This window comes from Mobula birostris, chromosome 8, assembly GCF_030028105.1.
Source record: "Mobula birostris isolate sMobBir1 chromosome 8, sMobBir1.hap1, whole genome shotgun sequence".
Classification (NCBI taxonomy): Eukaryota; Metazoa; Chordata; class Chondrichthyes; order Myliobatiformes; family Myliobatidae; genus Mobula; species Mobula birostris.
The window spans coordinates 82534971-82823328 of record NC_092377.1 but is presented as its reverse complement, the minus strand read 5'-3'; the positions used below and the strand labels follow the sequence as shown (position 1 = coordinate 82823328).

At 41.4% G+C, this 288358-nt stretch overlaps 3 protein-coding genes and 1 long non-coding RNA gene across 6 annotated transcripts; 2 read left to right on the top strand and 2 right to left on the bottom strand.

Annotated features, from left to right (window-relative positions):
* Nucleotides 1-97157: 97157 nt before the first annotated feature.
* Nucleotides 97158-171786, bottom strand: LOC140201442 (uncharacterized). The gene is made up of 3 exons (XR_011886860.1): nucleotides 171735-171786; nucleotides 161384-161454; nucleotides 97158-98498 (listed from the first exon to the last, which is right to left on the bottom strand). It is a non-coding gene; the product is annotated as an uncharacterized lncRNA (long non-coding RNA).
* Nucleotides 121912-156277, top strand: LOC140201441 (uncharacterized). 2 transcript variants are annotated; one of them, XM_072265554.1, is made up of 7 exons: nucleotides 121912-122208; nucleotides 133051-134398; nucleotides 142306-143283; nucleotides 143791-143885; nucleotides 145337-145504; nucleotides 146081-146238; nucleotides 146619-146889. In XM_072265554.1, the coding sequence occupies exons 2-7, from the start codon at nucleotides 133053-133055 to the stop codon at nucleotides 146658-146660; spliced, it is 2787 nt and encodes a 928-aa protein (XP_072121655.1). In that variant the 5' UTR covers nucleotides 121912-122208; nucleotides 133051-133052; the 3' UTR covers nucleotides 146661-146889. The 2 variants fall into 2 exon arrangements, with proteins under 2 accessions (XP_072121655.1, XP_072121654.1); XM_072265553.1 differs by lacking the exon at nucleotides 146619-146889 and adding an exon at nucleotides 153942-156277 and having other exon boundaries at nucleotides 121913-122208.
* Nucleotides 171787-172027: 241 nt separating the features above from the next.
* Nucleotides 172028-202898, top strand: gzf1 (GDNF-inducible zinc finger protein 1). 2 transcript variants are annotated; one of them, XM_072265551.1, is made up of 6 exons: nucleotides 172028-172127; nucleotides 195377-196828; nucleotides 198603-198697; nucleotides 199249-199416; nucleotides 200353-200510; nucleotides 201037-202898. In XM_072265551.1, the coding sequence occupies exons 2-6, from the start codon at nucleotides 195399-195401 to the stop codon at nucleotides 201694-201696; spliced, it is 2511 nt and encodes an 836-aa protein (XP_072121652.1). In that variant the 5' UTR covers nucleotides 172028-172127; nucleotides 195377-195398; the 3' UTR covers nucleotides 201697-202898. The 2 variants fall into 2 exon arrangements, with proteins under 2 accessions (XP_072121652.1, XP_072121653.1); XM_072265552.1 differs by having other exon boundaries at nucleotides 172036-172134.
* Nucleotides 202899-213789: 10891 nt separating this feature from the next.
* LOC140201439 (beta-soluble NSF attachment protein) lies at nucleotides 213790-255180 on the bottom strand. The gene is made up of 11 exons (XM_072265550.1): nucleotides 254984-255180; nucleotides 251740-251819; nucleotides 244839-244955; nucleotides 241923-241969; nucleotides 241701-241778; nucleotides 237639-237694; nucleotides 237465-237549; nucleotides 231647-231751; nucleotides 228425-228493; nucleotides 221988-222038; nucleotides 213790-217352 (listed from the first exon to the last, which is right to left on the bottom strand). The coding sequence occupies exons 1-11, from the start codon at nucleotides 255079-255081 to the stop codon at nucleotides 217254-217256; spliced, it is 885 nt and encodes a 294-aa protein (XP_072121651.1). The 5' UTR covers nucleotides 255082-255180; the 3' UTR covers nucleotides 213790-217253.
* Nucleotides 255181-288358: the final 33178 nt, after the last annotated feature.

The following is a 288358-nucleotide window of genomic DNA, read 5'->3' as shown; positions in this document are numbered from 1 at the left end:
ACCAGAATCCGGGGCTCGGACAGAGGAGGATGACTGACTCGGGTTTGCTGTATTGAGATGGTGATTGGAAGAGAGTGGCGTGCAGGTGGTCAGTGGTTGCCTTGCTGCTTTTGGATTGCGCTTTCCTGTAGACAGGCAACTTCCTTTCAGTGAGCATGCTTTGCTGGGTCAATCAGTGGTTCACTCATCCTGTCAGGAAAAGTAAGGGAGTCTTGACCCAAAAGCAGAACAGTGGAGGTTCATTTCCATTCAGCAACAAACGGTAACTTTAATAATAGACTGCAAAATTATAAGCCATGAGGGGCCACAAAACAAGAGAGAATAGATACTTAACCCCACTGACAACAAAGTAACCAAAAGCTAGGAGCATCTGGTGAACAAAGATTATGGTTGCGAGTTGGGTTTGAATAGGCTGCAGGTGATGAGTTGGAAACGAGTGGCAAGTGACTCCTGTTATCCGGGTGGAGACTGGGAGGTGCCTACATGTGCAGGCCTGACACACCAATGGTTGCATAAGATGTCAAGCATACTGTCTTTGAACATAGATGAGTACAGCACAGGAACAAGCCCTTTGGCCTAAAGAGTCTGTGCTGAAATTAAACTAATTCTCTTCTTCCTGTATATAATCCATATTCTTCCATAACCTGCATATTCGTGTCTATCTAACAGTCTTTTCAGCCCACTGTCATACCTGCTCCCAACACTTAAACCTCCCCCAACCTGTTTCCTACACTGACAGTACCTCTCTCTGCATTTAAAAAGAAACTTGCCCCACATATCACCTAACCCTAAACATTCCTCTGCTCTTAACTGCATGTCCTCTCATACTTGACATTCTATCCTGGCAAAAAGATTCTGATTGTCTATGCCTAGAGAATCACATGAAAGCTTTATGTGTCACGATTCAAGATTACAGGTTGTGCCAACAAAGCTAATTGCTTTGCAAAGTACTGATATCTCTCTAATACTCAATATTATATTATAATTGATTCACAATTGGTGATTTGTGTATCATTAAAACACCTCAGTGGAATTGTTTGTAAGGGCTTGGAACTTCATCTCAACAGTATATTTCTTTTTTTGCAGGATCCCTGCTTGGAAAGCAGGTAAGAGGTATCCTGGAGCTGGGCACACCTGTCGGTGAGAAGGTGCAAGAAACTGCAGATGCTGGAACCTGGAGGAACATACGAAAAGCTGGAAGACCTCAGGGGGTCAGGCAGCATCCGTGGAGGGAAATGGGCAGTTGATGTTTCAGGTCAAGACCCTTCAACTGGACTGAGAGATAAAGGGGAGAAAGCAGGTATGAGGCAAGGACACTCTTGTTGCTTAGTATGGGAGTGCGGAGGTCAGAGATAAGCGCTGTCCAAATCTATGAATTGTAGGGTGGTCACTGATGATGGGGGTTTAGTGGTAGAAAGGGCTCACTTGACAATGTCAAGGGTTGAACTTCAACAAATCTGGAGGATTAGTAAGCTGCAACTAAGCTCCTCAGGACCCAGAAGCAGTCCACTAAAGGTTCACGGGATTTCACTGAAGCAATCCTTTCTTACAGTACCTGTTAACCTAGTTGGAGTTAAACCTCTGAAAGTAGTTATATCTAAGACCCCAATTCACATTAGTGCCCTCAACTGACCAGCCAACCTCTGTGACCGGATTAGCATTCTACACACTCACTTCCTTGCATTGACTCCTCAAACCAGAGCATTAGAGACAGGCTGAGATTATGTTGGAAAAAAACGCTACAACTTGTACATCTCATTCAACCCCAACACATCTTCCAGGATTAAAATTCACCCCATTTAGCTCTGCATCAGAAGTAGAATTATCTAATATGTACAAGGAGTTCTGCATTAATTAAGAACTTGTTCAATCAAGCATAAATTTTGTTTCCATCCGCCCTTATTTCCAAACTGCATTTATTTTCTGACGCTAGTAATCACTGCTACCACCCAAAATATTGTAATTATATTGTAAAATATTTATTTCACTTTGAATTCACTGAAGGGAATATCAGACAATCATGGTTTTCTTTCCGCCAAAGTTAATTACTTTGACATTTCTGTTCCAACTATCCAAAAAAACTAATTATGACAACCAGGGAACAAAGCCTCAGGAGAAACTATGGCAATAAATTATGTATTATTGCTCTGCTAATCCAACAGGAAAGGTTATCAAAATGCAAATCAATTCATTACTATAGCTTGAATTATTTCCATCCTGCTGCTCAAGTGTTCCATTTGTTTACTTGCTGGCCAGGCTGGGACCCAAGCTTGGTTGAATCTGAGTCAGGAGACTTCAGATGAAAAGGTGTCATGAAATCCCATAACTATCTTTGGCACCTCAGGGCTAGAGTAAATCCAGTTCTTTTGCTGTCAGTTGTGATCCACGCATGTACATGAATATATAGCTGGCTGGTTATCTGCAAATGGTGAGGGGGTGATTTTCATCCAACTCACCAGTGGCAAAACTGCGGAATCAGGCAAAGCTCTAGCTTTGTGGAAATACTATTCCTTCATTTTCTTCAGTAGACCATAAAACTAGACAAGGGACAAATCAGTGTTGGCCCAGTACCAACAGCTTGCTTACAACTGGGTAGGATCAAAATTTTTGCCTCTTTCTCGGGATCCATCCATGAAAATGAACTGCTTGGTCATAGGACACAAATGGAATCTGTCGAACCTTATCAATTACTCATCACTGTCGGCAATAAGGCAAGATGAAACCTGTAAAATAACATAACTTTGAACTTGTACAGATCCTTATCAGAACTGGGAAAGAGAGATCAGATTTCTGTTTGTATTTTATGTAAACAAGGTGGCTGCATTCAACAGCCATTCACTGATCAACTGTGAAACCGGTATGATGACTTTATTTTCTGTGAGACTTTTAACTTTTTTAGTTAAGATTGTCTGTAGACAAAGAGGACTAAAACGAAGTTGACAATACCCTACACAATAATACTACAACTGTAGTTGACAGCACTTTATAATAGGATACAGCTTTATTCTCAGGCACAATGCAAATACTTACTGACTAGAAGTACGTCATTTGTTGAAATGGTTTGAACTCCATTGAAAATGCTGAATAAAATCAGAGTTGCACACCCCACTGGCACCGGCCCAGGGACAGATGCCAGATAAAAGTGAAGTCACTGACTAAAAGTGCCATCAGTTTTAAATGATCCAAAGGCTAATCATTACCGATTGATATTTGACTTTGAGTGATTTTCTAATCATGAAGACTGACTTCCAGCTACAAAGCAGTTTCTTTCGAGCAGACTAACTGCAGTTGTATTGCGTTATTAATGTTGTGTTTGTGGAATGGATGAACAGAGAGTATAGGCAGCCCTCAGCTCTACACTAGGATTTAAGACAATGATAACATGAGCATTTCAAACCTCGTTTTCCCCCAAAGCCAACATGGATACCCCCTGACCTTTATAGTGCGTAATCTTAGCTGTTAGTCTGACTACCCTCAGATAACCATGATGGTTATCACTGATCTAAGAACATTCATATTAGGAGCAGATTTAAGCCTCTTGAGTCTCTGTGGCTACTCAATAAAATCAAGGTGATATAATTGTAGTTCTCCTGATGAAGAGTCCCGGTCCAAAACATTGACCACTCTTTCCCCTCCATAGATGCTGCCCTGTTGAGTTCCTCTAACATTTTCTGTGTGTGTTGCTCCTGATTTCCAACATCTGCAGAATCTTTTGTGTCTATGATGTAGTCTTATCTACATTCTAATTCTGACCCCTTTCTAAAAAAAGTAGCCATCTACCTCTGCTGTTAAAATTAAATGATGATCCTGCATCCATTGCCCTTTGAAGAGAAGAGTGCCAAAGATGTAGCACCTTCCATGAGAAAGGAAAGATCAGCTCATCTATTAAAGACTGATCTTTTTTTTGTCAGTGACGCTTTCGTTTGGGATTTTTTTGACAAGAAAACACTCCACATCTATCCTGTTAAGAACCTCTTGCAAAGTAAACTGTTTGCTTCATATTGGACTGAATAATCTTTGGATTTAGGGAGCCCAGACAAAGGTTGAGTTTGCCCCCTCCCCCATGCCTGAGTGATTGGGAATTACTTTAGTGGCAGGCACTGGATTAACATCGTTTCCGCTGGAGTGTACCTGTTGACTCTCTTTGGCATGTGGCGGGGGAGAAGGGTTGTGAGACTTGATATCATTGCTTTCTCACCCAGAATAGACGTGCTAATGTCGGTTATTTGAAGATGGCTCACATGGTGTGAATCAAAAGCTGTCAGCAGAGACTTCCTCTGGAACAGTTTTCTATCTAAATTCTCACCATTCTTCCTCAGCTTTGTTTTCCAGAAGAGAATCACAGGACTCCCTCATAAAAATCTATTGCTGTACTTTAATTTGTGGGACAAGGCCAAATAGATCCATGGATCAAAGCATTCTCCAGCTTCATTCATTTAACTTTCTTATACACTAAACTGTTCATGGTCAGTCCTGATGGTCGATGGAAATCTGGATCAGCTTCTAAGCAGAAAATCTCGATGTTTATATTACATTATTCCTTTTGCCTAAAAATGTTAATGGGAAGCTTCCTGCATTGTGCAATTTGTACATTAACTATTTGAATTTGAAAAAAATGTATACAACTTCACCCATACTGTCAAGCAGTTTTCCAGTATTATATTCTTATGAGCCAAAGGTCTTTCGCAATATGGCTTAATTGACACCTCACGTGTCTTGGTTTCAGTCTTTTCAGTATTGATAATCAACAGCCAGAATTTGCAAACATCACTCTTTATTCATTGACACTTGCAGTGAGTCCACAGTGTATAACGATTCAAACCAATCAGTTCATGGCGGCATTTATTCTCAAATGAGCCATCTCCAGCCTGACTACTATTTCTTTGTGAAATTCCTAGACTTTTAAATAGCGTTTTCTTTCTAAAGTAATGCTTATTATAATTTCCCATCTTGCAGTAGGATGAACAGAAAGAGCTCAGAGCAACTTAAAAACCCTGCAAAGCAGTATAAGGAAATGAAGCACAATCATAAAGGAAATTGTGAGTTTTCTTGTTTCTGTTTCCGGTTTGTGTCTACACTATATGTGAGAAACATATTCTCTACAAGAGGTTCCAGCATTTCTTAAAACATATTATCAAGATCATTATCTTATTTAACTAGGACAAAATGAATTGTTACCTTTTTGTTAAATATTACTAACACCTCAACATTAAAGAATAATAATTGCATGGACAACTTACCAGTCAATTTAAGATGCAGCCATGTATTTAAATATCTGTGTTTGTTACAGTGCCAATTCTTGAGCCATGGTTGTAGGCAGTGTCCTGAAAAGAGGGCAAAGTGTGAGAATCACTCACCAAAGCAGGCAGAATCCACAGCAGTGCTCTCTCTCTCTTCTTTCTGATTTGACTGTAGATTTCTGGCTATGTCAAACAAAGAAGGTACTATCCTGGGGATCGAGACACTGAGTAAGGCAGGTGCTATCGTAGACTCAGGAAAAGGAGAAATAACATAGACAAGACAGGAACAGCGAAGATGTGTGGCCCACAGAGAAACAGCAGCCCCAAGCAGGGAAGTGAGACAGGGCAACATGTGGGAATCATGTCAGGCGTAGGGCTCAAGTACAATTAGGAGCTGTTGGGAGTAGAACAGTTGCCTGAGGAAGTAGCAGTAATTAAAGTAAAGGCTCACCAGAAAGGGGATAGTAAGGAGCCAAAAGGGAACGAGTGAGTAGACATCAGTGCGAGGAAGGCAGCGGAGGGACAAGGATCAACAGAAATTACAAGCATACAGGAAGAACCTACAACTGCCAAGGTGAAGGGATGGCTCGCGTCATCATAGTTCTTGACCCGAGGTTGCCTGAACTCAACCAGTGCCATCCTGATAGGTAGATACAGTATATCTGGGTATAACCTATCCCGCGGATATCCCCACACTAATTCCCACGTAGCACAAAATATAAATGATGGATAAAAAATTGCAGAGTATATACTCTGCAATCTGCCAATTATGTGTGTCTGAACTCATACTGCCCGTCGTATTCCTTGCATTTAAAACTGTAACACAAAGGTTATAGACTTATTTTAAAAACATACAAACACACTTGCAAATGCATCTGCTACTATACAGTTCCACTAACAAGAATGCATGCACCACACAGGTGTCCCCAATGGTCAGTAACCACCCTCCACAACTGGTGGCCCCGTCTCACCAAATTAACATAAAAATGTCTGGTCTCTTACTTAAACACATTTTTATACATAGACACCACACTACTTTTATATCCACCAGTTCCGCTGATCACTTTGCTCTTGATACCTCCTGATCCCCAAGCCACTGATCTGAACAGATCTAAGTGTGAGTATTAATCTTTAAAAAGAATACTCACTCACATAGACTGCTGAGATCACTGGCCACATGATGGGACATGAACATATCCCAGACAAACCCCCAAAATGCTGTAGTGTTATCAAGATCACGGGAGAGACACTGAAGCTCGGGGATTCAGAAGTGTTTTATTCAGCAAAATTGAGCAACTCATATTGAGGCACTCTTGGGAGAAGAGGCTTGCTTGACCCAATATTAAGTGACACTTTTATATACTAAAGATCAAAGGGCAATTCTATAATTACAATGTATCTGCAATGATTCCTTTGAATTTGAGCTGAGTAAGTATTTTGCATCAGTCTTCACTGTGGAAAACACTAGCAGTTTGGTAGAAGTTCCAGGTGTCAGGGGTCATGAAGTGTGTGAAGTTACCATTACTAGAAAGAAGGTACTTGGGAAACTGAAAGGTCTAAAGGCAGGTAAGTCACCTGTATCAGAAGGCGTACAGCCAGCATTCTGAAAGAGGTGGCTGAAGAGATTGTGGAGACATTAGTAATGATCTTTCAAGTATCTGTGGATTCTGGAATGGTTCTGGAAGACTAGAAAATTGCAAATGTCACCCCACAAAAGGAAATTATAGGCTGGTTAGTCTAACATCGGTGGTTGGGAAGATATTGGAGTTGATTGTTAAGGATGAGGTTTCAGGGTACTTGAAGGCACATGATAAAATAAGCCATAGTTACCATGGTTTCCTCAAGGGAAAATCTTGCCTGACAAACCTATTGGAATTCTTTGAAGAAATAACAAGCAGGATAGACAAAGGAGAATCAGTTGATGTTGTGTACTTGGATTTTCAGAAGGCCTTTGGCAAGGTGCTACACATGAAGCTGCTTAGCAAGCTACAAGCCCATGATATTACAGGAAAGATTCTAGCATGGATAAAGCAGTGGCTGATTGCCAGAAGGTAGAGAGTGGGAATAAAGGGAGCCTTTTCTGGTTGGCTGCCAGTGACCAGTGGTGTTCCACAGGGGTGTGTGTTGGGATCGATTATTTTTACGTTTATTGTCAATGATTTGGAATTGATGGCCTTGTTGCAAAGTCTGCAGACAATACGAAGACTGGTGGAGAGGCAGATCTTTTTGTGGAAGTAGAGAGGCTACAGAAGGACTTAGACACATCAGGAGAAAGGGCAAAGAAGTGGCAGATGGAACACAGTGTCAGGCAGTGCATGGTCATGCACTTTGGAGAAGAAATTAAAGGGTTAGCTATTTTCTAAATGGAGAGAAAACACAAAAAAACTGTGGTGCAAAGGAATTTAGGAGTCGTTCTTCAGGATTCCCTAAAGGTTAACTTGTAGGTCAAGTCAGTGGTGAGAAAGGCAAATGCAATGTTAGCATTCGTTGCAAGAGGACTAAAATATAAAAGCAAGGATGTAATGTTGAGACTTTATAAAGCACTGGTGAGGCCTCAATTAGAGCATTGTGAGCAGTTTTGGGCCCCTTATCTTAAAAAGGGAATTGCTGAAACTGGACAAAGTGCAAAAGAGGTTCATGAAAATGATTCCAGGATTGAATGGCTTGTCATATGACGAGTGTCTGATGGCTATGGGCCTGTATTCACTAGAATTCTAAAGAATGAGGGGTGACCTTATTGAAATCTATTAAATGGTGAAAGGCCTTGATTGAGTGAATGTGGACTGGATGCTTCCTGTGTTGGGAGAGTCTGAGACCAGAGGACACAGTCTCAGAATAGAGGGGTGTTCTGTTAGAATGGAGATGAGGAGGTATTTCTTTAGCCAAAGAGTGGTGAGTCTGTGGGATTCTTTGCCACAGGCAGCTGTGGAGGCTAAGTCTGTATGTATATTTAAGGCAGAAGTTGATAGATTCTTGATTGGTCAGGACATGAAGGGATATGAGGAAAAGGCAGAAGATTGGATCAACTGGATCAGACATGATGAAATGGCGGAGCAGATTCAACAGGCCAAATGGCCTAATTCTGCTCCTACAGTGGCATGCAAAAGTTTGGGCACCCCGCTCAAAATTTCTGTTACTGTGAATAGTTAAGTGAGTAGAAGATGAACTGATCTCCAAAAATCATAAAGTTAAAGATGAAACATTGTTTTCAACATTTTAAGCAAGATTAGTGTATTATTTTTGTTTTGTACAATTTTAGAGTGAAAAAAAGGAAGGGAGCACCATGCAAAACTTTGGGGACCTCAAGAGATTTAACTCTCAGATAACTTTTACCAAGGCCTCAGGCCTTAATTCGCTTGTTAGGGCTAAGGCTTGTTCACAGTCATTGTTAGGAAAGGCCAGGTGATGCAAATTTCAAAGCTTTATAAATACCCTCACTCCTCAAACCTTCTCCCAATAATCAGCAGCCATGTGCTCCTCTAAGCAGCTGCTCTGAAAATTAAAATAAATGATGTCCCACAAAGCAGGAGAAGGCTATAAGAAGATAACAAAGCAGTTTCAGGTAGCCATTTCCTCAGCTCGTAATGTAATTAAGAAATGGCAGTTAACAGGAACGGTGGAGGTCAAGTTGAGGTCTGGAAGGCCATGAAAACTTTCTGAGAGAACTGCTCATAGGATTGCTAGAAAGGCAAATCAAAACCCTCGTTTTATTGCAAAAGACCTTCAGGAAGATTTAGCAAACTCTGGACTGGTGGTACACTGTCTTACTGTGCAGCGACACCTGCATAAATATGACCTTCATGGAAGAGTCATCAGAAGAAAACTTTTCCTGCGTCCTCACCACAAAATTCAGCATCAGAAGTTTGCAAAGGAACATTTAAACAAGCCTGATGCATTTTGGAAACAAGTCCTGTGGACTGATGAAGTTAAAATAAAACTTTTTGGCCGCAATGAGCAGCCAAAAATTGGAGAAAAATGGGTGCAGAATTTCGTGAAAGGAACACCCCTCCAACTGTTAAGCATGGGGGTGGATCGTTCATGCTTTGGGCTTTTGTTGCAGCCAGTGGCACGGGGAACATTTCACTGGTCGGGGGAAGAATGAATTCAATTAAATACCAGCAAATTCTGGAAGCAAACATCACACCGTCTGTAAAAAAGCTGAAGATGAAAAGAGGATTGCTTCTACAACAGGATAATGATCCTAAACACACCTCAAAATCCACAATGGACTACCTCAAGAGGTGCAAGCTGAAGGCTTTGCCATGGCCCTCACAGTCCCCTGAACTAAACATCATCGAAAATCTGTGGATAGACCTCAAAAGAGCAGTGCATGCAAGATGGCCCAAGAATCTCACAGAACTTGAAGCCTTTTTCAAGGAAGAATGGACAAAAATCCCCCAAACAAGAATTGAAAGACTCTTAGCTGGCTACAGAAAGCGTTTGCAAGCTGTAATGCTTGCCAAAGCAGGTGTTACTAAGTACTGACCATGCAGGGTGCCCTTTTCCTTTTTTGTTATTTTGAAGCTGTAAAAGATGGAAATAAAAAAAGTAATCTTGCTTAAAATATTAAAGAAATGTGTCATCTTTAACTTTATGCCTTTTGGAAATCAGGTCATCTTTTACTCACTTAGCTATTCACAGTAACAGAAATTTTTACCGGGGTGCCCAGACTTTTGCATGCCATTGTATATCTTATGGTCTTATGGTCCTTCATTGTTCTGATTAACCCTCATAATATAACTAATATAACTGATCTTCACTTCTGGCACCAAGCTTCAGTATCTACTATCATTTGTGCTCAGTGTTACTGTAGGATTGATAGTCATTGAAACCAATAAATAAAGACACTTTATTAAAGAACTTGCTTTGTGAAAAGCAACATTTCTGACATTGGCCTCACCATAGAGATGGACTTCCCAGTCAACAAAGGATCTCTCTGCTTTTATTTCTGACTGTCCTTGTGGATCTGGTCCAACTAGTTGTGGTTGCCTTGGGCTTGCATCAGTGTTGGTATTGCATCTACTTCTATCTTGACAAGAAGGTCTTCTTACAGTGGTACCTGTTAAAGTGAGTTTTTTGGGGTAGATGATTTGTTTACACTTAAATGACTTTGGCCATAAGACTTCTATTTGACAAAGTACTGTGGATTGAGTCCACAACAAAGCGCTTCCTAAAAAGGTGTGAATACCAGATGCTTCTGGCGCTGTAGTTTGACCTGATGCTATAACTTCGAAGACAGTATTATCTATACATTATAAATATTAATTGTCTTCTATGTTAGCACGTAAAATGCCAAATAAATGTATTGTGGATTTAACTAAAGGCTGTGGATACCAACCCAGACATGTTGGCGTTGGAAGGAAAGGATGAAATCCGAAGGTGTGATGTTTTTCTGTGGCTTCAAAACAAAGCATTGTCCATAACTTCTTCGGTAGCGATTGCCTTTGTGCTTAGCATATAAATATCGAGCCCATATTGGACTAGCAGACCTTTCTACCGAAAGTGTCTCAGTCCGTATGATGCCTGCTTGTTGTGTCGAATAAAGAAGCTGCTTTGTATCTACCAGTGACTCTGCCTCTCCGGTGATTTCAACCACGCTACAACAGTACCAATTCATCCATCCTGAAGTGCTTTTCTCCATCATTGCTGTGCATGATCTGGGTTGTGCAGTGTATCAAGTCACCATTGTTTCCAGCATGTCTGTTGTAGATTTCAACCTCATCGTGCTTCCAACCCTTATCAGCAAGAAGAGCTGGCATTATTTTTTGGCTTCCTTCTTTCACCTGTCTCCATTTGCTTTAATCAAGTTGGGGAGGGGGTTGTTATGGAAGGATTCTCCCTGTTCTTGCTGCTGATAAATAAAATTGTAACAGTCACTTTGTTTTTCACTTCTGGTTGGCTGCTGTGTAATACACCTAATGGATTTTCCAGCATCTTATTTGAGGACCAGAATGTTTTGATGCAAAGCTCTAGCCTTGTGGACAAAAACCTTTATAGTATCTTCATAATATCTTTACTTTTGTCTGCTGTGATTTATCTGCTGTAACTGTCTCAATATAAGAGTCTTATCTCCAATCTTCTGATTTCCTGAGTAATGCTGTATCTGATGTTTCATGCAGCTTTGATTGTTCCATTGTTGTACATCTTAACCAGTTCAGTGTTCCTTTAGCATATTCATGCCTTATCTCAATCAAAAGCTTTTATTATTCTGATTTGAGTACAGCATCTAAATTTCATAACTTAATTAACCAGCATTTCTGGCACCATGTCTCAGCACCTTCTAAAACTTGCTCCTGACAACACTGAGGGATAGATGGTAATTTAAATCAACAAATGTACATTATCAATTAAAGAACTTATATTGAATAAGGCAGCATTTCTTAAAGTCAAAATCAAAGTAAATTTATTATCAAAGTTCGTGCATGTCACCACTACATTGAGATCTGTTTCCTTGCAAGCATATACAGAAAAATAAAGAAATGCAAAAGAACTAATGAGAAACTACATAAGCAAAGACTGACAAACAACCAATGTGCAAAAGAAGACAATTTGTGCAAAAAAAGTAACAAATAAACAAACAATACTGAGAACCTGATTGTAGAGTCCTTGAAAGTGAGTCTGTAGGTTATGGAGTTGGTTCAGAGGTGAGATGAGTAAAATTATCCATGCCCATTCAGGAGCCTGATGGTTGTAGGGTAATAACTGTTGCTGTACCTAGTGGTGTGGGACTCCTGTACCTTCTGCCTGATGCTAGTAGTGAGAATAGAGCATTGCCTGGATAATGAGGGTCCCTGCTGACAGCGCTCCTTGTAATTGTGCTCAATGGCGATGGACTGTGCTGTATCTATCACTTTCTGTAAAAAAACACTTTCACAATGAAGCTGTGTTCTATTTGTTTGAGATTCATTTCCTGCAGTCAAAATTCTGCAACTAGGTTCCTGTGAATGAAAATCTAATTAGTGGATCCTGCTGTGAAAGACTGTATTCCGGTGCAGATGAGGTAGAATGGTTAGTGAGCAATTTCATCACGCAAATCCATTTTGGTGAAATATTTCACTGAAAATGAAGGTTCTACAGTAGTGCAAAGAAATGTTTCTGAGAGAATAAGAGGACAATCTTGGTATTTTAAATTAATGTGTGCATAAAAATAAGGTAAATTTATTTTTAGAAAACTGTGTTGTAATAAGATGGAGAAATGCTTTTTAGATAAAGACTGTGGGTAAGGATTTGAATACTTCAGCCACAGAATTACTGACCGATTTAATGTAAATGGGAAGGTTCTGATAGGAAAATATGGAAATAAAGAAGAATTTGTCTTTAATGTCAGAGCTATTTAGGACCCAGGTCAGACCCCACTTGGAGTACTGTGCTCAGCTTTGGTCACCTCACTACAGGAAGGATGTGGAAACTATAGAAAGGGTGCAGAGGAGATTTACAAGGATGTTGCCTGGATTGGAGAGCATGCCTTATGAGAATAGGTTCTGTGAACTTGGCCTTTTCACTGTGGAGTGACGGAGGATGAGAGGTGACTTGATAGAGGTGTGTAAAATGATGAGAGGCATTGATTGTGTGGATAGTCAGAGGCTTATTCCCAGGGCTGAAATGGCTAACGCAAGAGGACACAGTTTTAAGATGCTTCAAAGTGGGTACAGAGGAGATGTCAGGGGTAAGTTTTTTTATGCAAAGAGTGGTGAGTGCATGGAATGGACTGCTGGCGATGGCAGTGGGGGCGGAAACAACAGGGTCTTTTAAGAGACACCTGGATGGCTACGTGGAGCTTAGAAAAATAGAGGGCTATGGGTAAAGCCTAGGTAGTTCTAAGGTAGGGACATGTTAGGCACAGCTTTGTAGGCCGAAGGGCCTGTATTGTGTTGTAGGTTTTCTGTGTTTCTATGTTTCTATGTTCCCTGTCCCGCTGAGTATTTTATTTTACAGAAAAGAAGTAACTGGAAGTTAAGAAGGAAATAAGCCAGGAAACTTAACTAACATCATCCAAAGTCAAACAGCCAGAAACGTTTGACCCATAATATATGGTCAGAGTCTGGAAGTGGCTAAGTAGACATTTAACAAGAACATGATTCTAAAAATGAGACTGGTTGGTCCAAAGTGTTAATGATTCACTTTGTAGTTTCAGCATTTACAATAAACCACGCCAGGAAGTTACACAAGGGCCAAGAAATAAATGTAAAGGGTGCTGTACCTTAAGTAAAAGGAGATATAGCAGGAGTACTGCCTTCTGCCTTGTTTGACTCCACTGGCCAATTCTGGGCTGAAAGAGGCAGAAGATGGAGCATATTGCAGTGCTTTCATCCGATAGACAACATATTTGTCTGCGTCCCTGACAATCAATATCAGTACTCTGTATAAAGCTATATGTATTAAGAATAGGGTATGTGTATAAAGCTTTTAGACTAAAAGTTGTAATCTATTATCCTAGCTTTAAAAGATTAACAGGTTACGAAAATGAATTAGTCCAAAACCCATTATTATAAGGAAAAGCAAAGAGCTGGAAGAATAGCTCATCCAGATAACATTACTAATGTTTCCTCATTCATAAGATGAATGCCAATGAACCAGAGTAAATGGCCATAATGCCCAATCATCCCACCAGTAAAAGCCACTAACACTTTCAGGACTATCCAGTCAAAGCTGCATTAGCAGCTAACAGAACCATTAACCCATGGCAGTGATTTGGTGACTTTTTTATCAAAGGTCACTGTAATTGAATGGAAATTATGCAATAATTCTACCTGCACAAGTGGTCGTGCTTCAAGGTCACATACTGCACTTAAGCAACTGAAAGTGCATCTGTCACGGTCCAGTCCGTTGGTTACTCACTTCCCCGTGTTCTCTGGGCTTCTTGATTAGGGAACCTGATCCTCATTCAAACCGGCAGCATAGAAACTCTGGCTTACATCTATTCGCTGCTGGTTCATCACTGTAGCCAGTGCAGCTATGCTCATCCTGGGGCGGCCGAGAATTGTGGACTCTAAATTGCTTCGGTGCCTATGGCTGCTTAGTGAATTCAGTCGTTTTCGTGTCCAGCTGAGCTGCCGGCCGTTTTGCTGCTACTCTGAGTTAAGATGCGAATTCTGTCGTTTTCATGTTCGGCTAAGATTTGCTGGCCGATTGTCGCCCTCTGAGCCGCCAAGAACAAGGGACTGTCTTCATGAGCTTCTCTGTGTCTAGATACAAATGGACTGCCATTGTTTGGTTTCTGTCGTGTCATTTCCAGCTGAGTAAGTCCAGCCATTTGCTGCTACTCCAAGTTGGGAATTCTGTCTCTTTGTTTTCAGCTGAGTGATTGCCGGCTGTTTGCTGCTTCATGAGCTACTCCATGTCAAGATTCGTATTGTCAGTCGTTGGTTGGTTTAGTTGTCTCATTCCTAGCAGAGTAGGTCCGGCCGCTTGCCACTACTCCGAATTGGGAATTCTGTCTCTTCGTGTCTAGCTGAGGATTGCTGGCCGTTTGCCACTCCTTCGAGCCAAGATATGAATCGTTTGCCTTTGCTTGATTTTGTCATCTCCGTGTTGCAGTTCCAGGCTCCGTGTTCAGTCCAGGTCCAGGCTCCAAGTTCAGTCCAGATCCTGGCTTCGAGTCCAAGTTCAGTCCAGGTCCAGGCTCCGAGTCCAAGGTCAGTCCAGGTCCAGGCTCTGAGTCCAAGTTCCGAGACCAAGTCAAGTTCCGAGCCCAAGTCAAGTTCTGAGCCCAAGTCAAGTTCCAAGCATAAGTCATGTCCAAATCCGTCTCCGTGTCAAGTCTCCATTCCTGTGTCCTGCACTTGGGTTCTCCTCAGTCGCTTCGTGCAACAGCATCAATCATCGTTTGAGGAAGAGGAGAATGTTCAGTATCTTATGAAGACACTGGAATGGTTTTCAATATCTCAAACTGATCAGCAGACTCTAAGAGTCAGAATGATTAGGCTCGTTATAACCTGATGACTTGGTAGCTGAGAAAAGTTAAATGCTTAGTGTGAAACTGATTGAGGAGCATACAAGGCCAAACCTACCTTTAGTTTAACCACCAATTTCTTTTTTATTAATTTCACAAATCTCTTGTTAATATTATATAGATTTGCAATAACTTTGAATTCAATGGCTCAATGTTTCAATGGTTCAGAGAATGTTTGTAATATGCAACCTGAAATTCTTACTCTTCACCGACATCCATGAAACCCCAAAGAATAAATGACAGAAAATTGTTAGAATCCCAAAGCCCCCTCTTCCCCCTCGCACGCACAAGCAGCAGCAAAGCATCAATCCTCCCACTCCCCCTTCCCCCACTTATTCTAGCAGGAAGTATCAATGCCCACCACCCACCAATAATAAGGCCCTGGAAAGCCTGGGATCTGCAGTCCAACAAAAAAACTACAGTCCATAACCCAGCATTTCGACATGCTACAGGCTCTCCCTCTCACTCATAAAGGACAGAGAAATATCACCCTTTCCACAGTGAGCAGGGGATCAACAAGTTGCTGTTCTGATGTTACAATCTGAGGCAATGCTTATTTGAGCTCACCCAACTCAAGAACCAGCAGGGTCTCCACACCCACCCCCATCAAGAGAGGGGGGAGGTTACTCACCACCCAGCCCATGCTCTTTTCTCATTGCTGCCATCAGGTAAAGGTACAGGTGCCTCAGAATTTGCGCTACCTGGTTCAAGAACAGTTCCTATCCCTCAACCATCAGGCTCTTGAACAAAAGGGGATAGCTACACTCATTTAAGGACTCTTTTATCTTGTTATTTGACACTCATTATTTATTGCTATTTACTTACATCTGCATTTGTACAGTTTGTTTACAGTTTACTGATCCTGTTTACAGTTACTGTTCAATAGATTTGCTAAGTATGCCCACAGAAAAAGAATCTCAGGGTTGTATATGGTGACATGCTTGTACTCTCATAATAAATTTTACTTTGAACTTAAAACTTTGAATTTTAATGCCCATTCAGATCAGCTTTGCTCTTATTTAATCTCCTTTCAGAATCACTTCAAATGAGTATATTAACATATCGCCCTAAATTATATTAAAATTCATGCTAAAATAACAAGAAGGTGCTTTCAGTTTTCAATCACATCCTAACTGAAAGCATAAGGGGTGAAAATCCTTGCAGGGCTTACATGTGGAGTACAGCATGCCCCATGAGTACAGCTCTGGGAAAGCAACAATCCTAGCAAATGCGTGTGCACGTACTGTAAAACCTGATACTTTCAATTCATGGATATGGAGTTGAAGCACTTACTCCTCGCACAGAGGACATGTGTGAATTTTTTTATCTTGTGCTAGGCTGCCGCATATGTTATGTGTCATGTCAGGGATGGCCCAGGATTGAAGTAGTTTGGTGTGATAGTGACCTTCACCTGCATAGATTGAAATAGGAATGTGGCTGGATCTCCGCTTACAGAAGGTGACCGATCTCTCTAAGCTAGAGAAGCCTCTAAATCCATTGCCCTTCAGAGAGTTGAACAGGATAAAAAGAGAATCTGGTTCTCAGTAGATGCATAGGAGGATATTTTTATGTATGGTCAGGTGGTATTTTAAACATTCACACAAAATTACAACACTAGCTGCAATGAAATTCAAACCGTAAGTTCCCTAATTTTATCACTCACCACAACTTTTATATTTCCATACCTCCTCACAACTAAGAAGTAGTCTACTTCAGCCAATCAAGTCTATGCTGACTCACAGGACAATCTCATTCCCCCACGAATATTCCCTATAATCTCTCTTCACCTTATGTTCCAATCCACTCTACTCTCTGTACACTCATAACTGCATGGCTGAATTTAGCTCTAACTCCATCCACAATCCTACAGAAGATACCACCATACTGAGTTGAATCTCAAATAACGATGCATTGGAGTACAGGAGGAGATAGAGAGCCTCAACATCAGCCAAAAAATAAGAGCTGATTATTGACTTTAAGGGGGAAGCGATGCACATACTCCTGTCTACATCAACGGTGTTGAGCTCGAGAGAGTTGAGAGCTTCAAGTTCCTAGGAGTGAACTTAACGTACTTAATTAATAATTTGCTTCAATATTCACTAGGGAAAAGGATCTTGGCGATTATAGAGATGACTTGCAGCAGACTGAAAAGTTTGAGCATGTTGATATTAAGGAAAAGGATGTGCTGGAGCTTCAAGTTGGATAAGTCACTGGGACCGGATGGGATGTACCCCAGCTAACTGTGGGAGACGAGGGAGGAGACTGCTGAGCATCTGGCGATTATCTTTGCATCATCAATGAGGACGGCAGAGATTCTGGAGGATTGGAGGGTTGCGGATGTTGTTCCCTTATTCAAGAAAGGGAGTAGAGGTAGCCCGGGAAAATATAAACCAGTGAATCTTACTTCAGTGGTTGTCAAGTTGATGGAGGAGATCCCGAGAGGCAGGATTTATGAACATTTTGAGAGGCATAATATGATTAAGAATAGTCAGCATAGCTTTGTCAAAGACAGGTCACGCCTTACGAGCCTGATTGAATTTTTTAAGGATGTGACTAAACACATTAATGAGGATAGAGCCGTAGATGTAGTGCACATGGATTTTAGCAAGGCATTTGATAAGGTACCCCATGCAAGGCTTATTGGGAAAGTAAGGAGGCATGGGATCCAAGGAGACATTGCTTGGATCCAGAACTGGCTTGCCCACACAAGGCAAAGAGTGGTTGTAGATGGGTCATATTCTGCATGGAGGCCAGTGATCAGTGGTGTGCCTCAGGAATCTGTTCTGGGACCCCTACTCTTTATGATTTTTATAAATGACCTGGATGAGGAAGTGGAGGGATGGGTTAGTAAATTTGCTGATGACACAAAGGTTGGAGGTGTTCTGGATAGTGTGGAGGGCTGTTGGAGGTTACAGTGGGACATTGATAGGATGAAAAACTGGGCTGAGAAGTGGCAGATGGAGTTCAACCCAGATAAGTGTGAGGTGGTTGATTTTGGTAGATCAAATATGATGGCAGAATATAGTAATAATGGTAAGACTCTTGGCAGTGTGGAGGATCAGAGGGATCTTGGAGTCCGAGTCCATAGGACGCCCAAAGCTGCTGCGCAGGTTGACTCTGTGGTTAAGAAGGCATACGGTGCATTGGCCTTCATCAATCGTGGGATTGAGTTTAGGAGCCGAGAGGTAATATTGCAGCTATATAGGACCCTGGTCAGACCCCACTTGGAGTACTGTGCTCAATTCTGGTCGCCTCCCTACAGGAAGGATGTGGGAACCATTGAAAGGGTGCAGAGGAGATTTACAACGATGTTGCCTGGATTGTGGAGCATGCCTTATGAGAATAGGTTGAATGAACTCGGCCTTTTCTCCTGATAGATGTGTATAAGATAATGAGAGGTATTGATCATGTGGATAGTCAGAGGCTTTTTCCCAGGGCTGGAATGGCTAGCATTAGAGGGCATAATTTTAAGGTGCTTGGAAGTAGGTACAGAGGAGGTGTCAGGGATAAGGTTTTTTACACAGAGAGTGGTGAGCGTGTGGACTGGGCTGCCAGCAGCGGTGGTGGAGGCGGAAGCAATAGGGTCTCATGGAGCTTAGAAAAATAGAGGGCTATGGGTAAGCCTAGGTTATTCTAAGGTAAGGACGTGTTCGACACAGCTTTGTGAGCCGAAGGGCCTGTATTGTGCTGTAGGTTTTCTATGTTTCTATGTTTCTAACATCGGCAGTGACTGTCCTAGTCTGTCCACATAAAACACATACAAGACGAACTTTTAATTGTGCCTCGGTACACGGTGACAATAACAAACTAACTGCAATTCCAATTTCCATTCCAAAACTCCTCCTAAATTCTTCCACTTATTTCCACAATAGGAGCAATTTTACAGCAGTCAATTAACATACCAGCCTGCCTATCTTTGAGATAGGGGAGGAAACCAGAGGATGCAGGATCAACTCCACAGGGAGAACCCCACACTGACAGTCTGCCTTGTTACTGAAATTCTGTACATGAGAAATCTATTGATGTCCATGTTCAAACACCATTAGAAACCCCTGAGTTATAGTGTTTTGATCATGGAAATTCACCTTCATGGAATTTACAAATTGCATGAGACATGGAATACCATTTACTCTCTCAAAGATTATATGAACAGAAAGTAAATAATTAAACATTTTTTTCTCTGTTTCTTGATGCATGCTCAGATAACATGGCTTCAAGTTACAAAAAATCATGATTCGGGTCTTTTTAGGAACACACCTCACCCATACACCTAAATACAGGAGTCATCTGCAATGAAATAGTTTCAAATTTTGCTTCAGGATCTTCTGCTTATAAGGATTGGAACAAACTGGGGAACAATATGAGCTGCAGCAGCCAACAGCATGCTATCCATGTCTGGCTACCAATTACACAAAGTTCACCAACCAAAGTGGGGCCAATGAGGTTACATGCCATTTATGCAGAAGTTAAAGTGTATGTGAGTTCTGCTTTAGCAGTATCTGGTGGAGGAGGGATCAGACCTGGAGTCCGGTGATGGGAACCCACTGCAGATCAATGTCTTTTATCTGAAGCAATTAACTGTAGTTGCTGATCTACCTCAAGCTTTCTTGGTCAGAGCAAAGAGCATCATCCCTTCCCACTTCAGAAGCTGATTACAACAATACTCCAATTTTTTTTTCCTCAAGGTCTTGGGCATTCTTTTGGCCAATGGTCAGCCCAGCCTCTTCAGCTGTGGCACTTTTCTTCTCCCACTCTGTAACCTGCAACCTACCTACTTTCCTCCATTCTTTCTGAAATGCATTAAGAAGCAGCTGCTAAGTTTTTTTGTGTATTACCTATCAATGGTCAGCTGCAGTAAACTGCTTGTATAAGATAGAATTTTGCCAGAATAAATTATTATACAAAACCTTCTTTGGGCCATCACACACTGCGTGTTTAACATGTCTTTCCGGTGATAAGGAATTTCTAGCCTAAAGTCTTTAGACGGGATAAGAAGATTGAGCAGGGCAAAGATGACTTTCAGTGAAGGAAAATCTAGTACTACATTAACACTGAAGTATGCAGTATGCAGATTCAAAAATCTTTTTACAGTATTTTCAAGGAAATTAATAACAACAAATTCAGAAGTTGGATGGAACAGTGAGAAATTATAAATGTCATCAATTCAAGAGGTAATTGTCACTTGAAAATTATGACTTTTCTGAAATAGCACATTGAAGCTGTAGTACTAATAAAACAATGTAATTGAATTTCTTATCTGCTGAGTTGAAGCATTCCTAGACCAATATCTAATTTATATGCAACTTTCTACAAAGTATAACAAATATTGTTCATGTCATTTGTAACCAAGTGGTCATTGTACAAAACATCAATTCAGTTGTTTGTAATTTCAAAATCGGGGCACTCTTCCCCAGCAGCCCAGGATTAGAAGCTTTGCACATGCCCTATGTTACTTGTCTGATATGAGCACAGTCTACCCACACAAGTAATATTAACAGAGTGCGAGATCTCAACTACAAGAATCATCACTGGATGCCTTAAGCTAATGAACATCAACGACTTACATAATCTCAGTAGAATCACATCACCAGATGCTTGAAGAGATGTGGCCATCCAAAGCGAAATTGAGGATGGCAAGGATATTCACGTGAGCATGAGGCGACAGATAAACTTCTGTAGGCAGGACCATTATTGTGACCAACCATGAGGAGCAATTGCAGGCAGCACTTGAAGTTACTGACATTGAGGTCAGCACAAATAATGACTCACTGAGGAGCTTTCTGTGAAGAGTGAGGTGAACTGGACTACAGGAGAGCCCTAAAACTGAGAACATGAATCAGTTGCTCAGAAATAAATATGATGAAACAGGGCAATACTGAAGACCTGTGACTGAAATATAAGGCAAATCCTGAAACACCATTTGGTCTGCCTATTACTTAAGGATGCACGGTCCAAAACCTTAATGACGCCAAGTCTCAAGCTTTGCAGCGATTTCATCACGGAATGATTCATGATTTTGGTGGATGGACACAAGAAGAGCCTCAATTCACAACGCTCGTCTGCTCAATGAAAGCCTTTTAGTTGGAGTTTAAGTGTTTGAAGACATATATTCCTCTCTCTGAATTGTCAAAATGAATAAGAAATCACAGAAATTCCATAAGTTCAAATCAAAAATACTTGTATTGCCTTTGTTTTTTTCTATCCAAAAATACTCTTCTGCAGAATTATATTTCCACATGAGCATTAATTTATGGAAAAGGGTTCAAGTTTTAAGTATGTCTGATTTTAAAACTGCATTATTCTATTTGCACATTTTCTTTCAGTTGAGAAATTATGTGCATTTTACTTTCCTTGAAGTTTGTGCAGATTCAGCAAGTCTTCTAAAACTTTGACAAACTTCTATAGGTGCACAGTGGAGAATATCTTGACAGATTGCATTAACCTGGTATGGAAATTTGGAAACATCAATGCCCAAGAATGAAAAGGCCTACAAAAGGTAGTGGATACAGCCCAGTACGTCACAGGAAAAGCCCTCCCCACCACTGAGAGCACCTACAGGGAGCACTGCGGCAAGAAAGCAGCATATAACATCAAGAATCTCCACCATCCAGGTCATGCTCTCTTCTCACTACTGACATTGGGAAGGAGTACAGGAGCTTTAGGTCCCACACCACCAGGTTCAGGAACAGTTATTACCCTTCAGCCATCAGTCTCCTGAACCAGAGTAGATAATTTCACTTACTTCAACATTGAACTGATTCTGCCACCTATGGACTCACTCTCAAGGACTTACTAACACATGTTCTTAGTAATATTTATTTAGTTATTTGCACATTTTTGCTTCTTTTGCACATTGGTTGCTTGTCAGTCTTTCTGTGCAGTTTTTCATTCATCCTATTGTATTTCTCTGTTCTACTATGAATAGCTGCAAGAAAATGAATCCCAGTGTAGTACACTGTATGGTGGCATATACGTATTTTGATAAGTTAACTTTGAATTTTGACTTTCTTCAAATGTACTTACTTATTTAGGGATACACCTTGGAACGGACCCTTCCAGCCCAACAAGCTGCACCACCCAGCAGCCTACCTATTTAACACTAGCCTAATCACAAAACAATTTACAATGACCAATTAACCTACAAACTGGTGTCCTTGGACTGTTGGAGAAACCAGAGCACCTGGACCAAACCCATGCAGTTTAAGGGAAGAATGTACAAACTCCTTACAGACCGCCCTAGAATTGAACTCCAAACTTACGCCCTGAGCTATAATAGAGTTGCTCTAATGAAATGCTACCTCTAATTTGATTTTCTAATACCAAATATGATGTGCAAAACAGCATGTTTATATTTGAAAGTTCAAAGTAAATATTTGGGTGGAAGAAAGGACTTTTATAGAGGGCTTACTCTGAGAAATAATTTATATGAATTAATACAGAAAAGAGATAAATTATTGGAATAATATTTAAATTCCCACTTATTTCCTTTGATAAAGAGAACAGAGTAATCTGCTCAAAGTATTTAAAATGTTTACTTCATTCAGAGGGCAGATTCAGAAGAAGTGAAGAATGAGGGAAATGATCAATCTCTCATCGAGTTATAACCTTTCAGGAATGGAACCAAGACACACTTCCACACAATCCATGTTAAACATCTTAGCTTTCTGCTAAGGCCTGTGGTTATTAGAACAACTGATAATGGTAGACCTTTTGATGGTCAAGGATAGGAAGGGATGTGGAGAAGAAGTGGATTCAATGTAAAATATAGTGCAGCCGTATCTTATTTAGTGGTGTGCTTTCAATTTATGGTCACAATTTTAGTTTTTGTTCTGCACTAGGCAGCCTGAGGCCTAGTCATTATTGGGAACTTGCTGCTGATTCAAAGGCGCAGAGCATCAGTGAAATCAGCTACCTGCAATCAGGAAGGTAAATGGGGGGTGGGGGGGGTGTGGATACTACAGGTAATTGACCAGCATTGTCCAGCTCCATCATTCCAATAATGATTGCCCCGCTGAGATTAGACTAACAGTCTGTAATTTCTTAGCATCTCTTGAACTCAGCTCTCTGAAGTAGCGACCTGGCTTCCTCAGCTTCCTCAGCTTCCTGACTGATAAGTTGGCCTTTGATGACGTGGGGTTAGTTCTGAAATGTACACAGCTAAAACTGAGTTTTGATACTACTGTAAGTCACAAAACTGCTTAAAAGATCTCTGACTCCCTTCCTAAAAGTAAGCTATAGATGAATCAAAATTTCCCTTACCTAAACAATGGGAAGCCCTCTCATTTATTTTAAGTATGCTGTAGGGGGCAGGGCATGGGGTTCCTGGATCATTGGGCATCTTCTGGGGGAGGTATGACCTGTACAAGAAGGACAGGTTACACCTGAACCCAAAGGGGTCCAATATCCTGGCAGGCTGGTTTAATAGAGCTGTTAGGGAAGGTTTAAACTAATTTGGCAAGGGGATGGGAAATGGAGTGATAGGGCTGAGGAAGGGGAAAACAGAAATAAATCAAAGATAGCATGCAACAGAGATGATAGAAAGGGCAGGCAGGACATGAGGCACAATCACAGCACGCAGCATAAGAAATATTAAAAGACGATCTTGAAATTCATCTACAGACACACAAGTATGATGTTGTGGCCAGCTCTGAAATTTGGCAAAAGGATGGCTGCCATTGGGAGTTGAATATCCAAGGATATACTGTGTATCGGAAAGATAGGTTAGTTGGCAGAGGGGCTGGTGTGGCCTTGTGTATTGGAAATAATATTAAATCATTAGAAAGGAATGACATAGGATCGGAAGGTGTAGAGTCTCTATGGGTTGAGTAAAATGGCAAGGGTTAAAGGACCCTAATGGCAGACGTATACAGGCCTCCAAACAGCAGTCAGAATGTGGATTACAAACTACAGCAGAGGATAGAAAAGGCATGTCAGAAGGGCAATGTCATGATAATCGTTGGGGATTTTAATATGAAAGTGGATTTGGAAAACCAGGCTAGTACTGGACCTCAAGAGAGAGAATTTGTAGAATGTTTAAGGGATGACTTTTTAGAACAGCTTGTTGTTGAGCCACTAGGGGATCAGCTGTGCTGAATTAGGAGTTGTGCAATGATCCAGAGGTGATAAGAGAGCTTAAGGCTAAGGAATCCTTGGGGAACAGTGATCACAATATGATCGAGTTCACTTTGAAGTTAGAGAAAGAGAAACTAAATTCCAATGTGTCAGTATTTCAGTGGAATAAAGGAAACTACAATGGTATGAGAGGGAACTGGCCAAGGTTGACTGGAAGGGGACACGAGCAGGAAGGACAGCAGAGCAGTAATAGGTGGAGTTTCTGCAAAAATTAGGGAAGTGCAAGACAGATATATTCCAAGTAAGAAGAAATTTTCGAATGGAAGAAGGACACTACCGTGACTGACAAGTGAAGTCAAAGCCAAAGTAAAAGCAAAAGAGAGGGCATACAAGGAAGCCAAAGCTGGTGAGAAGATAAAGGATTGGGAAGCTTTTAAAAACTTGCAGAAGGAATCTAAGAAGATCATTAGGAAAGAAAAGATGAATTATGAAAGGAAGCTGGTTACTAATATCAAAGAAGATACTAAAAGACTTCTTAAGTATATAAAGGGTAAAAGAGTGTTGAGGGTAGATATAGGACCAATAGAAAATGACACTGGAGATATTGTAATGAGAGATGCAGAGATGGCAGAGGAACTGGATGAGTATTTTGCATCAGTCTTCACAGTGGAAGACAGCTACAGTATACCCGGCATTCGGGAGAGTCAGGAAAGTGAAGTATGTGCAGTGAAAATTACAACTGAGAAGGTGCTGAGGAAGCTTAATGGTCTGAAGGTGGATAAATCTCCTAGACCTGATGGAATGCACCCTCGGGTTCGGAAAGAAGTAGCTGGAGAGACTGCAGAGGCATTAACAATGATCTTTCAAGAATGGATAGAATCTGGCATTGTACCAGATGACTGGAAAATTGCTAATGTTACTCAGCTATTTAAGAAGGGTTGGAGGCAGCAGAAAGGAAACTATAGACCTATTAGCCTGACATCAGTGGTTGGGAAGTTGTTGGAATTGATTGTTAGGGATGAAATTACGGAATACCTGGAGGAACATAACAAGACAGGTCAAAACCAGCATGGTTTCCTGAGAGGAAAAACATCCCTGACTAACCTACTGCAATTTCTGAGGAAATTACAAGCAGGGTGGACAAAGGAGATACAGTAGATATGGTGTACTTGGATTTTCAGAAGGCCTTTGACAAGGTGCCGCACATGAGGCTGCTTAGCAAGATAAGAGCCCATGGAATTACAGAGGAGTTACTAGCATGGGTGAAGCATGGGCTGATTGGCCGTAAACAGAGAGTGGGAATAAAGGGATCTTATTCTGGCTGGCTGCCAGTTACCAGTGGAGTTCCACAGGGGTCAGTGTTGGGACCGCTGCTTTTGACGATGTATGTCAATGATTTGGACTATAGGATTAATGGATTTGTGACTAAATTTGCCAATGATACAAAGATAGGTGGAGGAGCGGGTAGTGTTGAGGAAACAGAAAACCTGCAGAGGTACTTAGATAGTTTAGGGGAATGGGCAAAGAAGTGGCAAATGAAATACAATGTTGGAAAGTGTATGGTCATGCACTTTGATGGAAGAAATAACTGGGCAGACTATTATTTAGATGGGAAGAGAATTTCAAAATACAGAGATGCAAAGGGACTTGGGAGTCCTTGTGCATGATACCTTAAAGACTAACCTTCAAGTTCAGTCAGTGGTGAAGAAGGCAAATGTAATGTTTGCATTCATTTCTACAGGTATAGAATCTGAGAGCAAGGATGTGATGTTGAGGCTCTATAAGGCACTCGTGAGACCACATTTCGAGTATTGTGTACAGTCTTGGGCCCCTTATTTTAGAAAGGATATACTATATTGGAGAGGGTTCAGAGAAGATTCATGAGAATGATTCCAGGTATGAAAGGGTTACCTTATGAGGAACATTTGACAGCTCTTGGGCTGTATTCCCTGGAGTTCAGGAGAATGAAGGGGGAATCTCATAGAAACATTTCAAATGCTAAAAGGCCTGAGCAGATTAGATATAGCAAAGTTATTTCCCATGGTAGGGGAGTCTAGGACAAGAGGGCATGACTTCAGGATTGAAGGATGTCCATTTAGAATAGAGATGCGGAGAAATTGCTTTAGTCAGAGGGTGAATATGTTGCCACAAGTGGCTGTGGAGGCCAAGTCATGGGGTGCATTTAAGGCAGAGATAGATAGGTTCCTGATTACCCAGGGCATCAAAGGCTATGGTGAGGAGGCAGGGGAGCGGGGATGACTGGAAGAATCAGATCAGTCCATGATTGAATGGTGGAGAGGACTCAACGGGCCAAATGGCCTACTTCTGCTCCTATATCTTATAGTCTTATTGTCTTACAGACTCTGGTATTCTGTTCAAACCAAAGCTGAGCTTCAAGGATAACATCCAGTTTATTGCTACATAACTTACTTCCACCAATTCATTATTGTCTGCCTTCACTGTTCAGCTCCTGGAACGATTAGTTCTATGACAAAATCAACTTCTGGTGTAAATGGCAGAGGACATCACATAGTAATGCTATTACAACAGTAGGCTCTAAGGTTGGCGTACTATTCCCGCCATTATCTATAAGGAGTTTGTACGTTCTCCCCATCACAGTGTTGGTTTCCTCACACATTCCAGAGACATACTGTACGATAAGTGTTATTGAATCTTGGGCATGCAATGTTGCTGCTAGAAGCAGAGCGCCACTTGCAGGCTGCCCCTAGCACGAACTTCGCTGATTTGATTTGAAGCCGATGACTCAATTCATAGTATGTTTCGATGTAGATGTGACAAATAAAACTAATCTTTTAAAAAATGCCTTTTGTTTCCACCTTGTCAGTCATTGCTGTTCCATTCTTCAAGACTTCCAGTTATTTGAAATGCAATCACGAATTGCTGCGATTAAAGGGAAACATTCATCGGGGATGAATGGTCAGATGGTCAGGGCTCATCTGTGGAAAGTGAAACAGTTCGCACTTCAGGTTGCAGACCCTTTACCACAACTGAGAAGGAAGAAACACATTCAACAAGGAGAAGGCGGGGAGGACAATGGGTGAAACAAGGGAATTCTGTAATAGGGTAAAATAATGTAGCCATTAAAGCTCCTTCGTCTGTGTAATGGAGATACAAGACACTGCAGATGTTCATTCAAACATCATGAACTCAGTGGGTCACACAACATCTGTGAGGTAAGAAGATAGCCTATGTTTTAGACCAAGACCCAACTTCAAGACTGTAAATTGACGAGGACAAGAGTGGATAGCGAGTGGGAGTTCAGCACGTCTGACCAGTCTCCCTTTCGCTGCTACTGGAGGAACTTGGATCCCATGCTGCAAGATTCAATCACTTCGGCACAGCTGGAGTCTGTGGGAATCTTTCTCAGGGGTCCCTGTGGTTTGATGTTTCATGCCTTCAGTGCTGACGTGCTTCATGTCTGTGGACTTTCTCTTGTGGGACTTTACAGCTCATGTTCCATGTGTTTCTGTTTACTCATTTTTGCTTTATGCATGACTTGATCGAGGTGCTTCGGCATGGAACTGGCTCTGTGGCTGAGGCCTGTAGTCACTGACACAGCGCTAAACTGAACTGACTCAGTGGCTGTCACTCCTGAACCGTTTCAGGCTCTGCCGTTTAATACTTAATATTCTGTGCGTTACGTGCTTTCGCTTTTTGCTGTTTGCGCAATTTGTTCTTTTTTCTCACATTGGGTTTTTGAAGCCTTCTTTAAACAGGTTCCATGGTGTACCTTTGTTTCATGGCTCCCTGTGGGAAGATGAATCTCAGGGTTGTATGTATACTGTATACATTTCTTTGATAATGAATGTACTTTGAAACTTCAGATAGTCAGTTAAAGAGGTGAGGGGAAAGGGCTGAGGCATGCTGAGGAGGGAATGACAGGCAGATGGAACCAGGATGAGGAAGACAGGTGTGACGATGATGACATTGGCCAAGATGTCCACTAATATCCACAAAGGGCTGCACATTATGGAATATGATAAGAAAGAAACTTAATAAGTGGAACCAGCTAAGGGAGGAATGATGGGCAGATGGAAACAGTTGGGAGAAGGGGTTAGAGGACCCTCTGAGTTGAGAGTATGTGTGATGGGGAAATGGAACAGGTGAAGGAGGAGAAAGAAACTGAGGAACTGGGGTGGATTTGGAATGAGGAGGTGAATGAAGAAAGGGGAAGAGAAAATGGTAATAAAGAGTAATTTATCCAAATTGAAGAAATCACAATTGAGACTTCAAGCTGCAATGTACTTAGATGGAAAATGAAGTGTGCATCTTGTGCATCCTTGTCCTAACTTATGAGCCTACCCCACCAATAATGGTTGTAGTTCCCTTCTGAGTAATTTTACTCAGGCTCTCTTTGACATCCATTGTGGGTTTGCAATGTGACTCATCTTCTATTGTGTTCCTCATCGCAGCATCTTCTGATTTTTGAATGCCGTCCCCACATCCTCAATCTGCTTCAGCCTGCCAATGATGGTCGAATAATTAGCCTCCTCAGTCCCTCTCAATGAAACCCCATTACTATCATCTATTCCTCTTTTGCCTTTGAAAAAAATCATAAAGCCATCTTTTCGACAATAAATTTTATCTCTCATTCTTCCAAACAAAAGCCAATATCTATTCCTGTACATTTTTTCTTTCTGTGAAGTACTGTGTGAGATTTCTTTTGAAATATTAAGAGCATTATATTGAATCAAATTATTGTTTGTGATTTAAGCCATCTGATATTGTCAAGGAAGACATTTTCATATCTCATTTACACAGGTACTTCGAAAAATTTGTGCGACTCAGTGGTTCCATCAACATTTGATAGAATGCTCCAAGTTGATTCAGACAATTGTTGACCATAATCAAAGACCCCTCCCACACTGGATACACTCTCTTCTCCTCCCTCCATCTGGCAGAAGATAGAAAAGCAGGAAAGCAGGTACTACCACATTCTAGCCCACCATTATAAGACTTGGCTGGATGTTTCGTACATAAAGGATAGACCCTTGACCTCACAATCTATCTCGTCGTGGCCCCTGTACCTTATTGTCTATCTGCACTACACTTCCCATGTAACTGTAACACTATATTTTGCATTCTGTGATTTCTTTCACTTGTGTTGCATCAAACTACTTATGTTTTGAAATGATCTGTATGAATGGCTTACAAAACTAAGTTTATCTCTGTATCTTGATTCATGTGACAACAACGACACAATGCCATATAATGAGAGAAGGTCAAGTGAAAATTTACCAAAAGTTTGACCATGATTAAAGTAAACTTTTTAAGGATGCAGACAGGAAAAAAGTCTAACTGCTGTAAACCCACTTCTAATTAACACAAAAGGAGAGTTTTGAAAAGGATATCTAATTACCCATTCCTAACATGGAAGGCAGCTTTTGATCCTCCATCACAATGATGAATGTTAATTCTAATTATTAGCATATTTTAAATGTTTTCCATTCCACGAAGTATTTTAGACCCATATGTATTATTAAGGGTGGAACCAATCAAACCTCCCATAAAAGGATCAGCAGGGCAGAGCACATCGTTGCTTGGCTCAGCAGCGTGACAGTAAGAAGATAGTGTTTGTAAATTCCGACACATTTAGAGATTCAATTGATAAAGTGCTGCCTTCACACAGCTGTCATGATATGCAACTAAAATATCATTCCTGAAACAGAAACAGAGAAGTACTCTTGATAATTTTGTTATTTAATGAGACTGCTGTTCAATGAACATTTCTCAAAGGCATTGGAATAATCGAGGAAATTGCAGCAAAGAAGCACAGGAAATAAAATTATCTGTTTCAGTATATTATGCGCACGTCCAGAGAGATGAGAGTAAGGCTACAGAGCTCATGCTTCAAATGAATAATATATGAGTATATTAACAATGATATGATATAGATGATTTCCAGGTCTCTTGACCAGAGTAATAATTCTTCTTCCTTCTTGCAACTATCAAAACCAGAGATGGAGTTTAAATAGTAAGAATGCTGTTTAGGGATATCAAGTTTGTAGAACTCGTCGCACGTATTTGCGGAAAGAGGGAAATAATGCTTCTTTACAAGGAAACACAATGGACATTGATCCTGCAAATCCCCTTCTGCATATAAATCCACCATTGCAATGATGTCAATTTGAGTACGTAACTGTTCTATTATCCTCACATTTCCGTTATAAAAAATAAAAAAATCTAACCTTTGAAAGAACAAAGAAAGAAAATGCTACAATCAGAAAAGAAGACTGTGTGTAGTCAAGAACATGGATAGAACAATAAGATTTTCAGTGATCCACAATCTGCCAATTATTTTACTTATTGTAGCATTAAATAAGTACTGAATAGGATTACTAAGTATGTACATTCCAAACAAGCTTAGAATTTGCGAATAAGATGCGTTGAGGAATCAAATTGCTATTAATCAGATGAGATTCAACTTTCCATCTCAGTACAGATGGTCCCGGGACACATCCTACACAGTCAGGAAAGCTCACCAACACCTCTACATGCTGAGGAGGCTGAAGAGAGCTGGACTTTGTCATCCATACTCATGTCATTCTACAGATGCACAGTAAGGAGCATCCTAACAAGCTGCACCACTGCTTGGTATGGAAACTGCGCTGCAGTGGACAGGAAGGCTCATTAACAGGTAGTTAAAACTGCCCAACGCATCACTGGCAGCAGCCTACCCACCATCAAGAACATATATAGAGTATAGAGCTGGAACGGGTCCAGTAACATTGTGAAGGATCTCATGCACGCTGCTCATAGACTGTTTGTTCCACTCCCACTGGGGAGGAGGCTACCTAGCATCCACACCAGGACTGCCAGACTCAAATACAGTTACTTTCCCAAAGCAAGACTGGTCAACACGTTATTTCTTGTCAGTCACCTTATATATAGCCTAGTGTCATTTTATGGATATACAATCTTTCTATTTATATAAGCTTATTATGTTTATATATTTATTTTGTTATTTTTAATTATTATCGTGCTCTTTATCTTTGGTGTATTTTTTATGCTGCATCAGATCCGGAGTAATAATTATCTCGTTCTCCTTTACACTAGTATACTGGAAGTGACATTAAACAATCTTGAATCTGGAATGTTCTTCATTGTTTCAAATCTTGAAGAAGTTCAAGCATTGTGTTGTGTACACGGATTTTCAGAAGTCCTTGGAAAAGGTTCCGCACATAAGGGTGTTTAACAGGATAAGAGCCCATGGTTTTACAGAAAAGATACTAGCATGGATAGAGCATCAACTGATTGGCAGGAGGCAAAGAGGGGGCCTTTTCTGATTGGCTGATGATGTCCAGTGGTATCTAGGGGCCCGCTTTTTTTTATGTTGCAGATAAAACAATGGAACTGATGGTTTTGTGGCCAAGTTCACTGACAATACAAAGATAGGTGGAGGGGCAAGTAGTGTTCAGGAAGTAGTGAAGCTGCAGAAAGGTTTAGACAGATTATAAGAACAGGCAAAGAAATGGCAAATGGAATGCAGTGTCAAGAAGTGTATGACCATGCACTTTGGTTGAAGGAATAAAAGTATAGGCTATTTTCTAAAGAGGAAGAAAATTCAAGAAACCAAGGTTTAAAGGACTTGGGTATGCTCATGAAGGATTCCCTAAAGGTTAAATTGCAGATTGAGTCAGTGGTGAGGAAGGCAAATGCAATGTTAGCATTCATTTCGAGAGGACTAGAACATGAAAGCAAGGATGTAATGCTGAGGCTTTATAAAGCAGTGGTGAGACCTCACTTGGAGTATTGTGTGCAGTTGTGGGCCCCTTATTTAAGAAAGGATGTACTGACGTTGGAGAGGGTTCAGAAGAAGTTCATGAGAATGAATCCAGGAATGAAAGGCTTATTGTATGATGATCAGCTGATGACTCTGAGGTTTCACTCATTGGATTTTAGAAGAATGAGGGGGATCTCATTGAAACCTACTGAATGTTGAAAGGTTTAGATAGAGTGGATGTGGAAATTATGTTTCCCCTGGTGGGGGAGTCTAGGACCAGAGGGCACAGCCGTAGAATAGAGGAATGTCCATTTAGAATGGAGATGAGGAGGAATTTCTTAAGCTACAGTTGAAGTCAGAAGTTTACAAACAGAAGCCAAATACATTTAAACTCAGTTTTTCACAATTCCTGATATTTAATCCTAGAAAACATTCCCTGTCTTAGTTAGGATCATTACTTTATTTTAAGAATGTGAAATGTCAGAATAATAGTAGACAGAATGATTTATTTCAGCTTTTATTTGTTTCATCACTTTCCCAGTGGGTCAGAAGTTTACATACACTTTGTTAGTATTTGGCAGCATTGCCTCTAAATTGTTTAACTTGGGTCAAACGTTTTGGGTAGCCTTTGACAAGTTTCTCACAATAAGTTGCTGGAATTTTGTTCCATTCCTCCAGACAGAACTGGTGTAAATCAGTCGGGTTTGCAGGCCTCCTTGCTCGCACACGCTTTTTCAGTTCTGCCCACAAATTTTCTATCAGATTGAGGTCAGAAAATGATGTCAAGTCTGGTTCATCCTTGGGAGCAATTTCCAAATGCCTGAAGGTACCACGTTTATCTGTACGAACAATAGTACGCAAGTATAAACACCATGGGACCACACAGCTGTCATACTGCTCAGGAAGGAGACGCATTCTGTCTCCTAGAGATGAACATACTTGGCGCGAAAAGTGCAAATCAATCCCAGAATAACAGCAAAGGACCTAGTGAAGATGCTGGAGGAAACAGGTAGACAAGTAGCTATATCCACAGTAAAACGAGTCCTATATTGACATAACCTGAAAGGCTGCTCAGCAAGGAAGAAGCCACTGCCCCCAAATGCCATAAAAAATCCAGACTACAGTTTGCAAGTGCATGTGGGGACAAAGATCTTACTTTTTGGGAAAATGTCCTCTGGTCTGATGAAACAAAAATTGAACTGTTTGGCCATAATGACTACCGTTATGTTTGGTGGAAAAAGGATGAGGCTTGCAAGCCGAAGAACACCATCCCAACCATGAAGCATGGGAGTAGCAGCATCATGTTGTGGGGGTGCTTTGCTGCAGGAGGGACTGGTGCACTTCACAAAATAGATGGCATCTTGAGGAAGGAAAATTATGTGGATATATTGAAGCAACATCTCAAGACATCAGCCAGGAAGTTAAAGCTCGGTCGCAAATGGGTCTTCCAAATGGAAAATGACCCCAAGCATACCTCCAAAGTTGTGGCAAAATTGCTTACGGACAACAAAGTCAAGGTATTGGAGTGGCCATCACACAGCCCTGACCTCAATCCAATAGAAAATTTGTGGGCAGAACTGAAAAAGCGTGTGCGAGCAAGGAGGCCTACAAACCTGACTCAGTTACACCAGTTCTGTCTGGAGGAATGGAACAAACTTGCAGCAACTTACTGTGAGAAGCTTGTGGAAGGCAACCCAAAAAGTTTGACCCAAGTTAAACAATTTAAAGACAATGCTACCAAATACTAACAAGGTGTATGTAAACTTCTGACCCACTGGGAAAGTGATGAAAGAAATAAAAGCTGAAATAAATCATTCTCTCTGCTATTATTCTGACATTTCATATTCTTAAAATAAAGTAATGATCCTAACTGAGCTAAGACAGGGAATGTTTTCTAGGATTAAATGTCAGGAATTGTGAAAAACTGAGTTTAAATGTATTTGGCTAAGGTGTATGTAAACTTCTGACTTCAACTGTAGGTGGTGGTGAATCTGTGGAATTCATTGCCACAGATGGCTGTGGAAGCCACGTTATTTGGTGTAATTAAGGCAGAGGTTGGTAGGCTGTCGATTAATCAGAACATGAAAGGCTATGAAGCACATAGAACATAGAACATAGAATAGTACAGCACAGTACAGCCCTTCGGCCCACAATGTTGTGCCAACCCTCAAACCCTGCCTCCCATATAAGCCCCCACCTTAGATTCCTCCATACAGAAAATACAGGAGATTAGGGTTGAGAGGGACATTTGTCAGCCATGATGAAATGGTGGAGCAGACTTGATGGGCCAAATGGCCTAATTCTACTCCTACGTCTTATGGTCTTATTATATTTGTGCCTTCAGTGAAAAATCATTGAATCTATTGAAGCTGCAAGCAGTAAGTCAACTGGCACAGCGTATCTTAATTGTTAGTCTGCCTATATGGATTAGATTTGCAGTTTCAGAAACACAGACAGCACAGAGACAAGCATGGGAATGGAGCAGCAATGCAAAGTTAAAACAGTGTAAGGTCATGCCCCTGTATATTTCCTCTGCTTCAGACATTTAACTGATGTTCACATTGTAATAAACAACAGCATCTGTTTCAACACTGCTTGATAAATTACTCCATGTTCCAATAACTTGGTCTGAAAGATTTCCTCTAACATCTTTCTCACTTTCTCTGCTGAAAATGTAACTTCATTACCACTTATCCCAGTTGTACAACTGAACAAAGTGAATCTTTTTCCTACTCTTAAAGCTTAGGTATTTCTTTCAAGTGTCTCTGGTCCTGCGGTACACTCTCCCAGTTATAACTTGCAATATAGTCAAATCTACCTGGTTATGAAAATCAATTGACTACATAGGAGGCATATTAGGATTTCTGTTACCGTGGTGACCCTGATCAAATTCTAGGCCACTTCATTCAACTCTGTTAATCTATATAGTAGATTTGTAGTTGTTTCTCTAAGTCGGCTGTATTACAGAGGAAGATAACATACTAGTGCTCCAGTTTTTAATACAATTAATCCTTTGGATGCAATGGTTTTGCTTTGAAGTTTTAAAAAATAACTTTTTAAAATGACTAATTTTCCATCTTTAGATGTTTACATTTTCAAGAAGCAACGTAAAAATCATATGATTAAATAGGATAAACATTTCTAGCTATCTATTCATTTTCCTAGAAAATAAAATGTCACTGTAATTGAAAAATACTTTTTTTTCTTTTCCACTTATTTTCATAAGAATCTGGCCACAGACTAGAGGGGAGATTTTCATCAGTGTTTTTTTAATCTGTCCACTAATCATTGCAGTGTGTGCCTTCTTACGCTATTTGCTTTTTCCAGCTGTTTGGTCTGAGGTAAACATTGCCTTCATGGAATGTTGGCCTTGAATCTGCAATCCTTACTTCTAACCACTTTTTGTAGCTGAGCATTAGCTTTAACAGACTCAAATACACAAATCCCTTTGCTCCCTAACCACAGAATGTTCCTTAACCTCAAACTTCCAATTTCAGCTCCAGAGGAACACTTCTATTTACTCTTCCTTCATCACTGATTCCTCCCTTTAAAAGCTAAGCCCAGAGTTATTTTAATGGAACCTATTGAGAAATTGCCAAGTTTGGCCAATTTCCTGCTTGGCTTTTGTTAAGACAAGTCACTTATTTCTTGAGGAATTTGATAGTGATGCCCATGAAAGGTCATGGCAGCCATTTTCTTTACAATTACAGTACTGTGCAAAACTCTTAGGTACAGATATAAAACTAGGGTATCTTAGATTGTTGCACAGTGCTGTAGTAATTTTATGTATTGCACTTCACTGCTGCCTCAAACAAAAAAAACGCAAATTTCATGACAGATGTAAGTCATGATAAACCTGATTCTGATATGGGTCTCTCTTGTGCACTGAGAGTGGGAAGGGGCAGGGAGAGGGGAATCATGGTTGAAAAAAGGAGAAGGGATAGGGGAGGGAGCAGGAAGAATCAGAGAAACACCCTGTAATGATCAATAAACCAATTGTTTGGAATCAAATGACCTTGCCTGGTGTCTCAAGGCTGGGGGTGTCTGCACCTGCATTACAACGCCCCCCACCCCAGCACTCCCCTGCCACTTGTCCCAAACCCCTCCCGCGGTGCTCCACCCTCACCATTCCCAACATCCTTTGCTCCTGCCAGATTTACAAACTCACTCTCCACTCCATGCTGACAAATACAGTACTGTGCAAAAGTCTTAGGCACCCTTGCTATACACGTATATATGCTTAAGACTTCTGAACAGTAATGTCGTTTTCAGGGACATCTGTTTTAACAGGCGTGGCTTCCTACATATGAATTCCTGATATGTTGGGAGGTACTACTGCAGTTGTACAAGGCCTTGGTGAGACCGCACCTGGAGTATTGTGTGCAGTTTTGGCCCCCTAATCTGAGGAAAGACATCCTTGCCATAGAGGGAGTACAAAGAAGGTTCACCAGATTGATTCCTGGGATGGCAGGACTTTCATATGAAGAAAGACTGGATGAACTGGGCTTGTACTCATTGGAATTTAGAAGATTGAGGGGGGATCTGATTGAAACGTATAAAATCCTAAAGGGATTGGACAGGCTAGATGCAGGAAGATTGTTCCCGATGTTGGGGAAGTCCAGAACAAGGGGTCACAGTTTGAGGATAAAGGGGAAGCCTTTTAGGACCGAGATTAGGAAAAACTTCTTCACACAGAGAGTGGTGAATCTGTGGAATTCTCTGCCACAGGAAACAGTTGATGCCAGTTCATTGGCTATATTTAAGAGGGAGTTAGATATGGCCCTTGTGGCTACGGGGATCAGGGGGTATGGAGGGAAAGCTGGGGCGGGGTTCTGAGTTGGATGATCGGCCATGATCATAATAAATGGCGGTGCAGGCTCGAAGGGCCGAATGGCCTACTCCTGCACCTATTTTCTATGTTTCTATGTTTCTATAAGGATGCTTTTTTGCTTCACAAGTCCAATGTCAATTGCAGTGGATGGATGACATGGGAACTCCTTTATGCTCACAACATCTTTACACAAGACAATTGGATGCTCTAGAGTGCTGCAATGAAGCATAAATGAAGGGAAAGCAAGAAAATACTTAATGAGAAATTTCAATAGTTTTGCAAGAGGAACCTAGAGTATTTGATAACATAAACTGGATGAGAGTGGATGAGTCCTCTCATGATTAACAAGAGAAAATCTGCAGATGCTGGAAATCCGAGCAACACACACAAAATGCTGGAGGAACTCACCAGGCCAGGCAACATCTATGGAAAAGAGTACAGTCAACATTTCAGGCTGAGACTCTTCGGCAGGTCCGAAACATCAACTGTACTCTTTTCTATAGATGCTGCCTGGCCTGCTGAGTCCCTCCAGCATTTTGTGTGTCCACTCATGATAATCATTTTCATGGACTTCACCAGAAATGAAGGAGGAACAGTTGTGTAACAAAGGTTGCTACCATGTCATGGGATTGAGAGGGATAATAAATCAGCCATAATGGAATGAGAAGCAGAATCAAAGGGCCAAGTGGCCTAATCGTGCTCCTATGTCTTTATGGTCTTACGGTCAATCAATGTCAAATTTACATTCACCTCAAAAGGATGGAGGTTCAATGTTACAAAACAAGTCAGAAGTCTTTTTTATAACCACTTTTCACCGAAAAAAGTCATCCATTGAAATCACAACTGCAGCTGTACAGCTGAGATGCAATTTTGGCACATGTTCTTACACAAGAGAAACATTATTATCATGGACTTGGCATGCATAATACATCTTCCTCCTCCCACCAATCTATGGTCCAGATCAAATTATCTTTTTCTTGCAGATAGATGTCACATACTAGTCCTGGACATCAGCATATTACATGTCATTCAACAAAATTGGGAAAACAAACAGGGCTTGTTTCAAATATGTTCATGTTTTTGTAATCAATCTACATGAATGTTAGTAGAAACAAAGATTTTCCCAAACACTGAAAAAAAGATAAGTCCTTATTTTGCATGATTCCTCAATGAAGAAGTGTTTGCAGAAGGCTGAAGAAGTGTGTTTTTCCTGTGTTGTAACTGTGAGAGCAGCAGCCTCTGAGGAACATGCACCAGCTCTACAATTGGTAATGGACGCTGGATTTTGGAAATTATCAACATGAACATTCCCACAAGATACACAGCACTTTATAATTCAATCGGTGTTCTCCTTCCGCAATGTTCATGCTTTGAACTGAGTGTGTGTAGCTGTAAGTGTACCGTATCAGATCCAGCGTAGGAACGTGGCAAGTGCGCATGCAGCTGATTGACTTTGCAGTAAACCAATTTGGCCTCCTACATACAGGGGGCACTCTTTTTTCACGCTGGCTTCCAAGTGTGCATGTTTTCGTCTCGGTGGGCCTAGTTCGTACCTCCCACACTTGCCCAGTGTGTACTGTTACTAACAGAATCTCAGTAAACACAAGGAAGTTGGCAGATGCTGGAAATCCAAAGCAACACGCAAAAATGTTGGAAGAACTCAGCAGGTCAGGCAGCATCTACGGAATGAACAAATAGTCAACATTTCGGGCTGCAATCCTTCTTCAGGACTAGGAAGGGACGGAGAGATGCCAGAATAAAAAGGTGGAGGGAAGGGAAGGAGGACTAGCTGGAAAGTGATGGGTGAAGTCAGATGGACGGGACAGGCAAAGTGCTGGAGATGAAGGAATCTGACAAGAGAGGAGAGCAGACCATAGGGGAAAGGGAAGGAGAGGTGGCACTGGGGGAGGTGATAGGCAGGTGAGAAGAGGCAAGGGACCAGACTGAGGAACAGGAGAAGAGGGGAGGGAGAGGGAATTTTTTGTTTACTGGAAAGAGAAATCAATATTCATGCCATCAGGTTGGAAGCAGCTACCCAGATAGAATATAAGGTGCTGCTCCTCCACCCCGAGGGTGGCCATGGGCCAACACGTCGGAACAGGATTCAGGAAAAATGTTTAATCATACTACTCTGTTGCCTGCACATACGTAACTGTGAGGATCAAGCGTGGAGTGGGGAAATCTTTTATTTGGCACTGCAGCCATGACTATCACTTAGATGCTCTGCTGGAAGTAGAATTTCTCATGCCGGTTAATGCATGGTGAAGCACTGGGGCCCATGTTTAAACTGGCAACATGGTGCACACTTCCATCCATCATTCTGCTGGCATTCCTCATAGAAAGTCCACTGAAGTTATCAAATCCTTGTCCAATCCTATTTCTCTGACTGACCAGTGCACCGAATAAAATAATGTGTGGGTACTTCACCTCTACCATCATGCAGTGTAAGTATTTTTGTCTTGGCTACTGAGTACAGGTAGAGGGTGGATCATTGTTTCAACAGTGGTTTAGAAAAGAAGGGGCCAACAACATATTGCTCTTCAGCACACCATCTGCTTTTAATGAATCCCAGGATGGTGTTAGCTAAGTTAGCCAAAAATGAGAACAGTAGTAATGTTTGATTCTTCAAAAAGTTGAAGTGGAACCTCATACATTGTTCGATGGCTGCTGTGATGCAGCAGGAGATGAGAGAATAAAGATGTCACCTATGCCATTAGCAGCATCTTCCATTAGTTGCTATAGCAACAGGCCTACAAAGAATCACTTGATTCCATGGAGTCAAGTACAGAACTGGATCAACCAAGTTCCATAAGGGAATAATAAAAGAGTAAATGGAATAAATACTAATGACCTATAATTAGAAATGCTTTGATGAATGTAGAAAAAGATATAAAATGTAGTAGAATTTTCAGAAAGTCCTTAGCCACAGACACAAATTTAATTTCATGGGACTTCATCGGTAAAGATCCATATTCCCCTCCAATTCTTAATGCATGCATTACTAAATGACAATAAAAGAGGACTGCGTGTCTTCATAATCTAATAATTGACACCCCATAGCCCAAACACCAAAACAGCTCTTCGATTGGGACCCCATCCTCTTTCAGATGAAATGTGAAACTTTGTTTTCCAGAAACACAGAACATGTTTCACCTGCAGACTTTCTACACATTTTCAGCATTTTCTAATACACATTTAAGCTCTATTGAGATCCAGAAAACAGGATCTATTTATTATGACACATAACATCTTTACCATAGTTAGCGCAACTGCAAGTTGTCTCAACTAGATAAAACACGTCGTCGTGAAGTTGTTGCAGTCTCAAGTGACAGGAATTTGTTATCTAGTTTTAAGCTTTGCATTATTAACAATACATGCTCCTGTGACAGCTTTAGATTATTAAGTATCCTTGAAATGAGCTTCGGTTTATCTCTTCCAGCATGAAAACTAAAACACAGTTACATTTTTGATGTCCTGGCTACTAAGAAGTAAAAAGTAATGATGCTGGAATTCTCCCTGATCCACATGGGTCTTCCCAGCATTTCTGGTTTCTTCCTATGTTCTTAAAACATAGTCATAAGTTTAAAGTGAGAAGGGAAAGATTTAATTGGAATCTGAGTGGCAAATTTTTCATCCACAAAGTGGCTAGTATATAAAATGAGCTGCCAGAGGAAGTGTTTGAGGCAGGTACATTAATTACATTTAAAAGGTAATTGGGCAGGTACATGGATAGGAAAGGTTTAGACAGACAAATGCTGTTAGCTTAGATGGGAATCTTGGTCAGCACAGACCAAATGAGCAGAAGGGCCTGTTGCTGTGTTGTATTGACTCTGACTCTGTGACCATTTGCTTAGAAATGAAGCCATTTTATAACCCTCAAAAGATTTCATGATTTCATCACAGTACAACACAGTGCGGGCTCTTCTGCACACAACCGTGTTGACCTATATAAACCTACTCCATGCCAGTTTAAAGGCTGATTTATACTTGTGCGTCAAATCAATGCCGTAACCTATGCAAGTGGCTTATGTACGTTATGAGCATTTATACTTGTGCGTTGGTGTGCCTGCATCGCTCCGCAATTTCGGCACATTGCGCATGCGCACACACCTGCCCGCGCAAGGCTTCATGGTCCTGGTAGTCTTTCTCGGGGTAACAAGTTTAAAGTGAGCGCCTTTTTTCGTAAGAGCAAAATGTGTCCTCCATAATTTCGGAGGTCTGTAAAGCTTTATGGAAAGCATTGCAGCCAGAGTTCCTTCCCTGCCCTTCAGTCGCCCAATGGGAAGCTATTGCAGCATAGGAGGAAATGCGATACTACCAAGCGGACCAATCACAGTTGTTCGGTCTGCGTTGCTGCCACGTGTAGTTACATCTTGGGAGAGGTGTGCGTCAGGCTATGGCGTAGGGATCCGCATAGGCTCTGCATAGGGTTCGCGGCGACACTGTACCTACAGCGCCGAGTTGACGCAGAAGTATAAATCAGCCTTAAACCTTCACTCCTACACAGCCCACAATCTCCCATTTTTCTTACATCCATATGCCTATCCAAGGGTCTCCTAAATATCTCTATTGTATCAGCATCTACCACCACCCCTGGCAGTGATTACATGTGCCCACCATTCTCTGTGTAAAAAAGAAACCTGCCTCTGGGATCTCCTTTGGACTTTCCTGTACTCACCTTAAACTAATGTTCTCTGGTACTGGCCATTGCCACCCTGGGAAAAAGGTGTGGGCTTTCCACTCTATAGTGATTCCTGAATATTCTGCGGTTGTTATTGTTTGTCCTATCTGGGGTTCCCATCCAGTTATTGACAGGCTGTGAATTTTGGCTAAGCTGCCTGCTTATAGGCCCTTGCCTATAGTAACCAGCAGATCTGTTTGAGGAGAGAGAAAGAGTTGATGGGAATGGCCCCACTCAGATCCCAGAGGGAACCTTGATGGCTAAGTGACTCCAGACCTGGGGCACTCACAATTGGGAGGATGGGAGTTTCAAATGGGATTGTGAGGGATGAAGAGTTGGAGGAAGGGGGTCACTGAATCACAAGAAAGGCCCAATTACGAGAAGGAACTGAATGCAGGGGAGGCAGACTGTTGTTGATCAGGAGAAGGTACAGAAGAAGAGACCTACCACAGACTGTGGTGGCTGAGGAAGCAGGGCCGGGGGAAAGTGACGGTGCTTGGACAGAAGGGTTACATCAAAGTGAATGGTGTTTACTGGATTACTGATGGACCCAGATGAAAACACTACTTTCCCTGAAGATGCTTTAATGACACTTGCATTGTGGATTTAGCTTCCTAATGCTGTGCTCCAAGGCCTGGGAAATCTAACTGAAGTTAGTAAAATAAAAAGAGGTTACTATAAAAATTATCACATAAATTGGATATTTGCTCTTTTTTAAAAGTATGCAGCCAAAATTCACAGCCTGTCTGTGGTGAGGAAGGCAAATGCAATGTTAGCATTCATTTCAAGAGGACTAGAACATAAAAGCAATGATATAGCTGATTGGGCCTCCGGAATGAGAATATAAAAGCAAGGATGTAATGTTGAGACTTTATAAAGCACTGGTGAGGCTTCACTTGGAGCATTGTGAGCAGTTTTGGGCCTCTTATCTGAGAAAGGAATTGCTGAAACTGGAGAGGATTCAAAGGAGCTTCACGAAAATGATTCCAGGATTGAATGGCTTGCCATATGAAGAGCATCTGATGGGTATGGGCCTGTATTCACTGGAATTCAGAAGAATGAGGGGTGACCTTACTGAAACCTGCTGAATGGTGAGAGGCCTTGATGGAGTAGATGTGGAGAGGGTGTATCCAATAGTGGGAGAATCAAAGGCCAGAGGACATAGTCTCAGAATAGAGGGGTGTTCTGTTAGAATGCAGATGAAGAGGTATTTCTTTAGCCAAAGAGTGGTGAACCTGTGGAATTCCTTGCCACAGGCAGTTGTGGGGTCCAAATTTTATGTATATTTAATGCAGAGGTTGATAGATTCTTGATTGGTCAGAGCATGAAGGGATAAGGGGACAAAGGGACAAAGCAGGGAGGAAAGCTGAGAAGAAAATTGAATCAACCATGATGAAATAGCAGAGTAGAATTAATGGGCCAAATGGCCTAATTCTGCTCCTAAATCTTATGGCCTAATGCAAGGATGGATGGAGTTCCTGCTTAAGAATCTTCTGACTATAATCTGTAACACAACCACAGCCCACCTAGACTGGTGAACTAAGATTTATCCGACAGATTTTAGTCCATTCTGCATGTTAGTATTCTTGCTAGTTTAAACTTAAAAAAAGCCAGGCTGCAATATTGACCAAACTGATGTCCACGGAGAATAAAGACACTAAGTATAATAAAGTGAATTTCTCTCACGTGGAGAAAAATCCAATGAAAATGGATCCATTTAAGGGAGACTTCTTTGAACATAGCTATTCTTCAGTGTTTTGCATCATTTCAAAATACCTGCAACTCAAATGCCATTTCATTTAGTCGTGTCCTCCTGTTTCTTCTCTCATCAGCAAATTTGTGAGTAATCTGTTAACTGTGATCTTTCCAATGGCAGCAGCATTCATTCCTGGGAGGTTAATTCTCCATTAGCAGGCTACCAGGGGCTGAACCACTGCAAGCAGCAAGAGAATTGCAGTGAAAAGAAAACAATGTGCCATAATCAGCTCTCAAGGGATCATCAATAACAAAGCTAAGAAAATACTGTCTATAAGTTAGTTCTTACTGGGAATTACACCAAGTTTTTTTTTACCTTGGTAATTACATCAGGCTGACTGTCCAGAAGCACCAGAGAGCACCAGTATGTTGGTAAAGCATGTACCCTTGAGAAATCTCAACCCAATTTGTCACCATCAACAGTACAAGTGGTTCCACAAGTACTGCACAGAGCTTTAGTTTTTGTTGTTCTGCCTGGCAGGTTCACTGAAATCTATCTCCTGTTTCTAGACTCAGTTTAATCAAGAGTCATTAAGATGAGTGGCCGGTGAGCTGGATAAAAATGTTGCAGTGTCAGAATTTAGAGTCTATAGCATTCGAGCGAAGTGACTATGTCTGGAGGCCCTCAGTTGGTCGGGGTCGGTCATGGCTCTTGCGTCCTATGTTTGATACACAAGCCAGGACAGTACAATATGGAGAGCAAGCTGTTGTCCATGCGGCGGGCTGTCACTCTCCACGCAGCTGATAAATCCAAAGGCGGCCGAGACCGATACAGGTTGGCACCAGCGGTGCCACAGCAGTTATCAGTCAGTGTTGAATCTGATATAGGACTGCCTTAGGATCTCCAGCTCCACATTTTTCCTTGGGGTTTGAACCTGAAGCCTTCCCCATGCATGGGTGTAGCTGCAAGGCAGCAGAGCTTTGAGATCAGAGTTTTCCTTCTCCTAATCATCAAGGATTCTCAAGGGAAACAATCCTGTATGAAATGATAGCCTTGAAATGAGGTTTATTTGAGCAGAGAAACAGCTGTTCTTTAGCATACATCATCAGTTCAAAATGTCACATGTCATTTACCTCTCTCTATGTCACAGAGAATATCAACCCTTGTGTACAGAAGATTAAACATAAATTTAAGCTAACACTTCCTGAAGCATGCATTCATTAGGCCATGGGAAAACAGTACTGTATCCATTTCCATTCCAGTGTAAATATGTTAAGTCACTCCACAGAACCAATTACATCAAATGTGCTCAAGCTGCCTGTACAGCTGTGCAATGTTATGACAGTTTATATATTTTTTTAAAAAGCACCACAATCTTAAAATAATACATGATATGAACTTTCAGACTGCTAAATGTCATCCACTTTGGATGAAACAAATCCAACAGATTTTTATAAAGTATGTGGCTCTCAAAAGTAGGAGAGCTCCACATGTTATGGTAGCAGCTGGAAACCATCTCATCCATCTTTAGATGCTGAATTCCCACTGTTGAAAGAATATACAAGGTCACTGTCTCCAAATGCATGGCAGCTTTCTAAAATGGTTCTAAGCTAGATTCTATCGATGACAAGGACATTAATAATAATGTGGATGTGGCACCTCCAATTACCATGCCTGGACACAAACAAAATTCATCTGGGCACAGATCCATGCAGAGCATAACAAAATTGTGAACCCTTCTCAGTTTTGATCTTTCACACGATTTAGCAAGGCATCTTGTCTCACATTTCAGCTGAATGCAGGCTAACAACGGACAACCAGGCAGCTAAAGGGAGACAAGGACTACTGGGAGGTGAAGATAAGTGTTCTTCAGCAGTATTTAAGAAGACAGGACCTTTCTTACCTAAGGTGGCCTGCTTTACTTTCTGAACTTTAGATCACTCCAATATTTGGAATTGCCAGTGATCTAACTGGAGATATTGCTGATGCATAACCCACCTCCTGATCTGTTCCTCCTCAAAGCAATCATCGTCATACCTGCCACAGGAACTTATTGCCTCCCACCACTACAGACATCTTTCTGCAACCACCCGCATGCCTTAACGTCAGGATGTAACAGAGTAGCATGTAGCCAAGTTCCAGTTTTAACATAGCTCATCTATACAATACTATACCACCACTAGTTGATATCAGGAACAGGAAAATTTAAAGGAATGAAGGCAGACAACAAATTGGAAAACCACCCACCAAGACCAGGATTGAGCCTGTTAGGTTCATTATAATGTTAATACCACCATTTGATGAGTTGAAAATTGAAAACTAAAATAAATTATAACAAATCGAAACAATTATAAGAAAGATAAAGTCATAATTGGGACTTACTATATAAAGAAACAACCTTTGTAATGCTATAAACCAATAGAACAATAATAACAAGTTCAAAGTTCATTTAAAAATTACTAAAAAGGTTAAAAGTACTAAAATGTATGTATATGGTAACTCTGGCAGTAAAAGATTAGATTTTTTCTTCCATACCAAGGAAGCCCATAACTTGGTCATTATCCAGGAACCTTGCACTAACAATAAAACCAAAACCAAAGAGGCAACTTTGCAAATATCCATTGATGACAATGTACTGCATATTAGCCTTCTCAAGATATGCAGCTCCTAGAAACCCAGTATTATCCTTAAACCAAATAGAAGTATGAATGACAGCAGCTTTGTCATCCTTGACAAAGATGACATCAGTAACCAAATGCTTCTGGAGCTGTCGAAAAATCTTGCCTTCTTAAAAACTCTAATACTAGCTTGAGACACGTTCACACATAAAAGTTCTAAAACCTTGTTCTGCCTGCTTATCTGTGGTTGTTTTCTCTGCCTGAAAAATGGCCCAAAGCGCCAATCACAAATTCATACATTCTTCAGTCTTAATCGTGTGACAAGTGCTATGTTGTTCTTTACAGGATATGCATTTGATCTTAATAAAATCCGATTATCCGTCAGGTTTTTAATCCAACAGCTAGATTGTGAATCATTTTTATAATTTGTAAACCCAATTTCTTAATATGGCATTTGGGTCGAGTTTTGAATTCTCTCCCGGTCCTGAGATAACCCTAACTTCCCTGACTGTAGATTCAGCGACTCTGGTTTACCAACACAAATACCTGCTTTTCCTTTCATTCACTTGAGAAAAACTGATCAAGAAAACTCAAAGGACAATCCAATTAACTTGTCATTAGCAATTTTAATATCACTATACTTACTGATATTGACAGTGGGATTTGAGGATCTCAGGCTCTCAGTTCTTCGTTCTTGAATATAAAATACTATTAAAAATATAATAGGAAAGGTATAAAAATTCCATAATTTTCTTTCTAGCAACTTCAAGAAGCATAACTGAAGTATTTTGCGGAGCCTCATTTAATTGGTAATTAGTTTATGAATATCAGTGCCACAGTGATGTTTTTCAAGCAGCTGACAAAATTATTAGATATGCCTCTTCTGAACTATGATCACTGCAGTCTGCATCCTTTAATTTCCTTTTTAAAAATGTACTTTAGAACCATCTAAACGAACAAGCGGTTATATGATCTCCTGAAGGATTCAAAGTAAGTTTATTATCAAAGTACATACATGCCACCATATACAACCCTGAGATTGATTTGCTTGTGGGCATTCACAGTATATACAAGAAACACAATAGAATTAATGAAAGACTGCACCCAACATAATGGACAAACAATCAATATGCAAAAGACAAAAAACTGTGCAAATACAAAAAGAACAAAGTAATAATAATAAAAAATAAGTATTGAGAACATAAGGGAAGGGTCCCTAAAAATGAGTCCATAGATTGTGGGAGCAATTCAGTGATGGGGCAAGTGAAGGTGACTGAAGTTATCTTCACTGGTTCAAGAGCCTGATGGTTGAAGGGTAATAACTTTTCCTGAAACTGGAGGCGTGGATCCTAAGGCTACTGTACCTTCTTCCTGACAGCAACAGTGAGAAGACAGCATGTCCTGGGTGGTGGGGGTCCTTGATGATGAATATTGCTTTCCTGAAACAGTGTTCCATGTAGATGTGCTCAATGGTGAGATGGCTTTACCAGTGACTTACCAGGCCATATCCACTACTTCATTCATGTTGTTGCATGAATGAAGTCACAGGAGAAAAGGACAGGAAAATAGAAAACGGCTTTTTTATTGGAAAAAACAAGATACAGCAGGTGTCATATAGCGATACTTTCGGTTGAAAAGTCTGACTTCCCTAACATAGTGCTCGATATTTTATGTGCTAAACATCAAAGGACGATTCCATATTTACAGTATATCTACAGTGCTTCATTTGAAATTACACACAAACTTCACACCTCCCGACTTACATCCACACCACAGACATCCAGATGAATCTTAATCAGCATTGTCTAGTCTGGAATTCACGGCCTTTAGGAACCCATTATTCAGAGCTACACTCCAAATTAAATCCACAACTTATTTTCAGATGTGGAGACTGATAGCCGAAGTAATTTGCTAGATATAAATGAGCTAACCCAGAAATTGCTCTGACATCCATACCAGGCCATGATGCAACCAGTCAATGTACTCTCCACCACATAACCCCACAGAAAGTTTGCTAAAGTTTTAGATGACATGCCAAATCTTCACCAACTTCTAAGGAAGTAGAGGCACTGCCATACTTTCTTCATAATGGTACATACTTCTTAGAACCAGAACAGATCCTCTAAAATGGTAACACAGCTGAAATTAAAGTTGCTGAACCTCTCCACCTTTGATCCCCCAAAGAGGAGTTGCTTATAGACCTCCAGTTTCCTCCTCCTGAAGTCAATAATCAGCACCTTGCTCTTGCTGACATTGAGTGAGAAGTTGTTGTGGCACCACTCTGACAAGTTTTTAGACTCCCTCCTATATGATCCCTCCTGATTGAGAAGTTGTAGAACCTGGGCCTCTGTACCTCCCTGTGCAATTGGATCCTCAACTTCCTAACCAGAAGACTACAATCTGTGAGGATTGGTGATAACATATCTTCCTCACTAACAACCGACAGTGGCACACCCCAGGGGTGTGTGCTTAGCCCACTGCTCTACTCTCTACATACCCATGACTGTGTGGCTAGGCATAGCTCAAATACCGTCAATAAATTTGCTGACGATACAACCATTGTTGGTAGGATCTCAGGTGGTGATGAGGGAGTGTACAGGAGTGAGATATGCCAACTAGTGGAGTGGTGCCACAGCAACAACCTGGCACTCAACATCAGTAAGACGAAAGAGCTGATTGTGGACTTCAGGAAGGGTAAGACAAAAGAACACATACCAATCCTCATAGAAGGATCAGAAGTGGAGAGAGTGAGCAGCTTCAAGTTCCTGGATGTCAAGATCTCTGAGAATCTAACCTGGTCCCAACATATCAATTAGTTATAAAGAAGGCAAGACAGTGACTATACTTCATTAGGAGTTTGGAGAGATTTGGCATGTCAACAAATACACTCAAAATCTTCTATAGGTGTACCATGGAGAGCATTCTGGTATTGGGGGGTGGGGGGGAGGGGAGGTGTGCCACTGCACAGGATCAGAAGAAGCTGCAGAGGGTTGTAAATCTAGTCAGCTCCATCTTGGGTACTAGCCTACCAAGTACCCAGGACATCTTCAGGGAACAGTGTCTCAGAAAGGCAGCGTCCATTATTAAGGACCTCCAGCACCCAGGGCATGCCCTTTTCTCACTGTTACCACCAGGTAGGAGATACAGAAGCCTGAAGGCACACACTCAGCGATTCAGGAACAGCTTCTTCCCCTCTGTCATCCAACTCCTAAAAGGACATTAAACCCTTGGACACTACCTAACTTTTTTAATATGCACTAGTTCTGTTCTTGCACATTTTTATTCTATTCAATATATGTATACCATAATTGATTTACTTATATATATATTTTTTAATTTATTATTTATTTTTCTCTGCTAGATTATGTATTGCATTGAACTGCTGCTGCTAAGTTAACAAAGTCACATGCCGGTGATAATAAACCTGATTCTGATTCTGATATGCTAATTCATCATCACCTTTGATTTGGCTAATGACAGGGGTGTTGTCAGCAAACTTAATATGGTACTGGAGCTATGTTTAGCCACAGTCATAAGTGTAAAGCAAGTAGAGCAGAAGGCTAAGCACACAGCTTTGTGGGGCACGTGTGCTGATAGTGATTGTGGAGGAGACGTCCTTGCTCATCCAAACTGACTGGGATCTGCAAGTGAGGGAGTCGAGGATGCACAAGGAGGTATTAAGGCCAAGGTTTTGAAGCTTATTGAATAGCTTAGAAGGGATAATTATATTGAATGCTGAGCTGTGGTCGATGAAGAAAATCCTGATGTATGCATTTTACTGTCCAGATGTTCCAGAGGTGATCCAATGAAATGGCATCTGCTGTTGTGATGGTAGGATTCAGCAAACTTGACTTTTGGGAATGCCTAGCAAAGGCCAATTATCGCAGGGGTGGACATCAAGAATGGAAAACGAACCGGGTTCAGCCTCACTATTTCCAGCCAGACAAGGTCCCTACTTGAGGCCGTCCTACCTGCCTGCATTTGACCCATCTCTCTTTCTTCTTTCTACTACCACCAAGTGGGAGGGTCAGGAGTCTTGAGGCCCACGCTGTTAGTTGATCTCATGCTGCCATCAGTCTCCAAGACAGCTTCACTCACTTCAGCACTGGACCGACTCTACAGCCCCTGGACGCACTGTCAGGGTCTCTGCAGATCAGGTTCTATGCACTATTTGTTCACTTTTTTGAATTATTTGCATGACTTGTCCTCTTTTGCACAATAGATCTTTATTGCTGGTCTTTATTGCGTTTGGTTTTTCATGGATTCTATTGTATTTCTTTGTTCTAATGTGAATACCTGCAAGAAAATGAATCTCAAGGTAGTATATGGTGACATATATGCAATTGATAATAAATATACTTTGACCTTTGAGATACAGTTTAAAGCTTTCCTTTCATGCCATCCAGGCACGTCATTCCATACATACAAAAAGTGGAAGATACAGACCTGTCCATCGCAGGCAAAGCCCTCCCCACCATTGAGTACATTGACAAGTAGCAATATCACAAGAAAGCTGCATCCATCATCTAGGCCATGCTCTCTTCTTGCTGCTGCCATTGAGAAGGAGATACACGAGCCTTAAGTTCCACACAACCAGGTTCAGGAACAGTTATTACCCTTCAACCGCCAGGCTCCTGAACCAGCATGGATAACCATTCACTTCAACTCTGAGCTGATTCCATAACCTATGGATTAACTTTCATGTTCTAAGTATTATTTATTTTTAACATTTACACAGTTTGTATTCTTTTGCACATTGGTTGCTTGTCTGTCTTTATATGTAGTTTTTTCATTGACTCTATTGGGGAAGGGGGAGAAGATGGTGGCGCGACGACAGCGTGCGCAGCCACTTCGGTGATGAATATCTGTTATCTGTCAAGTAGGGAACTGTGCACAATCCTGATTTGATGGAGACAAAAGTGAGAGCACGGCGGAACATCTGGAAAACTTCTGAAATGACTGCTTTGCTGCCACTGCTACTGTGTGGTAACCTGAATCTCTGGAGCTGAAGGCCCCGAAATCCTCGGCTTTGCGTGTTTCAGCGGCCAGGAAGAGGTGGAAGGCACTTGACAGAGGACGGTGCTCGGGAGGCTGTATCAGAGAGGCTGCTTGGAAGCTCGGAGTTTTCGGACAGATGGACTCGGGGTCGGCTGCTTCCAAGGTATCGGCAAGTTGATGGTGCCTGGAGGTTTATGGCAGGGAGTTTCTCCCTTTTGCCGCCTGCTATCAGGGACTCAGGAGTCGATCGACTCGACTCGGGATTTTGAGACTTTTTTTTTACTGTGCCTGTGGTCTGTTCTTTATCAAATGATGGTATTGCTTTGCACTGCTGTAACTGTATGTTATAATTATGTGGTTCTGTCAGCGTTAGTCTTTGGTGATCTCACTCCGGAGAAACATTGTATCATTTCTTAATGCATGTATGCATTTCTAAATGACAATAAAAGAGGACTGAGTGTTCTCATAATCTAAATTTCTTTGTTCTTCTGTGAATAGCTGCAAAAAAATGAATCTCAAGGTATTATACCGTGATATATATGCACTTTAATAATAAATTTACTTTGAACTTTGAACATGAGGATGTCAAAGTGGAAAAACGAAATGCAGAATATATGTTACAGACAAATCACAGTGCAGGTAGACAAAGAAAATGAAACAGCGATTGAGAGATGGTGAGTTCCTCTGCAGTGTGTAATTGTCTGGCAGCTGCAGGATAGAAGAATGAATAAAATACATTTTTTATATCTTCAGTTTCTAGATAGGTCCAGGCCTAATCTTCAGATTTTTGCCTCGTTCCTCAAAATTACTTACCCAGACTTCCATGGTGCTTCCTGATACACAGATTGATCCTGCACCAAGTTATTTTTCAAAATTCCCTGGACTAACAAAGCCATGCTCATGTGCTTTAAAAGACAACCTACACAGTTATAAAAATGAAAGGCTTGTTCTTAAAAGATTGGGGGTCTGAGAACCCAAGTTGCCTTTCCACATACGATCCTCCGCCACCGTCTGTAGTTTGTACCTTAAGAGTTTGTACCTTCTCCCTGTAACTGAGTAGGTTTCCTCCCACAATCCAAAGACATGCTGGCTGGGAGGTTAACTGATCATTGGAAATGGTCCCGTGGTTAAGCTAGGGTTAAATCAGGGGTTGATGGGCGATGACGCTCGAAAGGCCAGAAGGGCCTGTTCCACACTATATCTCAATAAATTAAAAAAATTAATATTAGTGAGTGTTATGACCTCCTTTTGAGACTCAGTAAGTAAACATGGGACCACTGCCATCATATCTGCAGTGTTTCAATGCAATGCAGTAAAACTTTATTTTATTTATTGTTTATTTATTTTATTTGTTGCTTTATAGCATTGAGTATGAGTGTTGTAAACTCATTTTCTCTGTAATGGTGCATGACAAATTGTACTATGCAATGACAATAAAGATATTTCATTTCAACCAAATGTTGGAAATACATCATGCACCTGCCGTAACATTGCATGTTCAGAGATTTAACATCACCACCCACTACCAAGTCTTATCCCAAACTTAGCAATTACATCCCTGTAAATATTAGAATTGTTGCATCTATAGTTATTCATTTTATCAGAGAAACTTGTCACAATTTGTGAAAATCCTTACTTTGCAGTGCTGAACTCAGTCACTAAATTCCAAAATCAGTAACTGAATTCAGCAAGGTTTTCCCTGACATCCATAGGAATTGCTTCCAGCTAAATGGCTGACTGTATTATCCATCCATAGCCTTCATTCCTCAAGAGCAGGATTAGTACAGGTGGCCCTTAAAGCACAGAAATCGTACAGATGCATACATCTATCTGATAAGGAGGAGCACACAGCGTTACTTTATTTGGTGTCTACAGTGCAAAATTACAAAGGGGTCTTGTTTACTTGAATGGTCCTGATATTTAGCACAAAAAGTTGACTTCTTAAGAAATGCTGCAAAATACTGTCCTTATCTCACGTGATGAAACTTCAAGAAATTAAATGGGTTTTAAACAACTTCTCAAAAAGACAAAGCAACTTACTTTGTAATTCTGTCATTGCAATGGAGAACATAATTTTCTAGTGTTTAAAATTCCAGTTTAGTTCTGAGGTATATAATTTAGTTTTTAAGATTATTTAAAAATGTTAAAAGTTTTGTTGGTACATTAGGAAGCATACCAGTTTAGGAGATGAATAAGCAGGAGCATGAAATTGATTTTCTCCTGTAGAATAGTCCCCTGGCTTGTATGCCAAAGACAAAAGAGAACAACGAGAGACTCACAGGAAGGAAAAGAACATGCAATATGAAAGCTGAAATTGTTTATTCAAGGTTTATTTTCCATAAATACTTTTACTGCTAAATAGAGATATTGATTTGCATTCCAATTTAGGACTCTGAATGGTTAAGTTGCTGAATAATGACATCCCCATTTACTGCAGTCTGTTTCAGAGCACAATGACAGACAGAAACATTATAACAAGATAAAAGGCCATTTACATTAATTGCTGAATTCTACTAAACTGCTTTGGATTATAAAATTTTAAAATGAAGCATCAAAACAACTATATGTTAAAAATAACCTGATAAAATCATGCACTGAATACATCATTTGAGCCACACCAGAAGACAGAACTTAACACCAAAATCAAAAGTATGGCAGATTTAAGAGCTTGGAATTTCAAGCATTCAGATTCACATGCATATCTGATGAAGTAATTGTACACAAAATTGTAGGAAAATATAATGAATATGAAATCATTTTAAGCTTTAACAGAAAAATTTGTTCAGATTTTTACTGCAAAGGAGAGGACCTAAGCTTCAATAAAGAAGACTTTTAGCCAGGGCCTCTCCTGGATACGAGACTGAAAGGTGTAAGCCACTAATCCCTCCTGGGGGTCAGACCCTAAGGAGGAGAGTAATCAATATGATCTCAGGGGAACACTTTGGATCAGGGGATCTGAGCCTGATCATGGGCCGGGAAGCAAACAAACATGAGAAAAGCAACACACATCAAAGTCGCTGGTCAAATTTTGGATCTCCCCCTCCTCCTCTAACTTTCTCCTCCTCCCCCTTACTCACTCTTCCTTCAGTTAGTCCTGACGAAGGGTCTCGGCCTGAAATGTCGACTGCACCTCTTCCTAGAGATGCTGCCTGGCCTGCTGCGTTCACCAGCAACTTTGATGTGTGTTGCTTGAATTTCCAGCATCTGCAGAATTCCTGTTGTTTGCGTTTTTAAACATGAGAAAATCTCCATTTGCTGGAAATCCAAAACAACACTTAAAACATCCTGGATGGGCCTCTTGCAGCCCTTTATCTCTTTCTCCAATCAGCTTCCCAGCTCTTTACTTCAATCCTTCCCCTTCTCCTGCTTTCACCTATCACCTACCACCTTGTATTTCTTCCTCTTCTTTTCCCTTCTTACTCCGACCTCAGTTTTCTTTCCAGTCCTGATGAGGAGACCCGGCCCGAAATATCGACTGTTTACTCTTTTCCATAGATGCTGCCTGGCCTGCTGAGTTCCTCCAGTAAGTAAACACTCCTGTACCTACTGGTTCCACAAGGAAATATACACTTTGACTAAAATTGTCTTCAACTTCCTGTAGCTGTTAGGCTTCCCCAGTGCCAGGATATCCAGCCAGCCATCATCAAACTCAGAAAATAGTTCAATCAAGAGGCATACAGTTTGATTTTTGTCTTTTGTTTATATAGCAACCATACTTCTCCCTACCCCGTCTCATTAGCGGGGCAGAAGCATGGTCGCATTGCTTATTCCGGGGACCAGCTGATTGAGCTTATGACGGCCGGTTTAGCGAGCAGAGCAGTGGACACCCCGGCTGAAATCTGGAGGAAAACACACAGAGGATGCAGAGGGGGATCACAAAGGCGAGGAAAGAGGACCGGGTTGAGACAACAGAGACTTATAGAGAAGAGGAGTTAGGTGGGTAATAAAATGGACGAGTTGACGGCGCTAGCCAGGCGTCAGAGAACATTTCAGGAGTGCAGTGTTATGTGTTTTACTGGAACGGGGCTGCACGAGGACATACCCGATCAAAACTTTTCCATGGACGGCTTCCAGACCGTTCCGGCTGACCAGAAGTGCACTGAGAGGGGTAAGCGTAAAGGAGTTAGGTGCTTATTGTTCTGGTTAACAACGATGGTGCAATCCGGGTCATATTACAATCGAGGAACGTGTTTGTAGACCGGATATTGAACTTTTTGCTGTTGGACCCCAGCCATATTCCACCGAGATACAACACTGGGCGTCATGGGAGGTTGTTCCTGCCTGTGGTCATCGAACTTTGCAGCTCCTCCCATGGAGGGTCAGACACCCTGAGCCAATAGGCTGGTCCTGGACTTATTTTCATCTGGCATAGTTTGCATTTTGTTGTTTGATTGTTTGTGGTTCTTGTATTGCTATATTCATGCTCTATTCTTGGTTGGTGTGGCTGTAACAAAACCCAGTTTCCCTCGGGATCAATAAAGTATATCTATCCATCTATCTATCTATCTATCTATCAAATCCTTCACACCTATCGAGGAGTGGATGATTGAGGTGGGATTAGAGTTGCATTGGGGACCTTTTTTCTTTTCTTTCATCCTCTAACACATCCATTTCTTTGTGACTGCAGTTGCCCCATTATTTTCCTTTCAATAGATTTGTAAAATTCCTGGAAACAGACATTTTCCACCAAACAGATTTTACCTCAAAGAAACTGCCCACAAGTTAGCAATCTCTGTGATACAGCATTTCCTTTCTCCATATGTGTTCATTTCTGAGATCAGCCTGCGCATTCTCTGGAACCTAGCAAGAGTAATAAAGTCAAATAGGCTAGACAACAAATCACAATGTGAATTCCCACACACAGCACATAAACAAATAAACAAGCTCCTTATGCATACCTATAATTTTTAATATTATGTTCTCAATAAAATTTAAGATTGTGACAAACCGAACAGTTGATGGCAGTTTAAATATAAAAAAAGACAAAACAAAAAAAGTTATTGATATTTTATCATGGCTGTAAAGATTTTAAATTTTACAAATATAAAACCAATTTTTCAGAGCTAGAGATGTCGTTTAACACTACACTATTTAAAAGTCTAGTTATTTGCGCTCAACAAGGCTTAATGTTTGCATTAATTTTTAAAGTACATGACAAATCAATAATTTCAAATATTTACAATTAAAAGAATGAAAAGGGAAATGTTCTCTGAAAGTACAAGGTTAGTGCAATAGTGACAGGATAACTTCACCTGAATTCTTCATACATCTCAATCCCTCACTCCAAAGGGGATGCACATACTGTTTTATCTCTTAGAACCAAACCTCCCTTTAATCTAATTCTCCTCAGCCTACCCAGTCAAGTTCTTACCTGCAATCTCAGTCTGCTTCCAACACTATCCACAGTTCTTATTTCATGTTTGCAGGGACAAGTATTTCCTCAGTCTTGGTCACAATATTCTCTGTAGTCTCTTATCTCAATGTCCTCTGCAGTTTCAACTCATTTCTCCCAGTTCTTAATGCAACACTCTCTGCAGTTCCTCTCTGAGCACTTACTCCTGTGACTGCACAGTCCCACTCCCTTGTTAGCACTGAGGCACATATTTTGCCAAGGCCCTCTTTCCTGTGTCAAGCCCCTCAGTGGCCCACATCTCTGTCGTAGGCTGAATCAAGGGTGGTGAGAAATCTGTATATAGGAGGGAGATTGGAAATCTGGCAGAGTGGTGCCGTAACAACAACCTCTCACTCCATGTCAGCTGACCAAGGAGCTAATTGACTTCAGGAGGAGGAAAACTAAGGCCCATGAGCCAGTTCTCGGAGGATCAGCAACTTTAAATTCCTCAGTGCTATCATTTCAGATGACTTGTCCTGGGCCCAGCACGCCTCTAATTCCTTAGTAGTTTGCAAAGTTTCGGCATAACATCTAAAACTTTGACAAACTTCTATAGATGTGTAATGGGGAGTATATTGACCAGCTGCATTACAGACTGGTTTGGAAACACTAAAGCCCTTGAATGGAAAATCTTACAAAAAATAGTGGATATGGCCCAGTCCATCACAGGTGAAGACTCCCCATCCCTCTATTGATCACATCTATACGAAGCTTTGTCATAGGAAAGCAGCATTCATTATCAGGGACCTCCAACAGGACGTACACTTTCCTCGCTGCTGTCATCAGGAAGAAGGTACAGGAGCCTCAGCACTTATACTCCCAGGTTCAGGAACCTCAACCATCTTGCTCTTGAACTAAACGGAATAACTTCACTCAACTTCACTTGCCCCATCACTGAAATGTTCCCACAACATATGGATTCACTTTCAAGGACTCCTCATCTCATATTCTCAATAGTTATTGCTTTTTTAAACTATTATTTCTTTATTTTTGTATTTGCACAGTCTGTTGTCTTTTGATCACTGGTGGAACACCTAGATTGTTGTGTTCTTTCATTGATACTGTTATGGTTGCTATTTTATTATTAATTTACTGAGTATGCCAGCAAGAAAATGGCATAAATGTTCTTTGATAATAAATTTACTTTGAACTTTGAAATTTGAATCTGCATCTGGACCATAGCCCTCCATACTCCTCCTATCCATGTACTTATCCAAACTTCTCTTAAATTGCTGAAATCAAACCCACAACCACGACTTCTTCCAAAAGTGCAGAAAAAGGTCAGGCAACACTATGCCTGACTTCATGTGGAATCCATACCTAGGACTGCTGTGGACAGGAGATCGACAGACAATAATTAGCTCCCAGTACTTTCATGCAAACAAGGTAATATTTTAGTTGCAAAAACCCTAGAGGAGGAAGATTTCCAAATACTTGCTACTGAAGAAGTTACAGGAAGAGAAGCTCCAGAACCAATTGTTTATCTGAACCTGACAATGTGAATATTTTGTACTTCCCTGTGAGTTAGTGACTACTAGTTCAAGTGGCAGCTGCTGAAAAACAGAAGCTGCACGAACCCTCTGTTGCTTCAATGCAGTCTCACCATTCTCCAAGGGAGCTTAGTCTCTGCCAGATGCGAGCAACTTGAAGCCCCTCAGGAACAGCAGTATTCCCTAAGGAAATACAATGATGTCTTTGCTGATCAGAGAGATGGCAGCTCTGAGCCGCAAGATGCCTTTCGTGAGCAGATTATTCTCAGATGACAAATCAGAATCAGGTTCATTATCATTAACTTCTATGACATGAAATTTGCAAGTTTTGCACCAGCGGTACAGCACAGTACATAAAATTACTATGAATTAGAAAAGAAATAAATAGGGAAAAGTAAAAAGAATAGCAAGGTTGTGTTCATGGGTTCATGGACCGTACAGAAGTCTGACTGTAGGTGGAAGAAGCTGTTCCTAAATTATTAAGTGTGGGTCTTCATGCTCCTTGGAGGTAGTAATGAGAAGAGGGCATGCCCCAGGTAGTGAGGGTCCTTAGTGATGATAGTCATAGTCATAATCATACTTTATTGAACCCGGGGGAAATTGGTTTTTGTTACAGTTGCACCATAAATAATAAATAGTAATAAAACCATAAATAGTTAAATAGTAATATGTAAATACTGTAAATTATGAAATAAGTCCAGGACCAGCCTATTGGCTCAGGGTGTCTGACCCTCCAAGGGAGGAGTTGTGAAGTTTGATGGCCACAGGCAGGAATGACTTCCTATGACGCTCTGTGTTGCATCTCGGTGGAATGAGTCTCTGGCTGAACGTACTCCTGTGCCCACCCAATACATTATGTAGTGGATGGGAGACATTGTCCAAGATGGCATGCAACTTGGACAGCATCCTCTTTTCAGACACCACCGTGAGAGAGTGCAGCTCCAACCCCACAACATCACTGGCCTTATGAATGAGTTTGTTGATTCTGTTGGTGTCTGCTACCCTCAGTCTGCTGCCCCAGCACACAACAGCAAACATGATCGCACTGGCCACCACAGACTCGTAGAACATCCTCAGCATCGTCCGGCGGATGTTAAAGGACCTCAGTCTCCTCAGGAAATAGAAACGGCTCTGACCCTTCTTGTAGACAGCCTCAGTGTTCTTTGACCAGTGCCTCTCGAGGCACTGCTTTTGGAAGATGTCCTCAGTGGTGAGGAGGGTTGTACCTGTGATGAAGCTGACTGAGTATACAACCTTCTGCAGACTCGTGTGATCCTGTATATTGGAGCCTCCCAATGAGCAACGTGGGATTCTACAGGAGTGAAGGTAGAGAGGCGATATATCCTACATCAGCAGCGAGGTGCCATGCTCGTACTGACCATTGCCCATCACTAGGGTGGCACAGTGGCCGAGCGATTTGGCGTAATGCTACTGCCGTGCCGGTGACCCAGGCTCACCTCCACTGCTGTCTGGAAGGAGTGTGTGCCTTCTTCCCGTAACCGAGTGGGTTTCCTTCAGGTGATCCAGTTTCCTTCCACATTCCAAAGACACGCGGGTCAGTGGATCAGTTGGTCACATGGGTGTCATTGGGCAGCACAGGCTCATTGGACCAGTGGGCCTGTTACCATGTTATGTCTCTGGATAAGTAAAAAGTAGACACAATTAAAAACACGGTACACACGAAGGCATATTTGGTATTTGGTTTAGCATTACAGACACATTGAAAGGTTTTGCCTTCCATACCATCCATATAGATCATTCCAACCCATTACATAGAGCTGGTACAAACAGAAAAACAATAATAGAATGCAGAACATAGCATTACAGTTGCAGAGAAAGTACAATGTAGCCAGACAGTAAGCTACAAGGGCCACGACAAGGCAGGCTAAGAGAACAAGAATCCATTTTATTGTGCCAGGGTTCATTCAGGAGTTATATGTAAGCAGGATAGGAACTGTTGTTGAGCCTGGTAAAACCTTTGTGCTCAGTGGAGCCCTTTTAGGAATGCAGAGTTAGCTGTCTCCAAGGAGCGGAGTGAAGACAGCAAGTACAAGACAGCTGTGAAATAGGTTACCCAGATCAGGGGTCCCCAACCGTTTTTTATGCCATGGACCCCTCCCATTAACTGAGGGGTCTATGAACCGTCCGTGATGATGGGCTAGTTTCCCTCTGCTCCCTCTCACCAGCTATCCCAGACTGCTCCGTCAAATATCCCGGGGCAGCGGTCTGAATCTAGCCCATCCATCTAAATCAAAGCATCTCTGAGTAGCAGTCAGCACACTCTAGTGCAGCTTGGGGCTTTGGGGTTCGGAATGTAATTCAGGCAGGAGCTTGAACGTTCTCCCCATGACAGTGAGTTTCCTCCAGATGCTCCAGTTTCCTCCCACAGTCCAAAGATGTACTGGTTAGCAGGTTAGTTGGTCTTTGTAAATTGCCCTGTGCTTAGGCTAGGGTTAAATAGGTGGGTTGCTGGGAGGCGTGGATCATTGGGCCAGAAGGGCCCGTTCCATGCTGTATCTTTAAATAAATAAATAACATTTCTGCCAACTTGAAGGGAAATGTCTTGCAACCAGCCTGCAGTCACAAGGCATCAAGAGGCAGCATCACAATGAACATATAAGAAACATCATAAGAGTTTAACTTAAAGGACACTTACTACAGTGTTTGCTTTATATATTACTTGATCTCTACTTCAACTACCCCTCTTCAAGATTGTTCACTCCGATTGTTGTCCTCTAGCAATTTCTGGAAACTCTGATAGTGACAACTTTACAAAAGCCTTAAGACTATGAGGATGGTTGCGAGGTGAAATGAAATATCTGCTTAGTCCTGCCTATTCTGTAGGAACCCTCCTTGAAGACGCATCCTACAAAAAAAGACCCTCCCAAAATTAGTGATATGGCTCAGTCCATCACAAGTAAAGCCCTCCCCCCCCCCCCCCCCCCCCGAGCACATCCACACGAAGCACTGTCGCAGGAAAGCAGCATCCATCATCAGGGACCCCCACCACCCAGGACACACTCTCTTCTCGCTACTACCCTCAGGAAGGAAGTACAGGAGCCTCAGGACTCTCACCACCAGGTTCAGGAACAGTCACTACCCCTCAACCATCAGGCTCTTGAACCACAGTGAATAACTTCACTCAACTTCACTTGCCTCATCATCAGAATGTTCCCACAACTCACTTCCAAAGTCTCTTCATCTCATGTTCTCAATATTTATTCTTTACTTATTTAGTATTAGTATCATTTATTTATTTATTTTTGCGTTTGCCAATTTGTTGTCTTTTGCACGCTGGTTAAATGCCCAAGATGGTGCAGTCCTTCATTGATTCTGTTATGGCTATTATTCCATTATGGATTTATTGAGTATGTTCACTAGAAAATAAATCTCAGGGTTGTATATGGTGACATATATGTATTTGATAATAAATTTACTTTGAACTTTGATTGAAAATGACAGGAATAGGGAGCTTGGTAACATAGCAGTGCAGTGATCACATCCAGTGTCCAATGCTTCTTTTAACACTGAAGTATCATCAGTATTTCAGCACAGTTTAGAGTTCACTGACTATAAAGGAACCATAACTGTAGTTCCTTTAGGACTCCCTGAGAACTGATGAGTGTGCACTTCATTGATTTGAAATTGAATCCTGCTTAATCCCCTTACCTCATGTCTATCTGATCAATATGTTGTGTTGTGCATCACTCTCAGTCATTGATGATAATCTGCCATCAACGGGCCGAAGAATGGAAGTTTTTGATGATCGGTACCCTCTGCAGAGCAGTGGTCATCCAGGCAAGGTGCATTCTGCACAACGGTTACATTGCTTAAAGCGCGCTGTCATTAATCAAGAAATCAGAATCAGAATTTAATATTACCATTATATACAGAAATGTCATAGAAAGTTATTAAGTAATCAGAACAAGGATGTAAAGTTACAGTGTATGTAGTTTTGTTGATAATGTTATTGATAACATTGTAATGAGCTGTAACGACTATAAACTAATAACTGGAAGGAGATTTCAAATAAACTGTATACCTTGCTTAAGACAGAAGATGATGTTTCTGGGGTTAACAGAGGAATCTCTCAGGAGTTCTCTTGCTCCTCTTCCCTCTGTTGTTCCTCTGTTTTACTTCTTCTGGGTCCAAGCTCCTGATCTCCATGGTGGTTGTTATCAGATTTGCTCTGCTGAATTCTGTTTGCCAGGTTTTGCAGCTTACAGTACTGTGAAATCTTCACATTTTTGGCATGTGTATTGCAATGTGCAGGATCTCATCTTAAGTAGGTCAGTGGTGTTCTCCACCAGCATCTTTGTACTAATGGCTGTCAATGTATTTTTGCCAGCTTGTGCCATTGCATAATGAAGAGAAGTTACTGCAGCAAACTGAGAAATATGGGCCAGTTGATGCAGTGTCATGAGACTGTGAGGATGGACAGGCAGATGACAGGGTAAAATTGTAATCAGTGGGATCAGTTAATGTGTAACATGGGGGGGGCAAAATCAGAAGTGTGATGAATACAGGACTGAAGGTGTAATATTTGAAAGCGCGGAGAATATGGAATTAGGTAGTTCATCTTGTAGCATAGTTAGAAATTGGCAGGTATGATGTTGTGTGTATCACTGAGACGTGGCTGAAAGAAGATCATAGTTGGGAGCTTAACATCCAAGCAGCTGGGCAGGCAGGCAGAGGGGTAGGGTAGCTCTGTTGGTGAAAAATAGGATTGGGAGATGTAGAATTCTTGTGGGTAGAATTAAGAACCTGCAAACTAAAAAGACTCCAATGGGATTTATATACAGCACTTGAAACAGTAGCCAAAATGTGGGATATAACTTTCAACAGGAAGTAGAAAATGCATGCCAAAAGGGCAATGTTACAATAGTCATAGGGGATTTCAATATGCAGGCAGATTGAGAAAATCAGATTGGTGCTGGATGCCAAGAGCGGGAATTTGTAGGGTGCCTATGGGATGACTTTGCAGAACAGCTTGTGGTTGAGTCCACTAGAGGAAAGGCAATTCTGTATTGGGTGTTGTGTAATGAACCCGATTAGATTAGGGAGCTTAAGATAAAGGAACCTTTGGGCATAGAGAGAGGGCATATAAAATACAGTGGGAAGTTAGAGGATTGAGAAGCTTTTAAAAACCATCAGAAGGCAACTAATAAAAACAATAAGGAAATAAATAATGAAATATGAAGGTAAGCTAGCCAAAAATATCAGGATATCAATTTTTTTTCAGATATACGAAGAGTAAAAGAGAGGTGAGAGTGTATATTGGACTGATGGAAAATGGTGCTGGAGAGGTAGTAATGAGGAACAAAGAAATGGCAGGTATATTTCATATATATGTTACATCAGTCTTCACAGTGGAAGTACATAGAAGTGTGACAAGCACATTACACTCATCTCTAGGAAAGCCCAGTAAAGTTTGTTCCTCCTTTGCCATCTTTGGGAAATCACCATCTCAGGATGTATCCTGATGATTTTTTACTCAGCCATCATTGAGAGTTTTGTGTCCATCTCTATGACTGTTTGGTTTCCACCACCTCCTCCCTCTCCAAGTCCAGCGGGTGTTCCATTTAGTGGGGATCATTGCCTGTCAGCTCCCAGCACTGAAAGGCTTGTTCATTGCCAGAGTGAAGAAAAGAGCTGAAAACATTACCGCTGACTCCACCCAACCTCGCTGTCACTTATTCACCAAATTGCCATCAGGGAGACAACAGAAATCCATCAGAACCAGACTACATGCCCACTCTGAAGCTTCTTTCCTGTAGCTATCCAGCTTCTCAACAAAACTCACTCAGATGTGATACCCTCACTGTCTCTGCACAGCATCCGTTAAAAGATCTTCACTGCTCTCCTCGTTCTGTTGATAATTTTGAGTCTGTTTATAAGTTCACACTTATTTAAGTTTGATTATTGATGTTTACTCATGTGACCAGACTACTGGAAAATTATCAATGTCACTCCACTCTTTAAAAAGGGCTGGAGACAGAAGAAAGGAAATCATCGGCCGATTATCCTGACTTTAGCGATTGGGAAGATGCTGGAGTCCATTATCAAGGATGATGTTTTGGGGTACTTCGAAGAACATGATAAATTAGGCCAAAGTCAGCATGATTTCCATAAGGGGAAATCTGTTTTAGTTCTTTGAGAAAATAACAGGCAGGATAGACAAAGGAGATTCAGTGGATGTTGTATTCTTGGATTTTCAGAAGGCCTTTGGCAAGGCACTACATATGAGGCTGCTTAACAAACAGAAAAGCTTCAGCATCACCTGTCCTCTTATATTCTACTCCTCTGGAAAGATACTAACATGGAAAGAAGATTGGCTGTTTGGTAGAAGGAAAAGAATTGGAATAAATGTGGTTTATTCCAGTTGGCTGCCCGTGTCAAGTAATTTTCTTCAGGGGTCGGTATAATTACCACTTCTTTTCATGCTATATGCCGATGATTTGGATGACGGAATTTATGGTTTTGTGGCCAAGTTTGCAGACAATACAAAGACAGGTGGCGGGGCAGGTAGTGTCACAGAAGCAGGGAGTCTGCAGAAGGACTTGAACAGAATGAGAGGATGGGCAAAGAAGTGACAGATGGAATATAATGCAGGGAATTGTACGACCATGCACTTTGGTAGAAAAAATAAAGACGTAGACTATTTTCTAAATGGGGAGAAAATTCAAAAATCCAAAGTACAAAGGGACATAGAAGTCCCTGTGCGGGATTTTGTAAAGTTTAACTTTAAGGTTGAGTCAGGGTAAGGAAGGCAACTGCAATGTTAGCATTCCTTTCAAGAGAAGTAGCATATAAGAGCACAGATGATGCTGAGACTTCATAAGACATTGGTCAGACCGCACTTAGAGTATTGTGAGCAGTTTTGGGCCCCTTATCTAAGAAAAGATGTGCTGGCCTTGGAGAGCGCCCAGAGGAAGTTCATGAGAATAATTCCAGAAATGAAAGCATTTGATGAGTCTGGGCTTGTACTCGCTGGAGTTTGGAAGAATGTGGGCAGATCATATTGAAAACTATTGAATATTGAAAAGTGGATGTGAAGATGGTGTTTCTTGTACTGAGGTACAGAAGTCTGAATAGAGGGATGTCCATGTAGAACAGAGATGAGAAGGAAGCTCTTTAGCCAGAGGGTGGTGAATTCATTGCCAAGGATGGCTGTGGAGGCCAAGTTGTTGAATATATTTAAAGCAGAGGTTTAGGTTCTTGGTTATAGTCAAGGTGTCATTGGTTACAGGAAGAAGGCAGGGGAATGGGGTTGAGATGGATAATAAATCGGCCATGATGGAATGGTGGAACAGATGTGATGGGCCTAGTGTGCTAAGTCTGTTCCTATGGTTTTGTGGTATTACGGTAATTGGATATATTTAAAACGGTGGTTGACAGGTCATTGATTAGTAAGAGAGGCAAAAGTTACAGGGAGAAGGCAGGAAAAATGGGTTCAAGGAGTAAATAAATCAGCCATTATCAAATGGTGGAGCTTATTTGATGGGCCAAATAGCCTAATTCTGTTCTTTTGTTTAATGGTCTTATAGACAAACAGTAGCTAATTGCAGCCAAAGGAAGTTTAAACTTGACTTGCCATGAGAGAACAGTCAGAGGTTGACCTTAAGAATGTCATGATAGTCTCAGAAAACCTGAGCCTGCAAAGGTGTTGCACATTGTAGGGGTATAAATATATGGTTTCTCCGAAGGCCCTCTGAGCATAGCATCCTAATACATGGTAAAGACTACTGATTCTGCCCTCAAGTCCCACACCTCCAAGTAGCCTATCCATGCCTATCCCAAACACTTGCAGTAATGAAGGACTTGTGGTGGTGACTCCATCGGAACACCCACAGAAGGAGTATCTTAGCAGCTAAAGGTTAGCACTGAGGTACACCATGGATACGGTTACACTGTTGCCTGAATTGGAGGACTTTAGATAAAGGAAGTGATTAGATAAGCTGGCCTTGTTGTCCCCAGGCCAAAAGAGTCTGAGGGATGACCTGAGAGCAATATACAAAATTATGAGATAGGATGGAGAGAACTTTTGTTTTTTTTCCTCTGTGGTTGGGATATCAGAAAGATGAGTGTGGAGTTTAAGGTGAGGGGAGGTGTTTTAGAGAGTATCTAAAAGGAAAGTTTCTTTCTTTACACAGAGAAAGGTTTATATCTGGACCATGTGACCAGGGAATGTGGTGGAGACAGATATTGCCATTACATTTGAGAGGCATTTAGACAGATACCTGAATAGGCAAGGCATAGAAGAATATGGTCTTGAGTGGACAAATGGGAGAAATACGAATAGGCAAAAAACTTGAATGAGCTTGATCAGCCAAAAGGGCTATTTCATTGCTGTACGATGCCATAACTCTAATGCAATTTGCAGTCTTTGTCAACTAAGGGTGAGATTTGCTCCTTGTTTTATCATGTGTGAAATGCACAATCCATGGGTTATTCTATCAGGAGCCAATTTCCATCAGAAAACACAGCAATGGATGTTGCATATTAGAATCTAGAATTAGTTATGGACCTAATGCAGTGAAATATCAGACTAGGCGAGATGAATCAAGCCAGGATTTGCAAGAGTCGATTTCCTGATGGTCACTATTCAATCAGGAAATTATTGTTAATATATCAAACAGTTTTATGCACAAAGGTGAAGTAAAAAACATGTAAATGTGAGCCCACTTTGTTGGTAGATGTGCACGGAATGCATCAGGGGAACCAAAGTTGAGCAGTATCACACGGCCATCAGGACCTAGCTGGAGAACTGTGATGGTGGGTTCCAGTCCCTGAAGGGAAACATGCGGCAAACACTGCTACTCCAACTCAGGGGCTCTTTTGCTAAAAACAATAGAGTTTGAAGAGGGATAGGAATATGCATCCATTTTTTTTGCAGAAAGACCTGGACGAATTACTGACAAGCTCGCCCGCAGGAGAGAAGTGTTTTGGTCCGCAAGAACAGGCATCTTCTGTGCAACAGCCAGACATAAGCTCATGGGTTAAGGGTGAAAGGTAAAATGTTTAAGGGGGACCTGAGGGGGAACTTCTTCACTCAGGTGGTGGTGCGAATGTGAAACGATCAGCCTGGGGAAGTGATGGATGCAGGTTTGTTCGCTACATTTGAGAGAGGTTTGGAAAACCACATGGATTGGAGAGGTCTGGAGGACTTTGTTCCAGTTGCAGGTCGATGGGACTGGGCAGAAGAACAGTTCGGCATGAACTAGATGGACTGAATGGCCTCTTTCAGTGCTGTCGTACTCTATAACTTTATAAACATGGAGTGAAGGTGTAAATGGCAGGATCGTGAAGCACTGCTGCAAGTAGTCCGAAGCCTTTATTTCACACACAACCCAATCCCCCCCAAACTTATTCATTCCCACTCACTCAAGAACTAAGGCATTTATGTATCGTGAGCACCTTCCTCAGACTTCCTCTCTGATAAACTGAATTTTCACATAAACAGGTAGCAGGTGCAACAGACCTGAATGGAGGTCTGCTTGGAGGAAATGACAGGACCGTAACCATACACTTACAGATTTTGGGGCAGGTGATTCACATGCACTAGGGACTACAGAGTGAAATCAGTTTACAGTACCAGAATAAAAATGCTCCTTATCCATTCTATATCACAGCATACTGTTGCAATCACAAAGAAGGGCACACCAGCAGCTCTGCTTTGTTGAGAGTTTGATCAAGTTACGAATTTCTATAGATGTATGGTGGAGAACATTCTGACTGGTTTCATCATAGTCTGGTATAGAGGTTCCAACGTACAGGTTAACTAGAGGCTGCAGAGGTTGTAGACTTGGCCACTCCAGCATGGGCACAATCCTCTATCGAGGGCACCATCAAGAGATGGTGCCTCAGGAAGGGGCATCCTACACTAAGGACCTTCACCATTCAGGACATGCCCTCTCCTTGTTAGTACGGTCTGGGAGGAAGTACAGGAGCCGAAAGCACGTACACATCAGTTCATGAACAATGTCTCCTCTGTCAGATGTATGAATGGTCCGTGAAACCATGAACACTACCTCATGGTACCTTTTTATTGCACTACTTTTTATTTTATAATAATTTGCTTTACCTTTGCACTGTGCTGCTCTCACATAACATCCAATTTCTCATCATATACGTCAATGACAATAAATCTGATTTTGATTCAGAGTGGAGCTACAAAGAAGGGTCTGCAGAGGGAGTGGGACATCAATATTAATAAAAGGGCAGATTTGAGCTGGACTAAAAGATCAGGGAAATCTCATTAACAGCACATAAGAGCTTTGCTGAGGACACGCGAATGGCCCATTTCACACATGACACTGGCTATCCTATTACCAGCAGGTACTATATGAGAAAATGCAATAACATACCGTGTGTGATTCCTGGAGAGACAAACAGATAGCATGCAATCATTTTCATACTGTTACATCTACGGTCCTTCTAAAAAGAACATTAGCCCAGCAAGGAGTAGTCTTGCTCTTGATATATAGAGTTATAATAAGAGTACACAGCTTTCTTTCAACTAGTGCTTTTTCAGCCCTCTGCAATTCAATTTTAGTCCCACTCAAGGATGAAACCAGATAACTCTTACTGACCATCAAGGATGCAGTGGACCAAACAATTTCCTTATTTCATGATTCAATTTAATTTTAGTATGCTTAAAATACTGCAGTAAACCAAATTCATTCTGATAAGCAGTTAAACAACAGCTGTTCAGCTTTGATTGCCAGATTCCTTTGATTGGACCATTTAGAAAGCACAATGACTTGGTATGAATCTATTTTTCATTTGCAATACATCAGGGTGTAATCTTGCCAAAGCACTTCTTAGGCAACTGTTGTAGGGGAAAGAATAGTGAGGGCTAATAACTAGTAAATAGGGATATGAATTGTGCTAATGTGGTAACAAGGAACTGTAGACAAACCCAGAAGTAGAAACATAGAATACAGCAGTGATGACACCCAAGTTTCATGAATTTCATTAATTACATCAACTGTTGTAATAAAAAAATAGGATTTGCTGATTTACTGTTAAACCTGTGGTTTATTGTTGTATTCTGTAATCGGGACCTAGTCTGTTACTTAATTAGGTCCTCCTGTAGCCATCATTCAGTTATCAAAATGTAGTTTTACTGGTGATCTCATCAACCAAGAATGTCAAAGCTGTACCAAATTCATGCTCAGTTAGGTCAGCTTTGACTCTTCTCCTGGGATGCAGCAGTTTTTAATAAATCACCCTTTATTTCAAACTCCAACTCTATGGGGCCTTTCAGTTTGCTCTTACAGAAACCAAATTAAATCTTTTTCCAGTGCAATTAATACAGATCAACCACCTTTAAAAATGATTAACCAAACTGCAAACAAAGTCTTGAATCTTATAGGACCAAACATCTGATTATAACCATGTATAATTTTTTCAGGATAAATTATAATATGGTGATCTAATAGTTAGTACTCAAAACTTATATAAAAACAAGAAATGATATATCCACTCTTTAAGAAAGGAGGAAGGCAGCAGAAAGGAAATTATAGACCAGTTATCCTGACCTCAGTGGTTGGGAAGATGGTAAAGTCAATTGTTAAGGATGAGGTGATGGAGTACTTGGTGACACAGGACAAAATAGGACAAAGTCAGCATGGTTTCCTTCAGGGAGAATCCTGCCTGACAAACCTGTTGGAAGTCTTTGAGGAGATTACAAGTAGGATGGATAAAGGGGATGCAGTGGATGTTGTATATTTGGACTTTCAGAAGGCCTTTCACAAGGTGCCACACATGAGGCAACTTATCAAGTTAAGAGCCCATGTTATTACAGGAAAGTTACTAACATGGTGAGAGTATTAGATGATTGGTAGGAGGCAGTGAGTGGGAATAAAGTAATCCTTTTCTGGTTGGCTGCCAGTGACTAGTGGTGTTCAACAAGGTCGGTGTTGGGACCACTTCTTTTTATGCTGTATATAAATGATTTAGATGATGGAATAGATGGCTTTGTTGCCAAGTTTACAGATGATTCAAATATTGGTGGAGGGGCAGGTAGTGTTGAGGAGACAGCTAGGATGCAGAAGGACTTAGACAGATTAGGAGAATGGGCAAGGAAGTGGCAAATGAAATACAATGATGGAAAATGCATGGTCATGCACTTCTGTAGCAGAAACAAATGTGCAGACTATTTTCTAAACGGGAAGAAAATCCAAAAATCTGAGTTGCAAAGGGACTTGGAAGTCCTTATACAGAACACCCTGAAGGTTAACTTGTAGGTCGAGTCAGTGAGAAGGCAAATGCCATGTTAGCATTCATTTCAAGAGGTCTAGAGTACAAGAGCAAGAATGTATGCTGAGGCTTTATAAGGCACTGGTGAGGTTTCACCTTGAGTATTGTGAACAGTTTTGGGCCCCTTGGAAAAGATCTGCTGGCATTGGAGAGCGTCCAAAGGAGGTTCACAAGGATGATTCCAGGAATGAAAGGGTATCATACAAGGAATGTTTGATGGCTCTGGGTCTGTACTCGCTGGAATTCAGAAGGATGAGGGGAAATCTTCATTGAAACTGTTCGAATGTTGAAAGGCCTAGACAGAGTAGAGGTGGAAAGAATGTTTCCCATAGTGAGAGAATCTAGGACAAGAGGGCACAGCCTCAGGATAGAGGGGCGCCCTTTCAAAACAGAGATGTGGAGAAATTTGTTTAGCCAAAAGGTGATGAATTTGTGGAATTTGTTGCCACATGCAGCTGTGGAGGACAGGTTGTTGGGTGTACTTAAGGCAGAGATTGATAGGTTCTTGATTGGACATGGCATCAAAGGTTACGAGGAGAAGGCTGGGAACTGGGGTTGAGGAGGAGAAGAAAAAGGATTGGCTATGATTGAATGGCGGAGCAGACTCAATGGGCCAGATGGCCTAATCCTGCTCCTATGTCTTATGGTCTTATGGTCTATATAGTACAAAACAACATAAACTGTCATAATACAACTCAGTGCAGTTAATTTTTCAGCAACGTGAATTACACTAATGCTTTTTAAATATTTAAAGCAAAGAGGAAGTTGATGCAAATAGTGGGCAGGAATGTCAGTGAAAGAGATTGGCACAAATCAATAACGTTACACAAGAAAGATCTACTTTATCTCATCTTGCAAACATGGCAAGGCCACTCAAAGTTATTGTTCACTGAGAACAAAAAGTTACCTGGGTAGCTTTCAATCAGCAACACCAGAATGGGCAAAATACAGTATACATCATTTGCTTGAAATGCAACTGAAGGACATAAATTAGCAATTTAGAAGTTACAATTAATTTATGCAGACTTCTGCATGAAATATTAGTCCTGTTCTTGTTGTACAATCAGGAATAATAATTCCTTAACCTAAAATCAGAACAACTCAAATATTCTTGAGGATGACCGAAGGATGTGTTTTTACCAAATACTCCAGTACTTACAATGTTTACGGTAATTGATACTGCTGGAATGTGAATTCAGCACTCATTACAGGCGGTAAGTTGTTACCTAAAGGAGCAGCATGGTAGCATAGTGGTTAGTACAATACTTTATAACACCAGCTGTAAGATATGAGTTCAAGCCCTGCCGCTGTCTGTAAGGAGTTTGTCCATTCTCCCCTGCCCACGCGGGCTTCCTCTGGGTGATCCAGTTTCATCCCACATTTTAAAGATATACAGTTAAGATATTAGTTCTAGGCATGCTATGTTGGCGCCAGAAGCGTGGCGAATTTGCCGGCTGCCCAGCACAATCCTGGCTGATTTGATTTGATGCAAGTGACACATTTAACTGTATGTTTTGATGTACATGTGAAAAATAAAGCGGACCACTTTTTTAAAAAAATCTTTAAATTTTTCATCTGGGGTCTCTTCAACCAATCATACTGAAGAACTGTTACTGAGATGTTCACACTGCAAATCAGCAAGTTAGGAACAGGAAATATGAGAAAAATACTGAAAGTTATATGAGAAGCAAAATAAAGAAAAATGTATGTTTGTTCAATTTTCATGTAGCACATAAAAAATAATTGTGTTGCCACCCATGGCAGTAATTAAAACAACTGCTATAACACTGGAGGCTCATTTAGCGGTACGAAAATCAACTGGACAATTGTATTTGGCCTTTAAAGGCTTTCAGCAACCTGTCGCATCATGTTTTTAGCACTCCATTAAATAGTAGGTGGGGGAACCATACTCGATGAGGAACACATTCATCTTGTTCAGCTTGGATAGTGAACAGGAGGGATGTGTGCATGCCGCCTCTCTGGCATTGCAGCCTTCTGAATAGCACAGGAGGCTTTTGACTATACTGTACTCACGTCACATCTAGAGCGCCATCTCAAAATGCAGTGAAGTACTGCAAACATGAGATATTTTGCTCCCTTGCTGTTCATCTAATGAGCCTCTTTATTAATTTCCATTGGCAAAACTGGGGCTATTTCACAGCATGTTCATCTAGAACCAATTCTCTGTGCTATCTATCTTTCTGATATACAGGTGGCCATTTGATATTCTTGGCTGTCTTTCATTATAAGAGCATTGTACAACCATGCTGCAATCCAATTAAGCAGATTATTTTGGTCTTCATTAAACAAGAAATTCTGAGATGCTGGAAATCCAAAACAACACACACAAACTGCTGGAGTAACGTGGCAGGGCAGACAGCCTCTAATTAATAAACAGCCAACATTTCTGGCCAAGATACTTCTTCAGGACTGGAAAGGAAGAGGGAAGACGCCAAAATAAAATGGGGGGGGAGGGGAAGGAGGACAAGCTAGAAGGTGATAGGTGAAGCCAGGTGGGTGGGAAAGGTAAAGGGCTGGAGATGAAGGTATCTGATAGGAGAGGAGAGTGGACTGTAGGTGAAAGGGAAGGAGGAGGTGCACCATGGCGAGGTAATAGGCAGATGAGAAGAGGTAAGAGGCCAGAGCAGGAAATAAAAGATGGGAGAGAAGGGTAACTTCTTTTTAAACCAGAAGGAGAAATTGATATTCATGCCATCAGGTTGAAGGCTACCCAGATGGAACACAAAGCGTTGATCCTCCACCCTGAGGGTGACCTCATCGTGGCTCACTGTCAGCTGACCAGTTTTGCATGGCCGTAAGTCTCTCCACAAACTGGGTGATCAGGCACACTTAAACGCAAGAGATTCTGCAGATGCTGGAAATCCAGAGCAATGGAAGGACTCAGTAGGTCAGGCAGCATCACTGGAAGGGCATAAACAGTCGATGGACCCAAACACTGACTGTTTATCCCCCTCCATAGAACCTGTTGAGCTCATCCAGCATTTTGTGTGCCGATCATACAAGCTTGATCCTTAGCCAGCGTTTACAAAATAAAAGGAAATTAATTGCGGGGGAAGCTGGAGGAAATAATGTGCACAAACAAATCTCACCACATGTTGATATTGTAGTCAGACAACACTTATTGTTCTGGTTATTCAGATGTTTTGAGATGAGCTAGCACAAATTGAAGCTAGCTGGCAAAGACTGAAACCATATCCATAATTTTTAGTGGGGAATTGTTCAGCAGGAGGAAAAGGAGGATCTGCTGCTCAGATGAAAACAAACAATCAAGTGGTGATTGAAGAAAATCCCAGATAAGGTCAATGCCAGGCACAAAGACTACAGAAGTGGAAGAACTGCCACAAAAAATTCCAGTCAATGCAAGATGGAAGAAGATAAGTATGATCTGATCCATTTGTGAGATATTGCTAGATTTCTGCTTTTTTCATTGAATTACTTAAGACTTTGAATCTTTGAATTGCAGAGGAGATTTACAAGGACGTTGCCTGGATTGGGGAGTATGCCTTATGAGAATAGGTTGAGTGAACTCGGCCTTTTCTCCTTGGAGCGACGGAGGATGAGAGGTGAGCTGAGAGAGGTGTACAAGATGATGAGAGGCACTGATTGTGTGGGTAGCCAGAGGCTTTTTCCCAGGGCTGAAATGGCTAACACGAGACGGCATAGATTTAAGATGCTTGGAAGTAGGTACAAAGGGGGATGTCAGGGGTAAGTTTTTTACATAGAGAGTGGTGGTTGTGTGGAATGCACTGCCAGTGACAGTGGTAGAGGGAGATAGGTTCATGGAGCTTAGAAAAATAGAGGGCTATGTGGTAGAATAATTCTAGGCAGTCTCTAGAGTAGGTTACATGGTCAGCACAACATTGTTGGCCAAAGCGCCTGTAATTTGCTGTAGATTTCTATGATTCTAAGCAAATTTGTTCCATCTTTTTATACTACTTTCTTATATGTGGGAGAAAAGACAGAAGAGGTGCGAAGAAAAAATATTTTTCTTGGAATATTGGTTTAATTAGATATTTCTTAGCTTTCTTTCTGGACTTAGTTGAAAAGCACAATAGATAATAAGTTTATATGTTCTTCTGGGTACTTCAACTCTAATTATTTACAATGGTAAAAACATTTTCAAATGTGCATGCAGATGTTCTAAAGTACAACAGCTCCTCCTTGAGAGACTGAGCAGTAATTTAGTATATTCAACACTACAGTTCAGACACACCTAGATAAACACTCAAAAGATTATAATTTACACGGCTACAGGCCAAGAACTGGGAAGTAGGATTAGCACAAAGTTAGCTTTGACAGGCTAGGATATGATGAACCAAATTCTTCCTCATTTCCCATAAATTTTCATCATCCTTTGACTCTTTAAGAATGTAGGTGCAAAGTTAGCCAGTAGCAGCACAAAAGTTTATTCAGACAGAATGTTAAACTCCTTTAAAGTTGAAATGATATAAGTAACTCAAGCGACTGTGGAAAATCATTATATAACTGTGACACAGTTGGCAGAGCAGCATCCTCACAGATCCAGTGACAAATTCGATTCTAGTCTCCAATGCTGTCAATGAGGAGTTTGCACAATCTCACTGTGACCACGTGGGTTTCATCCAAGCATTCTGGTTTCATCCCACTTGTCAAAAGTGGGTAGGTTTTTAGGTTAATTGACCACTGCAAATTTCCACAACTGCACTTGAGTGGTGGTATCTGGGGTGAGCTGATGGAAATCAGTGTAGGATTAAAACAAGTTCAGTGTAGGATTATTATAAAATGGATAGTCAGAGTGGAATTCGTGGTTTGAAAGGTTTCCGTGTTAGGTAAATCTATGATATAGATTCTGAAAAGCACATGCCTGCATTTATAGGGAAACTGTGGATTGAGAAGTAATAGCCACTGTCAGGTAATGTAGGGGATGCTTGACCCAAAAGCAGAGCAGTGGAACAGATACCTAACACAACAAGGCAACAAAGTAAATAAAGGCTAAGGCCAACTGGTTGAGGCTAGTTGGTTTGATGAATGAACAAAGGACTATGCTGAGGGTTTAAATAGGCTGAAGGTCATGAGTTAGAAATTAGTGGCAGCTGAGTCATGATAGCTGAGTGGAGTCTGGGAGGTTCCTTGTGCAGGTCTGATGGGATACCCCATCCCCCACTACAGCCAGCATCTGGTTGCCCAGGGCAGCCTGGATGGGTTCAATGGAACTCCTCGATGAGCAACAGATCCAAGGTGACACCCAAGGTCTCCCTTCCGAGCCATACCCTTCCCAGTCAACCAAGTACAGTACTACACACCCTGTCCACGACAATGTGAAACCATCAACTGATGAACCATGTACACTGGACAACCTTACACCACCGTTGCTTCTGGAGATGGTGGCTCAGTTGGATTGAGTGGTCCATGGTTAATGGGCTCAAGACAGGAAATGTGGAAGGTAGGTGTGATCCTGAGGGGTGGTTGCAGTTGGAGATGGTAAATGACTGGGTTGATGTGATGGGTAATCCTAAAGGGACCAATGAACTAGGGTATGAGCTTGTGGGAGTCAGTGCACAGGGGCAGATCTCAGGTGGACAGTCTGGCATGATCCCCAGACTGGAGGAGCCAGGCTGGACATTGATGGCGATAAAGTTGGCAGCAGTAGGCATGGTTGGAAGCTAGCTGTGCCCACTTCTAAACTTCTGTCACCATCTCAGTACCAGGCATGAACTTGGAAGCATAAATTGGGAGCAAATGTTCTCAGGGAAATATACAGCAGAAATGTGGCAAATGTTATGGGGATACTTGCGTGGCGTTCTGCTTTGGTACGTTCCAATGAGACAGGGAAATGATGGTAGGATACAGGAACCTTGGTGTACAAGAGCTGTAGAAAATCTAATCAAGGAGAAAAGAAAAGCTTACAAAAGGTTCAAAAAACTAGGTAATGATAGAGAGCTTTTGGAAAACATCAAGTTGGATAAGTCACTGGGACTGTACAAGATATACCCCCAGGCTACTGTGGGAGGCAAGGGAGGAAATTGCTGAGCCTCTGGTGATAATCTTTGCATCACCAATGGGGACGGGAGAGGTTCCTGAGGATTGGAGGGTTGCAGATGTTGTTCCCTTATTCAAGAAAGGGAGTAGAGATAGCCCAGGAAATTATAAACCAGTGAGTCTTACTTCAGTGGATGATAAGCTGATGGAGCAGATCCTGACAGGCAGGATTTATGAACATTTGGAGAGCCATAATGTGATTAGGAATAGTCAGCATGGCTTTATCAAAGGCAGGTTGTGCCATACGAGCCTGACTTAATTTTTTGAGGATGTGACTAAACACATTGATGAAGGTAGAGCAGTAGATGTATATGGATTTCAGCAAAGCATTTGATAAGGTACCATATGCAAGGCTTATTGAGAAAGTAAGGAGGTATGGGATCCAAGGGGACCTTGTTTTGTGGATCCAGAATTGGCTTGCCCACAGAAGGCAAAGAATGGTTGCAGATGGGTCATATTCTGCATGGAGGCTGGTGACCAGTGGTGTGCCTCAGGGATCTGTTCTGGGACCCCTACTCTTCATGATTTTTATAAGTGACTTGGATGAGGAAGTGCAGGAATGGGTTGGTAAATTTGCTAACCCAATAAATTAGTAAATTTGCTGATGACACAGATAGTGTGGAGAACTGTCAGATGTTACAGCAGGATATTGATAGGATGCAAAACTGGGCTGAGAAGTGGCAGATGGAGTTCAGCCCAGATAAGTGTGAGGTGGTTGATTTTAGTAGGTCAAATGTGATGACAGAATGTAGTATTAACGGAAAGACTCTTGGCAGTGTGGAGGATCAGAGGGATCTTGGGGTCCATAGGACACTCAAAGCTGCTGGGCAGGTTGACTCTGTGGTTAAGAAGGCATGCGGTGCATTGGTCTTTATCAACCGTGTGATTGTTCAAGAGCCGAGAGGTAATGTTACAGTTATATAGGACCCTGGTCAGACCCCACTTGGAGTACTGTGCTCACTTCTGGTCTCCTCACTATAGGAAGGATGTGGAAACTATAGAAGTGGTGCAGAGGAGATTTACAAGGATGTTGCACGGATTGGCTAGCATGCCTTATGAAAGTAGGTTGAGTGAACTTGGCCTTTTTTCCTTGGAGCGACGGAGGATGAGAGGTGACCTGGTAGAGGTGTATAAGATGATGAGAGGCATTGATTGTGTGGATAGTCAGAGGCTTTTTCCCAAGGCTGAAATAGCTAACACGAGAGGGCACAGTTTTAAGGTGCTTAGAAGTAGGTACACAGGTGATGTCAGGGTTAAGTTTTTTATGCAGAGAGTGGTGAGTGCGTGGAACGTGCTATCCATCAAGGGGACGTGGTAGTGGTTCTTAAGTGTGACTTTGTTGAGTCCACATTTGATGACGCAGGGAGGAAGAACCCCATTTTCCTTTTTGACAAAGAAGAATCCTGTGTCAGCTTGTACTGGGATGGTTGAATGAAGCCGTGCTGTAGCTGTTCAATTATGTAGTCATTCATGGCCTGGGTCTACAGAAGGGAAAGGGACCTTGGGGAGGGTTGGTGCTGGGATGAGGTCAATCGCACATTCTGTGAGGCAGCAGGGTGCCGGCTTCACATTTACTGAAGGCAATGGCTAGATCATGGTATTCCTGATGTAGTTTGGGGAGGTCGAGAACTTTCTCCATCACTATGGATTTACAGGATGAACTCAACTGAAGTTGCAGGCAGGTAGTCCGGCAGGATGGTCCCCAACTCAGCAGAGAACCGGATGGCCAGGGAAAGTGGGGGTTGCAAGTGGGGAGCCAGGGATAACCCAAGATGAGAGGAGTCACCTATGAGTAGAGTAGGTGAGTTGAGTTGATAAGGAGGAATTCGAGGGAGTCACAATGCTCTCCAATGCTCATGTGCAGAGGTCATGTGCACGCTCTGAACCTCCTAGCTTCAAGGCAAGCACTTCAATGGCCATGATGCAGAAGGGGTGAGAGATCAGCTTGGTAGGGAGTCAATGCTGCACACACAGAGTCCAGTCCCACAGCGCCAGAATCCACAACAGCAGTCAGACTCTGGAGGAGGGCAGACAGAGAGAGACCGGGAGAAGCTTACCAGATAGAAGGCCCCTCGTCTCTCACTGCAGGTGCTGTTTCCCAGGTGCAGCAGGCATTTGATGAGTAGCTGATCAGTGGGTCTGTTATAAGTGCTCAAATTGTTTCCGTGCTGATGCTCACACTCCTGAGAAGGGGGGAGGGTGTTATGGGATCTCCTCTTACCTGCATGGCTTCTGAAGGCACTGATGGTGAAGGCCTTGCAGCCTGAAATGGTTCTGGGTATGGAACTGGGGTTCTGGCTGATGATCTGGAGGGTTATTCCATAAAACGTTCGTCAATTCAGAGGGCCAGTGTGACGAAACTTTCGAGGTTGGTGGGCACCTGCCAAGTAGATGTCTAAGAGGCCGGGATGAGCCAGCAGCACTTCCACATTCCAGCCATACTCCACCTCAAGGATCCTGTGTTATGTATCTGGATTCCACGGTGAAATCCAGGACCAAGCATGAGCTTTGATGCAGGGGAAGTATCCAATCTGCTGCACACTCACCCCCCCCCCACCCCTTTCCATTTCCCAGATGGATAAAAAGCTGGCACATCTCAGCGATGAATTCCTCATATCATTGCAATGAGGGGTGTTAGTGTCCCGGTTAACGGCTGCCCAGGTCAGAGCTCACCCAGTCAAGACAGAGATGGCAAGGGCAATCCTGGCTCAGTCGGTAAGATGTATTGGGGCAGGAAGTTGTGGCATCGGGTTGGAGCTCCGTCAGAGCGTTCTGTCACCGAAATCCAGGGCTCTGAGGGTTGCTGTATTGGGAGGGAGGGATGGTTGAGAGTGGTGAGTGGATGGTCAGTGGTTTCCTGCTGCTTCGTGATCGTGTGCTCCTGCCAACGGACACCTTCCTTTCAGTGAACATGCTCTGCTGGGTCACTCGAGGGTTCGCTCATCCTTGTAGGAAATGTAGAGGAGGCTTGACCCAAAAAGAGAGCAGCAGAGATGATTTAACAGTAAAGGATATTTTACTAGTAAGCTGCAAAATAACAACCCATGAGGGAGGACAGATACATAACACAGCTATGCAACAAGGTCACTGAGGGCTAGGACCAAATGGCTGCTTCGATGAGTAAACAAGGGACTGTGGAGGAGAACTGGGTTTAAATAGGCTGCAGGTAATGATTTGAAAACAAGTGACAGACGACTCCTGTTAGCTGGGTGGAGACTGGGGAGGTGCCTGCCTGTTAGAAGCACTGCCCCAGTACCTACCTGCACAATATATGAATATGATATGTGCAGTCCATTACAGACTTTTACATGTTACAATCTCAGATCTGCTATTGAATAATTTTTTTGCAGCATTAACATAAATGGATTTAAACATACTGTAGTTTCACCGTTCAGGCACACAAAAAGCTGAAGGAACACAGCAGGTCAGGTAGTGTCCCCTTCATATTTCAATATCTATCGAGGAAAACCTAAAAGTCAGAATCAGAAACAAGAGAAAGTCTGCAGATGCTGGAAATCCAATCAACATACACACAAAGTGCTGGAGGAACTCAGCAAGTCAGGCAGTATCTATGGAAAAGAGTATAGTTGACGTATCGGGCCAAGACCCTTCAGCAGAACTGCAGAAAAAAAGATGAGTAGATTTAAAAGGTGGGGGGAGGGGAGAGAGAATCACAAGGTGAAAAGTGAACCCGGGAGGGGTGAAGTAAAGAGCTGGGAAGTTGATCGGTGAAAGAGATACAGGGCTGGAGAAGGTGGAATCTAATAGGAGAGGACAGAAGGCCATGGAAGAAAGAAATGGTGGGAGGAGCACCGGAGGGTGGTAATCAGAATCCGGTTTAATATCACCAGCATATGTTGTGAAATTTGTTGTCTTTGCAGCAGCAGTACAATGCAATACATCATAATAAGAAAAAATGTGAATTGCAGTAAGTAATATGAAATAGTTAAATTCATAAGTAATGCTATAAAAGGTAGTGAGGTAGTGGTCATGGGTTCAATGTCCATTCAGAAATCGGATGGCAGAGGGGAAGAAGCTGTTCCTGAATCATTGAGTGTGTGCCTTCAGGTTTCTGTAACTCGGTCCTGATGGTAGCAATGAGAACAAGGCATGGCCTGGGTGATGGGGTCCTTAATGATGGATGCCACTTTTTTGAGGCATTGCTCCCTGAAGCTGTCCTGGATACTACTGAGGCTAGTATCCATTATGGAGCTAAGTTTACAAGTCTCTGCAACATAGTTTGATCCTGTGCAGTTGCCCCTGCACCCACCCCCCACCCCATACAGATCTACAGATTATAGTTTCAAAGTGCTTCTGGAAACTGGGCAGAGCCCATTCAGGCCTTTGAAACATTTAACTCAACTATAAATTACTTCTGTCTTAACCCCATCTACCTGCTCTGAATATATACCCTCTAATTACCTTGTCTTATAAAAATACATCAATTTTTAAATTTTCAAATGACCCACAAAGTCAGCAGCTCTGATCGGATGAATGCTTCAGATTTGTGTAAGGGTGTCATAAGAAAATCTGCAGAAAATCCCGATGAAGGGTCTCGGCCTGAAACTTCAACTGTTTACTCTTTTCCATAGATGTTGCCTGGCCTGCTGACTTCCTCCAGCATTTTGTGTGTGTTGTTGTGTAGGGGTGTGCCTCTTAGCATCACACCTGAATGCTCAAAATTCTATCAACCACTTTAATCATTTCAAACACATCAGTAAATCCCCCTTCAACCTTTCATGCTTAAGAGAATGCAAGGATAGTCTCTGCAACAGGTCTTCACAATTAGCCCTGACATCAATCAGATCATGTTGAGATTTTCTAAGCTGGTTATCATTGTTTTCTCTAAGCTCTAACATCAGTCTTCAGCTGGAATTTGTCAGTTAGATCTCTATCTAGTCTCTAACACCATCTGTTCAGTTATATCTTCAGTAGTGTTTGGAATTGCTGTACTAATGAGCTTTAATGGCATTGCATATTGTCAGAGCCTATGTGCTGCTTACAATTAGCATTGAAATCTCATCATAAAATACCTTTGAAATGACATGGATTTCTTTTCAGATAGCACCATCTAATGTAGGTAAAATGTCAATCATTCTACATATCCAATCTCTTAGCACCTCCACCTGGAGGAACAGTATCTCTTATCTACTCTGTCTTGTCTCTTCATGAATTTGAACACTTCATCCACATCTCATGTGAACCTCCTTTGTTCCAGGACAAAAAAAAAGTTTCTTCATCTATCTATCCATGAATAAAAATCCTTCAACTCTAGGATCATTGTAATACATCTCCTCAGCAGCCTCTGTAAGACCTTCTCTTCTTTCAGGATATGTAGGGTTCAGAACTGGACATAATACTCCAATTCTGGCTGTCTCTGTACCTTACAAAACTGCTCATTGTGATCACCTCCCTGTTGTATCTTATGCTTTTATTGATAAAGCTCTGAATCCTGTATTTATTTAATCAAGCACTTTCTGAAGCTCCTCTATTGCTTCCAACAAAATATTCATATATACGCCAGATTGTTCTACTCTTGTGTGGCCTTTAATTCTTTATCCTCTTGTTTATATTGCCTCTCTTTGCACCCTTCATCTATGTGAGTTTCTGTTTTTATTGCCTCTCTTCATTATTCCCAACAAACTACAAAACTTTGCATATTCAGTAGATGCTTTCAATTTCATTGACCTCATGCCTGCTCATCCCATCAATCTCTCGGCATCTTCCGAAGGTCTTCTTGCAACCTCTTCACAATTCATAGTGTTTCCAAGTTTATCCTTTGACATCTGCACACTTGGAAATAGTGCTCTGAATACCAAAGCTATTTATTCATATATTAAGAATATCCATTGTTCTTGGACTGACCCCCTAGGAACTCCATTGGAAACTTTTCTCCAGAATAAAAAATGACCACTGTGTTTCCTGTCACTATGCGAAAATTGCTGTCATACTTCATGACCATGACAGCCTATCATACAGCACTTCATCAAATGCTTCGCAATTACATCTTCTCTCCATCTGCACCATCCTGCTATTTCTATGCTTATAAGTATGTGACACCAGAAGTGACTTCAGGTCATTGCAGTCCTCTTTCTTAATCTCGCTAACTCATTGAAACCTGCCTGCTCTATCTCATTACGTTTTCTACTTTTATTAGAACTGAGATTGACTTAGACCTCTGGGTGTTCACACTCTCCCGTCAATAAATTTTGCCATCATTTGGTGATATCCACAGCTCTATATACCATCCTGGTATCATGTCTACAACCACAGAAACACTTGTCTATTCTCCTAACTATAGATTTTACCTTTTTCTATTGTCCTCATGATTGGTAATATCCATGTCGATCTGAGCATTAATGTGGGCGGTATCATTATTAAGTCTGCAGAAGACACAGAGAGTGATGGGTTTTTTTGACAGTTGGAAGGTTAGTCTTCAGCTGCAGATTGATATCAATCAAGTAGCAGGAGGGACAGTGAAATGGCAGATAGAATTCCATCATGAAAAATGTGAGTCAATATATTTTGGGAGGACTGCAGGCAGCAGCACAGATGGAAAAGGTGATTAGGAAGACATGAAGGATACTTGCTTCATTAGCAGGTGTGTAGAGTATAAGAGAAGGGAGGCAATGGTACAACTATATAAATCATTAGTTAGGTCACAGCTGGAGATTAATGTGAAGTTCTGGCTGCCACATGATGGAATGGATCTGATTGCACTGAAGAAGATGTTAAGGAGTTTCATGAGGATACTGGCTGGGGAGCAATGAGGAGAAACCAGATGGACTGGGCTTGAGAAAGTGCAAGGGGCTCTGAAAGTGTGATTAAGGGTGATCAAATTTATGACATGTATAGATAGGATAAGTAATGAAAAACTTCTCCTAGTGGAGGTGTCCATGACCAAAAGGCAAAGGTTTGAGATAAGGGGCAAAAGATTTAGAATAATTTCACTCAGATTCTGGAACATGCTTTCTGAGGGAGAAGTGGAAGCAAGTACTTTTACGATGTTTGGATGAACATTCAAAATGCATAGAAGATCACTGCTTGGAAAAGGGATTAATATAGGTGGCCAATATAGACACTGTGGGGTGAAGGGCCTGTTTCTATGCTGAATTACCACATGACACTCCTCCCCACTCCTGACTCTATTACCTGCAATTGATGAATACAAAGGCTCTCTGGTGATCTGCCACCAAATATTCATTGAAAGAATATGCTTCCTTCCTGTTAGTGAATAGTTCTGAGTTGCAAGTTAGAACTATGATGGCAAGTTTGGTGTCCACAGTTTGGGGAGGTATGCCATGCCAACATATGGGCAAACCTCGTCTCGGTACACTTGTAAGCTGAAGGAGAAGTGGATGAAAATAGATTGTCAAAGACATTCCGAGTGCAGCAGTGGTCAGAAAAGAATGGGCAGCATGACTAGCATCAGCTGTTAGATTGGGTTCTGATTCTCACTGCCGCCTGTAAGGAGCTTGTACATTCTCCCTCTGATGGCATGGCTTTCCTCTGGGAGCTCCAGTTTCCTCCCACAGTCCAAAGGCGTATAGGTTAGGGTGACTGAGTTGTGGGCATGCTATGTTGGCATCAGAGGCATAGCAACACTTGCAGGCTGCCCAGCACAATCCTCACTAATTTGACATGATGCAAATGGCGCATTTCACCGTACATCTGGGAAATAATGCTAATCTTTAAAAAACAGTCTTTAAAAAGAAGACCCAAGGAACAGAAATCAGACCTCACCGCAACAGCTAGGGCATGTAAATTCAATAAATTAAATTCTGAAAGACGATCTCGTTGTCATAAACCCCTGGTTCAATAACAACCTTAAGAGAAGAAAATCTACCATTCCTTTCTGATCAGGTCACTATGTAGTCCTTTCTGCACTCTACAATGGCCTAGCAAGTCCACTATAATAATAAACGCTAGCCTTGCCAATGAGGCCTGTGAATTAATACAAGTGTTCTTTGTATGGCAAAATTTAGATTTGAAGCAATTTAGTTGTTGTGAAACTGAATAGCAGAAGAAATTAAATAAAATCTAATACTTAGGTGGCTCAGAAGGAAGCAATTGAGTCAACAGATATATATAGCGAGAAGTGATTATCTTTTCAGCTTAATGACTTGAATTTAAAGGAGGATGGAATGTGAAAACTGAGGTCGTCAGGGGATAGTGCAACATCTGACAGTTTCAGAATAAAATTCATGCCTAAAGTTTTCCATTGCAATTTCCACCTTCAATTGCAGTGTGAGGAAATTACCACATTTATATTCTTGCAGTCAAATTTGCAGTGGAATACCGACGGGTATGATAGACACAGCAGTTGTAATTGGGAATAAGAATAATGCAATGATAAATGTAGTATTAAACAATCTTCTCAGTATTCCTTATTTGTCAATAGTTGTTGAATGGTAATCATAAGCATAGATGTGAAATGTGGTTATATAAATTCAGGGTTAAAGAAATGTGCAGTTATTTATGAGCAGGAGTTTCTGTTGACCAAGGATAAAGATAATTTGTTTTATAATTATCTGAGGAAATACTGGAAGAACTGAGACAAGGTCTAAAGGCCTCTTTATTGAAGTATCATTTTATCTAATGACTGTCGCTGTATTAATCTATCTCTGTCCCTGACTCTTTCATCCCCAGTTCCATCTGCCCACTATCCCCTCTCCATCTCTCACTTCTGATCCACCAGCCCCTATACTACTCCCAACCCTCTCCCAACATTCTGCAATGTACTGTCAATTTTCTGTGTTCCCTCTCAATCCTAATCAGGCTCTCAGTCTGAAGCATTAATTTATGGCCTTTGCCTCCATAGATGCTGCTTGACCCATTGAACATCATTTGTTCTGTTTTTGTGCTGAAAATTTGTGCATCAGTCAGATAAATAGCAACTGTAAGTTTCTTCTAGTGTTGGTAGAATGAGATTTGAGGGACAGGCTTGTTGTTGACGCGATTTGAGAGTTGAAACGGGATTCATGCAGATATTTGCTTGATGATGATTGTAAACCTGCTGGGCCAAAGGGCTTGATTCCATGCAGTATGACTCTAAAACACTGACCGAAGACACTGTCTGAAACAAAGAAAAAACTTCTGATGGCACAAGGCAATGTATTGTGGATTTCTGCAGCCTCAAGTGGCATTGGTAAATTCTAAATTAGATCTGAATGGGTGATAAAATTCTTACTGTCAAGTTCCTTCACCACGTTATATGCTTCAGTTGAGTCACCTCTTATTCTTCTAAAAAAATCTCCAGGGAAGCGCAGCCTATCTAACCATTCTTCATTTGACAACAACCCAACTCATCCATGTAATAATCTGGTACAGTACACCCTCTGAACTATTTCCAATACCCTTCTTCATAGAAGGAGTATCACCTTTGGTCAATATATTGGAATGCATTTAGCAGTATCTTGTAAAGGTAAATTTCTTTCTCTTTTTAATCAAACGCTCCTTTGATCAAGTGAAGGAAAGGAATCTATACCCGTGACAGAACCTACAAAGTTACCACAGTGAAATGTTAGGGACAAGAAAGGATTTTGAAAGATGGAGCAAGAACAAAGAAAAATAATAAATTTCCATAACTCATTTCTTTTGTTTTATAATTATTACTCATTTTCCCAAACCCACCAAATCAAGATGGTTTATTTTTAATTCTTAATCCCTTAATCTGGTGAATCCTGACTTCAGATTTTTGACTTTCACAGCTGTAAACTCAAAGTGCCAACAGAGCTTAATACTTATATGGCACTATCTAGATTTTTCTAGCAAACCTTGAGTGCAAAAGATTTCCTTCCTTTTTTCTGGGACTATATATTAGTGATATTCAATGATGCATTAAAGGAACATTTTGAAGAATGGAAAGCAAGCGACACTAGTTGATTAGATCTATAAATAGATTGACGATGACAGGTGTTGTTCAGTTCTGCATGACATTCTGTAGCTAGTACATCGTGCGCTGAAATCAGCTTTGTTCATTTGATGAACCACATTAGTGCCCCAGGAGATGAATGCTGTGCAATAAAGAATGCTATTATCTTTTGAATCATTCTTGAACAGTCCATTGCCTGCCCTCATATTATTCTGTACTTTTCTCCCTGTAAGCTTTTCCAAAGTTCATGCTTAGAACAGCAATTAAATGGCAACCATTTTGCTATATATAATGGGAGACAAACTTGTCAGAGGAGGACAAGATAGGAAAGACGGCATCAGCAGGTTTTGCAGACCCAGGCAATTTCATCCATTTTGTCCACGAACCAGCTTATTCATCTTCTCTATGTCGTTCTTTTCTTTTCGAGGCGGTTGGTGTCCTACCAAAGTCTACGGTTCTTCACAAGCAATGGGTCTTCAGGTTAGCTGTGCGGTCCGGCGCTTCGCTATCCCCGGGAATAGCCTGGAAAATGTGCACCTTCGAGGAGCAGCCACATGGACAACCTAGTTCCTCGCCGATTTCTCACCTGTTGGGGTGTCACAGCAGACTGACACTTCGAGACAGCAGGCAGTGTGTCATTCATAGCTTGTCACACCAGCCAGCCAGCCACTCTAGTGTTGTTTGGTTGATGTTGAGCAGGTCAGTGTCAGCTAAATCAGGTGAGAGTGGGCAGTTGCGCAGAACGTGTTCAATGTTCTGCACCCTTTCGCCACACTCACAGGATTCGCTGATCTTTAAATCCCACTTCACCATATTGTCTCCTGTCCTACAAACTCCCGCTCTCACTCTGTTGACAGCGCACCACTTCTGTCTGTCAAGCAGTGCCCCGTCTGGTAACATTTCTGTGGGGTCTTGTACTGTATTGTTTGGTGGGGTTCTGGCTTCTGTTTGTTGCCAAAGGTCAATCCTGTATGTTTGGGGGGATGTTCCCTGCAGTATTTCCTCCACTGTAGCAAAGGTTTTCCTCGATCTTAGGAGGTTAGAAACTGGCATATGATGGTGTAATGGGTGCCTTGGATCCGAGTTCTGTTTACTTTTTTCAATTTTTGTTGTAGTGTGTCTTTGGATCTCTGGGGGATCAATGCCTGCAAATCTGTAAATGATGTTAATGGGTGTGGGGCGCAGTGTGCTCATGATTATTCAGCAGGCTTTGTTAAGCAATGGATCTATTTTCTTTACATGGGCTGATCTGCCCCACACAGGTGCACAGTATTCTGCAGGTGCATAGCAGAGTGCCAGGACAGTTGGTCTAAGTGTGTGAGCATTAGCTCCCCATTTCGTGCCTGCTAATTTTTTCAAGAGAGAATTGCGAAAGCCAACTTTCCCTCGGAGTTTTTGGATGTGGGTGGCAAATGAAAGCGTCCTATCCAGTGTCACACCCAGGTAAATTGGAGTCAGATGGTGTTCAAGCTCCTTCCCACACCATCTTGAGTTTCCGAGCTGCTTCTCGACTCCTCAGGTGGAATGCACACACTTGAGTTTTTGATGGATTTGGGTTCGGAGACCATTTTTCATAATACTGCTTCATTGCTTCGAGGACTGCTGTAAGTCATACTTCAACTTCTTGGAAGGAGTTAGCTTGTGTTGCTATGCATAGGTCGGCTGCATAGATAAACCTGCATCCGTTACGAAAGGTTGGTTGGTCATTTGTGTAGACATAAATAGTAGAGGTGCCAGGACTGATCTCTGTGGTAGTCCATTCTTTTGTGGAGGCCACCTACTCTTAATTCCATTCATTTCTACATAAAATCCATGATTTTCTAGGAGGCTTCTTATTACTTTGACTATGGTTTCTTTCTTTAACATTTTAGATAATTTCAGTAGAAGGCCTCTGTGATTCATAGTGTCATATGTTAAGTCAATGAATACTGCCCCTGTAATTTGTCGCATTTCAAAGCCATCCTCAACATACTAGGTTAAGTTCAGGACTTGACTGCATCAAGGGCAGCCTGGCCTGAACCTGGCTTGGTCTGGTGTTAGAAGATATTCAACTAAGGGGATTTTCTTTTCAGTATGAGTCTCTCGTAGAGTTTATAGAGGGCGCAGAGCAAGGGAATCGGTCTGTAATTTTTAGGAATGTTGGGGTCTTTATTGGGTTTTAGGAGAGCAATAACTTTGGCTGTTCTACACTTTTTAGGTATTTTTAATGATCTTAGGCAACAGTTAAAAGGGGATAGAAGCCAGTGGAGTGCTTTAGGCCCAAGATGTTTAAGGAATTCATTAAGAATCCCATCTATGCCAGCAGCTTTGTTGGATTTTAACTGTGATACTTCATCCTTTAATTCTTCTAGGGCAGTTTGTGCCACTGATAGAAGAAAGCCTCTGTACTCAATGATCCCACTCTCTCTCTCTCTCTCTCTCTCTCACTTTTGATAGTGAGTGACAGCCTGTTGGTCTCTGTGATGGGGGAGGGGGTTGCGCTTGAAGAAGCAACCTGTAAGACTGTAACATCTGAACAGCGAGTTACTGGTCTCCACTTTTGCTGCCAGAGAACAACCTCTCTGTCCCTCAATAGAGAGAGAGAACCTGTCTGAGATACCAAAGTGTTGGGTTATGGAATGTAGTTTTTGACGGACTCCAGATCAAGGTCTTATTGGGGGCTTTTGCTATTGCTTGCATAGAGATGGGTTGGGGGGGGTTGGCACTTCTGGTGCAAGTGGGGACGGGGGAGGGTCGATATTTCTGCTGCTGCTTGTGCAATGCAAGGGGAGGGGGAATTCGGGTTTCTGATGTTTCTATCATTCATTCTATGGGGTTTCTTGTTTTGTGGATGTCTATGAACTGTAAGAATTTCAGATTGTATACTGTATACATTCACTGATATTAAATAGAACCATTGGAACCATGAGGTATTTTCATGGTCATTCCATACCAGTTGGTATAAATACCTTTCTCATGAATACTAAATAATAATCAATTAATAACACTTTGTTGGAAACTTTTGTGGAATTAGTCCACTCCAGTTCATGTGATGGATGTTTATATTGAAAAGAGTATTTGTAAAGGTGCCAATAGTCTCAAGAATGTGCATAGATTCCTGAAGAAGGGTCGCAGTGTGAAATGTCAAGTGTTTATTCTTTTCCATGGATGCTGCCTGACCTGCTGAGTTACCTCAGCAGTTTGTGTGAGTTGCATTGGATTTCCAGCATCTGAAGAATTTCGCGTGTTTAGATAGATCCTTGATTGGCAAGGACACGAAGGGTTACGGAGGTTGATGGAAATGCAGGGTTAATATTACCTTCACATAAACTAGGATTTTTTGCAATGGAATTGGGAATGGAGAAAAGAGGACAAGGGGGAGAGATTACCGAAAGTTAGAGGAATCGATGTTCATGCCATCAGGTTGGAGACCATCCAGAAGAAATATGAGAAGTTCCTCTTCCAACCTGACAGTAGCCTCATTGTGGCCATAGAGGAAGTCATGGACCAACATGTCAGAATGGGAACAGGCAGTAGAATTAAAATGGGTGGCCACCAGGAAACCCTGTCTTTTGTGGCAGAAGGAGCAAAGGTGCTCGATGAAGCATCCCCCAATCTATGTCGGGTCACACTGATGTAGAGGAGGCTTCACTGGGAGCGCTGGATACAGTGGATAACCCTGCCAGACACACGAATGTACGTTGCTTCACCTGGAGGGACTGTCAGGGCCCTGAATAGCAGTGAGGGAGGAGGTTCAGGGGCTCTTTTGCACTTGTTATGCTTGCAGGGATGAGTGCCAGAACAGAGATCAACGGGGAGGGATGAGTGGACTTGGGAGTCATGAGGAAAGCAATACCCGCAGATAGCGGAGATTGTGGGGGGAGGGGGGTGGCGGTGGAGAGAAAGATGAGTTTAGTTGTAGGATCCTGTTGAAAATGGTGAAAATTGGAGAAAATTATGTGCTGGATGCAAAGACTTATGGAGCGATAGGTAAGGACAAGAGTAACTCTATCCCTGTTATGAGGTGAGAATGGATGTCCAGGAAATGGTGGAGATGCAGGGGAGAGCAGCATCGATTGTTAGAGATTTTATACCTTTTGCCCAATGGCAAGAACAGTGGTTGGGTGGGTTGGGGGGGAGATATTTGGGTTGAGGGTTTTGTGTCGAAAAACATGAATATCCAGGGTGGAAGAAGTCTTCGATTATGTTGACTGTAAACCTGAAATATTCAAGTCTGACAGCAACAGGATTTACCTAAAGCTTAGAGAGTGTACAATTTCAACTTCACAGAGACGTAGTGAGATATAGTGTGGAAACAAACTCTTTGGCCCATCGTGTCCATGCCAACCACCAAGAGCCCAATTTTACATGAATCTCAGTCTAACCCATTTTATTCTCCCCACAATAGAGCCAGCTTGCCCAGATTCTACCACTTACCCCAAAGACAATTGGAGCAATTTCTATTAGCCAACCAATCTATCAACCTTCATGTCTTTATGACATGGGAGGAAACCAGAGAACTTGAAGGGAAACAATGCAGTCACAAACTGTACACAGACAGAATCAAAGATCGGGAGCAAACCCGGGTCACTGAGGCATAAGGCAGAAGGTGCTCTGGATGTGCCACCGTCCCGAGCTTCATTTAATCTCTGAATTTTTCTGGTAGACCAAACACCATTTCTCTACAACCAAAGCACCTTCAAATGCACCATCAATAATCATGAGAATAATTGATGATCCCTTTAAAGCATGCAGCTTGTTGGGGGTGAGGAGTTGTGGGTAAAGGCCTTCCAGCTGCTAATCCCTGGATTCTCCGTGAGGAATGAGGGCTGAAGAAGACTGAGGAAAAGATTAAATGGATAAACTTATGGAAGGTCCAAAAAGGTGTAAAACGCATATTTCTCTTAAGTGGACAGATCAGTAATATGGAGTGAAAATCAAAACAAAAACTACAAATTCTGGAACTGTTAATTAAAACAGAAAATGCTGGAAATACTCATCAGGTCAGGCCACATCAGGAAGAGAAATAGAGTTTTGATAAAAGTTCCGGTGAACAATCTTTGTGAATTCTGTCTCCTCAGATGCAGCCTGACCCACTGAGTATTTGCAGCATTATCTGTCAGTAACTTGATGGCCGAGATTTAGATCACAGAGGGGAATTGAACAGAATAATTATGTCACAAATGGTGGGGGTTAGTTGGGCAACACCAGAAACAGTGATGGAAGCAGAAACCATCACAATATTTGAAAAGACCATAACCAGTAGGCTGACGGGCCTGGAGTTGAGATGTATAATTAATCTCAAATCCATTTTGGCTAGCATAGACATTATGGAATGTCCTCTATTTTTTATGTACAACTTACTCGTGTTCTCAATACATGGTCTCGATGTTCTGTATACCATTCCAATGCTCTTTCTTCATTTGGACGTCATTAACCAAGGTTTCCCGGAATTCAGAAGGGATATTGCACTTCCTTAAGCAAAGCCTTGAATTGTCCTGTCCTTCCTGGTAATTTCTTCCCTCGACAGAGCTCAAAACAGACAGTCAATGTAAGGGACAGAGGGATCCATATTGGGGATGATGGCCTGGGAGAATGCAATCCAGAGAATTTGGAGAATTTGGAGAATTTGGTGGAGGTAGTGTTCAGATTACTGGTTCATAATACACATTGCAAGAATATTACACTTAATTTGTATAATCCATATTTCGTGACATCAAAAAGAGAATGAAATTAAATAACTGGAATGTGGAATTCAGCAAAAATATATTTTATATATTCCTGTAAAATCTATAATATATATATAAAACTTCCAACTTATGCTTAACTCTGCCTATTTACTTGCTTAAAACCATCAGCCCTACAGGGACATAGGCTGCCAACATCAGCTCACCAGATTCTTCTGTCCTGGATCAGTCTCTCAAATTGTCCCCAGGTGTAGACCAACTTTTGTGAGTATTTTTGTAGCACCGGGTTTTACAGGATGGAATTGCTAGCCTCACGCCTAACCCTCCTCCTTTTGCAGCCAGGCACAGGAGTTCCACCAGCAGAACTTGTACTTAATTCCACCTGGCAGAATTGATGTCTGACATGGCCTCACCTTCTCCATGGATGTCCAGCCACTGTACGTTTCCTGAAGGGTGTCCATTTGTATCTAGAACATAGATCCAACTAGCTCCCCTCTACTAACACCTTCCTCCACCTGGCAGAAAGTGAACCTAATGTTGCTCCACACTTAATCAGATGTCAGGGTCAATTATGATACAAAACACCGTAGTTATTTAACAGGGCTTTTTTTTGCAGATGGCCTTAATCACACAACAAGTTCAACTTGATTTTATCTTGCAAACTGCTTTGTTATCTTGGTGAGAAAGATATGTTAACTAGTGTGGAAAAACTGATTTCCTGAAAACAGCCAACCAGGAAATATCTGCTCTTCATGAATGATTTCACTGGTATGAAACGCAAATGTGGAACTTTAATGTTGGTTCTCGTTTGAGACAGAATCCATAAACTATCAATAACAAGAGAAAATCTGCAGATGCTGAAAATTCGAAGCAACATGAGCAAAATGCTAGAGGAACTCAGCAGGTCAGACAGCACCTAAGGAAATCAGTCCTGAAAAAGTGGCTCGGCTGAAACATTGTCTGTTTATTCATTTCCATAGTTGCTGCCTGACCTGTTGAGTTCCTCCAGCATTTTGCGTGTGTTGTCATAAACTATCAACATGTATTTACATAACTTGACACAAATATTTAAAAAAAATGCAACCCAGAAGTAATGATTCACATCAGTTGTTTGAGATTTATTGATTTTACCTAATACTGCATAACATTAGTATGAATACAATGTTTAATGACGTTTTGATCCATTATGACGCATCTAAACCCTAACTGAATGCCAGATATAAAATAGCTTACAAACACCATGCATTATTGTCAAAGTTCAAAGTTCAATGTAAATTTATTGTCAAATTGCATATATATGTCACCCTGAGATTCACTTTCTTGTGGGCATTCACAGTAGAACAATTACAATAGTATCAATGAAGAACTGCACACAAAAACTGACAAACATCCAGTGACAAACTGTGCAGGTACAAAAAGGAGAATAGATAGATGGATAGTTCCAAGAACATGGGTTGTAGAGTCAATCAGGAATTACACCAAGAGCAGTTACGTTCAGTTATATCCAATGGTTTCTTTGCTTAGTAATGTTTTGAGCTAACCTCACTTCCTATAATATTTTATTCTGGAAATAAGAGCAACACAAAACAATGATCTTCATGATATACTGATTATTTGCTAAATTTGGTCATTTCCTTAACTAATCTCCAGCCAATGGCCAAAATAACCAAATTAATTTGGATCAAGAACACCCATTATTTTTTGATACTCTGGGTACGGTTTAGCTGCCAAATTGCACATAAGTAAAGGTGTTAGTGGCCCATGTAAAATGAGTGCCCACTAAGCGTTTGCAGAGCAGATAGATAATGATGTTAATTGATGTGCAATTTGACTTTATGACACTGCAGATTTGGGAACTTAGTTCTGAAGTTCATGCTCTTTATTAAGCATGTACATCCAAAATGTTTTTGGGAGCAGCAAAGAAGCACGGTTGTATTATTTAAAAAGAGATGAACCTAAAAAAAATGGTTGCATTGTGCTGTTTTCCTGTACGACATGAATAAAATATTATTATTTCATTGGATGGAATGCTCTTACAAAGATCTCTAGGTTGAATTTCTCCGTGTGGGAAATTTGAGCGTCTCATTAAGTATAAATGCGATAGTGTTTGCATTAAGTACATATGGATGTGTATCACTTAGTTGCAATATTCATTCAGAACTTTGCTCAGGAAACTAGGTCACACTGCTGTGAGGTGTATCCATCATTTGTCACTGACAATCAAGAACAGCTTCCTCTGTAACAGCATAATATGACATGAGCCTCAGGGAGCAGGTCCCAGCATAGCGATGGGAACCAGAGTCAGATAGATCTCCTTCACTGTAATTAATTTACAGCTCTTCTAGGCACCTAGTCCGCCTCACAACAACCTACCAATGAAGTCCTTTCCCACCGGCATGGTTTGTCACCCTAGACCTTGATACATGCACCCTCCTGCTGCCCCCCCGCCCCCACCAAAAGACTTTCAAATCTGCTGGGCGTCTAGAGGCACAGTCTGTTACCCTCCAACACCATCCTGACTCAGCTGGCTGACCCTGTTCTTACACTGAACAGCTTCCTTAACCCCACTCATAGAGGTGCAGCTATTGGAAATCATATAGGCACCAATCAGACTTCTGAATCCTCCCCCGGGCCCATAAGAGATTTTTATCCACAACTGATTGAAGTTCCAATACTCACTTCTCCTCCAGGCTCTGCTTTTACTTCTGAACCTTGCAAACAACCCAAGACCCTGAATTGTGTAACAAATGCATCACAAAGCTCCAGCTTCAATCTAAAGTGTAAGATCACCTAACGTCCCAACCGACCTCATCAGGCTTCCAAGCATTACCATGATTGGTGTTCTGCTCAGTCCTCTTACACCCCTCTCCCTGGATTCCCCAGTACCCAATCAAGTTTCCAACCCAATCATCAGTGAAGCCTCCCCAGAAAAAAACACTTCCCCATCTGTCCAAAAACTGACCTGCTTTTCTCACTCACACTAGGCAATGTTTCAATATGCAACAGAAAGTGCATATGGACAATTTCAGTAATTCCCAATGCCCTCCACTGCACAATGACTATTTACTGCATATATGCCACATGGCTTAATTACTGTCTGATTTCTTTTGATATTATTCTACAAGCATTTGATTAGTTCTATATTTCAAAACTGGACCTGACAAAATCAAGGAGGTTTCATAAGATCTTTTGTTAATATTAAGCTTCTCTACAAAGTAATTCTCTTAAACATGATTACTTTATAAGGGATTTCTCATGTAATATGGCATGCCTCAGTAAATGAGTGAGAGACCTGAAGAGCAGGGCGTGGCATAAGAAGGGCTGGAGAAAGGCTCTTAAGTAGAGAGCATATTTGCCTCTGGTGCAGATTTCCCACTAACTCTGTGCAGAGATGTCTATTGAAATCTCCCACTTACTGCAAACACGATTCTACAGCCCCTAAGGGAGGGTAGGTTTGCCAGTGGCTGCAACAATCAGAATTAGAATCAAGTTTATTATTACTTTCTTATACGATGTGAAATTTGTTGTTTTGTGGCAGTAGTACAGTGCAAAGACATAAAATCACCACAAAATACAAAATAAATAGTTCCAAAAAAGAGTGGCAAGAGAGAGTTCATGGATTTATAGACAATTCAGAAATCTGAAAGAGGCTGCTCCTGAATTGTTGAATGTGGGTTTTTAGGCTCCTGTACCTCCTCTCTGATGGTAGTAATGAGAAAAGGACATATCCTGAGGCTGAGGGCCCATGACTCACATCCTCTTAAAGATATTCTCGATGGTGGACAATTTTGTGCCATGACATCGCTGGCTAAGTCTACAGCCCTCTGCAGCCTCTTGCAATCCTATGCATTGGAGCTTCCACACTAGGCAGTGGTGCAACAGGTCAGAATGCTCCCCTTCATGCATCTATAGAAAATTGCAAGTCTTTGGCGACATACCATGTCTCCTCAAACTAATAACACTGTAGAGCAACTGAAGTGTCTTCATCATGAATTCATCAATCTGCTTGGCCCAGGGCAGATACTTGGAGATGTTAACACTTCAGAACTTGAAGTTGCTCACCTTTTTCACTGCTGAAACCTTATTGAGATCTGGTGTGTGTTCATTCAACCTCTTCTCCTGATATCCACAATCAATTCCTTGGTCTTGCTGACATTGAGTGCAAGGTTGTTGTTGTGACACCATTCAATCTATCTTACTCCTAGATACTTCCCTATAGCCATCTGAGATTTTACCTACAACAGTGGTGTTATCTGCAAATTTATAAATTGTATTTTACGCCCTGTTAGCCACACAATCAGGAGTACAGAGAGAGCAGAGCAGTGGGCTAAGCACACTTCCTTGAGCTTGATTGTCAGCAAGGAGGAGATGTTATTTTCAATCTGTGCTGACTCTGGTCTCCTGACGAGAAAGTCAATTGTCCAGTTGCAGAGAGGGATACCGAGGCCCAGGTTTGGAACATTAGTGATTACCACTGAGGGGATGATGGCATTGAACTCCAAGCTGTAATCGATAAATATCTGACTGAAATATGCCTTACTTTTGTTTAGGTGCTCCAAAACAAAATGGAGAGCCGGGGAGATTGGATCCATTGTAGACCTATTGTGGCAGTGGGTAAATTCCAGCTTGTCCAGCTCCTATCCCAGGAAGGAGTTAATCCTAACCATAACAAGCCTCTCAAAGTACTTTGTTACAGTAGATGTGCGTGCTTCCAGTCAATAGACATTGAGGCATTCACTCTGTCAGGACAATAAAGGCCAAGTGCCTGACTGCTCATAGGCCAGGATTGTTGCACTAAGTGAAAATATGCTGAAGCCACTCTTCCACTAAGTGTCTTAAAGCAGCGTTGCAAACAGCTGTTTTGAAATGTAAGTGAGCTTTTGTTTATATACTGAATAACTAATAATAAAATAGGAATCATAAAAATTTACCATTATTTATTTTGAAAGCTGGTATCATTTACCATATGAAACATTAACGTCAACATTTGATACTCATTAAGTAGCATCATCACATCTCCTGTCACAATGTTATTTGCAAATTATCCTTGGCAATAAAAGGCTGCCAGCTTTGTGTTCCTATTGTGTTTAATAGCTACAGTCTGCCATCTGGTGGACAATGTGCCCAATTGTGTAAAAGAAACGACATTCAAAGGTATTCCAAATAGGTTGCAAATTTTATAAATATGGAATTAAAACAGAAAATGCCAGAAACACTCAACAGGTCAGGAGACATCTGTGGAAATAGAAACAATGTTAACAGACAATGGCAGCCATAAAAGAGAGGAAAGAGAGTAGGCAAGGAGATGAAGGAAAAGAGGATTTGGATGTCAGCGAAACAAATGCCAAGAGTCCGTAAGCGATAACCTTAGAAAAAAATCTGACAGGATATGCTATTGTTACCCCAACTTGGTGTGGGAATCCTCACAATTTTAACTCTGTTTCTCCTTCCATAGATGCTGCCTGACCTACTGAGTTTTACCAGCATTTTTTTTGTTTTTATTTCAGATTTCCGGCATTTACAGATGTTTTAAATTATAATTTGCTCTTGAATTTACTGACACTTCTACAAATGTCATATTGAAGAAGTTCTGTCATTCATTTTGAAGCATTCCTTTTTCCATAGATGTTGCCTGACCTGCTGAATGTTTCCAGCATTTTCTGTCTTTAACACCAAAATGAACGCAATCGCCTCTGATCTGGGCTGACATTTACGTGCCGAGCGGCACCTAATCAATTAGCTTGTTTATTTCGGCTTTTTTTCTTAAAGATGCGCTGGGTGAGTTCCAGCCACCGCTGTACCGCTGTATTCTTCACAGCCTGGAGGTTGGGGACCACTGAATTATAAGTCACTGATAAGTCAATAGCATCATATCATTTTAAGTAACGTTTGGATATTAAACACACAGCGCATATTTTCCCCGTATGAACATATAAAATCATTGCAACACACCAATATTGCAGAATCAGTGGGAGCCCTGGGCTTGTTTTCCTGCAACAAGACGGTCCCATCGAGGGGTGATGGGAGACAACGATACTCGAAGGGGGTTCCTTATGTCCAGTCTACTCTGCAATTTAGTTTTTGTTGCATTCATCGCAGAAAACTCCGCTTCCCAGCAATATTATGTTGGAAATGGAAGCAACGTTTTCAGTGCTTTCATGGCTATCTCAGGATATTCAGCCTTGACTTTGATCCAGAATGCCGGCAGAGATGTTATGTCAAACATACTTTTCAGCCCACCGTCATTTGCCAGCTCGAGGAGTTGCTCTTTTTCCTGCGCTGACATGGAAGATTCACCAGAAACATTCACAAATGGGTCTCGGACCCATTTCTTTACACGCCTTGGGTCACTGATGACCTCGCGTGCGTTAAAGTCCAACAGTGGGTGTGACAGGGAATGTGGAAAGGTGCAGCTGACTCATATCGTTTCATATCACCAAATCATATCATTTCCTTACGGCCCGGAAGCACATGCTCAGCGGCCTGGGGACCGCTGGATTAGGGATTCAGTTATTGTACATCTTTCTAACCAGCAAAAAAATCACCATGTGAGGGTTCACTAACTTTCACCTTGGCTCTCACATTGGAGTATTGGTATGTTATCTTGTTGGTGACCACTGGCATGTGGAAAAAGTCTTTTAATTTCTTTTCAGAACTATGATTTTGCAGGGTCCTTTCAAGTAGCATCTCCATCACAAGAGGTTCCTTATGTGCCATGAGAGCATACGTGCTTCCTCTCATCAACTGGGAGATAAGACCATCGATGCTAAGCAGAGCTACCCTCCTCCTTCTTCCTCAGCTGCTCATAAGGCTCTTTCTCATGGCCCTCAACCTCCGGGTCTTCCTACTGCTCTTTCTCCAACAATGGGTTGCTGGTTAGTTGTGCAGGATGCAGGTGACCTAGATGAAGTTTGCACACTGGCCTGGTATACAGTGTCAGACTGAAAAAGACAACAGAATCTCATTTTTGAAAGTGCATCAGATACTGAGTATTTTCCAGATATTATCTGGATACTTTACTTATTCATTAACAGCTTGGAGTAGGCTCCTCCGGCCCTTCGAGCCACATCAGCGACCCCACAACCCTGATTGAATTTAACCTAATCACGGGACAATTTACAATGATCAATTAACCTACCCCGTACATCTTTGGACTGTGAGAGGAAACTGGAGCACCCAGGAAAAACCTACACATTCCATAGTACAGACTCTCCTTTCAGAAAGTCATCAGAATTGAACTCCAATCTCTGGAACGTCCCGAGCTGTAATTGCGTTGCATCAACCACTTTAGTATATTAGGAATTTGAATTGGCATAAGGAGCCATGGAAATAGAGAGTAACTAGTGTTGTGTTCTTTATATTCATACGTACAGTGGGTTACTAATAAAGAACCATGTTCTGGAAGAAATAGAACTTCTATGTAACAACAACCACAACGTGTTAACAATACCATGTTTCTCGATCTTTCTATCATCCCTGTGCATGCTCAGAACTCTCTCCAATCACGTTCTTACACGTCAAATCATCACATCTTCCTTTCCTTAAAAAGAAAAACAATTAGCAACATTGCCCAGAGCAAATTCATAAGTTAACATGTCCCTATCAGTCTCCCTGGGGATTTATGAACACGATTAGACCTTCTAAGTGGTTCACACAGTTCTTGTATTTCGATGTTATTTCCATGTTTTGTCTAGTCTGCATCAGTTAACAGAATCTCTGAAGTTGGCTCTTTCTTGAGGTCTTTGCGATTTCTTCTTAACACTGCTCCTTCTTCTGTTTGGACCATGTATGATCTGGGTTGTACTTCTTCAGGTAATGTAGCTTTCTGTGTCCGTGAGTTCATTTTGTCTTGTATCCTCACTTCATCTCCTTGGTGCAGTTCAGGCAATGGACGAGAACATCAGTCAAAGTATATTTTCTGCTTTGCTTTGTGTTCATCTTTCCATCTTTTCACTTGTTCACCTCCCTCTGTTCTCAGAAGGCTCTCATCTATTGGCAGATTGGATCTCAAACGGTGTCCCATCAAGAGCTGAGCAGGTGAAAATCCACATTCGAGTACTGCGATATGCTAACAAAGCTTTATAAAAATCACCTCCTCTATCTTTTGCTTTGTACATCAGTTTCTTGATAATTCCTACTAACTTCTCAACTAATCCATTGGACTAAGGGAAAAATGAACTAGATGTTGTATGAACAAAGCCCCATTCATGAGCAAAATGTCTCATGCATTCACCATTGAATTGTGGACCATTGTCTGTGAAAATTTATCAGGTACACCATGTCTGGAAAAAACTGATTTCATGCATGCAATTACATTCTCTGCTGTTGTTCTGCTCAGACCACACACTTCAGGATACAATGAGTAGTAATCTGTTATTAATAGATAATCTTTGCTGTCAGTTACAAAAAGATCAACGCCTACCTTCTGATGAGGTCTCTGAGGACTAGGATGTGGATGCAGTGGCTCCTTAGGGTTGCTAGGTTGGTATTTAAGGCATATTTGACAAGAAGACACCAATTCTGCAATTTCTTGATTCATCCTGGGCCAAAACATCACTTCCTGTGCCCTTCTCTTACATTTTTCAATACCTAGTTGCCCTTCATGAGTTTTCCCAAACATTTCTTTTCGGAGACTTTTAGGAATCACAATTCTGCTACCTTTGTACAATATCCCATCCGCAACAGACAGTTCTGATCTGTGGTTCCAATAATCTTGTACTACCAAGGTACAGTCATGCCTATTATCTGGCCATCCATCCATCACCACTTGTATTACCTGACTGAGAATTTAGTCCTTCTCTGTCTCAAGACGCAGCAGCTCCAACTTTTCGGGAACAACAGGTACAGTCTCTACGATCATATCAACAAATGCCTGAACATACCTTATACTTCATACTTTATTGTCGCCAAACAATTGGTACTAGAACAGACAATCATCACAGCGATATTTGTTTCTGCGCTTCACACTCCCTGGATTACAAATATTAAATATTATAAATATTAAAAATAGTTAAAATTAGTAAATATTAGAAATTTAAATTATAAATCATAAATAGAAAATAGAAAAATTGGAAGTAAGGTAGTGCAAAAAAACCGAGAGGCAGGTCCGGACATTTGGAGGGTACAGCCCAGATCCGGGTCAGGATCCGTTCAGCAGTCTTATCACAGTTGGAAAGAAGCTGCTCCCAAATCTGGCCGTACGAGACTTCAAGCTCCTGAACCTTCTCCCGGAGGAAAGAGGGACGAAAAGTCTGTTGGCTGGGTCAGTCATGTCCTTGATTATCCTGGCAGCACTGCTCCAACAGCGTGCGGTGTAAAGTGAGTCCACGGATGGAAGATTGGTTTGTGTGATGTGTTGCGCCGTGTTCACGATTTTCTGCAGCTTCTTTCAGTCCTGGTCAGGACAACTTCCATACCAGGTTGTCCTGCACCCTAGAAGAATGCTTTCTACGGTGCATCTATAAAAATTAGTGAGGGTTTTAGGGGACAGGCCAAATTTCTTTAGTTTTCTCAGGAAATAAAGGCGCTGGTGGGCCTTCTTGGCAGTGAACTCCGCTTGGTTGGACCAAGTCAGGTCATTTGTGATATTGACCCCGAGAAACTTAAAGCTTTTGACCTGTTCCACTTGCGCACCACCAATGTAAATTGGGTCGTGCGGTCCGCTACTCCTTCTGAAGTCAACAACCAATTCCTTTGTCTTGCTGCTGTTAAGGGATAGGTTATTGTCTTCGCACCATGCCACCAGGTTCTTAATTTCCTCTCAACAGCGTCCCTGTGACTGTCTTTTGTTGTTGGATCCACAGCTCTGGAAAGTGTGTCAGCCGTGTACATGAATTTTTCAGGTGTGTATGACACATTCAATACATATCTTTGCAATTTGATCATCATTCACTGAATTCGCAAATGACAGTCACTTAAAGGTTTGTGAAACAATGCAGTAAGAGGCTTACGATCAGTTTCAACATCAATAGATTGCCCTGACACAAACTGATGAAACCTCTCACAAGCAGACATAATGTTGAGCAATTCTTTTTCAATTTGGGCATACCTTGTTTCTGGATCGGATCATGCACGAGATGCATATGCAACTGGTAGCCATTCCTTATCATGTTTCTGGAGTAATACTGCCCCTAAGCCTGATTGAGATGCATCACATGAGATTTTGATGCGTCTCTCAGCATCATAGAATTTCAATACAGGTTCTTTAGTGAGCACTTTCTTGAGATTTTGCCATGCCTTCTACTGTTCATGATTCCAGCTCCATTCATTTTTCTTTTCTGTTAGCTGCCTCAATGGAGCAAGCTGTTCTGAAAGGTTGGGTATGAATTTTCCCATGTAGTTGACCATTCCCATGAACCTTTGAACATCCTTTTTACATTACGGTCCTGGCATGTTCTCAATAGCAGAAACCTTCAATGGATCAGGACGCACACCCTCTTTGCTGATGATATCACCCACAAATGTAAGTTCAGTCACTCCTAGCTGACATTTGTCTTTATTCAGCTTCAGGTTTGCCTTGCGTGCTGCCTCTAAGACTTGTCTGAGTCTGGCATCATGCTCTTGTTTAGTTGATCCCCAAATAACAATATCGTCCATGGAAGTATTTACGCCCTCAATGTGCTCATATAGCATGTGAATGGTTTTATGGTACACTTCAGGAGCTGATGTAATTCCAAACGGAAGCCAAAGAAAACAGTATCTGGCAAAAGGAGTGTTAAACGTACACAACTTTGAACTCAGTTCATCTAGTTTAAGTTGCCAGAATCCAGAGGATTCAAAGTACTCCAAGTGACGTCTTACCAGTGCCTTATAGGGCCTCAACGTCACATCCCTGCTCCTATACTCTATTCCTCTAGAAATGAATGCCAACATTGCATTCAGTCAGTTCATCCATTTTTTTGTATGACTCCTAGCCGTTCCATTCTGTCAAGTTCTGTTTTCAGTTGATCACGTAATGCATGGATGTACCACGGGTGGCACTGTGTTGTCAATTTTAATCATGTGCTCTCCTGGAAGAGAAACAGGCCCTTTGAACAAGTCCTCATACTCTTTCATCAAGTCACTGTATTCTGACTCTGTGTCACTGTCCAGGACTAATACTCTTTTCACCAAATTCAGTCTCTCACAGGCAGATAAACCCAGTATTGACTGTACATTCCTTGGCACCACCACAAATGAAAGTGTGTGCACAATATTTTTGTGTGATACTTTTGCCACACGTTCCTTTAACTGGAATGTCTGCACCTGAATACCCTGTCACTTTTATATTTGTCTTATGTAATTTTGGTCTTGGCTTTAATGCATTAAACTCAGATTCTGCAAGAGCATTTACTTGTGCTCCATTATCAAGTTTAAACAGAATATTGTTTTGGTTCACTTGCAATGGAATAGTCCAGTCATTCTCACTTTGTTTGTTTTCACAGAGCACATCTATATAAAACTCAAGTTCATTTTCAAGCACTGAATTTACTTGTTTTATTTTCATTCCACTTCTGCAACATGATTAATGATTACCACAATCATTGCACATTTTTCCATATGCTGGACACTGTTTTGGCCAGTGCTGCCGCCCACAGCAATCACATAGCTTTCTTCTCTCAGATGACGTCTTGCTCCCTGTTGATTTTGTTGTCATTTTATTACTTTTTCTGATATGTTCATGCTTCCTCACAGCGTCTACATTGCAGCTCTCAATGAAAAGTTCTTTAGCCTGTGATGTCATGGTTTCTGAAGCTTTGCAGAACATCAAAGTTTTTTCCAAGTCTATGTCTTGTTCTCTTAACAGTCTTTCTCCAGACCATTATCCAGAATGCCACAAACAATTCTGTCTTTAATGAGAGAGTCTGTCAGTTCTCCAAACTCGCATGTTTTACTGCGGTGTCTCAAATCAGTAACATATTGATCAATAGTTTCTCCAGCTCTCCGCATACATGTAAAAAATCTATGCCGCTCATATGTCAAATTACGCTTCGGTATACAAAATGCTTCAAATTTGTCCATTATCAACTTTAAATTATCTCCATTTTCAAAAATAAAATGATTATATACCTCAATTGCGTGGTCACCTATTACGTGGAGTGGAAGCGCAGCTTTCATTTTTTCCGGTTTTCGAACAGCATCGATCACCGATAAACACAATTCAAAACGTTGCTTTAGTTTTCTCCAATTCCCAGACAATTGAAGCATTGACGGAGGTTGCAAACTTTCCATTTGTAAAACTGTTAGCAACACCAAAACAGTTCAAACTCTTTTTTTCAGAAAATTATCTTCGATTCTCCCATGTTAGGAAACGTATTATTCTTCCAGACTAACTACTGACACCATGTTGTGTTCTTTACATTCATACGTACCGTGGATTACTAATAAAGAACCATGTTCTCGAAGAAATAGAACTTTTAGTTAACAACAACCACAACATGTTTACAATACCATGTTTCTCGATCTTTCTATCATCCCTGCACATGCTCAGAACTCTCTCCAATCACGTTCTTACACGTCATATCACCACAACTAGTATCACCAAGGTCTATTGCAAAGAGTGGTGCTGCACATTGAAAATGTCCATCGTTTTCTCCCTTAAAGGAGGTATAGTTGCTTGCTGAGAACATAACATTGATTGCCAACCACTACCTGCACTCACGAGAGCAATGTGATGAATTCCAGTGTCTATGATGCCACCGGATCTTCAGTGAGTTTCAGGTTGATGAAACTATTGTTCTGTGTACCGTGCCTGACTGAACTCTCTGGTGTGGCAGTGAACAGTAAATTGTGTAATAAGCTAAAGAAGCTGCTTGGAAAGATCTGAGGTTTTGTAGGCAAGCATCCTCAAGAGAGAGGCAAGAGAAGGTAGGATAAAGGCACCACACAATCTCACACATCTCAGCAATGGCAGCCTTGGAAAACCTAGGCTTGTGAAGACTTTGTTTGCCAGTGAAGTCCAAGTGGGAAACAGTGTCTTTAAAGAATCTCACAGAGCAAACTCTTCACAGAGCAGCACATCTTTGCCTTCAGACTCTAAGTTCCCAACCCACCATGAGTGGCCTGTCATGGCCAGAAAGAGGCCTCTAGTAAAATTCTGCTGCCATTACTGAAACATACATTGTATGAACATCTCAGCAGTCAGATACTGGCAAAACCACTCCCTTGAAAGCATTTGGAGTTTAGGCAGCGGCCCGATAGGCCTATAGTTATTTCTGAAGATGATCAGTCAGATCATATGATGTCAGTAGAGTGCTCCTTTATGTGGAAAGATTTAATAGATTTGAGATGAGTAGTATTTGGGTTTCAGGAGACAGAAGAAGTTTTTCCCCCTTCCAGAGGGTAGCTGCAGTCTGACACACATCCTCTGATAAGATGGTGGTAACAAGTTTAAAATGAGTACTTGAATCATCAAAGCACAAAAGATTGTGGCCAAGTGCTCGTAAGTGGAATTAGTATAGACGCGTACTTGATGGCCAGCATGGACAAGGGCCATCTTCTGTGCTGTATGATTCCTTAACCCTAAAAAAACCATAGATTAGCATGAGGTGCTCTGGGCTGTACCAAGACTGTTCCACACAGTGGTAGGTTGGACCTTTGAATGGCAAAATTCGGCAGGAAAAGCCAAATAATGCAAAGCGTGATTGGTGACATTATTGGGAAAGCATCTGGCATTGGGAATATTTCAGAGCTCCTGACATGGACAATACAGATGGTACAAAGCTAAGAAGTGTGATAATAATCATAGACTTCAATAAAACATTGATAAACTGGCTGAAAGTGTAAGCAAGTGACAGTTGAACTTTAGCACAAATAAATGTAATCTGATTCATTTTTGTCTCCCTGAAATGTTCCCTCCACAGAGAATAATTGAAGTTTAAATCGATTATTCACAGAACTGTACAGGTTTCCCCCGCCATCCGAAGGTACAGCGTTCCTATGAAATGGTTCGTAAGCCAAAATGTCGTAAAGTGAAGAAGCAATTACCATTTATTTATATGGGAAAATTTTGTGAGCGTTCGCAGACCCAAAAATAACCTACCAAATCATGCCAAATAACACATAAAACCTAAAATAACAGTAACACATTGTAAAAGCAGGAATGATATGATAAATCCACAACCTATATAAAGTAGAAATACTTTTCCACAATCATTACTGCACTGTTCTCCATAGCAAAAACCTCACGCAAGCGCTGTTGGCAGAAACACGGCGCAAGTGCTCTCCAGTAACCTTTAAGCTATGAAGCTGCCAAATCATACCAAATAACGTGTAAAAATACACAGCTGATATAAGGTAGAAATAATGTATGTACAGTGTAGTATCACTTACCGGAATTGGTTTAGCGCAGAGCACACTGATGATGGTGTGTTAGACTGAGTCATCGCAGGTTGGGTGGTGCAGTGGCTCCCACCCTCCAGGCCACTAACCAATACGTTGCAGCAAGGCATGCAGGGGTCGAGCGGTAGCCGGGAGGCATCCAGCACATCTTTATGAAAAAAGCTGAAATAAACACTCTAATTAATTAGGTGCTGCCCGGCACGTAATTAATTAGCATGTTTATTTAGGCTTTTTTCTTAAACATGTGCTGTGTGCCTCCCGGCTACTGCTGCATTCTCCGTGAATCGGTATAGTATCTGTCTGCGGCTTGGGTGTTGGGGTGGTGGGATACTGGGGTCCATCTCGTCATCTGTTTCCATTAGAGCAGGCAGCTCATCTTCTCCTATGACTGCCCATCTCGATGTCGAAGGTCGAGGTTCGTCATCTGCTGTGGCTGATGTGGAAGGCTTGCTTGACTGCTGAGCCTCGTGCATTTTTCTATCATACAGTTCTTTGTAAGGACTCAAACCATCTTGCAAATATCCCCTAAACCTACATACCCTTTCAAAATTAAAGTCGTACTTTATCATTGCAGCGAAAATCTCACGTAGTTGCTTCACTTTCGCTACTGCATTCGGTTTCGATTGTTATCTTTTCCTCTTCCAATTGCATCAGCTCTTCATCTATCAGTTCTTGGTCATGGGATTGCAAAACCTCTTCAACATCATCTTCGTCAGCTTCCACAAGCCAAACTCACTTAGTCCTTACTTCGTTCATCACGATCGAAATGCTTAATTATGTCTAGTTTTACGCTAAGTGTAACACCGTTACGATCTCTCTTAGGCTTTTCTGACACCATAGAACTCATCTTGCAAATGACTGCTCACAGGCACGAGTTTCAGCAATGCCGGCTAGAATGCAGTTCCGAATCCGGGGAGAGCAGCTGCTCGGGGTGCGTGCTGCCTTTTATTGCACGCTGCTTTTTTTTTTGTAACAGTGAAAACACCTTCTGAAAGCGAAAACAGGGAACTAATGTAGGTCTTTTGTAACAGTGAGGTTTCGTAAAGCGAACGTTCAAAAAGCAGGGGACACCTGTATCATAGTCCTGTCACTGAAGAAACATCACTTTCTATCACCCTCCAGTCTGAAACAGCTGTTTAACACCACTTGGCTTTAAGTCAACTTCATAACCATGCTGCTGCTGACCCCATGGGCCTGAGGTGTGATAATCAGCTTTTTGTTTTGCACTTTATCAAAAAATACTCTGAAATTCATATAAATAATACCTACTGTCTTCTGTTCTTGAATATTCTTTGTTAAGTCACTGAAAGCATTTGCCATCAACAAATCTGTGCTTTCTCTCCTTTATCAATTCAACTTCTCCAAGAAGGGCCTTGGCTGTAAATGTCGACTATATATTCATTTCCATAGATGCTGCCTGACCTGCTGAGTTCCTCCAGCATCTTGTGTGTTTCACATTGGAATTCTGGCAACTGCAGACTTTGTCATGCTTACAATTTGTTTCTCCAAGTACCTATTAATGTTTTTGATTATTATTTTTTCTGAATGTTTCTCCACAACCAAATTAAACTGACAGATCAATACTTCTTTTTGACCCTTTTTTATCAGTAACATTACAATTGTCATTTTCCAGTCCTGCGGCACCTGTTCTCCAGTTGAATGAGAGCATTCAGAGATCATGGGTGAAAATTCAGTGAGTTGAGTAAGATCCAGATGACCTGACAGAATCAACATTATTCTCTTTTTGTTTAATTTAGTGTCAATATTAGCATTTTAGACCACATGTGTGTTCACTGTGAAGCAAGATATTCATCAATTTTAAGATATAATAAACATGCAGACATTAGCCAACATCAAGTATCTCCGCTTAGTAACAAATGTCCTTCAGAGCCTTGAAAGAACTTTTTATGTTGTCAGTTAACTTCTGAATTGATACTGCAAGAAAAATTACACTCTTAAAGTTTCTGGATTCACAATGATTCAGACCAAAGAAAAAAGCCTACTTGTATTGTACAAAGTATGAAGCTAAATGTGTATTAGCCTGGAAATTCTGTCACAGAGATCATTTTGAAATGCTTATTGATTAGAAAACTCAAAATATTCTCAAACATTAAGTAGAAAACTAACTTCATTATATGGTTTGCACATATGGTAATTCAAAATGTTTCCAAGTTCTCCTTGCACATCATGTATGAGTGCAGCCTGTAGACAGACAATGCCAATCACCATGCAATGCCCTTTTTGAACCTCCCTGATGAAATTACATCAATTCCTTCTGGTTAAATGTGAACTTTACAACATCCCAAAGGCACAAGTGCTAATCAAGCACATTATTGCTTGTTGGGGAATCAGGTGCATATGACCTTGGGTGATTACAAGGGGCACAAGATTATTGCAGAAGCTAAATTCAGAACACCTCATGTGTATGGTACAACTCTCTTCAGTCAGTGCCATTATACTTTGGTTGCATTAGAGGCGCTCCTGCTGGGTGTACAACAAAACTAGGACCATGAGAGGACCTGCAAGTAAGGCAAACTTGCAAGAAGAAGGAAAAGGAGGTAAATGATCACATCCCAAACAACCCCTCCTACCAAAAGTGAATCCACTCCTAATATAAACAATATATACAGAAGCTATGGTTACTCCTACCTTGAGCAACATATACAGAGGCTATGGTTTTTCAATGCATTGGTTTTGAAGACAACTCCAGAAAGTACACATGTTCAACCTATTCTGTATGTGCAGATGAAGAATTGTATATTTACAATGGGAACACATAGCAACTGATGGGATACCTCTGAATATTCACACACCTATGTTGGGTCAAAGTAATTCACAAGGATGGTCTAAAAGCTTCTAAGGATAGAAAACCCAGACAACAAAAAGAAATGTTGTGAAGGCTGGCTCTTTGAGTGCACAAATATTACAATTATTTATAGACAGTGCTAGTATGCTGATGACCGTGTTTGATGTGCAAGGTGACAAAATCTACCTGGAATGGAACCTTCTGATCTTTATCATAGTGATGCAAAATAACTTAGTTGGAAGTGCCTGATATCTGGTTTGATGTAGCCTAATTAAGGCACCACCATTGTCTTATGCTGGGATGAAGCTTACAGGATCATGCCATGGTCATGTGAGTTTGCAAGCTATATCTCTGCAGTGGTCTCCTGCTGTGACCCAGTAGCCTGTTCTCTGTAGACTATACTGTTTATGAAGCTATTCTTTTAATCTCAAAACTGATTACTGCTTGTAGTTTACATTTGAGCAGTTATTTTAAGTCCTGTTCTCATGTGTTTTAGTTCCTGCTATCCACATAATTCTGGTAAGTCACAAAACATAACAGTGCCCTATGTCTAATAATTGTTCTGTGTGAAGTTTGCATGGTTCCTTCTGGACAACACAGAGTTAATATTTTTGTGCTGGATGACTCCATAACTGTGGAGGCAGGGGCTGATTTGTAACATGTACAGGAGCTTGGAGCTAATCACAAATACTCCCTTCTCAAGGAGAGGGAATTTCATTTCCTAATATTTGGATGGAGACTAGCAAGTACTACAAGCTTTGTTTTACAATGATTACAAACATCCCAATACTCAGGGAGGAATGTACTGTGCTTTTGATGTGTTTGCCGCTGTTTCAAAGATTAAAAGTACATTTATTATCAAAGTATGTACTGTATGCAGTACACAACCCTAAGATTTGTCTTCTCCTTGGACGCCCGCGAAACAAAGAAACCCATAGAACCTATTCAAAGAAAAACATCAATCCCCCCCAACCCCACACTCACATAAAAAAACATGCAAATGGCACCAAAACAATGAGCAAAAAATACATAATATAAATCACAAAATCAAAAGATTCCTGTCATAGTTCAATTCAACTCAGTGTTCATTATTTGCAGGCCTCCCCAATTCAAAGTCACCTGAAATAGCAACAGAAAAAGGAGCAACCAGAAACTAAAAAAGCACATCGTAACATGTACTACCAAGTCCGATCCACAAGCCATGTCAACACCATCCTCTGACAGCATTAAGCGAGAGAGAAAAACCGTTCAAACGCAGGGCCTTTCCTTCAGGAGCAGCGAGAGGTAGGGAGAGAGTGACCATCACACATGGACACCTTCCACTGGCAACAGTGAGCGGGAGGCTGGCAGACAACACTGAACACTCACTCACCTTCTGCACTCGCCTCGATGTTTTCCATCATCCTCAATGCTTTAATCGGTGAGATTGGTGAGAAATGGAGCCAATCTTGGGCCTGTGCTCTATCTCCAAGCTTCACCCCCACCCCCCAGAATACTGAATGCTGTCGAGGCCACTCGCCTCCTGGAACCCTAGATCACTCAATCGGCACAAAAACACACCATCAAACTGTAGATCACAGGCTCAAACAGTACCAGAACTGCATTTGAAAGAAAAAGAAGTGAAAGAAGTAGTTTGTGGATCATCTGGAGGATGACGCCCTTGGTACCATTATTCACTCGTACCATCTTCTTTCCAATTTGACCCAGAGTGTGGATCATTTACAATTATTATCACTCCGTAAACTTAAAACCATAAGACCCATTAGATATAGGAGCAGAAGGAGGCCATTCAGCCTAACTTGTGAGACCTCCACAATCATGAACTGAAAATCCTCATCGTCAATGCCACGTATTCAGGGAGCTTCATCTTCACGGAGCCACAGTGCCAGCCATATTTCAGTTGCTCTGTTGGCACTTGGAAGACTAATCCTGTGCCCACTTTCTGCGGTCCTTCAACCATTCCAGCATCCTGATCAGGCTGCAGAACAGGAGTATGATAAAAACCAAATGGCCTTTGTGAGCCAAATGGATTCGCTCATTGGGGTTCCACCAATGTTGTGCAGAGATGTAGGAATATTGAAGATTAATCTCTGGGATTTTGCTGCGAACCCACACATCAAAATAAAGTGTTTTCTCTTCCCCCTACTCCCACCGCCCCCATCCCCACCACCGCTCCCTTCAAGCACTTCTGTTGATAAATTAGAAAAAATATTGGAGGTGTTGCAGTCGAGGAAAATCTGCTTGGCTCAAAATATTATACTGTATGTAAGAAAGAGGAGCAGAATCATTTGCCTTGCCCTTGTTCTGCCACTGAGTGAGGTCACAAATTTCACGGCTTTTGTCAGCGGTAATGAATCTAATTTTGATTCTGGTCCCGACACCGGTTTTCCCAGCCCTCCTGATTCACTTTTAATTTAAATGTCTGTCAGTTTGTGCCTGAATATTTGTAATGACACTTCCTCCAAAGCTCTCTGGGAGATCATTTTAAACCTTCTTGACTTTTGATCGGAAATGGGTGATCCCTTATTCTAAAGCTATCAAGATGAGTTTAAAGTCACATGCACAGGTGCAATGAAAAAAATAACTTGCAGCAGCATCATGTACATATCATTGGAGACACAATATTTTGGAGGACAATATAAATTATATAAAAACTATAGAATAATTAGAACAAAGGAAAACAACCCATTTTAGTACAAAATGGCAAAGTAAGGTATTGATTAGGTTGGTTTAAGAAACAAATTCTTGAAGGAAAGTAACTGTTTTTGAACCTGGTTGTCCGGGACTTCGGGTTTCTAGCTCTTACCCAATGGCAGCTATGAGAAGATGGCAAGGCCTGGACGGAGGGGATCTTTGACAATAAATGTTGCCTTCTTGAGGTAGATACTTTAAACGATAGAAGGCCAGTTCTTGAATTCCTCTTGTAGTTGAAGCATGGTCTTAGCATCCACTCCTGTTAATTCTCCCACAGAATCTTAAATGTTTCAATAAGATCACCATTCTTCCTTTCTTTCAGCTTTTTTTTTGTAATTTATTTTTTATTGAAGTTCATCATCAAGCAAGTATTTCCATAAGATGCATTTCATATACTGTACGTATATATCATAGGCTCAATGCTTCTTCATATAGAAATCATTTCATCCCAGGATTCAATCTAGTTAATTTACTCTGCACTACTTCCAATGCAAGCAAACTTTTCTTTAAGTATTTCCTTACAACATAGAGAGAGGCCTTGCAACCCATCAAATCTCAGAACTGTAGTATATTCAATATTTCAGTAATATTGTAAATGTATTGTTTGATTAAGCATTCTTTATTTATATAACTTATTATGGATTATATATAAGAAGCATGTGAATGACATACATCATTATGCCACCATGTCATCTGTGAAGGCACACTAAAGGAGAACTTAGTAGACAAATACCCTGGCTCCATGTTGTTCTTTCAATTAATTTCTAGAGTTAAAAACATAACAGTGGCAATGAGGAAGTTTTAAAATAAACTCGAGACAAAAGGGAGAAAGATTTTCTCCCTTTTAAAAAAGTGCAGCACATTTTTCTTCAGAAGGGGAAAGAAACATTCAAGTGTAAAGAAAATCACAGCATGTCATTCTTTGTGAAGTGAGTGAAAGGTTTGAGTTTAAAAAAGTGGCAGAAAAGGGACAAAATTTTCAAGCAAAGAGTACAGCCAAGGGTTCATAAACAATGAGTAGTGGGTGACAATAACAATAAATTTTTTAAAAAAACAGAAATGGCTGGCCACCTTGGAAAGATAGACACATTCAATTGCACAACAGATAACTGGGTGATGTACACTGAACAAATTGAGCAGTATTTTGAAGCAAATGAAATAACCAATGAAAAACAAGTGCTAGTATTGCTGAGTGCAATAGGTGGAAAAGCATACAGTTTGCTTAGGCATTTAACTACTCCAAACAAATCAGCCGAAATGAGCTTTGCTGTATTCATGGATGTAATGCAGGAACATTTAGAACCAAAACCATTGTTGATTACAGAATGCTTTAGGTTTCCTAGGTGGAATCAGAAGAAAGAGCAGTCCATTTCAGCTTAGGTGGATGAATTAAAAGAATTGTTTGAGCATTGCCGGTTCAGTGATGGGCTTAATGATGCACTCAGAGATTGTTTATTTTAAGGAATCTTACAAGAGACCACTCAAAAATGGCTCCTAACTGAGGCACAACTCATATTTAAAAGGCAGTTGAAATCATTGTATCAATGGAAACAGCAGCCAAGTGAGTTGCAGTCAGGACTGAAAGGGATCGTGAACAAAATGGCAATGTCTAAACAGAAACTTGCCTAGCTGAACAAATTGCGTTACTGATGTTTCATGGGGCTCACATACACCAGATCAATGCAGGTTTAAAGGCGGGACTTTCAGAAAATGCAACAAAGTTGGACTCAGACAAAGAGCTTGCTGGCAGACAAAAATAAATGAGCTGCACAGGGAAAACAAAAAGGTAAAAAAATCAAGCAACACACATCAAAGTTGCTGGTGAACGCAGCAGGCCAGGCAGCATCTCTAGGAAGAGGTACAGTCGACGTTTCAGGCCGAGACCCTTCCTCAGGACTAACTGAAGGAAGAGTTAGTAAGAGATTTGAAAGTGGGAGGGGGAGGGGGAGATAAAAAATGATAGGAGAAGACAGGAGGGGGAGGGATGGAGCCAAGAGCTGGACAGGTATTGGCAAAGGGGATATGAGAGGATCATGGGACAGGAGGTCCGGGGAGAAAGACGGTGGGGGGGGAACCCAGAGGATGGGCAAGGGGTATAGTCCGAGGGACAGAGGGAGGAAAAGGAGAGTGAGAGAAAGAATGTGTGTATAAAAATAAATAACAGGTGGGGTACGAGGGGGAGGTGGGGCATTAGCGGAAGTTAGAGAAGTCGATGTTCATGCCATCAGGTTGGAGGCTACCCAGACGGAATATAAGGTGTTGTTCCTCCAACCTGAGTGTGGCTTCATCTTTACAGTAGAGGCCGTGGATAGACATGTCAGAATGGGAATGGGATGTGGAACTAAAATGTGTGGCCACTGAGAGATCCTGCTTTTTCTGGCGGACAGAGTGTAGGTGTTCAGTAAAGCGGTCTCCCAGTCTGCGTCGGGTCTCGTCAATATATAGAAGGCCACATGGGGAGCACCGGATGCAGTATATCACCCCAGCCGACTCACAGGTGAAGTGTTGCCTCATCTGGAAGGACTGTTTGGGGCCCTGAATGGTGGTAAGGGAGGAAGTGCAAGAGACAGGGTGAGAAAAATGCCATCCCCTTTCTCGCAATTCCTCCGTCTCCGTCGCATCTGCTCTCAGGATGAGGCTTTTCATTCCAGGACGAGGGAGATGTCCTCCTTTTTTAAAGAAAGGGGCTTCCCTTCCTCCACTATCAACTCTGCTCTCAAACGCACCTCCCCCATTTCACGTACATCTGCTCTCACTCCATCCTCCCGCCACCCCACTAGGAATAGGGCTCCCCTGGTCCTCACCTACCACCCCACCAGCCTCCGGGTCCAACATATTATTCTCCGTAACTTCCGCCACCTCCAACGGGATCCCACCACTAAGCACATCTTTCCCTCCCCGCCCCCTGCTTTCCGCAGGGATCGCTCCCTACGCGACTCCCCTGTCCATTCGTTCCCCCCCCCATCCCTCCCCACAAATCTCTCTCCTGGCACTTATCCTTGTAAGCGGAACAAGTGCTACACATGCCCTTACACTTCCTCCCTTACCACCATTCAGGGCCCCAAACAGTCCTTCCAGGTGAGGCGACACTTCACCTGTGAGTCAGCTGGGGTGATATACTGTGTCCGGTGCTCCCGATGTGGCCTTCTATATATTGGCGAGACCCGACGCAGACTGGGAAACCACTTTACTGAACACCTACGCTCTGCCCGCCAGAGAAAGCAGGATCTCCCAGTGGCCACACATTTTAATTCCACATCCCATTCCCATTCTGACATGTCCATCCACGGCCTCCTCTACTGTAAAGATGAAGCCACACTCAGGTTGGAGGAACAACACCTTATATTCCGTCTGGGTAGCCTCCAACTTGATGGCATGAACATCGACTTCTCTAACTTCCGCTAATGCCCCACCTCCCCCTTGTAGCCCATCTGTTATTTATTCTTATACACACATTCTTTCTCTCACTCTCCTTTTTCTCCCTCTGTCCCTCTGACTATACCCCTTGTCCATCCTCTGGTTCCCCTCCCCTTGTCTTTCTCCCCGGACCTCCTGTCCCATGATCCTCTCATATCCCCTTTGCCAATCACCTGTCCAGCTCTTGGCTCCATCCCTCCCCCTCCTGTCTTCTCCTATCATTTTGGATCTCCCCCTCCCACTTTCAAATCTCTTACTAACTCTTCCTTCAGTTAGTCCTGACGAAGGGTCTCGGCCTGAAACGTTCACCGTACCTCTTCCTAGAGATGCTGCGTTCACCAGCAACTTTGATGTGTGTTGCTTGAATTTCCAGCATCTGCAGAATTCCTGTTGTTTGCGTAGGTAAAAAATCAAGTTGTAGTTGCAAAAAGAGCAGTAACCTGCATGCTATTGAGAAAAAGCAGATAATGATGAGACTGAGCCAAGACTGAGTAGCCCTGAGATTTATAATGTGAAAACTAACAAGAGACAGGCAATATGGCTCACACCAGAAGTGAACAGCAAATGAACTTAAATGGAATTAGACACAGACACGGCTGTTCCAGTCACTTCACAAAATGAGTTTACGGCATTTCAAAAATACTGAAATGAAACTTGCAGTTATCCAAATGAACGTACGTTGGAGAAAAAGATAACTCCTGTGGGAATAACATTCCTAACAATGAAAGATAACAAACAAGCCACAATGGGCTTCTACGTAGTACAAACATGGGGGGCAGCATTGTGGGGCCATGATTGGCTGAGACAACTACACCTTGATTGAAGATCCATCCACCATCTGCATGCCACATCCCCTGCAATGGAGTCAACTGAAAGCGAGTTAAGAAAGATACGTACTGGATGATGCCACAACAATGTTCAAGAATGGCACTGGAAAACTCAAACATATGTATCAAGGGTAAAATAGTGTTAAATTAAAATGCCACATTGAAGTTTTCCAAAGCCTGTACACTTCCTTTCACCATCCATGATAAAGTAGCCAGTGAACTAGATCGCATGGAAGATGAGAGAATTCTGTCCAAGTTTGAGTGGAGCCCATGGGCAATGCCAGTGGTCCCAGTTGCCAAGAAGGGAGGGTCTGTCAGGATCTGTGGTGATCTTAAAGTCACCATCAACCCAGTACTGAAAGTAGATCAATACCCTCTGCCCAGGGTATAGGGTATTTTTGCAAACCTTTCTGGAGGAAAACACTTCAGCAAAATGGACTTAGCTGAGGCCTACCTACAGATGGCGATGGAAGAAGAGTCCAAAGTGTTTCTCACCATAACCACTCACAAAGGGCTTTATCACTTTAATAGGCTTATTTTTGGAGTAACATCTGCATCTGCACTCTGGCAGAAAGCGAAGGACCAGGTACTGCAAGGCTGCCCAGGCACTCAGTGTTACCCGGATTACATCATTGCTACTGGTGAAGGAGACAAAGAAAATCTCCAAAATCTAAAGACAGTGTTAAAAATATCAGAAGATTATGGACTCCGAGCACAAAGCAACAAGTGCAAATTCTTTAAACCAAGCATCACTTACTGTGCTCACACCATTGATGAACATGCTGAGAAAATTCAAGCGGTGGTGGATGCCCCAAGGTCAATGGATGTGTCACAGTTCTGGTCCTTTAGACGATTTGTCAATTTCTATAACTGATTCCTGCCAAACTTAGCTACTGCATTCCACCCATTGAATTCATTACTACTGATCAGGAAGAGATGGCAATGGACAGAGCAATGTCAGGTGACTTTCCAAAAGGCAAAGGAAATGGTGACAGTATACACTGCACTCACACATTATAATTCATATTGCCCAGTGAAGTGCCTGTGAAGCCTCGCCTTATGGTATAGGTGCAGTCATGTCACATGTGATGGGTAATGGAAGTGGGAGTTGAGAGTTGCTGTACCGTCCAAGTGGAGAGCTAAAGAGTTGGAGTAACTACATTCTAGCCATCCAGGCATGGTCAAAATGAAAGAGCTGGCTCGAAGCTTTGTCTCATGGCCTGGGGTTAATCAGAAGATCGAGCAGCTTGCCATGCACTTTTGGGATGCCAACACATCCAGAAGATGCCAAGAGCCTCTCCATCCCACGGAATGACCTGCACTGCCCTGCCAGGGGATTCATGTGGATTTTGCTGGACCATACATGCGCACAAATTTCTTGGAAGTAGTGTTGCAGTTCCTAATAGCCCCCACTACAGCCTTGCACATTGTTGATGTGTTGAGAAGGCATCAGTTTGCCAGAATACTTCATCAGTAACAAATGGAGCACAGTTTGTTGTGGAGCAGCTTCAATCATTCCTGAAAATGAATGGAGTAAGATATATTACATCTGCAACGTACCACCCAGCTATAAACGGCTTGGCAGAAAAGTTGGTCCAGAATCTAATGAACACACTGGGAGCAATGTCAGCAGGACACACAATCACTGAACCAGAAGCTTGCCAATTTCCTCCTTGCATATCACAATGCAGCACACATCACAAGGAACAACTCACCATCTCTGCTGTTCTTGGGTTGTCCCTTGCGCTCACACTTGGATCTGCTCAAATGCAGACTCAGAAGGAACAAACAGCTGTGACAAATTGAGGGCCCGCCAAACAATGAATTCTTTCCATTCATTTCCAGAGTTAGAAGACATAACAAGAAAAATTCCATCACTCCTATTCACCTTCTGATTTCCCTGTTCTCTCAAACATGCCCATTAACACCCCTTGATTCTCCCTAAATCAATCTAACTTACAGAAATCATTTCACCTAATGACAAGAGCAGCACTTCTTACTACTGATCAGATAGATTGCACCAGTGCGTACTCAAGCCAAATGAGTGAGGCCTCTGTTTTCCAGAAAGGTCTTCATAAAACATAGCATCCCTTTACAAAATGGGGGTTGTGGGGTGTCAGAGACAGGTGAGATAACAGAAGGATGTGAAACACACCCAACAACTAAGGTCTTTACAAACTTCAAAATATCATCAGCTATCCGCTTGAAGTTTCGATTAACACCTCTATTGTGAATGGCGATTGATCTTAAGGGTAATGAATTGAATCAGATACAATTCACAATAATCAATACCTGTAACTGATCAGCCAATTCTTTATAAAATCAGCAACGTTCCGTTCAGACTACAGAACAGTGTGGGTGACAGTAGACAATAGACAATAGGGGCAGGAGTAGGCCATTCGGCCCTTCGAGCCAGCACCACCATTCACTGTGATCATGGCTGATCATCTACAATCAGTATCCAGTTCCTGCCTTATCTCCATAACCTTTGATTCCGCTACCTTTAAGAGCTCTATCCATCTCTTTCTTGAAAGCATCCAGAGACTTGGCCTCCATAGCCTTCTGGGGCAGAGCATTCCATATATCCACCACTCTCTGGGTGAAAAAGTTTTTCCTCAACTCCGTTCTAAATTCCTTATTCTTAAACTGTGGCCTCTGGTTCTGGACTCTCCCAGAATCTCCCATCCACTGTGGTGGTAAGAACAGGAAGGCAGATTATTATCTAAATGGAGTCAAGTTAGGAGAAGGGGAAGTACAACAAGATCTAGGTGTTCTTGTACATCAGTCACTGAAAGCAAGCGTGTAAGTACAGCAGGCAGTGAAGAAAGCTAATGGCATGCTGGCCTTCATAACAAGGGGAATTGAGTATAAGAGCAAAGAGGTCCTTCTGCAGCTGTACAGGGCCCTGGTGAGACCACACCTGGAGTACTGTGTGCAGTTTTGGTCTCCAAACTTGAGGAAGGACATTCTTGCAGGGAGTGCAGCATAGGTTCACAAGGTTAATTCCCGGGATGGTGGGACTGTCATACGTTGAAAGATTGGAGCGACTGGCCTTGTATACTCTGGAATTTAGAAGGCTGAGAGGGGATCTTATTGAAACATATAAGATTATTAAGGGATTGGACACGCTGGAGGCAGGAAGCATGTTCACGCTGATGGGTGAGTCCAGAACCAGAGGCCACAGTTTAAGAATAAGGGGTAGGCCATTTAGAACAGAGTTGAGGAAAAACTTTTTCACCCAGAGAGTGGTGGATATATGGAATGCTCTGCCCCAGAAGGCTATGGAGGCCAAGTCTCTGGATGCTTTCAAGAAAGAGATGGATAGAGCTCTTAAAGATAGCAGAATCAAAGGTTATAGGGATAAGGCAGGAACTGGATACTGATAGTGGATGATCAGCCATGATCACAGTGAATGGCGGTGCTGACTCAAAGGGCCGAATGGCCAACCCCTGCACCTATTGTCTATTGACTCACCCATCAGCGGGAACATGCTTCCTGCCTCCAGCATGTCCAATCCCTTAATAATCTTATATGTTTCAATAAGATCCCCTCTCAGTCTTCTAAATTCCAGAGTATACAAGGCCAGTCGCTCCAATCTTCCAACATATGACAGTCCCACCATACCGGGAATTAAGCTTGTGAACCTACGCTGCACTCCCTCAATAGCAAGAATGTCCTTCCTCAAGTTTGGAGACCAAAACTGCACACAGTACTCCAGGTGTGGTCTCACCAGGGCCCTGTACAGCTGCAGAAGGACCTCTTTGCTCTTATACTCAATTCCCCTTGTTATGAAGGCCAGCATGCCATTAGCTTTCTTCACTGCCTGCTGTACTTGCACGCTTGCTTTCAGTGACTGATGTACAAGAACACCTAGATCTTGTTGTACTTCCCCTTCTCCTAACTTGACTCCATTTAGGTAATAATCTGCCTTCCTGTTCTTACCACCAAAATGGATAACCTCACATTTATCCACATTAAACTGCATCTGCCATGCATCTGCCCACTCACCCAGCCTGTCCAAGTCACCCTGCATTCTCATAACATCCTCCTCACATTTCACACTGCCACCCAGCTTTGTGTCATAGGCAAATTTGCTAATGTTACTTTTAATTTCCTCATCTAAATCATTAATATATATTGTACACAGCTGCAGTCCCAGCACTGAACCCTGCGGTACCTCACTGATCTCCACCTGCCATTCCCTATCATGGGTGATAGGGGCCCATGCTGTTCTCCTTGTGCAAAAGGTAATAAAAAGAATGCTTGAGTTGTAAGCGTGTGTGTGTTCTGGGACAAGTTATTTTATTATTGGCAAAAGCAGTTACTTCGACAACAGTAGCACTACCTGCAACCTCGCTGTACTATAGACCCATATAGCAATAAAACAGGCCTTAACATCTGAGTCCATGCTCACCATCAAATGCCCATTTTCCTATCAACTCCCCTTACTCATTCTACCACTCATATACAGGGACAATGAACAATGGCCAGTTAACTCCACACACACACAAAGCAGGTCAGGATTGAACTGAGGGCTACACTGCACACAAGGACTGTATGCAATCCTCCAGATGTGGGGTCACTTACAAAGTTGCACTAAAACCTCTCTACTTTTCCTCTCATATACACTTATAGTCATAGTCATACTTTATTGATCCCAGGGGAAATTGGTTTTCGTTACAGTTGCATCATAAATAATAAATAGTAATAGAACCATAAATAGTTAAATAGCAATATGTAAATTATGCCAGTAAATTATGAAATAAGTCCAGGACTAGCCTATTGGCTCAGGATGTCTGACCCTCCAAGGGAGGAGTTGTAAAGTTTGATGGCCACAGGCAGGAATGACTTCCTATGACGCTCTGTGCTGCATCTCGGTGGAATGAGTCTCTGGCTGAACGTACTCCTGTGCCCACCCAGTACATTATGTAGTGGATGGGAGACATTGTCCAAGATGGCATGCAACTTAGACAGCATCCTCTTTTCAGACACCACCGTGAGAGAGTCCAGTTCCATCCCCACAACAATCACTGGCCTTACGAATGAGTTTGTTGATTCTGTTGGTGTCTCAGCCTGCTGTCCCAGCACACAACAGCAAATATGATAGCACTGGCCACCACAGACTCGTAGAACATCCTCAGCATCGTCAGCATCGATGTTAAAGGACCTCAGCATCGATGTTAAAGGACCTCAGTCTCCTCAGGAAATAGAGACGGCTCTGACCCTTCTTGTAGACAGCCTCGGTGTTCTTTGATCAGTCCAGTTTATTGTCAATTCGTATCCCCAGGTATTCGTAATCCTCCACCATGTCCACACTGACCCCTGGATGGAAACAGGGGTCACCGGTACCTTAGCTCTCCTCAGGGCTACCACCAGTTCCTTAGTCTTTTTCACATTAAGCTGCAGATAATTCTGCTCACACCATGTGACAAAGTTTCCTACCATAGCCCTGTACTCAGCCTCATCTCCCTTGCTGATGCATCCAACTATGGCAGAGTCATCCGAAGACTTCTGAAGATGACAAGACTCTGTGCAGTAGTTGAAGTCCGAGGCGTAAATGGTGAAGAGAAAGGGAGACAAGACAGTCCCCTGTGGAGCCCCAGTGCTGCTGATCACTCTGTCGGACACACGGTGTTGCAAGCACACATACTGTGGTCTGCCAGTCAGGTAATCAAGAATCCATGATACCAGGGAAGCATCCACCTGCATTGCTGTCAGCTTCTCCCCCAGCAGAGCAGGGCGGATAGTGTTGAACGCACTGGAGAAGTCAAAAAACATGACCCTCACAGTGCTCGCTGGCTTGTCCAGGTGGGTGTAGACACGGTTCAGCAGGTAGACGATGGCATCCTCAACTCCTAGTCGGAGCTGGTAGGCGAACTGGAGGAGATCTAAGTGTGGCCTGACCATAGGCTGGAGCAGCTCCAGAACAAGTCTCTCCAGGGTCTTCATGATGTGGGAGGTCAATGCCACCAGTCTGTAGTCATTGAGGCCGCTGGGGTGTGGCATCTTCGGCACAGGGACGAGGAAGGGCGTCTTCCACAGTACAGGAACCCTCCGGAGCCTCAGGCTCAGGTTGAGTACATGGCAAAGTACTCCACATAGCTGAGGGGCACAGGCTTTGAGCACCCTGGTACTGACACTATCCGGTCTCGCAGCCTTGCTTGGGTTGAGACATTACCCAAGATGCCTTCTTTCCTGCTAAGCATCCTGCAGTTGGGCAACCGAGAGTTCCAGTTGTCGGGAAGAACCCTGGGTGAACAAGCCGGCGGGTGTGGGTAGGGTCGTTGACTACGTGACACCCGGAGCCCACGCCCATTTTACTCCCGTGACTTCTATCCGCCAAGGGAATTGTCAAGTAGTCGGTGCCGGGAGCGCGCAGGCGCGGTGCCGTGCTGGTCTGTGAGCAGCGGGCGCGTGCCTGCTTTGGCTCAGCTGTGTGCGTGCACGCGTTCCGTTCGCGACACGACAGAGGGGCCGGGCACCAGCCGCAGAGCTGCAAGCCTTGATGGCGGCCTAGAGCCTCCTCCTTCCCTCACCCCCCCCCCCCCCGGCTCCGACAGCGTAGGCCCTGCGCAGCCTAGCCGCTGGGTAAGTTCCTGAGCCCGATCTGTGTTGGGAGTCGCTGGCGCTGGGCTGGAAAGGATTGCGGGGGATCGGTGGGTGCTCCGGGTCACCAATGTCAAACTGACAGCGGGCTGAGGAAGCGAGAACGGGGGGGGGGTTGCCGGGGGGGGGGGGGTTGCCAGGTGAGGTATACCTGAGATAGATGAAATGGAGTGGGAGAACTGGAAATGCAGGGGAAGAGGTCTAGAGTTAGGGAGCGGGCTTGGTTGCAGGGAAGAGACCCAGGTAGCAGTGGAAGTGTAGGAGGCAGAGGGCCGGAATCAGTAAGTTACTGGGTGAGGAAGGTCAGGAGCCAAGGGATGGTCAGTTACGGGCCACTTACAGGGTTGGGGTGGTGGTAGTGGTGAGGCAGAAGAAGTGGAACAGGTATAGCTAGGGGGAGGCAGGTGGGAGTTGGTAAGCAAGGAGGAGGAGGAGATGTTTCCCAGATGTTATTGGGTTGGCAGAGGAAATTGATTTGTGAAAAGCCAGATACATTTAGAGCATTGGTTGAAACAGGTGCAGTTGTGGGAGGTTAGCTTTTAATGGGATGGTGGAAGCCAGGCACGTTGTGATATTCATGTTGGGTGAAAGAGGAAGGAGATTAAAGTAAGAAAAGAGTAAGATTGGCCCTGAAATGGAGCTGTTCAATACAGTAGATAAGTATGAAGTATACAGTAGATAAGTAGGAGTCAGATTGTCAAGAATGTTCTGCAATTAAATGGTATGAAAAGTTGGAAAACTAAAAAGAAATCCAAATGTCAGATGTCAACTGTGGAGGGAAATTGATAGTTGGTGTTTCAGGTTGAAATGAAGGACCTCAATCCAAACATCAATTGTCCACACATGTAGCGCATCTTCCAGTTTTTCTTTACTACAAGAATGGCAGATTTCATTTGTTTAAGATCACCCTGGGTGAACTTCATTAAAAAAACGTTGCAGTTGAATAGTAGCCAAGAGCTATAATATAACAAAATAAATAGCTCAATTTTATTAATAGTAAATTGCAAATATCTGACCTTTGTAAATCATTTTTGCAAGAAGAAAACAGAAATATTATGTATCTTCTAATATTGGTGTTCTCTCATGAATCGTGTTGAGGACCAAGGATTGGGATTGCATAAGATGGCTTGAAGAGATATTATTAGCCTTTGTCAAACCCAGACCTCAACCCTCACCTATTCCACCCTACCTTCCTGAACCCTTAGCAGGCAGTCCACATGTTTATTTTTTTTCTTGCTCTCCGACTGCAGTTGACTCCTAACTGATCTCATTGTGCTCGTACTTCCATGCATATATCTCACTTCCGTGTTTGTGAATCAACAATTTCTGCAAAATCTCTCTTAGATAGGATCTTGAGCTATTTGTGTTTTTTTCTCTCGTAATAATACATTGGTCACATTTTAATGACAAGATATTAATCTTTTCCAGGCTTTTTTTGTACTGAATTTACATTCTCAAACTTCTGTGGTGAGATTTGATCAAGTTTCTGGGTATCTGTCTTTAGACATTGCCCCTTTTCACAGCACATCCAACATAGATCCTGATTTAATTAATGTATGATTCTAATACCTCCTGTTTGTATAAAGTTTGTAAACAGCAGGGAGAAAAAATCTGCTATTAAATTCCTAACATGGATTTTTAGAATTTCCGTAGGTGATAAGGAACTTGCTGACTTTTGACTTTTCATTCTTCGGTGCACATTGATAAGTTGAATTCTTTTAGCATATCTCCATGATAGAAAGTAAAGTTATTTCAAGTATGTGAGTATAAGTGCCCTCGATCCATATTGTTTTGCAGCAGTTTGAACATTTATGCATCATATCATAGCCTGTCAACAAAAGTATTCAGATAATAATGTGAAGAACCGCTGCCTTTCATTTATAAACTTTTTCTGTTCAAAATGGAAAGAGCAAAAGTGTGTTTACTAAATTTCTGCTATTTTTAGCTTTCATGAACTTCTTTGTCACTTACAATGCTTAATTCATATCAAATCTAAATTGAGTACAGAAATTCAATGACTATAAAATGTTTAATGTATTTTTACATCAAACTGAGCTCCACCCGTATTAAATGTGTATTCAGATCATATTTGACCATCTTTTTAAAAAAATACAATGAATGTGTCTGCTGGATTTTGTTTGCTGTTTTCTGTGCTCACAATAACAAAATAAAGAGGTGAGAATGAACAAGTTGACCAGTACGAAGCTGGAGCATTAATGGGGGAAATAAAACCGCCAAATTTAAAATAGACGCTGCATGCAAGATTGTGTAAAGAGTACAGGTAGATAATAATATTTTCTGTGTACAATAAGGAAAGTGCTCAAAATGTCATAGTTTTTGTCTTTGCAAAGGTTACTGGTATGTTGCACGATTTCAGGTCTTTCTGATTTCTAGTTATTTAAAAGTCTATAAATTGAAGAAAGAATGAACAGGCTTAACCGCTTTGAAGACCAAGAAATGAATGAATTGCAGCAGAAAATTACGTGTTAAACTTTGATTAACTACAGGGTGAGAATGAAGGCAAACATTAGATAGGACATTTACAGATTAGAAGGAACAAGAAGGGTAAGTCATTGCTATCAGACCATTATTAATATTAATAACATACAACCAAAAAGATAGGTTCATGAAAAGTAGAGAAATCTTTTCCTTTATCTGTCCTGCAATTAACCCTATGGTTATTAGGTATGGACTAGATCCTCAAGGGAAAATTATATATAAATCAGATGAAATTTGGAAGGATCATGAAGTGGGGTTAGTTTCAGATTGCTCTGCAATAGATCTGGCATAGATGGTTGAATGACAGTAGGCAGTTCTGCAAACACTATGAAGGTTAGATCTGTGGTGTTTAGGATGGACAATCCAGAGTCATGCAAGAAGTCCAGGTACAACCTGCAGAAGGCAATTATGAGCGCAAAGAGAAAATTGGAGTCACAAAATGGACACTCAAATAGTTGTTACATCTGTCTTACATTTGTATTACCATAAGCTCCCGGAGCATCCAGAAGTGACTTATAATCAAATCCCCAGCAATATGAAGACAATATATTGTTATTGATCAGAAACTGCAGATGCTGGAAATACTCAGTGAGTTAGCAGCAGAAAGAGAGAAATAGAACTAACATTTCATCAGAAATTTTAAAAAGAACTGAACAAATGTGTTTTGAGGTACAAAGATGGGATAAGGTTGCAAGAACAAATGGAAGGTTTCTGATAGGATGGAGACCAAGGTTATCCAAGTGACACAATGTTATCAGATCTAGCCAGTTAATAGGAGAATGAGGGTGATAATGAAAAGAGAAAACAAATAGAATTAAGTTCTGGAAACGTGAGAAGCAGAAAGTTTTTTGGGGGGGAAATTTGCTGTCACATAATTCAAGATGCTCCACAATTGCAAATAGAACTGGAGGTTGTGTTTTCTTTTTAAATAAAAGAGTGGCACCTCGGGTCTTCATTTGGAATGCTTTTAGCAGTTTGTATTTTTGAGAGGTTGTTGCATCAATGCCAAATTCTATTGCTTCCCTAGAACTTTATTCTGTTGGACTTTAGTTTATCCCTTTTCCCCTTTCTTGAGTTTTCACACCAGATCACATTGTAAATCAATCTGTGAAAGATATGAAATCTAAATAATGAATTATGTGGATCAAAAGATCTGCAAACATTTAGTTAGAAATGTAAGCTTTTGTACAATGGCTGATGTAAAATTACACCATTGACTGGATCTCTAACCTGTACCAATTAACATCAAATTATTTGAATTAGTTAGACTATAAAACCATAAGATTTGGGAGCAGAATTAGGCCATTTTGTTCATCGAGTCTGCTCCACCATTTCATCATGGCTGATCCAATTATCGATTTTTCCTCTTGGCTTCACTCTCCTGCCTGTATCCCTTTACGCTCTGACCAATCAAGAATCTATCAACCTCTGCCTTAAGTATACATAAATATAACTGGCTCCACAGCTGCCTGTGGCAAAGAATTCCACAGGTTCACACTCTCTGGCTAAAGAAATTCCTCTTTATCTTCATTCTAAAAGGATGGCCCTCTATTCTGAGACTGTGTCCTCAGGTCTTAGATACTCCCACCATAGGAAACATCCTCTCCACATCCACACTATCAAGGCCTTTCACCATAGGTTTCAATTAGGTTTTCACCCCTCATTCTTCTGAATTCTAGTGAAAACAGGCCCAGAGCCATCAAACACTCTTCATATGACAAACTGTTTAATCCTGACAACACACACAAAATGCTGGAGGAACTCAGCAGGCCAGGCAGCATCCTTGAAAAAGAGTACAGTTGCCATTTCAGGGCCAAGACCCTTCATCAGGACTAGAGAGAAAAAAAAGATCCTCATCGGTCCGAAACATAAACTGTACTCTTTTCCATAGATGCCGCCTGGCCTGTAGAGTTACATCAGCATTTTGAGTGTGTTGCTTAGATTTCCAGCATCTGCAGATTTTCTCCTGTTTAATCCTGGAAACATTTTCATGAACCTGCTTTGAACCCTGTCCAAAATATCCTTTCTAAGATGAGGGGCCCAAGACTGCTCACAATACTCCCAAGTGAGGCCTCAACAGTGCTATATAAAGTCTCAATATTACACTCTTGCTTTTATATTCTAGTCCTTTTGAAATGAATGTTAACATTGCATTTGCCTTCCTCACCACAGACTCAACCTGTAAATTAACCTTTAGGGAATCCTGCACAGGAACTCCCAAGTTCCTTAGCACCACATAATTTTTGCATTTTCTCTGCATTTAGAAAATAGTGCATGACCATACACTTCTTGACACTGTATGCCATCTGCCACTTCTTTGCCCATTCTCCTAATCTGTCTAAGACTTTCTGTAGCCTCTCTACTTCCTAAAAACTACCTGCCCTTTCACCTACCTTTGTATTGTCCGCAAGTTTTGCAACAAAGCCATCAATTCAAACAGCCAAATCATTGACGTATAACATAAAAAGATCAGACCCAACAGATATACCCCTGTGGAACACCACTAGTCACCAGCAGCCAACCAGAAAAGGCTGCTTTTATTCCCATTCTTTGCCTCCTGCTTTTCAGCCACTATTTTATCCATGCTAGAATCTTTCCTGTAATACCATGGGCCCGTAGCTTGTTAAGCAGCCTCACGTGTGTAACCTTGTCAAAGGCCTTCTTAAAATCCAAGTACACGACATCAACCAATTCTCCTTTGTCTATCCTACTTGTTATTTCTTCAAAGAATTCAAACAGATTTGTCAGGCAAGATTTTTCTTCACTGACAATGGACTACTTGATCATGTGCCTCCAAATACCCCAAAACCACATGCATAGCAATTGACACCAATGTCTTCCCAACCACTGAGGTTAGACTAACGGGCCTATAATTTCCTTTCTTCTGCCTCTCTCCCTTCTTGAAGAGTAGAGTGACATTTGTAATTTTCCAGTCTTCCGGAACCATTCCAGAATCTAGTGATTCTTGAAAGATCATTACTAATGCCTCAGCTACCTATTTCAGAACCCTGGGGAGTACACCATCTGGTCCAAGTGACTTATCTACCTTCAGACCTTTCAGTTTCCCAAGAACCTTCTCCCTAGTAATGATAGCATCACACACTTCATGACCATTGACACCTGGAACTTCCACCATACTGCTAATGTCTTCCACAGTGAAGACTGATGCAAAATACTTATTCAGTTAGTCCACCATTTCCTTGTCCCTCATTACTACCTGTCAAGCATCATCTTCCAGCGGCCTAATATCCACTCTCCCCTCATTTTTACATTTTATGTATCTGAAGAATCTTCTGGTATCTTCTTTAATATTATTGGCTTGCTTACTTTCATATTCTATCTTTACCTTCCTAATGACTTTTTAGTTACTTCCTGTTGGTATTTAAAAGCTTCCCAGTCCTCTAACTTCTGACTAATTTTTGCTCTATTAGATGCCTTCTCATTGGCTTTGATTTCTCTTGTTAGCCACGGTTATGTCATCTTGCCTTCAGAATACGTCTTCCTGTTTGGGATGTATGTATCCTCTGCCTTCCGAATTACTTCCAGATATTCCACACATTGCTTCCGTGCCATCATCCCTGCCAGTATTCCTTTTCAATCAATGCTGGCCAACTTCTCTTTCATGCCTCTGTAATTCCCCTTACTCAACTGTAATACTGATACATCTGACTTTAGCAGCTTCTCAAATTTCAGGGTGAATTTGATCATATTATGATTACTTGTCCCTAAGGGTTCCTTTACCATAAGCTCTCTAAGCATTCATTTCAAGAGTTCTAAAATACAAGAGCAAGAATGTGATGCTAAGGCTTTATAAGGCACTGGTAAGGCCTCGCCCTGAGTATTGTAAACAGTTTTGAACCCCTCATCTAAGAAAAGATGTGCTGGCATTGGAGAGGGTTCAGAGAAGGTTCACAAGGATGATTCCAGGAATGAAAGGGTTATCATACAAGGAACATTTGTTGACTCTGGGTCTGTACTCACTGGAATTTAGAATGATGAAGGGGGGGGGGGGGATCTCATTGAAACCTACAGAATGTTGAAAGGCCTAGAAGTTAAAGGGCAGGACCTCCAGGTTTGTGATCTCAGGATTGCTACCCTTGCCATGTGCTAGTGAGGCCAGAACTAGGAAGGCAATGCAGTTTAACAGGTAACTAAGGAGTTGGTGTAGGAGGGTAAGTGTCAGATTTTTGGATCATTGGGCTCTCTTCTAGGGAAGATGGGACCTGTACATTAGAGACAGTTTGTACCTGAACTGGAGGGGGACTAATATCCTAGTGGGAAGGTTCGTTAATGCAGCATGGAGGGGTTTAGACTAGAGTTGCAGGGAGATGGGAACCAGAGTGCCAGAACAGATAGTGGAGAAGCTGTGGAGACAGAAGCTGTTAAGATCTTAGACAAAGTCAGTAGTCAAAAGGTTGAGCATGGTGTGACTAATGTCTTGAGCTACATATATTTCAATGCAAGTATTGCAGAAAAGGCAGAGAAGGTCAGTATGGATCAACACACGGAATTATGATATTGTAGCCATTGGTGAGACTTTGTTGTAGGAGGGACAAGACTGGCAGCTCAATATTCCAGGTTCTGATGTTTTAGATGTGTCAGAGTGGGAGGAATTAAAGGGAGAGGGGTGGCATTACTAATCATGGAAAATGTAATGACGGTGCTCAGTCAGGACAGACTGGAGAACTCATATAGTGAGGCTTTTTGGGTAGAACTGAGGAATAAGAAAAGTATGACCACATTAGTGGGGCTGTATTATAGGCCACCCAACAATCCAAGGGATTTAAAGGAACAAATTTGTAGAGAGACTTTTGCAAGAAGCATAAGGTTATGAAAGTAGATGATTTTAACTTTCCAAATATTGATTGGGACCCCCATACTGTAAAAGGACTAGATGGGATAGAGTTTATCAGATATGTTCAGGGAAATTTCCTTATCAGCACGTAGAAGTCCCAAAGAGAGAATGTGCGATACTTGATTAGGGAATGAGATTTAAGTGTATGAGAATTAGGTGCATGGGGTGTCAGGGAGGGGTAGCACCTCTGGTGGGGGGAACATGTCACATCCTTTTCAAGTTAGTCCACCTTTGGTTCCCACCTGGCACTCAGCTCTCACCTGTGGCTCCCCGTAGCTGTTTGCATGTGACAGCGGCCACACCCCGGGCAACAGCTTCAACAAGTCGGCTAAACCAGGTGAGGGTAGCCGACGGGTCTCAAAACCTCAGTGAGATAGGGAGTTGTCTATCCCAGCATGTGAAGACAGACTCTGGTGGAGTGAGCGGACGAGACCAATGGAAGGTCCAACGGTGAAGAAGGCGGTCTCTGCAAATGTCGTGGAACGTGTCGAGGTCTTCATCGATGTCGACGGTGGACGAACAAAAGGGAATGAGACAGGGCAGGTGACTGAAGTTTGTGTAGGGATACAATTTGTATCTTGCAAACATAACAACATTAGTTTCAAAATAAATATAAGAAAAAATAAGTCTAGTCTGCAGGTTCATATTATAAATTGGAGAAAGGCCAATTTTGATGATATCAGAAGGATCTGGCAAGTGTGGATTGGGACAGGCTGATTTCCGGCAAAGGTGTACTTGGTAAGTGGGAGGCATTCAAAAGTGAAATCTTGAGAGTACAAAGATTGTGTGAGCCTTCCAGAGTAAAAGGTAAAGATAACAGGTTTAGGAAACCGTGCTTTTCAAGAGATATTGAGGGCATGGTTAAGAAAATAAAAAGGAGGTGCATAGCAAGTATAGGCAGTTTGCAAAATGAGGAGTATAAGAAATGCTAGAAAACACTTAAGAAAGAAAGCAGTAGGGCTAAAAGAAAGGAAGAGGTTGCTCTAACAGACAAGGTGAAGGAGAATCCTAAATGGTTCCATAGATATGTTGTTCTTTTTGAAGCTACACTGGACAGTGAGGAAGACTATTAGAGCTTACAGCAGAATCTGGGCCAGCTGGAAAAATGGGCTGAAAAATGGCAGATGGAATTTAATACAGACAAGTGTGAGGTGTTGCACTTCGGTAGGACCAACCAGGGTAGGTCTTACACAGTGAACGGTAGTTCAAAGAAAATCTATTATCAGAGTACATATAAGTCACCATATACAACCCTAAGGGACAAAATTCGTCCTGTGGAATATCAGAATGGTAATCTATGCCTGGAGCCAAAAGAGATGTGTTTACTCAGGAGAAGGACACAGAGTCTATAGAAATGTGGCAAAGCAGCAACAAAGTCATGGGCCCTCCCAGATTACAGAGGAGGAGGTGTTTGCTCTCTTGAGGCAAATTAGGGTGGATAAATCCCCAGAGTCTGACCAGGTGTTCCCTCAGACTCAATAGGAAACCAGTGCAGAAATTGCAGGTGCTGCAGTAGAGATAATTAAATTGTTCTTCGCTGAAAGTGAGGTACCAGAGAATTAGAGGATAGCTAACGTTGTTCTTCTATTTAAGAAAGGCACTAAAAAAACACAAGAAATTTTAGGCCGGTGAGCCCGACATCAATAGTGAGAAAGTGATTGGAAGGCATTTTAATGGCCGGATATATGAGTATTTGAATGGACATGAACTGATTATGGATAGTTAGCATGATTTTGTGCATGGTAGATCATAACTAAGCAATCTGAGCAAGAGTTTTTTGAGGATGTTACCAGGAAAGTTGATGAAAGTAAGGCAGTGGATGTTATCTACATGGACCTTAGCAAGGCATTTGACAAGGTCCTACATGGGAAGTTGGTCAAGAAGGTTCAATCACTCAGTATTCAATATTGCAGTAAATTGGATTGGACATTGGCTTTGTGGGAGAAGCCACAGTGGTAGTAGATGGTTGCATCTCTGACTAGAGACCTGTGACTAGTGGAGTGCTGCAGGGACTGGTGTTAGGTCTATTGTTGTTTATCATCTATATCAATAATCTGTATGATAATGTGGTTAACTGGATTAGCAAATTTGCAGATGACACCAAGATTGGAGATACACTGGACAGTGAGGAAGACTATCAGAGCTTGCAGCAGAATCTGGGCCAGCTGGAAAAATGGCAGATGGAATTTAATGCAGACAAATGTGAGGTGTTGCACTTCGGTAGGACCAACCAGGGCAGATCTTACAGACTAAAAAGTAATTCAAAGTAAATCTATTATCAGAGTATATATATGTCACCAGTGTACAACCCTATGATTCACTTACTCCACTTTGCTACTTTTAGGGTGTTACATGTCAGCCATCATATTTAGTACTTTAGAGCATCAAGACATGCACATTTCTTTGGTTGTGAGCTCTTTAGGACACATGGAGAATGAAGACAGTCATGGACAAATATAGTTTCTTAATCTGTTTCTCTCTTAATTTTAACATTGAAATTATGTTTCCCCTTGAGAAGTTCTGTGAGATTACTTTTATTTCAGAATGCTGCTCAATTATCTGCAGTGGCTGTCTATGTCACTCTTTAGTATTTTCGTGAGCCTTTTTTTAAAAAAATGCTGATCTTGTACGTCCTTGCACCTTTTGTTAGATATTAATTTGCTTCTAGTAGTTGAGAAGATATTTATATTGGCTGCAGTATCCAGCTGGTTCTCAGTTGATGCCATAAATTAAACTATTGACACAGCAATTAATTATAAATATACTGCTGTCACACTTTAAATCTTTATTTTGATGTTTCAATATTCATGGAAAAGCTTTTTCTGCAGTGTACATCTCTGATAACATTTATTTGTAATGCTTTTGGTGTTCCAAATTTAAATTTTGTTATTGCAGTTATCAGATTACACCATATGCCAAAATTTTGTCTCACCGTGTGTCTTGTTTCAGTAGCACAGCTAACACTTGGCATAGAGATTGTACTTCATAATTGCATAGCAGCAATAGAAGCCCAGCCCATTGCTAGTGGTCAATGAATAATGATTAAATCTGGAACATTGTTGTTTTTCTACAATGGGAGTAGAAAAGGTTAAATGGAATTGTCGATCACAGTTGTTTGCAACAGAACCATATGTTCACCAGGGAACTCTTACACGTTTCTTGTTGCTCTTCAGATCCTTGAGCAGTTACTTTGAAGTTTGGAAATCTCTTGATTATGATAGAAGTGATGGTAATATGATGGAGTCTGGAAGTGTGGTTCTAAATGGTTTTTCAAGTAAGGGTTATTTCCCTGATCTACGTCAGAACATGGTTTGGACTTCAAAATGGAGTTACCGACTCTTAAAGCAAATTTGCTCAAAATATTGCCTGATTTCCTTAATTTAATAAAGTCACTGATTAGGAAGTAAGAGTAACATTTAAATGACCAATAATTAGTTCAATGTTTATGTTTTCCTGTTCTTTTTTCAAAGGGATGGAGCCATCCAAAGTTACTATGGAATCGAAGGATGCTGCTTCAAATCTCTTGAGCGCATTGCATACCTTTTACCAGTTTGGCCATCTGTGTGATGTAACTGTCCATACAGAACACCTTGGAGTTCAGGAAGAGTTTGCTGTTCACAGAGCAGTGTTGGCTGCCTCAAGCAATTACTTTAGGGAAATATTCCTAAGAGATGAGCTGTCTGTAAAAAAGGAAGCTACAGTCACCTTGAAGGATATTTACACTGAGGATTTTACTTCCTTTTTGGAGTTTGTATACACAACAAAAATACAGATTGATCCACAGAATGTATATCGAATGCAAGAGGTTGCTGAAAGATTAGAATGTAAGGATCTTGTGGAAGCTTGTGAACATTTGAAGGTGAAGCTTTTGACACAAAGTTCAGATGTAAGGGAACAAGTCTGCAAAGAGCACCAAACTTCTAATAAACCTGAAAATGATTGGAGTAAAACATATTCACGGGATCTGGATGACCTGGAGACAAAGGATTCATCCAAGATTGTTGCTGCGCCAGTCAGAAACAGACTTTGGGACAAAGTAGCAAAAAAGAATACATTTGAAAAAAAACAATCGCAATTGGATGACTGCATACAACAGGGAAGTAAAAAAAATGTCACTGGGTCAATCACTGTCATTGATCCAAGCACAGGAATAGGTAAATCAACAACATATGCCACAAAAAATGTGAACATGAAGAATGTTAATATTGTTGATGAGATTACTGAAAAAGATAACCACAGGTTTAGTCCAATAATCCAGGCTGATTCTTCAGAAACTAGAATTGTGATCAAGAAGCTCCCCTATCTAGAAGATGAAGATGGAATACAGGATGAACTCGAAAGTGCAGATAACTATGAGTTGAGAAAAGTAACTCGGAGTGCCTCCAAACGCATGAATCAGAATTATACATGTGACAAATGTCACCAGACTTTTCAGTTTTTGAAACCCTATCAAGCTCATATGAGTTCTGAGCATGACATTACCATTGTGGTAAAGTACAGCTGCAATACATGTTCTCAGATATTTTCCAATTATCAGAACCTAAGGCAACATAGACTGACTGTTCATAACAATGAGCGTCCCTTTGCATGTTCATTGTGTGACAAGCGATTTAAACGCCAAAAGGACATCAATGACCATATTAGGAGGGTGCATGAGAAGAAAAGAGCTCCTCAGACATGTCCTTTTTGTGACAAAGTTATCAGTTCAAAATGTGGCTTGACTGTCCACATCAGAACACATACAGGAGAGAAGCCTTACAAATGCCAGTATTGCCCGGCCAGCTTCGCTCAGCGGTCTGCTTACAACACTCACGTAAGGTATTCCAATTCCCCTAAATATTGCTATGTTTCTTAATAAACTAATGTTGCTTTTCACAATAATCATTGAAATGAAAAATAGTACCAAATTGTTCTTAGTCCTGTTAGAGATAAATACAGAACAATTAGTGGTAAACCCAGTATCTCTACTGTATTGTTTAAAATTCAGAATTCCCTTCAATACTGTACCATTAGTATTCTGTATACCTCCTTTCAGTAGGATCTATTTGTATTGTCTGATTGTGTTCAGCACAGAATTTGTAAATGCAGTGACATCTACAAACATAGAAAAACTACAGCACAATACAGGCCCTTCAGCCCACAAAGCTGTGCTGAACATGTCCTTACCTGAGAAATTACCTAGGGTTACCCATAGCCCTCTATTTTTCTGAGCTCCATGTACCTGTCCAAGAGACTCTTAAAAGACCCTATCGTATCCGCCTCTGCCACCGTCGCCGGCAGCCCATTCCACACACTCACCACTCTCTGCATAAGAAAAACCTACCACTGACATCTCCTCTGTATCTACTTCCAAGCACCTTAAAATTATGCCCTCTCGTGTTAACAATTTCAGCCCTGGGAAAAAGCCTCTGACTATCCACACGATCAATGCCTCTCATTACCTTATACACCTCTATCAGGTCACCTCTCATCCTCTATCACTCCAAGGAAAAAAGGCTGAGTTCCCTGAACCTATTCTCATTAGGCATGCTCCCCAATCCAGGCAACATCCATGTCAATCTCCTCTGCACCCTTTCTATGATTTCCACATCCTTCCCATAGTGAGGTGACCAGAACTGAGCACAGTACTCCAAGTGAGGTCTGACCAGGGTCCTATATAGCTGCAACATTACCTCTCAGCTCCTAAACTCAATCCCACAATTGATGAAGACCAATGCTCCGTATGCCTTCTTAACCACAGAGTCAACCTGCGCAGCAGCCTTGACTGTCCCTGTGGACTCGGACCCCAAGATCCCGCTGATCCTCCACACTGCCAAGAGTCATACCATTAATACTATATTCTGCCATCATATTTGACCTACCAAAATGAACCATCTCACACTTATGTGAGTTGAACTCCAACTGCCACTTCTCAGCCCATTTTTGCATCCTATCAATGTCCCGTTGTAACCTCTGACAGCCCTCCACACTATCCACAACACCTCCAACCTTTGTGTCATCAGCAAATTTACAAACCTATCCCTCCACTTCTTCATCCAGGTCATTTATAAAAATCAAGGAGAGTGGGGGTCCCAGAACAGATCCCTGAGGCACACTACTGATCACCGACCTCCATTCAGAATATGACCCGTCTACAACCACTCTTTGCTTTCTGTGGGCAAGCCAGTTCTGGATCCACAAAGCAATTTCCCCTTGGAAACCATGCTTCCTTACTTTCTCAATAAGCCTTGCATGGGGTACCTTGTCAAATACCTTGCTGAAATCCATATACACTGCATCTACTGCTCTACCATCATCAATGTGTTAAGTCACATCCTTAAAAAATTCAATCAGGCTCGTAAGGCATGACATGCTTGTCACAAAGCTATGCTGACTATTCTTAATCATATTATGCCTCTCCAAATGTTCATAAATCCTGCCTCACAGGATCTTCTCCATCAACTTACCAACCACTGAAGTAAGACTCACTGGTCTATAATTTCCTGGGCTATCTCTTCTCCCTTTCTTGAATAATGGAACAACATCTGCAACTCTCCAATTCTCCAGAACCTCTCCCGTCCCCATTGATGATGCAAAGATCATCACCAGGAGCTCAGCAATCTCCTCTCTCGCCTTCCACAGTAGCCTGGGGTACTTCCCATCCGGTCCCGGTGACTTATCCAACTTGATGCTTTCCAAAAGCTCCTGCACATCCTCTTTCTTAATATCCACATGCTTGAGCTTTTCAGTCCGCTCTAAGTCAACCCTAGAATCGCTAAGATCCTTTTCTTTAGTTAATACTGAAGCAAAGTACTCATTAAGTACCTCTGCTATCTCCTCCGATTCCATACACACTTTTCCACTGTCACACTTGATTGGTCCTGTTCTCTCACGTCTTATCCTCTTGCTCTTAAGGTACCTGTAGAATGCCTTTGGATTTTCCTTAATCTTGTCCGCCAAGGACTTCTCATGGCCCCTTCTGGCTCTCCTAATTTCTTTCTTGAGCTCCTTCCTGCTAGCCTTATAATCTTCTAGCTCTCTATCATTACCTAGCTTTTTGAACCTTTCATAAGCTCTTCTTCTTGACTAGATTTACAACAGCCTTTGTACACCACGGTTCCTGTACCCTACCATCCTTTTCCTGTCTCATTGGAATGTACTTATGCAGATTCCACACAAATATCCCCTGAACATTTGCCATATTTGCTCCGTACATTTCCGAGAACATCTATTCCCAATTTAGGCTTCCAAGTTCCTGCCTGATAGCCTCATATTTCCCCTTACTCCAATTAAACACTTTCCTAACTTGTCTGTTCTGATCCCTCTCCAATGCTATAGTAAAGGAGATAGAGTTGTGATCACTATCTCCAAAATGCTCTCCCACTGACACCTGACCAGGTGATCTGACACCTGACCAGGTTCATTTCCCAATACCAGATCAAGTACAGCCTCTCCTCTTGTAGGTTTAGCTACATATTGTGTCAAGAAACCTTCTTGAACACACCTAACAAACTTCACCCCATCTAAACCCCTCGCTCTAGGGACATGCTAATCGATATTTGGGAAATTAAAATCTCCCACCACAACAACCCTGTTATTATTAAACCCTTCCAGAATCTGTCTCCCTATCTGCTCCTCGATGTCCCTGTTACTATTGAATGGTCCATAAAAAAAAACACCCAGTAGAGTTATTGACCCCTTCCTGTTCCTAACTTCCACCCACAGAGACTCCGTAGACAGTCCCTCCATGTCTTCCTCCTTCTATGGCCGTGACACTATCTCAGATCAACAGTGCCACGCCCCCACCTCTTTTGCCTCCCTCCCTGTCCTTTCTGAAACATCTAAACCCTGGCACTCGAAGTAACCATTCCTGCCCCTGAGCCATCCAATTCTGTAATGGCCACAACATCATAGCTCCAAGTACTGATCCACGTCCTGCGGCTCATCAACTTTGTTCATAATACTCCTTGCATTAAAATAGACACATCTCAAGCCATCAGTCTGAGCGGGTCCCTTCTTGATCACCTGCCTATCCTCCCTCTCACAGTCTCCAAGCTTTCTCTATTTGTGAGCCAACTGCCTCTTCCTCCATCTCTTCAGTTTGGTTCCCACCCCCAGCAATCCTAGCTTAAGCTCTCCCCAATAGCCTTAGCAAACCTCCCCACCAGGATATTGGTCCCCCGGGATTCAAGTGCAACCCGTCCTTTTTGTACAGGTCACTCCTGCCCCAAAAGAGGTCCCAATGATCCAGAAATCTGAATCCCTGCCCCCGCTCCAATCCCTCAGCCACGCATTTATCCTCCACCTCACTCTATTCCTATACTCACTGTCGCGTGGCACAGGCAGTAATCCCGAGATGACTACTTTTGTGGTCCTGCTTCTCAATTTCTTTCCTAACTCCCTGTAGTCTTTTTTTAGGACCTCCACCCTTTTCCTGCCAATGTCGTTGATACCAATATATACCATGACCTCTGGCTGTTCTCCTGCCCACTTCAGGATATCTTGGATGCGATCAGAAACATTCCGGACCCTGGTACTTGAGAGGCAATCTACCATTTGTGCTTCTTTCCTGCGTCCACAGAATCGCCTGCCTGACCCCCTAACTATAGAGTCCCCTATCACTGCTGCCACCCTCTTCTCTTCCCTACCCTTCTGAGCCACAGGGCCAGACTCTCTGCCAGAGGCACAGCCACTGTTGCTTCACCCAGGTAGGTCATTTCCCCCCCCCCCCCCCAACAGTACTCAAGCAGGAGTACTTATTGTCAAGGGGTACAGCCACAGGGGTGCTCTCTAGTCTCTGACTCCTGCCCTTCCCTTTCCTGACTGTTACCCACTATCTCCCCAGGCCCCAGTGTGAGTACCTGCCTGTAGCTCCTCTCTATCACCTCCTCACTCTCCCTGAGCAGACCAAGGTCATCGAGCTGCATCTCCATTTCCCTAACGAGGTCCCTAAGGACGCACCTGGTGTAGATGTGGCTGTCCGGGAGGCTGGGAGTCTCCCGGACTTCCCACATCTGACACCGAGCACTGAAAACCGGCCTCACACACATACTTCCTGTCTGTATTCTACTCAGGCAACCCACCTTGCCTCGATCCGTTATCGCCGAAGCCCTCCTACTCTGTCTCCCTCTACTCCGTCGCCTGCTCCTCTGATGACCACTCTGTAAAGCTGTCTCCTTTTAAACTCTTCTCACTGTTCTAATTGGCTGACATCCACATGCTTGTGCAGTTGTGCCCTGATTAAACCGCTGAAGAAGTAACCTTCTGCCTTTAAACTCTTCTCGCTGTTCTCACTGGCTGACTTCACGCGCTTGACCAGTCGTGCCCCAATCAAACCACTGAAGAAATGACCTGTTCAAGTCCAGTACATTTATCAATGATATTTGAGAATGTCTAGTGCCCCAATGGAAGTTTTTGAGTTTTATAAAGATATAACTAAATAATGCAACTAATTTTGAACATAGAACTTTTTTTAAACAATTGAGTCTACCACTGGATATTCGTTGGTTATTATGTTACTTAAAAACATAAGAAATAGGAGCAGGAATAGGCCATCAGGCCCGTCGTGCTTGCTCAGCCATTCGATAAGATTATGGCTGATCTGACTATGGACTCTTCTCCACTTACCTGCCTTTTCCCTATAACCCTTTATTCCCCTATTATTGCAAAAATCTATCCAACCTTAAATATATTTACTGAGGTAGCCTCCACTTCTTCAATGGGCAGAGACCTCCACAGATTCACCACTGTTTGGGAAAAGCAGTTCTTCCTCATCTCCGTCCTAAATTTACTCCCCCAAATATTTAGGCTATGTCCCCTAGTTCTAGTCTCACTTACCAGTGGGAACAACTTTCCCACCTCTATCTTATCTATCCTTTTCATAATTTTATATGTTTCTATAAAATCTCCTCTTATCTTTCTGAATTCCAGCGAGTACAGTCCCAACCTTTCCTCATAGTCTAACCCCCTCAACTTTGGAATCAACCTGGTGAGCCTCGTCTGCACCGCCTCCAAAGGCAGTATATCTTTCCTCAAGTAGGAAGACCAGAACTGCACGTGGTACTCCAGATGCGGCCTCACTAGTACCCTGTACAGTTGCAGCATAACCTCCCTGCTCTTAAATTCAATCCCTCTATCAATGAATACCAACATTCCATTTGCTTCTTGATAGCCTGCTACACCTGCAAACCAACCTTTTGTGATCCATGCACAAGCACTCCCAAGTCCCTCTAAATCTTTTATCATTTAAATAATAATATGTTCTTACATTTGTCCTTCCAAAGTGGATGACCTTGCATCTACCAACATTGTACTCCATCTGCCAGACCTTTGCCCACCAACCTATCTATATTTCTCTGCAGAGTCTCCGTGTCTTCAATTTGATTTTCCACTCAATTTAGTGTCATTAGCAAACTTGGAAACACTACACTCGGTCCCCGCTTCCAGATCATTAATGTATATCGTGAACAGTTGTGGGCCCAGCACAGACCCCTATGGCACACCGCTCACTACTGATTGCCAACCAGAGGAACACCCATGTGTCCCAACTCTCTGCTTTCCATTGATTAACCAATCCTCTATCCATGCTAATACATCACCCCCAACTCTATGCATTCTCATGGATGGGTTTTTTTTGTGGCACCTTATTGAACGCCTTCTGGAAATCCAAGTAAATAAAGTCCATCTGTTCCTCTCTATCTATTGTGCTTGTAATATCCTCAAAGAACTCCAGTAAGTTTGTCAAACAGGACCTGCCTTTGCTGAATCCATGCTGCGTCTGCCTGATGGATTCATTTCTTTTCAGGTGCCTTGCTACTTTTTCTTTAATGATAGCTACAAGCATTTTCCCAACTACAGATGTTAAACTGGTCTAAAGTTACCACCTTTTGCCTACATTTTTTTTTATGAACAGTGGTGCAACATTCACCTTCCAGTCTGCCAGGACAAGCCCAGAGTCCAGAGAATTTTTATAAATTATCACCAAAGCCTCTATAATAACCTCTGCCATTTCTTTCAGTACCCTGGGATGCATTCCATTAGGACTAGGGGACTTGTCTATCTTTAGGCCCACAGCTCACCAGAGTCCTCTCTCTTGGGCCAGTCTTTCAAATTGTCCCCAGGTGTAGCCCATCTTCAAAGATCCTTCCTCTCCCAACCATGAGGTCTTTGGAGCTTCTGTTGGTGTTTCTGTAGCACTGGGCTTAATGGGATGGAGTTGCTGGCCCCATGCACAACCTTCCTCCTTTCATAGCCGGGCTTAGGCCCCTCCATGGTGGAGTTACAGAATCAGAGTCCTTCCAATATATTTATAAAGAATAGATCATTTTTTTCAGAACTGCCTCAGTCAATAAAGCAAAGAAACCTTTCTAAAATCCACATATTAATTGTGGCATTCTCAAGTCTTGATATTTCTTAGAACATGAATGGCAAATATTGCATGAATTTCTCATTGTTTACCCCTCTTCCATCTGAAACAAGTGCAAATCAGTTTTAAAATTGAGCTAATTGTTCTAAAAGGAATCTTTATACTCTGGTGATAATGCAACCAATATTAAAAATTCTGATGGCATGTAATAAAAAGCCCAACATGTTAATGATGGTGAAATGTTCACTTTTGTAAGAGCTGAAGTGATTGCTAGAAAAATAATAGAAGGTGCAAAACAGAATTCTATGGTACATTTGTGTTATTCAGGTATCCAAACTAATATTCATCCATCAACAACACTGACAAGAAAATATTGCTATCAGTTTATTTGTTTTATGTATTCAAAATTGTTACATGTTCCTTATAACAACACCAATGGTACTACAAAAATAATGAATTAGGATGTCACAAAGACATGGTAAGGCACTATATTCTTTATTGTTTCTTTATCACCCTGGAGAAAGTGCCTACCTACATGTATCGTTTCAATTTAGGAATGCTGTGGAAATCAAATCCAACCATTATGATGCAGTGATTTTGATATGCCACACATTATATGACCATGTGGGCCCTCACCATTCCCCCTTTCACTCGTTGCTCATTCTGCCTATAACATCCGGTAAATGTTCAGAGACAGAATTATTTCTTTTAAATAATTGCTTACATTAAGAACTATAGTTACATTAAAAACAAAAGATACTTCCTTGGCATTTCTTCTGAAATGCAAAAGAAGACCCTGATATCCTTTTTTCATCTTCCTGATTCAACTGCCTTTGAGCAAGATCAAACTATCTTTATCAGATCATATTCACTGAATATTTTGAAATGTTAACAATAGAAATCAGAGCTTTTATATGTCTAAGCTTGAGGTGTGCAGTATGTTAAAGTGATTTGAATATTTAAGCAACTGTGCAGTCCTCCTACCAATGAAATTGTTTTGTTCTGAACGTATTGAGTATGAATTTCGAAGGATATGCAAATAATTGTGTATTGTGCTCCACAGAAGCAATTGAAACAAAAGAAAGGTACTCGTCATTCTCCTTTCTGATGGATGGCTGCATATAGATCCAACAAATCTGTGAATGTGAATTATCTCTGCGTCACTTATTAAATGTATTATTGATGGGAAATCAAACCACTCGTAAGCAATGTCCAAGAGATGTTAATTTGCTGATGTTCACTAAATAAGATTATGCACATCAAAGATTAAGACATGATTTTTATTCCGTAATTGATGTGTTTTTATTTCTGATCAAAAGGAAAGCATTTATACTTTTTGAACTTGAATAATAATATTGAATTAAGTGTATTTTTTTAACAGAAAGATACATGAATCTGGTCAAGAGAAGAAGCCACCATTTATGTACTGGAAAGTAGTGCCACAGGTAGATAAGCCAGATGAAATTGCTGGTATTGTCATGGATGTCAGTAGTAACAGAGACAAATGGGATAGATCAGAAGATAATGACTTGGTCGTGAACACTAGCAATAACAAGGAAGCACGTGATGAAGAGCAACAGAGTACATCTCATAGAGAAATTACAGAATGCAGTGATATAAATGAAACTAAAGAAGATAAAGGCAAAGATACAAAATGTACAAATGCACAAAATGGCCTACCAAATAACAAAGGATGTCATGTTATGAATGAAGGTAGTGGAGATGATGAAACTGAAGACTTTGAAAATGATGGTGATGACAATGATGCTGAAGAAGAGTGTGGAGTAGAGGGTAACGAAGAAAATAGCACAGAGTATGAGGATGATAATGATAAAGATGTAGACTACTCAAATGAACATGATCCTGAACCAAGTGATTCTGACGAGGACTCTGAAACAAGGAAAGACAGTAAAAAAGGAAGATCACAAAAATCAAATCACATTATTAAGTGTGATAAGTGTGATGATGAATTTGAGTCCAGAAAGGAGTATGTGATTCACTGCAAAGACATACACCAGTCACTACCTGGGAAAGTATATCACTGTGAGATTTGTGGCAAGGCTTTTGCAACCCACAACAGCTGGAAAGAGCACTGTGCTTGTGTTCACAGTGATGAAAGGCACTTTGCTTGCACTCTATGCAATGCTACGTTTAAGAGGAAAAGGGATGTGCGGACCCACTATGCTCGGAAGCATGAAGGGCGTATAAAACGTCCATTATGCTCTGTTTGTGGAAAGATTCTGAGTTCACGAACTGCGCTGGTATTCCATATGCGGACACACACAGGAGAGAAGCCTTATGAGTGCTCCATATGCCATTCTCGATTTGCCCAACCGTCACAGCTCAAAATTCACACAAGGTCACATCTTTACACCTGGTTTATGTTTGTTCATTTTTTAACAATCTTTGTGTGTTTGTACAAAGTGCTCCCTTCTGATATTAAGGTCAACTGGGCAAAACCCTATTGTGTCTCCCCTTCTTGTGTGATTTAACTTTTATCTAATTATTTAAAATTCTGTGCCATAGGTTGACAAATCGATATCTGATGTGAAGTTTAAATTGCCTGATAAGTGGAAGGGGAGCTATTTCCTCATGTATGCCTTTAGGAGTTAGAACTTGAACTATGTTGCCCATTTAATTGCTTTTACTAAGCAGTAACTTGCAACTGGAAGTAAAGCGCATAGTTGTTGGCTAGCATTACACATCGTAAAGAATTCTACGATTTGCAGTCATATTTGCATACAAATGAATTTTAATTTTGCCTATCTCTAAAATTCATGTGGTATATCTTTATTTTTGGAATTTATTGAAACTATTATTGTGCATAGACAAAAATTTTAAAACTTTATTTTTGTACTAATTGCAGGTCACATACTGGAGAAAAACCCTATATTTGTGAGGATTGTGGAGCCTGTTTCACTGATAAGGCCAAGTTAAATGGCCATAAGAGAACACATACAGGTAAGCAACAATCATGGAATATATTAAGAGATTTTTTTGCAGAATTTCATAATACTTCTGACATGTATTTGGTTGTTATCTAGTGCAGTCGCTATCATTTGAATGGGTTGCTGACCTGCATTATAATCCTACACCTTTTCACACTTTGTTTGAATCAGATGCTTCCAACTTACATTGTGTATTAAATACACTTTCTTTTAAAAGTTCTGTTATGTATTTTTAAGTACTTACAGTACATGTTTCTCAACTCTTTCTAAATGTTTCTGATGTTCAAATACTAGTGCAACTAGTGGAATAGGCTTTCTGCTAGAAAGCCATTGGGGTAATCTGAGCAGGAAAGTTTCCAATGGCTACAACCTCATTGTCACACGCTGTCCACTCCATTCTGAAAAACACTGTAGCTATGAGGCAAGCAAGGCTTTGGAAGTCATGTAGCCGTAGAAGGCCGGTAAGTTGCTGATAGCTTGTGAGAAGTGAATAACTATTACTAATGTTGATCCATCATTATCTGGTCCATTGCTCCTCTAAAAATTATCGTGTCTATAAAATTATCATTTGAAACAATGAAAATACTATGTGAAACAATTAATTGCTGGGGTATGTCCCATATTTATCAACCACCAAAAAGGACAGATATCCTAATCTATAGAGTTTTTTGGGTTTCACCTTTAATGCATCATTATACATTAGTAGTTATACAATGATTATGGCAGCTGGCATTTATAAAGCACTTTTCAGATCTTTTTCATGATACCATTTTCGAAGTAAAATCAATCCAGAATAACAGAATTTTCTTTTAAAAATCTGTTTGTAAAACCTCGAAGAACAATTTCTCGCTGGTGTAATGCCTGTACCAAACTGCTTTTGTAAGAGTGATCTTTTTATTTTAAAAAGAAACAGTCAGAGGTTTCCAGCATCATTAGGGAACTCTTTCTCTTCTATACTATAAGCCAAGTCTTAATTGATGTATTTAAAATGTTATATTTGGGATTAACTGTATTCTGCTTCTCAGTAAAAAAAACATTGAGTTTCTTGTTTGATTCCACTTAATTGGTACAGCTTGAGTAGAATATCTAATTAACTATTAGTACCTGCTCGATTCCTCAAGTGGAAAGATACCAGTTTAATTCCTCAGGTAAATTGAGTTTTCTCATCTTTGTACCTCCAGTAGAGAGGGAAAACTGACCAGGATTCCAACTCATAATTGCTGTCGGTGATTGCTGGTGAAATTTTCATGCATGGAAGTTGAATACCGCATAGACCTGGCATTCTTGAATCTACAGTAGCCATTTATCTATTTTAGAAATAGATAAATGACCACTGTTTTATTAATTATTTTATTAATGTATGTTATAAGTGGAATTCTGAATTAGGATATTCATAATTTATTAGATTCTTATTTAAACAGTTTGCTTGGACAAGTGATGGATAATGTTTCATTTATTTTGCAGGGGAGCGCCTTTATGGCTGTGATGTTTGTGGGAAGCATTTTGCCACCAATGAGTACTTGAAATGTCACAAGCGATGTCATATGGGTGCAAAACCTTACAAATGTGATGCGTGTGGGAAAACCTTTGGTCTGAGAGCCTCCTTGGCCCAACACAGCAATATACATGCAGGTCTGCAGCAACTCTGTTTAGGGGGATTAATGTCTCTTCACAATATCTGTTTACCCAAAGTTTTGCTTATTCCTTTTGAGTTTCTATGCAGGTCAAAGTAAGACTCATTGTGAGGTAGATAAATCATTATTTGAACTTCTCTGTTCAGATGAAAACACTTCCAACTTCTCTATTTTCCCTTTGCAACTCATTCCATATCCTTCAAAACTCTTCTTTCCCTTCCTAAGCTACGTTGTTCAGAATTGGCATGAACGGGCTAACCAATAATTTAAAAAAATAAATTAGCAAAATTTGCTTGCTTCTTGCATCCCATGCAATGTTTATGGAGCCTGGAATATCATATGTATTTGAATTCTTGGAGTGAAATTCCTCAGTTGCATTTTTGGCCACTTGAGATTGGCAAGCTACTGAGATAGACCATGCAAAACAACTAAACTGGCCACAAAGCACATCAGAGACTACCAATCAACTGGGGATCAGTCATTGCACTTTTCAGAATAGGTTGTTCAGGATGAAAGTTACAGTATTTTATTATCATTATTTGTGATGATTTTTTTGAATCTTTTTGTTTTACAGAAACACGTCCATATTTTTGTGAACAATGTGGAAAAGCTTTTACCCAACAGGGGGCACTTCGGCGTCACCAAAGAATTCACACAGGGGAGAAGCCTTACAAGTGCAGGGCTTGTGAGCGAACTTTCACAGATATGTCCACACTGAGAAGACACGTGTCTGTAAGTACTTCACATTTCTGCTTAAGAATTTATTTTTTAATTTTAGTATTGAAATATTGGAAGTGACTGATCCTTAACACTACTCAACCCCAGAAACAATGATATATTTCTACAAAGAATAGTTGATCATAGACAATGCACTCAAAATCATATTTCTAATGTAAAGTTTATCTTTTTAACACTTGTGGAATGGAGAGGTCTTTCCAGCATCTTAATTAAAATGTTAGACATTTGTGTAATTATTTTGTTGATCAAATATTATTAATTGTTTTGAGAATGCTCATTGTTGTAGCTAATTTATTAAGTTCCATTTGACAATATGGTGAATGTTGACAGAGGATTTGTTTTAAGGGTTTGTCTTTAACTTTTTTCTTCATTAGGCTTTGGGTCAACCGTATGGGAAAATAAAAGCAGCTACTTGAACATTGTTACTCATCTGTCAGCAGCAATGCTGTCAACTAGAGGGACTAATAGACAAAGAGTATGAATTTGAGTTTTCTAATAAATTTGCTGCAGGAAGCCCACAACATATCCTTAAATGCTGGAAAGTTTATCATTGTAGGTTAGCAGAATAATTTTATAAGCAGTACTGTAGTATTTGAAAATGCATCTTTTAACATTTAGAACAATTTAATTCTGAAAGCATGGCAAACGTTTAACTTTATTTGTGTTCCATCTATTTTACTAGATTTGCTTAACATGTATATTGTAAACCTTTCCAAAGTAATTTTCACTGAGTCAAAAGAAAGCTTTGTTCCACTATGTAGTCCAAAATGATTGATTCCTAAATATTCCAATATGCACCTCCTCCAAAAATAAAGCTACATATATGCTGGAGTTCCCCTGTCTTCCCCTTGTTATGGTGTAATACACTTCATGGGAAATTGCCAGAATCCCATTACACTCAAGAAAATATTAAGATCCTTTCTTAATATTTACACCACTTTACTAAGAAATATTTGTTAAAAAATTGGATCACATTATCACTTGCTTTTGAATTAAAAGGAAATAAATTAAATTTCTCATCATTTTGTTGTGACGGGCGTAAGATTCCACACTTGTGTACCAGATGGTTTCTTTGTACCGGGATCACACACAATGATGCAGTCATCATACAACTCCATTCCATCATTCACAACAGGAGCTGAAGTTGAATTGCCACATACCACATTCTCTATTCAAACACTATTTCAAGGTCACTCAGCTAGAACCAAAATTGTGCTGGAATTTGCTCAGAGTTATCTTCAGATATGATCTACTGCTTTTTATTGTTTTTTTTAACAGCTTCAAGCATATAGAACACTCAACAAAGCACTCTTCTGTTAAGACTTTCTAGGAAAAGATCTATACTGAGTATCACTCGACCTGTAATTTTTGATGCAAAGATTAATGATTGATGCAACAATGATTAGTTTTTATGATGAGGTGATTGGCCAACTTACTTTGTCACTTTTGTGTTGAAACCCTGATCCAGAACTGAAAGTGCAGAGGGGAGATGGCCAGTAAGGCAGGCTGGCAGTTAAGAGAGGCATAGTGGGCAAACGGAACCTAGATGGGGGAAAGGGATAGGAGACCCAGTAGGTTAAATGTGTAGGTGGTAGCCAGATAGAATTAAGTAGGGGAAGGGAATAAAATAAGGTGTTTCTGGAAGGAGGTGAGCGGAGGTGAGCTGTAACAAGTCCCATCTTCTCTCCCTTATCTGATTCCACATCACCTTATTATCACATTCCAGAATCTACAGTCTCTATCTCTTATTTATTACTTACAGTCTCTATATCCAACTTTACATTCATCATACACCTCAACCTGGCTTCATCTGCTCTTTATTTCCCTCACTCTTCATCTGTCTCTACTTATCACCCACCATTCACTGCCTTCCAACTTCACAGCTCTCCATTTTGTTCTATCTGCTCATTACCTCACTTGGTTCCATTTCTCATTGACCAGCCCCTGCCTTACCTCTTTATACCGGTTATCTCCCCTCTACACTCTCAGTCCTGATGCAGGGTCTTGATCTGAAACATCACCCATCCCTCTGCCTTCACAGATACTACCTCATCCAATTTGTTCTCTTGCAAAGAATGGGTGTAATCAATCAATCTTCAGTTTACAAATACTTGCAGTTGTATTGAAGAGAATGACAAGCTAATTTATTGACTGGTTTCTGCATATGTTTAGTGCCCATGCATGTATTCTTATTATATTACATTACTAGTTTCGGTAGTTGCTGCGAACACCAAACTCATTACCAACCATTTACCACTTATTCTACATGTAGAGGTACATGGGAAAAGGACCACTTAGTAAGATCAGAAGACGTAGGAGCAGAATTAGATCATTTGGCCCATCGAGTCTACTCCACCATTTCATTATGGCTGGTCCATTTGCCTCTCAACCTCTTTCTCCTGCCTTCTCCTCGTAACCTTTCATGCCTTGACTAATCAAGAACCTAACAACCTCTGCCTTAAATACACCCAATGACCTGGCCTCCAAAGCTACCTGTGGCAATGAATTCCACAGATTCATTGCTCTCTAGCTAAAGAAATTCCTCTTCATCACCGTTCTAAAGGGAGATCCCTGTATTCTGAGGCTGTGCCCTCTGGTTCGAGACTCCCCCACTTTAGGAAACATCCTCTCTACATCCACTCCATCGATAGGGTTCAATGAGATCCCACCCCCTCCCCTCACCTCCATTCTTCTAACTTCCAGAGAGTAAAGGTTCAGAGCCATCATTCGTTTTTCATATGATAAGCTTTTCATTCATGGAATCTTTCTCAGGAATCTCCCCTGAACCCACTAGGGGCCCAAAACTGCTCACAATAGTCCAAGTGAGGCTTCAACAGTGTCTTTATAAACCCTCAGCTTGATTTTATGGTCTAGTACTCCACAAAGTGATCTAAGTTAATTTCAAATATGAAACACAAAATAATTGATTAAGTATTCACCCCCATCAAGTCAGTATTTAGTACATGCACCTTTTGCAGCAATTACAGCCTTGAATCTGTGTGGATAGGTCTCTATCAGCTTTGCACATCTGGACATTGCAATTTTTTCCCATTCTTCTGTACATAACTGCTCAAGCTCTGTCAGATTGTGTGGGGATCGTGAGTGAACAGCCCTTTTCAAGTCCAGACACAAATTCTCAATTGGATTGAGGTCTGGACTCTGACTTGATCACTCCAGGATATTAACTTTGTTGTTTCTAAGCCATTCACGTGTATCTTTGGCTTTGAGCTTGGGGTCATTGTCTTGCCGGAAAAGAAATCTTCTCCCAAGTCGCGGTTCTCTTGCAGACTGCATCAGGTTTACCTCCAGGATTTCCTTGTATTTTGCTGCATTTATTTTACCCTCTACCTTCACAAGCTCAATTTTGATTTCATCAGACCATAGAACTTTCTTCCAGCTAACTTCAGAGTCTTCCATATGCCTTATGGCAAACTCTAGCCAAGATTTCATATGAGTTTTTCTTTCAACAGTGGCTTTCTCTTTCCCTCTATCCCATAAAGCTGCGACTGGTGAAGCACCCAGACATCAGTTGTTGTATGTGCAGAATCTCCCATCTCAGCCACTGAAGCTTGTAACTCCTCCAGAGTTGTCATACGTTTCTTGGTGGCCTCCCTCACTGTCCCCTTCTTGCACGGTCGGGCTGCTCTAGGCAAATTTACAGCTGTGCCATATTTTTTCCATTTCTTGATGATTGACTTAACTGTACTCCAAGGGTTAGTCAGTGACTTGGAAATTTTCTTGTACCCATCTCCTGACTTGTGCTTTTCAATAACCTTGCAGTTGCTTGGAGTGTTCTTTTGTCTTCATGCTGTCGTTTTTGGCAGGATACTGACTCACCAGCAGTTGGACCTTCCAGATACAGGTGTATTTTTACTACAGTCAATTGAATCACTTTGACTGCACACAGGTCTCCAAAAACAAATCTCCATTTAACTAATTATATGACTTCTAAAACCAGTTAGCTGCACCTGTGATGATTTAGCATGCCATATTAAAGGGAATAAATACTTGTGCAATCAACTATTTTATGTTTTATATTTGTAATTAATTTAGATTACTTTGTAGAGATCTGTTTTCACTTTAACACGAAAGAGTATCTTTCTGTTGATCAGCGTCAAAATAAACCAAATTAAATCCACTATGATTCAATGTTGTAAAACAATGAAACATGAAAACTTCCTGGGGGGGGAGGGGGGAGGTGGTAAATACTGTTTAAAGGCACTGTAAATCATTGATATACAACATAGAAATAATTGACCCCTGTGGAACACCGCTAGTCGCCAGCAGCCAATCAGAAAAGGCTCCCTTCATTCTTTATTCTGCCAATCAGCCAATGCTCTATCCATGCTAGTATCTTTCCTGTAATACCATGGACTCTTCACTTGTTAAGCAGCTTCATGGGTAGCACCTTGTCAAGGGCCTTCTGAAAATTCAAGTACACAACATCCACAAATTCTCTTTTGCCCTTCTTATTATTTCCTCAAAGAATTACAACAGATTTGGCAGGCAAGATTTCCCCTTAAGGAAACTATGTTGATTTTGACCTATTTTATCATGTGCCTCCAAGTACACCGAAACCACATCCTTAACAATTGACTCCAACATCTTCTCAACCACTGAAGTTAGGCTAACTGGCCTGTAATTTCCTTTCTTCTGTCTCCCTCCCTTTAAGGATTGACATCTGCAATTTTTCAGCCCTCCAGAACCATCCCAGAATCTATTGATCATTACTAATGCCTCCACAATCTCTTCAACTACATCTTTCAGAACTCTGGGGTGTAGTCCACCTGGTCCAGTTGACTTATCTACCTTCAGACAACTCAGCTTCCCAACCACCTTCTCCCTTGTAGTAACAACTACACTCACTTCTTCCCCCGGTACCCTCGAACATCATGCATACTGCTCGTCTTCCGCAAAGTGAAGACTGATGCAAAATACTTTTTCCTTGTCCCCCATTACTAACGTTGCAGCATAATTTTCCAGCAGTCTGATATCTACTCGCGCCTCTCTTTTACTCTATATATCTGGAAAAAAAAAAGTTTGGTATCCTCTTTGATATTGTTGGCTAGCTTACCTTCCTTTATACTTCATCTCTTCCACCCCGCCAAGGATTTTTTATTTGCTTTCTGTTGGTTTTTAAAAGTTTCCCAATCCTTTAATCCTTTAACTTCCCATTAATTTTTGCTTGATTAAATGCCCATGGTTTTGACTTCCTCTGTCAACCACGGATGCGTCATCCTGCCTTTTAGAATACTACAACTTCTATGGGATGTATTTATCCTGCGCCATCCAAGTTGCTCTCAGAAAGTCTCGCCGTGGCTGCTCTGCCATCATCCCTGCTAGTGCCCCCTTCCAATCTACTTTGGTCAGCTCCTCTCATGCCTCTATAAGAACAATATATAAAGTGGTTGATGAGGATAAGGAACATGAAAATCAGAATTTCATGGTCTAAGCAGAAGTATGACAACAAACATGTCAAAATCTGCAGATACTGGAAATCCAAAGCAACACACTCAAAATGCTGGAGGAACTGAGCAGGCCAGGCAGTGTCTCTGGAAAAGAGTAAGCAATTGACGTTTCAGGCCGAGGCCCTTCATCAGGACTGGAAAGAAAGAGAAGTCAGAGTAAGAAGGTAGGGGGAGAAAAGAAGTACATGGTGGTAGGTGATATGTGAAACCATGAGAGGGGGAGGAGTAAAGAGCTGGGAAGTTGATTGTTTAAGGTGATAAGAAGATAGAAGACCATAGAAGAAAGGGAAGGAGAAGGAGCACCAGAGGGAGGTGATGGGCAGGTAAGGAGGTGAGGTAAGAGAGAGACAGGAATGGAAAATGGTGGAGAGGACAGGGCAATTACCAGAAGTTTGAGAAATCGATGTTCATGCCATCAGGTTGGAGGCTACGCAGACAGAATAGAAGGTGTTGCTCCTTCAGTCTGAGTGTGGCCTCATTGCAGCAGTAGGGGAGGCTATGGACTGACGTGTGAGAATGGGAATGAGAAGCAGAATTGAAATGGGTGGCTACTGTTAGATCCCACTTTTTCTGGTAGGTGTTCAGCGAAGCAGTCTCCCAATCCACGTCGGATCTCATCAGTATACAGGAGGCCACACTGGGAGCACCAGATACACTAGAAGTGTCGCCTCACCTGAAAGGACTGCTTGGAGCCCTGAGTAGTGGTGAGGGAGGAGGTGTAGAGGCAGATGTGGCACTTGTTCCATTTGCAAGGATAAGTACCAGGAGGGAAAGCAGTGCAGAAGGAGGAGCAGACAAGTGAGTCCGTAGGCAGCGATCTCTGCAGAAAGCAGAAAATGGTGGGGTGGGTGGGGGTGGGGGGGAATGTGCTTTGTGGTGGGATCCTGTTGGAGATGTAGAAGTTATGGAGAATTAAATGCTAGATGCGGAGGCTGGTGGAATGGTAGGTGAGGACAAGAGAAATCCTATCCCTGGTGGGGTTGTGGGGATGAGGGTGAGGGCAGACGTGTGCGATATGGAAGAGATGCAGGTGAAGACAGCGTTGATGGTGGAGGAAGGGAAGACCCTTTGTTTGAAGAAGGAGGACATTTTAGAAGTTCTGGAATGAAAAGCCTCATCCTGAGAGCAGATGCGGTGGAGATGGAGGAACTGAGAGAAAGGGGATGTTGTTTTTACAAATGACAGGGTGGGAAGCTGAGAGAATCAGTGAGATTACAAAAGGTATCAGTAGATAGATAGTCTCCAGAGATAGAGACAGAGAGATTGAGAAAGGGGAGGGAGGTGTCGGAAATGGACCAAGTAAATTTGAGGACACGGTGGAATTGGAGGCAAAGTTGATGAAATTGATGAGCTCAGCACGGGTGCAGGAAGCAGCACCAATGCAGTTATCAGTGTAGCGTAGGACGAGTAGGGGAGCGATATCAGTGTAGGTTTGGAATGTGGACTGTTCCATATGGCAGATAAAAAGGCAGGGATAGCTAGGACCCATGTGAGTGCCCATAGCTACACCTTTGGTTTGAAGGAAGTGGGAGGAGCCGAAGGAAAAATTATTGAGGGTGAGAACCAGTTCCACCAGACGGAGGAGAGTGGTGGTAGAGGGGAACTGGTTGGGTCTGTTCTCCAATCTATTTACTATGCACTACTATATATAGGAGGAAATGTATTTTAAAAGTTACTAAGGAGGAATATTTTACACTGTCTGGAATCCTTCATCTGGTTTTACTCTACATAAATTCTTGCTCTTAAAGGCATGATTGGTGTAAAAAGTTTCTTAAATGCCAAATGACATTACTTGAACTGATTGTGTTATTAGGGAAGCGGTGACTACATAGTAAGTCCAAAACTCATGAACCCTGACCAACCATCTTTGGAATGTGGGAGGGAATCAGGGCAGCAAGAGGTCACGGTGAGAATGTATAAATTCCTTATAGGCAGTTGTGGGAATTGATCCCCAATTATTGATCGCTGGCTGGTGCTGAAAAGTAATGTGCCAACTGCTATGCCCAGGAAGCTTACTTTGACACCAGACAAGAATTATTTAGCCACCAAGAGGGCCTATAGAATGTACTTTCTTTCTTGGAAGGCATAAACTGTTCATACTGCATCCAGTACTTGTTATTTTATTCCTGCTGAGCATTTCTTCAAAATGATATAATAACCACAGCCTTTTCAATAGTCATCTCAAATTACATCTATTAACTTTTCATGTGTATTTTGTTTTACTTTTAGGTCCATGACCGAAATGCCCACTGGCGATCTTATTTGATTGATCTTACCTCAAAGAAAGATCACAATTGGTCAAAAATTGAAACATTGGCAGATGTGTGTCTCTCAGATGACCCTGTACATGTTAACTGGATGAGCATCCGAAATGAACAGCCAGTAGAGGGCATTGCACTAGGTGACTGACTGATGTTACATAAAGGCACGGACACAGCACACATTATATGTATTGACTTCAAATTTATGATGAAAAATATATATTTTTATTTCTAATTAACTATTTCTTTAAAAGCTAGTAATACTTTATATATACAGCACTAATATACTATTCAGTTAAATTTATAATAATAAGGTACATTTTAATTTTTATATCTATTATTGTCATCGGGCACAATTCTGCAGTTTATCCAAACCTGACATATCTAATTAGATTAATTTGATATAAGTGAGCCAAAATCAATAATAATTTTTAATACTAGTATATCACCCTTTATATTTTCTTTCTTGATCTTTCAGATCAGGGTATTATCATCCAGTATTTATAACAACTAAGTGCATTCATCAAAGTTTTCCATATACCATGCATTCTGGTTAATTAGGCACATCAGGACCAGTATATTTTGGCCCAATTAAGCGGCTCGCCTCAACTGGCTGACGTTTCGTGGAAATAGTTAACAAGGTATTTTTTAAAAAAACAAAATACTGTTTAACTGAGTGACATATTGTGTAATTCAGAACACTACCAATACCACTATAGTACTATAAAACTGTACACTAGTTCCTCAGAGTAATCAACAGAGGTATTCATCCAGTGTATGCTGCCATGTGTATCTTTTGATTAACTGTAAATGACAAAATCAGCACAGATAGTCCATTAGTGCCGTAGTGGACTGCTTTCATACAATGCTTTCGACGATTGCATTCTCCAAATCATCACTTTCATTGCAACTTTCAAAATTATTGTCGAAACCTTAATTCTTTGTAGTGCCTAACTTGTTGAAATAGTGAAATCATTTCATTTTCATTCCCAACCATTTCTAGGAAACTCTATGCCTGAATGCTTGAAACTGCAGTGAGCAAAACTATTCTGAATCGTTTCTCGCCAACTATCAGTGACAAAAATCACTGCCTCGTGAACACAAGCATGTGCAGCTGATGCTTTTAAAACCCGATCATTCCAAGCATGGTGTAGTGTCTAACGGCCACACAAGTGCATCCAACTGATGCTAGTTGGAAACTGTTCAGCAACGGTCTCCTGTCCTAATTAAGCGACATGGTATCCCAAATAAACAAAGGGAATCCTGGTTGTTTTCTCAATTAGTTTTTGTTCTTTGAGAGTTGTCCAAATTAACCAGCTGTCCCAATTAACCGATGGCCCAACTAACCAGAATCCATTGTATCTACTCAGTTTAACAGCATGCTGTAGCTGAGGAAGAAAGTTTACCAAATTGATAGAATGAACAGGAACATACTGCAGCTTAAATTTCCATTGATCAATTCAGTTGTATGTACATTTCTAAAATGTATCTGCATTTCGAATTGGCCTCACCTGAAATGTACCTTTTTGTAATGCTAACAGGGTATGAAAAATAACTTTATTTCTAGGGAGCTGCCATTTGCATCTGCTTATATCACAAGATTAATTTTAAACTGTATTAGAATATTTAAATTAATATAAGATTTAACTCCTCAAAAGTTTAGTAGTTGAATGCTTAAAGATGAAAAGAATTTGGTTAATGATATAAATGCTTTTGAACCTATTTTGGTATTGACTTTTTTCATGCATATTACCATTAGTGCAATATCACAAAAGCAAGGTTTGCAGCAACTGATTTATTTAATCAAATATTATTTTATTTAACAAGATGTCTTGGTACCTTCTGCTCTTGATTATTGTCCTTAACCTTTGAACAGATGCCTGAAAATCAGATGTTCTTTCCTACACTGATCACACATAGGTGACATTATACTTGTTGGAACGCAGTGCATTTAATCATCATTTAATCAATCATAATAAGTGTTTATGTAATATCATGTAGTCACATTGTAATGTCATTTTTTAAACATTACAACTAAATAATGCCAATAATTGAGCTTCTGTGAGCTGTGCATATTTACTTGTATGGTTATATTGAGTAAACAACTGTGGTACCACTTTTTTTTTACTATTAGAAGGCGTCAACTAAAAATTAAAATAGGGTATGAATCCTAGTCTGTTAAATGTACCAGTGAAGGTATATTCAGAATTTTTGAAGTTGAATTGATAGAGAAGTGTAATTCAAAAATTAGTGCAATACTTGTAAAACATATTTAATCTATTGCAATTAACAGTATGAAATCAAGAAGCATTAAAGTCTTTTATTTGAAACAAACCATATTGATTTTGTTTTTAATTCATGTATTTCTACTTTAGAAATAAAAATGTACAACATACTCTTGTTTAAGATGGCAATAATGTGTCCCAAAATCCAACAAAGATCTGGAGAGGGGAAAGGTCTAATCCACCAAGTCCTGCCTCAAAACTGAGTATCAAGAAGTTTTCCTTAACATATGTGGGGAACACTGATTTGTCTTTTAATAATGTCAGAAACAAAAATGGTATGGGCTGGAAGATTTGACAACTTGCCCAGCCCCAGTTCCCCTTGGCACCTTGAAGCAATGGGCAGTGATAATTTAGCCAGCAGCCAAAGGGACGGAACAACAGTCAGGGAATTAACAAAGCAATGAGCCTTAATGCTCAACTTCCTAGCATTTTTCCTCCACATTTCATTGGCAGGTTAACTGGATTTTTGGGTTTTGAAGTGTATGAGGTTGGTGCAGAAAAATGAAGATCTGGTAAAAGACAGCAATGCCCTTGTTGAATGATGAAGCAGATATAAGGGGCTAAGTGACCTACTCCTACTTTGGTGTTGTGTTAGATTGGCCAGTTCCTAAATGGATCACAAAGCCAATGCTCCCCCATCATCATAATTTGTGCTTTCTTCGTAATTACACTTGTGTGCTAGGACCAGGGTCTCCTCTATCCTGAGCAGAAGGTATTTATCCACTTTCAGTGCTGGTTTGATGGTGACCTTAAAATCACCACAGATCCTGATAGACCCACCCTGCATGTCTACTTGAACCACTGGCCTGGCATACCAATGGGCTCCACTTAACCTTGGTAAGAATTCCTTCAGCCTCCATGCGATCTAGCTCACTGGCTACTTTATCACAGATGGGATAAAAAACTGGGCGAGCTTTGTAAAATTTGGGTGTGGTGTGGCATTTTCATTTAACACTATTTTACCTCTGATATGTTTGAGTTTTCCAAAGCCATCCTTGAGCACTGCTGTGGCATCATCCAGTACCTTTCTTAACTTGCTTTCAGTTGACTCTATTGCAGGGGATGTGGCATGGAAATGGTGGATGGAGCTCCAATCAAGTTGTAGTTGTCTCAGCCACTCACGACCCCACAATGCTAGCCATCCTGTTTTTACCACATACACACCCAATGTCGCTTGTTGGTGGTCGTATTTCACTGTTATGAATGTTATTTCCACAGCAGTTTTTTTTTTCTCCAGTACATGCTCTTAGTTGGATATCTGCAGGTTTCAGTTCAATATCTTTGAAATGCCATTCAAACTTATTTTATGGAATGACTGAAATAGCAGAGTCCACATCCAATTCCATTTAAATTAATTTCCTGTACACTTCTGGTGTAAGCCATATTGCTTGTCTCTTGTTAGTTTTCACATTGTAAATCTTAAGGCTACTCAGCCCTGCCCCAGGGTTTCCTCTGGGTGCTCTGGTTTCCTCTCACGTTCCAAAGATATGCCTTTGGTGGGTTAATTAGTCATTGTAAATTGTCCTGTGATTAGGCTAGAATTAAATTGGGGGGATTGCTGGACGGTGCAGCTCGAAGGGCTGGAAGGGACTACTCGGAACTATATGTCAATTAATTAAAAAACAGTGAGTACTGGGCAATAATAATACTTTTTTTTAAAGCAGAAATGGCTGCTACATCGGAATTATAGACACTATGAACCCGTATCCATACTCATTGCCTGTTAATTTCAGGCTTTCTCTGCCTTTTTTTAAACTCAAAATGTCTCTCACCCCTAACAAAGAAAAATGTGCTGTGCTTTTTTTTTTAAAAGTCCAACATCTCTTTCCCCTTCTGAAGAAAAACTTGCTGCGCTTTAACAGGTTTGTAGTCATCTTGGTTCATTTTAATATCTTGATAGGTTTAGAATAAGGGATCACCCATTTCAGATGAAAGGTCAAGAAACTTTAAAATGATCTCCCCAGAGAGTTTGGAGGTAGTGTCAAGATCCTGATGGTTGAGAGGTAATAACTTTTCCTGAACCTGGTGGTGTGAGTCCTGAGGCTCCTGTACCACCTTCCCGATGGCAGCAGCGAGAAGGGAGCATGACCTGGGTGGTGGGGGACCTTGATGGTGTGTGCATATGGTTTGCGTAAGGGACCAACTATCAGACAGTTTGGTGTAGCTTGGTAAAACAGAGCCACCAGTTACGAAAGTTAGTTATTGACCGGGATGCCAAAGGGTACATGTTCGATGGACTACAGATTAAATGTAGCGTGGCAACTGAGTACACTTGGGTAGTGTGGGAGGTACCATTCTGGATGCCAGAGGACTGTGTGTATACCCATTTGAAGGAACTGTATAGTGGCATACTTATTTGTCAGCGTGTTTGTGTGCTTTAGAATAAGTTTGAAATCTTGATAACAAGAGTTTTAAACACAAGGGAATACAATAAGCATTCTGGGTTCAGTGATACATAAGTGGAAGATTGCAGAGTACATACAATACGGTTTCAAGTATGCACTATTTAATTTTTAACTATCCTCTATATTTTGCTTAGGATGGGAATTAGTGTGGAAATATTTGAGGGAGAAGTTATACCCAGGTATAACTGGGACCTATTGAGGTCAGACAACATTAAATCAATATTCCTAATGACCCAAGCCAACCTTGGATCCTGATTACCACCAATCATAAACCCTTCGCCTCCAGGGAGAAGCAAAGCATGTTGTCTGAGCTTAAAGTCACTTGTGGGAATTCAGAATTTTGGCATAAGCCCGAGGAAATGATTGAAATTCACCGGGGTACACCCTAAGGATATATATGTGTTGGTTAAAGTGAAATGCCAGAGGAATATGTGGGGTGGTATGTTCTAGAGAGTGTGGGATGGAACATGGACAACTAGCAGGAATGCCAGTAATGAGGGAAAATACACATCTTCAAGGGTTAAAGTGAGGGGAAGAGGTGAGCGTAACCGGGGACTGATAATGTCAGTGGTTCAGAGAGCTGATGAACCTGCCATGGATTATGCAGAGCGTAAATATCAAACATATGAGGAGTATTCAGGGTTGGAAAATCCAGGGACAATCCCTGAAAATAATGAATAAAGGACAAAGCTCAAACCAGCAGGAAATTTTAGATCTGTAGATAGTCCTACCCTGTGATAGTATCATGAGCCGGGGAGATAGACCAGGTGAGTATAGAGAAGGCTTAATGTGGCCATAGTGGATGTAGCTGCTGTGAAAAGACAAAGAACTTGCTTTGTGTGACAACTACCAGGGCACCTAACAAAGAACTGCCAGAATAGACAAAAAATTATTTGTCACATCTGTGTCCTAAAAAAAAAGGAAGGTGTGAGAATCACCCACCAAAGCAGGCAGAATCCATAGCAGTGCCCTCTCTGTCTGATTTGACTGCCAACCAGATTATAGATCTAACACCCTGGTTTAAGACCATGCTTGGTTTTTATTAATACAGTTATGCTATCGGACATTTTATTTTCTGCAGATCTCAAAATGCAAATATATATAAAATGTTCCTTTAATTACATTATACGATCATTGTGCTGTTCAAAATTTTTAAAATATCAGTTGATTAAGTTAGGCTTGTTGTAATTAGCCAATAGGATTTGGCTTGTTAATATTTTGGCCAATAAGACACCTGGGAAAAGAAGAGGTAGTCATTTTCTACAGGGAGTGCAGGGTCAAAGAAGTTTTGGGAAAGGAGAAATGAAAATGGACAACGAACATGGTGGAAATACTCGCAAAACCATTTGGAAGGGCAGAATCAGAATCGGAATCAGGTTTAATATCACTGGCATATATCGTGAAATCTGTTAACTTTGCAGCAGCAGTACATGATAAATATATGAATTTCAGTAAGTGTGTGTGTGTGTATGTAAGTAGTGCAAATACAGAAATACATTTTTTTTAAAGTAGTGAGGTAGAGTTCATGGATTCAATGTCCATTTAGAATCAGATGGCAGAGGGGAAGAAGTTGTTCTTGAATCACTGAGTGTGTGCCTTCAGGTTTTTGTACCTCCTTCCTGACGGTAACAATGAGAAGGGGGCATGTCCTGGGTGGTGGGGTCCTTCATGATGGACGCTACCTTCCTGAAAAACTTAGAAACATAGAAAACCTACAGCACGATACAGGCCCTTCGGCCCACAAAGCTGTGTCGAACATGTCCTTACCTTAGAACTACCTAGGCTTACCCATAGCCCTCTATTTTTCTAAGCTCCATGTATGCATCCACGAGTCTCTTAAAGGACCCTATCATTTCCGCTTCCACTACCGCCTCCGGCAGCCCATTCCACACACTCACCATTCTCTGTGTTTTTAAAAAAAAATCTTACCCCTGACATCTCCTCTGTACCTACTTCCAAGCACCTTAATACTATGCCCTCTCGTGCTAGCCATTTCAGCCCTGGACAAAAGCCTCCGACTATCCACATGATTAATGCCTCTCATTGTCTTATACACCTCCATCAGGTCACCTCTCATCCTCCGTCAGTTCAAGGAGAAAAAGCCAAGTTCACTCAACCTATTCTTATAAGGCTTGCTCCCCAATCCAGGCAACATCCTTGTAAATCTCCTCTGCAACCTTTCTAGGGTTTCCACGTCTTTCCTGTAGTGAGGTGACCAGAATTGAGCACAGTACTCCAAGCGGGGTCTGACCAGGGTCCTATATAGCTGCAACTCAATCCCATGATTGATGAAGGCCAATGCACTGTATGCCTTCTTAACCACAGAGTCAACCTGCATAGCAGCTTTGAGTATCCTACGGACTCAGACCCCAAGATTCCTCTGATCCTGCACACTGCCAAGAGTCTTGCCATTACTGCTATATTCTGCCATCATATTTGATCTACCAAAATGAACTACCTCACACTTATCTGGGTTGAACGCCATCTGCCACTTCTCAGCCCAGTTTTGCATCCTATCAGTATCCCGCTGTAACCTCTGACAGCCCTCCACACTATCCACAACACCCCCAACCTTTGTGTCATCAGCAAATTTACTAACCCATCCCTCCACTTCCTCATCCAGGTCATTTATAAAAAAAACTTCTTGAAGATGTCTTGGATACTACAGAGGCTAGTACCCATGATGGAGATGACTAAATTTGCGATTTTCCGCAATTTACCTCAATCCTGTGCAGTAGCACACTCATACCAGATGATGATGCAGCCAGTCAGAATGCGCTCCACAGTACATCTGTCAAATACAGAGTCAGAAAATCCTCATGAACCTATGGTCTCATGGAGAGTGTGCAGATAACTTTCAGTTAGGCAGCTAGAACACAACATTGGAGAAAGTTCAACACCTTTTTCCTTGGATTTTTTTTTTGGCTTGTACTGGTTCTTCAGTACAAAACAGTTTCAATACCGTGAGTAAACAAAGTGAAGCAAACTGGATTGATTACACGACAATGAGCTCCAATGATTGTGTGCAAGATATATGATAGGCCTTTTCTTTATTTTGTTTGTTACAGCTTAAAACATTTTATCAATACAATTTCAATCTGTATATATCAGTTTGAGCTAAATTATTGCTTCCTGGTGAATGGTAAATTTGCATGGTTGTGTCATTATTCATACAGGAAATTGTCTTATTTTTCCATAGAAGAAAGATTCAAACTGTTATGTTTTGTAGTGACCCAAATCATCTCTATCCTAGACCTGTTTATTTACTAGTTTGTGTTCACAGTAATAGCTAACTCATTACAAGCCTATGGTGAGAGGGCCACATAGAGTTGGTGAGGTCAATATTCAGGTCAGATGAATGGCTGGCCAGTGGTGGTTATCCACAGGTGTACACAGGTTTTCTTTTAGTGGGTCAGCAATGTGAAATATTAGTGGATAGGTGGTCGTCAGTATCAATAACTGATGCTCCCTTGTCCATGACTAGAGAGGTAATTTATTTTACTAGTGCACAGAGATGAAACGATTAGGCAGATAGAAGTGAGCTCAGGTTTTTGAGATTGAGGGAGTGTAGCTTCCTGTACCCAAACAATGAAGGTGCAGTCCTGAGAATATACACAGTAAGTAAGGCAGGTGCTATCATACTCAGGAAAAGGAGAAGTAACATGGACAAGACAGGGACAGCAAACGTGTGAGTCCCCCAGAGCAGACAACATGGCTCGCAGAGAGAAAGCAGTCCCAAGCAGGGGTAGGAGATGGGACAATGATCATGAATCAAGTCAAGAGGTCCCAATGTTAGAGGCCACATACAGTGAAGACCTGTTAGAAGTAGTGTAGCTGTCTGCAGAGGAAGCAGTAATTAAGTAAAGATGCACCAGAAAGGGGAGAGAAAGGAGCAGAAAGGGAATGAATGGGCAGACATCAGGGCAAAAAGGGCAACAGAAGAAAATTAAAGAGCAAGAAACTACTAGAGCAAACTTAGTAAGACCATATGGAGACGTGAAGGACTATTGTAATCAGGTTAATGCATTGATGGACAGAGCAAAATAGCAACAACATATTACCGATCAAAGAAAGTCAGAGGCAGAGAAGATAGTCCTCCCACAGGCAAGGGACCAAGTCATGGCAAGGGAGCTGCCTGAAAGGGCAGCAAGTTTGCTCCCAGGTGGATAGGACCACAGGTGGTGCTTCTGACAAATGACGCTTGTGTTTGTGTATAGACCTGGCGAGGCAGCTAGTGGAAACACTGGAGTCGGGTTAAACCATATAACACACCTTCTTGTCGCCCTCACAGACAGAGCAAGGGATCAGGTCCACCCAGTAACAGTGTCATTACAGAGAATCTCCAGTACATCATGAATAGCAGCCGGCTGCATCACATCCGACCACACCTGATGGAAGTAGACCCACAGATGAAAAAGAAAAGAGAATGGAAACATAAGTGCAGATGACAGAGTGCGAGACAGAGAGACAGCGCGCTTGTTAGTGAATTGTGAATAAAGTTCAAACGATAACGCTAAGTATTCTTTGCAATGAAGGCCGGTTCTTGAAGGTAGGTGATTAGTTGTATAGATCAGAATAGAAAAATACTGGAGGAAATAGATGGGAAGGGATCCAGGTTGAGGCAGAGGCATCAAGTCCCACAACCTCAAAGGCAAAGCAAACCGAGAAAGAGAAGAAATCACACACGGTATCAGAAGCCAGCCACCACAGCTGAATGGGGAATCACCACAAATAAGCTGGGTCCTTTCAGTGGTTGGGCCTGCAATCAAAAGGCCAGTACAGGAGGAGGTGCCACCGGGGTGAGGTCCACATAGCCATTTGAAAGAGACCGCCCCAAACCGTACTGTAGATAGATTAAAAAGACTGGTTGTCAGGATCATATTGATAATCTTCTTTCAGGGCATAGAGCATGAACTGTTGCGTGTGAATCTGAAACAAAGTTACCTTGCTGTGACCCTGCCCACAGAGTAACTACAAACAGCCACTACTAATAATTTCAGCTATCAGAGATTGAAGGGGTGAAGAGATCAGATCAAATTTCTGGAAAAAGTTTTATTGCTATCTCTGTGCAGTCTTGTAGATAGCCAATTAGGGATGTTAGATAGTGTAGATATGTAGGTACACACGGGTTAATAACAGGGGAAGGGATCCAAAGTTAAGGTCATTTTCACTGCCCTGCTTGATTAGATATTCCTTAAAGTGTGGCCTTCTTGGGACACGTTTCTGCCAGGGTATGTTAAGGAGTATTCCGGAGTTATGTGAATATAGCAGCTATTAATTCAAACAAGAACCAAGCTTCAGTTCTGTAAATGTACATAAGCTCAGGTAGCTTGCAATTAGCCTTCAGATTTTTGTAAATTCCAGGCAGTAAATTGAACAGGCTGCTCTACAGACTAAAAGATTGCATATGGAAAAGCCAAACGTTAAGACAATGGCAGTTGTATCAATTGGACTATTGGATTGCATCAAACCAGGCAACGCGGCTAAGATATAGACAAAAAAAAAATCTGCAGATGCTGTAAATCCAAAGCAACACACACAAAAAGCTGGAGGAACTCAGCAGGTCAGGCAGCATCTATGGAAATGAATAAACAGACAGTATTTTGGTTTAAAACCCTTCTTCACGACTGGACAGGAAGGGAGTAGATACCAGAATAAAACGTGTGGGAGCAGGGAAAAGAAGATAGCTAGAAGGTGATAGATGAAGCCAGGTGGATAGGGAAGATAAGGGGCTGGAGAAGAGAGTGGACCACAGAAGAAAGGAAAGAGGCAGGGACCTAGGGGAGGTGATAGGGAGTTGAGAAGAGGTAAGAGGCCAGAATGGGAAACAGCAAAAGAGGGGAAGGGGAGGGATTTTTTTTTTTTACCTGCAGAAGAAATCTATATTCATGCCATCAGGTTGGAGGCCACTGAGTTGGAATATAAGGTGTTATTCCTCTTTCCTGAGGGTGCTTCGTCATGGCACAAAAGAAGGAACTGGACCGATGTATGGGAATGGGAACTGGAGTTAATGTTTGGTCACCGGGAAGATCCACTTGTGGCAAATGGAGTGAAAGTGCTTGATTAAGAGGTCCCTCAAATTATGATGGGGCTCACCAGTGTCGAGGAGGCTGCATCCGGAGCACTGGACATAATATATGATCCCAGTAAATTTGCAGGTGAAGTGTTGCCTCACCTGAAAGGATTGTTTGGGGCCCTGATGGAGGTGAGAGAGGAGGTTGAAGGGCAGGTGTAGCACTTGCAGGGATTAGCTGGGAGGGAGGTTACTGGGGAGGGATGAATGGACACGGGAATCTCAGAGGGAATGATCACTGCGGAAAATGGAGGTGCGGGGGAGGTAAAGATATGCTCAGTGGTAGGATTTCTTTGGTGATGGCTGAAGTTGCAGAGGATGATGTATTGGTTGCAGAGGCTCATAGGGTGATAGGTGATGACGAGGAACTCTCTCTCTGTTTAGGCAGCAGAAAGAAGGGGTGAGTGTGAATGTTTGGGAAATGGAGGAGATGCTGGTGAGGGCAGCATCAACGGTGGAAGAAGGGAACTCCTTTCTTTGAAGAAGGGGGCCTGGAAAGGAAAGCAGCATCCTGTGAACAGATGCAGTGGAGGCAAAGGAACTGAGAAAAGGGAATAACATTTTTACAAGAGATAGGGTGGGAAGAAGAAGAGTCAAGATAACTATGGGAATCTGTAGTTTACAAAAAATGCTGGTCAGCAGTTTGTCTCCAGAAATGGAGACAGAGATCCAGGAGGGGAAAGGAGATGTCAAAAATGGACCAAGTTAATTTAAGGGCAGGGTGGAAGTTGGAGGCAAAGTTGATGAAATTGTTGAGCTCACCATTGGTGGATAAAGCAACACCAGTACAATTGTCAATGTAGCAGAGGAAGAGTTGCAAAGCATTACCAGGGAAGGCTTAGACATGGAATGAAAACAATAGTAATCAAGTTCACCTGCCGCATTCAGTGACCTCCTCAACAATGCTGCTTTTGTTAAAACTTGGTTCAAAAGTCTTCTTGTTCTTTTAAACTTTAATTTTACAACAGATGGATTTTTTGCCCTTCACCTTCAATGGATTGTTTTCTGTGCCTTTTTATTTTGCTTCTGGCATTTTGGGACTTCAAAGCCCCCTTACACGTTCCCAAATATAGTAACAACATTTAAAAGACTTTTGGGCAGGTATACATTAAGGAAAAGTTTTTTGAGTTGCATGGCCCAAATTCAGATAAATGGGACTAACTCAAATGGGCACCTGCTGAATATGGATCGGCTGGATTGAAGAATCTGCTTCTGTGCTGACTCACTCTGTATTGTCCCATACAAGGACATCACCAATGCTGTGCACTTCCATTCCTCCTGTTCCCATCCACACACTTCCTGGAGTCTTTTGAGTACTTATACACCCAATATTTTGTTCAACATTTTAATTAATTTTCAAGTATGTGTAACTTCAGTCATTACTTCAACTTCTCTAATATTGACACCTCCTTAATACAAGAGGTTTAGGTGGGGCTGAATTTATTAGGTGTATCCAGGATACCAGCTAATAAATTCTGCCCCATTAAAACCCCTAAGTAAATGAAACTGGTAAGGTGGCAGATCCTTCGGTGGGCAAATATTTCGGAGACAGTGACCCCAACTCCCTGATCTTTATCATAGAGAGGGATCGGAGCAGATGGTTTGGGAAAATATTTAATTGGAGGAGGAGGAATTATGAAAGAACTTGGGAGCGTAAATTAGCAACATGTTCCCAGGGAAATGTACAATGAAAATAAAGAAATTGTTTAAAGAGCACTTCCATGGGGTTCTAGATAGCTTTGTCCAGCTGAGGGAGGGAAAGGAGCTGTAGCTGCAAGAGAACTTGAACATTTAGTCAAGAGGAAGAAGGAAGAATGCTTAAACTTTAGGGAGCAAAAAGGGAAGTTATAAAGTAGCCAGGAAGGAGATTAGGGGATTTAGGCGATTTAAAAGGGGATGTGAGAAGATGTTGGCGATGAAGGAAAATCCAAAGGCATTCTATATACGTATGTGAAAAACAAGATGACACAGCAAGGGGATGAAAAGAGGAAATGTGTCAGGAATCAGAGGTAATAGGGGAGATCCTTAATGAATACTTCACCAGTGAGAGGGACTTTGAATGTGAACAGAGCACAGAACAGGCTGATATACTGGAACATGACAAGGTTAAGAAAAAGGATGTGTTGGAACTTTTTAAAAACATTTGGATGGCTAAATCCCTGGGGCCAAACAGGATAATCCCAGGTTATAAAGGGAAGCAAGTGACGAGATTGCTGCACCATTTGCAACATTACTGGCTGCAGGAGTAATGCTGAAGGATTAGAGGATGGCAAATGTTTTCTTCTTTAAGAAAGAATATGGATAATCCTGAGAATTATAGATCTGTGAGTCTTGTATCACTAGTGGATAAACTACTGACAAAGCTTATTAAAGACAGGATTTATGAGCATTTGGAGAAGCTCCTGCAGAAGAGGTTAAAGGAGAGCAGTGCCAAGGTACTGGAGGCTGAGCAGAAGCTTCAAGAACAGCGACGGTGGTCTGTAACCTTAGAGCAACAACTTGGAAAAGCCAAACTGGACGTGGGAAGGAAGCATGATGTCAACAAGCTCACTAATAAGATCAAGACAAGTTAAGTGCATTGGTTGATATTAAGTGGCTTGGGAAGGAGCATGAGTTTGTCAATCACAGCCTTCCATTCCACTTGTAATAGGAACCATTGTTTCTTTTGTTCCCTTTTGTGTTGCGCTTGAGTTTCATACTGATGATGAAATTTGCATACCATGAAGTTAAACAGAAAAGCTGAGTGACACACACAAAATGCTGGAGGAACAGGCAGGGGCTACAGAGGGAAATAAACAGTCAACACTTTGGGCTGAGACCCTTCTCAAGACTGGAAAGGAAGGGAAAGAAGCTAGACTAAGGTGGGGGGGGAGGAATAGCAGCTGGCAGATGATAGGTGAAGGGGTGGGTGGATTGGAGGGGACGTAAGAAGCTGGGAGGGGATAGGTGGAAGAGGTAAAGGGCTGAAGAAGGAATCTGCTAGGAGGGGACAGTGACTGATGGGAGAAAGGGAAGGAAGAAGGGAAACAGAGGGAGGTGATGGGCAGATGAGAAGAGAAGGAGTGAGAGGGAAATTATAATGCTATGGTCGGAATTCTGGGTGAACACATGGTTAAGGGTTGGAGAGCAGCAGAGATCACAGAGAGGGTCTCACTGAGCTCCTGTCGAAGAATTTGAATCATTTGTACTGATATTTAAAAATTTTATTTAGAAATACAGCACAGTGTCAAACCCTTCCTGCCCAATGAGCCCATGCTGCACAATTACACTCCATGAGAGCAATTAACATAGAAACATAGAAAATAGGTGCAGGAGTAGGCCATTCAGCCCTTTGAGTCTGCACTGCCATTTATTATGATCATGGCTGATCATCCAATTCAGAACCCTGCACCAGCCTTTCCTCCATACCCCCTGATCCCCGTAGCCACAAGGGCCATATCTAACTCCCTCTTAAATATAGCCAATGAACTGGCCTCAACTGTTTCCTGTGGCAGAGAATTCCACAGATTCACCACTCTCTGTGTGAAGAAGTTTTTCCTAATCTCAGTCCTAAAAGGCTTCCCCTTTATCCTCAAACTGTGACCCCTCCTTCTGGACTTCCCCAACATCGGGAACAATTTCCTGCATCTAGCCTGTCCAATCCCTTTAGGATTTTATACGTTTCAATCAGATCCCCCCTCAATCTTCTAAATTCCAACGAGTACAAGCCCAGTTCATCCAGTCTTTCTTCATATGAAAGTTCTGCCATCCCAGGAATCAATCTGCTTAACCTTCTTTGTACTCCCTCTATGGCAAGGATGTCTTTCCTCAGATTAGGGGACCAAAACTGCACACACTACTCCAGGTGTGGTCTCACCAAGGCCTTGTACAACTGCAGTAGTACCTCCCTGCTCCTGTACTCGAATCCTCTCGCTATAAATGCCAGCATACCATTTGCCTTTTTCACCGCCTGCTGTACCTGCATGCCCACTTTCAATGACTGGTGTATAATGACACCTAGGTCTCGTTGCACCTCCCCTTTTCCTAATCAGCCACCATTCAGATAATAATCTGTTTTCCTATTTTTGCCACCAAATGGATAACTTCACATTTATCCACATCAAATTGCATCTGCCATGAATTTGCCCACTCACCCAACCTATCCAAGTCACCCTGCATCCTCTTAGCATCCTCCTCACAGCTAACACTGCCGCCCAGCTTCGTGTCATCCGCAAACTTGGAGATGCTGCATTTAATTCCCTCATCCAAGTCAATAATATATATTGTAAACAACTGGGGTCCCAGTACTGAGCCTTGCAGTACCCCACTAGTCACTGCCTGCCATTCTGAAAAGGTCCCGTTTATTCCCACTCTTTGCTTCCTCTCTGCTAACCAATTCTCTATCCACATCAATACCTTACCCCCAATACCGTGTGCTTTAAGTTTGCACACTAATCTCCTGTGTGGGACCTTGTCAAAAGCCTTTTGAAAATCCAAATATACCACATCCACTGGTTCTCCCCTATCCACTCTACTAGTTACATCCTCATACTAACATACTAACCAGTATATCTTTGGAATGTGGGAGGAACCCAGAGCACCTGGAGGAGACCCACATGGTCACGGGGAGAGGATACAAGCTCCTTACGGATAGTGACAGGAATTGAACCCGTGTCGCTGGCACTGTAATAGTGGTACTCTAACTGCTACGGGTACCTTGCTGATGAAGGTTCCAAGCCCAAAACATTGACTCTTTATTCCTCTCCATAGATGCTGCCTGACCTGCTGAGTTCTTCCAGCATTTTGTGTGTGTTACTTGATTTCCAGCATCTACAAAGTCTCTCATGGCCGTCCAATAAAATCATTTAAATATCTTAGAAAATATTTATCCAAATGATAGCCATAGCTCCAGAAGTGGAGCTTAGACCATTCTGTTGTGATATCAGGCAGGAGCTCTTCACACCTAGAGGCATGAGTTTTGAAAACTCTGCCTCCAAAAAGTTGCTATCTAGAGTTAATTTTAAAATGTCAGAAATAAAATTGTTTTTCTGTTAGATAGGAAACTTGGACTGGAAGCGAGGCAAGGAATTTATATTGATAAAATCCATCACAATCTAATTAAATGACCAGTCAAGCTGGACTAAAATCTGATGTTAAGAATCTCTGGAAATGCATCAAAAAAGATTTTAAAACAAGTTCATGCCTTTAAAGACATTGGGCTGGACATGGAGTGCAAAGCAATTTAATGTAAACTTAACTGCTTGTTGCAGTAATGCCCTTCCTGTGCATGTTATACCTGACCTTTGCAGAGATATTAGAACAGGGGTTCCCAACCTCCCTTATCGCTAGAAGCCCTACCATTAACAGAGAGATCTGTGGACCCCAGATTAGGAACAGCTGTGTTAGATATTGGAAAGACATATTATTGACATCACTAGTTTTAAAAAAATCTTGTAATCAAGACCTACGACGGCAAGATCCTCCTACTCTATCTTGGCTGACTTCTGTGTCAATTAGAGACCGACTCTACCTAGCTGGTTGTTGTGGAGCCTGTATAGTGAGCACTTTGCATTAAGTATTTTGCTTAAATGCTTACACTGCTGTCCCTTGCTGCCACTATCTTTGGTGCTGCCAGATGCATCCTTCTTTCCACAGGTCTAAGCTTCTATTTAATAGTAATCTTTGAATGGTTTCCATTCCTATTACTTTTTGCCAGTAGAGGGCTTGGAGAGTTCAGTGCACTCAACATGATAACACAGCTGCTGCAGCTCAGCACCACTTTCTTAAGAGCAACTGGAGATGGACCACTAATGCTGGTCTTCCCAGCAAAGCCTACAGTCTGAAAAAGAAAATGTGGGCCTTAAAGTAATAGTTGATAAAGATATGGCAAGCAGAACATTAAAAGAGTGCAGAGAAAATTTACAAGGATGTTGCCAGGGATAGGATGAACAGGTTAGGACTAAAGCTTAGAAGAATGGGAGAGATTTGACAGTGGTATACAAAACAATGAGTGGTATAAATAGGGTAAATGCAAGCAGACTTTTTCCACTGAGGTGGGGTGAGACCAGAATGAAAGGTCATGGGTTAAGGGTGAAAGGTGAACCTAAGGGGAACGTCTTTATTCAGTGGGTGGTGAGAATATGGAACAAGCTGCCAGCGGAAGTGGTGGATGCAGGTTCGATTTCAACATTTAAGAGAAATTTGAATAGGTACACAGATGGCAGGGTTATGGAGGACTATGGTCTGGGTGCAGGTTGATGGGACTAGGCAGATTAATAGTTCAGCATAGACTAGATGGGCCAAAGGGCCTGTTTCTGTGCTATAGTCTATAACTATATCACCATCTGATTAGGGAATGTGAGCATGACTTTGTGAGGGACAGATCCTGCCTCACAAGCCTGATTGACTTGTTTGAGGAAGTGACAAAACAAATTGAAGGTAGAGCAGTGGGTGTGGTGTATATGGATTTTAGTAAGGCAATTGACAAGGTTCCCCATGGTAAACTCATTCAGGAAGTCAGGAGGCTGGGATCCATGGAAATTTGATTGCGTAGATTCAGAACTGGCTTGCCCACACAAGGCAGAGTTTGGTAGTAGATGGAGTGTAATCTGTCTGGAGGTCTGTGATTAGAGGTGTTCCACAGGATTCAGTTTGTCATAGGGTCCAGTGGAATATTGACAAGATGCAGAGCTGGGCTGAGAAGAGGCAGATGGAGTCCAATCCAGAAAAGTGTGAAGTGCTATCCTTCGGGTCAAACTTGCAGACAGCACAAGGTTACTGGCAGAGTACTTGAAGGATCTCGGTCCGAAACGCCGACTGTTTATTCCTTTCCATAGATGCTGCCTGACCTTCTGCGTACCTCCAGCATTTTGCGTGGGTTAATTGCATAATATTTTTAACATCGATAACAGAAAGTAATCCAGTAATCAAATTTGATGCACTGTAATCAAGTTTGATTTTTTAAGTGGCTGCAGATGCCAGAAATCTAAAATAAAAACGAAAATGTTAGAAATACGCACCCATCTACAGAGAGGAAAAGACAATGTCCCAGACCGACAATCACTTGCGCAGCATGCATGCATATGCCGGCAGCGCCGTCTGTGCCTGCACTGCGCTTGCGTGCCCCGCAGTATTTCCGTCACCGGCTACGCGTGTTTGCCGACCGTCCCACCCCAAACAGCAGAGGCGAGAGAGACGTCGGTTCACCAGTTCCTGTGTCGGGAGAGCGCGTGCGCGTGGGACTGAGCTCACGACACGAGTGACGTAATGTGACGTGCGCGACGTGCGGGCCGAACAACCCCGCCCACCGCCGCGCGATGGCGACCTAGAGCCCCTGCCCCCACCCACCCGGTTTCACCCAGCTCTCGGCCTACTGCACACGGGCGGCCTGGGCCGCGCAGTCCCGCATTCGGGTGAGTGGTGAGTCGGGCCGTTGTTCGCGCTTGCTTAATCGATCCTGTGCCTCTGGGGTAGGGAGGCGGGCCGGAAGATGAGTGGAAGCACCCGGGGCGGCCGACCTGATACTGACAGGAGGCTGGAGGGAGCGGTGTGGAGTGGGGAGACGGCGTTGGGGGTGGGGTGCTGAGACTGCCGCGGAAGGTACAGGTGATGGGAGCAGCACATGGTCTGGGTCGTGTCAGAGGTGAACTCTTTCCCCACGGCCACCATGCACTCTGCCCCCACACAGGGTTACGGGATAGGTCACTGTCTTGCAGAATTGTACCTTCCCGAATAGGGGTACATTGCGTTCAAAGCCCCTCTGATTTGTTCCACATTGTTAACTGCTTCCGAAGTGCCCCACCGGACCTTAGAAGTAGAACAACACACATAAAATGATGGAGAAACTTAGCAGGTCAGGCAGCATCTGTGGGGAGGAATAACAGTCGACGTTTCGGGCCATAGATGATGCCTGACCTCCTGAGCTTCTCCAGCATTTTGTGTGTGTTGATCTGGATTTTCAGCATCTGCAGAATCTCATGTGTTTATGACCTTGAACGTATTTTGAAATGCTCTTAAAAGACGCCGTTATAAGTCGTTTTTTTGACCAGTGCTGTAATATTTGTATACAAGGAAATGGTCGCGTGGGGGGAAAACACTTGCCTATCCAGCCAATCAGAAATTACTTTAGCATCGTTCCATCAGCTGCCGGACATAAACACAAACATGCATACACACGGGTACACTAGGACAGTTTGAATAAGGGGACGAAAAAAACTCCATCCTCCTGACCTTAGTGATCACAACCTGTCTGGAAATTACTTTAGCTGTGATAATTTTATGTTACATGGATATTTTGAGCAGCTTAATCTCTGTAACAGCCAGAAGTAGATCTAGCTGTCATTTGAAGCAGTTTTCTGAACCAGCATCATAAAAATGCAAGAAAATAAAAGCAAGACTAAGGCCACCAGGCCCCTCAAGCCTGTATTGTCAGTCTATATGGTCATGGTTGATCTATGCTAGTCTCCTGTGCCAGTTCCTCAGAGCCCCAAAGTCTTTAATCCTCCAAATATCTACTTCCACCTTAAAAATCTACCTTATGATCTAGCCTCCACCATTCTCCAGACTAGAGAATTCCAGTGATTCACTACCCTCCCAACCATTTTTATACCATGGAGTTTTACCGTTAACCGAGGGATCAGTGGTTAGGAATCCCTACTCTACTTTCAGAGTTTTCTATGCACCTCAGTTTTAAATGAACAGCCCCTTATCTTGTAATCATGCTCCTTTATTCATGAGTTGCTTACTATTGAAAACATTTTGAGCTCTCTTAGGAGCTTGCATATTTAAATAAGAGATTTCTTCCAAAATTCCAAGGAAGCCAAACACAAGTTGTCTAGCTTCTCTAGTACAGATAACCCTCTCATCCTCGGAGTTAATCTAGTATATCTTCTTGGAACTCTCTCGATGCTATGATATCTTTATTTTTACTAAGAGGAGCAAATAAGTATTCAGTATTCTTAATGTGGTCATAAACCACAAAAAAACTGGCAAAATCTTTTATAAAGATCCACTGTCCACTAGATCACAAACCCAGATGTGGTATTGCACCACTTGAAATTTGACATCCCTTGGTTCTTAATTTGTTGAGAATCATAGCAAGATATATTGTGGAAACAGCCCTACAACTGACAATTAACGCCTCATTTACATTACAGTAATCCTACATTAATCATGCATTTTATTCTCCCCACATTCTCATCATCTTTGCCCAGATTCTACCACTCATCTGCATACTAGATGCAACCGGACAACCCACACCTTTGATTTCTTCCCACATTCCAAAGCACCTGGAAGAATCCTACTCAGTGATGTCAAGAATATACAAACTCCATACAGACAGCACCAGAGGTCAGGGTCAAACCCAGGACTCTGGCACTGTGAGGCAAATGCCCTACCAACTGCATGACTGTTGGGACAAGCCTCTTACAGTGAGTACATATAGTCAATTTAGAACACAGCTGCCAATCTCTAAACCTTGATCAGATTACACTTTGACAGTGATCTTGAAGGTGTAAGAGTCCCCTATCCTACCTGGTTAATTAGCAGGATCAAAATTAAATGAAAAATCTCGACATGGGTGGAATTTCACATTTACATAGAACATAGAAATCTACAGCACATTACAGGCTCTTCAGACCACGATGTTGTGCTGACCACGTAACCTCCTTTAGAAACTACCTAGAATTACCCTACTGCATAGCCCTCTATTTTTCTAAGTTTCATGTACCTATCTAAGAGTCTCTTAAAAGACCCTATTGTATTCGCCTCCACCACCATCGCTGGCAGTGCATTCCGTGTACCCTCCACTCTCTGTGTGAAAAACTTATCCCTGTACCTTAAAATTATGCCCACTCATGTTAGCCATTTCAACCATGGGGTAAAAGTCTCTGGTTATCCACACCTTTCATCATCTTATATACCTCTATCAGGTCACTTCTCAACCTCTATCGTTCCAAGGAGAAAAGGCCAAGTTCACAACCTACAAGACGTGCTCTCCAATCCAGGCAACATCCTTGTGAATCTCCTCTGCATTCTTTCTATAGTATCCACATCCTTCCTGTAGTGAGGAAGTGATTTCTTAGTGTCATGTGCTTCCCTTCACATTTGATGCCATTATCTGATGTCAATATACTACTACTGACTCTTGTTTATTTGGTACTATGTTTATCTATTCTAGAAAACATTTAAACTAGCTAACCACATCCATCTGACTTCCTACTCAAATTCTAAGGAGTATTAATAAATAATATTTCATAGGGGTAAATAGTAAATTATCTATTTTGCCCACACTGTTTCTATGTTATGCAGCAATGGAATTGTAACACAATTGTGCGATTTTCATTATATTTTGCTTAACCTAGAGTAATTGAATTTCATTAATGCTGCATTACTAGTCCTTTTGTGCTTTGTATTTTTTTTGAAAACTTGAATCACAAACGTTTCCATTGGAATTGTGCAAAGGTGGGAATGAATGAACGGTGTTGCTAATGTAGAAATCATAATAAACTCCAGGCTATAGCCAGAACAAATTTGATGCCCATTGCTTTGATGTGACAAAACAATTCATGAAGCAAGAAAGCTATGTACTGTAACCCTTCAAGTTCCAGATACTACATGATGAACTAAACAACATAACCTATTCTACTCACAATTATATAATCTTTATTTTTTGATGATTTAATTTTGAGACAGAAATTTATGTGCGATGTTACGCACAACACGCTGGAGGAACTCAGCAGGTCGGGCAACATCCATGGAGATGAACAGTCAACGTTTTGTGCCGTGACCCTTTGTCAGGACTGAAGAAGAAGGGGGCAGGGACCCTATAAAGAAGATGGGGGGAGGATGGGAAGGAGAAGGCTGGTAGGTTCCAGGTGAAAAACCAGTAAGGGGAAAGATCAAGGGGTGGGGGAGGGGATAGGCAGGAAAGGTGAAGAAGGAATAGGGGAAAGCACAATTGAGGAGGTGGAACCATGAGGGAGTTGATAGGCAGCTGGAGGAGGGGGCAGAGTGATGGGACGGGGGAAGGGAGGGGGAGGGAATTACTGGAAATTGGAGAATTGAATGTTCATGCCAAGGGGCTGGAGACTACCTAGACGGTATATGAGGTGTTGCTCCTCCAACCTGAGTTTAGCCTCATCATGGCAGTAGAGGAGGCCATGTATGGACATATCTGAATGGGAATGTGAAGCAGAGTTGAAGTAGGTGGCAACCGGGAGATCCTGTCTGTTGTGGCGGACGGAGCGGAGGTGCTCGACAAAGCGGTCCCCCAATCTGCGTCAGGTCTCACTGATACCATGATGAGGCATGGCCTCCTCTACTGCCATGATGAGGCTAAACTCAGGTTGGAGGAGCAACACCTCATATACCGTCTGGGTAGTCTCCAGCCCCTTGGCATGAACATTCAATTCTCCAACTTCCAGTAATTCCCTTCCCCTCCCTTCCCTTCCCCCATCCCAGTTTCACTCTGCCCCCTCCTCCAGCTGCCTATCACCTCCCTCATGGTTCTGCCTCCTACCCATTGTGCTTTCCCCATTCCTTCTTCACCTTTCCTGCCCGTCCCCTCCCCCACCCCTTTATCTTTCCCCTTACTGGTTTTTCACCTGGCACCTACCAGCCTTCTCCTTCCCACCCTCCCCCCACCTTCTTTATAGGGAGGGCCCCTGCCCCCTCCCGCTTCAGTCCTGGCGAAGGGTCTCGGCCCGAAACGTTGACTGTTCGTTTCCACGGATGCTGCCCGACTGCTGGGTTCCTTCAGTGTGTTGTGCATGTTACTTTGACCCCAGCATCTGCAGAGTATTTTGTGTTTATGTGAGCTATTATGCAGCTTGCTACGTTCAGTTTATGACTTGTACCTGTACAGGAAATTGGTGTTTCAGGCATGCAAAGCCAAAATATGTAACTTATCAGCCACTTTCATTGTTAATATTTGGCTGTCTTCAGTATGCTGAACAATGGATGTTCCCGTGTATATTCAATGAATACTCTGTACAAATACTCAAACATTTTCAGATATAATCAGCCAAAATTGCTGAAGAGTTAATTTAAGTACTGTTCTACTGACCTCATCAGAAAACATTTCTCTAACTGAAACAATGTAGTGGTCTATAATTATTTCACATGAACTAAACGTTTGAAGCTTCACTGTACACTCAGCATTTGAAGGGGACATGGTAATGTAGTGGTTAGCACAACACTATTACAGCAGCAGTGACCCAGGTTCAGTTCCTGCCACTTTCTTTTAGGAGCTTGCACATCCTCCCTGTGACTGCATGGGTTTTCTCTGGGTGCTTTGGCTTCCTCCCGTGTTCCAAAGACATATGGGTGAATAAGTATTCAAAGTACATTTATTCTCAAAGTCTGTATGCAGTATACAACCCTGAGATTCGTCTTCCCACAAACAGCCACTAAACAAAGAAAATCATGGAATCCGTTCAAAGAATAAACATCAGCCCCTCCCCCACGCACAAAAAATTGCATTAGTAGCAACAGAAAAAGATCTGGCAAAATAGCAATAAAAGGAGGAACAGCCAGAAACACATCATAACGTGAGCTACTACAGAGTCCAATCCACAAACTGTCGATTAATAGCCTAATTAGTCACATGGCTGTAATTGGGCAGCACCATCTCATTGGATCCAAAGGGCCTGTTACTGGCTGTGAGTCTCTAAATCTAAATCATAAAGCAAAAAATATAGTAGTCCAGTTTTTGAAAAAGTACTAATAGTAAAATTGTATTTTATAAATATTGCAGTAGTGGTACAGGTTTTCCCCGCCATCTGAAGGTAGAGCGTTCCTGTGAAACGGTCTGTAAGCCGAAATGTCGTAAAGCGAAGAAGCAATTACCATTTATTTATATGGGAAAATTTTGTGAGCGTTCACAGACCCAAAAATAACCTACCAAATCATGCCAAATAACACATAAAACCTAAAATAACAGTAACATATAGTAAAAGCAGGAACGATATGATAAATACACAGCCTATATAAAGTAGAAATACTTTTCCACAATCATTGCCGGCACTGTTCTCTGTAGCGAAAATCTCATGCAAGCGCTCTTGGCAGAAACACAGCGCAAGCGTTCTCGGCAGAAACACTCTCTCCAGTAACCTTTAAGCTATGAAGCTGCCAAATCATACTAAATAACACATAAAAATACACAGCCTATATAAAGTAGAAATAATATATGTACAGTGTAGTATCACTTACAGGAATCGGGAAGACAGCTTGCTGAGCGCACTGATGGTGGTATGTTAGACTGAGTCGTCGGAGGTTGGGGTGGTGCAGTGGTCCCCACCCTCCGGGCAGCGAACTGATACCGGTTCGCGAAGCATGCAGTGGGGCAGCGGTAGCCAGGAGGCACCCAGCACATCTTTAAGAAAAAAGCTAAAACAAACATGCTAATTAATTAGGTGCTGCCCGGCACATAATTGTCGGCCCAGATCAGAGGCGACGCAGTCAGCAATCACCTCTGATCTGGGCCGACATTTACGTGCCGGGCGGCACCTAATTAATTAGCATGTTTATTTCGGCTTTTTTCTTAAAGGTGTGCTGTGTGCCTCCCAGCTACCGCTGCATTCTCCGCGAAACGGTATCTGCTGCCTGGGGAATGGGGTGGTGGGACAGTGGGGTGTCATCTCATCGTCGTCTGTTTCCATTAGGACAGGCAGGTCATCTTCTCCTATGTCTGCTTGCCTCGGTGTTGAAGGTCAAGGTTTGTCGTCTGCTGTGGTTGATGTGGAAGGCTTGCTTGACTGCTGAGCCTCGCGCATTTTTGTATCATACAGTTCTTTGTAAGCACGCAAACCGTCTTGCAAATATGCCCTAAACCGACGTACCCTTTCAAAATTAAAGTCGTACTTTATCATTGCAGCGAAAATCTCACGTGGTTGCTTCACGTTCGGTTCCTGGACAACTTCACTTTCGCTACTGAATTCGGTTTCAATTGTTATCCTTTTCTCTTCCAATTGCATCAGCTCTTCATCTATCAGTTCTTGGTCATGGGATGCCAAAACCTCTTCAACATCATCTTTGTCAACTTCCACAAGCCAAACTCACTTTGTCTTTACTTCATTCATCACGATCAAAACGCTTAATTATGTCTAGTTTTACGCTGAGTGTAACACCCTTACGAGTTCTTTTAGGCTTTTCCGATACCTTAGAACTCATCTTGCTACCGGCTGCTCACAGGCACGTGTTTAAGCAATACCGGCTGGAATGCAGTTCTGAATCCGGGGGAGGAGTGGCTGCTTGGGGAGCGCACTGCCTTTCTTCGTAACAGTGAAAACACCTTCTGTTAGCGAAAACAGGGAACTAATGTAGGTCTTTCATAACAGTGAGGTTTCGAAAAGCGGGGACACCTATACATTAAAAGCATGTGATTCTTTGGGAGGACACAAATCGGGAGGAGTAAACCATTCGGTCCTCAACCTGATCTCTCATTTAGTAAGATTACGGCTCATCTGATTGTGGTTTCACCACTATTTTCCAGTCTATCCACAGTAACCTCCAAGCTCCTTGACTTTCAAGTAGCTGTCCTCAAGTTTCAAACACATGCAACAAATTTGAATCCATGCCCTTTGTTGAAGGGTTTTAAAAAGGGTTCTAAGAGTAAACCTGGCAATTATCGGCCTGTGAGTTTGACGTCAGTGGTGGGTAAATTGATAGAAAGTATTCTTAGTGATAGTATATATAATTATCTGGATAGACAGGATCTGATTAGGAACAGTCAACATGGATTTGTGCGTGGAAGGTCATGTTTGACAAATCTTATTGAATTTTTTGATGAGGTTACTAAGAAAGTTGATGAGGGTAAAGCGGTGGATGTTGTCTATATGGACTTCAGTAAGGCCTTTGATAAGGTTCCACACGGAAGGTTAGTTAGGAAGGTTCAATCGTTAGGCATTAATATGGAAGTAGTAAAATGGATTCAGCAGTGGCTAGATGGGAGACGCCAGAGAGTAGTGGTGGATAACTGTGTATCAGATTGGAGGACGGTGTGTAGCGGTGTGCCTCAGGGATCTGTACTGGGTTCAATGTTGTTTGTAATATATATTAATGATCTGGTTGATGGGGTGGTAAATTGGATTTGTAAGTATTCAGATGATACTAAGATAGGTGGTGTTGTGGATGGTGAGGTACGTTTTCAAAACTTGCAAAGAGATTTAGGACAGTTAGAAGAGTGGGCTGAAAGATGGCAGATGGAGTTTAATGCAGAAAAATGTGAGGTGCTACATTTTGGTAGAACTAATCAAAATAGGACATACATGGTAAATGGTAGGGCATTAAAGAATGCTGTAGAACAGAGGGATCTAGGAATAATAGTGCATAGTTCCCTGAAGATGGAATCTCATGTGGATAGGGTGGTGAAGAAAGCTTTTGGTTTGCTGGCCTATATTAATCAGAGCACTGAGTATAGGAGTTGGGATGTAATGTTGAATTTGTATAAGGCATTGGTAAGGCCAAATCTGGAGTATTGTGTACAATTCTGGTCACCCAATTATAGGAAAGATGTCAATAAAATTGAGAGAGTACGGAGGAGGTTTACTAAAATGTTGCCTGGGTTTCATCTCCTAAGTTACAGAGAAAGGTTGAACAAGTTAGGTCTTTATTCTTTGGAGTGTAGAAGGTTGAGAGGAGACTTGATAGAGGTGTTTAAAATTATGAGAGGGATTGATAGAGTTGACATGGTTAGACTTTTTCCATTGAGAGTGGGGAAGATTCAAACAAAAGGACATGGGTTGAGAGTTAGAGGACAAAAGTTTAGGGGTAACATGAGGGGGAACTTCTTTACTTAGAGAGTGGTAGCTGTGTGGAATGAGCTTCCAGCAGAAGTGGTTGAGGCAGGTTCGATGTTCACAAGATCACAAGACAAAGGAGCAGAAGTAGGCCATTCGACCCATCGAGTCTGCTCCGCAGCTCCCCCATGAGCTAAACTATTCACCCATCTAGTTCCAATTTCTGGCTTTTTCTCCATATCCCTTGATACCCTGACTAATTAGATACCTGTCAATCTCCTCCTTAAACACCCTCAATGATCAGGCCTCCACAGCTGTATGTGGCAACGAATTCCACAAATCCACGACCCTCTGGCTAAAAAAATTTCTCTTCATCTCTGTTTTAACTGGGTACCCTCTAATTCTAAGACTATGGCCTCTTGTCCTGGACTCACCCACCAAGGGAAACAACCTTTCCACATCTACTCTGTCCAACCCTTTCAACATTCGAAATGTTTCTATGAGATCCCCTCTCATTCTTCTATACTCTAATGAATACAATCCAAGAGCCGACAAACGCTCCTCATATGTTAGCCCCTGCATTCCAGGAATCTTCCTCGTAAATCTTCTCTGAACTCTCACCAACATCAGTACATCCTTTCTAAGATAGGGGGCCCAAAACTGCACACAGTATTCCAAATGAGGTCTCACTAATGCCCCATAGAGCCTCATCAACACCTCCTTACTCTTATACACTATTCCTCTTGAAATGAATGCCAACATAGCATTTGCTTTCCTTACCACCGATCCAACTTGGTGGTTAACCTTTAGGGTATCCTGCACGAGGACCCCCAAGTCCCTTTGCACTTCCGATTTTTGAATTTTCTCCCCATCTAAATAATAATCTGCCCGATTATTTCTTCTTCCGAAATGTACACCCGTACATTTGTCAACGTTGTATCTCATCTGCCATTTCTTTGCCCACTCTCCTAAACTGACTAAGTCTTTCTGCAACCTTTCCGTTTCTTCAACATTTCCTGCTCCTCCACCCACCCTGGTGTCATCCACAAACTTAGCCACAAAACCATTTAATCCACAATCCAAATCATCGATATACATCATAAAAAGAAGCGGCCCCAACACCGACCCCTGCGGAACACCACTAGTAACCGGCGAGCAATCAGAATAGGATCCCTTTATTCCCACCCTTTGCTTTCTGCCTATCAGCCAATGCTCCACCCATTTCAATATCTTTCCTATAATTTCACGGGCTCTCATCTTGTTAAGCAGCCTCATATGCGGCACCTTATCAAAGGACTTTTGAAAATCCAAATACACAACATCCACAGCCTCTCCGTTGTCAATCTTATTCGAGATTACCTCAAAAAATTCCAATAGGTTGGTGAGACAGGATCTTCCCTTCATGAAATCATGCTGGCTTCGGCCTATCTTGTCATGCACCTCGAGGTATATCATAACCTCGTCCTTGAGGATTAACTCCAATATCTTTCCAACTACCGATGTCAGACTAATAGCTCTGTAATTTTCTTTTTGCTGCCTCCTTCCTTTCTTAAATAACGGAACTATATTTGCAACCTTCCAGTCCTCCAGAACCATGCCAGAGTCTATTGATTCCTGGAAGATCATTTCCAATGCTTCCACAATCTCCAAAGCCACCTCCTTCAGAACCCTTGGGTGCACCTCATCCGGACCGGGAGACTTATCTATTCTTAGTCCACTTAGCTTCCCAAGCACTTTCTCTCTAGTAATCTTGACTGTACCTAATTCTATTCCCTGATACCTCTGGCTATCAGGTATATTGCTCATGTCTTCCACTGTGAAGACTGATGCAAAATACTCATTCAGTTCCTCTGCCATCTCTTTGTTATCCGTTATAATTTCTCCAGCATCATTTTTATTCGGTCCTGTATCTACCCTTGTCACTCTTTTACTCTTCATATATTTAAAAAAAACTCTTAGTATCCTTTTTTATGTTAATAGCCAACTTCCTTTCATAATTCATCTTTTCTTTCCTAATGACTTTCTTAGTTTCCTTCTGTAAGTTTTTAAAAGTCTTCCAGTCCTCATTTTTCCCACTAATTTTTGCTTCCTTGTACGTCGTTTCTTTTGCTTTTATTTTTGCCTTAACCTCTCTCATTAGCCACATTTGTGTCATTTTTCCATTCATTATTTTCTTCTTTCTTGGAATATATTTTTCCTGCATTTTCCTTATTTCTTGTAGAAATTTCATCCAATTCCACTCTGCCGTCCCTCCATTTAGCTTACTTTTCCAGTCAACTTGGGCCAGTTCCTCTCTCATACCACTGTAATTTCCCCTGTTCCACTGAAATATTGATACACCTGATACCAGCTTCCCCTTTTCAAATTTGAAACTGAACTAATCATATTATGATCACTACTTCCAAGGGGTTCCTTTACCTCCAGCTCCCTAATCACCTCAATTTTGTTACGCAGCACCCAATCCAAAACAGCCGGTCCCCTGGTGGGCTTCTGGACAAGCTGCTCCAAAAAGCCATCCTGTAGGCATTCTACAAACTCCCTCTCCTGAGCTCCATTACCTTCCTGACTTTCCCAATCCATAATTAATCCATAAATCCCCCATAATTATCTTGACGTTTTCCTTCTGACATGCTTTTTCTATTTCCAGTTGCAACTTGTAGTCCACATCCCGGCTGCTGTTTGGAGGCCTGTATATAACTGCTATTAGTGTTGTCGTTTAATGTTAAATTGGACAACTATATGGACAGGAAAAGAATGGAGGGTGCAGGTCGGTGGGACTAGGATAGGGTAAGAGTTCGGCATGGACTAGAAGGGCCGAGATGGCCTGTTTCTACGCTGTAATTGTTATATGGTGTTTAGAGGAGTCACACATGTGAAGAAAAAAATTGCCCATTTCAGTTAGGCAGCCAATTTCTAACCTTGTCGTTATCTCACCTCTACAACATAGGATTTTGCTTTCCACAAGGATTGCTTTTACATTTTGTCCCTCAGGGCATCTTGTGTTCTTTCTCTTCTCTGGCGCAGTAAGACTGCATTAATCCAATGTGCTCAGTAGTGTCAGATTGACAAATTTTCCAGATAATTGAATGTTATTCTTAATTAATACTCCTACCCATTTTTAAATCTTTTATTTGGAATGTTACACAGTATTATAAATAAGTTCCCAGTGAATCTGCTAAATTTAATGGGAGTGAGTGAAATGAGATCCTGGTTACCTTAATTAGAGAGTAAGGAATGAGTTCCCTTTGAGTCAAGAGAGAACCGAGTTTGAAATACAGAGCATGTTTTAGCAATTATTTCATGTATTCTACAAAATTTAGATATCTGGGCAATTTTTTTTCTCAGATTTCTTTTCTATTTTGTCACTTTTACATTTTAAAATGTCCTCTTGAGAAGATGTCTTTTTTGCTCCTTTAATTTGTCAATGGCCTTCAGTCATCTTGAAGTGTGTGCAGGAATGCAGGCCTATGGTGGGTTTAATCATGGGAACCATTGTGCCCGTGTCCTGAAGGGAATGTGAAAATCAGCGTCTTAGATGTTGGAAATCTAAAACAAGATGCTGGAAACACTTAAGACATCAGGCCACTTCCGTGGCAAGAGAAGCAATTAAGTTTTCAAGTCAGCGACCGGGATTGATTGGCAAGAACAGATAAAATTAAGGCAGGGGCAAGCAGAGCAGCCGTTATTCGAGTGGACAGTGTTACCTGTGGCTTGAGTGAGAGAAGGCGAAAAACCCATAGGTAGTTTTTTCTCCCAGTTTATTTATTGCTTTTTTCTTTATATGTGCACCGTTAGAACAGTAGGGATTCTGGGCAGGATAGTTGAAAGCTCCTCTTGTGGGACGTGGGAAGGCAGGGAGACCTCCAGTGCCTCTGACAGCTGCACCTGCAAGAAGTGCATCCAGCTGCTGCTTCTAACAATTCACGTTAAGTATTGGAGCTGGAAGTGGATGAACTTTGGATCATTTGGGAAGCTGCTGGGGTGATAAATAGGACATATAGAGAAGTAGTTACATCCATGGTGCAGGACACAGGAAACTGGGTGACAGTCAGCAAGGGGAAACGGGTTAGGAGTTAGTGCAGAGTACCCCTGTGCCCATCCCCCTCAACAAAAGGAATACCACTTTGGATACTGTTTGGGGGGGTGCGGGAATGATCTAACAGAGGAATGTCACAGTGGTCAGGTTTCTGGCACTGATTCTGGCTCTGTGACTCAAGTAGGAGAGGAGAAAAGGCATGCTGTCGTGTTAGGGGAGCGGACAGGAGGTTCCCGAATGGCGTGTTGCCTCCTAGGTGCTAGGGTCTGGGACATCTTGGATCGAGCCGTCAGCTTTCAGTGAGAGGGTGAGCAGCCAGAGGTCATGGTCCAAGTAGGTAGGAAGATAACATGGGTAGGAAGGTTCTGCAATGTGAGTGTAGGGAGTTAGGTGCTAAGTTAAGGAACAGGACCTCCAGGGTTGTAATCTCATGATTGCTACCCATGAGGCCAGAAATAGGAAGATTGTACAGTTTAATTTGGAGTTGGTGTAGGAGGAAGGGGATAAGATTTTTGGATCATTGGGCTGTCTTCCAGGGAAGGTAGGACCTGTACAGAAGAGACAGTTTGCACCTGAACTGGAGGGAGACTGACATTCTAGTGGGAAGGTTTGCTAGTGCTGCATGAGTAAATTTAAAATGGAGTTATAGCAGGATGGGAACCAGAGTGCCAGAACAGATAGTGGAGAGGTTGTGGAGGCAAGACCTCAGACAAAGTCAGGAGTCAAAAGGTTAAGCCTAGTGCGACTAGTGTTCCAAGCTACATATACTTCAATGCAAGAAGTATCGTAGGAAAGGTGGATGAGCTCAGGGCATGGATCAGCACATGGAATTGTGATATTGTGACTATTAGTGAGACTTGGTTTCAGGAGGGACAGGACTGGCAGCTCAATAATCCGGTGTTCCGTTGTTTTAGACCCGACAGAGTGGGAGAGATTAAAGGGACAGGGTGGCGTTACTAGTCAGGGAAAATGGCACGGTAGTGCTCCGTCAAGACGACTGGAGAAATCGTCTAGTGAGGCTTTATAAGTGGAACTGAGGAATAAGAAAGATATGATTACGTTAATGGGATTATGTTACAGACCACCCAACAGTCCGTGGGAGAGGAACAAATTTATAGAGAGATTGCAGGCGGTTGTAAGAAACATAAAGTTGTTATATTAGGTGATTTTAACTTTCCACATATTGACTGGGACTCCCATACTGTAAAAAGACTAGATAGGATAGAGTTTGTCATATGTGTTCAGGGAAGTTTCCTTAATTAGTTCATAGAAGTCCCAACTAGCGAGAGTGCGATATTTGAGCTCCTGTTAGGGAATGAGACAGAGCAGGTGACAGAAGTTTGTTTAGGGAAATACTTCGCATCTAGTGATTATGGGGTAAATGCAAGCAGGCTTTTTCTGCTGAGGTTGGGTGGGGTTACAACTAGAGGTCATGGGTTAAGGGTGAAAGGTGAAAAGTTAAGGGGAACGTGAGGGAACTTCAGTCAGAGCCGTGAGAGTGTGGAACAAGCTGCTAGCACAATTTGTGCATGTGAGCTGGATTTCAATGTTTAAGAGATGTTTGAATATGTAGATGGATGGTCGGGGTATACAGGGCTATGGTCTCAGTGCAGGTCGATGAGACTAAGCAGTTTAAATGGTTCCATATGGTCTGGATGGGCTGAAAGGCCTGTTTGTATGCTGTTCTTTTCTATGACTGATCTGACAAAGGATCTCTGACCTGAAACATCAGCTCACAAACAAGAGGTGACCCCCACCACCCTGAACACCCCAAACCTCCCTTCCCCTTAGACACGACCAACCCCTCTCCAATCCCAACTTTCATCTGTGCTGGGTTTTCACCATGCCCTTTGACCTTCTCTTCTCTGAGGCAGAACATTCTGTCCTCAGTAAGGGCTCCACCTTTGTTCCCCCTGCACTCACACCTCAGTGAGTTCCATGCATGCCACGATGCTGAGCTCTTCTTCTGCCGCCTCCGTCTCCGAGCCTATTTCTTTGGCAAGGACTCCATACCCCACACTGATGACCCCTTCTCCAGTCTTCAACCGTCCTCCTCTTCCTGGACACCCCGCCCTAGTGTTCTGCCTGCTCTGGACCTTTTCATTGCCAACAGCTGATGGGATATTAACCACTCTAGACTTCAACACTCCTCTCTCCTATTCCAACCTCACTCCTTCCAAACGTTCGGCTCTCCACTCCCTCCACACCAATGCTAACCTCACCATCAAACCCACAGATAAAGGGAGATGCTGTACTAATCTGGCATACCGACCTCTACCTTGCTAAGGTCCAGTGTGAATTCTCAGATGCCTCCTCTCACTTACCCCTCGAACAGGACCCCACTAAGGCCATTGTTTCCCACACCATTACCAACCTTATTAACTTTGGGGATCTCCCATCCACCAGCACCAACCTCACAGTTCCTGCACCCCGCACCTCCTGTTTTGACATCCTCCCTAAGATCCACAAACCTGCTTGTCCAGGTAGACCCCTTGTTTCAGCCTGTTCCTGCCCCAGTGAACTCATATCGGCATAACTTGACACTGTTTTATTCTCCTCTCCCCCCCCCCCATTTCAGTCCCTTCCTACCTGCATCAGTGATATCTCACTTATCTCACTTGCTCTGGATCTTTTCAATGATTTCAGTTTTCCAGGCCCCCATGATCTTATTTTTAGTATGGATATCCAGTCCCTAAACACCTCTGTCCCCCACCAGGAAGGCCTCAAAGCTCTTTTTTTCTGGACCCTAGACCTAACCAGTTACCTTCACCACCACTCTCCTCCACCTAGCAAAGCTTGTGCTCGCTCTAAATAATTTCTCCTTTGGCTCCTCCCACTTCCTTCAAACAAAAGGGATAGCCATGGGCACTCGATTGGGTCTGTGCCTGTCTGTTGGCTACATGGAACAGTCTATGTTGCAAGCCTACACTGCACTTTTCCTACGTTACATCGATGCCTGCATTGGTGCTGCTTCCTGCACTCATGCTGAACTCGTCAGCTTCACCCACTTTGCCTCCAACTTCCACCCTGCCCTCGAATTCACCTGGTCTATTTCCAATACCTCCCTTCCCTTTATCGATAACATGATCTCTATCTCTGGAGGCAGCTTATCCAGCGATGTCGATTACAAACCCATGGACTCTCACAGGTACCTGCGCTATACCTGGTACCACCCTGCTACTTGTAAAAATGCCATCCTCTTCTCTCAATTCCTCTGTCTCCACAGTATCTACTCTCAGAATGAGCCTTTTCATCCTAGAACAAAGGGGATGTCTTCATAGAAAGGGGCTTCCCTTCCTCCACCATCAACTTTGACCTCAACCGCATCTCTTCCGTTTCACGCACGTCTGCTCTTACCCCATCCTCCTGCCACCCTACCAGGAAATAGGGTTCCTCTTCTCCTCACCTACCACCCTACCAGCCTCTGCGCTCAGCACATAATTCTCCGAAACTTCTGCCACCTCCAACAGGATCCCACCACCAAGCACATCTTTCCCTCTTGCCCACTGATCTCCCTCCTGGCACTTACCCTTGCAAGCAGAACAAGTGCTACATCTGCCCCTGGACCACCTCCCATTCACCATTCAGGGCCCTAAACAGTCCTTCCGAGTCGTTTACTGCGTTCAGTGTTCCCAGTGGAGCCTCCTGTATATTGGCGAGACCCGGTGTAGAGTGGGAACTTGTTTCACCAAGAATCTACGCTATGTCCTCCAGAACAAGCAGGATCTTCCAGCGGCCACCCATTTTAATTCCACTTCCCAGTCCCATTCCAATATGTCCATCCATGGCCTCCTCCACTGTCGTGATGAGGCCACACTTAGATTGGAGAAACACCTTGGATTCCATTTGGGTAGCTTCCAACCTGATGGCATGAACATCAATTTCTCAAATTTCCGGTAATGCCCCCCACCCCGCTCCCGCCCTTCACTATTTCCCATCCCCTTTTTCCTCTCTCACCTTATCTCCTTGCCCACCCATCGCCTCCCTCTGGTGCTCCTCCCCTCTTTTTCTTACTTCCCTGTCCTTCTGTCTCTTTCACCAATCAACTTCCCAGCTCTTTACTTCATCCCTCTCCCTCCATGTTTCACCTATCATCTGGTGTTTCTCTCTTCCCTCCCCCACCTTTTAAATCTACTTCTTAGCTTTTTTTCTCCAGTCCTACTGAAGGGTTTCGGTCTCTAATGTTGACAGTACTCTTCCATAAATGCTGTTTGGCCTGCTGACTTCCTCCAGCATTTTGTATATGTTGCTGAAACATCAGCTATTTCTCTTACTAGAAAATGTGGCCTGACCAGTTAAGTATTTCCAGCATCTTCTGTTTTTGTTTCTGATGAGCCATATGCTGAACCAGCAGGATTTCTGAGCTATGAGACAGCATTGGATTACTGGCATTAACCTTGCCACTAGAAAACAAATTAATAATATTGTCATTGAGTGAATATGTTGTACACCAAGAAAATGTGTGCAAATTTATCCAATACAAATTAGATTATTTTTCTTCAGATCATTTTGGAATTTAGTAAAAAAAAATTAGTTTTTATTTCAAATACCTCAGAGCTGTAGGATTATACCAGTTTTGCTTTCTAGCTAATTTTTAAAATATATCATTATTGTTAAAAGAGAAGAAAATGATAGAATACTTTCAATTTATCTGGTACTTTTTTATTCTTTTGCTTTCTAAATTTGAAAACAATACATCAAATGGCTGTGCTTCAGCAGCCAATGTAGTGAAATATATTACATTGAATCTACAGTGAAGAAACCAGGCTCATCAATATGTTCTGATGTTTGTGCTCCATATTCAAGATTGTTTAATATAATTTCCAGTACAGTAATGCAAAAGAGATTAATTGTTACTCCGGATCTAATGCAGCACACAAAAAAAACAATAGAATAAAGAGCACAATAACAATAAAAAAGACATAACAAATATAAATACATAACATAGCTTATATACATTGATTGTATGACTATAAAGTAATGTTCGGCACACGAGTGTATGTACATAAGGTGACTGACAGAAGATGATGAAATAGTGGTGGTTGGGGGTGTGGGGGAATGGGTTAATAAGTGGAGGTGTTGATCGGCCTTACTCCTTGGGGAAGATAACTTTTTTAGACTGGTGGTCCTCTCGTGGATGCTACGTAGCCTCCTCCCTAATGGGAGTGGGACAAAGACCATGAACAGGGCGGAAAGGATCCTTCATGATGTTAGTGGCCTTTTTCCGGCACCTTTCAGTATACATGTTCTTGATGGTGATGCTACTGGGCAGTTTTGACTAGCCATGTACAGACTTCCTGACCACTACAGTGCAGTTTCTGTACCATGGCAGTGACGCAGGATGCTCTCTGTTGCACATCTGTAGAACGATGTGAGTATAGATGTGCATAGTCCAGTTCTCTTCAGCTGGCTCAAAGTAGAGGCATTGGTGAGCTTTTCTGATTGTGAAGGATTTTTTTTTAAATATTTATTTTGCAATACAGCATGAGTAGGCTTTTCTGGCCCTTCAAGCCACGCTACCCCAAACCCGATTAACCCTAACTTAATCACAGAACAATTTATAATGATCAATTAACCTACCAACTGGTACATCTTAGGACGATGAGAGGAAACTAGAGCACCCAAGGAACACCTATGCATTCCACAGAGAGAATGGCGCCAGAATAGAACTCCGAACTCCAGAATGCCCCTAGTTGTAATATCATCACAATTAACTGCTATGCTACTGTGGCCCATGAGAGGCTGTGCAAGATGTGAACGCCCAGGAATTTGAAACTGCTCGCAGTTTCCACTGCTGTGCTGCCAATGTAAAGAGGGGTGTAAGTGTAGTGAGTTCTGAAGTTGATAACCATCTGCTTTGTCTTGTTGACATTGAAGAGGTTATTTGCCTGGCATCGGGCCTCAAGTTCTTCTACCTCCTCTCTGCAGGTCATGTCATCGTGTTGGTGTTGAGCCCCACCGCTGCCCTGTCATCGGCAAACTTGACAATATGATTGGTCGGGTGTTTGGAAGTGTAATCATGTGTAAGCAATGTACAGCAATAGACCCAGCACCCAGCTCCTGGGGGGCATCTATATTGAGGATGGTGGGGAGGGAGGAGCGATTATGCGTCCTAACTAAATGAGCCTCTTCCTCTTATCCACCCTTCTGTTATACTCTTCAAGCCTTTCTCAGTATTCATCAAAGTTCCTCAAACACCAATTGGACGATGCTTTGTAATAATGTCTCTTCAGTCTCAAATCATGGTGAAGAGCTTAGGTTTGCTTGTCATTTTAATTTTCTGGCTCAATGTCACTTTGGAATCTTTCTCTCTTGTCTCCTGCAGTGTTCTTCTGAAGTTGAACAGAAGGTTGAGGAACAGAACCTGATCTTTTGACAACATTCCAGACTCGTTATTGAGCTCATTAATTTCAAATCACAACCACTGCCCTTGCCACCCTCCAACTGGAGAGCAACTGTTGCCAGTGCTTCTACCTTTGCCAGTACTTCCTTTTATCATACCTTATTGTTTTACACTTTTATCATTTTATCATTTAGTCACTTACACACCTTCCCTTTTTGAGTTTCCATCCCTTCCTAACCCCATCCCTACCTCCATAAAATCAACTACACGCAAACTGTTCATCAACATGAAATATTAACTTAGGTTCCTTCTGCACAGATCATGCTTAATGCACTGAGTATTCTGACATCCAGAAGTACTTTATCTTTATATTCATTATAGATTATTTTTCGCAGAAAACTTGAAATGTAAAGGAACACTATTCTGTAGCTGTCAAAATCTATTTTTAATAGCATAATACATGTTGCATGAATAATTATATAGGTGTTTATATTAATTATATATTAGTGTTTTTGGTAAATAATATTATTCAGTCTCCTTGTTTAAAATAAAGCATTGTTTTTATGTTGTGCATGGTATATTGTACCACCAATGACAATCAAGTCCAATACTATGAAACCCTGGTGTAACGTTTCCTGTAAGATTACATTTTGGTCTGTACCTCAGCTGTTCTGTCCTTCCAGAGGGATATGATTTATTTCATTGCCATATACAGGGCAAAATTCATAGTGTGCAGTGAGTGTTGCACACTATTATGTTGTTGGGTCCTAACTAAATTGTATTAGATTTATAAAGAAATTAATTAATTAATTGATGTCATTTTTGAAGAAAGGCAGGAGAAAGTGAAAACAGGGAACTTCCTGCTTGTTAGCCTAATGTCAGTCATGGGAAAAATACCAGAATCTATAATAGGTTACTGAGGCTAGTTCAAAGTAAATCTATTATCAAAGTGCATATATGTAACCATATACTACCCTGAGCAAGACTGTCCCACTGAAGGTTTTCGGCCCAAAATGTTGACGTCGTGCCAAAGGTTCTCGACTCGAAACGTCATTGTTCTACCAAAGGGTCCTGGCCCGAAACTTCGACTGTACCTTTTTCCGCAGATGCTGCCTGGCCTGCTGAGTTCTTCCAGCAACTTGTGTGTGTTATTACCGTGAGATTCATTTTTGAGCAGACATTTACAGTAAGTACAAAGAAAAACAATAGAATCAATGAAAAACTGAGACGGATCAACAACCAATATGCAAAAGACAACAAATTGTGCAAATACAAAAAAGGAAAAATCAGAATAATAAATAAATAAATACTGAGAACGCGTGTTACAGGGTCCTTGAAAGTGAGTCCATAGGTGGTTGTATCAGTTCAGTTTTGGGGTGAGTGAAGTTATCCCCTGAAGGTTGAGGGGTAATAATTGTTCCTGAGCTTGGTAGAGTGGGACTTGAAGGCGCTGTACTTCCTTCCTGATGACAGCAGCAAGAAAAGAGCATGGTAAATCTGATCACTTGGCTGTCCTGCTCCCTGCATACTGGCAGAAGCTCAAGAGCAAAGTACCAGAAATTAGGACAACAAAGAGGTGGTCGCAGAAGGCAAAAAAGCAGCTACATGGATTTTTTTTGAGTCGGTGGACTGGGCTGTATTCAAGAACTCGTCTGTGGATCTGAATGACTTCACCATGGTTATCGTGGACTTTAATAGAACATCTGTGGATGTGTGTTCTCACAAAGTTATTGAGTCTTCCCCAACCAGAAGCCCTGCATGAACCATGAGATTTGCAATCTGCTGAGGGCAAGACTACAGTCATTCAAATCTGGTGACCAAGAAAGTTATAAGAGGTCCAGGTACGATCTCCCGAAAGTCACCTCATGGGTGAAGTGGCAATTCTGGATGAACTTGAATCAATGAAGGATGCCCGACAGTTGTGGCAGGGCTTGAACATCATTACCTTTTATAAGGTGATATCAGCGATAACAGCGCTTTGCTTCCAGATGAGCTCTGTGCCACCTATGCTCGCTTTGACTGTCAAAACGTAGAGGAATCATCACAAACTCCCACAGCCCCCAATGCTCCTGTGATTTCAGTCTCTGAGCCCAACATGTGAACAGCCTTCAGGAGGGTGAGCACATGAAAAGCATCCGGCCCAGACAGGACATCTGGCCAGGTGCTAAAAGCCTATGTTGATCAACTGGCTAGAGTGTTCACTAATATCCTTAACCTCTTGCTTCAGCAGTCTGAGGTACAAGCAGGCTTCAATTATGCCGGTGCTTTCGAAGAATGTGGTAACCTGCCTCAATGATTCTCGTCCAGTAGTATTTCCCTCCTATATGCTGATTCGGCTGACAACAGTGTTGATAAAAAGAAGCATAAAAGGCATTAAGCTCATCCGGGAGTGAAATCCTGTCACATGCGTCACTTGGTTTTATTTTGTAGGAGGTGATAGCATTCAAGCTGAGTTGCAGCTGTCAAGCATCCTTCTGTGATTCAAGTTTGGTCCGGAATTGCCACTTTGCATGTGAGATGGCTTTCCAGAGTCATAGCTGGACCTCTTATATTTACTTACTCACCAGACCTGCTCGCTACTGATCTGGCCCTCATCAGATTGCGAATCTCTTGGTTCATCCATGGCTTTTGGTTGGGGAAGACTGAATGATTTTGTGGGGATGCACTTGTTCATGACTGACATCTGAAGCCTCTACACAATCACACTACAGTAACAGTTGCCTTATTAAGTTACAACCACCGTGGCGTAATCCTCTGCATTTTTGAACACTGCCCAGTCCACCGACTTGAAGCTATCTCATAGCCACTCGTCTGCCTCCTGTGACCACCTCTTTGATTATTCTTACCTCTGGAGCTTTGTGCTTTAGCCCCTTCTTGTATGCAGGCAGGAGGAGAACCACCAGGTGATAAGGTGTCCCAAAATGTGGTCTAGCAATGGAATGGTAAGCATTCCTAATCATAGTATAAGAGTGATTGAGTGTGTTGGGATCCCTCGTGCTGCAGGTGTTACGAGGATGATAATTGGGCAGAGATTTTTCTTCAAGCGAGCCTGATTGACATCCCTGACAATGATTTGAAAGGCATTAGGATAGGCTGTTTCTTGTTTGCTAATTGCAGCACTCAATACATTGAATGCTTGCCTTTGGCAGTATGCAAACTGCAGTCAGGATCGCGGAGGAGAACTTGCCTGATAAAGCAGATGGCACGAAATCATTAGATGCTTCGGGTCAGGAGAACAAGAGTAATACAAGACCGCTATGTCTGAGCACCATGAAGAGTTTGTCATGAAATGCAGATCCCATACCTCTTGTCTTCCCTGAATCAGCCATCCAGTGGATTGAGAACCCTTCTGTCTGGAGCATTGTATCCGGTATGTCTTAGTATGGATTGAAAGTCAATCAACAGATCAAGAGGTCCTTCACAGGTTGGCAGTTTGTGTCTTGTGGACACAGCCACAACTAGTCATAATCCTTCATAATAATTTGGTTGAGGGGACCAAATATAATGTTTCTAAGTTTGATGATAATAAATCCAAATGGGAATGTGGTTAGTGAAGGGTATGCAAGTTGTCTTCAAGCTAAGTGCGTGAGCAACATGTGGATAGAGTACAATGTGAAAAAATGTGAAAACAACGAAATAAAGCTTTTGCTTTTTTTTTAAAATCATAAGATTGGAGAAGTGTGGATGTTCATTTTTGCTTGAGTCACTGAAAGCTAACGTGCAGGTGCCTGGGGTAACTAGGACTTTATGTGATACGTTTGGTTTTATTGCTAGAGAATTTGAATACAAGAATAATTGTACAGGACTTGGTGAGACCACACATGGAGTATTATCCACAATTTTCATTATCTTTTAAAAAAAGGATATAGTAAAAGGAACAGAACAATGTTTCACTAGACTGGTCTCTGGAATGACAGGTCTGATGTACGAGGAGAGAATGAGTTGTCTAGCCTATATTCTGTAGTCTTATTTAGATATATGGGCTATTGCCTGGCAACATCTACAAGTCGATTTTGTCCATCTAAGAATACAAAATCATTTTGTGGTTACCGTACTTATACAGTATTGAATGACGTTCTTGATGAATTTACAGCCCTTCCTTGCTTTGCTAAAATGGTGCAGATTCAAGATGTCCCACATTCAGTGGCTGGCTTTGATGGGCTTGAAGTTTTGGTAAAGGTTACATAACAGAGTATCATTGCAGAAGTATCAATAGAAGTGGTTGCTAATTTTCTACAGCAAACTCCTCTCCTGGTGTAACTACCAGTCTGAGTTCTTAAGAGACAATGGTGTCTGTCTACAGCAGGGCGGTTATGTGTAAACAGATTTTTTTTCCTCCATGACTGGTTCTCATTTGAATTAAATACTTATGGAAGCTTTATATATGGGTGGCCATGAGTCAGGTGCGCGTATCCCAGGAGTTAAATATATTTTCCTCAAACTGGAAATCTATTCAATAAAGACATTTTTGATCTTTTAGCATCTTAGATCCAGAATGTATATTGTAACCAACAATTGTTGAAATTGTGTATTTTTTTATTGCAGGAGTTGAACTTAATAAAGGAAGATGGTAAGCAATCAAGTTGTACTGGAGTCAAAAGCAGCCCCTAAAAACCTGTTGGAAGAAATGCACAGGCTCCGCATCTTATGCTACTTCTGTGATGTGACAGTGCAGATAGAGCACCAGGGCAACAAAGAAGAGTTTGTTGCTCACAAAGCTGTGTTGGCTGCTGCCAGCAGTTACTTCAAGGAACTATTCCTTAATGAAATGGTGAACACTAAAATTACTATTGTAACTTTGCAAGATATCTATACAGCAGACTTTGCCTCTTTTCTGGATTTTGTTTATACAGCAAAAGTGGAGGTTGAGGCCGAGAGGGTACAAAGAATACAGGAGATTGCAGAGAAATTGAAGTGCAAAGAGCTTGCAGAAGTCTGCAGTCAGGTAAAAGAACAGATTCTTGAGACTGCTTTGATGGACTTGGGCAGTTTGGCTGATTCTCGTGAAGTAGAGGGACATAAAAGCAACAAGCAGCTTAGAGATTCTGTATCCATTCCTTCTCAAAACACATCAACAATGCTTTCTGCAGTGAGGAATTGCAAAGTATCCTCTGGCCAAGACATTTCAGATGAAGAGAAAGCTCATGAGAAAGATTTGAATGCAATACCAGCAACCACCAGAACAAAAAGCTGGGAAAAATCAGATAAGGAAAAGAAAATGGGGAAAACATTAACTGTAAAGGCCAAACGAAGCAGTGGAAGGCTAGCCGGTCGAAAAGTCTTTTTAGAAATTCCCAAAAAGAAATATACTCGTAAATTAAGAGAGCAAGAGAAGGTAAATCAAAATTTGGAAGAATCTGAAAGATTGACTTCTGTGGAAAATAATCAAAACTTTGAAGACCAGGTCAAGAAAGAAACAAGTATAGAAGTTGTCATTGAAAAGTCAGATGATGAAGAGATAATGGAAGGGGAAGATGATGAAGAAGAGGAAGAAGCAGAAAGTGATGATGGAGATATTGAATTGGATGAGGATACCAGAAAGACACCTGATGAGAATGAGAAGAAGAGAAGAGGTGGAAATTTCAAATGTGATAAGTGTGAGAAAGACTTTCAGTATGAGAAAAGCTATTTGAAGCACACTGAGCAAAATCATGGTATTACTCCAGAAATCATTTACCGCTGTGAGACCTGCGACCAGACTTTTGAAAACCGCTGCAACTTAAAAAGTCACCAAAGACGCGTTCATATTGACGAACGTCGCTTCCCATGCTCACTCTGTGGTAAAAAGTTTAAAAGGAAAAAAGATGTGAAGCGCCATAACCTTCAGGTTCATGAGGGTGGTGGAGAGCGCCACTTATGCTTGCAGTGTGGTAAAGGACTGAGTTCCAAAACTGCCTTGAGGCTCCATGAAAGGACACACACTGGAGACAAACCTTATGAATGCACAGTATGCCATGCAAAATTTTCTCAGCCATCTGCACTGAAGGTGCATCTGAGGTAGAAATGTATTATCTAATGACCTCTACCACTTCAGTAATGTAATTGTTTTATTATTTAGATCCATGATGGTGCAGAGGCTGTTCTATTTATCTTTACCTCGTTACAGCAGTATAATTTAACTTAATATTTTAACCAGATTGTGTTCAATCACAAAACTGCAAGATGTTTAGTAAAATTTTGAAGTTGAATAAGTAATCTCCAAATCATAAACAAGTCAACAAAAAAAACAGAAAATACTGACACAGCAGGTCAGGCAGCATCTTAAGAGAAACAAATGGAGTTAACATTTCAGATTAATGACACTCCTGATGAAACGTTATCTTCCTGAGACAACTCTTCTTTATCTCACTAAATATTCTGCCTGACCAGAGCATTAAAAGTATTTTCCTTTCAGATTTATGACCTCTGCAGTCTTTTGCTTTTGTATGAACATGACTGACTTTGCCTTTGATCATGCAGTCTATTTAAAGAGTTATGCTTCTGTATTTTTTATATTCCATAGAATTATCAGTTTGTTACACGTACAGTGAAAAGCTTTTGAAAGCCAATACCAGTTCTGTATCTCAGATTCAAAATTGGCATTGTAAGACAATGATTTGTTGAATACAGATCTGGTAGATTGTCAAACACACTTAAATTCAAGGGTCTGGGAATTGGGGAAGAAAGTTACAGGATCATCAATGATATTACTAAGTGGCAGAGTAAACAGAAGGGGCAAAATAACCTACCTACTTTAATTGTTCTCAAAATGTACTCTATCATACTTTATGCTAGCATTCCACCATTACCAATCTGAAGACATTGGATCTGTGATACAGTATTGCTTGAATGCTTTCTCCAGGGAAGAACAGAAAATAGGAAGTCATATTCACATGCATTTCTACAACATTAGTCTCATAAACTGTCAAAGTGTAAAGGTCTGGATCCTACATTTAAAAGATAGAAAAATAGAGTAAAGCGAAGAGATGGGACTTGAGGATTCTTGGAAGTGGGGAAGTAGAAAAGATGATGACATTTCAGTAGAGAATTTCACAGGATACTGGTGTGGGACCAGTTTTGTCACCTTGTTTTGCCTTGCTTTGTTTAGTTGATGAAACTGGAAGATTTGTTGAACATTTAAGTAATAATAATCATTGGAAAGAAAGATATTGTAATTTCTTTCATTCAGTCATTTCTCCTAAAAGGTATAAGAAGAGGCTGTATTATTCATTTTGAAATGGAGAATTCTACTGAAAGATTTACCACGTATTAGTAGATCTTAGTTACAGTACAAAAAGTAAAAAATTAAATGTATTAAAAGAAAACTAACTGCTGGAGGAACTCAGCAGGTCAGATAACATTTGAGGTAGAGGGATGGTTAACAACTCAGGTTTCATCAGTACTCAGTATCATTCTCTAATGCTTCCTGGCCCTTGGAGTTTCTCTGGGGCAGAGGCTCCGAACCTTTTTTATGCCATGGAGCCTTACCATTAACAGAGGGGTTCATAGACCCCAGGAAACCCTGCTCTTGAGGTTTGTTATTTATTTGCACTTGATTACACATCTGCAGTCTCTTGTGTCAACAAATGTTCCCTAATGTTTGAAGTCCAGAGCAGTAATCACCATGCATTTAGGATTATATAAGTTCTCAAGACTGTACAATTCAGTATAAGTTATTGAATGTCTGATATGTCTGGAATTTTATCTTTAAATATTGCAAATATTTATAGACCACACTGTCTCAAGATTCATTTTTCTTTCTCTATTTTGTGTGAATGTGTGCACTCTTAAGGGTGCATACTGGTGAAAAGCCTTTTGCCTGTGAAGAATGTGGTGCCAGGTTCACACAGAATCATATGTTGATATATCACAAGAGATCTCATACAGGTAATAATTTATTTTACTATTTTTTTTAGAGTTTTGGTGCAAGTCTAGTACAGTCCAATATAGGACATAAATCAAGAATTATGATTAAGCCACACCATCACCAGAACGTTGGATTATGAAACATTATATGAACTTGTGCTCCCTAGAATATAGAAGACTAGAAACTGATTTGATAGGAAGAGAAACTTTGTCCGGTGGTAGAAGGATCAAAGGCAACAAGATGTCAATTTATAATTAGATTGAGTGCATTCAGATGAGAAGTTAGAAGTTCTGCACACAAAGGGTGATAAAAATAGGGAATGTGCTCACACAAAGTGCAATAAATTCTAACTCAATCTTTAGATGAAAAGATGCTTGTTAAAACATTAATATGATATTGGGGAATATGAGGTCAAGGGGAGTGGATATTGATGTTGGATACTGGATATCTTTGATTGGATTGATTGATAGTGCAGGCTTGAGAAGCTGAAAGGCCCACTTCTTGTTTAGTCAATACCGTTCAAAGCCACTGATACTTTATGTAGCTGTACTAGTTTGACTTTATCTTGCAGGTGAAAGACCTTTTATGTGTGAAACATGCGGGAAAAGTTTTGCTTCAAAAGAATATTTAAAACACCACAATAGAATCCACACAGGATCGAAGCCATTTAAATGTGAAATCTGCTTGCGAGCCTTTGCACAGAGAAATTCTCTTCAACAGCACCTTAGAGTTCATACAGGTGTGATATGATTTTGTTTTAATTTTTGTGTTAACAGTCTCTGAAGACTTATTGTTACAGTATTTACTCAAAATGTGATATTAAATCAGAAACTAGATTTTCTAAAGACATAAAATTGAGTATTTGTATTTTAAGTCTTACAACATTAAGAGCAAAGAAATAGCTAAATTTTAGTAATGAGAGTGGAGTGGTTTGTTAATTTTATCTTCCATTCAGGAAATACAATACAATGCATCAAGAGCCTGTACTAGTAAAATTTTATCTTGATCTCATTATTGTTGGGTAAGCAGTCTTCTTCCAGCCCCATCCAAGTAGAAGCATTGTCATGAGCAATTAGGTGAATTCAGCAGCAAGTTAAATATGCCTCACAATTACTTATAATTTAAGGAATAAATATGATACATTTTTGAGTATTTGGCACCCTTATTTACAAAAGATAGGATTGTATATATAGGTGCTCAGATGATAAAGATGTTGGTCCTTTGGGGAAAGAAACAAATACATATATTAAATTTATTTCGAATCCCATGGAGCATGTGGAGACCTTCCAATATCCAGGCGGTCTTTCTTTCTTTCTTTCTTTCTTTCTTTCTTTCTTTCTTTTTTTTTAGGTAGGGGTATGTAACGGAGGGAAGGGGTAAGGGGAGGAGGGAGGGTAATCAAGTTTGAAAATTGAATTTAAAAATTTTTTAAAAAATATGCCTCACAAAATTTTATGTACCAAATTTCATAACTTCTGCCTGCCACCCAGTCAATTAGCTCACTAATTGTGGCCACTATTGAAAAGAACGGGAAATTTGGGTAATATAGTGCCTCACCATAAAAAAATGGTGTATAGAAAAGTGATGGGGTATGGCTAAATAGACTGCTCTTCAAAGAATTGGGGGCTCAAACCTATTTGTTTGTTCAATCACTATAAAGTGTTTTTTTCCCCAGGTGAAAGGCCCTATGGCTGTGATCAGTGTGGCAAACTGTTCACACAGCTGAATGCTCTGCAGCGGCATTATCGGATACATTCAGGGGAGAAACCTTTTATGTGTAGTGCCTGTGGAAGGACTTTTACTGATAAATCCACACTCAGAAGACATGCTTCAGTAAGTATCCAAATGATTCCAAATTGCATGAGGGTTTTTCCCCCATTAGGCACTATTTGCAAATATACACCTTCCTGTTTCAGGAATAACATGAACTACCAATGATATTAAGGTTTAAATGGAAATAAAATCGATTCTTGCTTACCTGAATTTACATGCTCCCATTTCCTAACAAAGCTCTAACTCAACAGTTTTACGATTTTAACAAACTTAATTTGTGATCCCTCTAGAAATTCTTATAACAGTGTATATTTATAAACGTTCCCTATACAAATGTAGGACAACATTTGTAACAGGAGATTGTGAGGTGATCAGGTAGAGGTATTTAAAATGATAAATGATAAAGACAGTAGATAGATGGAATTTGCGGAAGATTAGAACTAGCTTCATTTAAAAGATGTTTGGAAAAGTACACTGATTGGAAATGTTTGCAGGCAAGTAGGTTCCCCCTGCCCACCCTGTATAAATGCATTATTCACTTCATGTTGAGGAAACCATACTTTAAACTTGACCTTATTCTTAACAGGTCCACGACAAGACTGCACCGTGGCAGTCCTTCGTCGTCACTTTGGACGAAGGTTCCAAAAAGGGACATGTTCGAAGTACAGACCTCCAAGCATTTGTTGATTGTGAGCAAGTTTCCCCTTCTCATGTACAAGACAACTCAACATCTTGTACAGAGTTGATAAGTGATCAAAATGCTGTATCACTCCACGGAAACATCTCCAGTGGACATGAACATGACAATTCGGGATCATCAGATTGGAGGGCAGCTGATCTGCCTTCCATCACAATGGTAACTCAAGGAACCTCCATGGCAGCCACATTTAATGAGCTTGCAATGCTTCATGCACCAACAGATTCAGTACAGCCTCACCTACATACCTTGGCTAATGTTGAACAGTTAGGTGCAGCAAATTCACAAAGTCTGGTCATTGACAACAATGCATTGGAGAAAAGTGGGACTACCAACACCAGCATTGTGACAACAATTTCAGTACCTGCCTGCTTAGCTATGACTAGTCACATGAATAACATGTTAACACATGCAACAAGGGTTGGACAAATGCCAAGTGGAACTCCTGTCGCTATATCTGCTGGCTCTCCACAGTTAACTGTTATGCAGAGTGTTAATCTGCCAGTGTTGCAAAGTACTGTAAATGGAGTGACCAATATTCAGATGTAAGGTATTAAACAGATCTGCTGTTTCCATCATCATAGATCCGTGGACTGAATTTTAATCTAGATTTTGAAAAGGACAAACAACAATAAATTGTCACATTTTGATTATCTGTGAAATGCCTGTAATTTTTGCTCGTTGACTGTATTCTTGGTGAACTGGAGCATCAACAGCACTATTTTTTTTACAATTCCCTTTAAGGCTCAGAAGTTGCAATTTTTGTGCTTCCACTTTTTCTGATACTGTGTGATGAGGGTGCATTGTAATGAATTTAGATTTTTTTTAAATCAAGTAAGTTATAGTAACTAAAGCAACACACACAAAATGCTGGAGGAACTCAGCATGTTAGGACCTAATGAAGGTTCTCAGCTCGAAACGTTAACTGTTTACTCTTTTCCATGGATGCTGCCTGACCTGTTGAATTCCTCCAGCATTGTTGCTTTGGATTTCCAGTATTTGCAGATTTTCTCATGTTTGTAGTTATAGTAACTAGTTAGTTTATTAGTTTTAAAGCATCAGATGATCATTTACTTGTGATTTAAGTCCTTCAGAAATCATGTAATGGTAATTTTGGATTGTTCCTCAGACATTTTTGGGGAAGAATGGCATTAATGTATTTCACACAGTAGATTATTATTTGATACTCATTTTTGCAAAGTGGGGATGTTTAGGTTTTTGACAGCAAGCAATATGAATGTTTTTTGAAGACCATAGCATCTCAGACCCAATAGCCTTACAATATGGGTGTGTTTTCTGAAAATCCCAGATTTGCCACTGTGGAATTGCACATGCCTTTTAATGCTGTGTAATAGTTGAGAACTTTTGGGGAAAAAGTGGTTATTGTTCATTTATGTTTTTATCAATAATGTCAAAATACTAAACATGGTCTTAATAAATTGAACATATTTATAACTTTGCAGATTGGCACTAACGTTCTGAAGCTATTGAAGTGTTCAAAATCATGATTAAGATGTACAGTATATTAAGTAATTTTGAATGTATTAGCATATAGGAAATGTGTGTTAGGAGAAATTTATGAATCTGTATTTAACTTTAATCCATGGTTTCACTGTGCACAAATACCCTTGCAGAGGGTTGCAAATCAAAATTGTATTTGTCTTTTTAAACACTTTACAAACTATCCAGAATGCTGCTCTTGTTGTATTTGTGTATGCTAACTTATCAAGCATAAAATGTTCTTAATATTTCATGGGACCCTATGTTCTGCCTCAGATTGTAAATACCAAATTTTTCCTGTCATCAATGGAAAAAAATCAAATTTGTCCTGCCTTTAAACAAACATTTTTACTCATTTAAATCTTATTAGAAACTGTCAGTCTAGTTTAGTATTTACAAAACACTGACCTCCCCATCTGCTTACCTAATTCATGCAGTGGTTCCAAGGGCTTATACAGAAGAACTGTATTCTTTCTTGTCACGCCATGATCCAATTATATAAATTTGTAAATACAAGTGAAAGGGTAATTGACTCAGAGCTGGTTTGTGTTTTGCAAAAACAATAAATTTTGCAATACATGCCAATAAACTTGGGTCACTTCAGGTCAATAATTTATACAGCTATGAACAATACTACAACAATCCAACAAGCAAAGTTTAAAACTAACCTGTTTTGTCATTCTCTGCCTCTGGAACTAAAGGTATACAGTATTTTTTTCTTCTACATATTAAGGCAGTATTGAAACAAATTAATTAATCTAATTAAAATGCATCACATTTACAAAAGTTAAGAGTCCATCTTGTAGAAGCTTGCCATTATTGTCATTCTTAATTTCTAGTATGCCTTCTCTTCTGTTGACATTATGTAACAAAAAATATGTAATCCATCTGCCAAGCTTCTGTATCAATCCTGAGCAGTTACATGATCTCCTCACCCACTATTCTTTCTCATCTCTTTCTTTACATGATCTTTAGTATTATTTGTCTCCCTTTCATGATTTGCTTTTAATTTCTTTACCCTGTCTGGTTGCGAATGATTTGCAAACTGAAGTTAAACCACATTGTTGTTATATTGAGAGTTTATTCCCAAACAAACCATCAGCTGTGTAGATCTTCAATATTATGGACCATAAGGCAGAGGAGCAGAATTAGGCCCCATCAAGTCTTCTCCAGCATTCCATCATGGCTGATTTATTAGCGCTCTCAACCCCATTCTCCTGTCTTCTCCCCATAACCTTTAACACCCTTACTAATCAAGAACCTATCAACCTCTGTTTTTAATATACCTAATGAGAAGTGACATGGCCTAGACAGCCATCTGTGGCAATGAATTCCACATTATCTCCCTTCATTAAGTAATTGTTTCTAATACTCTATTTTAATTCTAACTACTTTGTCTATCGGACCTGCTACTCATTGATGGATCCCAAATGCTTTCAATCTTTCTCTCTTTACCTTGTTTCTTCCTTGAAGCAAAGTGCATTTTGTGTAAACATCAGCTTTTAAAAAGCTCTAAACAATTTGTTTTTAAAATGTTTGAGTCAGGGATGGTGACATCACCTTATATTCCCAAGTCCCAATGATTGCTGTGATTGAGGGTGTTTGGCCTACTTCAGGACACTACAGTTGAAAGTGCCTTCCACAGAAATTAAATTGGGGTGCCACGGTAACATTGCAGTTAGCGTGACACTATTACAGCTTGGAGCGTTGGAGTTAAGAGTTCAACTTCGACATCCTCTGTAAGCAATCTTGTACGTTCCTTCCTCCTGTGCATGGGTTTCTTCTGGGTGCTCTAGTTTCCTCCTATAGTCCAAAGCCATACTGGTTAGTAGGTTAATTGGTCATTGTAAATTGTCCCTTGATTAGGCTAGTGTTAAATCGATGGGTTGCTGGGCAGTGCAGCTCAAAGGGCCTTTTCTGCACTATCTGAATAAAAAAATCAAAAATAAATAAAATGTAACCCATTCGTATGTCATTAAAAAGAATCTTCATTCTCCTTTCCTCAGACAAGTTACAGAATCATCTACATAAGGTTATGGGAGCAGCTAGAGCAATAGATAATGATCCAGCACTAAATTGGTCTGTGCAGGCCAGAAGGAACAAAGCATCAAGATTTCAGCCAATCTTATTATTGTAATAGACAGGAATTTAACTCCTGCTACCTACAGCAAATATGTTTATGGTGTATCATGTCCTGTAGTATTGAGCATGGTGAATTACAGTAACTAGGTTCCTTTAAGAACACTAGCTAAGGCAATCTGTAAAGTACATGGGGTGACAGTGTATACTTCTAGTATATTAAAATTATGAAGATTGTATCCTTGCATCCTTCTCATCATTTTAGAATTAATAATAGTCTGAAGTATTTGCCTATTTTATTTATATATATTATATATATTGTACATACAAACCAAATTTGAATATCAATGTGTTATCAGATGTATCGAAGAATCTGAAATCTTTGAGTTTTTTTTTGTTGTGCTACCAAAATGCTCAATTATTTATTCTCCATTGACTACCGCACAACGAAGGGAGAGAGTATATTTGTACAAAAGTAAAGCCTACACATCTTAAATAAAAAGTGAATTCAAGATAAGTTAATGCAACTATTTAAGTTGCACCATGTTTTAGACCAGATGTTTTTAAAACCTCATTTGTCACACTTTTAGCTGGAGCAGTTCATCGATATAAAACTGTCCCATTCACCTTTTGCCCTGTTATGGTGCGTAATTTGTATCATTTGCTTGTAATTCTAGATGAAACAGATTTGAAGTCATTATTCCTAATTAGTTTAGGCATTGGCGGCCAATATTTTCACCCAGGAATGTAATTTATCTTAGAAAACATCACATTTGACCATAAGATATTGGAGCAGAATTAGGCCATTCGACCTGTCAAGTCTGCTCCATCACTTCATCACTTCATCAAAGCTGATCCATTTCCCTCTCAATCCCATTCTCCTGCTTTCTCCCCTGACTTTCATACAAAAAGCAACACAACTAAGATGTACAATCTTACTATAAATATCACTGGCATGAACTAGTGACAATGTTGTGCTGTTTGTATGGCATCTTTAATATAGCAAAGGTTTTCTAATACACTGTATATTTAATCAAACATCTGAGCCATATAAAGCTGTACTGCATAGGTAGATCAGAGGTAATTTTAAGGAGTGCGTTTTGGGGTAGAGATTAGAAAGGAAATGATCAAGATTAGGATAGTTATAGTTGCAGGCTTGTACCTAATGATGAAGTGATTGGTAGTGAATTTTGGAAAGAGCCAATAATATAGGGGGTTGAAGGGCCCACCTAGATAATGAAGGGAAAACTGGGATGGAAGTAGTTTTCAAAGACTAAAATCATGGACTTTTGTTCAGGAGTAATGTAGCAGAGATGAACATGGAAGTAGTTATAAGAAATACTGTTAACAATATCAATTAGGGACCAAGAAAGGAACTTGGTTAGCAGTTTAGTGGGAATCAGGTTAGGCAATTGACAGGGCAGTCAGAAACGACTGATTGTTTAAATCCTAGTGCAAGTACTACATGGGGTGGGGGAGGAGAGGGGGTTAAACTAGAGTGGCAGAGGGCTGGGGATAAGAGTGCCAGAACAAATACTGGAGAAGTTGTGGAGACAGAAGTTGATAAGACCTCAGCCAAACTCAGGTACAAAAGGTTCAGCATGGTGTAACTAATGTCCTGCCTGAAATGTGTATGTTTCAATGCAAGAAGTATTGTAGGAAAGACAGATGAGCTCAAGGCATGGATCAACACATGGAATATGATAATGTAGCCATTAGAGAGACAGTTGCAGGAGTAGCAGCTCAATGATTTAGATGTGATAGTGTGAGATTTATTAAAGGAGGAGAGGAGGCATTACTAGTCAGGGAAAATGTCATGGCAGTGCTCAGTCAAGACAGACTGGAGAGCTTGTCTAGTGAGGCTTTATGGGTAGAACTAAGGAATAAGAAAGGTATGACCACGTTAATGGGATTTAGAGGAGCAATTTTGTAGAGAGACCGCAGGCTGTTGCAAGAGGCAAAAGGTTTCGATAGTCGGTGATCTTGCCACATATTTACTGGAACTCCCATGCTGTAAAAGAGCTGGATGGGAAAGTTTGTGAAATGTGTTTAGGAAAGTTTCCTTATTCAGTACATGGAAGTTCCAACTAAAGAGAGTGACAGAAGTTGTGATGAGGAACACTTTGCATCTAATGATCATAATGCCATTAGTTTCAAGGTAATTATGGAAAAGGATAGTTCTGGATAGCATTCGGACTAGGCAGAAAATGGTTCGGCACAGCCAAGAAGGGCCAAAAGGACTGTTTCTGTGCTGTAGTTTCTATGGTTCTATGGTGGTCCTTGGGTTGAGGTTCTAAATTGGAGGCAGACCAATTTTGATGGTGTCATAAAGGATCTGGCAAGTGTGGATTGGGACAAAATTGTTTTCTGGCAAAGGCGTACTTGAAAGTCGGAGGTTTTAAAACGTAAATTTTTGAGAGCAGTGTTTGTACGTTCCTGTCAGATAACAGGTTTAGGGAACCTTGGTTTTCAAGGGATTTTGAAGCCCCGGTTAAGAAAAAAAAGTGAGGGGCATAGCAAGCACAGGCAAGTAGGAACAAATGAGGTACTTGAGGAGTATAAGAAATGCAAGAGAACCCTTAAGAAGAGAATCAGGAGGGCTAAGGGAGGTTACTCTCGCAGACAAGGTGAAGGAGAATCCTGAAGTCTTTTACAGATATATTGTCAAAATGATAGCGAGAGACAAACTTGTTCCACTTGAAGATCAGTGTGGCCATTTATGTATGGGGCTGAAAGAGATCTTAAGAGGATCTTTTGCATCCTTATTTACTCAGCAGAAGGACATAGAATCTATAGAACTGAGGTAAAACAGCAGTGAGGTCATGGACAATATATGGATTATAGAGTAGGAAGTGTTTGTTGTCTTGAGACAGAGTGGACAAGGTATTCCCTTGACCTTGTGGGAGGTTAGTGTAAAAATTGCAGAGGCTTTAACAGAGGAATTTAAAGCATCCTTAGCCACCAGTGAGGTGCGATATGATGAGAGAATAGCTAATGTTGTTCCATTGTTTAGGAAAGAATCTACGAATAAACCAGGAAATTATAAGCCAGTGAGCCTGACATCAGTGGTGGGAAAGTTATTGGAAGGTATCCTAAGACTGGTTATATGAGTACTTGGATAGGCAGGGACTGATTAAGGATCGTCAGCATGGCTTTGTGCATGTTAAATCATGTCTAACCAATTTTATAGAGTTTTTCTGAGGAAGTTACCAGGAAAGCTGGTGAAGGCAAGGTGGTGGATGTTGTCCACCTGAACTTTAACAAAGTCTTTGACAAGATCCAATTGCTCAGCATTCAAGATGAGGTAGTAAATTCGACAGACATGGGCTTTGCAGAAGAAGCCAATGAGTGTCCATAAGATTGTTGCCTGTCTGACTGGGGGGCTGTGACCAGTGGTGTGCTGTAGGGATTGGTGCTAGCTCTATTGTTAATTGTCATCTATATCAATGATCTGGATGATAATATGGTTAACTGGATCAGCAAATTTATGGATGACACCAAGACTGAGGGGGTGTAGTGGACAGCAAGGAAGGCTATCATGGTTTGCAGTGGGGTTTGGACCAGCTGGAAAAATGGGCTGAAAAATGACAGATGGAATTTAATGCAGAGAAGTGCTAGGTGTTGCACTTTGGGAAGACCAACCAAGGTAGGTCTTATACAGTGAGCAGTAGGATACCAAGGAATGCAGCTGAAAAAAAAGATCTGGGAATACAGATCCATATTCATTGAATGTAGCATCACAGGCAGATAGGGTTATAAAGAAAGCTTTTGGCACATTGGCCTTAAGTAATGCATTGAGTACAGGAGTTGGGATGTTATGTTGAAATTGTATGAGATGTTGGTGAGGCCTAATTGGGGTATTGTATGCAATTTTGGTCACTTACCTACAGGAAAGATATAAATAACATTGAAAGAGTGCATGGAAAATTTACAAGGCCGTTGCCAGGACTTGAGGACCTGAGTTATCGGGAAACATTGATTAGCTTTACTCCCGAGAATGTAGAAGATTGAGAGAGATTTGAAAGAGGTATACAAAATTATGAGGGGTATAGACAGAGTAAGTACAAACAGGCCTTTTCTACTGAGGTTGGGTGAGACTACAACTAGAGGTCATGGGTTAAGGGAGAAGGCTGAGATGTTTAAGGGGAACATGAGGGGGGTCATGAGAGTGTGGACCAAGCTGCCAGTGCAAGTGGTGGCTGTGGGATCTATTTCAATATTGAAGAGGTATTTGGATAGGTAAATGCATGGGAGGGATATGGATGGCTATGATTTTGGTGCAGGTTGATGGGACTAGGTAGATTAATGGTTCGGCACAGACTAAATGGGCCAAAGGGCCTGATTCTGTGCTGTAGTGTTCTATGACTATTCTCGGCAACCTTGTCTGGACCCTCTCCAATGCCACCACATCCTTTCTTTGATTAAGGGCTCAGAACAGCTCACAATATTCCAAATGTGGTCTGACCGAAGCCTATAAAGCCTCAGCATTACATATTTGCTTTTATATTCTAGTCCTCTCAAAATGAATGCTAACATCGCATTTGCCTTCCTTACCACCAACTCAACCTGCAAGTTACATTTTAGCACATGCTGCACCAGGACACCCAAGTCCCTTTATACCTCTGATTTCTGAATTTACTCCCTGCCTAGGAAATTGTCTATGCCATTATACCTTTTATCAAAGGGCATGACCATACATTTCCCTACACAGTATTCCATATGCCACCTCTTCGTCAATTCTCCCAATCTGTCCAAGTCCTTCTGCAGTCTCCCTGTCTCCTCAACACTGCCTGTCCCTCCACCGATCTTTATATCATCTGCAAACTTGGCCACAAAGCCAGCATTTCCATCATCCAGATCACAATGTGAAAAGTGGTCCCCAAACCAACGTCTGTGGAACACCACTAGTCACCGGCAGCCAACCAGAAAAGGTTCCTTTGTTCCCGCTCTTTACCTCCCGCCAGTCAACAAGCCTTCTGCCATGCTAGTATCTTTCCTGTAATACCATGGACATTTATCTTGTTTAGCAGCCTCATATGCGGCACTTTGTCAAGGGCCTTCTGAAAATCCAAGTGAACAAGATCCACTTGTTCTCTTTTGTCTACACTGCCTGTTATTTGCTCAGAGAATTCCAACTGATTCATCAAATAAAATTTCCCCATAAGGAAACCATACTGACTTCGGCCTATTTTATCCTATGCCTCCAAGAAGCCCAAAATCTCATCCTCACTAACAGACTCTTACATCTTGCAAACCACTGGAGTCAGGCTAACTGACCTATAATGTTCTGCCTTTTCCCTCCCTCTCTTCTTAAATATCTATTTGATATCATATGCAACCTTGGCCATAATACCATCAGTTTCTTCATCTCGATCGTTAACATATTACAACACTGACTTCTGCAAAATCTCCACTCTTCACTGGCAGCCATCCTGAAAAGGATCCATTTAACCCCAACAGGAAACACAAGGCACGAGCATTGAATTACATATTTACAATACTGGCAAGTTCCATTTCATTACTATTAGTTAACAGTGAAACAAAGATGATAGTGATCAAGAAATACATATTAATGAAAGAGAAGTGGAGGGCTATGTGGGGGGGGGGGGTCGGGAGGAGTAAGAATTAAATTAATCTTAGAGTAGAACAAAAGGACCAGACAGAACTCTAGCTTGTGGAATTGCCCACTGTTGAGGGCTTTTACCTGAATGTAGGTTTTTTTTTAATTTATTTTTTGCTCAGCATAATTTATTTTTTGCTTTCAATTTCCAGGTACATTTACATTTCTTCCCCTCACAGATATCAGCTATCAGAACACTTCCATCAAAGTACAGACATCATCACTACATCCTATACAAAAGCCCTTATTAGTATAGCAGACAGATTTACATCTACATATTGTAGAAAAGGTTGCCAAGTTTTATTAAAACTATTTGTTTTTGAGTGTACCATACATGTTAAAAAGTCCAAAGGAAGGTATTCCATGATAAATTTACGCCAACCAGAAGTCCAGAGGTGTTATCGGATATCCAACAAAGTAAAATGTTCTTCCTCACACAAAAAGTCAGGATATTAAAAAGTTTTTTCTGATGTGCATTAATAATACGACTGCTGGGTAGGCCTAAGAGAAAAGACACTGGGTCCAGTTCAAGCTCCATCTTCAGAATCTTTTCCATTTCACCCAAAATATCACCCCAGTATACCTGAAGTTTGGGACAAGTCCAAAAACAATGGGTGAGAGTCCCAGCATTTCCTTTACATTTAGAACACATTGGAGAAACCCCCATCTTAAATTTCAAGAGACGATCTGGAGTCAGATGGGCTCTATGCAGAATTTTGAGTTACAATGCATTAGTTCTATTACAAACTGAAATTTTCTTTGCATTATCACAGAAGTCTTCCCATGTTTCAGCTGTAATTTTTACTCCCAGCTCTCCCTCCCTTGGGTGTGACAACTCTTCACCTTCAGACTACTGAAGACTGTAGAATCCTGAGTTAAGGTGAGTGGCCTTTTCCACTACCGTTATTGCCATGGTGATGCTCAGCAGGATTGGATGGAGTACATGGAGGTAGAAGACCTCATCATATTTGGGGTACTGACTTCCCTGAACTTTGTGCAGCACAACAGGCGCGTCAGCTTTTTGACTTTACTCTGCCGAAGCTGAAGTGATCAAGATTAATACACTTCACGTAGAAGTCCGTCTGAGTTATGAGAAAGCTAGGTTCTGCAGGGGAACTTGGATCATGCGCAGAGCCAAACACAGTCTGCACTTCTGAGAAAATCCAGCAACTCTAACAGAGCCACACTGTCTTCTCTGAAGGAAAAGTAGAACATAGAACAGAGAAATTTACAGCACATTACAGGCCCTTCAGCCCACAAGGTTGTGCTGACTATGTAGAGACTGCCTAGAATTTCCCTACCACATAGCCCTCTATTTTCCTAAGCTCCATGTATCTATCTAAGAAGCTCTTAAAAGACCCTATTGTATATGCTTCCACCACCACCACTGGCAGTGCATTCCACGCACCCAGCACCTTCTGTGTGAAAAACTTACCCCTGACATCCCCTCGGTACCTATTTCCAAGCACATTAAAACTATGTCCTCTCGTGTTAGCCATTTCAGCCCTGAGAAAAAGCCTCCGGCTATCCACACGGTCACAATTAATGCCCCTCATCATCTTATACACCTCGATCAGGTTACCTCTCATCCTCCGTCACTCCAAGGAGAAAAGGCCAAGTATACTTTACCTATTCTCATAAGGTACGCCCTCCAATCCAGGCAACATCCTTGTACATCTCCTCTGCACTCTCCACATCCACCCTGTAGTGAAGTGACCAGAACTGAACAGTCTTATATAGCTGTAACATTACATCACGGCTCTTGAACTCAATCCCATGGTTGATGAAGGCCAACGCACCATATGCCTCCTTAACAACACTGTCAACCTGCACAGCAGCTTTGAATGTCCTATGGACAAAGACCCCAAGATCCATCTGCTCCTCCACACTGCCAAGAGTCTTACCATTTATATTATATTCTGTCTTCAAATTTGACCTACCGAAATGAACCACTTCACACTTACCTGGGTTGATGTCCGTCTGCCACTTCTCAGTCCAGTTCTGCATCCTATCGATGTCCTGCTGTAACCTCTGACAATCCTCCAGACTATCCACAACACCCCAAACTATTGAAAAATAGCAGACCTTTCTTCAACTAGAGGTCATCAATGATGACCTTTCAAGTGATCTGTACACTGACACAGGGCATGGAGCAGCTACAGACATGCAGAGTAGTTCTCAGGCTTGGAGGCAGAGTGATCAGGACTTGACCCCCACAGGAGACTAATGAATATGCACAGCTCAAGCTCCACCTGCTGAAAGATGCACATCTCAACGACTGCCTAAGCCTATGGACATGGCTTGTTGGGCATCAAGATGAGAACATACCCACCCGTGTGTACTCCATGGGAATAGGGGTTCTGAATATAACCACGTGCCTTTCTGAGTTTTCCGAACTTTCTTTCACTGCCTGCAATGACCGAAAAATTCCTGTCAAAGTTCTGAGCACAGTAAGCAGTTTTAAACTGAGCTCAGAGATGTCCATAATGATTGAGCACCATGCAAGCAGAGTTTACAGAAGGTCAAACTTTCAGCCTTACTTTTCCATTGTAACAAGGGTGACCTTTTACACAGCAGTTCAGTCAAGCTCGGCATGAATCTTTGTGGAAGACAGCTTCATTGGGTCTACCTCTTTCAATGCTGACATTTGGTCTTGTGCAATGTTACATTAGTTACACATGACTGACAGTGAAAATGCCTCAGTTGTACTACTGTGCATTTGACTAAGTGCCCAATTGAATATTCAGAGTGAAAAAGAGTCACACTTTTGCTCCAGTCTGCAACATGCCTTTCTTCCACTTCATTTTGTCAGTGATGAAGGGAAAGAATCAATGCTCAGCTGCTTATCTTAATTTTGTTTTATTTGCAGGTACAGCACAGTACCAGGCCCCTCTAACCAATGAGCCCATGCCACTGATATAACCCCATGTGAACAATTAACCTGCATATCGTTAGAATGTAGGAGATAAGTGAGGCACCCAGAAGAAACCCATACGGTCACAGGGAGAACATTACACGCAGTGGGGGGAATTGAACTCTAGTCACTGGCACTGCAATGCCCTTACACTAATAACTATGCTACCATGTCACCCCACCCCCCAAAAAACAGATTCAGGAAAGATATTAGATAGAAGTGGAATGGAAAATCAGAGGAGAAAAAGGAGTGAGCATTTTCATCAGTCATCAGTCTGACATCTCTAGAAGACTTGAGCCATATGGAATCAGTCAAGGGTTTGTATTGGCTTATTATTTTGCAAATATGAGACAAGAGGATACTCTTACAGCTGTAGGATTGTTGGAATTGTAGAGTAAAGGTACACTTGAAATAAATAAATAAAGGTACACTTTATTTGAACTCTGTATAAATAAAAGACCAAGAATTGGCCTTAAAGATATGCTGTAAGAGATTAAAATGAAGAAATGAAGCCTTGATAATACTTTGAATGTTTTATTTTCATTGAGAAATTTAGGTCATCTCAGCAACAGACCAATTACTGCTTCTGCCCAGAAGCACCAGATTTGCAAATAAGACTAAACATCACAAATAGATTGTCCTGATGCATTAGATCTTAAACCGATTTATAATATGTAGATCTGATAACATTGTTCATATGGCCTCGTAACATGCTGAATGTGAACAGTTACACTCGGACAACGCTTCAGAACACAACACAACACATTGGAACAGGCATACAATCCACCAACTTAGTGGCAAAAGCTTAACACCATAACAGATAATATGCTGGAATAAATACCTAGTCAATTGACAAAATTGTCTCTGGTCACCTGACAACAAAAAAGAAACACAATTTAAAACAAGGGTGTTAAGAATTAAGTAATGTTAAGTAACCTTTTTATACTAGAGCCAGTCTTTAGTATGGTTCTTTTCCTTTTAATTCCTTTCCTACTCCAACTCAAGACTTTCATTCCTACACTAAAGATTATGAATCGCTGTATGGCATATAGAGACTAAAAGGTGCATACCCCAAAGTTGTCACAATTTATCAACAATTATTCTATTAAAGACAAATATAGTTTTTTGCAGAAGCTCAATGAAAAAGGCTTTCAGATATGTCTGCACTGAATTCCCTTTCCGAAAAGATCTGCCGATCACGGCACCAGATCTTGGAAGGGAAGGGAAAGCTCGATATATATTACAAGGCATCTCCATGCATGACTGTTTACATATTGGACCAAATTGCAGTGCATTACCAGTAATAGGTAAATACATTTATCTTAGTACTGTATGGGATGAAGGAGAGTAGGTTCCCATTTAAGGGACTCTGTTCTCCAATGCCCAACAACAAATATTGTAATCAGGCTCCTAAACCACCTCTTCAAAACATGTGCGGGAACTTTATGAGCTTGAAAGCCAATTGCCAAAACCTCCCGCTGAAGCAGGTTGGGGCCATTTAGCAATGTAACTGCACAGACGTATTTCAGGAATGCAATGGAAGATAGTTAAATTACTTCATCCTCACTAGAGTGCCCGTATGCTTATTTGCAATGTAACGTTGATTATGCAACATCAGCATTTGTGAACCTGCAAAGGTACATTTGTCTCCATTAGTTTCCCAAAGCAAAGTATTTTTCTTCATTATTATCATTTGAATATAAAAGTTCTGGTATGAATAACTAGACATTACAGTAAATCTGTAATAGTAGTTAAGAATCAAACTTAATGATTTTAACAATGGATTTGACATAATTTCATAAATGTTTGAAGAATTAGTTCAAGTGAGCATTTCTCTACTTGGTAAAGTGCAGTTTTACAATGTTCCAAACATCAATTCCAGACTATGAATAGATTTAGAAAAAGCAGCACCCAAAACTTACACTAACTTCTGCATTCACAACAAAATCCAGTATTATACTAAATTCTATTACTCTATCCAATAGTTAAAAATAACTAATTCTTTTCATTTTATTCTTAGGTTAAACAGCTGAGGATTTCATTTTTAAAAATATCGCATTTCAAAACACTTAGAACAGAACACAGAACATCACCAAATGGAATAGCTGAATAGATGGTGAAAAGCACAAGTAATATAGACAGCAATTCAGACCCAGCTAGCATTAATGCAAGGACTTGGCTGCAATTTTCACTGTGAAAGTATAGAAATCTTCATAACCCAAACTAAACAGCTTTGTGTTCATTTGTCAGGATATAGCACTTTTACATTTGCAAAGTAAAAGAACATTATTCATGCAGGGTGCATCCACTATCACTTAATGCCCACAGTGGGTCTATAGATTTAAAAAAAATGTTTCGGGCCCAATCCCAATGATACAGCTTCACAATAATGTGAAATAAAATATACTTTGTCACATAAAATGTAGTCCTTTGCTTATTTAAAATGAGAATAGTACTCCCATAGAAAACAGCTAGTCCACCGTAATACTGAGCGTTAAAATGGTAACGAAACTCTAACCCGTATTTATACCTTAAGATACTATAAGCTCCCCCAATACAGGGACCCAATATTAAAAGTGCCTGGCTTATAAAGATTGTATGTGGGATGGAATGTATTTATTTTGTGAAGTATATAATCTGGAGCCAGACACCTAAACACATTTGCACAACCTTCTACTCTCTAATCTCAGTTCTTCAGTTTGTTAACTCTATCTGTCCACTAAGAGAAATGAAACTGCCAACACTGCTTACTTCCATCTGTGGAAAGCAGTACTTGACCAATGGCATCAATGCTTTTCAATTACTTACACCAGAGCACCATAATTTTCCCAAGTACTAGCAGAGCCAACTGAATAGACTGCTTATGGTGATAAATGTGTTTGCAGTTGAAAGCTTGCCTGGAACAATCTGTACAGTCAGACTGTTATAAATTTAGACATATACACAAGTGCACAGAAGACAGAGACATGGAAAATTAGCATTAGCCTTTCACAAAATATTGAATTCTGAATTTACAAAAAGAAACTTTCATATAAAATACTTAGCATATCCATGTAGTTGCAATCCTTTCAGATACAGTAAATTGGAAAAGGTTCTATCTTATCAATTATGCAATGTAAACAGACGAAGCCTGTGGCTGCCACTATATTACATAACCAGTGCATAAACAAGCCTTTTCCATTATGTCGATGAACCACCTAGCTAACAAAAAGAAAATTTGCAAACACAAAATAATCAAATAAAAACACTCTTTTTAAGAAACATCCTTGACCAGAGAAGTCTTAAAATGAACCACCAATCACTTAAAAACCAATAACCTATTCTAAATGTCAGAGAGACCTTATTCAAATCACAACTGTAAATGAAATGACAATTTTTTAAAATATATAGTGAAACAATCACATTGCCCTTTTGTTTTACTAGATCTTTATAGTCAGCTGCAAAGGACAATGAAAAAATGGTATTCAAATCAACATCTACAATACCTCCTCAGTAAAATAAAGGAAAGATTAAATTATATTTTGCTTTCTGAACACAATGCCATTAAAAGTTATTATTTTAAAAATTAGAGGTGTGGCATTTGTTGGACTTACACCAACTAACGGTTTATTCAGGGTACATGTATTTCAGACCCTTCTGTTCTTGCACATTTCCTCACAATCCTTTGCTGCATTATTGAAGTACTACCCAATAGACTTGTATTAACAGAAGAATTTTAACTTCACTAACATTCAGAACAGTTTTCAAGCAAAATGTTGAGTTTTTTTTTACCATGCCCTTTGTAGCACTGATGTTTATGGCTAGGACCAGTTCCCATGTTGGGCATTATTCAATAAGTGAGCACAAGAATATATTTTTAACTTACAATAACTGGCAGATTACACAAAGAAAACAAAACCTAATTATAAACATTGAAACAGGTATAACCAAGTTTGTCACAACCCAGTACACATAATAGCAGGTCACAAGTTTGGCAAAATGCCTTATTATGGTTCATTTCAGGTCTCCTTCTCCGTGGATGGATTTTTTGATGCGCAGTAACATTGTTGTAAGCCACTGGTCCAGCCTCGATATGGAATCAAATTCCTTCACCTACAGGATCAAGTGAAAATTACAGCTATGGAATTAACAATATCAGAAATGCAATATACATGTACAGAGAAAATGTGGTCATCTTTAAAGTGCCTTTGAACTGGGAGGGGGGCAGGAGGCTTAAAAATTCTGGTCTCTAATCAGAATTTCAACAGTGCAAGGCATGGTAGTACAGTGGTTAGCATAACACTTTTACAGTGCCAGCAACCCAGGTTCAATTCCACCACAGTCTGTCAGGAGTATCTCCCAGTCACTTGTGCGGGGTTCCTCTGAGTGCTCTGGTTTCCTCCCACAGTCCCAAGATACACAGCTTAGTAGGTTAACTGATCACGTGTGTAACTGGACAGCGCAATCTCACTGGCCTGTTACTGTGCTGTATCTCTAAAACATCAAACGCACCACATTCATTCATTCATTCTAGGATCTGAGTTCTCTTCGGTCAGGAATAAATTGTAGTTCAATTCGAACAATTAGACTTTGGGATGCACTTCTAACCTTCTCTGCCCAAAAGAATGTCGTTAAGTGAAAAGCAAGAAACTGTAATGCTGAAAACTCAAATTAAAAATATAAAATTTTGAAAATACTCAGCAGACTGTGGAGAGAACAGAATTAATGCTTCAGAATGCAGAAGTTTCAGAGTCTGAGTTTATTGTCATCTGACTGAACATACATACAACCAAACGAAACAAAGTTCCTCTGGACCATGGTGCACCAACGAAACATACATAACATACAGAACCAAAAACAAAATACAGAGAGTTCCAGTTAATTGGGCCATCGGTTAATCAGTGCAGCAGTTTATTTGGGACAAATCCTCAAGAACAAAAACTAATCAAGAAAATATTCAGTATTCCCTTCATTTGTTTGGTATACTATGCTGCTTAATTGTGACAGGAGAGTGTCGCCAAACAGTTTCTAACTAGCAACATTCACACACATTTGTGTAGCTATTAGACACTACATCATGTTTAGAGTAAACAGTTTTTAAAATAGTGTCAGTTGCTTGTCTTTGAGTTCAAAAACCAGCGGTTTTGGTCACTGATAGATGGCAAGAAATAAGCAGCAAGACAACTCAGGATTGTTTTGCTCACTGTGGTTTCAAGCACTCAGGTTTGGAGATGCCTGAAATGGCCAGTAGTGAAAATGAAATGTTTTCAGTACTTCAATAACTTAGTAACTACAAATAATTAAGGTATCAACATCTTGAATGTTACAATGAAAATGAAGATTTGGAGGATGCAATCGTTAAAAGCATTCCTTAGGAAGCAGTGATCTCAATGAGATAGAGTTCAACTTGAAATTTGATATGAAGAAAGTGAAGTCTGACATAGCAGTATTTCAGTGGAGTAAAGGAAATTACAGTGGTATGAGGGGGAAGTTGGGCAAAGTAAATTGGACGGAGATGCTGGCAGGGATGACAGCAGAGCAGCAATGGCGTGAGTTTCTGGGAAAAATGAGGAAGGTGCAGGACAGACGTTTTCCAAAAAAAAAGAAATACTCAAATGGCAAAGTACAACCGTGGCTGACAAGGGAAGTCAAAGCTAATGTAAAAGCAAAAGAGAGGGCATTTTACAAAGCACAAATTAGCAGGAAGATAGAGGATTGAGAGGTTTTTAAAAACCTATGGAAAGCAACTAAAAAGATCGTTAGGAGGGAAAAGATGAAATATGAAAGCAAGCTAGCAAACAATATTAAGGTGGATAGAAAAAGCTTTTTCAAGTATGCTAAAAATTATAAAGAGATGAGAGAGGATATAAGACCGCTAGAAAATAAGGCTGGAAAATTAATAACAGGAGACAAGGAGATGGCAGATGAACTAGAGTATTTTACATCGGTCTTCACTGTGGAAGACACTAGCAGTGTGCCAGGTGTCAAAGGGTGTGAGGGAAGAGAAGAGAGTGCAGTTATTATTACAAGGGAGAAGGTGCTCAAACAGCTGAAAGACCATAAGTCACCTGGACCAGATGAACTGCACCCCAGGGTTCTGAAAGAGGTAGTGGTAGTAATTGTGGAGGCATTAGTAATGATCTTTCAAGAATTATTGACTGAGAGGACTGGAAAATTGCAAATGTCACTCCACTCTTTAAGAGAAAAGGCAGCAGAAAGGAAATTAAAGACCAGTTAGCCTGATCTCAGTGGTTGGGAAAATGCAAGAGTCAATTGTTAAGGATGAGGTGATGGAGTACTTGGTGACACAGGACAAGATAGGACAAAGTCAGCATGGTTTCCTTCAGGGAAAATCTTGCCTGACAAACCTGTTGGAATTCTTTGAGGAGATTAAAAGTAGGATAGATAAAGGGGATGCCTTGGATGTATATTTGGATTTTCAGAAGGCCTTTGACAAGGTGCCACACGAGTCTGCTTACCAAGTTAAGAGCTCATGGTATTACAGGAAAGTTACTAGCATGGTTCGAACACTGGCTGATTGGTAGGAGGCAGGAAGCAGGAATAAAAGGATCCTTATCTGGTTGGCTGCCTTTGACTAGTGGTGTTCCACAGGGATTGGTGTTCAGACAGCATCTGGTTATGCTGTATATCAATGATTTAGATGATGGAATAAATGGCTTTGTTGCCAAGTTTGCCCTGGGTGACGGGGCTCCTTAATGATGGAGACTGCCTTTCTGAGGCACTGCTCCTTGAAGATGTCTTGGATACTACGGAGGCTAGTACCTATGATGGAGCTAATTTTACCACTCCCTGCAGTTTACTTTGATCCTGCGCAGTAGCTGCCCCATACCAGTCAGTGATGCAGCTGGTCAGAATGCTCTCCATGGTACATCTGTAGAAGTTTTGAGTGTTTTATGTGATAAACCAAATCTCTTCAAACTCCTAATGAAATATTTATCTGTCTTCTTTATAGCTGCATCGATATGTTGGGACCAGGTTAGATGCTCAGAGACACTGACACCCAGGAACTTGAAACTGCTCACTCTCTCCACTTCTGATCCCTCTATGAGGACTGGTTTGTGTTCCCTTGTCTTACCCTTCCTGAAGTCCACAACTAGCTCTTTCGTCTTACTGACGTTGAGTGCAAGGTTGTTGCTGTGGCACCACTCAACTAGCTGGTATATCTCACTTGTGTATGCCGTCTCATCACCATATGAGATTCTGCCAACAATGGTTGCATCATCAGCAAATTTATAGATGGTGCTTGAGTTTTGCCTAGCCACACGCTGTGTAGAGAGAGTTGAACACTGGACTCAGCACACATCCCCGTGGTGCCCCAGTGTTGACTGTCAGCAAGATGGAGATGCTAGTTCCGATCTGGTCTTCTGGTTATGAAGTCGAGGATCCAGTTGTAGATGAAGGTACAGAGGCCCAGGTTCTGTGGCTTTTCAATCAGGACTGTAGGAAAACTACTGGAACTCACATTTACAGTATGAGAAAAAGAATGCTAAAGGTACATAGAGGGTTAGGCAGCAAGAATGGAGAGAGGGAAACTCAATTGAAGTTACAGGTGGTTGACCTTGTACTGAAACTAATTACTTCTGAAGTGAACTGAAAAGAATGCTTGTCCGAAGGCTACTGCACTCTCCTTCGTTATTGCTTCTGATTTCCAGACAGGATAGTTCACTTTTGTAAGGAAAGAGTTAACTGATTCTTCCTTGGTCTATATCAGAATGAAATAGATGCTCGAAGATGAAATGATGTCTGTTTGGAAGGTCATAATGAGCTGGAGATCTGTACAAATGCACCTCCCTGAGATGAGATAATGCATGATGTTTTCCTCCTTACACACCTGTTAACCCTGTTTTCCTACATTATTGTGATTGGCCTGAAGTTTGTAAGTGTTACCACTAAGGGGTGGAAAAGTATTATGTTTTGCTTTGAAAGATCCTAAAGGGTATGTATAAACAGAGGCACTTTCTTTGTGCAGTGGTGGGGGGGAGAGCGGGGTGGGGGGAGAAGAGAGTTTTGTCGTAGGCTAGGTCACAGCTAGTGACTTGTGCTAAACTAGGAACAGTACGTTGAAGAGAGTCAGAGTATGTCGAGTCAGAGTTAGACCTGAACTTCAGGAGAGGCTGCATGGAGCCAGTCCACAGATCAACTCACTTAGAGCATGATGAGTATTATTTTGATTTCTGTTCTGCTACTATAGAAATTCATTTTTTCCTTTTGTATTGCATTTGTGCTAGTTCTAATAAAGTGTTTTCTTGTGGCCTTGAACTCGTGTGTCATCTCCCTTTATATGTGAATACCCTGAGCTGAACCAGGAAAGAACACATAACAAATTTTAAAATAATTTTCGTTTACAACTTACCATCTCCTCAACTATACCATCAATTGATCACACATTCTTTTCTTCCAAAATGCTCCCAAGGTCTGAATCTTCCACAGTGTTACGTTAGCTAATGCTGCCCACCATACCCTGCCTTTTCAAGCTTAGAAGTCTCCTTTGCGGGAGCTGCAGCTTCTGAGTGGGAACACTGTCAATGCCACAGCATCAGAAGACGACTTCCATGCACCACTGCATATTTCATACATGCACTGCACTACTTAGTGTGCAGATTATTTCCCGAGTGGTTAGCTAAGTGAATTAAACAATTAAAGCAAAATTCTCATAATTACTTGACTTATGAAACCTGGAAGTTTGAAACAACAGAACATCAATATTTGCAAACTGTCTGTACTTACTGCTTCAGTGTACGCATCACCGTTCTGTTCTTCATGTGCTTCAAGCAATTTCTACCAAGAAGAAAGATGGATTATTATAATGACAGATATGAATGCACAATAAGGTTATTATCCAGACTTCGTTAACCTAGCTGTGACTAAAGCACTGACAGTGCAGAGGTAGGAGCTAAAGTGGGGGGAGGGAGGATGTCTGGTTCTGTGGTAGCATTGGGTATACTTCACTTACAAACACTGCTGAACAAAAGAATGTGGCCAAGAAAATTAAACGAACCAGGCAGCATCTTTTTTTTTTAATTTGCTTTAGGCAAACGAGGAAGAAATTATTTTACTCTTCTGGAGTGAGCACGATAGATGGTTTTGCAACACCTTGGAAATTCTACTGAGCTTTTTAGTAGTGTGTGTCTTCCAACTCCAGCCCAGTGAATGGAGTCACCTCCTATGCCGCACACCTTTAGAGCTGGCATGAGATTTACAACCACATTGTCCTCAGTCTCGGACACCCTCAGACAATGTGGTTTTATCAGCATGTTGCTGGACCAACATGTCTGCCCAGTAGTAATACTAATAATCTTCATCCTTGATCTCATCCCCACCACTGCACAAACCGATCCCATATTGTGATTTTAACCTCCACCCCACCTGCAAAGAAAATCCAAATCTTCCCCTGCGGTCTGTTGTACCTCCCTAGTCCAATTTCAAACTCTTCCCATCCATGTCACCCCCAACAAAGGTCCTATTGGTCTTGTAACTGTCACCTGTTACAGCCGCCCTGGTTCTGAAAAGAGTCAAAGTCAGCCCATTCTCAGGCTCAAAAAGTTTTGGTCAAAGGCAAAGAGCTAACAATCAAGTGGATCTCCTGAGGTTAATTCTTTGGAAATTACCATCTCAAAGGCAAACCCTGTCACAGGCAAATCGAACTAAGTGGATTTGGGAAGATGGTGGAAAGTGCAGAACAGTGTTCACACACAAAAATGCAAGAAAATATTTGAAAATCAACCATAAGATCTATTCAACCCATCAAGTCTGCTCCACCATTTGATCCACTTCCCACTCAACTCCATTCTCCTGCCTTCTCCCATAACCTTTCATGCACAGATTAATCGAGAACCTATCAACCAACATCATAAATCTAACCAATGACTTGGCCTGCCCAGCATCAGTGCCAAAGAATTCCACAAATTCACCACCCTCTGCCTGAAAAATAACTTTTTCCTCATGTGCTCTAAATGGACATACCTCAGTTCTGAGGCTGTGACCTCTAGTCCTAGACTCTCCCCAACAGGAGACATCCTTTCCACATCCACGCTATCCGGACCTTTCATATTGGATAGGTTTCAATATGATCCCCCCTCATTCTTCTAAACTCCATTGAGTACAGGCCTCGAGCTTGTCATATGTTAACCCTTTCATTCCTGGGACAATTCTCAGGAACTTCCTCTCCAATGCCACATATCCTTTCCTACATAAGAGGTCCAAAACTACTCAAAATACTCCAAATGTGGACTCACCAATGCCTTATAAAGCCTCAGCATCACATCCTTGCTTTTGTATTCCAGTCCTCTTGAAATGAATGCTAACACTGCATTTGCCTTCCTTATCACTGACTCAACCTGCAAGTTAACCTTTAGGAAATCTTTCAAGTGGAATCCCAAATCCTCTGATGTTTGAATTTTCTTCCCACTTACAAAATAGTCTATGCCCTTATTCCTTCCGTCAAAGTGCAAGACCATACACTTCCCTACTTTATATTTCATCTGCCACTCCTTTGCCCATTCCTCAAAACTGTCTAAGCCTTCTGCAGACACGCTGCTTCCTCATTGCTACCTGCCCTTACACCATCTTCGTATTGTCTACAAAGTTGGCCACAAAGTCACCAATTCCTTCATCCAAATCATTGACATAAAACATGAAAAGAAGTGGTCTCAACATAAACCCGTGTGGAACACCAACAGTCACTTACAGCCAACCAGAAAAGGCTTCCCACTCTTGCCTCCTGCCACTCCGCCAATCTTCTATGCATTCCAGTACCTTTCCTGTGATATCATGGGCTCTTATTTTGTTAAGCAGCCTCATGTGCAGCACCTTGTCAAAGGCATTCTGAAAATCAAAATAAACATCCACTGCCTCGCCTTTTGTCTATCCTGCCTGTTATTTCCTCGAAGAATTCCGACAGATTTGTCAGGCAAGATTTCCCCTTAAGGTCTTGGGCCTATTTTATCATGTGCCTCCAAGTAATTCAAAACCTTATCCTCAGTAATAGACTCCAACAAATTTCTAACCAGTGAAGTCAGGCTAACTGGCCTATAATTTCCTTTTTTTTTTTGCCTCCCACCCTTCTTAAAGAGTAAAATGACATTTGCAACGTTTTAGTCTTCCAGAACCATTTGAGAATCTAATGATTCTTGAAAGATCATTACTATTGCCTTCACAATCTCTTCAGCCACCTCTTTCAGAACCCTGGGGTGTAGTCCATCTGGTCCAGGTGACTTATCTGCCTTCAGACCTTTCAGCTTCCCAAGCACCTTCTCCTTAGCAATAGCAATTACGCTCACTTGCAAGCCCAGACATTCTTGCATTTCTGGTATTCTGCTAACGTCTTCTACAGTGAAGACTGACTCAAAGTACTTAATAAGTTCATGTACCATTTCTTTATCCCTCATTTACTACCTCTCCAATGTCATTTTCCAGCAGTCCAATATATACTTAGTCTCTCTTTTACTTCTTAAACATCTGAAAAAACTTTGTTTTCATATTTTTATATTATTGTCCAGTTTTATATTTTATATTTTATATTCATATTTTATTTCATTTTTTCTCTCTATGGCTTTTTAGTTGCCTTTTGATGGTTTTTAAAAACTTCCCAGTCGTCTAGCTTCCCATTAATTTTTGCTATATTATCTGTCCTCTCTTTTGCTTTTGTGCTGCCTTTGACTTCCCTTGTCAGCCATGGTTGCCTCATCCTCCCTTTAGAATACGTCTTCATCTTTGGGATACATCTTTCCTGCACCTTTTGCATTTCCCTCAGAAACTCCATCCATTGCTGTTCTGTTGTCATCTCTGCTAGTGTCCCCTTCCAATCAACTTCGGCTAGCTCCTCTTTCATGCCTCTGTAATTCCCTTTATTCCACTGTAATTATGATACATCCAATTTTTAGCTTCTCCTTCTCAAACTGCAGGGTGAATTACACCACTTCCTCTTAAGGGTTCCCTCACCATAAACTTCCTAATCAAATCTGGTCATTACATAACACCCAACCCAGAATTGCCATTCCCTTCATGGGTTCACCACAAGTTGCTCTAAAAAGCCATCTGGTAGGCATATTGCAGATTCCCTTTTTTGGAATTCAGCACCAACCAAATTTTCTCAATCTAACTGCATATTGAAATTCCCCATTCCTATTGCAACATTGCCCTTTCTACATGCCTTTTCTATCTACCGTTGTAATTTGTAGCCCACATCCTATTGTTTTGATGTCTGTAGATAACTCCCATCAGGGTCTTTTTATCCTTGCAGTTTCTTAAATCCATCTACAAAGATTCTGCATCTTCTGATTCCTTGTCACCTCTTTCTAAGGACTTGATTTCATGTTTTACAAATAGAACCACCCCACTTCCTCTGCCTACCTGCCTGTCCTTTTGATAAAATGCGTATCTTTGGTTGTTAAGCTCCAAGCTATAATATTCTTTCAGCCACAGCTTGGAGATGCCCACAAAATCTCTAACTGTCAAAAGGTCATCTACCTTATTCAGTATTCTGCACGCATTCAAATATAACATCACCCTATTTGATTTTGCCACCCCCCCCGTTGCTCTTTAACTCCTCCCACTGACTGTAATTTTGCCCTATCATCAGCCTGTTCTTCTTCACGGTCACACTTAGATGCTGCATCTACTTGTATACCAGCAGCCCCATTCTCAGCCCTATCACTCCAGTTCTCACCCCCATGCCAAGTTAGTAAACCTGCCCACAAGCATTTTGGTTTCCCTCGAGTTCAGGTGTTACCTGTCCTTTTCGCACAGGTTATACTGCCAGAAGAGATCCCAATGATCCAGAAATCTGAAACCTGCCCCATGCACCAATTCTTCAGCCATGCATTCATCTGCTAAATAATTCTATCCTCACGGGCACGTGGCACAAACAGAAATCCAGCTTTTCAGCTTTCTGCCTAACTACCTGTACTCTTTCACCCTCCCCATTTAGAAAGTCGTGGACCCAATCTGAGACATCCATAACCCTGGCAGCTGGGAGGCAACATACCATCCAGCTTTATACATAAAAGTTGCTGGTGAACGCAGCAGGCCAGGCAGCATTTCTAGCAAGAGGTACAGTCAACGTTTCGGGCCGAGACCCTTCGTCAGGACTAACTAAAAGAAGAGCTAGTAAGAGATTTGAAAGTGGGAGGGGGAGGGGGAGATCCAAAATGATAGGAGAAGACAGGAGGGGGAGGGATGGAGCCAAGAACTGGTGAGTCTGAGTCCAGTTTGTCTCTTTCCCATCCAGACAGCCAGCTTTCTGCTGCTCTGATTATGGAACCCCTAGCACAACTGCACTCCTCTTCCCTTCTGTGCCACAGAACCAGACTCAGTGCTGGAGACCTGATCACTGCAGCTTCCCCCAGTAGGGCACCACACCCCACCCCACCCACTATCCAAAGTGGTATACTTATTCTTGAGAGGAACAGCCAGAAGAGTCCTCTACAATGGCTGCTTATTCCCTTTCCCTCTCCCAGGGACTTGCCTCCTGCAACCAAGGGAGGACCTATTTATCATCTTCCTGTACGAGTCAAAGGTCACTGAGCTACAGCTCCAGCTCCTTAACATGGTCTACATGGAGCTGCAGCTCAATGCACTTTGTGCCGATTAGCTGTCAGGGAGACTGGAGGTTTCCAAAACGTCCCACATCTCACACAAGGAACACACCACTTCCTCCAGATCCATTCTCAGTACACTAGCTATGTATTAACAGACAAAAAAAAAACTTACTAGAAACTTTCTTACTTACATAGAAACTTTGCCTGTGCTTACCGAGCCTGTTCTCACCTCAGCCTGTTGAGTCAAAGCCACACCACTCTAACAATGCCCACTCCAAAAATGGCTGCTCCCCTTATACCTCTTAACTGTCCCCGTGCTGATCACCGCGTCCGATAAAAAGCCGAAAAGCACCCGAGGTTTTTTTAAACCACATGCTGCACCACCAATGTAAGACCTCTCATGCTGGCTGCCACCCACCAAGTAAAAAACAAACCAAACCCCAACCCTAAATGCTGTCAGTCACTAAAGCACTCACCTAATCAGGCAGCCTTTTAAGGAAGAAATTGAGTTAATGCTTCAGGTTAGTGGCTTTTCTTTAGAATATCATCAATCTGAAACATTCACTATTTCCCTCTCCACCTCCTGAGTACTTCCAAGATCACTTGCCAATTTCCAGCATTCATAGTATTTTGCTTTTCACTTTTTGAAAAACATTCCAAAATTAAACTAAAGTTTTAAAATAATATAAACAACAAAAACACAAAACTACCTATATAAGGAATTCTTTTGGAAATCAATACTAATCTTGCAATTTTTCTCTTCTGTTGAAATAGAAGGAAGTCCCTGCACCTTGTCTGAGTTGAGAACTTACAACACAAGTACTGGAAATCTCAGAGCTTCATGCTCTTGCTGCAGAGTCTAATAGGAGTCTAGTTAGTGAAGAGCCCACCAATGGGGAAACTGCTGGAACACAAGTACCTGCACTTTTGAGGTTTGCATGTTTGTGAAACCCAGCGGCTGTGTGCTGCAAGCATTTCTGCACTGAATTAAACCCAATCGTTTCTTTCACATTGGGCCCAACATCTGATTTTTAACAATGAGGGTATTGTGACAACTTACGCTCAGTTTTATCAATACTGATTATTGTATTTCTAATTCCCATGTCCTAACATGCAACAAGTTCCATCACCCTAACACATTTGAGGTCACCTTAATATGATCCAATTATTAAAATTCTCTTTAATCTATAAATCACTCCCAGTTCACATCCTTATGCTCAATTTTTCATCTCATCCATTTATTTTTAATCTGCTTTCCTGTATTTCTAACTGATTAATCATCACCAAATGCAAAAGTTGCTCCGCTATTGACAGCATTATACTTAATTCCAAAAGCCTTAAAATCTAGAATTTCTTCCTGTAAGTCCCTGCAATGCTCCTTTTCCCTCACTGAAATAATTAAGCTAATTATTTGACTGGATTTTTGGTCATCTCATACATGGCTTGATGTTCATATTTTAATTTGATAAAATGCCACATGGTACTTTACTGTGTTAAATGCACTGTACAAGTAGTTTTCTATTTCTCAGTCCTTATTAGTGGTTTTCCTGTTATGCAAGAACTGAACTTGCTATTTCAAATGCGAACAGAATGTGTCCATCTCTTTATTTGATTTTCAACAAATACCTTTAAAAGTTTGCATTCTCGCGAGTCTGAAAATGCTGGAAACATTTCTTCATACTTCTCTAAAGCAAGCTAAAAAAAATAAAATCAAGAATTTAATTTCATTCCCCACACATTGAGATGACATGGACACAATACATTGGCACAGTATTAACTCAAATTCGTCAACAAAAGAATGGCTTTTGCCGTACATAACGTTCAGTTGACGGGAACATTTCGTGGGCATGTCAGCTACAATTGTCAATTAGTGGGTTAAATTCAGCAACCTGCACAGGAAACTTTTGGTGCTGTTGTGCTGGTTGGGCAGAATGGTTTTTCCAACCAGAAAATAGGCTCACTGGAATACACAGAATGAACTATACCAACATGTACATTAGGGTAAGGAGGAGGTCACTCAATCCCTTGAATGATTAGTAAGATTATAGCTTATTCCACAATGCACTCTCAATTCTAAATTATAAAATAATTGACATACTTATATTTATGGTGTTCTTAATGCTTACTGTTTTTTTTTGTGGTGCATCAGATCTGGAGTAACAATCATTTTGTTCTCCATTACACTTGTCCACTGGTGAATGACAATCAGGCCTAATCACACAACCTGCCTAAAATAAAATCCAAACATTCTGTTCCCTCTATTTGAGAAAGTTTCAAGAAATTGTAACACAAAAAAACTTTTTTTTATATACATCACCTCATCTCTTACACTGTCAGCATCTTATTTATTCTAGACTCTCCCAGAGGAGAAAATGTACTCTCCACATCCACTCTGTTAAGATCTGTCAGGATACTTCAAACAAAGTTACCTGACAATCATCTGAACTCAAACGGATACAACCATATTCTGCCCAAGCTTTCCTCAGAAGACCTTCTTCCCGAACCAGCAAGAAGAAGCTGGGATTAAACAATCACTCTAGGTGGGGAAAAGAGGACTGGTAATACAAAAAGTTAGAAGTAGAATATAAAAAATGTAAAATAATTATTTCAGGTTGCTTTGAATCTTTCAAGTATTTACTCCATTTTCTTTTTAAGGGAACTAAACCCCACAATTAGAAGAGTAAAATTTCAAAGCCACACAGGCTCTTTGAGACTTGCATATCATTTAATTAAGCTACATATGGTCGATTAAGCCGCGACCTTCAGACTGGGAGTACTGGATAATTATCCTAATTTCATGCAAAGACCAGTGGAGAGTTTAAGTGCTGGCAGCAGAATCGTGCTCAGTGGGTGAGCAGGGTTTCACTGACACAACCTTCCTGATTTATACATGCACCAGCACAGATAAATACACCAGAGGTTGCTTCAGTTTCTTCCCATGAAATCTGTGCCAACATCACCATTAATTATTTACACATAAAAATTAGGATTATTATTCTCCCTCTGTTTTGAGAAGAAAGTCACTGGGAATAAAGAGCTAAGAGTTTTAATTTCAGTTCTGTTGTGGGATGGACTGCACCACTCTCCATCCTCTAGGAGAAAATACCTCTCTTCCCACCTCTCAAACATTACAGGGTTTACAGATTAGCCTGAAACTTCACTGGATCAACTACAAATAAGATGGCTGCAAGATGCCTGTGTAACCCGTGTTGAGTCTCACTTCCGGATATCCCAGAGCCCTTCCATCATCTGCAAGGTACAAGTCTGGAGGGAGATGGAATAGTCTCCAGTTGTCTGAATGAGTGCAGCTCCAATGACACTCAGGAAGCCTGACATGATCCAGAACAGAGCAGCTCACTCGGCTAGCACCCCATGCGCTACCCTAAACAATCCTTACCTGCACTTTCAGAGCCCAGTGGCTGCAGGGTGTACCATCCGCAAAATGCACTGTGGCTCCAAGCCACTAAGTCATTTCCATATCACCCACCACAAACATGTGACCTCTTCCACAAGAGGGACAATGCACATGAACTCCAACAAATTCCCCTCCAAGTTGCAAATCATCCAGAGTTAGATCACCATTCCTTCACTGTTACTGGTCTAAACCCTGGAATTCACGCCCCGAAACACAATGCATCAATATCCCTGAGTATAGGACTAAAGAAGTTCTAGGCAGCTTCACAAAAAGGGATGGAAAACAAACATTGGATTTGCCAAATCCCACAGATTAAAATAATTAGTGTCCCAGCACTAAAAACACAAATCGTAAAGCAACCACTATGTTCTTTGCCAAATTAATCTCTCTGGAACATCAGAATATAAATCAGACAGAGTCAGGTCTGTTACTCAACTCTCCCAGCAACACCATGAGCATTCATCATCATCCTGACCCATGTCGTATGAATTGGGCAATCATGGTCTTTCCATGACCATGACTGTTCTTGGCAAATTGTTCTCCAGAAGTGCCTTGCCGTTGCTTTCTTCTGGGCAGTGGCTTCACAAGACAGGTGACCCCAGCCATTATCAATACTCTTCAGAGATTGTCTGCCTGGCACCAACGATTACACAACCAGGGCTTGTGATATGCACCAGCTGCTCATACAACCATCCACCACCAGCTCGCGTGGCTTCATGTGACCCTGATCAGGGTGGGCTAAGCAGGTGCTACACCTTGCCCAAGGGAGACCTACAGGCTAGCAGAGGGAAGGAGCTCCTTAAACCTCCTTTAGTAGAAATGTATCTCCACCCCACCACCCTAACTGTGTGCATTACCTTCATTACTATCTCATGCAATAGGCAGCTTCTTTGGATATGGGAGCTCCGATTTTCCAAGCAATGCTGCTAACAATTCACACGATGATTGTTATAAAAGCAACTACCTCTAAATCTGCTTCTAAGTCTTCCAAAGATTTCATGAGATTTTATGGTATTGAAATGAAAACTACAAATTCAAGATTCAAGAATATTTAATGTCATTTCCAGTATACAAGTGTAAAGAAAACAAAATAATTGTTAAAATAATATACTATTTTTCTCCTCCAAAATGTATGTAAGCTTGTTCTTAGAACAACAACATACCAGTCTTTTCTATTCTTAAATCATGTGAGATTGCTAACTTATGTTTCAGTGGAAGGAAATTCATTCTTGAGCCCTAGGTAGTGACTGTTCACATCAATTCTAACTGGTGATATAATAACTGGCAGAAATCAAGTGCCCTTTTTTCTTATCAGGTCAAGCTTCATTTTAATCCAAGAACATGGACTTTATTATATGAACTATAAAATATATTATTTCATATTTACAAAATATATTATATATATGTAATATATTTAATGAAGTAATACTCACCTTGGCATTCAGCTCATCAACAATAAAATGGCACAGTGCAGCCTTGAAGAAATATTCCTTTGCACTATATTTCAGCAATGGATTGTCCATTGTGTTGGTCCCAACCTGCAACACAAGAAGCCCTTCAATTGCACTTGACTAGATACAAGCAAAAAACAATTAAGTAATTTACACCCTAGGTAATAATATTGTCTTCAATTGTTGGTGATAAACTAGTGCCTGAATACAAAACTTCAATGTTCTAGATTTGTCAACAGAAATAATTATCAGGAGTATAACGTCGAAACTGCGGCATATTCCAGCATCAAGCTAATACCATCCCAAAACAAATATTAATCCTGACAACTCTCTGGAAATTCTTCAAAACGTCTACTGTATTTCTGAAAATAATGGGCTAGTTACCCAATGCTGAATTGCCAAGAAGCCATGGAAATTCAAAAATAGAAAATCAAAAGCAACTTCGTAAGAATACCTTGAAGTTTTTAATTTGCCTTTTATTTTTGATAGAAACATAGAAACATAGAAAATAGGTGCAGGAGTAGGCCATTTGGCCCTTCGAGCCTGCACCGCCATTTATTATGATCATGGCTGATCATCCAACTCAGAACACCGCCCCAGCCTTCCCTCCATACCCCCTGACCCCCGTAGCCACAAGGGCCATATCTAACTCCCTCTTAAATATAGCCAATGAACTGGCATCAACTGTTTCCTGTGGCAGAGAATTCCACAGATTCACCACTCTCTGTGTGAAGAAGTTTTTCCTAATCTCGGTCCTAAAAGGCTTCCCCTTTATCCTCAAACTGTGACCCCTCGTTCTGGACTTCCTCAACATCGGGAACAATCTTCCTGCATCTAGCCTGTCCAATCCCTTTAGGATTTTATACGTTTCAATCAGATCCCCCCTCAATCTTCTAAATTCCAACGAGTACAAGCCCAGTTCATCCAGTCTTTCTTCATATGAAAGTCCTGCTATCCCAGGAATCAATCTGGTGAACCTTCTTTGTACTCCCTCTATGGCAAGGATGTCTTTCCTCAGATTAGGGGACCAAAACTGCACACAATACTCCAGGTGTGGTCTCACCAAGGCCTTGTACAACTGCAGTAGTACCTCCCTGCTCCTGTACTCGAATCCTCTCGCTATAAATGCCAGCATACCATTCGCCTTTTTCACCGCCTGCTGTATCTGCATGCCCACTTTCAATGACTGGTGTATAATGACACCCAGGTCTCGTTGCACCTCCCCTTTTCCTAATCAGCCACCATTCAGATAATAATCTGTTTTCCTACTTTTGCCACCAAAGTGGATAACTTCACACTTATCCACATTAAATTGCATCTGCCATGAATTTGCCCACTCACCCAACCTATCCAAGTCACCCTGCATCCTCTTAGCATCCTCCTCACAGCTAACACTGCCACCCAGCTTCATGTCATCCGCAAACTTGGAGATGCTGCATTTAATTCCCTCATCCAAGTCATTAATATATATTGTAAGCAACTGGGGTCCCAGCACTGAGCCTTGCGGTACCCCACTAGTCACTGCCTGCCATTCTGAAAAGGTCCCGTTTATTCCCACTCTTTGCTTCCTGTCTGCCGACCAATTCTCTATCCACATCAATACCTTACCCCCAATACCATGTGCTTTAAGTTTGCACACTAATCTCCTGTGTGGGACCTTGTCAAAAGCCTTTTGAAAATCCAAATATACCACATCCACTGGTTCTCCCCGATCCACTCCACTAGTTACATCCTCAAAAAATTCTATGAGATTCGTCAGACATGATTTTCCTTTCACAAATCCATGCTGACTTTGTCCGATCATTTCACCGCTTTCCAAATGTGCTGTTATCACATCTTTGATAACTGACTCCAGCAGTTTCCCCACCACCGACGTTAGGCTAACCGGTCTATAATTCCCCAGTTTCTCTCTCCCTCCTTTTTTAAAAAGTGGGGTTACATTAGCCACCCTCCAATCCTCAAGAACCAGTCCAGAATCTAACGAGTTTTGAAAAATTATCACTAATGCATCCACTATTTCTTGGGCTACTTCCTTAAGCACTCTGGGATGCAGACCATCTGGCCCTGGGGATTTATCTGCCTTTAATCCCTTCAATTTACCTAACACCACTTCCCTACTAACATGTATTTCGCTCACTTCCTCCATCTCACTGGACCCTCTGTCCCCTACTATTGATGGATCTCATCAACCTCTCTCTCATACCATTCAGTTAAATTATAAAATTTCTACCACACGCAACCTCTTACTTTGGTCTATGGTCAAATGATGCCAAATGCCTCTAGGAAGCTACCCACAAGACTTAATTAATCTTGATATCAATGAGGTTTGCTGATGGCTATGGTTGGGATAGGGTCATCAGAGCTTGCAGCTGAATTTCTGACCTTACCGCGGACCATGCTAGCTTATTTGCATAAGCTAGAGGCAAGAGGACTGCATTCTGAACTCCTTGCTGTGTTTGACTGTGTAGTGACCACAGCACTTTGCATGAGTGACCACAATTCCATTAGTTTTAAAATAGTTCTAAAGAAAGACAGGAATGGTCTATGAAGTAAGGTCATACACTGAGTTAGAGCCAAATTTGGAGGCATTAAATGGGATTTTGCAGAAGTTAGATGGGTGAGACTGTTTGCAGATAGAAGGACATCAGATAAGTGGGAGACTTTTACAAGTGCAGTAACTGGAGTTCAGGGGCAGCATGTTCCTATTAGGTTGAAGGACAAGGCTGGGAAGTTTAGGGAACTTTGGTTATTGAGAGATATTGAGGCTCTGATCTGGGACAAGGAGGTACACATCAGGATTAGGTAGCTGGGAACAAATATATATGAAATACAGGAGTACACTTACAAGGGAAATCAGCACAGCAAAAATACAGGAGATGGATCTGGCAGGTAAGGTTAAGGAAAGTCCCAAGAGATTTTACAGGTAGATTAAGAATAAAAGAGAGGCCAGGGAGATAACAGGTCCCCTTGAAGACCAGCATGGTTGTTATGCATGGCTGTTATGCATGGAGCTACATGAGATGGATAAGATTTTTAAAGGATACTTGTCATCATTTTTCCTTCCTGTGGTAAAGATCATGGAAGCTAAGGAACCAAGGCAAATAAGTTACAAGTCTTGGACTAAATAAGGATTGCTAAAGACAAGGAAGTTCAAAGCACTTTAAGATGGATAAATTCTCAGGGACTGACTAAGTGCATCCTAGTACCTTGTGGGAAGCAAGGGAAGAAATTGCAGAGGCTGTTGCAAAGATATTTGCATCATCTTTAGCCATGAGTGAAGTTCTGGAAGACTGGAGGGTGGCTCATTTTCTGTTATTTAATGGCAGCAAAGATAAGCCTTACAGGGTTGCAAGTGGATAAATTACTAGATGGGATTCTAAGGAACAGGATCCACTAGCATTTTGATAGACAATGATTGTCTATCAGATCTGTTAGTGTTTTTTTTGTGAAGAAGTAACCAAGTGGACTGATGAGGGCAGGGTAGTAGATGTTGTCTTTAGAGACTTTAGCAATGCCTCTGACAAGGTCCTGCATGGAAGCCTCATCTGTAATGTATCACATGGGATCCATGGAGAGCTACTATAGCTAACTGGATATGTAATTGGCAGAGGTTTAAGACAGAAGCAAGATTTAAAAAGGAACCCAAGGGGCAACTCTGATGTATTTATGCAACAAGCCACTGCAGGAAGCGGTTAAGGCAAGTACAATAACAACACATAATAGACACCTGGACAGGTACACAGTGAAAAATGGTTTGGGATATGGGCTAATTGCAGGCAAATGGAATTCGCTTAAATATGCATCATGGGCCAAAGATTACTTTGAATAGGTTATGGAGTTTTACTTCAAATTTCAAGTCTTACCCCTGCTTAAAAAGGACTGTGATGTTGTTTTATTTTAACATCTGAGGTCTAACTTGAAGGAGATGAAGGGGAATAAGTAGAAAATTGCATTGTATTATTTGCTCTTAATATTTAAGAGAAAGTCAACAGTAAGAGTTTGCTACTTTTGTCTAAAGATGTGGAGTTTTGTAGAAACTAAAAATAGTCCAGCATTGAAGAGCAATAATCAACAACACAGGACTTCTCAGGTTATGAACACCCACCTTACAAACCTCTACATACGAACGAGCTCTCATATTAGGAAATTCACAGCTGATGTACTTATACTGCACAGGTTCCCCTGTCCACTACCTTCTATACCTCTCTCTCTGTCCATCCCCCATCCCCCACCCCCCCGCCCTCTCCAGCCCTCCCCCACCCCCTGCCAATATCTCTCGCTCTCAGTCAGGATGGTGCCAAGCTGCGATGAGTGTTGAAGTCGTGGTTCAGACACAGTTATTTTTTAGGTTCGTAAAGATGACTTTGGTGATAAGAGTGGGGAGTTAGGGTTTAGGGAAAACAAAATAGGGGAGATCTGTGCAGGCAGGTGGCACCAAGGCCGGTGACACTCTAGGCTGGCAAGCCAGGAGTTCGAGGTCCCATCATCGGCGAGTCCTGGGGTTGATAACAAAGACTGAAGCCTGTCTGCAAGCCCACTGGAGGTTGAAGGCCTGAAGGCAGCCTGTTCTGGGGTTGGAGGCCTGTCTGCAGGTGGGTGTGGGTAGGTGGGGAGGGAGGAAAGGTCCATTTTTTGCCGTTGTTGTTTTTAGTTGCTGCTTCTAGTATCGTTCTGTGGAGCACTGCGAACATGCTACATTGGTATTGAAACGTGTGGCGATACTTATGGGCTTCCCCAGCTCAACCTTCGGTTGCATTGGGTGCTAACACAAATGATCCATTTCACTGTATGTTTCGATGTATATGTGATAAATAAATGAATCTGAATCGTTCCCATGAACTGCAGAACTAGTTTCCTTTCTCTCTTTCTCCACTTTTAGTCATTGTTCTTTCTTTTCTGTCAGATGCACTTTTGATACCATTCATAACAATAGTGTGGTTACCATCTCAAGTGATTTTTATGCATTTTTTTAAACTTATGGACAAATCAACTTATGAAATTTGTAAATTAGGAACCATTTGTTATTCAAGGAAGGCATGTAAATGTTAGACCAAGTAACAAGAAAGCAGTGGGATTTCAAGGCTAGGAACACAGACTCAAAATAGATTTGAAAAGCATCATTCATCTGTAGTTCGGTCCAACATTATATTAAGCAGCTCTCTAAGTGGCTGTATGTGCCCATGATGTGCTCCCACTTTGATGAGGAAACAGACAAGAGAAAAAAATAGATTATATTAATCGGGAGAAAGGGATGAGACAAAAGGATGGATGGAGACGGTCTAGAGGACGTTCACAAGAATGATCCCGAGAATGAAAGAGTTAATATCCGAGGAGCGCTTGATGGCTCTGAGCTTACATTTGCTGGAGTTTAGAAGAAGAGAGAAATCCGATTGAAACCTATGGAATACTGAAAGGCCTAGACAGAGTGGATGTGGAGAGGATGTTTCCTATAGTGGGGGAATCCAGGACCAATGGAAACAGACTCAGAATAGAAGGACATCCCTTCAAAACAGAGGTGAGAAGTAATTTCCTTAGCCTGAAGGTGGTGAATCTGTAGAATTCATCGCCACTGCTGCAGAGGCGAAGTTATTTGGGTATATTTAAAGTGGAGGTTGATTAGTTCTTGATTAGTAAGGGTGTCAAAGGTTATGGGGTGAAGACAGGAGATTGAGGTTGATAGGGATAATAAATCAGCCATGGTTTAATAGCAGAGCAGACTCGATGGCTCAAACAGCCTAATTCTGCTCCTATATCTTACAGTTTAAATGCACAACAAAATGAATCCCCCATTATTACTAACCTGCTCATAAATTTCAATTGCCTTCTGATACTGCTCCAGCTGTGCAGCATACGCAGCCACTTTCAAAAGACACTTGTTAGCTGAACTGAAACAAAGAAGAGCCAAATCAGTTGTATTTTTAAAGCGATGGAATAGAATTCATCTATTCGTCAGAGATAAGATTGCATTAAGTACCTGTTTGATTCTTCTCCTTTGTAATAATCTGCAGCTTGTTCATAATGAGCAACAGCCTGGGAAATACAAACAAATGTGTAACAATGTTTAAAAGCCACAGATCTTCTCCCTGAGGCGTTCTTTATCAGATTCTGAGGACTTCTGTACTCTATTTTACTTAAGGCAATTGTTGTACTTCCAAAGGATTTTCATTCCCCTTTTTATGTACGTCAGCAATCTCAGTCAGATTAGTTTTCTAATTCACAGGATAGGGATAGATGTCACACCACATTGGAGCACTGTGCACCATTCAGAGAAGCAATGTTTAAAGAGAGTCTCAAAGCACTTCATAGGCCAAGACAATGCTTGATTCAAGGGAATTCCAGTTACGCAGAGAGATTGTGATATCTGGAATGGATCTATCTATGACAATGAAGGTCAAGAGTTCAATCTGAGGTGCTCAAAATTATGAGGGTTTTAACAGTTCAAGCCCATAGAAAGAGTTTTCCCTGGAAGTGGTTAGGGTTTTAGAAAAATATCCCTAAGTGCAGGTAGGGGAATAAGGAGGAATTTTTCATACTGAGGATTCTTAACACCTGAAATGTACTGCCTGAGATCATATCTCATGAAAGCTTTCCATAAGCAATTGCATCTCCACTTTCAGTATTTTCAAGAGTAAAGGGGCAAACGCACAGGATCAGAAAAGGCTGCAGAGCATTGTAACCTCAACCAGCTCCATCATGGACACTAGCCTTCCCAGCATCGAGGGCACCGACAATAGGCCATGCCTCAGGAAGGCAGCACCCATCATTAAAAGACCCTCACTATCCAAGACATACCCTCTCCTCACTGCTACCAGCAGGGAGGCGGCACCGGAGCCCGAGGACACACACTCAATGTTTTAGGCACAGCTTCTTCCCCTCCACCATCAGATTTCTGAACGAACCATGAACATTACCTCACTATTTTTCATATATTTATTAGTGTAACTTACAGTAATTTAACGTATGGCTCTGTACTGCTGCTGCAAAACAACAGATTTCCTGACACTGAATAGTGCTAATAAACCCAATTCTGTATCTAGAGTGAGAGAGAGGAGGGGAGGGATATATATATAGGAAAATCCCCTCCTTCAGTACTGCAGGCTTTATGAGCAGCAGCTAGGTATTAGCATAACCCTCTGTGGATTTCTGTTGTGTTCTCACCATTTCACAATGACTTAGATGAGGGAGTATAGCTATATATACAAATATGCTGGCAAAGCAAAACAAAGTAGCTCAATCGGTAATTGAGATGACATTGGCAGATTCTAACAAGAACAATAATAGATTCAAGGGCATTCTGTTGGGAGCTGACAGGATTGAGAGCAAAGGAACATTCAACTAATTGTTAATTTGTAGAACCTAGTGGTAACTTAGCACAGCCCCATGCTCAGAGTGCTGGAGGAGCTCGGCAAGTCAGACAGGAGAATAAATAGACGCCGCTTCATCAGGACGAGAGAGGAAGGGGGTAGAAGCCAGAATAACAAGATGGGGAGGAGAAGGAATGCAAGCTGGGAGGTGATGGGTGAGACCAGGTGAGGGGGCAGGTGGGTGTTGGGGGAGGGGGGGTGAAGTGAGAAGCTGGGAGGTGATAGGTGAAAAAGGTAGAGGGTTGAAGGAGGAGGAATATGATAGGAGAGGAGATGGAGGAAAGAAGAGGCACTGAGGGAGGAGATGGACAGGTGAGGAAAAGGGGCAGGAAGGGATGGGTAAGTGGGGGGGGGGGGGAGAGAGATTACCAGAAATTAGAGAAATCGATGTTTGTGTCATCAGGAGCTGCTTCTCCTCTGACCTGACTGTGGCCTTATCATGGCAGTAGAGGAGATCATGGACCAACATGTCAGAAAGGGAATGAAAAGTCAAAGTGAAAAGGGGGACCACCAGGAAACCCCAACTTCTGTGGTGATCAGAGTGAAGGTGCTCAACGAAACAGTCCTCCAATCTACACCTGGTCTCAGCAATGTAGAAGAAACCCCACCGGGAACACCAGGTGGAGCAGACGAACCCAACAGTCTCACAGGTGAAGTGTCGCCACACCTGGAGGGAATGCTGGGGTCCTGAATGGCGGTGAGGGAGAAGGTGGTGCAGGGGCAGGTACAGCACTTGTCACGCTTGCAGGGGTAAGTGCTAGGACGGAGATCAGTAGGGAGGGACAAGAGGACAAGGGACTCATGGAGGCAGCAACCACTCTACATGCTTGCTCAAGATTTCCAGCATCTGCAGAATCGCTCTTGTGTTTATAACTAGAGAAGCCTTTTTTCAGCCTCCCCCCAACTCACACTTATTAAAACATACTTCACCATCAGCGGCACATAGAAAGCATTCCGAAGTCCACTTAAGAGGAAAGTAGCTATGATTGAAAAATTAAAAATACAAAGCTGAGGAGAGGGAGTCTCATGGCATTCAGCTGAGAATCCAGCATGGACAAGCACCATGGCTCTCTAAACCCTTTATAATTATACAAAGTTAGCACCAAAATGTACAGTGCCTTGAAAATCGTTCAGCCCTCACAACTATTTTCACATTTTACTGTCTCATTTTCTAAACCTGTCAATAACTTAATCAAAGTTAAAAACCCAAAATTGTGAGGCTGAAAAAGTAATCGTCCCCTTTGCAATTACAATGATAACTTTCTCCTCAGGTGCAATATATAGTATTAACTGACCAACTCACCCAGTTTGTTGATATAGAAGGCCACCTGTTTTCAATGAATTCGTAAGAATAAATACCCGCGCTCTCTGTGAGATCCCACAGGATGGTAGATATTCACCAGACCAAACCATAATGAAGACAAAGGAGCATTCTAGATAAGTCAAGAAGCCAAAATCTGAGGGAAACCATCTCAAAGACATAGAACATACCTCAGAGCTCAGTGTGATCCATCAAGAAAAAGTGGAAAAATATATGAAACCACAGCCATACCGGCTAGGTCAAGCCATCCCTCTAAACTTAGTCACCAGAGAAGAACGGCACTTGTAAGCAAAGCTACTGTGACAGAAACAAACACTCAGAGTGAGCTGCAGAGGTCAATGTCTGCAACTGGAGATGGAGTTCATGGCTCCACAATCTCTAAGGCCTTTCACAAAAAGGGTTCTTATGGAAGAGAGGCAAGGGAGAAGATCTGGTTTTTAAAAAAAAGTGAGTATCCTTGCCTGCAAAGAGTTATTTCGAAGATACTGCAAAGACGTGGAAGAAGGTCTTGCGGTCAGATGAGATTAAAGTGGGAATTTTTAGTCTCAACACTAAGCGGTACATGTGGCATAAATCTAATACTGCGCACAAGCCAGGTAACAGCACCCTAGTGATGGCAGCATCAGGCTTTGGGGATGTTTTTCAGCAGCAGTGACTGGAAATCTGGTCAAGATTGATGGGAAGTTGAATTCTGCTAAATATACAGAGACATCCTGGAATAAAACCTGCTAACCTCTGCCAGAAAACTGAAACCGTGGAGGAAGTTCATCTTTCAGCAGGGCAACAACCCAAAGCACACTCCCAGAGCAACCACAGAGTGGCTTCAAATGAAGAAAATTGATGTCCTCAAGTGGCCCAGGCAGAGTCATGACCTTAACCCAATCGAACATCTCTGGCAAAACCTCAAGAATGCTGTCCACTGTCGCTCCCCAACTAACCTAACAGCTTGAGGAACTCTGCAAAGAGGAATGGGTAAATCTTTCTCTATCACGTTGTGCAAAGCTCATTGAGGTGTACTCAAAAAGATCCATAAAGGCTGTAACAGCTGCAAGTGTTGTTCAAAGGGGGCAAGTAAAGGGGGTGAATACTTTAGAACTGCAGACATTTTTAGTTTTTCATGCTTTACAATTATCCCTGGTTTTGTGCTCCAGTGCGGAAAAAAAGAGGAGCACGTGATTCACAAATAAAAACTCTCAGTTAAATTGATCAAAATCCCTGGTTTTAATACTCATTTATGTGAACAAAGGGTTGGGACTGAATACTTTTACAAGGCACTGTATTCACATTTTACAAGAATGTATACTGAAGAGTGCATTCGGTGTATGAAAAAAGGCTCAGTATAACACAATACCTTTTCAATATCTACCAGTTCAGATTCATAAATTTCTGCAATTGTAATGTGGTGTTTTGCTGCAATCGTAAATCTCCCCTGTAGAATAAAAGTAAAGAATTTTGTTATGCATTTGATCTGTGCTTTCAGATAAACTTGCTATGTGAACATCATCTGCTACTCTTGGTTACAGATGCATTAAAATAATTAGTGATCTCAGAAATACATAATCAAGCTTCTTACCATATCTGTGTATATATCGATGGCTGCATTTAAGCAGTTGATGGCCTCTGTAGGGAAAACAGTAAGGCTGCTTCAGAAAAGCTATCTCCATCATTAAAATGTTCAATCTATAGATAACATTTTAGTTATTTCAGTTTACAATCTCCTACAGGCCTGCTAAGTGATAGGTTGGTCTGAATAGATCAAAACATCATTCAAATCAATTGGGCTGCATACAAATATCTATAAGAAACTAGCAGATTGGACAGACAAATCTTGAGAGATCATTACTAAGAGAAACAGAATATCAATTATTCTACCATCAAGTTAAGTGAGCTTTCTTAAATAAAGAGGAACTAAGGTTTTGACTGCTGTGTCCTGCTGTTAAATAGGGCAGACAAACAGTTAAGACAATTCATGCCAGATAATTAATGACAAAAGAGACAAAGTATTAGAGAAAATGAGAATAAATAACAGTCCTGGAGCATGGAAACAGGACACGTGTAGATGGGCAGAAAGTTTGGAATGAGCTGAAGAGCCTGTTTCTGTGCTGTACAACTCCAGCAGCTCAGGAAACCATCTCACATTGAACCTTACAGCATCAGGCAAGGTCCTGTTTACAGCTTAGAGGTTCTCCACTTGGAAAAATCAAGAAAGCTTCTTTAAAGGACTGCTGTAGTTGGTGGTCACAGGACAGATTTTATTTGTCAGAGAATAGTGTGGGCTGGGTTGGAGATCAGAGTAGAGGAAAGGTGCTTTAATTATGGGAGCTCCGCCAACCCACTTGGATTAGAGCTTTAAGATTCTAGTCACATTTCTGTGTTTTACAGAAGAATTCTCTCTCTACGTTCTTAAAGTTCTGTTGGGAAACAAATACTGACTATAGGATTACAAGGCCTAGAAAATTCATTTCAAATAAAAACACTAGAGTACAGTGCCTAATACCACTTCAGTGGAAAATCAACTGTAGATAGAAGTCAGAAATTTATTGCAAGGTCCACAAAATCAGTTATTCTCATTCTAGGTCCTTCTTCTGATGTTCTAATGCACAGAGAACCCCCAATGCCTGAACCCCAGGTGCAAACTGTGTGCAGAGAATCAAAAAGAAGTACAGAAAAGGGACAGGTCCTTTGGCCCAATACATCCTTGCCAACCATGGTGCCCACCCCCAGCTTGTCCCAACTTCCAGTGTCCGGTACATATCCCTCTGCTTCGCCCTTCCACATACCTATCCAAATGTTCCCTTAATGATCCGATTGTTCCTGCCTCAGCCAACATATTGCACATAATCTTCACCCCCTGTGTGAAGAAATTTCCCCTCAGTCTGTTTTAAATCTTTCTCCTCTCACCCTAAATCTATGCTCCCTAGTTTTGGACTCCCTACCCCAGGAAAAACACCATTACCATCTACCTTGTCTATGCCTCCTCATAATTTTAAAAATTTCTATAAAGTTCCACTTCATTCTTCTACCGAAGTAAAGATCCAGCCTGGCCAACCTTTCCCTATAACTCAGCCTTGTCTTCTCAGTACTCGTTCCACTTTTTTTAATCCATACTGGGCCGCCTAAACTATACACAGCACTCCAGTTGCAGCCTCTCCAACAACCTATACAACTGCAGCAGTGTTCCATCTCCTATTCTCAGTACCTTAACCAATGCTAAATGCCTCTTCCACCAACCTGTCTACCCATGATGCCACCTTCAGCAAGCAATGCTCTTCCCCTACTAGGTCCCCAAGTTCCATTACACTCCCCGGTGCCCTACCAAGTCCTACGCTGGTTTAACTTTCCAGAACGCATCACCTCACACTTATCTGTTTTGAAATCCATTTGCCATTCCTCAGTCCACTTCCTCAACTGATCGGGATCACCCTGTAATCAATACTAACCTTCACAATCAAAACCCTTCCCAATTTTGTGTCATTTGCAGACTAAAACACTGCGCATTTTTTCTGTGGTATCGAAGGAATTTTCCCGATGATATTAATGGTTTCCAAAACGTCCTGCTAAATGAGCCTGGGAAAGATAAACGCTATTGCACTTGCTATTTTCCCCTCTTCTCATCACTTCTTTCTTAATGAGTACGGGGAACAGGTAAATGCAGTAAAGCTGTGCTGACCTCATACAACTGTGCCAGCCGGGAACTGAATGAATGTATGGTGGTGTGATGGTGGGAGGGGCTAGACACTGAAAACGCATCAGGTTCATAACTTCATATTACGTCCAGATGAATCTGCCACTTGACTGTGTGGAGGGAAACAGTGCTGCCTGGCATCTCCACCGTCACTATTGAGTCAATAGACAATAGGTGCAGGACTAGTCCATTCAGCCCTTCGAGCCAGCACCACCATTCACTGTGACCATGGCTGATCATCCACAATCAGTATCCAGTTCCTGACTGATCCTTTTGCTTTTGCTGTTGCAACAACTTCCTTTCTTGCCTCAGAGAATTGAACACTCCACTGACAACAGCCAAGGTCTCAAGTCAAAAGCTTTCGATTCATCAGGTTCAAATTAACTAGAGCAGCTACCACTGCAACAGTTCAGGGCACTACTGGAGTTCCTACTCTGAGCTAACCATTCTTGTGAGCTACATTCAACCCCACTTAAATCAACGATATTCAAGTGAAACTGTTAACCTGGCAAGAACGGAAAGTGACGGTGTCACTGAATCCCAAAGGTGGCCTTTGTTTCCCATTCTCCACCTTCTACAATATAGAGTACCTCTCCAAAGGGTTCAAGGCAGACTATATCATGGGTTACTTTGGTGAGGGACGGGACTGCTACTGACATCTGAGGAAAAAGACAACATGAGTAGTTTCCCCACTCCCCACAGCATACCCTCACCTGTACTACCAAATTGTTAGCAAGCCTGATTTGCCCACATTAAATTAAATTAAGATGGGGATTTGCACCCGGTTTAATTTACATCTCTTACCTTGCGGATCTGCTTTCTTGTACGCATTCCCTGCATCCACAAAACTGGTGGCAGCATCGTGTTTGCTCTGCAGCTGCAAATGGAGTTTGGCTGACTGGCAAAATGCATTCCCTGCGGCTGTTCGATGCAAAGGAAACAATGAGATCTGCTGTACTTCAACACATGACAGAACAGTGACAACTCCCCAGGAACCTAGTGAGACCGCTCCCCTTGCTCAGCACAGCCAATGTAACTGGTAGACTGTAGATTATTGGTTTCATGATAAACCACCAGTGAACATTACTGGCTTATAGTTTGACCTAATGCTTGGATTAAAAAGAATACAGATATTTTGCTGTGCATTGTAATCCTGGGATTTCTGAGGTTTACAAGAACCAAACCTTCTTCCTTTGCAACTCAAGCTACTTCAATGATCTAAAACAGAAAAAGCAAAGACCAATGAGCTTGTTGCTTAATTATATCATGGCTCAATTATCCCATGCAGATTGAATGATTTGGTCAAATCCACAAGTCACAAATTTAAGATGCAATCATGGATGAAACTGTAGCTGCTGTTCCTATTCAGTTTGCAAAGTTCTGACGATTGTGGTACTAACAGAGTTCCACAGGAAGGGACTCTGCAGTCCTTTTTTTTTTGCAGTTAAACTGATGTTACAGATTTTTATGGATTGCATCTGTTACAGATATCGTCTTTCAATGTTAACTGAGAAATTAGTTGTGATCCCGGAGAGAGTTGTGGGTTTTGTAAATATCTGTAACTGGCTTGGCATATTTAGGATTCAGATTTAAAATCAATAGAAGGGATGATAGAATAAACCTGATTCTGATTCTGAGAAGGGAGTACCAGGAAGGAGAAGAGAACAAGAACAGACAACACTGGAAATATACAGCAGGTCTGCTTGCATCTGTTGGAAGAGAAACAGAGCGAGTATTTCTGGATTAAGATCTTCCATCAGGAAAGGAAAAAATAGTTTTCTACAAGGGCCATGAACTATCTGAAAGGGAAATGGAATCCTTGTCCATTAGAATTTTCTCCAAAGGACAAATGGATAAGCGGGATTAAGGTAGAAACTGGAACATGACTGTAAACTGGGCAGCTCCTTTGAGCTGACATATGGTGATACTGAATGATTCTGTATTTCAAAAGTTCAATTCCAGCTCAAATAAAAAACAAGTAATCAAACGCGAGAGGGACTAAGTGGTCAAACATGCTATGTGTGCAACTTCAATCATCATTCACACACACTTTGTGATCCCATCCAATTTCGCAGTGCAAAAATTTCAATTGCAGCAATATCAGGCAATGTGGGAAATTGTTCTGATGTAATCCTTTCGGTTATTTTCCAACACTGATGATTTGGGTTTGAGTTGTGAAATCAGCTACGCACAGAAGGTACAATGGAATGGAAGATCAACAGGAACTGCGCACAAGAAATTTGTCTGGTATGCAAATAGGTTAAAAATGTATATTTTATTGTTGTAAAATTTTAAACAACGCACGTGGGTCAAAAATGTGAATAGCATGAGAAAACAGAGTTGGCCGAGAAAAGTTTAAAAGGGCTAACAAAGAAAACATGTCACTTTCAATGTACAGACAATAGTCTGTAAAAGGATGGAAAACTGGAATCTGGCCTATGGATATTGTGCCAGGAACAAGATAATTATAGATACAGTGTTCAACAATGATGATTGCAAATACTACATTCACATGCTGGAACTGAGGAAACAAAAATACAATCACAGGGGCTCCCTGGGTTACTTATGACCTGACTTTAGGAAATTTGACTTTATGCAAATTTTCCCATAATTCTTTTAAAATAACTTTTCAAGTTAGTTAGGCTATGTAAAGAAAGTTATATACAGAATTTTCAGGACTTATGGAATACGGGCAACAGCCAGTTAATTCAAAAATCAGTCTTTAAAACTGTTTACATGTAAACTTCCACAGTAATCAAACAGGTACTATGACCTGTTCAGGAGGCAGGCTGTCACTCATGCTTTGGAAACTAGTCTCTAAAGACTAGCAACACACATAAAAGTTGGTGGTGAACGCAGCAGGCCAGGCAGCGTCTCTAGGAAGAGGTGCAGTCAATGTTTCAGGCCGAGACCCTTCGTCAGGACTAACTGAAGGAAGAGTGAGTAAGGGATTTGAAAGTTGGAGGGGGAGGGGAAGATCCAAAATGATAGGAGAAGACAGGAGGGGGAGGGATGGAGCCAAGAGCTGGACAGGTGATAGGCAAAAGGGATACGAGAGGATCATGGGACAGGAGGTCCGGGAAGAAAGACAAAGAGGGGGGGAACCCAGAGGATGGGCAAGGGGTATATTCAGAGGGACAGAGGGAGAAAAAGGAGAGTGAGAGAAAGAATGTGTGTATAAAAATAAGTAATAGATGGGGTATGAGGGGGAGGTGGGGCATTAGCGGAAGTTAGAGAAGTCGATGCTCATGCCATCAGGTTGGAGGCTACCCAGACGGAATATAAGGTGTTGTTCCTCCAACCTGAGTGTGGCTTCATCTTTACAGTAGTGGAGGCCATGGATAGACATGTTAGAATGGGAATGGGATGTGGAATTAAAATGTGTGGCCACTGGGAGATCCTGCTTTCTCTGGTGGACAGAGCGTAGGTGTTCAGCAAAGCGGTCTCCCAGTCTGCGTCGGGTCTCGCCAATATATAAAAGGCCACATCGGGAGCACCGGACGCAGTATATCACCCCAGCCGACTCACAGGTGAAGTGTTGCCTCACCTGGAAGGACTGTTTGGGGCCCTGAATGGTGGTAAGGGAGGAAGTGTAAGGGCATGTGTAGCACTTGTTCTGCTTACACGGATAAGTGCCAGGAGGGAGATCAGTGGGGAGGGATGGGGGGGCAAATGGACAAGGGAGTTGCGTAGGGAGCGATCCCTGCTGAAAGCGGGGGGGGGGGGAGATGTGCTTAGTGGTGGGATCCCGTTGGAGGTGGTGGAAGTTACGGAGAATAATATGTTGGACCCGGAGGCTGGTGTGGTGGTAGGTGAGGACCAGGGGAACCCTATTCCTAGTGGGGTGGCGGGCGGATGGAGTGAGAGCAGATGTACGTGAAATGGGGGAGATGCGTTTAAGAGCAGAGTTGATAGTGGAGGAAGGGAAGCCCCTTTCTTTAAAAAAGGAAGACATCTCGCTCGCCCCATCCCTCCCCACTGATCTCCCTCCTGGCACTTATCCGTGTAAGCGGAACAAGTGCTACACATGCCCTTACACTTCCTCCCTTACCACCATTCAGGGCCCTAAACAGTCCTTCCAGGTGAGGCAACACTTCACCTGTGAGTCGGCTGGGGTGATATACTGTGTCCGGTGCTCCCGATGTGGCCTTTTATATATTGGCGAGACCCGACGCAGACTGGGAGACCACTTTGCTGAACACCTACGCTCTGTCCGCCAGAGAAAGCAGGATTTCCCCGTGACCACACATTTTAATTCCACATCCCATTCCCATTCTGACATGTCTATCCACGGCCTCCTCTACTGTAAAGATGAAGCCACACTCAGGTTGGAGGAACAACACCTTATATTCCGTCTGGGTAGCCTCCAACCTGATGGCATGAACATCGACTTCTCTAACTTCTGCTAATACTCCACCTTCCCCTCGTACCCCATCTGTTATTTATTTTTATACACACATTCTTTCTCTCACTCTCCTTTTTCTCCCTCTGTCCCTATGAATATACCCCTTGCCCGTCCTCTGGATCCCCGCCCCCCCCCCCCGTCTTTCTTCCCGGACCTCCTGTCCCATGATCCTCTCGTATTCCCTTTTGCCTATCACCTGTCCAGCTCTTGGCTCCATCCCTCCCCCTCCTGTCTTCTCCTATCATTTTGGATCTCCCCCTCCCCCTTTCAAATCCCTTACTCACTCTTCCTTCAGTTAGTCCTGACAAAGGGTCTCGGCCTGAAACGTCGACTGAACCTCTTCCTAGAGATGCTGCCTGGCCTGCTGCGTTCACCAGCAACTTTTATGTGTGTTGCTTGAATTTCCAGCATCTGCAGAATTCCTGTTGTTTACGTCTCTAAAGACTAGGTAAATCTCTTCTATTAACACTTGTAAACATCCATTGATACTTTAAGACAACTGAAACCAGTCACTAGATGTGGGGCATTTTGATTCTGTACCATTATAATTGCATAAGGGAAGACAATAAATAAATAAATGTTCATGCTCAGTGAAATTGTTTATGACTCAAGGAATGCAATAAATAAACAGTTTACAGACAGCTCTCAAGAACAGAGCCCTTGTGTAACCAAGGGACTGACTCAACTGGAAAACGTACAAGAGCATCAAAACTGATCTGAAATGCAAAAAGCATGAGCTATGAAGAAACAGGGAGTTTTGAAATAATAAAATAATCTGTTGTTTTACTCGAGGAAAATAGCGCACTCAAAAAGAGTATTTGATTTTACAGATATGCTAGGTCACTAGAGATGGACCATATTCCTCCTAACTTCTTTCAAACGTGCTCCTAAAAAGCAGAGACACGGCATATTTACAAATTTCACATTTCCACAGCATTTAAAACATGTTATATTATGTCTCAATGCAACCTACCCTTTACTTGTTTTTCTCTTGTGATACTGGAGAGAAACAAGTTAAAACGGTCACAGTTACATTCATTGAATAAAACATCTCCCCTGAACATTTGTATATCTATGAGGAGACCATCAATGCTACTAAAAATCTGGTGCACCATTAGAAGCATTCCTTCTTATGGACTTATCATCAGGAAGAAAAGCCTTGTCTGTTCTTTTGCTTCACACTACGATTGATAGCATACTTCGATTTGGCAGGTCTCACAAGAACATAACAAGAGGAGGAACAAGCCCCTCAAGCCTGCTTTACCATTCAATACGATCCTGACCGCTCTGCATTGATCTCAGTTCCTCTTCTGTGCCAGGTCCCTACGACCCTCTCATTCCAAACCCAGGTCAACAGACTGATCTGGCAGCAGATGTCAGGGTCAGACAGCTTCTGTTCCCAATGTGAGAAAAACCAGCATATGTGGATTGTTGAGTGGGATAGAGGTGAAATTTTAGATCAACATCCCATTTCAAGTTTATTGTCATCGGACTGTACGTATATACAATCAAATGAAACGATGTTCCCTCGGGCCATGGTGCACCACCGCACATATATTACACACAACACACAAAACAAAATATTACCACAAATAAGTTAATAAAATATAATTCAAAATGCATGTGAAGTGCACAGCATAGGTAAACAGTACAGTAATCAGTTTGCTGTCCATGTGAAAAGACCCTGGTGATGGCAGGATATTCATTGATCTCACAATCAAACTGAATATTTTAAGGTTGTTTTAGAAGATTGTGACAACATTAACGCGAGAATCCAGGACTTTGCGGATTATAAAATTTGCTTCAAATAACAGTTCAATTGTCAGCATGTGATCATAGCTGCTGTCAGAGCTTGCAGAAAGGTATGACAAACAAATTATTTTTCCATAACTATAATTGTAATTATAGAGTCTTGATGAAGAGACTCAGCCTGAAATGTCAGCTATTCATTCATTTTCATAGATGCTACCTGATCTGCTGAGTTCCTCCAGAATTTTGTGTGTTACTCTGCATTTCCTCCATCTACAGAATCACTTGTGTTTATAGTTATCACTAATACCCAGTTCAAAATACTGACTGCACCTTCACTATGTTTAACTCTGGATTTTGGATACTAACTTCGAAAGTTAGTGACATTTGCCCCTTAGCAAGTTTCACATCATTCCACTGACATTATGGACAAGATCATTATAGTTCTTTTTAATTGAAATTCTCAAAAATATTTTATTACCCAATTCAACATACTGTTCTACAAAATAAAAACATTTCATGTTTCTAGCTAAATGCAATTTGCCTGGTTTTGAAACAGGACAGAGAAGATTTAATTGTTATTGCACTACTTTGAACCACAACTTCAACTACAATTAGCTCATTTTTTTAAACGATGAGGTTTGAATATATTATGTGGTTGTAACTAAAAATTATTGCCTTTTGAACTCTCCAGAAGCTTCATCTGTCCACTCGTATGTGACTACCTCAAACGTCATATTTAATCCTCTAATCCTTTACATCCATTTGCTGGGATTTTAAACAATCTTTCAATTGAAGATTTACTTTTGTCCATCTCAAAATTAAATCCATCTTATCTTTCTTTAATCTGCTCTATTATCTATCTACAAGCATCAAAATGCTATATATGATTACTTCATAATAAATTAAGCTTCAAAATATGTGAGAGCAGGGAATGATTTGTTGAAAATATTGGACAATACTAAAAAAAAAATCAGAATTCTCTGAAAGGAGCACCTTGAAAATGGGGAGACTTGCTGGAGATATGAATAAAAGGTTGAAAAGGCTCATAAGTGGAGTGCACTTTAATTGTTGTTTCAGCAAGGACCAAGACAAATATTTTAAACGTGCACCAACCAAGTAGGCAGCAATGGCACTTGCCTTTCTGCAGCATGACTTGCAACCACTGATGCAGCAACAGGCTGTCTGTTGTATTTGACGCTGTGGCATAAATGAAATCATTTATGCAAATGCATTCTTTAAAAGGTGAATTGCCTTGACTTTACTTGGGATGTCTTTAAATAGTTTGGGGTTTATATCATTGCAAGAAATGGGGATTGCTTAACAGAATAAAAATAAAACCATGCATAAACATATCCATTGTCATTTTATGTTCATTGCTCTGAAGAATAGGCAATATAATTCAATTCTACTAAATTAACATGAATTCCATTCCTTTAGCATAATAAATGCAGTTTATGTCCAACTGTCACCTTTATTTTGAAGATTTGACGAGCAACATCATGTTTGCATTCACCCTGTGGACTATAATCCAGATTGAATGTAACTCACCACTCCAGTTTTTAGCCATCTTGAACATGTTTGCAGCTCTTGCAAACATTTCACATGCTTCTTCTATTCTTGAGTTCCCTCTGTAATGAAATATAATATTGAAAATATAATCAACAGTCCATCATTTATTTCCTAAACCCACCTCTCTCTCCTAATATAATAGATTTTCACCCAGGACTTCTCCTATATAATCCTACAAACATCAGACGTGATTAAACAGACACAAAGACTGGTCTGGGAGTGCAGTCCAATGATTTTATCCTTTAGCATATACTTCTCAGTCCCACATGGCACTTAATGAAAACAGATCCAATCATGTTCATCTCACACAATCTCAGTTACAGTCCTCTGGTCAAGCTACCTGCCAGGCATCCTTAAATGTGCAATACTAAATATCAATGTGCTATTCAATAAAGGGGTTTGTTTACTCCATTTTGTTTGACCATTTTTACATAATGTTCAAAAGCTGACATTTCTGTTTCTAACAGTACAATTAAAAATCAAAGATTCATGAATCAATGATGTAATTTTATAAATTACTAAAAAGGAATTTCAAATTAATTCTAGGAGGAGGCATCAGTTGCCTGGATTTACACCATCTGTGCTTCTGGTACCTCAAAGCTCAGTGCACAATATGGCAGGGCTGTTCATGTTATGCCTAATGAAGCTTGCACAACTCTGTTCTATTTAATATTTTTTGTTGTTTTATTTCCTATTTGAGCTCTGCCAGCATGAAGAATTCCCAAAAGAATATCAGACTATTGTGACAAATATTCCTAATTAGGATATTAAAATTCGTTAGGTTAAGCGTTTGTGGAAACATTGCTTCTAATGTAATAAACAATCATAAGGCTCAACAACATAAGGCATCCAACAAAAAGACAGGATGCTACTGAAAAAAATGTACAGATCTCCTCGTTCTATAAACTCCTCCAAGTCGCTCACCATCCTGACTTGGAAACATATCACCGTTCCTTCAATGTCACTGGGTCAAAATTATAGAATTCCCTCCCTAACAGCACTGTGGATATACCTACACATCAGGGACTGCAGCGGTTCAAGAAGGCAACTCATCACCACCTTCTCAAGAGTAACTAGGGATGGTCAATAAATGCTGGCTTAGCTGGTGATGCCCACATTCCGTAAATGAATTTTTAAAAAAGAAATATACTGTTGATGAACAAAATTGTATACAAATAGCTCATGGATCCAAGTTTATTAGGGAGAAAATGACAGCTGTAGATCACAATTAAAGCAACCAGTGGAAGGGTGGTTTAAATTCAAACAAACCTTTAAAATAAATCATGAAGGGAATTTTTCTTGTAATCAATGTGCATTAGGTCTAATATCACACATAATAGGTCCTCGCTTTTACATAATTTCTCATGCATGGTTACTTTCCTCCAAAAGGACCACAACCTTGTCGTAAGGTTTGGAGGCTTGCGTGCCTCAATGACCCGGAGAGCTGTGTTGGCTGGAGTCAGGGCTTTGTGCTTTGGCTCTTGGTAGGGTCACCCACACCAAAACAGGTCAAAGGGCAAGTGTGGTCCACCAGTCCTCCACCTTCAGGGGCTCAGCACAGAGCTAACACCCCTGACTGGTAAAACAGAACTGTTATGGAGACAGCAATGAAGAATGCTTCTACATCTGAGTGCGGTGGCGTTCCCGAGTCTCCACCCAGGACATGCATGGCTGACAGTGGTGAAAACCGAGAGGAAGCTATTGGCACAACGAAGGAAGCCCTGAACACTGCCAGAGATGGAGAGCCTTCATTCATACCTGAAACACCAGCGGCATAACGGGAGCAAGTTATTTACTTTGAATGTAAAAAGCATTTATGAAATGATGTCAGAAAATGAAAGCTAAAAGCCAATTAAAATGGTTTATGTCTGAAGAATTTTAACTGCCTTTGTTAATTCCCTAATGGTATTACAAAATTTATCCAATAAATATGCAAAGCAAGTAGGCAGGAAAGTCCAAATTATAATTTCTGGCCTTTGTTGAAGATACTATTCCTACTGATTATAGAGTTGGAGTCACCAGAATTGGACTAACAGAGGGGAGATTACAGGCCCGTTTCTGCCTGTAATACAGTCAGACCCTTCTCCATTGGAAGGTGGGTTTTTATGTAGTTATCAGGGGATTGTGATAGCCCCAGCAGCCATTCTAATTGTTGTTCATCATAAGGTTGACAGATAAACGATATCCACTCAGCTGACGGGCCGGGTATGCTTTGCAGTAATGCCATTGGAATGCAGCAAGGAGGGAGGCGGAGGAGAGATCAGCTTTTCAACTCAATCTCTATCAGATATACTATTTACCATTTGAAGAGTGCACTACTGGATCCACGTGAATTAATAACATTAAATTTCAGCAAAACAATTATTTGGTGAGGAATCGCTTCAACAAATTTAAAATCTCAAAGGTGTTTTGAATAAAATCAATACAACTAATTATTCCCATTGAAGATCGATACTAATTTCTTGAACACCGAACTTATTTATTAAATTCAGTACTCCAGGGAATACTTAGGAAACGATTTATTCTGGTGCGATTTCTAGAATCGGTTGTTTATGCTACTGCTGGTCATGATAATCGCAGATACATGCTGTGCAGAGAGGCGAGGACAATTTCTTGTGCAGGAAACACGACAAGTCCAGGACCAGGACCAGCACCAGCGTCTGGAGAGCAGCTGCAATCTTACCCGTGGGTGTCGTCCAATACACATTTCCTTCTGCTCTCGGCAAAAAAAAATGGCCTTTACTTGTTCAGCAATTTAAAGGGCAAAACCCAGTGCGAATAGATTATTTTCCATTTAGTTGCCATGCAATTCTCCACACCAGCCTCAATAATTGGATTATGCATAAGGGGAAATACTTATTGTTTCCTCCCAGCCTCTTTATTTCCTATTTTGGATGGTATATTCGTGCTTCTGAATTATTCCACAAGCTCTAGTATTCAAGATAAAAAGATGGCAGACAACATACTGCAGTGTTTTCAAAGAGGATTCCATCTGTGGAATTATTCAGTATAATAGGCTTTCGGATCTTCCCCCGCCACGGAACATAAATATGCATTGCACTTTTGTGCAATGTGAACAATATGCTGCCATTTATTTAATAAAATACATTTTTACTTGAAAAATGCAAAGAGTCAGCATGCAAATCCCTAAGGCAGTGCTTGCTGAGACAGCAGTATAATTACCCCGTTTACTGCCCAGCGATGCTGCTGCTACCTCTCTTACCCAAACAAGCCTCCTAAGAACGAATGCGACGATTTCACCTTCTTCTCAGCATCGGCCATCAGCTGCATGGCTTCTTTCTCTTTGCCAGAATTATCCATTTTGCAATTACTCTTTTTTTTTGTGTGTCAAAGTAAGGGCATGTAATTCTGCAGCCGACTACGACCTTACAGCTTGCAAAGCGCCCCCCCCCCGTTTTCTTTTGCTGCACCTGATTGAGTCCGACCCACTCCGCCCGCGGTTCGACCAAGTCGGCACACCAGAACATCGACGCGAGTCGTGAAGCACGCCGGGTCTAGTAGTTCCTATCAGGCAGACTCCCGCATCAAGAACTGAAAAAGGACTACGGGTCCCAGAATGCTCTGCGCCAAGCCGTGTCTTGGCAACCCCCAAGCATCCACTGCCAGCACATGATAATGGACGGATGCTCGCCAGCTGCAAATATGTAGTGTATGGGACCATTCGAAAAGTTCTGTGTTAATGTAACTGTACTTGCCTGCACATTTGCATCCGGAAACCAGGTCAATCTGCTCAATTGAATATTGCCAGTGCGTATGTTTCACATGCACCTCCTCATAAATAATTCTGTTCTTCCTTTCTCTAATGTACAATTACGCGGCTTCCTTTTAAACATATATATGCTGGCCTCCTGAAAATAAAAAAAAGAAAACTGTAGAAGTTGAAAATTTCAAACAAAAACAGTAAATATAGGAAATGGAAATGGGAAGAGAAGCAGGTCCAAGACCCTCAGATGGGACGAGGAAATATTGTTGACAAGAAAAAATATAGAGAAAAGAATATTTACAGAACACTATTCACATAGAGCTACACTGTTTAACTCTGATATCTTAGAGCACAGTACTGTATTTGTCAACGTGGAGCGGAGATCGAGTCTATAAGTCTGGCGGGAGCAAACGATGTTGGGAATGGCGAGGGCGAAGCGCCACGGGAGGGGTGTGGTTCAGGTGGCAGAAATGGAGTGCAGACACACCCAGCCCTGAGACACCAGGCAAGGTTGTTTGATTCCAAACAACTGGTTTGTTGAATGCATCCCGGCTATATATACGTGCCTAAGACTTTCGCACAGTATTTAAACAAGTGAATAAGTAGCAGACAACAAATTTTATAAATCCTGCAGTTTGGTTACATGTCACCATCAGAAGCTGCAGGTACGAAGCAAAGTTTCACAAATCAAACTGAATTGCTAATATTCAATTTTTAAATAATCATATTGTTTCAGTTTTTCATTCTCTGCAACATTTCCTGATCCAAGTAGTATGTGCAGTATTTGCTCCTCATGAGGCATTTGGGTAGTACGCAGAGGAAATAATGAGGCTTTGAGACTGGTCTGAAACGTTAACTCTAATTCCCTCCATAGATGCTGCCTGACCTGCTAAGTCCCTCCAGCATATTATGTGTGTTATTCTGGATTTCTGGCATCTGCAGAATCTCTTGGGTTTATAACAAAGCTTAAGTTCGATTTCATTATGTTGATGAAAATATTTCATTGTGTTAAGTAAAAAGTATACACAGTGGCCACCTTATTAGGTACACCTGCTGGTTAATGCAAATATCTAATTGGCCTATCATGTGGCAGCAACTCAATACAAAAATCATGCAGACATGGGTGAGTAGTTCAGCTGTTGTTCAGACCAAACATCAGACTGGGGAAGAAATGTGATCTAAGTGACATTGACCAGGGAATGATTGCTGGTGCCAGATGGGGTGGTCTGAGTATCCCAGAAACTTCAGATCCTCTCGGATTTTTACACACAACAATCTCTAGAGTTTTCACTGAATGGCATGAAAAATGAAAAACATCCGGTGAACAGCAGTTTGGTGGACTAAAATGCGTTGTTAATGAGAGAGGTCAGAGGTGAATGGCCAGACTGATTCAAGCTGACAGGAAGATGACAGTAACTCAAATAACACGCGTTACAACCGTGGTGCACAGAAGAACATCTCTAAATGCATAACATGCACAAGTGGATGGACTACAGCAGCAGGAAACCACAAACACATGTTCAGTGGCCACTTTATTAGCCACAGAAAGCAATGAAACTGAACTAAGCCTCGTTATAAAAACAAAAGAGCCTGCAGAAGCTGGAAATCCAGAGCAGCACACACAAAATTTTGGAGGATTAGAAGAAGCCTGCATTCTCTGTGTGGCACATGCACTCAATGGCCACTTTATCAGGTTAGGGGTGCCATGGTGGCAGCTCAGCACGTTGGAGTATGGAGTTCAGTTCCAGCATCCCGTGTAAGCAAATTTTAATGTTCCTTCCCCTATGCGCATGGGTTTCCTCCGGGTGCTCTGGTTTCCTCCCACAGTCCAAAGACATTCCAGTTAGCAGATTAATTGGTCATTGTAAATTGTCCTGTGATTAGGCTAAGGTCAAATTGGGGGGTTGGTGGGTGCTATGGCTCGGAGGACCAGAAGGGCCTGTTCCATGCTGTGTCTCTAAATAAAATAAATATACAAATAAAAATACAGGAGAGAAACCCAGTGTGGTCTTCTGCTACCATAGCTCATCAACTTCAAGTTTCAACGTGTTGCACATTTAGAGAAGATCTTCTGCACACTGCAGTTGTAACACATAGTTATTTGAGTTACTGTCACCTTCCTGTCTGCTAAAACCAGTCTAGAATAACGTCTAGACTGAGAATGGGAAAGTTCTCTGAACTGTCCCATTAACGAGGCATTTTCACCCACTGAAATCCTGCTCACTCAATTTTTTTGTTTTTTGCACCATTTTCTGCAAGCCCTAGATACTGTTGTGCAAGAAAATCTGAGGAGATCTGTGGTTTCTGAGACATTGAAACCACCTCATTTGGTACCAATAATCATTGCACAGTGAAGTCACTTAGATCAGATTTTTTCCTCATTTTGATATTTGGTATGAACAATTGAACCTCTCGACTGTGTCTGCTTGCTTTTACGCATTGAGTTGCCGCCATATTTAGATATTAGGGTGTTTGAGTATTTGCATTAACAAGCAGGTATACAGGTTTACCTAATACAGTGGCCACTGAGTGTACAGTGAAATACGTCATTTGCATTAACAAGCAAATCAGCCAAGGATGTGCTTGGGGGGGGGGGGGCAGCGTGCGTTGCAACACATTCTGGCACCAAAAAAAGAGAGATCAGTGACAAAGAAACTGTATAAATGAAGAGAGCAGTTCAGGCTTATTAGGAATTGGTTAAGGAACATCAAGAAGCATGAAAGAAACATGGGGAAAACTAAAGTCCATTCCTCCGCCTTTGATTTCTGTGACAGATGACTGGTTCATCTGCATTATTGGTATGTCTTTTAAGCTCATAGTACCTGTGTTTTGGAAATCCTTTGTAGTTTGTCTTTTGGAAGCCGGATAACCGCATCTGCACCAGGTTACTCAAGCTGTAGCTCCTCAGAGAACATGTTAAGGAACTGGAGCTGCAGATTGATAACCTTCAGCTCATTCGGGAAACTGAGAGGTGATAGAAAGGATCTATAGGGAGGTAGTCACTCCTAAGTTGCAGGAGACAGGTCACTGGATGACTGTCAGGAGAGGGAAAGGAAATAGGCAGTCAGTACAGAGTGTCCCCATGGCCATTCCCCTCAATACAAGTATACTGCTTTGGATACTTTTGGTGCGGTGGGGGGAGATGATCTACCAGGAGGGAGCTGCAGTGACTGGGTCTCCAATAGTGAGTCTAACCTGTTACTCAGAAAGGAAGGGTGAGAGGAGGAGTGCTGTAGTAACGGGGGATTCCGTAGTTAGAGGAATAGGCATGAGATTCTGTGGATGCGATAGAGATACCCAGATGATATGTTGCCTAACAAGTGCCAGGGTCAGGGACAACTTGGATCAGGTCCACCATATTTAAAGTGAGAGAATGAGCAGCCAGAAGTCTTGATACATACTGGCACAAATGACATAGGTAGGAAAAGGTGAAGAAAGAGTTTAGGGAGTGAAGTGGAAAGCTGGAAAACAGGATGTCAAGGGTAATAATCTCTGGATTGCTCCCTGTGCCGTGCACCAGTGAGGGTAAGAATGGGACCACTTGGCAGATTAATAGATGGCTGAGGAACTGGTACAAGGGGCAGGGCTTCAGATTTCTGCATTATTGGGATCTCTTCTGAGGAAGGTATAACCTGCACAAAAGGGATGGGTTACACCTGAACCCGAGGGGAACCAATATCCTTGCAGGCAAGCTTGCTAGAACTGTTGGGGAGGGTTTCAACTAATTTGGCAGGAGGATGGGAACCGGAATGATGAGCTGAGGATGGAGCAATTGGTATACAAGAAGATGCAGTGTGCTGTGAGACTGTCAGGAAGTCAGGCAAAAGATCGGGCAAAATTGAGGTCAATGGGATGAGTTGCAGTGTAACGGCGACAAAATCGAAAAAGGTGATGGATACAGGACTAAAAGTGTTACATTTGAATGCACATAGTATATGGAATAAGGTAGATGATCTTGTGGCGCAGGTAGAGATTGGCAGCTATGACATTGTGGGCATCACTGAGTCATGCAGAAAAGAAGATTATAGTTAACATGCAAAGATACACTTTGTATCAAAAGGACTGGTCGATAGGCAAAGTGGTGGCATGGCTCTGTTAGTAAAATATGAAATCAAATCCTTCGAAAGAGGTGACATAGGATTGGAAGATGGGTAAATTTAAGAGTCCTTGTGGGTAAACAAACCCTAATGGGAATTACATACAGGCATCTGAAGAGTAGCTGGGATGTGGGCTACAAATTGCAATGGGAGATAGAAAAGGATAATTTTATAGTAGTCATGGGGATTTCAATATGCAGGTTGATTAAGAAAATTAGGTTGATGCTGGATTCCAAGAGAGAGAATTTGTAGAATGCCCATGAGATGGCTATTTTGAGCAGCTCGTAGTTTGAGCTCTCTAGGGGATCAGCTATTCTGGATTGGGTGTTGTGTATGAACTGGATTTGATTAGGGAGCTTATGGTAAAGGAACACTTGAGGTCCAGTGGACATAATATGAAAGAAGTCACCCTGCAATTTGTTAGGGAGAAGCTGAACTCAAAGGTATCAGTATTGCAGTGGAGTAAAGGGAATTACAGAGGCACAAGAAAGAAGCTGGCTAAAGTTGATTGGAAGGGGATACTAACAGGAATGGTGGCAGAGCAGCAATAGCTGGAGGTCTGTTGTACATTCATCTTTACTACCTATATATCATTTTCATACAAAAATATAACATCTGTATATATCTAAAATCAGATGTATCAGTATTAGAGTGGAGTAAAGGGAATTACAGAGGTATAAAAGTTGATTGGAAGGGTTCACTAGTATGGATGATGGCAGAGTAGCAATGGCTGGAGTTTCTGGGAACAGTTTGGAAGGTGCAAAATAGATACATCCAAAAGTATACCAAAATATTATTTTAGAAAGAATCATTATTTAACAGTAGTCCAACTTTGAGCGCACTCAACAAGTGCTACGGCACTACACCAAGTACTATAAAAATAATCAAAATATTAGTTCCAGTAGATCTGCACATTAATGCTGGTCAATGTTATAAATATGCTAATAGTAGAGCAGAAATATAGGATGATACCCCGTCTGCTCCTCAATGTGAACAAGCTGAATGTATTATTCTGCAAGTCAGAGACTGGAATGATGAAGGGTTGGAATATAGATTAGGATGCACATTAGACAGACCAAACCCTGCTGGACGATCCTGCCATTTTGATACAGCTGCAGACATTTCAATGCTAAATTCCAATATTATTCAAGACAATAAACTAGGGGGGGTCAACAAGAAAATTAAAGCTGTAGGCATACATGGAAACAAAGTAGATTGCCCAATTTATAAAGTTCCCATAGAGTTATTTGATTTAACAAACAGAAAGGTTGGCTGTAAAGTTTTTACACTAGCTTACTTCAGATTGTAATAAACTAGAGCTTCTAATAGAACTACTGAATGCTTCCTGTTGGAGTCATACTATGATCAAACCACCAACTGATGCAAATGCACCGGACGAACGAGACATATACATTCAGAAACTGCTGGACGATCATCAGGATAAAATGATCAGAGCAACATTGACATATTTTGTACAAATATTTTGACCATATATATCAATATCCTAAGCACTTTGGGATGGTTGATATTGAACCAACTAAATTAGGATGCAATCTTTTCCCATGCCAGAAATGGTGGCATGTTCCTGATCATAGAACTTGCTTGAGTAGGATATCCAAAGACCCCAAAAGCCTTACAATCAACCCTAGGCTTATTGAATTATGCTAGAGCTTTCATACCTGCCCATACTCAATTATCAAAACCATTACATGACAGATGTACACTGAAAAATGGAATGCCTTTTGTTTATACCTCAGAAGATTATGAGGTTCTAGAGAAATTGATGAATGCAGATCAGTAAACAATAGTCCTTTGGACAAGAGACCTAACAAAATCTCTTGTTCTCCAAAATCCACTGGAGAAGAAATACATCCCCCCCCGCCATACATTCTGCCACATATAATTTCACCCCAAAAGAACATAAATTTACTGCTTTAGAACGATGTCTTACTATGGTATTCCATATACTTATTGCAGCAGGACCACTGCATTGGTCAAACCACAGAGTTTATAGCTTTGAAAAGGGATAGCAAATTACTAACAAATAAACGGAGAGCTGCCATAACTAGATATGGGAAATAGCAACACTTTTACAAGACAACATCCAAAAGTGGGAATACATTCCTGAGAGCTATGACTTACAATCCTTACCTCTCATGGAAAGTGCAGAACCATCTTCTCCATGACCCAATGTAGCACGATGACATTTAGAGCACTATTCTCAAACTTGGCAATGTGATGCATCGGCAATGAAAATCCAGAATGATGGATACTCAATTATAATCTCTGCTTCTGATTATTAAAGGAGTTTTATTTTTGGAAACTGAATTTGAAACACATGAGTTGCAAGTACATCCTTTAGGGAATCATACAGTTCAATTTGAAGAGGCTAAGGGTCTAGAATTACAGCTAAAACAAATAAATAGAACAGAACCAATCTTGATATGTACTGACTCTAATTATGTCAGAAAGAGGTCTTCCAATCTGGTCAATTACCAGGTGGAGAACTGACAGGGGTAAACTACTTCCACATTTGTCCATATGGAAGTATATTTATGAATTATTATTAACTCACACATTCTGGGACATAACTGCAGGCCTCTTACACAGCTATGGAAATAAATTAGGCAATAAAGAAGCAAAACAACCTGTGGGGATGGAACTTACTACGGTAAGGGAGGTCAAGGTTTTGGTGGTAAATAAGCAACAAATAAAAAAAACCAGGATGATGTTTTAAGAATTCTCCTAGATGGAAACCTCCTTGTCTCATTACCCAGGTTATCAACAATAGGACTGTGGTAATCAAAACCAGGAAGGGACTGTAAGTAATATGTCTTCATAGTTAACATCAAACTGCTCCTAGCAGGACTCATTCCCTGAGAATGAGTGGAATCCTTATATTAGACTGTTACATGGGTCCACCCTGGAACCACTACACCCCATCGGGCGGGGATTGGGGTTGTGTAGAAAGAAACATAAACATTCCTGTTCACTTGAGGAAGATCTCACAGATACATTGCCCAGGGATAATACATCCAGAATGAGTTGTTGTTTTCAGCGTTTGAAAGTCGCAACTTCCAGAAAGAAAGGGTGGCTTTGTTATACTTTACTTTTAATATTTGTGCTTACGACAATTTTATTCAGTGTCATCTTACTTACCAATTTGCCTTTCAGCAGATGAAGTTGCATTTACCATGGAAGTTGTCTCCTCTGGCTCGGATATCCATAACTTAATGTCTTGGAGAATATTAGATTAAGAAGATACGTGAGCAATGTTGATTCTAATTTGAATATCACCAAATGACCCTTATCCCTTGGTCATATGTGAACTACTACACCGGAACCGTTAATGCTTGCCTCTAGCAAAATAATTGTTCCCGTCCACTTAAACATTCACTCAGACTGCATTGCAGTCAAAACCAGTGTAGGTACGTCAGAAAGCAAAGAATCATTTGCGGAAATGATTAATGGTACTCTAACAAAGCTGAAAGATTCCAGCTCACAAGCTGAAGATTAACTAATAGAGGAATCCCTTGACATGGATCCTTCTAGACATGAAGAAAAGTATAGGCACTATTATGTCATTCAATGATCCCACTCAAGAGAACATGACAGTGAAATGCTTGGACTGGTGGATTGTGAAAACCCTATTTTTTTTAATGAAGACTTCTCCATTAGATAGATATCTCATTATGTTTTCCCTTTATGGCAAACAAGTATATGATCATACAGTACTTATTACAAAGATTTTAGGCATTTCCATTTCTCCAATTATGGCCACTATTCCACTCCATCATTAACTATCAAGGTGACATGACAATTTTCTGCATTACTGGTTTATACTTTAAATGGTTTAGCAAAGCCCTTGGTCTGGTTTTTGGATGGAAACATAGTATAGGATGGAAAGATGCACTGAAGCAGAAGGAAAGATAAAACAAAAATTTTTCCTCCCTAGTCAATTGAAACTGAAAAGTCCAATAAACTTTTTAGAGATTTTAGTCCCAGATTTCCTATTTACCCTTAATGGAAGAGTCATGAACAGCTCGTTCCTTACAAGGAAAATTAGTTCAGAATTATGGGTGTCCTTACAAATCCAATTATATTTCAGATATAATTTGACTACAAGTTGAAAAAACAAGGAAACAAGCCTCTGACAATTTTTACTGTGTGAGACTAATAGAGACATTAAATGTTGGGGTTACACTGGTAACTGTACTCCCTAAATAGACAATATTGCATACACAAGTAAGCCTTCAGTTATTGCTGTGTATTTAATAACATGATATTATCATCAACAGGTGAAAAAAAACAATTTGGCTCTTAACAATTTTCATGAATTAAAAAAATATACATTAGAGTAAAACTGCCTGCACAGCCATGCCTTGACAGTGCTCACTCTATAACAGCACCGATGTGATTCTTCAGTTCACTCGGAAGGTAGAAATTTGTTGACAGAAGTTGTTCAGAGGATCACTCACTTTTTAAGGTTTATAGGGAAATGACTTTTGGAATAACCTGTTGATTTAATTTATGTCGCGTATCTCAATAAAGAAAAGCAATTCCAGTTTTAAGGAATGATTTATGATGGAGACAACAAAGAATGTTCTAGAAGGACTTGGTACTAGTCAACAATGACTAGAAGAAACTCAGTCAAATTAAAGTAATATTTCTCTGTACATTATGAGAGTAACAGAACTGACACAATCAGATGAGCGAAACACCTCCTTTGGCAAGTTTCCTTTGCAGACCTATACTATGCTGCTGACCAGCTTAACACTCTAGCTAAGACCTTTTCAACTGTTGTAAATTTATCTCCCTTAACAGCGAATACAGTTTCCAGGTGGATTGGCACTACTTCAAATTGGGTTACAGATTTCTTTTGCAGTTTTCCATGGACAATTCCCCTACCCATTGGAATTGTTGTTTTTACAGTGCTCCTTCTGTTGAGACGTTGAAACCTGCAAGGATGGAAGATTGGTGGCTTAAGCTATTTGTATATCGGCTCCACACCTGAGACTCGGCTAACTCCCATACCTGACCTGCATTACAGTGGATTATTTCTCATATGCCTGCTTTGCTATGCACTGCCTCACACTTGCCCTTTACCTATTCCTCTGGTTCATCCTTAACCCTGGAAGAGAGAGGAACAGGGTCCACCCACACCATGCTATACTTGCTCCTCCCCGTTCCGAGTCCTGACCACTAATGTTCATACAGGTATGTATGTTTCTCACCTCATCTTGAGGGGAGTTGGGATGTGTCGGTCATGATTGATTAGTCTCATATGCAATCCCACGGAAAGATGCCTCCACAAACTTAACTATTTGGATGTTGCATATTTACTTTTTAACATGGGTAGCATATTATATTAAATGGTTCATAAGAGTTTATATACTGTACTTTGTAAGTGCATTGTTCACTGTTAAAGATGGTGTTATCCTACCATGGCTTACAACTTTGACTTTAAAACATCTGTCTTACTATATTTTGTGTGTAATGTTATACAATGGTGGAGACTTACCAGGAGGAGAACGATAGCTACACGTGAGAAATGCTACACTCCTGAAAACCTCCTTACCCATTCTGTTGCGATTTCTTCAGAACGATGATGTAATGCTAGGGCCTCTGAGGTCTACAAAGTATTGTATTGTCACAAGACAGAACTGTTTGAATATGATTCATTTACTATTTGGGTGTAAACATATATTATGTATGTGGTACTCCTACAATGCAAGAAGTAGGATCTCTATGTCTACCAATATTACTATTGGTGTTATACCTAATGTTACAAAAATAGTTTGCATATTTGGTTGTTAAAATCCCATGGTCTGACATAACAGACTGTGCAGCCCTTGCTCAGGTTAAGTTTTCTGGGAAAACACAGAATCTTCTCAGTTCGGTCCAGTCCTTAACAAAGTAAAAAGGGGGAAGAATTGGACAACTATACACAGAGTCCAGAATCACAAAAATGGGAAGGGACTTACGCAGATGTTTTGATTGATATCAGAATGATAAGCTACAGCATACCAATGGGCATTCACTGCCATGGAAAGGGACATAATCAACCCCTATGTTGTTACTTCTTTTGCTGGCTGCTCAGAATTGAAAGTTCAGAATTAAAAGTACAGACAGAATTTTCAACTTTCCTTACCTGATTACAGGTTACTTTTATAAATATTTCATTTTCAATGTACTGTATATTATTATCTTGTGTAATCATGTAACTGATGAATATAATTAACCAAAATGTGAAATTACTAATCCTTAGGCAAAAGAAGACAGCAGGACACTATCAGCAATTTGCTTACAAGACTCGTTTTCAGAAAACCTGAGTAATATTGTGTACTGAATCGAAATCAATGTGAACACCATTGTTAAGGAAATGAACTATCTTCAGTTTAGTTAACAACATTGCCAGCTGACCTGATGAACAATGACAGGACCAATGATCCAAACTTGCATCAAGGAAATGGCAAGATCTGTTTGTGAGGAAGAAAACCTTAAATATGGACTAATATGGAATTATAATATGGACAGTGATGCAGAGTTTTTGCAAATTTATGGAAAATTATAATGGTAATATTCCTTTGAGGTTGCAGAAATGGGTTCAACTGAGATTAAGGAAGTGAATAAAGAGAAAATCACACAGAAATCTCTACATTGGGAAGTACTCTATGAGTTCATTGAGTATTAAATTGAAGAGAGTTTTCCTAACACTGGTAACCTACTGGTACAGCTGGTGGAGTGATAATCTGTTCCCAGGAGGAGTCTTGATCTTGAAGCTGGGTTAGAAATCTTCACGTAACAAGAGGGGCATGTGATGGATATTTGTTTCCTGGGCCAGGGGGCCTCTTGTTTTTAACCAAGCTTAGCTTTCTAAACACAGCAAATACTACTTACTATATATAGATCAAACAGTACTAAGTTAACTATAATCTTTGTTTAGCTTCTGGTTATAAACGGGAGCCAGTCTCCAGTTCTGAATGTAAATGGCAGGCAGTAATCAGTAATGTGTTTTTGAACACAGCTTTGCAAGCAAGCACTGTATAAAGCCACAGACTTGCTGGCTCATAGCATGAGGCTAACTGCTGAAGAGGTGCAGTATAAGAGAATAGTTTATTTAATTTGGCTTGTTTCAAAACTAGACAATACTGGCTAAGTTGTTTAGTTCAAGGAAGCTTGCAGACCAGATGGAGACAATCACTTGGCACATCAATAACTGATCTGTTAATAGTTGGAAGATTTGTATACTCTGGGAGTCAGCTTCACAGCATTAATTATGGGTACCTGGGATCTGTGCCTCCAATAGTTTTTAGACTGATTGTGTGTTAAAAGGTATCTAAAAGAATATCACATATGTGTGGAGTCACCCAAGTGACAAAGAAACTGTATAAATGTAGAGAGCAGTTGAGGCCTATTAGGAATGGGGTAAGGAACATCAAGAAGCATGAAAGAAACACGGGGAGAACTAAAGTCCATTCCTCTGCCTTTGATTTCTGCAACAGAAGACTGGTTCATCTGCATCGTTGGTATGTCTTACAAGCTTATAGAAATTGTACCTATGTTTGGAAAATCCTTTGTGTTTTAGAAATAGTTTGCCATTAGGATGTCTTTTATAAGATAGAAATCCTTTGTGAGTTTTATTATCTTGTGTAATCTATGACCTATTGTCTCAGCTTGCTCCTGCCCCACCGAACTCGTTTCTGCATACCTCAACACGGTTTTATCCCCCCTTGTTCAATCCCTTCCGACCTATGTTCGTGACACTTCTCATGCTCTTAAACTTTTCGATGATTTTAAGTTCCCTGGCCCCCACTGCTTTATTTTCACCATGGATGTCCAGTCCCTATATACTTCCATCCCCCATCAGGAAGTTCTCAAAGCTCTACGCTTCTTTTTGGATTCCAGACCTAATCAGTTCCCCTCTACCACCACTCTGCTCCGTCTAGCGGAATTAGTCCTTACTCTTAATAATTTCTCCTTTGGCTCCTTCCACTTCCTCCAAACTAAAGGTGTAGCTATGGGCACCCGTATGAGTCCTAGCTATGCCTGCCTTTTTGTTGGCTTTGTGGAACAATCTATGTTCCGTGCCTATTCTGGTATCTGTCCCCCACTTTTCCTTCGCTACATCGACGACTGCATTGGCGCTGCTTCCTGCACGCATGAAGAACTCGTTGACTTTATTAACTTTGCCTCCAACTTTCACCCTGCCCCCAAGTTTACCTGGTCCAATTCTGACACCTCCCTCCCTTTTCTAGATCTTTCTGTCTCTGTCTCTGGAGACAGCTTATCCACTGATGTCTACTATAAGCCTACTGACTCTCACAACTATCTGGACTATTCCTCTTCTCACCCTGTCTCTTGCAAAAACGCCATCCCCTTCTCGCAATTCCTCCATCTCCGCCGCATCTGCTCTCAGGATGAGGCTTTTCATTCTAGGACGAGGGAGATGTCTTCCTTTTTTAAAGAAAGGGGCTTCCCTTCCTCCACTATCAACTCTGCTCTTAAACGCATCTCCCCCATTTCACGTACATCTGCTCTCACTCCATCCTCCCGCCACCCCACTAGGAATAGGGTTCCCCTGGTCCTCACCTACCACCCCACCAGCCTCCGGGTCCAACATATTATTCTCCGTAACTTCCGCCACCTCCAACGGGATCCCACCACTAAGCACATCTTTCCCTCCCCACCTCTCTCTGCATTCCGCAGGGATCGCTCCCTACGCAACTCCCTTGTCCATTCGTCCCCCCCATCCCTCCCCACTGATCTCCCTCCTGGCACTTATCCATGTAAGCGGAACAAGAGCTACACATGCCCTTACACTTCCTCCCTTACCATCATTCAGGGCCCCAAACAGTCCTTCCAGGTGAGGCGACACTTCACCTGTGAGTCGACTGGGGTGATATACTGCGTCCGGTGCTCCTGATGTGGCCTTTTATATATTGGCGAGACCCGATGCAGAATGGGAAACCGGTTTACTGAACATCTACGCTCTGTCCGCCAGAGAAAGCAGGATCTCCCAGTGGCCACACATTTTAATTCCACATCCCATTCCCATTCTGACATGTCTATCCACGGCCTCCTCTACTGTAAAGATGAAGCCACACTCAGGTTGGAGGAACAACACCTTATATTCCGTCTGGGTAGCCTCCAACCTGATGGCATGAACATCGGCTTCTCTAACTTCTGCTGATGCCCCACCTCCCCCTCGTACCCCATCTGTTACTTATTTTTATACACACATTCTTTCTCTCACTCTCCTTTTTCTCCCTCTGTTCCTCTGAATATACCCCTTGCCCATCCTCTGGGATCCCCCCACCCTTGTCTTTCTTCCCGGACCTCCTGTCCCATGATCCTCTCGTATCCCTTTTGCCAATCACCTGTCCAGCTCTTGGCTCCATCCCTCCCCCTCCTGTCTTCTCCTATCATTTTGGATCTTCCCCTCCCCCTCCCACTTTCAAATCCCTTACTCACTCTTCCTTCAGTTAGTCCTGACGAAGGGTCTCGGCCTGAAACGTTGACTGTACCTCTTCCTAGAGATGCTGCCTGGCCTGCTGCGTTCACCAGCAACTTTTATGTGTGTTGCTTGTGAGTTTTAAATGTGTTTTATGAATTTAAACATCTCTTACTGAAGATGAATGGAGAGTGTTTAATCACAAACAAGAAGAAATCTGCAGATGCTGGAAATCTGAGCAACACACACACAACACTGCAGGAATTCAGCAGGCCAGGCAGTATCCTAGATCCCAGATGCTGCAGGACCTGCTGAGTTTCTGCAACATTTTGTGTAGAAAATGTTTAAACTACTTTCTTAGCTGGAAGTATCTTCTCCTAGGTAGGGAGAGTCGGTGGGGGGGGGGGCACTCATCACTCGAATAGTGTGTGTAACATGCTGGGAAAGGTTTCACTGCTAATGTAATGGTCTTTCTGTAGAAGCACTGCTAATGTAAAGGTTTTTTTGTAGCAGTAGTGTTTGTGTTATGGCTAGAGATAACGGGGGCTTTGGAATGTGCGCAATCCTATGAAGGGAGTGTTTTTTCTTGTTGTGTGCCTGAGACCAAGGTGATCTGGATCTTTTGTTCGGTGGAAGATGGGGAGAGAAGATGCCAGAAAGGAGAGGTTGTAGACACCAGAAAGGAGAGCTCTTGGAGTGGGGCCGGGAGTCAACAAAGCCCAGGGAAATCGATGGAAGACCAACGGAAGGGAAACCGTGAGCTCCAACTTGTGTATATTAGACTGTTTCATTAAAATGGGCCCCTTTCTTTTTGTTTTACTTTACTAACCCTTTAGTTAAAGTAAGAATTATAAAGCTAAATCATTTAATTGCATTTGGTGTACTGTCTGTTCTTTCGTGGTACTGATTTGTAACAGGGTGACACATCATGGAAACAGGAGGTTTTGCACCTCAATCTCACACGTTTGGTGGGGCCAGAGACTGTCTTCCCTGGACATGCAGCCGGCAAAACCTGAGGATGACATGGGTATTGGCAGCTAAACTTACCATGGAGAATGAACAGGGAAGTGAACTAGTCTTTCCCAATTGTGACTAGATCTGTTTTCAAAATCAGAAGAACCCTGATATTATAATCACTCATTCAAACGTGCTGATCCAACGAATCAAACACCAACATTACATTAGCAATAGCCAGTCCTGTACCAAACCCTAAGCACATTCCCCACAAGGTCCTGAGGTGAGGATATGAACCAGAATGTCAACATTTCCTTTCCCACCACAGATGATGCTTGACCCAGTGAGTTCCTCCAGCAGACTGCTTGTGCCAGAATCCCAATTCTTCTGTCTTTCTGTTCCTACAAGGTTTCATTTAAATTAAATAAACTCAAAACAACGCCGTTTCCATGGCACAGCAGTAGAAACTGCGAGCCATTTCAAATTACTCGGAGAGCACATCTCACGCAGCCTTTCATGATCTCGACACATCCTCCACAGTGAAGGAGGCTCACCCACGCCTCTGCCATCTGAGGAGGCTGAAAAGAGCCGACTTTCTACAGATGCACAATTGAGAGCATCCTAACATGCTGCACCACCGTGTAATGCTTATCAACCTCCTCTTTAAATATACCCAAAGACTTGGCTTCCATAGCCATCTGCAGCAATGAACTCCACAGATTCGGCGCCCTCTCTAAAAAAATTCCTTTTCATCTCTGTTCTAAAAGGAAGGTATCAAGGAGCACCCCCCTCATTCATTGACACTCTAGTGAATACAGGCCCAGATCCATGGAACTCTCTTCACACATTAACCCTTTCCTTCCCTGGATCATTCTCCTAAATCTCCTCTTAAGCCTATCCCATGCTAGCACATCTTTCCTTAGGTATGGGGCCCAAAGCTGCTCAGAACACCACATGTGCTCTGCATGTACTACTAATGTGCTCAGATCAATGCCTCAGCATTACACCCCTGCTTTCACATTATAGTCCTCTTGAAGACAGGGGCTGATTAGGAGGAGACAGCATGGTTTCATGCAGGGGAAATCACGTCACACAACTCTGATTGAATTTTTTAAGGAGGTAACTAAGAAAATTGATGAAGGCAGTATCATTTACATGGACTTCATTCAGGTTACTGACACAGTCTTGGGTGGTGGTCTGCTCCAGGAAGTTAAGGCACAAGGGAGGCAAACTGGATCCAAAATTGACTTGGTAAAAGGAGGCAGATGGGTGTTTCTCAGACAAACGAAAGTGTGTAACAGATTGAGTACCGCAAGGATAGGTAGTGGGATATTTGTTGCTTGTAATATATGCATGAGCTGGATTAAGATGTAGGTGGACTGATTTGCTTACAACACAACATTTGATGGAGTTAGAGATAGCGAGGGAAGTTTTATAAGGAAACAGTGAACAGTGATCAGCCTGAAAGCTGGGTGGAGAAGAAGCAGTGGGATCGTAAGTGTGGAGCAATGCACCTTGGGAAGACAGAGTAAATGCGGAGATGCATGGTGAGCAGAAGCACCCTGAGGTACAAGTCCACAGATCACGGAAAGTGACTACACAGGTAGACAGACTAGTGAAGAAAGTGTATTGTATGCTGGCCTTTGTCGGCCAAGCATTGAAAAGAAGTAAGAGCTGGAATGTCAAGTTGTGGTTATACACAGAATTGCTTAGACTGCATTTATGGCATCGTGTAGAGTTCAGGTTATCATATTACAGGGAGGATATGGTAACAATCGAGAGAGTGCAGAAGGGATTCATCAGGACAGTACCAGGAATGGAGGCCTTAATTATAAGGAGAGATGGGTTAGGCTGCTTTTATTCTCACTGAGGTGATCTTGCTGAGGTTTATAAAATAATGTGGGGCACTTATAGGATAAATAGAGTGTTTTTCCCAGGGTGGGAGTTGGGGGGGTCTAGAATTAGAGGGCACTGGTACAAGGTAAAAGAGGAAACAATTAAATTAGATCTTTAAAGTGTAGCCAAAGCTATTTATTAGAAGCTATCCCGTCTTCAGAACAACATAAAGTATAATATACAAAGAAACTTGGTAATCTTTCAAGTGTCTAATATGTCTAAGAATCGGAAATGTTACTGGAATACCATGGTACTACAGGAAAAATACTAGAATTGACAGAAGATTGGCTGACTGGCAGGAAACAAAGAATGGGAATAAAGGGGGCTTTCCTGGTTGGCTGCCAATGTCTAGTGGTGTTCTGCAGGAGTCTGTGTTGGGACCACTTCTCTTCATGTTATATGGCAATGATCTGGATGATGAAATTGATGGCTTTGTGGCTAAGTTTGCAAACATTATGAAGATAGATGGAGGGGCAGGTTGCTTTGAGGAAGCAGGACATCAGCAGAAGGACTTAGACAAATTAGGAGAATCGGCAAGGAAGTGACAGATAAATATAGTAAGGGAAGTGCATGGTATGCACTTCGGCAGAAGGAATAAAGGTGTGGATTACTTTTTTAATGGGGAGGAAATTCAGAAATAAGAGTTGCAAGGGAACTTCGGAGTCTTCCTAAAGGATTCCCTAAAGGTTAAATTCAGGTTGAGTTGGTGGTAAGAAAGACAAATGCAATATTAGTATTCATTTTGAGAGGACTAGAACACAAAAACAAAGATGCAATGCTGATGCTTTATAAGGCATTGGTTAGACCACACTTGGAGTATTGTGAGCAGTTTTGGGCTCCTTATCTGAAAGATATGCTGACATTAAAGAGGGTCCAGAGGAAGTTCACAAGAATGATTCTGGGAATAAAAGGGGTAATTTATGAGGAGCATTTGATGACTTTGTGCCTGTACTCACAGGAGTTTTGAAAAATGAACGGGGATCTCATTGAAACCTATTGAATATTGAATGGATACGGAGAGGAGGTTTCCTATATCGGGTGAGTCTACGATCAGAGGGCACAGCCTCAGAATGCAGGGATATCCATTTATAACAGAAGTGAGGAGGAATTTCTTTAGCCAGTGGGTAGTGAATCTGTGGAATTCATTGTCACAGATGGCTGCGGAGGCCAGGTCATTGGGTATATTTAAAGAGGAGGTTGATAGGTTCTTGATTAGTCAGGTCATCAAAGGTTACAGCAAGAAGGCAAGAGAATGGGGCTGAGAAGGATAATAAATCAGCTGAATGGCCTAATTCTTTTCCTATGTTTTATGGTCTTAAATTGACCTAATTAACATTAATACCTCAGCTAGGTCATTTTAATGAGATTTTGCTGTTTTGGTGATCTTGCCGTGTCAACGGCAAGATCATGGTAGCCTAGCGGTTAGCGTGATGTTAACACAGCTCGGTGTATTGGAGTTCGGAATTCAATTCCGGCGTCATCTGTACGGAGTCGGTACATCCTGTGGAATGCACAGGTTTTCCCTGGGTCCTCCACTTTCCTCCCTCAATCCCAGGACGTACCAGTTAGGTTAACACTGCTTTGTAAATTGTCCCAATACTAGGTTAGGGTTAAATCGGGGTTGTCGGCTGTGTGGGTCGAAGGGATGGAAGGGCTATTCCACACCGTACCTCTAAATAATTAATAACAAATAAATAAACTTTGGAGGCCACCTTTGCTGGCAACAACTTATGGGCTTGACAAATGAAATAACAACCTTGTCCTGACTGTTCAATGACTTTGGAAAGGTTAAGGTTATCGGGAGTAGTGTGGAATGGTGGTCTCTACGTCAATGATTCTTCCTGCATGCGTTCTGCATCACTTTTATTCCCATTCATATTTCAGACTCTGCGACTTGGCATAGAGTTCAAGTTCTTATCAACTCATCCCCTTGTGCCCCTGGTCTACAATGTCTCCTGATCCAAGAACACAATGATGTTAGCATCCTCAAAGCTTCAGTCTCCACCAATACCTCACCCTCTTCCTCCAGGAACCACCTCCCATCCTACAAATGTCTGAGGTCACCACTCCTTTCAAATTCCAAAAATGAGAAACTGGTCATGGATGCAGGAACAGTAAGGTTATTCAAGAGGCATGTTGGCAGGTACTTGAATGAGCAATGCAGAGGGACCTGGAAGTGGTACAACAAGTGGGGTAAGCTTGATGGTCAGCACAGACATGTTGGGTCAAAGTTCAAAGTTCAAAGATTAATGTTTAAAGAAATTTACTATCAAAGTACATATATGGCACATATACTACTCAATAATTTATTTTCTTGTGGACAGGCTTTCACAATAAATACAAAGAAACACAAAAGAATCAATGAAAAATTGCACACAACAAGATAGACCAACAACCAATGTGCAAAAAGAGAACAAACTGTGCAAATACAAAAGAAAAAAATACAAACAAAATAATAATACTAATAAGTAAGCAATAAATATCAAGAATATGAGGTGAAGGATCCTTGAAAGTGAGTACATAGGTGTGGAAACAGTTCAGTGCTGGTGTGAGTGAAGTTGAGAGAATTTATCCCCTCTGGTTTACGAGCCTGCTGGTTAAAGAGTAACAACTGTTCCTGAACCTGGTGATGTGAATGCTAAGGCTCCAGTATCTCCTTCCTGCTGGCAGCAGAGAGGAGAGAGCATGGCCTGGAGTGGATGAGTTATTAACTTCAAACTTTCTGCATAATCACTCAAAGAGTTAAACTGCACGTGCATGTAAAGAGAGCTGTATAACTGATCTCCTTCTACCTTAAGCCACGAACTTATCAATCACCCCTGCTGAGGACCACTTTCTGGAGGTCCAAGATGCCGACTTCTACAAAGACGGGATCCATATGCTCCACAACCGCTGGACTAAGTGTGTAAATGTAGGAGGGGACTATGTTGAAAAATAAATGTGCCAAGTTTTCTAAAATTGACTCCTTCTACCTTAGGCCACGAACTTATCAATCACCCCTCGTATTACGGGGAGAAGGCAGGAGGATGGGGTTGAGAGGAATAATAAATCAGCCAAATGGAATGGTGGAGCAGGCTCAATGGGCTGAATGGCCTAATTCTGCCACTATGTCTTATAACTAATGATCTTTCTGAATACAATATCTTTCAGGGCTACATACAGATCACATTATTTAAGAAAGTTCCAATGACATATTTTGTTATCTACAAATTGTGAAATACTCTTCCTGTCTTAACTTTAGACCAAATGATGGAACTGACACAGCGTATGGTATTACGTCTCTTTCAAATGAAATACCTTCCCAGGGATTTAATGCTGGATGTCCAGCAATTCCTCAAGATTGGTGCCTCTGAGTTAGGAGGTTGCAATTTGATCCAATTACAGAGTATACATTTCAGCACAGCTAATTCCAAGATTGCTTTTACCTGCTGTAACATCCATTGGAAGGACTGTGCTGGCAGCCTCCATTCCACAGCCTTTCTCTCAGGCAGCAAACTATGAGTAACGTCTAGGCCTCAGCTGGCAGAACTCAAGGCCTGACACCCTCAGCTCTAGCAGGATGGTGCTCACCATTGCCAAAGACATCTATTAAAGCCTTTGATAGTGAGAAACATTTAAAATCAATCCAAATGGTTATAATTTAAGAAATAAACATTAAGAATAATTAAAAATTATGAAATTAATAATACATGAACTACTGAATTGAAAAAATGGAACTGTAAAATAAAGAAAAATAAACAATGCATTATTCCAACTAGTTCAAACTCTGCACTGCCAATAATTGTTCTTTAATCATATTTATTGGGAACAACACAATAACTTGCTTTGATCACATGGAGGGTAGCATTATTGTTTAGATAGGCTGCTGCCTGCACAAGGTGCAGAGAAATTCAGCAGCAAAATTACTATTTGATGCAATGCTTACCATTCTTAGGAAATTGGGTCTACTTTGATCTTTATAAACTCGCCATCAGCACTCATCATGACACTGTAGATAAAGTTAAATATGAAGCAATGCACTGCAGGTTTGATTTCTTGTGCATTTTGGATACTGGATCTGACTAGTTCTGGCAGCTTTGTTCCAAAAAGCAAGCTGAAGAGTCATAAGGCGTGCTTTGAAAAATTAAGGACTCTAATTTCTTCAAGAGCGAGTCTGTGTCATTTTTAAACAGCTTAAGATTTTACAATAACTACAGTGTTGATTGAACAAATTGCTAATACCAGCACTCTTGTACAATGTGACATGTGCATTTTTATTTTATGCATCCAGACATGTCAATATTATGTAATCTTCAATATATCTTGACATCCACAAAAGCTGTTTCACAAATAATATAGATATCAATGACTGTTTTCTCTTTCACGTTTAAAATCTCTTTTACACAGAACATTATTTACTATTGGAAATACATGTTAAATCTTGTTTTCATGGTGCCAGCAAAACAAGAGCTAATTGCTCATACACAGGCACTCTCTTGGTGTGTTATCTTCTGTCATATACAGTGGCATGCAAAAGTTTGGGCACCCCAGTCAAAATTTCTGTTACTGTGAATAGCTAAGCGACTAAAAGATGACCTGATTTCCAAAAGGCATAAAGTTAAAGATGACACATTTCTTTAATATTTTAAGCAAGATTACTTTTTTTATTTCCATCTTTTACAGTTTCAAAATAACAAAAAAGGAAAAGGGCCCGAAGCAAAAGTTTGGGCACCCTGCATGGTCAGTACTTAGTGACACCCCCTCTGGCAAGTATCACAGCTTGTAAACACTTTCTTTAGCCAGATAAGAGTTTTTCAATTCTTGTTTGGGGGATTTTTGCCCATTTTTCCTTGCAAAAGGCTTCTAGTTCTGTGAGATTCTTGGGTCGTCTTGCATGCACTGCTCTTTTGAGGTCTATCCACAGATTTTCGATGATGTTTAGGTCAGGGGACTGTGAGGGCCATGGCAAAGCCTTCAACTTGTGCCTCTTGAAGTAGTCCATTGTGGATTTTGAGTGTGTTTAGGATCATTATCCTGTTATAGAAGCCATCCTCTTTTCATCTTCAGCTTTTTTGCAGATGGTGTGATGTTTGTTTCCAGAATTTTTTCTGGTACTTAATTGAACTCATTCTTCCCTCTACCATTGAATTGTTCCCCGTGCCACTGGCTGCAACACAAGCCCAAAGCATGATCGATCCACCCCCATGCTTAACAGTTGGAGAGGTGTTCCTTTCATGAAATTCTGCACCCTTTTTTCTCCAAACATACTTTTGCTCATTGCGGCCAAGAAGTTCTATCCCAACTTCATCAGTCCACAGGACTTGTTTCCAAAATACATCTGGCTTGTTTACGTGTTCCTTTGCAAACTTCTGACGCTAAATTTTGTGGTGAGGATGCAGGAAAGGTTTTCTTCTGATGTCTCTTCCATGAAGGTCATATTTGTGCAGGTGTTGCTGCACAGTAGAACAGTGCACCACCACTCAAGAGTCAGCTAAATCTTCCTGAAGGTCTTTTGCAGTCAAACGGGAGTTTTGATTTGCCTTTCTAGCATCTTACGAGCAGTCCTCTCAGAAAGTTTTCTTGGTCTTCCAGACCTCAACTTGACCTCCACCGTTCCTGTTAACTGCCATTTCTTAATTACCTTACAAACTGAGGAAACAGCTACCTGAAAACGCTTTGCTATCTTCTTATAGCCTTCTCCTGCTTTGTGGGCATCATTTATCTTAATTTTCAGAATGCTAGGCAACTGCTTAGAGGAGCCCATGGTTGGGATAAGGTTTGAGGAGTCAGGGTATTTATAAAGCTTTGAAATTTGCATCACCTGGCCTTTCCTAACGATGATTGTGAACAAGCCATAGCCCTAACAAGCTAATTAAGATGTTAGAGCTTGGGAAAAGTTATCTGAGAGCTCAAATCTCTTGGGGTGCCCAAACTTTTGCATGGTGCTCCTTTCCTTTTTTCCCACTCTAAAATTGTACAAAACAAAAATAATACATTAATCTTGCTTAAAATGTTGAAAAGAATGTTTCATCTTTAACTTTATGACTTTTGGAGATCAGTTCATCTTCTACTCACTTAACTATCCACAGTAACAGAAATTTTGACTGGGGTGCCCAAACTTTTGCTTGCCACAGTACATCCCCATAACATTTTAATTTGTCTGGGGCATGTAGAGAGCTTTTGCTACTTTAATATCATCCCAAGCAGATGCGAAACTGAAATATGTTTTTATTTTAAATATTCACCTTGTTGCTGAAACAACTAATTATCACAGATGTTGCTAATGATTGCATTCATGCACTAGAGAGCCAGAAAATTCAACCAGATGACACATCAGAGTGACTGAAGAATTATTTTTATTTACATGCATTCAATTGGACTACATTACTACATTGCTTTATAAATAAATATGGTTCATTCACAGGAAATAGAGCTTTTAATACTACTGATCAATGCATCAGAAAGCACCGAATCTCAGCCAGTGATACTACACGCTGTCAGCCAGCCATCCAGAGTACATGGGGTAGCTCTCAGTTTTCTGCACTTGTGCATTGAAATCTGAACATCAGAGACAAACTGGGGGTCAGATGTCAGAGTACTTGATGCCCCGATTTGTCTCTCCAGTAACAAAATACAGATGTCCTGAGCCAAGAAAACACATGGAATTTGTATCCAGCCTCTCTACTTTATCCAAGCCATGAGTGACATAAAATAATTTCAAAAAGCTTAGTAATGCAGATGCTGGAAATCTGAAATAAATACAGAAAGTGCGGTAAATATTCGGCATCTATTCAGAAAGAAATGGAGCATTGGAATGTAATACTTTTCTGATCCAGAGATTCCTCGGAAGTCGGGAATGAAGTATGAAACTTATTGCTAGCCAACATATTAAATATTACATGAACAAGAAAGGAACAAAGAAAAACAAAGGAAGAAGCAGTCGTAGTCATTTCATACCCAGACGAGAGAAAACAAAAGCTTCAGTGATAACAATTAACCTATAAAATGGCCAGATTGAAATAGCATGGAATCAATTTGATTCATACCTAAATTTGCAAGAAGATAACCAGAATATATGGTCCAATAAAGATAACTTTTTTTCACAATAAATTTTAGTGCAATATAGATAACAAGACTAAAAACTAAGAACTACTAGAAAAACACTAAAGCAACTGTACCGTAATTACAGCAAAAGCCACAGAACAGTAACCTCTACACTACTGTGCAAAAGTCTTATGCACCTATATATAGCAAGGGTGCCTACGACTTTTGCACAGTTCTGTAGTTATTGCACTGTACCGCTGCCACAAAAAAACCCACAAATTTCATGACATATGTGAGTGATGATAATCCTGATTCTGATTTGGGTCTGCATTGTGGACTGAGAGTGGGAAGGGGACAGGGTGAGGTGAATCATGGTTGGGAAAAGGGGAAGGGAGAGGGAAGGGAGTGGGAAGCACCAGGGAGAAATTCTGTAATGATCAATAAGCCAATTGTTTGGAATCAAACGACCTCACCTGGTGTCTCAGGGCTGGGTGTGTCTGTGTCTGTGCCACCACCTGCCCCTTGCACCCCTTCTTTGCCACCTGTCCCATACCTTTCCCGTGGTGCTCCACCCTCACCATTCCCAACATTCTGTTCTTCATAAGCTTGCTTTCTGCTCCACGTTGACAAGTGCAGTGCTGTGCAAAAGTCTTATGCATCCGAGCTAAATATATGTGCCTAAGATGTTTGCACAGTATGTATATAGATGATTATATAAAAATACGGGCAAGCATAGGAAAGTTAAATTACAAGAAATATAACATTTCTGGTCCCCAATCCAACAAGAGTTAACATTGACATTTCATTGACTTTCATCAAAAAGGAGAAAACAAGTTTGTGTTAAGCCTCAGGGAAGAGAAAAGTGGATAGAACAAAGTGGGTGTCTATGTTAGGCTAGAGACCAATGTTGTTCAGGCGGTACAATATTTTCAGTGCTATCAATAGAGGCATCTATGTGGTGCAGAGCAAATGGGGCAGACAAACAAGGACAGTAGAGAGAGAAAAAGAACATGTCTGATCTGGGCCGACATTTACGTGTGAGCAGCACCTAATTAATTAGCTTGTTTATTTCGGCTTTTTTCTTAAAGATGTGCTGGGTGCATTCCAGCCACCGCTGTACCCCTGCATGCTTCGCGGCCTGGTATCGATCCGCGGCCTGGAGGTTGAGGACCACTGATCTAGAGGACAGAACCAATGATCCCAATTTTGAATGTTGGGAATGGTGAGGGTGGAGCACTATGGGAAAGGTACGGGACAGGTGGCAAAGAAGGGGTGCAAGGGGCAGGTGGTGGCACAGGCACAGACACACCCAGTCCTGAGACACCAGGAGAGGTCATTTGATTCCAAACAATTGGCTTATTGATCATTAGAGAATGTCTCTCTGGTGCTTCCCACTCTCTTCCCCTTTTCCCAACCACAATTCCCCTCTCCCTGTCCCCTTCACACCCTCATCCCGAATGCAATGTTGGCATTCATTTCTAGAGGAATAGAGTATAGGAGCAGGGATGTGATGTTGAGGCTCTATAAGGCGCTGGTGAGACCTCACTTGGAGTACTGTGGGCAGTTTTGGTCTCCTTATTTAAGAAAGGATGTGCTGACGTTGGAGAGGGTACAGAGAAGATTCACTAGAATGATTCTGGGAATGAGAGGGTTAACATATGAGGAACGTTTGTCCGCTCTTGGACTGTATTCCTTGGAGTTTAGAAGAATGAGGGGAGACCTCATGGAAACATTTCGAATGTTGAAAGGCATGGACAGAGTGGATGTGGCAAAGTTGTTTCCCATGATGGTGGAGTCTAGTACGAGAGGGCATGACTTAAGGATTGAAGGGCGCCCATTCAGAACAGAAATGCAAAGAAATTTTTTTAGTCAGAGGGTGGTGAATCTATGGAATTTGTTGCCACGGGCAGCAGTGGAGGCCTTGGGTGTATCTAAGGCAGAGATTGATAGGTATCTGAGTAGCCAGGGCGTCAAAAGTTATGGTGAGAAGGCGGGGGAGTGGGACTAAATGGGAGAATGGATCAGCTCATGATAAAATGGCGGAGCAGACTCGATGGGCCGAAAGGCCGACTTCTGCTCCTTTGTTTTATGGTCTTATGGTCTAATTTAGCTCACCTTCCCACCACAGCAATTAGAAAATTTGAACTAATTTAATAAAAATATAAAGTGTCGGTGACAATCAGATTGACGCAAGAACATATTCAGATGGGAAGAAACTGTGCAGTTTCTACCCAACTTATGACTCTCAGCAATGTGATTGACTTAAACTGTTTCTGAAGTGGCCTATTGGAGATGGGCACTAAGTTCTGGTTTTGTTGGTGGTGCCACATTCACTAACTATACAAAAATATGTCTAATATTATGGTGATCTATTGAAAAATGGATCAGAGCTTCACTTATGGAAATGCAATCAAGTAAAACACTTAAGGAAAGGAGGGTAGTATTATTGTCTTTCTGACCTCAAAACAAAGAGGTTTGATGCAGGGGTTTCCAAGCTGGGGTCCACGGACCCCTTGCTTAATGATATTGGTCCATGGCATAAAAAAATTTGGGAACCCCTTTTTAAATTTTAAGGTAACTCGGAGCTTGATGGTCAGCATGGATTGAGTGAGCCATAGTGACTGTTTCTATGTTGTGTGAGACATTACCTCAATGAGGTAATATGGAATAAGCATTATTTTATCAATTATGACTGATTTATCTGCACAGCTGGGTACAGTAAGATCTGGTCTGGTAATCTGGAAAACATGGTTATGATCATTTGCTTTCAGTTTTTTTAAAAAAGAAGTTGATATATTATTTATATGAAGTGAATGTGAAACTGCTGAGTGTTGTAAAATAACTTACTTTGGGGCAGCTAGCTTACTCTCCTGACTAATCTGGTTAATATCTGTCCTTGGTCATCCACCCATATGGTTTTTCATTGCAGCCCTTTGAGATGGCATAGCGTACAACTTAGTTATATGAGATGAGTTCTGTCAGAGTAGGCTGTGAATATTGCCTTGCTAATGATGCCCACATCCCAAAGAATGAAAGTCTAATGAATAAGTCTTGTTCAATGCCAATTCATTGAAGCGGAAAATTGCTTCAGAGTAAAATTGGAATGGTAAACAACATCAATCTATCTCCCTGTTAGAGGTGAATGGCCTCTATCTATCTCCCTGCTAAAGGTGAATGGCATTTACCTTTCTCCCTGTTAGAATAGAACAGTAAGAAGAAATTTTTAAAAAATGGAAGTGAAGTGAGAAAAGCTTTGGCTATTGACCTGAAATTTCTAAACAATTGGCAGGAAAACCTTTCCAAACCTTAGGTACGTATTGAATACATCTCATTTTCATAATGTTTGTTCATTTCCATTTGTCACCCTCGAAAATATTTTGGAATTAAAAGCATTCAGTGCAAAATTGGTTTATTTCATATGAACACAGAATATCAAATATCTTTACTTGCTATATATTGACATGAATGTGTGAAATATTGTCTATGAGTGAGAGAACAGTTGTCAATAATTTTACTTCTTCAACAGTTTAATCGATGAAAATGTATCTAACAATGTTAGCTATGCTAACAATGCTAGCACACGAGAATCATTTGGCTGTTATTTGATTACACGAGTTTGAGGACAACACTTGACCCTGAAACGGAATAAGCCCCTCATAATGATGCTGAGTCATGAAAGCGCCACGCCATTGCCATTTATCCCTGTTCAAACACCGCTTATGCTGAACAGTGCTGATGCAAGGTTTAGTCCTGAAATGTCGACAATTCCTTTCCTCACACAGATGCTATTCGACCCTCTGAGATCCTCCAGCAGAATTTTTGTTGCATCACTTGTGCCCAGATGGCAGCAGAAACACTAGTGCCAGAGAAAAATATATAACTGGCTTCATTCAGGCACCAAAACCCTTCTTGGGGCTTCTAAAGGCGGGATTTTTATTAACTTTGACACAGGATAGCATCCACAGTCCAAATTTATCAGCTGGAGGGAAACTACTTCCAGCGCTGGCAATGGCAGTAAAGTGTCTCTCCCCAACAACCGGTACTGTGGCTGACAAGTCAAGCAAAGAAATACATTGCACACTCTTCCCAACCAATAATGAGCTCTTCAAACCCCTAAAGGCAACACATATTAAAGCAAGAGTCGTCAGCTGATATGTCAGTCCTCCGTGCTGTGGGCCAGCATTTTACACATGGCAAATGAACTCCGCTCACGAGGACACATCTCTGACCTCCCCAGCCTCTGCAATGGTTTCCGGTGCTCATGGTCCTCAGCTATCAGGCTTCTCCTTGTTCATTCATGATTCATCAAGGAAAAGGCATTGCCAGTGGAATCCAAAGAGGGGAATGTTTGGATCGCAAAGACACTCAGGGTACCTGATAGGACAACCGCAGGTGATTTGGCTTCGGCCTTGTTCCCACCTCAGCCATTGGATTCCTTGCTACTAGAGAGCAGGTTGACAAACAGTGAGGAGTTTCTTGGTCTCACGAGCCTTTGGTGGACCAAGAGAAGAACATCCTTTCTTTAGTCTTAGCTGCCAGGAAACTGCTCATGAGCAAGTGCTGATGGGGAGAGCCAACCATATTCCCGAGAGGACAGGGTTATGAGAAAGTGTCGTGGTAGTATAGTGGTTAGCGTAGCATTTTAACAGTGGCAGCGACCTGGGTTCAATTCTGCCACTGTCTGTAAGGAGATGTACATTCTCTCGTTGACCATGTGGATTTCCTCTGGGTTTCTTCAGCATTTCAAGGCTGTATGGATTAGGGTTAGTAAATTGTGGGCATGGTACGGTGGTGCAAAAGCAGGGGGACATTTGCTGGCTGCCCGAGCACATCCTCGGATTGTGTTGGTCGTTGACACTAATGACATGCTTCACTGAATGTCTTGATGTCTCAGTGGACATGTGACAAATAAAGCCAATTTTTATCTTTAATATTTAAATAAATGTGGATGGACAGATGTGGCTGTGATCAGAAGGCATTGAATTAGGATAAGGGGTTTACAGCAGATCTGGTGAGAAATTCTACCCGAGCACGTTTGGAATCTAGAACACACATCCTAAGGACCTGGTGGTGAATATCTAAACAGCTGCATATGGAAGGTTACAAATGAAGCCCTGGTAAATAAGATCCGTATATAGTTGGGAAGTCATGATACAGTTGTACAAAGTGGTGCTTTGGCTGCACTTGGAGTATTGAGTGCAAATTCGCAGGAAAGATTCATATAGACATTGCGTAAATTGGATGATTTGAATTACCAGGAGAGATTGGATATGCTGGGCCTGTTTTCCCTGGGATGAACAAGGCCGAACAGTAACATAATAGAGGTATATAAAATTATGAAAGGTATAGACTGAGTAGATAGTACGGGTGTCTTCTGCACTATGAGAAACAGACTCTGGTGATTGAAATTGGGGGAGTTGGACTAATTACAGCACGGAACACTAGCTGCAAGAATGGGGTTTCATTCCCACCACTGTTCATCAGGAGTTTATATGTTCTCCCTGTTGCGTTCTTTATACGTACCATGGGTTACTAAGAACAAACCATATTCTGGAAGAATTAAAACTAGAACTTTTATTTACAACAGAAAACAGCAACTATGTTTTCACTATACAGTTTCTAGATCATTCTGTCATTTCTGCGCATGCTCCGAACTCTGTCCAATCATGTTCTTACATGTGACACGTGATATCACCACATCTTCTTTTCCTTAAAAAGAAAAACAATTAGCAACATTAATCAAAACAAATGCATAATTTAACATGTCTCTATCAGTCTCTCTGGGGATTTATGAACACGAGTAGACCTTCTAAATGGTTCACACAGTTCTTGTGTTTCGTTGTTATTTTCATGTTTTGTCTGGTCTGCATCAGTTAACTGAAACTCTGAAGTTGGCTCTTTCTTGAGGTTTTTGCAACTTCTTCTGAACACTGCTCCTTCTTCTTTTTGGACCATGTATGATCTGGGTTGTAATTCTTCAAGTACTGTAGTTTTCTGTGTCCATGTGTTCACTTTATCTTATATCCTCACTCCATCTCCTTGGTGCAGTTCAGTCAATGGACGAGAACATCAGTCAAAGTATGTTTTCTGCTTTGCTTTGTGTTCATCTTTCCATCTTTTCACTTGTTCACCTTCCTCTGTTCTCAGGAGGCTCTCATTTTTTGGCAGATTGGATCTCAAACGGTGTCCCATCAAGAGCTGAGCAGGTGAAAATCCACATTCAAGTGGAGTACTACGATAAGCTAACAAAGCTTTATAAAAATCACCTCCACTATCTTTTGCTTGGGCATCAGCTTCTTGATAATTCCTACCGACTTCTCAACCAATCCATTGGACTGAGGGAAAAATGGACTAGATATTGTATGAACAAAGCTCCATTCATGAGCAAAATGTCTCATGCATTCACCATTGAATTGTGGACCAATGTCTGTGAAAACTTCATCAGGTACACCATATCTGGAAAAAACTGATTTCATGCATGTAATGACGTTCTCTGCTGTTGTTCTGCTCAAACCACACACTTCAGGATACAATGAGTAGTAATCTGTGTAAGGGGTTTCTTCTTTTATGTTACTGCGTAGGCTAATCAAAATGGCTTCTTTGTTATGTTAGCTGCTGAGAAAGTTCTCTCTCTAGCAGCTTGTTTGGGCTATAAAGAGAATTGTATTCATTTGCTAACAAATTGGGATAGATGTTATTCTTTCTTGTGTGTCTGTAAGCTATTGTGTTGCACGGGCTTTGGCGCAGAAGGTGCAATGGGGACAGAGAGAGTGGACGCGATGCTGTAAGCTGGCCGAGGGGATGGACCCCGAGCGGGAGTCAGAGGCCCAGGGTCTTCAGCGAGGAGAGGAGATGAAGACAGACTCGTGTGGAGCGTCTGGTCACCCACTGTGGTTGGTCCCAGGCGGTGGGTCGAGGGGGTTGGAGGGGATCGAGTGGTGGAAAGAAGACTCCATTAATTGAGCTCCAACTGTTGGGCATGAAGTGGTTGAACTTTGGTAAGTTTGCCGCCTTTTACTTTCCTTTTATATTTTATCTCTATTAATTACATAGTTCCAGTAATATCTATAAATTGTAATCATTTAATCGCATATGGTGTATTGTCTGTTATTTGGTGGAGCGGGGGTACATCACACAGCATCCACATAAACTTGATTACCCAGCCTGGCGGGGCCGAAGGCTGCTCCCCCTAGACGAAAGCAAGTTGAGCGAGCCTGAGGCTTACCAGGGGGCTACATCTGTTATTAATGGATAATCTTTGTTGTCAGTTACAAAAAGATCAACGCCTACCTTCTGATAAGGTCTCTGAGGACTAGGATGTGGATGCAGTGGCTCCTGAGGGTTGCTAGGTTGGTATTTAAGGCATATTTGACAAGAACACACCAATTCTGCAATTTCTTGATTCATCCTGGGCCAAAACATCACTTCCCGTGCCCATCTCTTACACTTTTCAATACCTAGGTCGCCTTCATGAATTTTCCCAAGCATTTCTTTTTGGAGACTTTTAAGTATCACAATTCTACTACCTTTGTACAATATCCCATCCACAACAGAAAGTTCTGATCTGTGGTTCCAATATTCCTGTACTTCTGAGGTACAGTCATGCCTATTATCTGGCCATCCATCCATCACCACTTGCATTACCTGACTGGGAATTTTGTCCTTCTCTGTCTCAAGACGCAGCGGTTCAAACTTTTTGGGAGCAACAGGTAAAGTCTCTATGATAATTTCAACAAATGCCTGAACATCAACAGCGTTCCTGTGACTGTCTTTTGTTGTTGGATCCACAGCTCTGGAAAGTGTGTCAGCCATGTACATGAATTTTCCAGGTGTGTATGACACACTCAACACATATCTTTGCAATTTGATTATCATTCAATGAACTCGTAAAGGACAGTTGCCTAAAGGTTTGTGAAACAATGCAATCAGAGGCTTATGATTAGTTTCAACATCAATAGATTGCCCTGACACAAACTGATGAAATCTCTCACAAGCAAACATAATGCTGAGCAATTCTTTTTCAATATGGACATATCTTCTTTCTGGATCGGATCATGCACGAGACGAATATGCCACTGGTAGCCGTTCCTGATCATGTTTCTGGAGTAATACTGCCCCTAAGCCTGCTTGAGATGCATCACATGAGATTTTATTGGGTCTCTCAGCATCATAGAATTTCAACACAGGTTCTTTGGTGAGCACTTTCTTGAGATTTTGCCATGCCTTCTCCTGTTCATGTTTCTTTTCTGTTAGCTGCCTCAATGGAGCAAGCTGTTCCGAAAGATTGGGTATGAATTTTCCCATGTAGTTGACCAGTTCCATAAATCTTTGAACATCCTTTTTACATTGCGGTCTTGGCACGTTCTCAATAGCAGAAACCTTCAATGGATCAGGACGCACACCCTCTTTGCTGATGGTATCACCCACAAAGGTAAGTTCAGTCACTCCGAGCTGACATTTGTCTTTATTCAACTTCAGGTTTGCCTTGCGTGTTGCCTCTAAGACTTGCCTAAGTCTGGCATCATGCTCTTGTTCAGATGATCCCCAAACAATACTATTGTCTATGGAGGTATCCCCACCCTCAATGTGTTCATATAGCATGTGAATGGTTTTATGGTACACTTCAGGAGCTGGTGCAATTCCAAACGGAAGCCAAAGAAAACAGTATCTGGCAAAAGGAGTGTTCAACATACACAACTTTGAACTCGGTTCATCTAATTTAAGTTGCCAGAATCCAGAGGATGCATCTAATTTACTAAAGTATTTTGCATTAGCAAACTGTGACATAATTTCTTCACGAGTAGGCAATTTGAAATACTCTCTTTTAATGGCTCAATTCAAGTCTCTTGGATCTAAGAAATCCTCAGTTTTCCATTTTTCTTATCTACAATGACAAGTGAATTGACCCATTCAGTCAACTCGTCAATTTTTTTATGACTCCTAACCATTCCATTCTGTCAAGCTCTATTTTCAGTTGTTCACGTTATGCAAAAAGTAGTTTTCTACATGGATGTACTACGGGTGGCACTGTGTTGTCAATTTTAATCATGTGCTCTCCTGGAAGACAATCAAGCCCTTTGAACAAGTCCTCATACTCTTTCATCAAGTCACTGTATTCTGACTCTGTGTCACTGTCCAAGACTAATACTCTTTTCACCAAATTCAGTCTCTCACAGGCAGGTAAACCCACTATAGACTGTACATTCTTCGGCACCACCACAAATGAAAGTGTGTACACAATATTTTTGTGTGATACTTTTGCCACACATGTTCCTTTAACTGGAATGTCTGCACCTGAATACCCAGTCACTTTTATATTTGTCTGATGTAACTTTGGTCTTGGCTTTCATGCATTAAACTCAGATTCTGCAAGAACATTTACTTGTGCTCCAGTGTCCAATTTAAACAGAATAATGTTTTGGTTCACTTGCAATGGCATAGTCCAGTCAT

What these genes read in the sequence shown, in the direction of transcription:
- LOC140201441 (XM_072265553.1), top strand. Translation starts at nt 133,053, where the DNA reads ATGGAGCCATCCAAAGTTACTATGGAATCGAAGGATGCTGCTTCAAAT. An exon ending in ACACAGCAATATACATGCAG is followed by an intron (nt 145,505 to 146,080) that starts GTCTGCAGCAAC and finishes TTTGTTTTACAG; the next exon opens with AAACACGTCCATATTTTTGT. An exon ending in CACTGAGAAGACACGTGTCT is followed by an intron (nt 146,239 to 153,941) that starts GTAAGTACTTCA and finishes TTTTACTTTTAG; the next exon opens with GTCCATGACCGAAATGCCCA.
- gzf1 (XM_072265551.1), top strand. Translation starts at nt 195,399, where the DNA reads ATGGTAAGCAATCAAGTTGTACTGGAGTCAAAAGCAGCCCCTAAAAAC. An exon ending in TCACAAGAGATCTCATACAG is followed by an intron (nt 198,698 to 199,248) that starts GTAATAATTTAT and finishes TTTATCTTGCAG; the next exon opens with GTGAAAGACCTTTTATGTGT. An exon ending in CACTCAGAAGACATGCTTCA is followed by an intron (nt 200,511 to 201,036) that starts GTAAGTATCCAA and finishes TATTCTTAACAG; the next exon opens with GTCCACGACAAGACTGCACC.
- LOC140201439 (XM_072265550.1), bottom strand. Translation starts at nt 255,081, where the DNA reads ATGGATAATTCTGGCAAAGAGAAAGAAGCCATGCAGCTGATGGCCGAT. An exon ending in TCGATATATACACAGATATG is followed by an intron (nt 241,779 to 241,922) that starts GTAAGAAGCTTG and finishes TTTATTCTACAG; the next exon opens with GGGAGATTTACGATTGCAGC. An exon ending in AAAGGAGAAGAATCAAACAG is followed by an intron (nt 237,550 to 237,638) that starts GTACTTAATGCA and finishes TCTTTGTTTCAG; the next exon opens with TTCAGCTAACAAGTGTCTTT.